This window comes from Corvus hawaiiensis, chromosome 7, assembly GCF_020740725.1.
Source record: "Corvus hawaiiensis isolate bCorHaw1 chromosome 7, bCorHaw1.pri.cur, whole genome shotgun sequence".
NCBI lineage: Eukaryota > Metazoa > Chordata > Aves > Passeriformes > Corvidae > Corvus > Corvus hawaiiensis.
In genome coordinates, this window is record NC_063219.1 from 26,190,491 (window position 1) to 26,413,432 (window position 222,942).

The 222,942-nt window shown below is 39.7% G+C and overlaps 6 protein-coding genes across 14 annotated transcripts; 4 read left to right on the forward strand and 2 right to left on the reverse strand.

Annotated features, from left to right (window-relative positions):
- Positions 1-1,827: 1,827 nt before the first annotated feature.
- XRCC5 (X-ray repair cross complementing 5) lies at positions 1,828-52,118 on the reverse strand. Of its 3 annotated transcripts, XM_048309720.1 has the most exons (21): positions 52,028-52,118; positions 49,587-49,700; positions 48,864-49,047; positions 47,126-47,174; positions 45,458-45,580; positions 42,548-42,736; positions 39,579-39,693; positions 37,799-37,937; positions 35,619-35,731; positions 32,077-32,139; positions 31,266-31,403; positions 30,526-30,616; positions 29,158-29,285; positions 24,921-25,117; positions 20,506-20,596; positions 18,567-18,636; positions 11,632-11,741; positions 11,027-11,123; positions 8,929-8,996; positions 4,133-4,204; positions 1,828-3,402 (listed from the first exon to the last, which is right to left on the reverse strand). In XM_048309720.1, the coding sequence occupies exons 1-21, from the start codon at positions 52,043-52,045 to the stop codon at positions 3,388-3,390; spliced, it is 2,184 nt and encodes a 727-aa protein (XP_048165677.1). In that variant the 5' UTR covers positions 52,046-52,118; the 3' UTR covers positions 1,828-3,387. The 3 variants fall into 3 exon arrangements, 2 of the variants coding, with proteins under 2 accessions (XP_048165677.1, XP_048165676.1); XM_048309719.1 differs by having other exon boundaries at positions 3,362-4,204; XR_007204804.1 differs by lacking the exons at positions 1,828-3,402; positions 4,133-4,204; positions 8,929-8,996; positions 11,027-11,123 and adding an exon at positions 15,418-15,584 and having other exon boundaries at positions 11,655-11,741.
- Positions 52,119-63,749: 11,631 nt separating this feature from the next.
- TMEM169 (transmembrane protein 169) lies at positions 63,750-81,176 on the reverse strand. 3 transcript variants are annotated; one of them, XM_048309758.1, is made up of 4 exons: positions 81,093-81,172; positions 80,389-80,490; positions 69,151-69,586; positions 63,750-67,654 (listed from the first exon to the last, which is right to left on the reverse strand). In XM_048309758.1, the coding sequence occupies exons 3-4, from the start codon at positions 69,449-69,451 to the stop codon at positions 67,032-67,034; spliced, it is 924 nt and encodes a 307-aa protein (XP_048165715.1). In that variant the 5' UTR covers positions 69,452-69,586; positions 80,389-80,490; positions 81,093-81,172; the 3' UTR covers positions 63,750-67,031. The 3 variants fall into 3 exon arrangements, with proteins under 3 accessions (XP_048165715.1, XP_048165714.1, XP_048165716.1); XM_048309757.1 differs by lacking the exon at positions 80,389-80,490 and having other exon boundaries at positions 81,093-81,176; XM_048309759.1 differs by lacking the exon at positions 81,093-81,172 and having other exon boundaries at positions 80,389-80,841.
- Positions 81,177-81,251: 75 nt separating this feature from the next.
- On the forward strand, positions 81,252-101,325 carry PECR (peroxisomal trans-2-enoyl-CoA reductase). Its single transcript, XM_048309608.1, has 8 exons — positions 81,252-81,375; positions 84,414-84,547; positions 94,196-94,361; positions 94,992-95,073; positions 96,610-96,706; positions 99,240-99,350; positions 99,932-100,043; positions 100,161-101,325. Exons 1-8 carry the CDS (start codon positions 81,252-81,254, stop codon positions 100,247-100,249), a joined length of 915 nt encoding a protein of 304 aa, XP_048165565.1. The 3' UTR covers positions 100,250-101,325.
- Positions 101,326-107,149: 5,824 nt separating this feature from the next.
- MAP3K2 (mitogen-activated protein kinase kinase kinase 2) lies at positions 107,150-160,394 on the forward strand. Of its 2 annotated transcripts, none has more exons than XM_048309241.1 (17): positions 107,150-107,213; positions 126,335-126,404; positions 128,741-128,859; positions 130,428-130,468; positions 132,972-133,071; positions 134,865-134,978; positions 135,610-135,709; positions 136,598-136,728; positions 138,641-138,720; positions 140,602-140,669; positions 143,627-143,719; positions 146,263-146,469; positions 147,198-147,346; positions 149,170-149,301; positions 150,439-150,568; positions 151,641-151,818; positions 153,560-160,394. In XM_048309241.1, the coding sequence occupies exons 2-17, from the start codon at positions 126,401-126,403 to the stop codon at positions 153,783-153,785; spliced, it is 1,872 nt and encodes a 623-aa protein (XP_048165198.1). In that variant the 5' UTR covers positions 107,150-107,213; positions 126,335-126,400; the 3' UTR covers positions 153,786-160,394. The 2 variants fall into 2 exon arrangements, with proteins under 2 accessions (XP_048165198.1, XP_048165197.1); XM_048309240.1 differs by having other exon boundaries at positions 107,151-107,213; positions 143,624-143,719.
- Positions 160,395-160,655: 261 nt separating this feature from the next.
- Positions 160,656-181,728, forward strand: ERCC3 (ERCC excision repair 3, TFIIH core complex helicase subunit). Its single transcript, XM_048309594.1, has 15 exons — positions 160,656-160,762; positions 160,845-161,050; positions 162,003-162,239; positions 162,870-162,919; positions 164,018-164,153; positions 164,363-164,527; positions 165,522-165,726; positions 166,716-167,030; positions 168,174-168,358; positions 171,051-171,253; positions 174,684-174,780; positions 174,970-175,087; positions 176,233-176,351; positions 179,524-179,676; positions 180,035-181,728. The coding sequence occupies exons 1-15, from the start codon at positions 160,744-160,746 to the stop codon at positions 180,167-180,169; spliced, it is 2,343 nt and encodes a 780-aa protein (XP_048165551.1). The 5' UTR covers positions 160,656-160,743; the 3' UTR covers positions 180,170-181,728.
- A 10,927-nt stretch (positions 181,729-192,655) lies between these two features.
- On the forward strand, positions 192,656-218,199 carry LOC125328506 (cytochrome P450 27C1). Of its 4 annotated transcripts, none has more exons than XR_007204745.1 (9): positions 192,656-193,230; positions 197,801-197,991; positions 199,646-199,845; positions 201,646-201,855; positions 203,146-203,309; positions 211,608-211,774; positions 212,535-212,613; positions 212,987-213,153; positions 213,296-213,393. XR_007204745.1 is itself a non-coding variant. In XM_048309280.1 (9 exons), exons 1-9 carry the CDS (start codon positions 192,907-192,909, stop codon positions 216,077-216,079), a joined length of 1,656 nt encoding a protein of 551 aa, XP_048165237.1. In that variant the 5' UTR covers positions 192,656-192,906; the 3' UTR covers positions 216,080-218,199. The 4 variants fall into 4 exon arrangements, 2 of the variants coding, with proteins under 2 accessions (XP_048165237.1, XP_048165238.1); XM_048309280.1 differs by lacking the exon at positions 212,987-213,153 and adding an exon at positions 215,963-218,199 and having other exon boundaries at positions 213,296-213,499; XM_048309281.1 differs by lacking the exon at positions 212,987-213,153 and adding an exon at positions 215,963-218,199 and having other exon boundaries at positions 193,142-193,230; positions 197,874-197,991; positions 213,296-213,499.
- Positions 218,200-222,942: the final 4,743 nt, after the last annotated feature.

A 222,942-nucleotide genomic window follows, 5' to 3' on the forward strand; every position in this document is an offset into this window, starting at 1 on the left:
CACTTCTGTGCCACTTTCTAAGGACAGAGACAAAGCCTTGCTTTCAGAATGCTCCAAACATGTTGACACCATACTGGTGACCTGACATTCATTTCAACCTGGTTAGTATCACACAAATCACAAGTCTTCAACTACGTAACACTCTAGAAGTTACTTTTTATTACTGTGGCATATTGACAACTGTCCAAGAGGACAAGTTTGGTTTCTGAGTACAAAAAGGAATGAGATCAAACTTGAGAACTGCATAACCCAGTTAGCAGACCCCCACTACCCAGTGACAGAGCAACAAGCTTTGCCTGCAGAACTGATATAGCCTAGATACTTACAGATTCACTATATAGTGTCACCAGAAGAGTCTTAGTCTTCCTCTATGACTCCCAAACCCAGTATTTCGTCCTTTTCTGTGGAGTATTCTCAGTTCCATGCTACGATCCCAGCTCCCTCACGTATTACTTACACTTCCTGGTATAATACCTTTGTATACTCTCCACCTCCCAAAGTCCACACTGCAAAATATAGTCTTTTAGTCCACACACCTCTTCTAATTAAGGAAGAGAAGAAAGAAGAGGACCTGGAGACTAGGCTGATGTGACACAATTATTAGGCTGTTGGCTGGAACTCTCAGCTGCTGGGCCAGACGAAGAGGGGAGAAACTCTCCTGAGGCTGAACTCATCATTCCTTTTCCTTTCACCTCTTCCCAGCATCAACTTTTACAAAAAACTTTAAAAACATAATGCTGAAATCACTGCCACTCCATCAAAGCTGATTCTGCCCAATGAGCAGCAGATTAACTGAAAGACACAGACAACAATCATAAGCTTTGATCTCTTGGCAAACAAAGCTAAGTAAGGTTACTGCCCCATATCATTAGCATTCAAAGAGCTTTCCAGAGAGGCATTATTTCCAGGGGAAAAGAGAAAATAAACCAGTAATATATAACAAAAATCCGTCTTCTTTTTTGTAGACACTGATAATTTCGCTGGCTATAAAGTACCTGACAAGGGATGTTCTGCTGCTTGCAAGAAAACAAATGCACACTGTGTTTCCTTTATAGCTGCTTTTGAAGTGGACAGCTAACTGCTCCAGTGCTTCTGAGGACTGGTCAGTGTGGCAATTGAAAATGAGAATTCTCAATGTAAACAGTATGTCAGACTTTGTAACTGAAAACGTGAGCTTGAACTAAATGCAAGATCTCTTCCAGTCATTGAAAAAGAACCTGAAAGCTGTCCCTTTGCCAAAGAACAAATGTAAAATCAGGCTGCTGATGTGACAGACCCTCACTAAGATCAGAAGCTTCTGAAGACTGATACTCAGAAGGCTGGTACAATGAAAGATGCTTTTCTTGCCTTCCAAGAATTCACTTTTGAGTCATAAATTCTCATTCCTATTTTCAGTACTAGCAACTCAATCACCACACTGAGCCTACCTGTACATACTGTGCTGTACAGGTAGCAACAAGATCTATGCAGCAATTCTCCACAAACTACATGTCTATTCCTTGACAGAAGCAGTACACTCTAGAAATGTGGTCAACTAAATCAAAAGAAACAAAGTAATTCCATATTCTGGTCCCCAGGTTCCATATTCTATGTGGTCTTGACCAAGATTTTCTCATCATCTCTGCAATACAGTAAAAATTACTTTACTGGGGTGTTGCAAAGTTTAGAGTTTGTAAAGAACAGAATAAGTATACTCTGCTTCTGTAAAGGGATTTTGATATTCAGTGTTTGTGTTGTAGGCCCAGAAAAGGGGCTTCTGATAGTTTCCTTTAGGTACTGCATAAGTAATCACCTGATTTTAGCAAACATGGCTCTGAAGGCAAAACCCAACCTTTAAAATACTTTTATTAAACAAACAAACAAACAAAAAAAGTGTAAAAGAAACCCCCAGCCAGTATACACCATATATTGACCTTAAAAGACATTCAAAACACTGATCAAATAATTCTTATTTACAGTTGAGAAAAATATCTTCTGGTGACACAAAAGCTATAAAGATCTACAAAGATCACTTGTTCCCTGCCATCTGCACTTGAGAAATGCTTTCGACTCAGTCAGGATAGGATGCAAGAGAGGACAGAATAGGGTGCTTTGTAAGGAAGGAGGGGCAAAAAGCAATTGCTGTTTCCCACACAGGAGCTGTTGGCCAGTATAAAGTGCAGATATTCCACAACATTTTGCAACTACAGATCATGTTTTTTCCTTTCTATGTGATCTTAATACCATTTTGCACAGTATATTTATACATTAACAATAATGAAAGAACAGCTTATAAAGGAATTAATCTGGTTGTAACAGACAAGTATGTGTGAAGGTGTCATTACTGTCTCTTCAGCTCTGTAATCAGATTTGAATGTCTCTTTCTAAGCAGTGTTTGACTAGTTTGGATTGCTCTGTGTAGACATTACTCCATCCTGGTTACCAGTATTAACTATTATCACTTATCTATCACAGCTATCAGTGTACAGCTGTCATGGCTTCTTCCACTCTGGGTTAGCAGTTCTCAGCAGTGTATGAAATGGAGATAGAACTGAGTCACTCTTCCTTTCAGCACCAGGAGTCTACAGTAACTGTACTAGTTAAAAGTCTAAAAAATCAAAAATCCCAGCTCACAAAACAGGAAAATGTGTAACAGAAAGGGACAGAGACCTTGAGTGGCTGCTGAGCTGACTGGATAGAGCACCTGCAGTACAGACATGACCATAATTACTGATCTGCAGACAGTGTGGCAAAATCAGCACACTTGGCTCTGCTGTGTGCTTTAGATTCTGTTGTGTATTTCAAACTATTAACTTGTGAGTCCCCGGCCTAGAATTTTTTCCCACAAGCCTCTGTGGTGATTTCTGTGGTGCTTTGTTGGGCTTGGTTTTTTTTGCACTATCTTGTTTTTTTGTTTATTTGTTTTGAGTTGGTTGGTTTTCTTAAAGCATGAAAATAGAGATGCTTTCCTTTCTGTAACAATAAAGCTACAAGGTTACCTCCACTAAATACTCAGTATTACCTGATAACCTTGCTGTGACATTTCTGCCTTCCTTCCCAGGAAATGTAACAAGAATTTCAGGCACCAGAGCAGTTCTCATCAAATCTAGTAGTGTTTAGCTGAAAGCAATACAAAGGACAAGCTAAATTCAGTGTTCTAAAGAAAAAAAAAAAAAGCCTTAAAGATATCATTACTTCCCAAATATTTCAGACAATTCCAATCTTCTGTTCTGGTTTTGAAAAGTCAGATGACATTTATACCAGCTGGAAATGTCTCTGGGATTTCTGTTCTCATTTGAGAAAATAAAGATGAATGTACTGTCTTCTCATTAGCATCTTCTTTTGTGCCCCATCTCAAAGAGAGAGCCCTTCCAAAATTTTGCTTGTATTGTCACCATATATCACCAGTCACATCATGTCCAGCTGCAAACAGAAGAAACAGATTTGAAAGAAGCAGCATTGAATTGAAATTATTTCGTACATGTGTTTAGTGCTGAGAAAACAAAGCAAATTTGGAAATCCTTATCATGGAACATAAATGGATTGCACAGAATTTAATACTAATCTGCTATAAAGTACAAAATCAAACCTAAAAATCTCATCTTCACATCATCATATCTGCAATTTATAGATTTTTAAAGTACAGTCCAAAAGTAGAAATCTGTCTGTTATCAAAGGTTCTTTAAAACCATCTACATCATCAGCTTAAGCCTTGGAGACAGATTTGTAATGAGTCAGCCCGTAAAAGATGGCTAAAATATTTATTAAAAAACCTGATATCCTTGAATTTCAGTTTTCAACCCATATAACTAACTGTTCAAGATCTACAAACTTTAAAAAATGCTATTATAGTAAATTATACCAATCCACTATCAAATGCATGGCCTTTTGAAACAATCTAGAGGACACATTTCACCCACGTAAACACCTATGTTACTACATAACGTAGTATTTGCCATCATGAAATTACACACCTGGCTAAGTCTTACAATAGCAAGTAAGTAATTTCACATGGCTCTTCTGATTCAATTCCTTAGGTGTTTTTAAGCCATGCACTCTAATATCTACTGTTTTAAGAAGCATTTGGCTCTCTCATTGTACCTTTCACTTAGAGCTTAATTCTAAAGCCACAGCATATCTTTATGGTACTCACCAGATCATCGACATCACCACCTTCATCTGCAGGAGGCAGAATTTCATTTTTCAGTTCTTTTGGAGCCAAGAACTAAAAATACAAATGTATTTATATGATACTGACAAAACTGAAAACCTTTAATGTTAGATTAACAGAATGTCTCCTCTGTATATCAAAACAAACCCACCTGTACTTAAAAATCAGGAAGAAAATTTTTATGGTTTCCCCCCCTCCAAAACCATCTTAAACTACAACAAAACTTCATAAGACTTGCTTTTAAAGGATTTTTTGGTGAAGTGTGTCAAAAACCAGACAAAAGGATATGGTTCTTGAGACAACACATGGTTAAGGTTGTAGAACACCCGGTGATAAGGATGCTGCAAATATTATTCCCAGTCTCAGGGGGAGATAAGCAAGGTGCATAGAAGAGAAATCATTTGAAGTCTACTAAGTCCACAGAAACAACCTCAGGCACAAAAAGTTTTTGAGACATCAATGGCTGGAGCCTGGAACTATGCATTTTTCTCTGCCCATCCCTTTTTGTCCACCATCAGACATGGGATTCTGGGTTAGATGGAAATTTTTTCTGTTACAATTTGACCAGCTTTATGTTCTTAAAAATATTGTGTGCAGCTACAGAATGATCAAGGATAACAAACTGCCCCCCCCCCCCATATGAATACACACATGAGCTAACCAATGGCTTCTTTAAGACATTTCCTACACACAGCATTCTAGTTCTGTGTTGAACTTACAAGCTTCCCCATTTAATTCAATTAACACTTACCAAATGAACAAAGACATGAATTTTAAAAAAAACCCAAACCTCTAACATGCTAGACTGTTAGAATGCCAGTCTTAAAAACAGAAAATTCATTATGTAAAATTGCATTGCCGTAGCTGCTGATACAACTCACCATATGCCCTTCACTTAAAGCATGACATTCATAAACAGAAGAGAAAGGTAAGTTACTCAGATACTATAAAAACTGAAATCAAACATACAGGCAATATCTGGAGTACAACCACCTCCAAATTATTTCACAGACTTTCCTCTTAGCCTAAAAATACCCCAACTAAAATTGTAGGAAAAAAAATAGCAATACTTAACTCTTATTTTAAAAAGCATCCAGTTGTCTACAAGTCTTAGTTACTACATTTTTACCAATATCCTTAATATAAAATCTTTTTCTTTTCTTATTAAAATGCACCAGAACGAATATACAGAGCCAGAAACAATCTTGCCCCCCAATAAAACATAGATGTGAAGCTGAGGAGGAAAAGCCACATTCCAAGACTGAGTTCTGTCACCCTTAAGTCAGAAACAACTTCAGTATAACTCCAGATGATGAAAGAGAACAGCTAAGTAGAAAACAGCCACATTAAACAGACTATAAATACCTGCTTAGATAACTCTTTTGTGCTAAAATGGAGCTGCTGTTCAGCTGGGGACTTCAACTGCATCAGCCAGAGAGGTTGTGGAAGAGGCCCTGGGATCCCTATCAACATCACCAATCTCTGAGACAATACACTTGTAATGTGAAAAGCTTAAACATTATTTTAAATAAATAAAATATTCTGATCCTTCTCTAGAACCCTAGTAACAGCTTTAGACATGGGGTAAAACTCTGTGACTTTCCTTTTGCATCCTCTAGGATGAAAAGCAAATACATCATGTTTGGATAACACCAAAGACAGAGGATACAGGCAACCTCTGCCCCGTAGTCTCAGCGACCAAAGGTCAGACCTTTCCTACATCCTAAACAGCAACATCCAAGAGGAATGTAGAAATCTCACTCCACAGACAACATTCATGTTTTAACATGCTGAGTTTAACTTATCATAGAGATTCTGTAGCTGAAAAAAAAAGAGGCAGGGAATGTGACAGGGCCAGAAGGAATTAGAATTTCAGGATGCCGTTATGTCTGTGTATCTTTTTTGTTGGAAGAGATCTTAATCTAGTAGTAATATAAAGCACATACTTGAAACTAAAACCTAATGACATTTGTCAGCTCTGAAAGGCTTTTTGTGCCAGATCAAATTTCCTTTTTTCATATTTAAGAGTCAAATGCTTTTTCTGAAAGTAGCATATTTTGCGAAATTTTTACCGTCAGCTTTCTCACACTGAATTACACAAAGGAAGCCAGAAGCTAGAGATATGTACAATGAAGATTTGCAGTAAATTGAAACCTGAAGTTTCCATCAAATGCTGAACATCCAAAGTTGGGTTTTTTTTCTGAAAACCTGTTTTACATTTATGCAAACGCAAATTACATATAATAGCTGTGCTGAAATCCATTATCTTCCCCAAAGCAACCAGAAAAAGCACTTGACATTCCTGCTCTTTTAACCTACCATCCTTGTGCTCTAAAAAGAGTATCTCCACTGTTACAGGGGAAAAAAAAACCATTTTTCTCAGTGAGAGGAAAATATGCATGGATAACCTACATCAAGCAAAAAGAAAAAGGAAACTTTGACCTGTCTAATAAGCAGCTTGGTAAGTCTTTCTTTTTCCTGCAGACAGCAACCCTATAAAACCTGTAATCTTACAGACAAAACAGTCCTGAAACTACTAGCAGCTAGTAAACAGCACGTAAGAGAAAGGGCTCTTGTGTCACACAGGACTACACTGATAGACAAGCCCATGACCTACAGGATTGCACATAACCTCTACAGAGGTGAAGAAAACATGGACCTTACTCTGTTGGGAGATACTTGAAAAAAATCCAATATAACCCTTTAGTGAAAGGTATTGCCTTCGGTACAGAACACAAATCAACCACTTTTGCAATCTGCTGTAGACCTAGGAATGCTGGCTTTGTATCACACAGGAAACCTGTGGCAGGGTTTAATTGGACCAAAGAGGACTAGATTTTATACCAGCCCCACAACATCAAGATAAAATATTCTATCCCTGCAGATCTTACTCCAAGAATATGCAGTCTCCCAGTTTCTTAATGAAAAAGTCATGAGCCCTTAACAGACATGGGAAATCAGGTTCTGGGTTTGGATTTGGACAGTGTGTGGGGAAGTGGTCATCTAGTGAATACCTGGAATTGCCAACTGCTTAGTCAGCAAAGGATGCAACCCAATTACTCTGGAAGTTAAGGTAACTGCCATGTTAGAGAACTCTGCAGCAGACCTGATTTCATGCAATATCTCTTATTCCCCCAATTTAATGGGAAGATACAGTTATTGCATGACCTTCAATCAATCAATCACAAAATGACCTTCAATCAATCACAAAATAGTTTCCTGTATTACAATATATGGTGATTGTAGGATGATGGTAAACAGAAATGTAAATTTGCAGTCAGTCTACAGCTGCTTTGCTCCAGCTTAGCCTGGCAGCTGTGAATCTAGTCCATGGTACTCTATAATTTGCGCTGCATTCCTATGCAGGCACAGTATTTTTTAGCCACCACAAGCTCACAGTGAAGACAATGGTATGCTGCAAGGTCTTTGTGATTAGTAGAGATTTCCTTAAGGAACACTGGCTACTTCACACAGCATTAGCACATTTTTTGAGCATCAGTGGTAGTTTCAGAACAGAAAGTAAAGTTCTCAAGAACAATATTGTCTGAGGAAGTTTTCAAGTAAATTCATAGCACTTGAAGTAGATAAAGACTGATACTCTTTAAAACCACCACTGAGGGAAAAGTTGCTCTATACATTCATGTGTAATGAGAAATACCAGTAGGTCCTTCATGTCTAGAAAAATCATCATACTCAGTCATTTGTATCCTGCACATGTGCTCAGCTTTCTGGACTCTTAGTTTGTTAGCTTTTCATTTTCATGACATTTCTCTGCCTTCTTCACCTTGAGGTAAATTGTTACAGATGAAAAAAGCAGTTTCTAAAATACAACCTTTTTCTGCTCATTAACTAACTCATAGAGAACCTACTTCTACCCACTTCTGGCTATTGCTAATGGAAGGCCTGGAAGTTGCAAAAATCAATGGGGCATCTTTTATAAAAGCTACTTCTCTGCAAAATAGTGATTTAGCCACAGGTTTACCTTTGGGGGTCTGTGATACAAGGACCTTTCACCTAAACTAGCAGCCTGATACAAAAACATCCTTCTTATCCTCTCCACACAAATACATTTTTTGACAGCAGATCTGAATTCTGCTTCCCTCCAAAGACAAGGCACCATTCTGCCTGTTAGAATTCAGTCCTTTGTAACCTGGACATCCTTCATTCATCACTGCAGTTACTGAAATGCTATGTATGTGTAGAAATTATACCTGTAAATAGTCCAAAACCCCCATTTCCAAAAGGATCTAATATGGTCACCAATAATACCCCCAGCATCATGTATGATGTCCACCAATCCACAAGAGCTGCATAAAGTGGAAAATACTGGTATCACTGTATGTATGGTGAAAACACAACAACTTGAATTGCTGGAGTTCACAAAACCTTTCAAAAAAAAGGTATTGGATTTTTGAACTCATTCTACCAGTGAGAACACATTTCTTTCTGTGAAGTTCAAATAGTGATCTTACACAGGTAAACAGTACTCTGCTGTTCCACTAACACTGAGTCGCTGAAGTTCCTATTCTTTCTAGAGGATATTTTCAGATAATTTCACTACATGCTACTTTTTAAAGACCAATTAAAGTAAAACATTGTAGTACATGCTAAGGTATTTTTGCTCTGAAATGTGGAAGTTTCAATTGTGTGGCAAAAGAACATTCTTATTTCTTCATATGGATCTTATTTCATTCAGCTGAAGATTTATCCACGTAAGAAATTCTTCAGTTCCACAGCAAGGGCTCTACACAAACAGATGCTCATTAAAAAAAAGGTACCTTTTCAGCCTCTTCACCAGTCACCGAACTTTCCTCTGCTTCATCGTTAGTGATCAAAGAAATTCTGTCTGAAAAAAAAAAAGACATATAAAAATATCATTAGAAGGCTTCCCAAAAACTCACGTAATGTTAGAAGTGAAAAAAGTGTTTCACGTTCCAACTTCTGGATGTGTCATCATCACCAGCAAAAAAAAGAGTATTGCTCAAAGGAAAATGTGACTTGCATAAATGAGTCAACTATGATATAAAATATGATATAAAAATAAATTAATGAGCATATTCATAAGCTTGTGGAAGTATCCATTTAGGAAACTGCTAATATTGTGACAATCAAACTAATGAGACACTAAAATCATAGATCACAGATGAAATGCTGACAATCTATTCAAAATTACACTTTTAGTCTTTCACAGCATGCTCTTAGGTCCTCAGAAAATATTAACTCCTAGCATTCAGACACTTGTGCTGTAATTACCTAGTCTGACTACCAAAGTACTGGTCCTGCCCCACTTTGCTCCTTGCTTGTGCCAGCAGCACCACCCTGTGCAGTCATGTCCCACCCCCCCCCAAAAAAAACATTGAAGAAATCTCTATTTCTTTTGACCCCAACGGTTTTTCCAGTCTAGCTCATCACTTGGCCACACAAATGCTTGTGCCTGAAAAAGCAGCTGTGGGTGTGAGAGCAAAGAATAGGAGACGCATAAAAATTTCAGCAGCAGCATAAGCGCAGTATCACCTTCATGTGCCCAGAGAGCCACATGGCAGGGGTTTCATGAAACAAAGGAACTTGTCAGACAGATCTCCCTTTCTTCTGAGCCACTAACTCATTAACTTACATCCATCCTCTTTTGGTGACTGCAGTCACTCACGACAAGGCCCAACGCACACCACATTTGGTAGAAAAGACGTGACGGGTGATGTGGCAAGAAGGAGAGAAAACAGGACTTCTGCTCTTGGTAGCAGCAAGTAAAAAGCAATTTCAGCTGCCTACTGGAGCAGCCAGATTATGCATAAAGCATCAAGATTTCATTTCACCATGTTCTTAAAGGAAGATAATCTATGCTGTATGAAAATATCATCTCTTTTTGTGTTTGTTTGATTTTTCCCTCAAAAATGTACTCCAGTTTGTCAAAAAGTCTGATTTATACTAACTAAAAATTATTCATGGCTTTTAAAAGATCCAAGTTTGCTGTTTTTAAAGTTTATTGGTTTCTTTTTCCAAATTTATATGGAGAAGGTCCCCTACAGCACTACTGAATATAATACTCTTGCAGTGTTGTCCTGTGCCAGTTTTTTCACATTGTTAAACAAATTCCCATCCTGTATTTCAATGGAGTTGGATGAAGAAGACATTACAGCACGTCTGGAGTTCACCACTTTGAATGGTACTATACAAAAGCACATCACTGCATTTTATAGCATGCACCCTTAAGAGATACAGGTAGGCATTTAACATTTTCTTAGCATTGGTTCCATATAAAAACAAGAGAATGATGTAAAAGATTTTTTTTTAGGCCACTATGTTTTGTATTTGTGAAAATGTTCCTTTATTTATCTCTTGCGTAGTCTCTGAATGTCTTTTAGAATGGCACTGCCTTGTATCACCCAGTTTAATCATAGGTAGGTGCCATATCACCACATATTCTGCCCTTCAGGTTACTTAAATACAAAATGATCAGTGACACATTTCAACGCTATCTATGACGTTTTGGAAGCTTAAACTGCAAGAATCTTTTTATAGCTCTACTGCATGAGTTTTTCCCATTTATTCTGAAAATTCAGCTGAAATTGCGTCTTCTTCTCCGTACCCCATAACATTTAATTTGTGTTTCTTCTTCCACAATTAATTTACCATTTCAACAAGACTTGGCAGTGCATTATGAATAATGCTGATATGAAACTATTACTGCAGAAAAGGAAGCTGCAACATGGAAGTTGTTAGGGTTTTTTTTTTTAAATAGGCTGCAGGAATGAAGCATATCAAAATGCTGCAGTGGGGTTAGTCTAAGTGCCCCACTGCTAACAAAGTTTTCTTACTTAATGGGTAAATGCATAATACAACGAGAAATTGTCTAATTTTTTTGAAATGCCATCCTACCTTGTATCATGATATCCCAGAAATCAGCTAACGCTTTATCTTCCAACTTTGATTTCAGGGCCTGCAGAAAGTCATTAAAGCACTTCACCTTGGACAGCTGAAAAAATAGAACAGCAACTGTAAACAAGAAATACTAAAACTATTAAAGAGCACTGCAAATTTAACTCTTCATGAAGTCATTTAACACAGTGAACACAAAAGTCTATAGAATTTGGTTTTTATTTCTATTAAAACCATGAGTTCTAAGGAAAGGTGAGCCACAAAAACTGCCTTTCAGAAAGCTAGTAAGACTTTCTTGTAATTAGCCTTGTTGAAGAAGAAAATTGTAGGATTACATCTTTTCCTTGCACAAGCATCAGGTCATAAGCCTTCTGTTTTATGTTTCAAAGAAAACAAACAACAGCAAATAATACCAGAGATGCTAGTCCCCATTCCAGTAAGAATAAAAACCCCCATAAAATGCAACTCTATTTCTAAAATTTGAAACATATTTAAAGTTAAATTCTTTTTGCTGCAGCAATACATTTTCAAGTTTCTAATACAGAAAACAGGCCCATTGTGCCTTTAATTTGAAAGAGATAAGAGTATTCACACAATAACATTACCTTCATGGCCTCCTCTCTAAAGACTCTGATACAGTCAATCCCTTTCATGTAGTACTGTGAACCTTTATTTTCCAGGAACTGATCAATGCGGTTTATCAACTGCTGACTCACTGGAAGACAAGGAGAAATCAATCAATCAATCACAGAATGCACGCTCTCAAGGAAAAAAAAACCCTTTTCTTTTACATCTCTCTTTTTCTACTCCACAGGCATCTAAATAGTTAATCATACCCACACTGCCTCAAGCTACACAAGTTGATAATTGTTATCTAAGCTAGTGACAATTATTTCAGCCTCTCTGGAAAAGCCAGATATACTAGGAAGAACCTCAAGCATGCCCAAGGTATACTTTTCCCTGAAAGCCTAGAAAAAATGCAGTGGCCTGATTTGTTTGATAAAAATTTGGGATTCTAAAGCTTAGGGAGGTTAATGTTCTACAACACAAGCATATTCCCTAAACATCCTTTGCAATAGATGCATATTTCAATAAAAGCATTAAATTTATGAAAAAGGTAAAATAATGTCAAACCAGCATGTGTAGGGTGATTGCAGTTAAAAGATGTTGCTGAAAAAAGTTAAAAGATGTTATTGACCTCACAGTATGTCTTGTCTCTTGTACAGGCAGTTTGATAATTTTTCATCAGGGCAAAGATGTTACGATTACAGAGATTATAAACTGTGCGTGCCTGACAGAAAGAAGTAGAGGTAATCAGTGAGGATGTCTATCAAGGGAGATTAACAGCATTGTTGCCATTGAGGAAAAAAATTCAGGAAAGCTCTCTGAACAAGTCACAGCATCTGCCTGTCCTGTTCTTGTACTGTTAAAGACCAGTTAGTGGATTAGCAGAACCTCTCCCCTGACCTATAGCCCTTCCCAGCTCCAGATGTTATGGGCATAGATGTCACTTCAAGTATCCCAGCTATGGAAGCATCAAAAAAGAAAATCACCTGCCAGAGTGGTGGAAGAAACAAGAGGTAAAAACATCAAGAAGGAGACATTGTTTAAGTACTGTGTTCCACTCTGCTCACTGTGAGCATGCACAGCACTGGCTGTTATATTATTTTCTATTAAATGCCTAATTGAACTGAATCTGAAGGACAACATCTCTGAATAGAGTGAAACAAGGCATGTTTGATATTCTCCCACGAGCTTTTAACGGTTTCTAGAAAAGGAGGCAGATAATGGTTCTGCCCAACAGCAGCTGCTGCACAAGAAAGTGCTAAAGTGACTACAGTGCCAGAGGTAATCAGCTCACTGTATTTATTTCATCAGTAGCTGACAAACTAAATTGAAGTCTCACCACTTAAGCTTCCCAAGTAAAGTCAGTCCATTTTATTCATGGTTAATGATTTTCTCATTAAATGTTCTAATTTCTTATGAATTGCACTAATAAAAGCAAGTCCTGCTGGTGTTTTCAGTGGTGGTGGTGTTTTTTTTAAACACTGCCTTCTCATTGATGTGTTAAATTAAAACCCCAGGCACTATGAGGGTGCAATAAAAGTCTTTATTGTCAGAATGATTCCAGCATACTGTTTGAAATTATCAGATACTCTACTACTTCTTTTGCATTTAATTTTTTTAAATCCCTTTCCATTTGATTGCCCTGGCAGCCATCAGAAAAAAAACCACTTTCTTGCTACTGACTGTGACGTGCCTCCTTTTGAAACCTGTTGTAAGGAACCAAAGGAAACTTGCAATGTTTTGCCAGGCAATGAGAGTCCATAACACATGCAGCAAACAGCTTACATGGTAACAGTATTTAAAGTCAGATTCCTCTAACATCCTGAAATAGCTTGGCTAAAGAGTTGTTCTGTCCATTGGGTTTCCCTTAAATGATAGGCCAATGATTGATGAATCTAAAATAGATAAAAATTCCTATGTTCTGATTAGACTACCAAATTACTTCAGGGGGCCAAAAGCTATACTAAAGACAGTAGATAAGGAAATTCTTGAAGTGGTTGCTGTTCCTTTACACTTCTAATCCGAGAACTTCGCTGATTTCCTGCTGCCTTTTCATTAGTCTGAATCTTTGGGTCTGGATGCTGCAAAAAATAGATGTCCCTGTTTTTGGAGCAAGGCATGTTCTGCATAAAGATGTCTTTTTAACTAAGCTGTGATAAGCATTAACTCTGATGTGTCCCAGACAAATCTCAGGCATTGAGGTTTTGAAGAGCAGGCCCTTGAGTCACAAACTGACAACCTATTCAGGCCACTTCTGTGTAATTATAACTTTTTTCTTCTCTCCCAACTTCCTCATTCCACACACATTTAAGGAAGTGAACTAACAGACTTCTACATTTTGCATTAACTGGAATTTCTAGAACTCCTAATAACCACCACATTCTGCAGAACATCCCAAGAAATTTTAATCTCCTCTTTCCTCCTTCTACTGTACCTGACTGGTTAGATAACAAATATAGTTATTAGGGGTTGGAGAACTGCAGGGGAGAAAAACCCATGGAATTTAAGATCTTCCAGTTCTAGCAGAATTTAATCCCTTCCCCTCTGGCATTCAGATACATTTGCTACTCCAAAATACATTCACCAGTGCTGTCATTTTTTGTGAAATACGCCACGAACAATTATATTCACTTGTTATCCCTGAAAAGCTACAGTACAAAAGTGCAGTTATATTTTCATGTTTGTTCAGTTCAGCTCTTGGTCTTGATTACTATACCAATCAGATGACACAATAAAAATAGCCAAAACTGTCTATTATTACAGTCCAAGTTCAATTCCTTGGGGATTTTTTTCCCCTTAAAAAAATGAATCAGGTTAAGACAATAATTCTTCCTTTAGACAAAAGACTCCCGTTGTTAATCTTCTGATTTACGTGCTGCTCGTGGCAATGATTTGTATTCATGGACAGTGCTTAAAGTACGATTCACTGACAAATCAGTTAAAACACCTGATAATTAATTTTAAAATACTGCTCTGTATCATCTTTCTAGAACTGAAAAGAAGAAAGAAATTCTGAACTGAAAATGATACTAATTTTTAAGGACCTCCTTCATCTTTAAGCCAAGAAATAAGAATTTTAAGATCAAGTTCTGTTAAACTACTCCAATACCCTATGAGGCGCTGTTCAGTTTTGAAATGGTGTCTCTAAATGTCCTGTGGGTATGGATCAGAATTATTTAGGCTGGATGTCTGAAGGATGTATGACCCAAATCCCTGCTAAATACAGGGTTCACTGTGAAACAGGTGGCTCAGTGCTCCAGACTTGAGTTCCATGTAGCTCCTAAGATGGAGTCCCCTTTTCTGTGTTTGAATCCCATCATTGTGATCTTTATTATCTTTTTCCCCACAACTTCTAATTCAAATTCTGTTTGTTGCAACTCAGAGCTTTGAGTCTCAACCAATCACTGTGCTCTTCAAAGACAAACCTGGCTTCATCGTCTCTGTGAAGATCTACAGAAAACTTCAAAGTGATTCTATATACTCAAGTATTTGGTTTGCAAAAACTCTTTTAATGACTGAATCATTTTCATCAAACCAGTCATTGCATTTGGCCTGCCTAGCAGTAGAGTATGAATAGTCTCTGAAACACACAAAAACATCCGGTAACATAAAAATGCAGACAAACCGCAAAAACATGCCAACAAAAAATGAAATTAAGTATTAGCTTTTTTAAAAACTATCTTAGGTCCAGAAAGGTAATTAACTATACTTATTTCAACAGAAAATCTTGCAATAAAATATCATCCTTGTTCACATGCAGTTACTGACTCCATTAACTACATTTTTCTAGAAATGCCTAGGAATAAAAATATTAACAAACTTACTATAAATATAAAACTGAGAACTTAATGCAATTTGTCTCTGGACATTTTTTCTTAGTCCATAAACTGCTGAGCTGCCATTGCAGATTTCTCTAGCAGATGATAATTGGTAAAATAAAAAAGCTTTTTCAACCACAGGATTTCAGACATCATGTTCTCAGACAGGAGTCCTGTAAGATGCAATGAAATGTGGCCTATAAACTCACATAGAAAATTTACAAATCAAAGAAAATACTATGCATGTGTCAATATCTTTTTCTACTCCCCTGATTCTATCTTCTACAGAAGCCTATGAAAATACAACCCAACACATCAGACATGTTGTGCTCTCCAGAGATGCAGACATGCATCTCCTTCAAATACAAGAATGCAAGGTTTGCAATACATGCAAACCTTCAAATACAAGAATGAACTGGTAGTCACGTAGCTACTCCTTTGGCATTACAAAGATGGCAAGCACTGACTGCATTTGAGAGTCTTCTCTGAAGCTACAACAGTGAAGAAACTCATTGGGAGCAATGATTAGATTCTATTCAGGTAAGCTAATCTATTTTATGTGCAGTCATTGACAAAAACGTCAGAAGCTGTTATGAGAAGACATCTCTTTGTGATGACTGTACACTTGTGACTTGCTCAAAATAAGATTCTGCATAAAATGACATCTCTCTGGCCAGGAATGCAAATAAGAAAGTAAGGATGTCTAGAGGGGAACACAATTCTAGTTTCATGAGCATCAACGTTAATCAGCAAGCTGATACCATCAAACATAACTCACCATGTAACCCTTAAGCAGCTCCCTACTGTAATAAATTACAAAGTCGTCAGGTAAAACCAAAGTTCGTTATTGTTTCAGGAATTGAGCTGCCAGTCCAGAAAATCTATCTCTAAGACCCTTACCAATCTGAAAATCTTTGATTTTCTAGAGACATATATTCAGGCATTAGTGGCCCAGTTCTCACACAGCATCAGACATGGACTAACTTACACTTAAGACTTCTGCTATGAAAAGTATAAACCCTGATACAAATCCCAGTGAAGGCACTGCAGGAAATGTAGTGGTACCTATTTTCAATGATAAATATACCATCAGGACTTCCTACAAGCTTGTTCAGAAGAAAAAGAAAAATAATCCCCTTGCCATCCTCTGGTACTGCTACCTTTATAATATTGGTGTGGGTGTGCCATTAACCTGCAGCTTAATTAAAAAGCTAGTGTAGTGTCAGTGTTTAAAGTACAGCTATTCCTACTGCTACAACTTCTCTATCTACTAAAAAACAACTCACTTCCAATCAAACATTTGAAAGGTCCTTCTCCTCCCTGTGGAAGGACTGCTGTTACTTTAAAAGGTGAATGTAAGCTCTATTCAGTTAGGAAGATATAGTAGATGTTTTTTTAATACAAGAAAGAAAAACAGAATGCAACTTAGTAGTTCTCCTGTCTGCATCCTGACACATAACCTACCTTTTTTACAATGAAGTATTTGAATGCCACAGATTAATCTTTTCTGCAAAGAAATTTTATATTTCTTACATTCTAGCAGGGGGAAAAAAGTTTCATCATTACATGACATAAAATTATACTAAAAAAACTCTTTTGAACCACTGAATAGTTTTAAGGCAGAGTTTACTATTTACACAACCAAAGTGCAATACAGCAAGCCATTAAAAACATGCCTGCAATGTTGAATGTGTTAAGCTACCTAAAAGGCTCTAAGGCACAAAAAGGATTATCCAGAAGAAAGAGATAATATGCAAAGCATGTTTTTATTTATAGTGGCTTCTCTCTCTCCTTTAAATGGGTGACTGCACTACATTCTGTTTAACTACACCTTATCATTACAGAGCAGATTACATAGAATAAAAGCAAATTGCTCAAAATTTCATAACCTTCCAAACATGTACTGCAGTTATCTCCAGCACAACTACCAAGTGGACATATTTAAGCACTCTTCCTAGTTAAACCACCTTCAAGAGTAATCACTATACTTATTTCTGCCTTAAAACTTTCCTACATGATAGTATTTATCACCATAACAAAGTAGTCAACTGTTTCACAGTTTCTGTATTCTAATGTATTGTACAATGCTTTTTTACTGCATCTTAATATATCTGAGATTTAAGAACACAACTCTAAATATTTTTTAAATAACTAATTTCTTCTGGATCGAATGAAAAATACATGCAAAAAAAGCTAGCTAGCTGGCATAGAGGTCTGGAAATTCTGGAGATAAATAGCTACGTAGGTTTTAACAGATGGTACCACAACTCAATATGCTGCTCAACACACTCCTCAAACTACATCCAAAAGGACCAAAGGCCTTGTTGAAATACCCAGCATCTCACTTAAGTACCTCTGCAAATCTTTCTTTGAAAAGGAATGAGACATTAGTGGCTATTTGGTAGATCAGGTTTACCCTGCCACAACCTTCAAATTGCCCATCCATCTTGTGCATTCTTTTTAAGACACCTTTGGATTATATATATCTTTGTATAGCTACTCCAGGAGGGAAATACCATACAAACAAATGATAATTCCATTGCATTTTCAGACTTAGGCCATGCAAGACTGCTTGACCTGTGCTTTGTGTTCTTCTTCATCTCTGAGAAGAGTCAGTGTACACAGAGTCCTCTCAACTTTCAGATTACACATACTAACTGCTTATTCCACTCTGAATTCACCTGTGCTTTCTTTCACTCACAAGCAGTAAGAAATGATCTTTCCATGTAAAGATTTAAGTCCCAGGCATGAGAGTCTCTCTTTTGTTCATGGAACTGTGCACAGCCAACAGCCCTCCACTTCAGGCCAGAAAGATCCTAGCAATGAGAAGCTGGGGTTCATTCTGAATGAGGCAGCCAGTGAATACCAAGGGATCTTCTGTCACAAACACCTGAGGGGTTGCTCTGGTGCCTCAATGTAGCTGTCTAGTGCCTTCTTACCCAAACACAGCTACCTAAGACTTTTAATTGGGGAAAGAAAGTATTGACAAGGGAATTACAAATGACACCTTCCTTGGCTGAGTGGCACTACAAGCTAACCTGTAAATTCCACAGCAACTCACACTGCACTAGAAACTTATGTTCAGATAAATGGATTGCATTTACTGAACCCTGAAGGTGCTACTAATATAATTAAGATAGACAAAAGTCATTTACCATCTTTGAAGTCAGCATTTTTCTTCCTCACCAGAACTCGGAAGTCTTCTGCTGGGTTAACGCTGCCTACCTAAAAAAAGTACAAAAACCAATTCAACTGTCTGCCAATATTCATCTCTTCTTGTCAGGCAACTAGAATCTTTAATATGAAAACAGAAGCTCTGCACTTCTCTGCATTCAGACTCACAAATGCAAGTACTGCACAGTACACCTGGCAATGGCTGGTTATGACATGAGCAAGATGCACTCACTCCGCTGCACTGTTACAAGTTGACCACTTCTCTGGTGCTGAGAGGACAAAAGCACAGTTCAGGTTATCTGCTAGTTCAGTTTTGAGATCTTCTGTAGCACAGACCTCTTAGACCTCCCTAATCTCACCAGATGCTTAGTGTGGAGTGGGAGCTCCCAGGCACGTGGGTACAGAATCAGTGGTTTGCTACCCCAATAGGAGCCTGAAAATTAAAAGCTTGCACTTAAATCATCTAGGCTTTCTGGCACAGTCTGACGTCTTAAAGCCAAAGCTCTAAATGGGCAAAGTGTAGAAACCTTTCAAAGGAACTAAAACCAGGTCAAATATAAATAAACACTGAAAAATAGATGCATTAACTTGAGGGGAAGAAAACTAACAACCCTACATTGCTTAAAATTTCCTACCAGCAATTGGAATTCTCCTAATTTTTGAAAAATTTTTATGCTTTGTTGTCAAAATAACTCATGGACCTTTCATTAAGTTTGCTTGATCTTGTCGTGTTTCTTTTAAATCTGGCAACGCCACTTTTCAGGAAATATCAGAAATTTATATTAGGAGTGCAGAACATTGAAATCTTTTTAGATTTTAAATATTTTTCTAAGTATCAATAATGCATTTTTCAAAATGAACCTTAAAGAATAGCACATTGGAAAACAAATGAAGTTAGCTCAATATTAATTATTTTTTTAATAATAAGAAAACATCAAATAAAGGAAGGTGCACAGTTATGACACAGGTTTCATCTACCCACAGAATTAAGTTAGAAGTTGATGCCTTTTCCTGGTCTTAAAATCAAGAATCAAACACAGTTAGAAGGAAAAAAGGGATTTTACCTTGGTATTTATTTTAAGGATCTTTAGGTGCATCACATCCAGGTCGAATGCACCTTAATGCCCACCACAATGCACACCCCCAATAGATCGGGTGTAACATTAAAGGTTTTACTAAGTAGCATATCTATCAAAGATTCCCCAATGAGAGGCTCAAGTGAGCCCCCCTCCCCAAGGAACCTTCCCCTGGATGGTTCTATCTTAGTTTACAGGATGTGTTCTGGAGAGGACCTTAGGGTCTGGGGCACACTGATCCCTAGCTACAAAGCTTCTAAAATGTTTAGTCTCCTAGCTGAATAAACAAGTCCAAGAACGTAGGCTAAAAACCACCAAGAATACGGAAGTTATAAAAAGGTATAAAAGGGGTATAAAAGAAAAGGCAAAAAATCATCATGGCATTAATCTAGTGGCAAGATTAAGCCAAATTTCTGATTGAGACCCCCAATTAATGCAGAGAACACTGTCTAAAATCACAGCAATACCTTTGATTAAATACACAGAGGCAACATCTATGTTGCAGAAGATATGAAAGACAGCAAGAACAAAATTTACAACCACTGAGCTCCAATTCTGTTTTCTGCAGATCTTCAGGCTTTCCTTTTAGAGTTCTAAACACCAGGAGAGAATTTTGTCCTAAAATATCCACAACTGATAGAAACTTGTGCTAACACATGCCTAAGGGCAGAGAAAGTTGTCTTTACAATCTCTAGCAGCGAGTCTCAAATGTACAAGTAGACAGTATTTCAGTCACGTTTCAGCTAGAAACCTTCCTTTTATCAGGAATTCTGTACATTCACTATAATAGACTTAGAGAATTAATCTTCTCCTTTAATAATCAGATTTGTAAAAACATGCTTACAGAGGTGATATTGCCTTCAGCAAGTTTCATGATGCTAAAGCTCCCTTCCTCATCTTCAATTTTTGGTTTCTTAAGGCTGGGTTCATCTTCACTGCAAATGAGAAGGACAAAAATGAATGTAAATTGTCCTGCCTACTAACTAGGGAGTCAGTAAACTAATGAAATATGCGCTGAACTAAACTTCATTACATAACTGTTCCAAAATCAACACTTAACCATGCCTCATTTTTCCCCCAGGCTGCACAAACCATACAGTAGAAACAGAGATTAAACTTTATCTTAGCATAAAGCAAAGGTATCACTGTTGAAGCTATGAGATTATTCATGCTTATTTCAGGTGTGAATTTCCTTATACAGACCTTCTTCACCTTTCTAAATACAGAATATTTCCATTCACTTTATTTGGAACCTCTATGTTGAGTTAACCTTGGTAATTTCCAGTATATAATGTGGCATTTGGTATTCTCACTAGATTTTCTTCTAAAATGAAATGTCAGTGAAAATTTACCATTTTAGTAAGACATTAATTTACTGTTCAATCACTAACTGCTAGCTCCTGTCTTGGAATTTATAGCTAATACAAACCTGTTTACACAGTGGCTTTTGAGTCTAATGACCCCTATTCTCCACCAGTACATGAGAGCTCTGTAAACTTCCACTTATATTTGTTAAAACCTGCTAGACAAATTCCAGCTAAGCAGATCAGAACTCTTAGGAAATTTTAAGCTACATCTCAAAAGACTATTTATTATTTTATTTAAGCTATTTATTATTTATTATTTATTATTTAAGCTACATCTTTCAAAAGACTATCTATTATTTTAAAAAGCTAATTGTGATTTTGGGCTACTTTCTTGCTTTGTCCTTAGAGGTAACATACAGCAAGGTATACATTCAAACTAGGAACTTAATTCTAACATCTAACATGCCACACTTTAGAGCACATCTCAGCAACACAAGAAAATCCAGACAATCACAGAAGGGGAAGAAAATCAGATGCTGTCAGGCTACTGACACAGACAAACTGATTTCGGTTTAAGAACAACTGAAAGCTACTCAGCAACCCAAAGGGCAGGATTGCGTTCAAGGAATCCCAAAACAAAGTAACAAGTTTTTCTGAAAAATTCTACTGTTGTGAAAAGAAGAAACTGCTTGATGATGAAGGGCAAAGCCAGAGATCCTGGACCAGGAGCCATTTTTCATTCTACAAGATTAGAACTGATTGCAAAAACGGCATTGCATGTTACAGAAGCAATCAGCTATTAGAAAGAACTTGCGGAGTCTTCCTTTTTGCTTTCTGTAGCACACTCCTCCCCTATTTTACAATCACTGTCTATTTCACTTTGTTTCAGCAGTCTTCTCTGTCCTTTACTTAATTCTGTCACTATCGAAATGAAATCCCTTCTCCTCAGCAACTCCTGCCATTCAGCATAACCTTACTTATCACTCTAGGAGAAATGATGACTTTAGTTATGCCTAAGGACAAGGATAGGATACCTTTGCTTCTTTCTCAGCTCTGCTGACTTTCTGGCTAACCTTGAACAAGTTGCTTGATTGTTTTGAACAGCCAGTGTGTCTCTCTGTAAAAGGAGAAACTGATACTTATCAACACCAGAGAGTTTAGAACCTCTACTGGAACCAAAAATCTTGTATATTGACATGGTTTGATGAAAGGTTGTAAAAAACAACAAAAATTCTCTTTTAGATTATTTTCCTCCAGAAGTATATGGCAATCAAATTTCTTCTTTTTCTTCCTGCATTATTTTTACTGATTCAAAATGCTTTGGGATTGGAGGAAGGAGAAAATAAATGATGATACTGCATTTAACATCCTAGGACCAAATCTACAGTTGTCATTAATCAGTGCAGCACAGCAGAAACTAATGAATCCATAGCCATTTATACCAGCCAAGGATCTGACATTTAGAATATGCACTGATTAGCAGTATTTTTAAACTGCAAAACGTGCAATTACTATTTGGGAAAAATTAATAAAATACAAGATTAATTTAAAACACCCACTTCTACATTAATATAGAAGCCTCTCACATCCTACAAAGATGGATAAGGTAACAGCCTCTCCACAGCCAACATAAGAAGGAAAAAGTAAAATGTCTTCTATTTTGCAGGAATTTTTTTAAACTAAATTATTTTAAGCAGATCTTAAGCAAAAGCGACACAAATGAATACTTAAAATGTCTATTAAGATATCATGCCTATAATTATGCTGCTTTAGTCCCATCAGACCTTAAAAATTAACAGAAGAATCTGGTCAACATGATGACAGGAGATACAAATCAGTTTTAGAACACAAAAATAATGGTCAACAAATCTTCTAGACAACTTTTCCCAAATACTTCAGTGCAACCTATACCTGAGTTTTAATAAGTTGAATCTCATAGAACCATAGCATTTATAATCACAGAATGGTTTAGGTTGGAAGGGACCCTTAAGATCACCTACTTCCAACGCCCCTGCCATGGGCAGAGACGCCTCCCACTAAACCAGGCTGCCTAAAGCCCCATCCAGCCTGGCCTTGAACACTGCCAGGAAGGGGGCATCCACAGCTTCTCTGGGCAACCTGTGCCACTGCCTCTGTTGTTTAATATTTTCCTTAGTCACTGTTGCAGAATGATGTACTTTTCTTTATCTAGTGAATAAATTAAATCATCTCAGCTTTTCCCCAAACACAGAACAAAACCATACAGTTAAGACTGCTGTTGTAGCAATGATAAAATACTACCAGTTCCATTCATTGATACAGCAATACCATTTTTTCTGCATTTTTTTGAAAATCTTACTATCATTCATTCTTCTTTGCATAGTTGAGTCTGTATCCTTTCACTTCCTTTACAGATTTTTTTTTAAAAATAATTTTAATGCCCTACATCAATTTCTATCTAAATTACTTTTAGAGAGGTGATAAAAGCAGCCGTAAAGGAAACCAGTTTTTAAACAAGATAGATTTCCTTCTTGCTTGCCAGATGCTTTTGGGAAGATATATTTTAAAACAACTACCAGTAATGGGTCACTGCTTTTTGTTTAAATTCTCTCTCTAGCTTGTTTGAGCCCAAATTTTTTACCTTGTATTTCTAAACTGCCTCTATCACTTTTTAAAATATACATATAAATGTACAGATGTACATAAACCCAGAGAAACTGAGGCACGGAGTAAGGAAAAGAGAATTCAATCAGTAGGAATTCACAGACACACCAAGGCAACAGGAACACACTGAAATCAGCAGCAACAACAAAAAAAAGCCAGGTGTTTCCCAGTCTGTAGAGAGAAATGTAGTCATTAGTCTTAAGCAGCAAAACGAGGAGTCCCGTGTCATGTCTTCCCAAAGCAAATATGCTGAGGAGGCTCTACCTGACCCAAAGTAAAGGACGTATAACAGCTCAGCTAAGCAAGAGCTCAAAACACCTCAAAGATGTTGTTCCTAGTGCTGAAAGGACTGAACCTAAAATGACAGAACAAAGGGAGAAGGAGCTAACTGAGAACACTCCAACATTTCAGGGACCTACTAGTTATATTATAGATTTCAATAAATTAATTTCTAAGAACCAGATTTTGTTTGAGCAAATTGATTTGGCAAGGGTGACAGTACCACTGCAGTAGCAATTTAGCATTTATTCTTCCCATTTGCAGCAAAAATAAACTAAGCACAGCATATTCAATAACAACAAAAATACCCTGTCTTAAAACTGTTCAAACAATAACTGTTCCAGGAAGAGTCCATAACAGCTTGATTTTTTTGAGACAACCACATTAATTGCACAGCAGATTATAATGAAACTGCTTTTCTTCTGATATTCAAAATGAAAGCTAGAGAATTACCTAAATCAAGCATGCTGAGAAGAAAGGCTCAACTTCATGGTTAATTGAAAGTTCCATGGCATTTATTCTAAACTAAATTAGACCCTCTCTTACTGTTATTTGAACTGTTTTACAACCAGCTCTAGGACAAACTGTCTGACCAGGAAACAGGAAGCAATGCAACAGGTTGTCCAGAAAGGATGCTCAAACCCTGAAGTTTTTCAAGGCCAGACTGGATGAAGCCCTACTTAGATCTCACTGATGGTCCTGCTTTGAGCAGCAGGTTGACCAAGCAGCCTCCTGTGGTCCACTCCAACCTGATGGATTTTGTGATTCTGTGACAGCAAATACAGACATGAGGAACTTACATACTGGTTCCTAGGGTGTCCTACACTGCAAGAAATTACCACCACTATTCACAAAATACTCCAGACATTCTGTGACACCACAACATTCTCTATCCATCAGCATTTTTTCCAGTGTGGAATTCACTGATTTTCCATTCAACAACTCTAAGCCTGCTTCATCCAGCAAAAACAACTTGAAGTGTAAAAAACCAAAAAGTTTCCAAAACATCTGTAATACTTCTCCAACTTACTTGTCTTTGAGGATGTCTTGTACAGTCTTCTCTTCTTTTTTCTTGCCAACTTCCTTTAGGGGGAAAAGTGCTTTTACTCTTTCAAGAGGAGCCTGACACCTTTCTCTTACCACACAAGGCATCTCCAGCATTTCTAAAAGGTGCTGTTCAATTGGCGGCAGTGGCTTATTGGGGTGAAAAGCCTTGTGCTGCAAACACTGCAAGAAACAAAACAGTCTGACCAAAGTAAAACTTTCAATTATATTAAAAACTTTTAATGTAATGCCTGTACGCCTGACACCATATGGTATGTGCAAAATATCTTCCATATTAAACATACTATCTTTGTATTGCTGAAAAATATTCTGTCTCTCAGTGGATTGAGAGTCTATGATCAACTGTTTAAGGAGATTATTAATGATATCAAACAAGAATACTGATGCAGATGAGTCTTCCCACACTCACTGGAATGAGTTCTATAAAAATTATTAGAAAAATCCCAGGAATGAAACAGTCATCTGCAACTGTTCATATTTTTAGCTTCACTCTACCTTTAAAAAGCAGTTCTATTATAAAACAGTCACACAGGAGAGATTTCTAAACATTTCAAAATTAAGTAATGACATCTATCCCAACCAGACATTCCAGTTATTGTAACAGTTTAATGTGCCTCCAAGAAAATATTTCTTCCTGGTCAATTAAACTCAGTATGCATACAGGAGGAATGTTCACCAGTTTAAGAGCAAATGGAAAGAGAATACTAAACGTGCACAGGTGAGGCACAGAATATAGGTATGTTTGGAACTTAGCTTTGAAAGGAGTAGGGAATGAAGGGGCCTGACAGATGCACAAAGCTGGAACAGATGGTGAGAGCTACAGAGAAGGATTTTTCACCCAAGTGTAGAGTCAGTGCACACAGTCAGCGAGCCAAGCAGAGGGGGAGAGAAGGTTAATGAGGCAGGCTATAGAAATTCCATGGAGGGTTTTGAAAACAAAGTAAGTATCTTTACAATTTTGTGAAGCGTAGGATGGCAGTAGAGAGGTATACGCATTTACAAATATACACACAGATACCAATGCATGCACACAAACACATCAAAACATGTGATGTCCACAGGAGACAAATTTTTTCCATGTCCATTGTACTGGGTGCATTAGACACCACTGTGAATGTAACTACTCAGTAAACTAGGAATACAGCAGAGACTTGCTCCTCTGTTGGCTGTCAGACATAACATTAATTTAAAAAACAAAACCAAAGCAAATAAAAGCCCCTATTCACACTGGAAAGCTGCCAATAAAGAAAATCCAGACAATATGTGACACATAATACTGATGTGTTTTCAGGCTGCCATTAAGATTCCAGTCCATATTAGAACACACTGTCAAAAGGAGGCAGTTGTACAAGGCTACTGATTTGGAAACACTTGTAATGATTTAAGGCACAATTATTTTGAAAGAGAGTAAAAGCATTGCTGGAAGCTGCAGTAATGGCTCTTTTGATACAAAAAAACCCCCCCAATATAAAACAACATTAGGTAATTGAATTAAACTGACGAAGCAAAAAACCTAAGTCCCCTGTTATGCCTATGTTTCAGGCTTTTGTAACTGAACTCTTCATGTGTGCAGCCAAGGAGCTGAGCAGACTGAGTGGCCACAGCATCCACTTTTGCTTTTAAAGTTGATGACTACCTCCAAAACCTGAGATGGCAGGTACTGTCAAAACTCAGGTGCTAAATGGAGACTAAGTTAAACAGACAACCTGGAGTTTCTAAACCAACAGTCCCTCTTAACCTTGCTTCCCCTTCCTTCTGCATCCAGCAAGAACCACTCCTACCTTAGCTAAAAGGCAACCCACACTGTCACTGCCTTCCAGACTCACTGTTCTATTCATGCACGTTGTCAGCAAGGCACTAGCTCCTGATTGCTCTTCCTGATTTCCTTACATTTCCACTTTCAGGGACATAGCCAGCTTTCAGGACCAGGGGTCACACCAAGATACTGGTCAATGGATGAAATGAAGTGGGCTTCATATCACTAATTCTGTGAGAAGCAATGACAAATATACACCAAGAGACCAACAGGTCCATCTCTGTTGAGCAATTTGTCTATTTGGCTAGCAAATAAAATGCACTGCATTCCCCAAATGTCTTAGGTGCTTCAAATCCCTGTATTTAAGAGGGACAATTTAAACAATAATGTTGGAAGTCTGCCACTACAAAAGCTACGGAAGATCACTTAGGTTTTTCTGGAAGCAAGGAATAAAAGTCGGAAGTCTGGATATAGGATATTCCTCATCTTCCACTCCAGCAAGCATTAACTACTACTTTTCACCCACTCTGTCACTTCCTGATGTCTACCACTACTTCCAGAGATATAATTTAGCTTGATGTTTTTGTTTAAATTCTGGCTCTTGTCACTTATCATTCCAAATATCTTCATGAGTCAACAAAGCAAGGAAATGAAGTAGGAGTTCATCCTTTTCTTCTGAGTTATTTTCAAAACCATTTATAGGTTCTGTTCAGCCCAATCCACTTACTGGCTACAGTCAAAAGATGATGCAGAATTTTTCTACATAGTTCTTAAGGAACCAGCAGTGCCACTTGGCCTAAGAGCAAAATACTAAGAATCTGGAACATTTTTGCAGCAAAACAGAGAACAACTTACACAGATTAATAGCAATTTTGCAGTAAACAAATGGGGCTGTGTGTGGCCAAAAGAAAGCACTAAGACACTGACAGTTTAGGGTTTTCTAAACAGCAAGGACAGAAACTGTATCCTACCTCACATATTCAAACAGTCAACAAATACTTTTTCTATCAGTAGCATTCACCCTTACAAAATCCTACTATCCTCTAAGGAAATTGGCAAGTTGCTCAGTTACTCTCTTCCAGCAGCAATTGAGTCAAGTGCCAGAACATCATCATCGCATTGTTTCAGAAGACAAATAGCACACCTAAAAAACCATCTTTCACTGATAGGTGAAATCCACTAAACCAAAAGAATGTAAAACTCCATCTAGCAATATAACAGAGGAAATTCTATGCCCTAAGTGTTTTGTTCACAAGCAAAGCCATATTTGTAATATCCAAGCTTAACAATCCTTCCTAAAATAAGAGTTGTGCAGAGGTCAGTTTATTTTAAGTTCTTGCCCTGTAATAACCTCCAACTGATCAAATCTTGCATTCAGTTACACACTGTCTTGTCAATATGACTGGCAGAACTTGAAGAGAACGCCAAATTCTTCGGGTGTCAATCAGAGTAGGATTTGAAGACAGTGGGTTTACATGTGATCCTGAAACACACATTGACCTTCAGATCCTTTGGTTATTTTGACAACACTGAGGAAGGCTTTGAGAAGCTAGGGCAAGTTTTCTTAATTTAAAAAAGTATCCTCTTCCTACTTGTAAACTGAAATAAATCATGTGGAATTGCTGAGATATGATGAACATGATTGCTATAATACCATTTTTGGTCAATTTTCAGAGCAGAGTCACACATTCAATATGTCTCCATGGTTCTGTATACAGTACAATTCTGCAGTTGCTTAAACTGCAACATAATTTTCCTTATTTTTGAATTTGCTGTGTCATTTTTTTAACACTTGAATTCCAATGTATAATTAAGTCTCTCATCCTCATAGTTGCAATGGAAGTCTTTGTGATACGAAAGGAATGTAAATCAAAATGGAGACAGCTTGACAGAATAACTGCAGGAAGTGTGAACTGTTCTGCTTGCTTGTAAAGTGCATCAGCTTAGACACCCCAGCAGAACACTTTAAATGTCAACAATGTTAACCATTTATTACTGGTCCAGTTCACCACAGACTGACCTGGTTTGGAACACTGCTAGATGCAACAATGCACAGAAAAGTGATGGGATGCAGAATGAGAAGCTGAAGATACCCCTGATTTTCAGACTTTGTCCAAAAGCCAAAGACTGAATCTATGTCCACAATAGAGCGTTGAGATGCAAGTTTTTACTTGCCTAATCTATGTGCCTGTAACTATCAGTGATGCTGTTGCAGACACCTCAGCACAGGTATAATTTCCTTTGCTTCCTGGAAACTGGAAATTCTAAAAATAAATCTATGTCAGGGACAACACAGAAATTACTGGTTTACCCCATGCTTTAATGCCAGAGATTTATATCAGCATTTTCACAATGCAGATCTTTCCAGTGTGAATCAGAGAAAGACAGAAAAGTGAAAAGTCTTTAAAAAAAAAGTTTTCAAAAAATACCGTATCATTCATCTCACCTGATAAAACCTCTGAAAATGAGGGTTTGGGATTTTGCTGGGCTTAAACAGGTCCTCAAAAGTTTCTCCATCTTCATGAACCAAATTCATAGAATCAATCAGTGAGTCAACAGCAGATAACTGATCCGCTAAGGCAGCAATTACATACAAAGGAAGATTAAATACCCTTGCAGATGGATGCATTTCTTGAAACAATTTATAAATGAAGATTTGCTTCACAATGTGAGATTTTCACCAAGTCATTGCATGCCACAGAATACACTGCAGCTATAGATGGGCCAATAAAAATATGGATAATGGACACAATAATAAACCCCTGCTTTATTTAAGGACTACAGAGCTAAGTCATAAAGCCTTTTTCTTTTTCCCCAAGACCTCAATTATTGTTGCCTTACTGCTTTCACTTTTATTCTTTTTCAAGATGTTTTCATTTGCAACAGAAGGTTTATAGGCCACTTTGTAAATAAGGAGAACAGTTGGTTTGCAAAACTAAATGGCACAATATAAATTTTTAAAGTTATGATTGCAAATTAACACAGTTCACAATAGCCAGCTACTGCTTTGGCAAGACAGGTTTTAGATTGGTTATCAAACTACTGCTTGCAGGCAAGAAAATAGAAACTGTTTTAGAAAAACCAGCACGCTATATATACCCTGACGTGCAGGTGCCCATTCAATGCATCTCATAACAGATGAAAGAAGCGGGAGTGGATTCTAAACTACATCCACTTAAGACTCATTGCTGTGCAAAACTCTCAGAAGAGCAAGTCAAGCTTTGTACGGCTGCATGTTCTCTGCAGATGCCATCCATCTCAATCTGGATACCAATAAGTGCACAGTTTAATAACACTCCACAGAAAATACTGTCTTTGCCTTTGTACATTATATTAACAGGCCATGCTGCAAACGGCTACAGAACCAGCTTTGCACCAACAGAGCAGCTGCGTCTGTTCTAATTCTAGCTAGCTAATCACACACTGTAGATCCCACAAGGTTCTGGCCATTTAATTCCCACGATGAGTTCAAAGATCAAAGGATACAGAGGACTAATCTCAGTTCTCTGTCACAGGATCCTGTGAGACTAATGATGCTGTAACCCGAGCCAGAAGTCATTTAACAGGACAGTTGAAATACTGCCTTCAAACTTAGGTCTGCTCAGCCTGCAACTGAAGTGGCAAAGCTTTGATACACATTTACACTTCAAGATGACATCACCATAATGGATGCCCAAATACCTGGGTTTTCTCCTAAGCCAAAATAACAACAAAACTCAAGTCTTCATTGGAGAGCCAAATATTCTAACTCTCTTAGAGCATCTTAGAATACAACAAGCAGGTTACTTTTCCAGCTGACCAGCACATATCTTACCTGTAGGAATGCATTTTTTACTGTTTTTCAAGGATGAAAATACATATTGTCTTAGGTCTTCCATGTAGGGTAGTTGCACATAGATGAGACACTGCGCAAGAGGAAAGAAAGAATAACTGAACCTGAAGGAAAAAAAAAATCTGTATCCCCAGAGTGCCATATCAGGGCTACATAAAACATATGAAAAATCTGAAGGCCTAATGTCTGTGTGCATCAAAACACTTAAAATATTCACAGAGCAACACAATTTTAATCAGAATAAAACACAGCATTATATTTTATAACATAGTAATGGCTACACTCATTTTTCTGCTTGTGGAATAAAGACCTCCCCAGCCATCTGATTCCTTTTTCCTGTGCAGAGTTCCAATTATCCAAGCTTTAAATATCCAATATATTGGCACTTTGGGAGATTTTATCACAGCTTACTGTAGTTCAAAGTCAAAAGTTGGGTTTGGTTTTTTTAACATTTCTCTGCCTCATTTTTTCTTTATTCAAATACCTCCTCCAGTTCATACCACCCCAAATAATTCCTTTCCATCCTTTATGTTTATACCCTTCAAAAGTCTGAAGATTGTTGTGTCCGCCCCCACCTCCATCACTGCTCAGCTATGCTATACATATTTAGCTCTTTCAATAGTCTCTCGTAAGAAAGATCAGGGGAAACATATGCTGCAAAAGTTCTGACATACTGTATTGCTTCTGGGTCTCTCTGCAGAAGGGTAAGAGTGAAAAATTACCTCATATGCATCCTTAATATATGGAAAAGCTACTCCAACTTGTGGGTAGCATCTTCTATCATAAGCATAACGCACTATAGCCACCACTTTCAACTCATCCAGTGCACGAACAAGCGCAGAAAAAGCAACTGCTGCATTCTGGAGGGAAAAAAGAAGTCTACAGAATCATGCAAGTTCTTAATCATGAAATACATCTTTCATAGGGAATTCAATAGCATTGATTTAGTCAAGACTAGTTTCCATTTCAGCTATAACTTTAACACAAGCAGTTTTTCATGCTCGTAAATCAAAGAAGCAGAAAGGTCAAATCTCATCACGATAGTGGATCCATTCAAAGCTGAGCCAACTTTAGATTCAGCACGTTCCACCTTTTTCACCAGGTGTGAAGAACTCTCAGAGGTTTTTCAAGAGACAGAGAAAAGAAGGGAAGCCAGACCCTTAAAGGAACATATCAGAGCACAACAGTGAGCTTTTTACCTCCAATACTTTGGAGGTCTGTTCTAAATAACGCAGTGAGAGGGCACACTGTTGCTCTGCATGAGAATGGACTTAAGCACAAATTTCAGGTTCCTCATAACCTTGCTCAAACATAGTACCTACCAGGTTTTCATTATTCATGAGATACTGTATTCATTTGCGGTTTAATCCAACTTCTTTTTAACCTACTGGGCAACGAAATAGGACATTTCTGCAAGCTGCATTAAAAGTATTTATTATAAACACAGAAAGACAGGACAATTTCAAGTGTCACTACTATTCTTCTTTGTTCCACAGCAAAATACCTTCAGCATTAAACTTCAGTTCACCTTACCTTATCATCTTTTGCAGCAAAGACCTTCAGAGCCTGGTTGCCCATGTAGTAATGCCTCTGGATCTACAGATTCAAATGGCCAAGAGTTAGCCTGACCTAAAGAAAAGGTCACTAATGCAACTGGACCAATTAAATTACAAAACAACTAACATTAGTCAAGTCAGAAGCCACCAAATTTAATTACAGTGCGTAGAGGTTGAAGCCCTACATGTGCCTCTCCATTTATCACTTAATATGGGTATTCAGTCATATTGGGTAGGATATTCCCATCGCTTCCTACTGATGGGCAGGAATGAAAGACAGTGCTACTTGCAGCTGTTACCAGTCTGAATAATACTTCAGTAATTCAAAAGTCAGCGTGGAAAACTACAGTAGTTAATACAAGACCTAAACCTGACACCACATCTATGCAATTAAATTTTTCTAGCGACGATACATCAAAAAGGAGCTGAAAAAGGTCTCATCTTTAATTAATAAAGCTACTTCAACAGCAACCCGGAGTATATACAGTTGTGCTGGCAAAGAAGCACTTCTGTCAGCAGGGTTTATTCTGTTCATAAACATGGCTGAATCAAAAACAAACAGAAAAAATAGTTTCAGCAAGGGGCATCACTGGAATAGTTGGAGCTACAGCAGCTGACACACACACACGCACACGCACACAGACAAACCCTGCAATCGTAGAAGACCTGTCACAAAGATCACACACTGCTACAGACACTGGTTAAAATAACCTTTGTTAAAAAAAAAAACCTCTTTGAATTACAGTCTCAGAACTAACTTCATTGTACCTTCAATTTTTCTTTCATTCATTTCATCTTTTTATTCTATCTTCTTTATTTAGCAAATTACCATAAGGCCATTGAAGTCAATGACAACCTGCACCAGAGCACATCTGTTTACTGTACTACAGCACGATTCTTCAGATCAGATTATTATGCCTGCAATCCTTCTTTCCTGTTCTGTCTCTAAATGCTCAGGAAATTTTACTTTCAGTGTAGTATAAATAACTAGATGTGTGTATCACTACACCTTTTTTTGTTTGCAAAAGAAATTGTCCCTTTGTAATATTTTCAGGTACTATTTCTTGATTTACATGGCATGGCTTATAAATTAAAAATCAAAGTTTAAGCGGCCTCTGATCTTCTTTCCTGAGGGATGTGAACAACTCAGGAAAATAATATAAGGTGGTTCTAGTCCTTATTTAATTATGTATTTGGAGCTGTTCCAGTTTTTCTAATCAATATTGAATCATCTTTCCACCAAAGTTTTTTAAAGAAATAATTTAATATAAAACATACATTTTAATAGTGTCAGTTTTATTATTCCAAATAACAAAATTTAAGAGGAAAAACTTAAGGTAATGCATGGGTCTTGAAAATTCCGGCTGCAGTTAAAAACTTCCTGATATCATTATCTATACACTTTAATTTTAATCCTGCAAGCATGCCTGAGTAATTTATTCCACTGAGGGGATGTGCAGCTACTACGCAGCATAACTACTCCTGTAGCCAGGAGGCTACAGGACCAGAGCACACTTTAAGATGTAATTTCTTTTTGTTATGAAATCCAAAGACAAGAGAAGTACATAATAAAAATTAGTCAAAAGCAATCAGTATTTAGTACACTGAAAATGCTTAAAAACAACTTGTTAATTCTTTTATGCATACTTGTGACTCGAAAAATATTCCTAAAATTAAGTCCAACCCTACAATTATTAACTATGTATTTGAAGGTATTACCACACTATCTGACCAATGATGGGAAAATAAAAATCCATGTGAAATAACAGTTTGCTCACAGAACACTATATTCCTCATCTGTTTTCCTCTTAGTTTCCATTTTCAAATAAAGTCAGACTAAGTCAAAACAGGAGGCCAACCTCCAGCATGAGAAAACTCTGCACACAGTGAAATACATCTTGCAGAGCTAAATTACAATAGTAAGACTCAGCTGGAGGCTCATAATGCATGAAGAGATGCAAGAAATTGTCTCATTGGAACACTGGTTTCAGACACATTTCACTTATTAGATCCAGTTTCTGGTACAGGAGGTAGCACTCCCTAACACCTCTCTGGCCCTGGCCAATTTAGGGCACATAAGCTCAAGCATGACATGTTTCCTTGATCAGTCACTTGCAGCGCACAAGCTCCCACATTACTCAACAACTAAGTTTTGAAAGTCCTCGAGGAGCAACCAGGTTACAGTTTCCAGTTAGGCTGGCTCCTCATTTCAGTAAATCAACATAACTTCCCGGCTCCTCGGTCACTATGTTTTGGAACACTGCATTGCATCTAATGACGTACCTAGCAACATGCACAAGGTCTCTGTGACACCTGTATTGTAAAGTAAAAAGATGTTTAGTTACATCCATTTGGGAGCAAGCTCCCACAGACGCTTCCTATTTCATTAGCATCTTTCCTTCACGGTAAAGGTGACGATGCCTTAGCCTTTATCAAGGGATATACTTTGTTCAGGCAGTGAGAGATTTCAAAGAGCAGGAGGGCTGGGAGCCTTCTGTCAGAACAGAAGGTGTAGAACTGCCCTATGATTTCATTTCAGTTTTGACTGGTGAAGAGAGGACTGCATGTGGACAACTCCAAGATGAGTAAAGTTTCAGCCACCCTGTGCAATATCCTGGAGAAAAAGATGGGGAGCAGCTTAACACACACAGCAATTACTTGGCACTTGCATCTCTGTACTCTCTCCTCGTGTGTCCTGCTTCAAGAACAGTTTTGTTAAGCCTTTGCCTAAGGCTTTGCTAATGCTTAAGTCTTGGATTTTCTGAAGGAAATCACCTTGTGCTGGATAACTTTTACTAAGGTACTTGCGTAAAGTAAGTTTCTTACAACTATCAAGGACAACAAATAGCAAAGTCAATACCACAAGTAGAAATAAATGCATTACAAACACCAAGCACCTCACAGAAATATGGAGAGTTTTTGAATGATTTGTCTAAGTTCTAAGCCTTCATAAATTTCATTAAAATTTCATAAAAACATAAATTTCTAAATTTATGTTTTGTCACAACAGAAAGAAGCAGCAAGTCATGGTTCACAAACTAATCCTTATGGAATTGAGAATGAATGGAGTCAGTTTTCAGGCTTGCTTTAACATTAATGTTGAGGAAGAAGCTTCTGTTAAGAAGCAGCCATACTCTTGGCTGGACAAAGCCCAGATAGGCTGCTGCCTGAGCTGAACAAAAGACAGACCATCTTCTGCTGCAGATCGGGCACTACTATTAAAGTTTGTGAGATTAAATGAGACCACAATACCTCTGTCTTCACTTTGCAGAGATCTGAGTTCAGTGGCTCTGGCTTCACTTGAGGGTCCAATGGCCACATTTATGAGCTTCTCTCCTTTGCAAGACCACACATTGCTTACATGTACTAGAATCAGCAAATAAGTCACCCCTGCATACCTGAGTGGAGATGCCCCATTCCCAGTATTGAAACCCAATACAACACTCTAGTGAATTCAAACCAAGATCAAGTGTCTTGAATAACCCAGGAAGTTGAATAGGAAGACATTTAGTATCACACCTGAGAGGATCTAGTGAATCCCAAAACAGAAAAACACTTTCCTTCTGTTTTGTATTTCATTTGCTCTTCATCTTCCTTGGAAAAAGGAACTATATCACTCCCATACCGAAAACCTGGAGAACAAGAGAAGAGCATCTGGTAAGCATATGGGCCTACAATTTTAACACCGAAATTAGCTCTCTGAATATTTTAACAATGCACTCGTGCCCCACAGCTACGATCCACACATGCTCATCAAATTACTTTCCCTGCTAGCAAAAAAAAACCACACACCCATGGACACATTTTGTACTTCAAGAACAGCAGTTGCACTCCTTCTACATCATTTTATGTAACGCAAGTACCCTCAGAGAGAAGGAAAGAAAATAAGGGAACATCTTGCCTAACAAAGTTATGCTCACAGAATAGATTTAAGCAAATCAGAATAGATTTCAGCAAACAGATTGCAACACTCTCTGCAAACATAATACAAGCAACCTCAAACATACCACAAATCATAGCACAAGAGATGACACCAGAAGAGACTCAGAGAATAAAATGTGCAAACAATGGAAGCAAGGTACACAATGGAAAACCAAAACACTCTTGTAAGCAGAACTGGTCTTTCTATATATTTCTGTGTTTTACTTCCCATGCCATACATTACAGGTATATCTCCACAAAATAGGAAGCTGTAATTTCTCAGAGGTATCATCTGTTCCAGCTGCTTATTTCCTATCTCAGCCTCCAATATCCTCCCTGTAACATCATCACTTTATTATATTGCCACAGACTAAGGATGATATCCTCAGGTGTGAAGAAAGTAGAAGGAACAGAAATAAATCCCTGGATGAAAAATCTATAAGCAGATATATTTTCCTGCAAACTGAAAAGCAAACATACAGGCAGAATGAAAGAAATTTCAGTATTGGTGCTGCAAATACAAAATATTGCCTAATCGTGACATTTCTCAAAAGATTCATCTAAGTCCAGGATGCATCAGTAGCTCTTTTAGCTTAAGAAATATCACATCACTGTCAGGGAAATCTTTTATCTCTTTTGTTCACATTGAACTGCTCACCACTTCTTTTTACTAGTATCCCACAACTACTTACTAACTGAACCAGTCAGAAGATTAGCTGACAACAGTCACAAATCCTTCAAAATGCATTCTCTGTAAGAAGTGGATTTTTTTTACACATAGTTCTGAAGTTGTAAAACATAACTAGACCATCTTTTAACCGTCATTTCTGCTTAAAGAAAAGGTCCCATTGTTGTTGGGACTTTATCTGATACTCCTATGAAAAATCTATGAATGCTAGAATTGAAATAGATTAAATAAAAAAATACAGCTTCTTCTAATTTTCAATTTATGTTATTCAATTGACAGCACTCTCTGAATACTGTTATCTGAATAGTTCTGCTCTTTATAGTTAATATACTTGCCCTACTTCTGTGGGATTGAAACAGCAAAGGAAAGGAAAAAAACTAGTAACAAAATATATTTATACCATCACAAAAAATGAAACAGATTTGCTTAACACCATTTTTACAAGTAAGTACACTATTTCCTGCTCTTTCTGGGGCCTGTAGTCTTCTAAGGAAACTAATCTGCTCAGAAAGAAGCTGCAGGTCAGAAAAAGTATTCTGCATACCACTACTTCAGATTGATCCTGTTGCAGTACAGCAAAGCTAGTACTCTTGAACACTAAATCTTCCTTTGATGGCTTCATCTTTCCAGCTGCAGAATAACTAGAGCAGTTGCTCATCTACAAAAAAAGCAGCACTATGAAAGCAGTCATGTTATCAGTACAACTGAAGATCTAAAAACAGAATAGTGGTAGCAGAACTACTCACTACAGAAGTGAGATATGGCCCTCCACAGAGCACAGTTCAGGAAGCTGTAGTGCCTTCCAAGTTCCATCTGTTGTTATTATTATTGTTGTTGTTGTTTTGTTTTTGTTGTTATTAGTCCTATTATTATTATTCCTATTATTGTTATTCTTACTACTGGAAAAGTCAGACTTTTAAAAATATGTGAAGACAAAGACTCTCATGTAACAGTCTCTGTGTTCCATCAGAGCTTACATTCTAGGACCACAGCTAGGCTTCAAGGTATAGAACTAAAGGGCCCTTGGGTGACCTAAGAGTCCAGCCATTATCTTCTCCTTGTCTTCAGGGTGCACATAACGATGTCGTACCTTGAATAGTATCATCTTTCTGAACCTCTGTCTCATCATCATCATTCAAGCAGTAAACAGTTTCTTTTTGCACATCCTCTTTTCTGAGGGTTTTAGCATCCACAGTTGTCCAAAGTTTTTTCACCCTCTCTTCTGTGACCTTGATATCAGAATTCAAAGAAAAGGAATGTTTAACATTTCAGTGGGATCCAGAGTACTTACCAGAACACACAAAAAAAATCCTTAGCCTGAGTGCTGCATTGTTTTGCTAATAAAGAACTAATAAAGACAGTGTCAAATGACGCATCTCTGGCTGCCACCACAGTGCTTTCAGTACTGCTTCATCTGTATGAGACCTAAAATGTGAACTGTAGCATATTGACAGCATACTTGTCCTGGTTATTCATTAAACCTGTAGGTTAAGCCATTTGTGGAAGTCTTTCGGTCACAGGATACTGTGTAACCTGCTTGCTATGCAATTTACTACTTCCAACTGTATAAATACTTTTGACAAAGCATTAAGAAATATATTAAAGATACACTAAGATTCAATGTTCATTTAGCTTGTTTGGCCAAGTTTTCCATCAGGCTTACTACACTACAGGATAAAAATACCTTATATTACTGCAACTTCCCCAAAAGGCAAAAAAAATCCCAGCTGCATTATGGGACTGGGAAGGGAAAGGAGGAGTAAGTATTTACAATGAGTGAATGTTTCCCAACTACAGGGAAATAAAATTGCTTTCTTTTCTCTCTGCTTAAGTGAAATTGATTGTATAGTTAGTACATGAGAAGAAAAATGTAGAGCTGAGCAGAAAACAGTAAAGACAGAATATATTATGTCAGTATGACTGCTGTATGACCTCAGGCCAGTCACTCAGTTCATGTTGCTTCTTCTCCCAAACTTACTTTATTTTGTGTGTAAACGTCTTTGGGAGGGGACTCTTTCTGTCTATTTGCACAGGTCTGGCACAATAGCCTAATAAAAATTATTAATAACTATATATCGAAAGTTGATGTCTTTCAAGGATAGTACACCCATCTCTCAGAATTCAGATACATTTCACCTTCATAATATCAGACTCAGTTTCATGTTAAAATAACAAAATAATTAATCCCCATCTCACCAGATCCCTCAATACTGCCACACTACACAGTTACCTATTAACTATTCTCTAACTAGAAATTTGCACATTTTATGTCTTTAAATACACTTACTTTTTCCTAGCACTGATTAAAGTGCTAAACTAAACCCTAAGAAAGAGAATGGCCCCAAGCTCTGCCAAACAGTACAAACAAGCTGAAAAAACAGACCTTTTATTCCAAGTCTGAAATAACAACAGATGTGATTTGAAACAATGGCTGGTAAAACATTTACATCCACCATTTTACACACACGTCCAAAATTCTTCTTGTGTCTAGGGCTTAAGAAATATATATAAAGTCCCACATATCACTGATGCTGAATGTAAATCTTCAATCACAGCATTCTTAATCAGGGTCATCAACTTCAATACCATTAAGTGCCAGACTAGACAGCAGTTACTCCTACTTCTGTACCGTATGAATTTCAGTTATTCAACGAGTGTATGGTTAAGTTAAAGTTGCTGTGGGAACCACAGCTTTAGATGTACTAAACCACAATTTTAGATGTACTGGCTTCTAAGCAAATAAAAATCTCTATCCTAATTATTTGGATGTTGTTTTATCTTTTATTTTCTTAGCTTCAAGGAAAAAAAACATGCAGCTGCACCTAACTTGCTGCCAAATGACACTAAAACATATCACTTTATGTACTTACTGATTTGTAGGCCACAATCCTTATAGACAAATTAGGACCAATAGTGAGCTGGCAGGGCCAAGGGATAGACTTCCTTTCTATTTTCTTAAACATTGAAAGACGTTCCAGGCTCTCTCTAAATGAAGGAATCAGGAAAACAGAAATGAACTCTGGCAAACTGTAATAAAGTATTATTGACAAAACACTCTCCTTAAGGAAATGCAGGAGTCCAAACTGTTTCCGATTAGATTGCATAAAGCATTAGAAAATAAACTGTATCAATAATCTTATCATTAACCATTGTCGGAAAAGATAACGAAAAAAAGAGGTGGTACAGTAGATTATCCCCATCTTGAGCCTTTATGATGGTGTGACATTAAGGCTTAAAGGCACTGTGTTAGGTCTAGTGATAAAACTACACAATTGCTTCTTAAGCATTTTACATTTATCTGTGCTCACCCAATTAGGGCATGTAGTGATCTGAACAACACAAATTAGAAAAGGCTCTCTAAGTGGTAAAATGCTTTCTGCAGTGCAGCTGAAGAAATAAAGAATCCAGTTGCAATTAACAGGATTTTGTTTACGTAGAAATTAACTTTTGACACTTTATTTTATACAGTACTAATGAACTCATTAATTTAAGAGCATTCTGTCAGAGTGAAGGAAGTTACTTCAACTATTTCTAGCCTAACAGCAGATATACAAGTTCAAAAAAACACAAAAAAAGGAACTGCAATGAGTTTATACTAAAAAGTGTAAACTTAATTGCACAACTTTTAGCAATGGAGTCCAAAATTTAAAATTCACAGTAATTTATAATATATCATTGTAAATTCAAATAGGCTTGCCCCCCAGAACAGCTTTCAGCTAATGCAAACTATTTTGGCTATTTGGCTGTAAAATTCCAACACAGAGAAAGCTCTCAATTTTTTTTCTTTCATTGCATGATAAAACAAAGATAAAACAATACTGAACTCATCTTTTTCACATTGTGATAAAACCTGGAATCTACCACTCTCTTGATGAAAGCACTTGTCTGGCAGAAATCAAGATCAGCTCCTAAAAACATCAGCAGAAACTTCTACTTGGCATTCTGCTTTTCAGGTTTCCTAGTATGAACAGGGTTGATTTTTCAAAATTCTAAAAGCACAGTGAAAGACAAAAATGCACTGGGATTTTTAAATGAGATAAACATTGGATTTTTAATTTTTTTTTCCTTAGGGAAAGGAAAGAAGGACTTTTTTCCTAGCAATAAAGACATCAATACAGGATTTTTAAAAAGAACCTTCTACTACATCATACTGCAACACATACATTCAAGGATGAGTACGAAGATCAAATACATAAGTGCCAAATGCCTAAAAATGTAATTTAAGCTCAATTTATTAACTCTATTCTTTAATTTCTTATATGTATAGAAGAAAAATGTTGCCTGTTACCAAAGATGACACAGTCAATAAAACCCTTGCAAATGTACATTTCCACTTGTATTTTATAAACACAACCTTTCTCCTCCACTCTGCAACCCTTCCCCCAAAACCCAGAGGCAGCAGAAGTACCTCCTGTCTAACAGACCGAGTATCATGACTTAAAACAACACAACAAAATCTCCTCACTCACTTTCCTGGCATGGCTAATTTATTTTTACAAGAGTTGAAATATTTTTACCAGCAGGAATAATGAATCTGGGAAAATGGAGAGTATATCTGAGTTGGCCAATTATCATGACAGACTGGCAAAACTGACTTCTTAAAGCTTGATAAGCAACTTAATTGCATCTAAAACCTCACATATTTTTAAACAACTTTTGCAACTAAAGCTTTAATCTACTAGCCAAATGCCTATTTATCCAGAGATTTTGGATTTCCCCTGAAAGTATGGCACAAAGACAGCTTGTAGAGTAGAAAGAGTCTGTGATAAAAAAAGTATAAAGAGGCCAAGCCACATGGTAGGTTCATGCATATGGATTATCCTAAAGGATAAACGGGCCAGGAAAGATTCTGCTTTTCTGTGCAGTCTTCTAAGCAGTGACAAAGCCTGCTTTTTTCTAGAGACTCAGACTGCTCTGTTGACTATTACAGAGACAGTGACACGTCTCTTCACTAATGCTCAAGGAGCAGCTTCACTGGCTGCTGAGGTGCAAAGCTGACCACCTGAGCAGGGGGAGGGAAAGAAATCCCACAAAGAAATTGATGAATTACAGCATACAAACCTACAGGGACGACCCTCATCTAAAAATTACCTTTAATAACCATGTTACAGCCATGGTCTGCTAAGCTTCCTGAAAACCACACTGTCTAAAAGATCACTTTTCATAACTGTAGAACAGAACTACTGAGACAGTAACATCAGACCATGATAAGGCACATAGATGCATTTTGTCTGTTTCCCAACTGAGACAACATCTATGTGGAAAAGTCTTGGATATATTAGTCACAAGAAGTGAAAAATCATCTTTCAATTCTTGTATTAAGAATGCTGCTGAAAAAATATATAGTTTGTCACAGTGGCACAGCAAACTGTGATTAAAGAGCAGGATTCAACAAACAACATTTACTCAAAGCATTTGTGGGAGTTTATCAAACTAGTGAGCTAGAAGAAGTCCGTGACCAAGGAACAAAGGCCACCATTAAATGTAGATGTTCAAGCTGCACTATGTCACAAATTCCATCTCCTTCTAAAACATGTTTTTGAAATTAGATTTATAAAAATGTTCCCTCCAAAATCCTCCAACACTAAAAATGGAAGAAAATTGATTTTTTTCTTTAAATGGAGATACAGAAAATTCATTTTCCCCTGAAATCTGTAAGCTCTTCTACTTATTCTAAAGCCACTGAAGAAGCTGTATGAAATGGACTGAGTGTACATTAAGTCATAAAATTCACTGACTTCAATGACACTATGATACGACTGATTATTTAACTTCATCTTTTGGAGAAGAAATCAGAAAGTAAATCTATAGTACAATAAAAAGGATTAGCCAAATTTACCTGAAAGTATAAATTTCTTCCAGCCCTCCTTCTTCATCCAAAGTATACATCAGTTTCCTCACCACATCAATACCTTGCTTCTGTTGTTCAGTTAAATCCTTTCTTGGAAAAGAGTTTCTGTGCATATGGGCATGTACGCTGGCACTTGTATCTCCACTTCCATCATCAACACCCACTGAAAATGGCAGACTAAGAACACAAGAAGAAGCAGTAAGTTTGACTTTCTTCCTTATTAAAATAACCAATCAAAACAAAAATGTTCTCAGGATCAACGATTTCTATCTAGCTGCAGTCAGATGTATAAAGAGCCACAGGACTTGCAAAACAAATTCAGTAGTATTTCAAGTCTACTTGGCATTGGTAATGTCTTGACCAGAGTGATGCACCAGTTCTGAGTAACGTGCATCAATAAAGACATCCACGTACAGGAATAGAGTAGACAGTAAAGTCAATGCTGATTAGAAAGTAAGATCCATTAAAAGAGACTGAATAAAAATAAAGCCTGTAGAGAAGGAAATTAGAGGGCAAGACAGCCATAAATATACAAAGCTGTTGCAGGGAGGAAGGAAAAAATCAGTTCTTTGTATTCTGCCTGCACTCCAATCACATCACGGAGTCAGGTCAGATAGTCAAAAACCTGATAAAGGTATTTCCAACTATAATCTCTAAAACCAACTGCCTGAGGAGAAAGAAGAATCTCCATCACTGCAAATCTTTATCAGAAGATTAGACAAACACTGCTCAGCAATGGCAGGCATACACCTGACCCAGTCTGAGGTAGAGGATTGCTCTAGATGACTTGTTAAAGGCCATCCATGCCTGTGACTCTGTATTGGCTCCAAATGCCAGCAAGCAGGACATTCTCTGCTGTGGAGCTATTAGGTATTTCCGGAACAAATGTTACTCTTTGAGATTTTAATAGCTTAGAACACTAGGTGAATTTCTGACTGAAGATGACACATTTTTCCTGCACTTCATGAATCAGATTTTAAAGTTTAGCCGGGGGTTATAGATAAAATGATTTTGCTGCTCTTCAAAATATAGGAGAGAGAGTTAACTAAGTATAACAAACACAGTAGAGAAAGATGTGTAAGATCCTCTACCCTGTGCCCCTGGAAACACTTGCAGATTTTTCAGGTCTTTCATCTTTTCCAATTTTGAAAGAACCACATGATACCTCTTAGCACATTTCCACAAAGTGAAATAAGTTTAGCATTGTATTATGTTTTTCAGAAGCAGCCTACAGATCTCTGCCATACTTTCACCTCATTAGTCCTCACTAAACTTATCCATGAAGCAACACATAATAAGCAGAGTTAACACTATGCACAACAGTGTCACATATAGCAAAATTAAAGATCAAGCTTCAGCAAAGTGTTTGGTACCTTTTTAGGAAGCAGATTCCACTGATAAAATACAGAAACTGTATTTTTAAGTTGATATGGCAACATCAAAAAGTTTCAAACCTCTGATAGGTAAAAGTTAGGCTACGTTCACTCTACAACGCTCAGAGACTGCTGTGATTAGAAGTACGTAATACCCAACACTACAGCATGTGCTTGGCACCTGAAAACAGGGAGGAAAACCAACCATCTGCTGCAAGTTACAACCTAATCTATAAACAGGGCATAAGAGATGGAAGCATGGGTTACAACAAAAGGACAAGTTATAGCAAGAAATTATTTTTAAATGAGCGTTTTACATTTGTACATGTAAAAATCAAATAATCCTTTGCTCGTGTGGCTGGGAGACAGGGTGCAAATCTGCAGCCAATGCTGCAACAGCAACGTTTCCTTTGTGCTTCATAGACAAGGGACCAGCAGCTAAATACCAGAGCTCCAAAGATGTACTCTGACTGGCAGAGGTACTCAGATTCATGGTGTCACACCTCCAATGCCAACAACAGCTCAAATAAGCCAGGAGGGGCATGTCACATTGGAAGCATAACTGCTTTTGCTGTGTAGACAGAAACTGACATTCTTGCATTCAGCCTCCCCTAAGCAAAAGCAAAGCAAAGATTTTTTTGTGGAGGATCAGTCCATGATTTTCAGTCACATTTTCCTACCTAACCCCTCTTTTATCTTCCAGATGGGTTGGCAAATAGTTTAGATGAATTTATTATTAAGTTCACAACATTGTTCATTACAGAATGCTGGATCTAGGTAAAAGTACATGGTCAGCAGTAAAACTAGGGCTTTAACTTTCTCCTGTGTAAGTATTTATTATAAACAGCAACACACAAAGTTTTACTTTTAAATAAACTCTTCTAGAAGGCTCACAGCTTCCAGTTGCCATCACATGCAACAGCTAATACAGACCTTAACACCAGCATTGGTTCTTCAGATCAGTACCTATATCTACAGCGTGACAGTCAAGGGATTCCTGTTCTAACACTTAAGACACTGTTTCCATTTTCCAAGCCTGTCATTGTGAATATAACCCTTCTCTTCAGACCTGCTCTTCTACTGACACCAGAATCAAGCTATTCATATCTGCAATACTACCTCATTATTTCTTCCCAGTAACTTCCTTACCTAAAAGGATCTAGGCTGTTGCTGTGACAAAACCACTGTTTCTGAGACTATTTTTGGCTGTTTCCCAATTCTCTGCTTATATTGTTCTTTTGTCTCCCATTTTAGACTTTGGCTCTAAGCTATAAGCTTAAGTGGAGAAGAAGTCATCATCTTAACATTTATTTGCACATCACTTAACCAAGGGGACCTGGTTCATAACTGGAATTCATGGTATGTATAACTGATAGAAGTACTTACAATAATCATACTACTTACTGGTACACCTCTAAAGAAACCATACACCAGCAGATCACCAGCTATTTCAAGATAATTATTAAGAAAGAATAATTTCACTTTAAAAAATGGCATAGTATAAAACAGCCATTTACATACTTACAAAAACTGAAGTGAAATTCCTGTTTTCTTCAAGTTAGCAATGATAATTCCCAGCTGATCCTCACTGACAGGACTACTAAGGTCTGTAAACAGTTCAATGTGTCTCTTCTCATATTTCTTTCCTCTTAAAATAGAAAAAACATTTACATTTATTGAAAATATTATAAGGCCATTTTTTAATTATTTCCTTACAAAATAACAACAAAAGTAACATAGTTGTAATTACTTTTACCAAAGAAATATACTCGCAAAATGAAAGAAGCAAAAAAACCTACTTGGTAGAAGTTGCTCTATCATAGGTTATTTTATTTATCCTACATGTTTATATGATTCTCCCTCCTACCCTAAAATTGAGGACTCTAGCCCTGTGACTGTATAAATCACTAACTACATCTAAATGAATGGAATTCTGCCAATTTTCACCAATGTGGATAAAATGCTAATAAAACATGTAAGGCTGTTTGTGGATTACACTGGTTATTTCCTTTGCAGCTGTAAGTCTGTTCTTGTGGAAATGTATTTTAAATTACTGCTGCTGGTGGGGGTTCCATTTTAGTAACCTAATTCAGTAGATTCATTGGAGAAGATGGACTGTCAAGACAACTCAATACACTAAGAAGTAGTAACAATACAGATCAGGAAGGCTGGCCAATGACAGAACAAAATTCAGTTGAATTGGTACAGTTTTGATCTGGATAATCAAGCATTAAAAGTGATTTTCTTAAATTTTTACTCAGCAGTATTTTCTCAAATGAAGGCAAACTCCATATCACAGCGGCTGGTGTATACAGGCAACAACAAAACCAGTTGCTCCATAGCTATTCAAGACTATAATGCCATAAACACAGTAATTTTCACTCACAACTCAGTTTTAACCATTAAATGGATACAGCTTTCCACACTGATTAGACCTTATTCATAAAAATACAAGTTGCATCACCAAGTCTAGTCTTCTGCACTCACAGTTAGATCATATAACCTTTTTAGAAACATGTTCAAGCTGTGGTTTGAGAGGAAGTGCAGTTACTTTCCTTTCCCTGCACCATTAGTTCAGAGAGTGTTAGAAACACCTTGCCAGCCTAAATACATTCACTGGCAACTTTGTAACACCTGATGTCAACATTTTTTCTCAGCTTAAACAGTGTTTTTTCCTACTGCACCTTTGTTTCCTACAGCCTGCAAATTTTACAAACAGCCACTTCATCTCCAACAGTCTTTAAATCTTTAGGCTGAACAAGTTCACCTTTCTAGTTTTGCTTTTTTTTTTTTCCTAAAATGTACCATCACATTTAAACTTAGTAGCCCTTTTCTAAGCATTTTAACATCCAGATTAACACTTTTTGAAAACAGATCACAAGCAATGTGATAGAAAGTGAAGCCGTTGTGCCTTCTATAATGGCATTAATACTCTCATGGCTCTACTACAAAGCTGCCAGTTCCCTCAGAAAGCTCTCTGATTGTCTGGAGAAGTCAGATGTCTCAGGATTCTTCAGAGACAAAATTCTGTAGTGTGCTGTTTATCTTTAACGTTTATTTAATTTTTTTATTTTTGGTTTTTTTTTTAAGAAAGCACTTCCCATGTTTATACATACTAGAAATAGAAGACTGACAAGAAATCAGATCAGTGCAAAGTCAAAATTCTGTAAAAGGCTTCGGGTTACATACTCACATTGTTTCCTTCTGAAGCAAGTCCATACACACAATAATAGCATCCAAAACTAAGCAAAATTAAGAAAAACCTCAGAACATGAATCAAGTAACAAAAAGTGTTTTTCTTAGGAAACAATTTTATGTTTTCACTCCCTCTCAAAGACTGACAAACACGCATTTTAGTTAAGAAATACTCTTTTGAGATAAATACTTTGCAAATAACTCATGTGCAAGCGGTTCCTCTATAACTTGTTTGTATTGTGATCATGTCTCTGCCTCACTTACCCAATGGAACACTAAAAAGACTGCTTCTGATCCCAGCCTCTTAACTGTCAATGAGAGACTCAAGTCCAATGAAGGGACAATCTAACCTTTAGAATGTTACTCTGAATCCACCAATAAAATTTCAATATATGATACCATTTTCTGATGCAAGTTTTTCTTCTAACCACCTGCATCTGACAATCTCATCACTTCTTCCTCATCACAGTTTCCACTGGGAATGTGTGAGCCAGCTGGCTGGCTGCACACTTCTCTGAAACAGCTCTGACTGCCTGGATAGAGCTCACAGCAATCATTTTATGGCCAGAGAGAGACAACACAGGAAATTGAACTGTATGTAAATGAAACACATGAAGGAACACTATATGGATCACCCTTTAAAACTCTTCCCCTTATATGTAACTAAGAGCAGAATACATTCAAACATGAACGGCATTCAAACCAGGAAGAGATATTTGGCAATGTTAGAAATACTTTATAAATAAATAAATCTGATAAACCTCTATTCTGCTCTCTCTGGGGTGGAGCTAGTTTTCTTCAAAGTAGCTGGCATGGGGCTGTGTCTTGAATTTGTGCTGGAAACAGTGACGATGATATAGGGATGTTGTAGTTGTTGGTGAACAGTGCTTGCACAGAGCCAAGGCCTTTTCTGGTTCTTGTACCACCCTGCCAGTGAGGAGGCCGGCGGGGCACAAGAAGCTGGGAGGAGACACAGCAGGGACAGCTGACCTCAACTGACTAATGGGATATTCCACACCACCTGGCATCACACTCAACATGTAAAGCTGGGAGAAAGAAGGAGGAAGGGGGGATATTCAGAGTCCTGGTGTTTGTCTTCCCAGGTAACTGTTAAGTCTGATGGAGCCCTGCTTTCCTGGAGATGGCTGAACACCTGTCTATCCATGGGAAGCAGTGAATAATTCCTTGTTTTGCATTGCTTGTGTGCACAGCTTTTAACTTCCCTATTAATCTGTCTTTATCTCAACCCACGAGTTTTCTCCCTTTTGCCCTTTCAGGTCTCTCCCCATCCAGCTGGTGGAGGAGTGAGCAAGTAGCTGTGTGAGGCTGTTGCCAGCTGGGCTTAAACCACGACAGTCTGGTTTCTGGTACTTCTGCTGACTTATTTAATAAACAATATTTTCATATTGTTAAAAAGCATAAACCAAGTTCTGTAATGCTATTTTTAAAAATACATGCCTTATTTGAGGCCTAAAATTATATTATTATCTTTGTTCTCTTTCATTAACAGAACACTTCATAAAAGCAATGATTCCTTAAGGCCAAGGCTATTTCTGTTAGCCTAAAAGAATGTCAAAAAGCAGCTAAATTAGCTTTCAGACAAACTTACAACCACAAATTAGCTCAACTCTAATAGCAGTTAAAACTTGGGAGGCTGAGCCCAATTTCACAACACTGACTTCCTGTCTCCTATATAGCTGAATCAGTTCAAGAAGTGCTCTGCAGCAAAAGGATACAGTCTGCCTGTTCAGAGCCTGCTTTAATCACATCTTGAATGTCTTCCAGCAGATCAAAATCTGGCAGCTTTAGTGACCTATGTACAGTAATGTTTTGGTATTGATCCTCACTGGCAAGGTCATTTCTAGTGCCATTAGTGCCAAACAAAACTACAGCAACTTCATCTTTACTCTCAGCAAAAACCTGCAGATACAGAGAACACAAAACAGGTATAAAAACACAGGTAGATTCATACATAACTATGTTAGGCAGATTACAGCAAGCTGAACTCATTTTGAAACATTAATTACAATGGATTTACTGGTTTTTTACTTATTCAGTGCTATCCTCTCAAAATGTAATCTTACAGCATGTTCACAAAGTTAGATATAATTAAACTCACAAATTGACAAGAGGCTATCTGAGACAAAACAAATAAAATTGGCTGATTCAGTCCTCGAAATGAGTCTTCTGTGTGGCAATTATTAAGTGTTGAAATATTTTAGAGAAAGAAACTTTTCCCTAAAAGTTTCTACTGCCCTGAAGAAAAAGGGTGACCAACCCAACTATCACATCTCATGCACAAAAAATACAGCTGAAACAAGGAACACTGTCACTCCCACATAAACAGAGACCAATTCTCACTCATTCCTCAGTTATTTCAATTATTAGTAAATGAGGAAAATATTTCACAGATGTTATTGTTTCCTCTCCCTTTTTAACACCTGTGAAGTCACACACACCTGTCGCTGCACAAACTTTGTCATAATCTTCTTGGCTTGGTCAAGTGAAGACTCTTCACCAGGAGAAGAGCTGCTCATTGTAAAGCCCACATCCAGGCACAGCACTATTGCCACCTGGAAAGAATAAGTAAGAATAAAAAAATAAAATATAAGTATAATTACTTAAAAGGTTAAAAGGGTACACACAAAACCAAAAAATCAAACTACATTACAACTGGTTTCTTTTACAGTACTGTTAATAAGAGATAATGGTGGGAGACAGAACTGGTAGAATTACACTGAAAAGAAAATCATTTAATCCTGTACCATGTTGCAGACATTTCAGCGGAAAATACAAAAAAAAATCCTCTGTTACACAATAATCTGCAAAGGGCATGCAATTTCTACACAACCCCCTGAATGTATTAGGGATCTAAGGGCTTTTCTGCACTAGGAAATTAAACAGATATTTTAGTTGACAGTTGCAAGGATGAATTCCAGTTTCAATTTAGGGGCTTAAATCCCTCAAGTTAGTCCATGTTTTTGCATTTCTGATCACCTCTTTAACTGATCTATATGAAACACTGCCCAAGTCTGCCCATAAATCCATTTATAAGCTAGAATTAAATAAAATTGTTTCTTGCAATTTCTCATTTGATTCTAAGTTCCTCTAAAGTTTTTCACAGACTCCCCTTATCCTGATTAATCATACAGATGAATGTAGTTGCAAGAGCAATTCAGCAAAATGATACCCTGCATGTCCAAGGCCAGCTCAAATTTATTCTCATGGATTAAACCGAAGTTCCCTAAATATACAACAAAAACCTTGCTTGATGGGCTGCCAGTAGATTAAATTACACTGGCTGAAAAAATTATTGTTTGCCCGAACACAGGAAGGTTGGAGCCAGCTGACTTGTTCTAAAATAAAAAATATATCCAATTCCAGAAGAAATGAAGCTGCCAAACGGATGTGGGCAATAAATCATAAATCTGTCAAGTGACACAAGATGCAGAGTCTGCTTTTGCAAAGCAAAATGGATGAACAGAGAGAAAAGGTGTTGGTCTAAGCTCTGCATAAGGCCTTTCAAGTAACTCCAAGTACCTTTCCAAAGACCTGCTGAAAGAACCTGGCCCTTTTTGTCACCCAAATACACAAGTCTTAAAACCAAGCTAAGGAAAACTTGCCCAAGTTAGCAGTCTAACGCTCTGCATTAGCAGCTCTCAAGCTATTTTTTTATCCTTCTTTTCCCAGAATACATTGTGCACCTCCCCTGTCATTTTAACAAGCACTGGTTTAATCCCCTGCATCCTCCAAGGAGAGGAAGAGAGAAGAAAAGAAAGAAGGCTTAGCAGCAGAGCTCCACAAGTTGTCTGGCAGGTTATACTCAGAGTCTCAGCACTCTATTCCTCACTCTGCCCTCACCAGTAGCTTGCCTGGGAGCTGGGAATGAATGCCTCAGTGAGCTAGGCCTGCAGAAGCTTAGAGAAGAACAGAGGCAGTTACACTGCTCTCTCAAGAGCCTTGTCAGCGCCCACCTCCAGCCTGAGGAATTACTCTACCAGCATCAGCAACTGCAGACCCTCCTCAGCTTGGTGCTGTCCTGCCTCAAACCACACAATGGCTGGCAGCCAAATCCATCCTGTTGTCCAAAAGAAGTAAAGCTCTCTTCACAGGTGACACTAGAGAATGACACTAGAGAAGCCAAAGAAGTGCAGGAGCAAAGAGCTGCTGTTTTCCTTACAAAACACACGATCGAGTGTCAGGTGCCAACACGCTCCTCTGGAAGGCAGCAAACCCAAGCTCGGTGCCCGTTCAGGTACGTGGAATCCCCCTTCAGGAAGAGGGCAGGTCCCTCTTTTGGTAACCTTCCTCTCTGTATCTCTCCATCTGTTCCTAACCTCTGGGCATCTCACCCAGTGCTGCTGCTGGCAGGTGCAGGGTCCCAAGGGACACTTTCCCGATGCTCCGCACGTGTGACCGCAGGACAGCACTGTCACACTGAGCTAAACCAACCTGCTCTGCTCAAGTACTGATAAGGGCGATATGGAACAAGCCTGCCTTTATCGCTGACCTCTCGGTGCTGAAGTAGCTGTAATAAAGCAAAGGGAGAGATGGCTACAGCAGCACAGATAAAGCTGTGTCTAACAGATACCAAACTGCCCTGTACCACAAGAGACCTAACACAGCTTTCACCAACAAGATTCCTTAAACGCACCACACATACAAACTGCATTTTCAACAGAGCAAAAACAGTTCTACCATTATTTTAGCAAGAGCAATGGCAATTACTGCTGCGGGAGCTGCACTGTGCTCCAAAGCAGGAACACTGATTCCCTTTGAGCTAGGCAGCTTTGTAGCGCCAGCGGCCCGCCGGCCAGCACGGGGAGGAGTTACCCGGTGTCAGGGATGGATGCATGTGGGTGCCCGGAGGCGGCGGGACCCCCGCACCCCCCGCCCTCACCTTGCCGCTGGGCGCCATCGCGCTCGTGCCGGGACGCGGTGCGCCGCGCTCAGCGCTCCGTCCGGCACCGCGCCCCTCCCGCCCCGCGTCCCTCCGGGAACACGGCGGCGGCGCCTCGCGTTCCGCGGCGGGGGCAGCGCCGCCTAGCGGCGGGCGGGGCGCGGGCGGGGCCGCTGCCGGCTCTGCCCCGGGCCGGGCCCCGCGCTTGGGCCGGGGCCGCTTCGGGACGGGCTGCGGGGGGAAGCTGCGCTGGCTACGGCCGGGCTATGGAGAGGCAAGGGAGATGTCGGGTGGCCCCCGCATCTTTCTCCTCAGGTCTCCCCCCACGTCAAAGTGCCGCATCTCGCAGGCGTGGCTGTCATTTTGGCCATAGTGCGAGCAGAGAGTAGCCAAGGACAAGCCTGGGGTGAGTGGACTGGGGTCCCTGAGGAGAGGCGGTGGCAGGGCAAGTGTCAGAGGCTCTTCTGCCCTGTCCTAGAGCACCTCCTGGTTCCCCCATCCCTCACCCGTCGTGATGTAACCCCGGCCATCAGCCCAGCCCCACACAGCTGCTCAACTTATCCCCCACCAGCGGGATTGCAGAGACAATCAGAAGGGGAAAAACTGGAAAACTCGTGGGTTGAGATAAAGACAGTTTAATAAGAAAAGCAAGAGCCATGCACACAAGCAAAGCAAACCAAGGCATTCATTCGCTGCTTCCCCAGGGCAGGCAGGTGTTCTGCATCTCCTGGCGAGCAGGGCCGCATCCCGTGTAATGGTGACTTGGGAAGACAAACTCCACCACTCCAAATACCCCCCCTTCCTCCTTCTCTCCACTTTATATACTGGGATGTTATATGGTCTGGAATATCCCTTTGGTCAGCTGGGGTCACCTGTCCTGGCTGTGTCACCCCCAACTCTCTTGCCAACATGGCCATACCAAAAGCAGAAAAGGCCTTGGCTCTGTAAGCCCTGCTCAGCAATAACAAAAATACCTCTATATTATCAACCATGTGTTCAGCACAAACCCAAAACACAGCCCCATACCAACTGCTGTGAAGAAAATTATCCCACCCAAACCCACTGCACCACCCCAGAGGGCCTGTCCCTAGGGCTCTCCAGCCTCCTTTTCCTGGCACCCCAGAATCCCACAGGATACAGCTTGCTGGGGAGCAGCCATTCCCCTTCACCACTAGGACAGGGATTTGGGCTGTCTGAAGCATCTGGTAAGTTGCATTCTGCCCATGAATCGCCAGTGGATCAGGATTGTTTTATTAAACACTGGCACAACACTAGCTTTCTCCCACCATTAACAACAGAGAGAATTTCTGAACCACACTACATCTAGGCTGTTTGATAAAACTGGAACCCGCTGATTTTAAAAAATCCAGGTTAAATAGATGCTATATCAGGTATATCTTAGTGCCCATTGGATATTAAATAACCAGAGATTTTTGAGAATGGTATTTTATCACATGTACTGAGTACTTCTTGTCCTGCACTTCCTTCCCTGTATCCTTTGAAAATATCATTACCAGTGTTCTTTCACTTCTAGGTATATCTCAAAACCCACATATTATGTATAATTATTCTCTAAACAGAGCTCGAAGGGACGATACTAGTATAGCTACAAAAGAGTAAATCTCACACAAACACTTGAAAAATCTCGTACCAGAAGACGACCCTAAAAACACAAGTGTTTCCTTTTTATACTGAGTGATGTCTGAAGACAAAAATCCCCTTTCCCTCCTTACTACATTGCCATGCTTTGGGAATACTGATAATTGAGGGATTCTCTCTTCACAGCACTTTGCATATCAAAGGAACAGAGCAGCTTGGCAATGTGACAAACATTTTAGGGGAAACCGGTAGACAAAAAACCCCAGTCAGCTACTGCCAGAGAAAATCTTGCATTGTCTTCCTGAATGTCTCTAAGGAGATTTCAGATTAATCAGCCAAGGAAATCAGGCTGCTTACTACTATTATTATTATTCCTGATGTTATCTTAGTCCAAAAGCCCCCCCTTGGGCTCATGACCAGGCAAACTCCACTCCAGCTGATTTCCAACATAGCTTGAGTTCTAGGCACAAGACAGGAGATGTGCACACACATGAGAGAAGAACAGAGAGACAAGAACTCATCAATTTCATCAGCAATAGCTTTTCACTCACCAGCAGAAAAGCATTTTGCAAGGCATCATGATCAATGAACATTTTATTTTTATGCTGGGGTTGGAAAGTAAAACCCCAGCCCTGACTGCTGGAACAGAGCAGTTTTATTGACATAAACCCCTTCTCTCTAAATCCTAGATTTTACATGAAAGCTGAATCCCAGGCTTTGGTCCAAGCTCTTGCAGCTAGAGCTGTAATTGCAAACACTACTCAGGAAAACCAAATTTGGGCCAGGACTGGGAACCTCTGATTACAGGAGGTTTGTATGCCCAGCCCAGGCACTACCCACCCTATTTCCTTACAAAGTCTGAGTAAAACTAAAGACACCTATAACCATGAAACTCCATCTGTGATATTCCTATCCTTCAGCTCTCAGTCTGACATAGATGGGGGCTTTTAGCTCTCTGGCAAAATACACAAACAATAAACCCAAACATTTCCACTTTGCACCTTCATGCTGCCAGATTTCCTCAGAGGTGTTTCCACCTTTCAAAGGACAACTGGCTTATCATTCCTGGAACACGTTCCTTAATCCACATTTCCTTTTTCCTTTGCAAGTCTGAACAGAGCTCCTTTATAGGCAATCATCAGATCTAACTAATCAACTCCATCTGGGGGCACTGGGGCCTTGTTAGCCTGGATGAAGATTTGATGATCTTCGCTTGTAAAAGCTTGGAAAAAACTGCCTGTGATTAATTGTCCATTTCTATTTTACAGAATGTCGGTCTCTGGGTATAAATAATAAATATGTGACATCTCAGAGGACTCAGGATCCAGGGTGATCAACTGTAATCTCATTCACACCAAAGTGAGTCCCACCTCAGTGTCAGCGAGGTTCTCACTCATTGCTCTGCTCATTCCTTTTTTGGTTAATTCCCCCCAAAAGCCAAGCCTGGATTAAATAAGCACACTCTTGGGAAGTAGAAATGAATGGTCTGCCTTGTGCTTAACTTCATTCAATGCTTTTACAAGGCAGCAAGGAAAATGGCTTCCCTGTTTTTTTACAGGAAGGAATGTATTACCCAGAGAGTTACAGCTGAGACCCAGCTGCTTATGGCATCTCTGAGAAAATGTAAATGGCTTCAATATAAAAGTAGCAAGATGACTTGGCCTTTCTCCCTCTTCACCCACAGGGTAAAACTTTGGATAAATGCCTGGTGGAAAGATGGATACCGTAGCCATCTGAGATCTAGCCCAATAGTTTTATTGAAATGGATACATGAAGCAGAACTTCCTACAGAAAAATAGAATTAACTTTGCAATCATTACCTATTCTTTACCTGGGTTGATACATAAAAGTGGGAGCTAACTGCGAACTGAGGAATTATGAACTGAATTTTCTAAAGATGAACAAAGCAGGGCAAACACACTGTGACACCAATCAGCTTTGTATTTCCACCATTACAAGCTTGGCAGCAAGCTGGAAGACAAAGTAGATGGGAAATTGGCACCCAAAACAAAGCAGAGCTTGGAAGCACATCTGTTAGCATCCTCCCACTCTGGGCTTTGTGAGGTGCACAGTTGTCTTCTCCCAAGAGGTCTTTCCAAACACCTGCTTGGAAGCACATGCCAAAACTGTGGTGCAGACTAACACTAGTATTTATTATGTCTGTTTAGTGATTTCTGATGGCCCCTCCCAAGGGATGCAAGCTTAACTCACAGTCTTTTTTTTTAGTTGCTTCTGTGGAATACACCTGCAGGAAAAAGATCTTAAAGATCCGCTCTCTAAAGCAAAAATGGTCTTTAGCTTTGAGGTGCAGCTCTAAGTCCACAGGGCTTGTTCTCTGTCTGTGATTCATAAATACTTGGCACATTACAAAACTGTGCCTTTAATAAACTGAAAAATAACTTTTAAAAAATCCTTTGGGGGATTTAACGGTTTTCATCTGTTGGTCTATCTGCTCTGTCCATATTCAGTTTAGTTCATGCAATGCAAAGAAATGAACTTTGTTTCCTAAGAAAGGAAACAAAGAAATTACTGCAGTAGGAAAATTAGAAAGTAAAATAGGAATGATTATACCACACCATCCAACCTTGCCTGAAAACACAAAAGAAAAAACACAGGAAGGAGAGGTAACGAGTAAGGAGAGTATATTGACTTGGGGTGTGTCCTGCCAGGCACGTTCCAGCTCAGGGGCTCCTGAATAGTGGCAAATGGGCAGATCACATCTGATAAACTACTTCAAAGCAGAACACTCAGAACTCTTATCCCATACCACTGCAGAGGAGAAATAGCTCCTCAAATCTTTCTGCATGGAGATGAGAGACAGAGGATCCATGTTTGCAGTTCCTCTTCTACAAGAGTGTCACTGTTGATTTTCCTCCTCACTGTCCCCCACCCCAGCTGCTGAATTTACAGCTTCCTCTTTCCCGTCCCTTTCCCTTCTCCAGATTATGCAGTGATTACACATTTCTCAGGCAGAAAAAACTCCCCTTTCACTGGCTATCATACACCAGCAGAGGCCTTATCAAGTGCCACAGAAAGGGAAAGCATGAAATCACAGGCCAACTATGTTTACAGCCCCTTTCCTCCATGTGTTTTTCACCTTTTCCACACAATCATGGAGTCACATTTGAGAATCACACTCTTCTATAGCCTGCATGTACTGTCCTGAAGAATTGCTGCCCATCCAGTTGTTCTTCCACCTGCTGTTTGCTATTCCCAATTAACTGAATGGCACATTTGTCTAACAAGTTGAATCCTGGTTTCTTTCCTCCTTCCATCCATTTATGAAATTGCAATGATAATTTTTTTTTAGCTCTAATCTTCTCAGCCATGGTGCTTGCCATCCCCCTCATTTTGGTGACATTTCCAGATTTCATAAGCACCATTTTGTCTTCAGTCAGGTCATGGAAGGCCCAAGGTGGCCAGTCCTGGGAATAATCACTAGACACAGCTCTAGATATATCACTCTACCTGCTTTTGCAGCTATTTTGTTATACACCAAAATACACAACACTTCCCAGCCTGCACAGAAGAATGTCATTTAAAACAGCATCAAAGCCTTACTAAAGAATAAAAAGAAAATAAAGAAGGTGGGAAGATGATTTAACAACATTTGTCCTTAAACCCCCACCCTGGTTTTCCTTTTACTTATTATCTCCTGAGCTCTTATTAAAGGTTTAATTATTTGCTATACTGCTTTCCACTATATGGAACACAGAGTCTATAACTCCCTGACATCTTTGCCCTCTCTCATCCCTTTTCAAAGTAGAAGATATATTTGTAATCACACACATGATTTTCAAGGAAAATCATTAAAGCTTGCTTTGGACAGTTTTATATTTGCTTTGGATGGAATTCACCTGGCTCAGCTGGTTTAAAAACATCTCCACTGTTTAAGCACGCTCTGACATTTCCTGTTTTATCTCTAATCAGGTCTTGCTGCTGATGTTAATTGTGCTGCTGCCTGATTGCAGATGACCTTTGTAAATTGATAAGTCTTCCACAGCTGTCAATTATTTAATTAGCTCAAAAGGCAGAAGCTTATGCTGTGGGTCCAAAGGTTTCATCCCAGCTGAATCTCATGTAACTGTCAGGAGGAGTCTATATAATGTAATTTCCTTTTCTTTATTTATTTAATATGTTCTCCTGTAAGAAGGAAAGAGAACCTTAAAGTTACAGAAGTTCAGCTCCAAAATAACAGGAATTTCTGACATTAAAGTTTCTTTTGCAGCCTTAACTGAGTATTTCTCTATGCTGTGATACAGCTTCAACAACAGGACCCGGTACTTTTTGTCCTGCAGTATCATAGTCTATTTAAATACATATTGGGATAAGGTTAGGGCTGTGCACTAAAGGAGTAATGAGACTCTTGCCTCATTTGTTACAAAAATTGGGAGAAAGAGAGTGAAAGAGCAAATTCTTATGATTAGGATAACTAAATGGTGTTTTAAGAATTAAACTGTGGTTTTGTTCAACAGGTTGCTTGTAATCTGATTTACATATCACTTGAACCAAGTCTCTCACCAGTAAGCACTGGTTGTGTGAATCACATTTTCTTAGTGCTCAGTTTGAGATAAGTCAGATCTTCAGATGTGTGTAAGTGTTGAGCACTCACAGATGTTTTTGAATGGAGCTTCACTTTCAAAACAGAAAATGCCTCATTATGCTAAATGTTCAAAAAGAAATCAGCTGTAAGGCATCTCAGAAGGGCACTGAGCTTTCTTAGGCTTTTGTATCTTTTAAAATAGTGTGCCTTTGTTGCCACAGATTAGTTTATCAGCATTTATGTCACATGCTATTGGAAAAAAAAAACCCCAGAGGTATTTTTGAGAAGAACTTACGTGTTACAGTGGCATGTATTTTTGAGAGATTGCTTTGCAAAACCTGTGCAAATGGGGTTTGACTACACTTTCAAATATGAGGACAAGCTAAATGCTGTATTTGCTTCTCATTAAATATTCTCCAATGCCCCACTATATAAGCCTGGCAAGCCAGAAAAAGAGTAGCATGAACTCCTGTGGATGAGGATTGTTCCAGATTGCATACCTACAAGGAACAGGGAGAGAAGGAAGAATTAGTTTTATATTCAAATATTAAAAATTAGCATGACATAACTTATTCATATATTAAAAATTAGCATGACATAACTTCTTAGCATTTCCATTGCAATTTCATGGTGTGTAGACCTCTCTGGATGCATTTCTAAAGCAGAAAAGAAAAAAATACCTCAGTGGCCTTTTATTCCCGTTTTTCAGTTCAGCCACTGGAGGGCAACGTGATCCCAGTCACCAGGCAGAGGCAGCTCTGCAGCCCGCAGGAGTAGGGAGAGTCACCCAGCAAGCACTGCCGAACTGCAGAGGAATTTCTGCGCGTGGCTCTGGCAGAAAACAGGCAATAACAGCACCAAAAAACATGTGCTCTTACATTTTACTTTTTGGGGAGGTAGATTTAAATTTTTTTTCCCTACATCTAAAATCTGTGTTTTTGTCTGGGATTGCTTCACGAGTTCTAAATCCGTGGATTAGCCAAAGGATTTCTGCAGGCAGTGATGCAAGGGCCGCTCAGCCTGGTATCACGAGAGGCGAAATATTTCCCACTGCTAAGTAACTGAAAAGCCCCAGACAAATTTCTGCACTGGAAACAACTCTGGCAGAGTTTTCTGGATTAGTTGTTAAATCTGTTACAACAAATTTTTTGTTTATTACATTTTATAGGACGATCTGCCGTGTAGGATCTGATTTTCTTTCGAACAAATAGAAATAGTTGGGCTCAACTGAACTCCAGCGCACCTGGGTTCCTGGAGAAGACCAGAGAGATTACGTCAGGTATATTTGCTTTGGGGAAAGCAACAGCCCAGCAAAAGAGTATCAAATAGCGTTTGGAAAAAAGTTAAAGCCAGTGTTTTAAGAAGAAGTGGTAAGTACCAAGTGATTGCTGCTGTTTCAGATGGCGTTACTGCAGAAGGAGAATCTCATCCATCTTGTTCTCCACGTGCCCTTTGTTTCGCAGCAGTTACCACACCGCTGCCTGTGCAGTGTCTTTGCTGGCAGCCATTAGCAATCCAGCTGTGTTTGCAGGGGCTCTGGAAAGCGCTTTCATGCAGTGGATTGTTCAGGACAAGCTAGCTGGGATAACTCACTGCGTGAAGGATTTGCTTTGCAGATGCACAAGGATAAGCCTTTAGTATCCTCCCCTTTAGTTTCATCCTGCCCCCACCAGCATTGTGCACGTTCGCATGCACACACGCACACGCGCTGGCTAATAATCTAATTTAATCCTCACAGCACAGGATTCTGTTCCTTATCCACTCAACGGTGGGAAGGGATGAGTCTTCAGCTGCCAAACAAGGCTCTTTCTGAGCTGAGAGGATCCCATCTTAAATTTTTATCTGTTTGTCTGCACCTGGAAGCACACTGAAACCAGACTGAAAGAATGAAATTTCAGATTTTTTGAAAAATACTGGCTTTAATTGCACTTTCAAAATGGAGCATTGCAGCATGGAGGATGGGACGTCATGATTTAAATCTTTTCATTCTTGTGAGTTTCCAGTTTGTACAGCTTTGGGGGAAAAAACACAAATGTGAAGGAGGGAGCTTATATTTGAGAGGAAAGAAGGGATTAGGTTTGGTTTCTATTTGTGTAAATTGATGCTAACCCATTACACTAGCAGATATGCAACAGTGTCAGATGTAGAGGCAGGGGAAGAATAATTTCAAGTTTTCCCTGTCAGTTATTTTATGCAGAAACTCCTTGGAAGGGAGTCATCAAGAAGACAATGATTTCTGCAGTTTTTCTGTACTAGACATTCAAGACAGACATTAAAATTTTTATAACTTTCTATTGAAATAAATGGCAAATTTAGCCATCAAAAGAGACTTGGTTTTAGGGTGGAATTGGAGCCTCAGAGCAATCCTGCTGTAATCATGGGGCTGGCTGAAGTCACCACCATGACGTGAAACTTTTTCCTTGGAGCCTGTTTCGTTATTAGAGTCCGTCACTCCAGTGGTGTTTAATTGCATTAGAGAGGAGCCAGTGCTATAATCACTGTGAGTCACTGAAGGCAGCTCTACCAACACGTATTTGGGGAGAACTGAGATGTCATTTAGCAATGACACTATGTGTGCCCTGGGATGATACTGCTCATTATATTAAATATTTCACTTTTTTTCTTTACTACACGCAGATACTAGGAATTATTTCTGCTTCTTTCTTAAGTCACAGAGGAGCTCATTTGAATAAATTAATGAAGGTTAAAAATGCTTGTGTTTATTAATTCTGCATGCCACTTTTACATGGCTAAAGTGTTAAGGAAAATCTCCATTATGATGGAAGGATATTCTAGTAATTGCCTGTAATTATACAGGCATCTCACTACAGATACATTTAAGTACATCATTAGAAACTGACACTTCCATACTTCAGGACAAGTAATGTCTTTTAGAAAGAAAGACTGAATAAAAGGCATGCTTTCCTTAGGCTGACTACCCCAGGAGCTGTTGGATTCATGCCCAGCACTGACACTGTAAAAGCCATTCAGTTTATATATGATATTTGGGGTGTTTGGATCACAGCTGCAAGTTATTCAGATAATCAGGCTAGATTAATAAGCTATATTTGTGTTATATCCTAATGAACTGGTTTTCTGGTATTTTGTAGTAGAAATTATTGATTCTCTTACCTTATCACTGTTGGATCAGAAAGGATTTGGTGTATATATGAAGATAGTCAAAGGCACCTTCAAATATATTGGTCTTAATGCACATTACTGATGGGGGAACTTGTAATAAACCAAGCTCTGGGGGAACATGTTCCCTGGGAGGTGGGGGATTTATCCTATTTGCAGGCAGAACATACTATCAAAATCAGTAGTTACACTTTTTTTATCTTGTGAAGCTAAGTTTCCACCTGGAAGAAATGGCTGAGAAAAGGAGCCCTAAGACAAGGAGATCATGTGTAAGATGTGTATCTTAGGGGCTCCAGGTCAAGTTCACCCATGGCATACCTAATTTCAACGGATACAAACCAAAATGTATTTTAGCTGCTGTAGTCTGGGAGTAAGGTTTTATGTTTTAGCACACTCAAGCGAGGGCATTTTTTTAACACAGCGAAAAAAATGCATTGTTGGCCTGACTCAGGCATTCTCTGTATTTTAATGCATTCTGACAGACTCCAGCTACCGTGTAATGACATGAAATTAGGAGAACTGAAAGTTAATGGAACTGGGTGACCAATGGGGATACATGAGAGACCCTCAAGCCTTGTTTCTCTGGACTGCTTGTTTGCATGCAATCACACTTCACCTGTTATGTGAAAGGATGCTTAGGGGGCTTTTTGAACTCTCTGGTAATTTACCTGGACCGAACACAGAACCACTACCCCTCTCTCATTATTACATGGCTGCCCGCTGGAAGAGAAATCATGCTTTAGTAGTTAAGCAAACACAATGTCCCTTCTAATTCACCAAATTAATTGAAAAGTTGTGTTTCCAAGTGGATTAGCCTCCTGAATTTGATTGAAACTCTCTCTCTCTTTTTTTGTGAGTTCCCTTTTCTGTTCAGGGAATAAATGTGCATCTAATCTAGGAATGAAAACACATTAATACAACTGCCTCACACTACCAAGTGTTTGGAAAGAAGCAGGAAGGGCACTGATCCCACAGATAATTCACTGCCTGGGACAAAAAGGGGTTGCATAAATTTTGAGTAAAATTGTGTCCATCACAGTGCAGAACTGTGGGCTGTGCATCCTTATTTTCTTTCTCTCTGTAATGCTACTGTAATTGCATGCTTCAGTGTGCAAGAGCACATTGGAATGGCTTTTCTTAACTAGTGGTTGCAGCTTCTAAAAGGTACTCATGGCGGGTGGTTACAAGGATCCATGGTGCAACCTCTGCTGATAATCTTAGCAAGGAATTGCAGGATCCTGGCCTTAGGATTGAAAGCACTGGCCGGAGGGATTAGAAGGGTGAATTCGAGGGATTTACTGTGGATAAAAGCACACTCATGCTGTGATTGTTTCAGTCCTCAAAGAAACTGAATGGGGTGGGTAAGTCAGTAGGCAGAATTAGCACCTTCTCTAAGTCAGTAGGCAGAATTAGCTTCTCTCCCCCTGGCGAGATACATGGTTCAGTCATACAGGTGTGTTTTCCCTGGTGCAAAGGTCTTCAATAGGAGTCTCTCACACTGTTAACCATTATCTTATAAAATGATTACCTTGCACCTCAGAAGTGAGAACTGCAAAGGCTAGTGAGCTAATTCCCTGGGTGCACTACCTCCATCTCACCCTGTCACACCAGGGAGCTGAGTGTCCTTCGCTATGTTCTTCACTGGAGGCCGCAAGTCCTCAACATACATCTGCCACACAGGGAATTCTGTTCCCTTGGCCGTGTTTGCAGTAGGCATCAAACCAAAAGCACCTTCCTGCTATTTCCAGCTGTTGCACTTCCAGTTTGAGGGAATCACCTGCAGGTAGCTTTTTGGCTCAAAGAGCTGTTACACTGAAGCTGTGCTAGGCCTCAGGAATTTCATTTGGGTTTTCCAAAGATCCATCTCTCCTTCTTAGAAGAAAGAAGATCTCAAGTGTTTTCCCTGTGCCAGCAAGAGGGTAGGACTGTAATAACACTGTGTGGGAGAGAACCAAAGGTGTCATTTAATACTTAGACACCTTGAAGAACTGTAGTGGTGGATTCTCCTTTGACTTATCAGAGACATGCCTGAAGTACCCAGGGGCTGTAAGAAGTCTTCCCAGCACAGCTGTAAATAGCAGCTCCAAGTCACAGACACAAAAACCATGTTTGCGGAGTTAAAAGTACTTCTTGTTTTGGTATGGAAGTGTGTCCCCTCCTATAGATCCTTGTGACTAAAGCTAAACAGACACCCAACCAGTGAAATTAAACCAATCACAAAATTCATTTGTGAGTTATGAAGTAAAAACAAAGAACCCAGGACCCAGAGATACATGACAATTCTGGATACACACTGATTAACAAGGGGTAGAACTTAGACCCACTTCAGACACACTTTAAAGTGGATCTTCAAATATAATTATCAGCATAGAATGACTGTGTCCATCCCACAGCACAGATTTTAACACAAAGTCAAACAGAAGCATGAGAGCAACACTCCTGTAAAGCCACATATGTCTTTATTCTCCACCCAGGCCAGCAAGGATGGGAAAAGGGAATGCAATTAAAAATAACAATCAGCAAACACACAGTATCTTTACTTAAAAAAAAGCATCCAGACTAGAGCAGCCAGAAAGACACTCAATCAGAATTACTGTAATTCTCTGCAGTTTGACAGTGGCACATAAGCAGAAATTACTTGTAAGTTTCTGAAAGTGGGGTAGAACAAGACAAAAACTTGTGCTTTTTTTCTATTACAACAATTGATAATGATTACATATTTTGCAACAGGCAAACTGCTACAGAGGATAATGGGCAAGAGAGAAAGCTATCTAGAGTTGTCTAGAGAAAAGTCTGAATTAAACATTTACAAATAGCACCAGAACTAACCCCAAGCTTAAAATAGCCCCCACCAAAATCAATGACAGAATGCCTTGAATTTAGCAGGAGCCAAGGCAAGCTTAGTTAAGTGTAAAGAAGTAGAAAACACATGATGGATTGTCCCAGTATATCCCCCAAAACGTGACCTCCAAACCCAGAAGCACAGCTGCCACTGCAGAGGGAGGGAACTATGACTCCTCTGATGCTCCTTTGTACCTATGTAGCAGTAAGAGGCACAGATTTGGTTTTGTCTCCACTCCAGCGGGCTGTTAGCAATCCTGAAAGCAAATCCTGCAGCTCAGCAGACATTTCACATGGATGTATTCTGTAATGAGCTAGTATTTATCATTCAAGCCCTCCGTAAGCTGAAGGCTCTTTGTGCTACTGACCCCAGCCTTTCGTCTAGCCTTGAACAGCTGCTGTTTGGCAGTGACAGCTGAATTGGGTTTTCTCCCTCTGCAGCAATGCACACTTGCCAGCCATCCTTTCCCCAAATTTGTTTGCTGCATCTTGGGGCCAAGACACACAATCCACCCCTTTCATGCCAGCAGTGTCCCTTTAGGCAAAGCGTGAGAACACTTGCCAGCGGACCTTCCTTTTCCTTAATGCTTGTTAAGCATCACTCATTCCCACCCTCCAGCCATGTGGGAGCCTGCAATTTCCATGTGGAGTACTATTAAGCAGAGTGGCTGCAGTGGGTCACTACAGACTGCCAGCACTGGCATGGCTTATCCTCAGCATCTCCATTAATTCAGAGGCATATCAGCATGCCTGATTGGAACAGCCTTGTGAAAAGCATTTCACTGCTTGAACCAGTCCCAGGCATATGTCAGTCTCTTTGAATCCCACTAAACTACCTGACATTGTCTCACATGTTGGGATCTATTTTTTTTTTTTTCCTAGAAGTTGGTAATTGCCTTGAAAGACTTCATCAGTTAAAACAGAAAGAAGGAAGCAACAAACACAGCCTGGCTGTACCTGTGCCCAGGGAGCACCTCTACTTTCTCAGTTAAGTGTGGGGCCAAGACTGCTCTTGATATTTGGCTTGTGCATTATTCACTGTTAAGCCTTCAGCCAATGCTAAGAGGCTCCTTTGACCTCCCAGGCACCAAGGATGCAGCAGGAACTAATTATTTCTCAGTGTCAGGGCTAGAGGATCAGATGGACTTGTTTATACATCACCAGTTCCCAGATGTTCTAACCAGGACAGTCAGTGTAGTCTTGAGCTCAACCTTAAAATGCAACATAAAGCATTAGTTTCTGTGAAATCCAGCTTCTGAATGCTTCTTTCTACCATTCTAAAACTAGAGCAGTTCCCCCCAACAGGGAAGCTGGGGAAGTGAGACACCTACACAGACAGGAGTGACTGTGCAGCTGACAGACTGCACGCCACAACTTACCTACCTACACGCATGCAAATGGTGGGCTCCTCTGGCTTGGGGCTCAGATAGACTTTGCAGCAGCACCAGCTGAACTGGAGCACAGAGAAAATTAACCATGTGTCAGATGTGTAACTCAGCCCCCATTAGAATCTGCTATACCTCTCTTTTATTTTGCTCATCTCCTTCTCAGGCCAAAAGTTGATCGAGAAAAAATAACTTTTCTGCTAGTCATTTTTTTAAGAGATAACTAAAATTTCTCCAGCCTATGGTGGCCACCTCAGCCTGGTCAGGGAGTCCACTATGATGCCATGAAAAATCCAGAAAGGAGGGAAACCGATTATGAAAATGAGACACAAGGGGAGGAGGATGTGTGATCCATTGCTTTTCCATATAACTAACCAGGAAGAGAGATGAGGCAGGGAAGGTGACACAGATTTCCAGAGCTGAGGCATAGATAGACATGAACTCTTGGACTCCCTCATTCTGAAAGGGGAGGTCCAACAGCTCTTCCATAAAAGCAACTTGTGACTTGCTTCAGAGACCTTCCCATCCCAAGAACCTTCAACTCCACCTCCCTAAATCCAGGTGCTGCAAGTCCACACCTGCATTGCAGTGAGATGTAAATGGATTGCCCCTTCCTTAGGGGCAGGCACCTCCTTAGAGCAGGTGTTTCCTCCCTGTAATGCAACTATTTGCACTGCACACTGCATATGACTCCTGTAGCTCATTCCTCCCTAGCAGTGCACATATCAAGAGATCCACTGCAGGTGTGTTCCAAGCACCTATCTGAGCACCTGCAGCCACTTGAGGGTTCTTGGTGACACCCCCATCAGGTCCCCACACACCGCATTACAAAGCAAGCCCTGCTCTTCCAGCATGTGGTGGGGGTGTTTCAGGTCAGCGTAGAACTCACATGCCTTTGTTGGCAGCTATGCTGTCCTCTCCCACTACTCCAGTGGTCTGTGACACTGGACTCTGACAGTGTCTAAGCAGTCAGCCTGCCTAAGTTAGCTGCTCTTGTTGGAAGGACTGGGAAAGGACCCCTTCTAGGAAAACTGCAGGAACATCTCACATTTTGCAATTTAACCTTCACCTCTGAATGGGTTCCTGTCTCTTAAAGTTCATCTCCCAAGCAGAGACTTCTTTTCACTGTGTCATAGGTCACTGCTATGTCCTAGTTCTGAAAAGTAAAGTCTACTTTGACAGAAGTGGACTTTTCATACTATATCTCTGCCAGTCCACAAACAGCCAGAGCCCTGCAGACCTGGATTTTCTTACCATTCCCAGAAGCTGTAATTAGTTACAACACATGACAAATCCTTGGAAAGCCATGCACGTCCCAACCCAGAGCATGTGAAGCTAGCATTCTTGCATTCTGTGACATTTAAAGAGGACTCTCAGCCCAATATTTTCATTAAGTTTGTGTTTAAATATATATGTATATTTAGAAAAAAAAATCAGTGTGTTATTTTCTAGGTGAAAACACTCGCATACGACCAAAATAGTCATCCAGGACAAAGGCTCAGACTGCTGAGGTCTCAACCCCCTGTGCAGAGCTCTTGCCAGAGAGACTACCTGAGATATTGTCAGAATCAAGCAGCTCGACAATGCTGTACGGAGAACAATCTTCCAAGCCCAGCTTGCTGCAGAGCCAGCCACAGAATCCCTTCTCCATATCCCTGACAGCGTGCCACCAGTACCCAAAGGACCATGCTACCTGGGCTACAGCTGAATACAGGCCTAGGGAGAAAGAAACAACCATAATTATAATTGGGTAGAAGATAATCAAAAAGGGACAAAAGGTGATTTTGTGCCAGAAGGTCCTCTCTTCATTGTACACCAAGAAGATGTTGTACCATGTAATGGTTCCATAGTAGAATGAAACCACGAAGGACACTACAAAAATGATGGGGAGGCAGATGATGGTCCAGAGGACGATGTGGGGTCCTCTGTCCAACCCAACATCACATCTCTTCTTCTTCTCAGGTACATCCTCTTTAGAAGGTTCCTTTGACTTAGCCAGTTCCTGCAGCTCTTTATCCGTTAGTGTGACGTGGATGTCCACCATCTGACCCTTCTTCTTTCCCCTGGTGATTGTTCCAGTTAAGGTGACATATCGACTGTCTAAAGGCATGCTCCAGACACCTACAACACAGATAAACGCATCCACATCAGATTTATTCTCTGTACAAAGCATTTTGTGAAAATCCTCAAAGACCCCAAAGACAATTAGATAGTGCATATGGAGTTACAATTAAAATTAAATTTAAAAAGATGGAAGACAAGAAGCAATGCAGTATGAAGAAAATTATCACAGAAGAAAATGGAAAAAGAGCTAATGAGGAAAAAGACAAGAATTCCAGATGATAGAAATCACAAGGGAGAAGACTCCAGCATCTGCACTAGAGCCAATATGTGAAAGGAAACTGCTCCAAGGGTATTTGAGAATGAGATGACAGAGAGTAACTCAATTGAAAATGGTATGCCTATTTTCTCTGTTTCCTTCATGGATTTATTCCTGAACAGCATGAACACTTGGGATTAATTAGATAAATACCACTGAGACTCTTGTTTTGGAATAAGCACATTCACACATGGAATTACACCTGAATAGCTAATATTTCACTTTACATTTGCACTGTATCTCAATCCAAATTGATTTTTGAAGTTTAGAAAAGCTTAACTGTCATAAATTTATATTTGCATTTGAAGAGATCAGTAGCGGCAACCAAACCAGACAGTACTGGTATATGTGTTAAAGTTATGACGGGACTGCCTTAGCTTTCAAGTGACATTGGTATAGGAGGTTCATGCAGTGGTACTGGCCAAAAATCCCGCCATGGGGCTACAGTGTATTTCCTCCTGGTCTTAATTCTGACTAGCTTAGAAGGAGGTCTTCAGAACTCTTAAAAAGAGGCTGAGCAGCTTGGAGTGCTCCACAAAAGTGGAAGGCGGCAGGTAAGTAATGAGGATAGGGTTTGGGATCATGGGGGAATCTAGTGTATATGATGGACCAGGAGTATGCATTCACATTTAAGCCCCTCTCAGCCTGCACTGCTGACTCACAAGAGTATTTAGCCACAAGACCTGCCTTCCACACTTCTTCCCTGCAAGGGTACCCAGGACAGATAGCGGAAGTGAAAGTGACTCCAAGATGCCCCATGATGACCTTGCCAAATAATCCCCCTTCAAGATGAAGCCATGCTGATTGTATGCAAACAGAAGGCAACAGCAAATCCTAGATAATGAGTTAAATTCCCTATCACAGGTAGAGCCACTAACTCCATCTGCTTCCATCCTTTCACTTAATAGGCAGTTGTTCGGGCATGGACAGTGGCTTGAACATGGCTTAGAATGACATCATTGGCTTAATGCATGCATAGCATTGCAACCAGCACATCAACCCCAGCCAGCACATACATTTAAAACTAAGACTGTAGCAACAACCAAACTTCGCAAAGAACTGCAGGAGACATCCCAAATCAGCCTGTAATGCTCTCTGTTTCAGAGCATTTTCATGTATGAACTCAAGCTCTCCTTGCCTGCAGTCTTGGAGAGGGTTGGTCCCACAGTCACTTCCATTTGACCTTAGAGCATGATGGCATCAAAAAAGCTTATGGAGTGTTCTCAGGAATACATACCATCTGTCATAGACTGACCCAGGAACTTGGAGCCTTCCTCAGAGCTCCTCTCCCCTCCTTCTTCATCCACCTGTTCTTCTTCCACCTTATTGTCATTCTCAGACCGATACACTATTATTGACTCGGGGCGGGACTCTTTCTTCTTCTTTTTCCTCCGGTCCATAGTGGCTTCCCCATCAAAGGTGACAGTGGTTGCCACAGCCCTTCTCATTGTGCCACAGCGAGGGCTCTGGCCTCCAGACTTGCTGTCCTTCTGCACAGTCTCCATCCCGCTGCTGCTCTCAGTCACCTCACCTGGCATCTTGTAGCACCTGTTTCCAATCCAACAGCACCAATCCTGCACTTAGAAGTCATTGATTAGACAATGGTCCAAGGATGCTTTGTTCTGGTAAGATGTCCCACTGCTGGTATCCAAACTATGCACTCCATTCCCAGCCTAAAAGGAGAGAGAAGGCTGAAAAAGTGCCTTTTTCTTACCAAACAGAAAAGATTGGCAGAATTTTCCTAAAAAGGTTTACTTCCAACTGGTTTAAATGTCATCTGAAGATCCCTATTACTGTCCTGAACACCAGTTCTCTTACATGGATACATGTTTTGTGGTATCTAATCTATCCTCATTCTTAGGGTGCAGTTTTCACTGTAACAAACCAAAGCTACTGGAAAGAGTATTAACATTTATAAAAAGGGATTAAACCTGGCCAGCTTACTGGATGAATTTAACATTCCTCTACAATGCTGGAAACAATCAGAAGACAATAGTTTTGGCCCAAATGCATCAGAATAAAGGACTGAAACCATAGATGAAAAAGAAGTTGACCAATTTAAGGGACTGGCCTACAACTGCAACAGGAACACTGCGCTTGTCCAGCATTACAACAGCTATATTGGTGCCAGCCTTTCTCATTTTGAAAGTCTAATGATTAACTCCCCTTTGCAAGAATATTACAAAAATGAATCAAATTATGTCAAAATGAGTGATGTTTCAAGCCTTAACAATTTAGCAATATGCAGTGTAGCCATACTTTAAAGATACAGTATATACAGTGGATTTATAGCAAAATTGTTATTAAGATGACTTTGCTGGAGAGGGAATTGGGAACCACAGCAAATTCTTCTGACTGCGCAGAGAAAACAACACAACTCTTCACAAATCTTTGTAACAAATAGAAGGACTCGATTTTTTGCTCCGCATTCAAGCAAAGTTAACAGCAATATCAAGTGAAACTGTCATCTACTGGAAAGCTGCCTAAGTAAAAACCACATAATTAAACATGCAATGAGGCAGACAAATCCTGCTCCGTGAATACGGAAGAAGGGTTATTGGTTCTCAGATTTCATAACATTTAAGAAACTGACTGTGCCGGGTATTCATGAAGCATTTAGGTACAAATCTGAATACAATGAATAACATTTTAACAACTCTGAAGAGCTCTGTTGAACATTTACATGAACATTTGTATTTAAAAGAATGCATCTGACCAATAATTAAGCTTCTACCTAGTAACCAAGTCTTTCCTCTAACAGGAAACTAAGAAACACGGGTATCACAGTTTATAGCCCACACAATGCTGGGGAAATGGTTTTACACGAATGGATGATAGAAAAAAGTTGAGCATTTTAAAATCTGGCAGTATGGTCCTGGTCTTCCCACAGATCTAAGATTTTGCTGGTCTGTTTTGAAATTTTGTGCAGAACTTTAGATCAACTATTTATGCCTCATACACTCACACACACCACACCCACACAAACTTTTAATTGTATCACTTTAACACCTAAGACACTGCCCAGCTGGCTCTATGAAGCCTTGAAGAATTCAACAATTCAGATTATTTTTGTGCACTATAGAAAATAAATCTTCCCTGGTGATCAGAAAACACATAAAACGGACTTTAAAAGCCCTCAAGATTCAGCATGCCCCATAAGCCAGACCACTTCTAAATGAATAGGCAGAGAATATTTTGTTTAGCTTTGCAGCGTGGCTGGGAAGAGTCTGTTTAGGCTGCCATCTCACCTGCCATAAAAAATGTATGCCTAAATTAGCAGACATACTGGAAAACAGAAATTCATGGAAGCTTTTGTTCGTTGTTTCTTTTTAAAAATGCCTTTAGGGGTAAATGAAATGAATTTATGCTATGGAATAAACTCACTCTTTGGAGTAAATTCATTCAGGAGGTACGATAGGCTTTAACATTTTTCTCTGAAAATCAGCTGTAAAATTTCATGTTTTGCATCTATAAAACCCTGAAATTACCTGATTGAGCCTAATGAGCCCCTGAGACAAAAGTGATATTCTGCTTCCAAAAGTGAGGAAAACAGGCCTGGAAACAGAGAAACCAAAAGCGTAACTTCTGGAATAATCTACTAAAAATCTGGAGACACAGAAGTTGATTAGACTCCCAAAGTTCCTGGCTTTCGTTCCATGTTCAGTCCCTACTGACTTGAGAAGGGGGTGACTTGCACATAACATTTAAAAATAACACAAAGCTACAAGCAAAGATTTGTAGTTGGGCTTTTTTTTTCTTAAAGTTGATCCAGCTGTGGCCTTGCTTAAATTCACAGTAGATGATAAGCTAATGTCAGTTCTCAGTGGCCACAGCACAAAGGACTATGTCAGCCTTGACTATGCAAGGAGCAAGGTGATGTCCTTTTTGAATCTCTCACAGATAGGCACTGGCAATCTGTGTCCTGTTCTTGTGCTCATCAGTCTGGCAGAATGCTGATGAATGACCAGAAGATGCCTATGATCTCTGAGTTACTTTGCTATGTCTGATGTTCCCAATATAGCAGCTACTGCCACTGTGAGTTACCACCAGGATGAGAAACACCTCCACAGCAGGGTAATCTGAGAGTTGCAGCTCAGTTTCTTCTCCTGCTGACAAAAGGAGAGGGACTGGGCAGTGGGGTACAAGCCACTAAGAAGCACTGTTGCTGTGGCTGAGTCAAAGCCCTTGGGATAAGGAAGTGAAGGAGCCCAGATTATCCTGTTTAAGGCACAAGAAGGTAAAATCTGACATGTCTGTCTACATCAAAACCAAAAGCATGAAGGAGATCCTTGTGATCCAGCAGAGGAGGATGCAGCAAGATAAAACAGAAATACAGGGCAGACATTAGGTAGGTGTTGCAACAAAGTGGGTAGGTGTCCCTTGGTATACATCACTGGGTGACATGCTGTCACTGGAAACTTCCAAATCTGGACTGGCTATCTTGGCAGAATTTTGGTCACCTGTAGTTGACCAGAAGAGGGGAAGTCCTCTGGTTTACGCTAGGGAGCAGTTAGATTGAACATCACAAAGATCCCTCCTGATCTTATGCCTGTTCTCACAGTACATGTTTATTTTTCTCTCATCTGTTTCCCAGTGAAGCAGCTGGAATACCCCCTGCCAGCTGGTCCAGAACTTCCGAACACAGCACATCAAAATACCACCATCAGCCCCATATCCCACAGCAATGCTGCTGAGTTGAACAAGTTCAAGCCTCAGTCCCATTTTTCCTGGGAATATTTTCTCTGTAGTTGCAAACAAGAAATGGGCTCTTGCAGAAATCACAGTAGTGTACACAGAGCTTAATTTTTCTCTCTTCCTTTTCTTTACAACTTCTAAGAATAAGGCCAGCCCTCAGCACTACACAGCTGTCCACAGCACCAGTTCCTTCAGCCACACCCCAAAATCTTCACCCCTTAAAAGCCTTGCTGTGGGGCCGAATCATTAACAATTGCTGTGTATCTCATACTGGTGATGTCACCCACGTGGGAGCACAGGGGCAGATAGGAATCTAAGAACTGTCCATGGGAGGGAAGGAAAAGGAAGCACCCGGCTTGCTTTTTTTTCCAGCCAGCTTTCGGCTAGTTTTTCAGCTCCTTTTCCTCCGGAGAGTTGAACTTTGTTTTCCTGGGACTCCGATTTTTCCCTTCTTCTCTGCTGGATGGTTTCAACATCAGAATACATTGGGAGGACTTTCCACCGAGGCCTTGGCCCTGGAGGTGGGTCCACCACCCTGTCCCAGCTCCAAGGAGGGAGAGAGAGATCTACGGAAGGACTCTGAAATTTTCCCAGGTTTCTCTCAGCAGAGCAAGGGATTTTATTATTTAGCACTATTATCCTTTCTCTGTGTGTTTGTTAAATAAATAGTTTTTACCTCATTCACTTTCCTTCGAGGAAAATTCATTTTTTCCCCGAACCTGGTGGGGGGAGGGGTGGTTGTAACCTGCCTTCTCTTAGAGGATATATTTCCAAATTTGCCCAAACCAGCACAAATAGTCATATTTCAGAGATAGCAAGGAGTAGTTTATTAGCCAAACAATTTGTTATTAATCTCCATATGAAAACAGATGGAGAACCCTGGGGAGGCGGCTCTGCAAAAACACTCTGTAGAGTAATTTTTAGAAGCACAGTCTTCTGTTACTATGCAGGAAAGCTACGGCTGCTTGTGCTTCCTGTGACAGTAATAGTCTTTGACACACAAAACAGGAGCCTAAAAGCTTGGCCTTGCACCATTTAGGTCAAAGGAAGCTTCTTCCATTGGTTTTCAGGGTTTGATCCAGCTGCTAACAGAAGAGAAATTATCTGGTTTGAATGCAGACGGGAAGGAAGAGCCTTCCTGCAAGCTAATAAAATCCTTGATCTTAAATCCCTGCTACAGCACAAGTAACCTTTTTATGACTGCTCAGAGCAGACATGAGAGGAAAAAATGTAGACGGTAAGCAGCAAGGAGCATAAATTTTTATTTTTATAGTCACATAAAATGTACAACACATAAGAAGAACTGGCACTGTGTCTTCACTCACATCATGCAGGGGTTGTCTGCAGAAACAAAAAAACAACCTGTGCTTTAGAAGCACTGTGAGTTATCCAGGATGGGGAAGAGATGAAGGGAAATTTACCCCAGAGACACACCTTGAGAGAGCTTCCCAGCCACAGATCTTCTTTGCTTGCTGCTTTTACTCCGTAACCTCTGCATCCCCAATCCCATCTCCACTCAACCCCGCCTCTGATTTTGTTCATGTGCACATGTGTGATTTTGGTCATGCGTGTTACCCAAAAGATCTTTTCCAATCCCTAGTATTTTTAAAGGGGTTATTTGCTGGCAGACTGTACACATGAAAAATAGGTGTTATTAAATGGATCCAGCTGTTCAGGACAGATCTGTCTGTCACCAGCCAGTCATGTTATGACAAAATGCATTGGTCTAATGCAAACATGAAGCCCCCAGGACAGAGAAAAACATGTGACAAGACATATATAAGAAAGCACATTTAATTCACACTTTATGTAGGAAAAGGGCCAAATGGTAGGGCTCCCTCCACAGCTTTGGATCTGTTTTAAATACCTAAATGACTTCACATTATCTTTCACATATGCATCCTTGCCTGCTTAAACAGAGGATGTCTGTGTCCTCTTTATTTCATGGTGAAATAGCTCAAACTAGATTGCACAGTCACTTGAATCTAGCAAATACTCAAGGCTGTGACATATTAGAAGGTGAGGCAGGAACAGCTCCTCCCTATCAGTATCAGGGTCTGTGCAGCTTGTGGTGAGCTTGACAGGGGGATTTATCTCACTGAAAATTATAAAATGTTATTTTTAGCCATACAAATTCTTCACCAAGCAGCTCCTTCTACAGGAAGGAATGTCTAAGGAAGGAGGGAAAAACTACTCTTCTTGGCAGTGGCTGATTTCAGACTGCATTAAGTGTCTGTATAACAACAGCAAGAGAAGAAAAGGGAAACATCTACCTCTGCCACCCCAGCAAGGTTAAAGAAAGCAAACAGCAAAGTTCAAAGCTCACACCCATCTTTCCCTCCCTGCTTAATCCACAGGCTTCCAAGCACTTTAATTTCTTGGAAAGAGAAACATGAAAAATGACCATGCTCTGGGTGTGCATCCGAGCAGGAGCAGACTTCAGGCTGGACTGCCAAAAGCAGAGGATGGCACTGAGCACCCAAGCAGGGGGAATAACACAGTAAGATGACTCAAGTCACCAAAAACTCTAGAGGTGTTTGCTAATGGAGCTCCCCATGCTCCATGCCTAACCCTCAGGAGCTGAGGGTGCTAAAAGCTCAAGTTAAAAGCAAAGGGAGGCGTGGGCAAGCAACATGATTTCTGCAGGCAAGCACTGACAGACCCAGTCCCTCCAGTTTATCACAGGCACAGGGCTCTGTTGGCAGGCGCCATTAGTGCCAGCACTGCACCACACCATGAGCCAAACCTGCTCTGGCCAGCTCTAAGCCATCAACCTACTGTTGACCATCACTGGAGCTGCAGCAAGACTGGACCTGCTTGGGTGTGGGTTAAGGGCTTCCTGGCTCCTGGGGCCATGCTGGGTGGCTCAGGACCCTTGCTCTCTTTTCCATCCTTCCATGAGACACCCAAAAGCTCACTGACAGCATTCTACAGATACAGACAAAGCACCAAAAAAAAAGGAGTGGAGAAATGCATTCCACAGTATCACTGTATTGTTTCTGAATTACGTTTTCCACACCTTTTTTTAAAAGCCAAGGACATTTTACAGAGTATCTGTTTTATGAATCAGTTCTTTCTTTTTCCTTTGCTGTTCCATAACTTTTCCAAATGTCACAGAACAATAACTGCTGTGTAGATCACTTATTACTGAAGACTGGCGAACAGCATACAAGAATAGCTGAGCATTTTTATTTTATATTAAATGGAATGCCCAATCTATTTTCTTGCATACCAACTTTTTAAAAATCCAACTTTTTAAAAAGTGTACCTTTTTTGGAGCAAAAGCCTGATGTGCTATCTTGCCCTTGTCTTCCCACTTATTTGAACAGACTGCTAGAAGAAAGAGAAATTGAGATAAAAGACACAAAGCTTCCCACTGCCTCCACATGGATGATATCTGTTTCTTTATGTTTCTTATACTATGCTAAAAATGTCAAGGAATGGCATGTGCACATTAGCCTTTAAAGAGAACCAAGGCTTTAAAAGGAGCCTGACTTGGGAATGGAAGGTTTGAAATCTTCAAAGCAAACCAAGCCTTTAGATACGAGTCTTGAATAAACTCAACCAAAGTTCCTGAACCTTGCAGGAAGAAGAAGATTTCAACCTTAAAGTGGAGACACACTTTCTCTGTTCCCCTGCTCTACCCCTCACTTCTGGATTTGCCACAACAGGCCATCCTGCACCTTGAAACAGCAGGTGCTCATTGCAATCCCTACCCCACGCCCCAGGTCACTGCTGGATTATACTGTACCATAGGAACAGCTGAACAAAGTCAATCCCACTAACTTTAGTCAAACATCCTGCCTCCACAGCAGTGTCTTTAGGCTGGGATCAAGTGTAGCATCTATTTTTATTGGCATAAGACCCAACTTGTCCTTGGTTGGGATTGGCAGATGCACTGGAAACTGGCTGCATACCCAAACCAGAGCTGTGTCTCCTCCCCTCCAGGCATCCAAGCAGATGCCTAGAAAACAGTAACAAGCGAGTAGTACATGAAAACAGAGCTGTGAGCCCCTCACCTCCCACACTCGAGTGCAGAGAAAACACCTTCTACACAGCATAGACACACACGTGGAAGTAAGAAACACTGGGAGTTGCCATGAAACACCAGCGGTGGGTGTGAAGCACCTGTGCTAACACAGGACTTCTGCTACAGAGCTGGCTGGCAGGGGATGCCAGTGAAGGGCTTCAAGACCTCCATCACATGGTGCTCTCCAGAGGAGGTTTTAATGCATGCTGGACTCTTTTCTGACCTTTACAATAACTAGAAACAAGGACCCCGGTTAGCACCTCAGGCTCTTTTTCCTTCCCTCCTACTCAGAAGATCCCTGATCATCTCAGTCTCAGTCCCCTTTCCTGCCCTGCTCTGTGCTGGCAAGATCAAGCATGCCAGTGCTTTACTCTGACAAAATGAGGAGAAACCACACATTGAAATACCTGCAATTAGAGAGGAAGCAGTTGCAGCCATACAGCCTAATGGAAAATACAGTCAATTGTAAATCCAGTCTGGAAAGCATTATCTGAAAAATACCAACAACAAACTACATCCATCCTGTGGTTCTTCTTTAGGCAAGATTTTTGGGGGCTTCAAATCAGAGCTTTCTCTGAGTAACACCTGGCTGCAGCCCAAGAGTTGCTGGAGAGCACAACTGCACAGAGAGAGAACTGGAAGATTCCCCTGGGAGTGATTCAGGATTGTTTAATGCATTGCACAGTAAATATAATCTAAGATATTTAGACAGTGTCTCCAGCAGCAGGAATTATTTGGCTCAGGGGAGTTGTGATTGGATACAAGAGCAGATAAAGACCCATGATACCAGGATATTAAAAATGCACCACTTTGAATTGCAGACAAGTAAATGCTTCAGTATCATTAGTATGGTATTAGGGTGTGTGATTGTTTATAAAACTATCTAGATACCTGTTTCAAATTGTTTGGTGCTGATATTCTCTATCTTGCACCACCACGAACTCTGCTTTGGGTGGGATGTCTGTCTTGGTATCTCCTGCATTTGTTTTTTTAAACACTGGAATGAAATTCCTAGGGATAATAATAAAAGATTGTAAAATCCTGATTATCTTCTAATTAGACTGAAATCCCCCAAGATATGGGTGAGACTAAAGTGCCTTTCCAGAGAGGAAGTCCCTAAAAAGATGAATTGATCAGAAAGCCTGAATATCAGCTGGGGCTGACCAGGAGGCTGTTCTGACATGGAAACCAGAAGCCACAAAACAGAAAGGCTCTCGCTGTTAAGAGATGATGAAAGGAAAAGTAGCCTCAGGAGAGAATGTTCAGGCAGGAGGTGAAAGTAGCTGGGATTTCCAAAGAGGCCTGTTGCATAATCCCACAGAATGGTCCAGAAAGGTAAGGACACAAACTCACACCAGCTTTCATTTGGTTTTGGCTCAATCCAAGCCTTTATTGTAATAGGTATGCAGAGGGAAAAAATTATTGTTGTTACACTTTGTGTGGTTTGGTATCCCAGGAGAAGAAAGATATGAACCTGAAGCATCCATAAGAGTGGGGTCTGGGAAAGCAGAGGCTACTGGAGTGCAAGCCTGCATTTTTCTGAAGGCTGACTAGCAGAAATCCTCTGTGAGAAACTAACCTTAAAGTTTTATTTCTGGCAGTAAGATGCTTTTCAATAAGTCCTCTGCTCTCACCTCCTTGTGAGACTGCAGACCCCAGGGATACCTCTCACAGGGTTTGGATCCTGTGGAGGTTTCTCACCTGTTTGGAGCCATCTCTTTTCTCACATCAGGTTCATACTTAACTACTCTTCAGACCTTCCCCCTTGCCAACGTGGATTCTGAGCTATGAGAGGGCACAGACACCCTGAAGGATAGCATGCCATAAGGAATTCTCAAGGCAGTACACATCAGTGCCAGGATTTTTAAGGCACGGCAGCATACTGGACTGGCAGGTGTCATCAGCTGAATAGCTGAGCCATAGGCTGGCAAAGCACAACGTCAGCTTTGGACAAAAGTAGCCTTTTCTGAAAATGCAGAGTTTCCTATTCATCTCAATAAACTGAACTACTTCATTGAAAGCCAAGACACAATCTGGGAGCTGTAAAAACAGGAAATCTAGTTTTTCCTCTTCAATATGTAAATAAAAAAGTAGATGTTCAAGAATGACATATGCTAATCCCACAACTCCAAAGGAGCTGACAACTGGAAAAAACTACTAATGAATTCTTTTTTGTCATTTTGACTTTTGAATGGTTGATGTTTTAAGCGATAGTTATACCAAGGCAAAAAATTCAAATGGTTTTCTTCAAAAAATGAAACTTAAGACTCTGAGGCTTTAAATGTAGATTTATTTTCTTCCAAATACAAGCTGACACATACTGAAAAAATAAATAAAAAATAAGCTGTCTAATCAGATGCTATTTTCTAACACATAAAAATTCAGAATCTTAATGTTAAGTTTACAGAGTAGCATCAATATGTAAAAGCCTTATGCTTACTGAATTTACCACTATGTCTGTGTAGAGTGACAGAACAACATGTTTTGATCTACCAATAAAAGAAAAGTAACATTCCTTTGTGATTAAGAAAGTACAAGCATATGAGGAGATTAAAATTGATTTTAGTTAAGAAGATTTTCTTACTTTCAGCTTAAATAATTTTGAATTTCAACCACTGGGGTTAAATCAATTCCCCCAAAGGTACAGTTTGAATCTTTGGTCCAAAGGCAACACACTCAACAGTGAACAAAAGCCACTGCCTTGCTGAAAATGTCCGTGAGCATTGGTTATCCCAGCTCTATTCTTCGTGGATACATTTTGTACCAGAAGGGGCTACCCTCCACTGAATGCCAAGGAATGGATGCTTCCTTTTCCTTCCTCCTTCCTCTACAGTCTTTATGCCTTTCCCCTTTCTCCTCCCAGCCATCACTCACAGAACCTTAACTCATGTGTTCAGCCCCTTATTTACGGCATTTCTGTGGCTGCTGAGAAATTCCAGAAACCAAGCAATATATCCTGATAGGGAAGAAAAATTCTTTGATAGCGCTCTCCAGGAAGAACACTGAAGTCAAGGTCACATGAGTAGAAAGGCCCACAGGATTTTCCTTGGAGCCATGCAGTTCAGTTGGGATGGCAGGCAGGTTGGAATATGAAGATCTAATCCACTAGCCCAGATGAGTGCTTCTCCCTGGGATTAATTAGTGATTGCTCTGATACGGTCTGCCTAAGGTATGTAGGGCAGCCAGAGACAGTTAATGGGGATGTATGAAGTCTCAGATGGTGAAAGATAATTAAAGGGAGGGAAATTTTTTTTTTGCAGTGTCACTCACAGTGCTTCACCTTTTGCCTCCAGAAAGTGGAATGCTTTAAAACACTGAAGTATTCTGCAAACATTGACCCACCTGAAAAGGCCAATTTTGTCTAACAGTTGCCTTATTGGCCTAAGCCACCATGCAGAAACCCACTCCTGTCTTGTCACCGTTTGCTGAATGACTCTGGACACACTGTTAACTCCTCTGTGCCTTCCCTTCCCTACACATAAAAGGAGAGTATACATCTTGCATCGAAACACACTGAACTTTAGGATAAAGATGTTATCCTAAAACTGTCCCCGATTTAAAGTATTAAACCTAAAAACATGCTTTTGGAAAAGTAAATAAATTTGTTTCATAAATGAGAAACCCAAAACAGACTCAATGACTCTCCCACTTTACTTATATGTCTTTAAAAAAATAAAAAAAACCCTCACTCTCTTCTCACATTAGCCAACTCTCCTAAGGCAAAAATAACAAGACAAAATTGAGACATACTTTCAAACATCTCTTCTATTGAAAAGGACAGAGGAGATGCGTGGAAAAACACTGAACATGCACACACATGCTGCTGGGCACATCAGCGCTGGTTAAAATCACCTGCAACGGACAAAGATGCTCTGTCACTTCACTGTGGGATAGAAAGGAAAATAATGTTGCCTGTCCTCTGTGTCAACGGAGCAATTAATACGGAGCTTAGTTAGGGACATTTTAAGGGGACCGGGAGAGGGGGGACGGACACCACCACCACAAAGGCATTTTAGCCCAAAACGACTCTACTGGGGACATGGTAAACGCTATCACCTCAGCCTTCACGGCCTATTCGCGACCAAGTCCGTGTCCGGAGGATTCCCCGCCCGCGGGTCCGTGGCAGGGGCGCACCAGCGCCTTCCTCTGCTCCGTGACACCCTCGGGGCATTCCACCGGCTGCTCCCGGCGGGGCTCCGCTCCCGCTGCTCCTCGGGGTGCCTGCGCGTCACGGGGAAGGTGACCCGAAGCGGAATAGAAAACCACGGCGACCCGTCCCTTGCAAGCAGGCGAGACCGCGGCTGCGGGCGGGTGGGCGCTCACTACGGAGCTGCAGCGGCGACCCCGCGGCGCCACCGGAGGCACCGACCCCTCCCGGGCGATGAGCGGTCTCTGCCCCGCGGGGTCGGACCCGGGCGATACCGAGCGCGGACAGCCGTCCCCCCTGCCCTTACCTGCCGCCCCGGTGCCGCGCTTTGCCGCGCCGCAGGACTCGGCCACCACCGCCAGCACGGTCCCGCTCCGCCGTCCCCGGCGCCGAGAGCGGGGCGGGCGGGGCCGCGCGTCACAGGCGGGGGCGGGCGCGGCTGAGGGAGGCAGGGAGGGAGGGAAACATGGCGGCGGCGGCGGCGGGGCGCGGGCTGCTGGCGGCCGGGCTGTTCCGCGGGCGGGTCGCCATCGTCACCGGCGGCGGCACCGGCATCGGCAAGGCCATCGCCGCCGACCTGCTGGCGCTAGGTGGGCGCGGGGCGGGCTCCGCAGGAAGCCCCGGGGGAGCAGCGGGGCGAGGCGGGTGTTGGGGGGGCCGTCAGGGAGCGCCCGCGGGCCGTGCTGCGTGTTGGGGGCTGGCGGCGCTCGGGGATGGGGTGCGAGGAGCCCCTGGGTGGGACGTTGTGTCAGGGTCGGTGAATAGCAAGGGGCACGAGGTGAGGCTGATGTGGGGCTCTGCCTTTTGGCCCGCTGGCCCGTAAAACAACACTGGCTATTTTAAACACAGAGGTCAGTGAGGTTATGTTAAACCAGGACCCTTTTCTCTCAGACTCTCCCTTCAGTGATTTCTCATTTTGCTTTAACTGGAGGATTTACGAGGTTGTTGAACCTTGAGCCTCACAGATCAGTATCCTTGAACTGCTGTCCGCAGAGTAACACATTAGAGACATGGTGCTTCTCCCAGTGCCTGCGACAGGAACGTCCTGAAATTGAAGAGCATCTTCATCGTGCATGGCATGGGTTTTCTTTCCATGCTGAGTACAGAGAAGTGGTAAAACCTGGAGTGAAAAGCAGTCTCCTGACTTTCTGATGTGGGGCCAGGAGAGGTAGAAAGGACTCCTACATCCACCTTGCAACACATTTCCTGCAAATTTCAACATCAGTGCTAGGGATCATCGGTATCAGACTGGGTTTGGATAGTTTATTGTCATGATTGGATTCAGCGCCTTCAGAATACAAACACTAGTGTTATACCTCTCGGTGCCACACTCCCGTCGTTTGCATTGTTGGAATGTGCATCACTGCACTGCATAGTAAAGAGCTTTCTTTGTTACGGCTGCGCTGGGAGGCATCTCTGTCTCTTCTGGTCTTTGTGCCCCAGCTTTCCGCTGCTTTGTGGAGCTGAATGGAGGATTAGTTCTGTTACCTTTGTATTACTGGGGAACTAAGCTTTTTTTTTCAGGTGTCCTTACATGCTGCTTGGAAGAGGTGCTTTTTAAGCATCATCACACTGTTGGTTGGTGATGTTACCCAGTTACCTTAAAATTGTGCTTAATTTGATCTTCGTTGTTTTTCTCAAGCAAAATACAAATAACAAAAGTGTGTCCATAACAGCGTAAATAGAACACAATAGAAAACAAATCTCTACAAAGCACATGAGAAAAAATGGAGAAAGAGCTATATAGAGCTTAAGTCTGACTGAGTAACCCTCCTCACCTGTAGACTTGCTGGTTACTCCTGACAAGATGATGATTGGGAACTGTTTCCATGTATACCCTGCACTTTAGGTAATGGGGGACTGGTTCCTACAGGCGCAGGAGCAGTGACAGATAATGCCAGTCATGATATGCATTGTTTTTATAACGAGTCTCCTTTGAAGCCTTCTGGGCAAATTTAAACCTTTTATCTGGAAACTTGTGCCCTTTCCCGTGACCCTGTCAGGAAATGGTCTGGTCATTCTTTGTGAAGAAAATTAAGTGATGGTATTGTCAGTTTGCACAGTAGGTACCAAGTGTTTCTCAGTGATTAGACTCCCAATTAGTATATTTAGCAAAAATACAGTCTTCTACTGGACCTTATTCTATATCAGTGTGTGTATTAATAAGCATTTAGGTTGGTAAATAGAACTGGGCTACTGTGGTTGAGTATTTTGTGTTAATTGGTAATTGTGTCTGGCATTTTATGAACTTTGCATTAGTTGGGTGCTTGTGCAAGTGACTGGAGTTCTTAATTTAAAAAAAATCAGGAGACCTCAGAGACTACTGTCTTTATATGTGTTGTTTTAAGATGGCCACCAATTAAAGGTGAAGCTCCTATTCCTAAGGACGTGTATTTGTAACGCTTCCTTCTGGAAGAATTAAACTCCTCTATTTTTTTTTTTTTAATATATCATTTCACAAGACAGCTTGAGTCAAATGAACAGCTTGCTTCTCTTTACTCCCACTAGTTATTTTGAATTTATTCTGGTGTTTGCGTGATCACATGAGAGGCCAAATTCCACTCTGCAACAGAGAGGGAAAAAACCCCCACACCTGGCAGGATGTTAACTTTTTCTTTTTTTTTTTTTTTTGGCTGGTTGAGGATGGTTTATGTTAAAGCAGATGAGCAGCAGATCTGATGGGAAGAAGGGATTACTTCTGCTGAAATGCTAAGATTATGGAAGGAGCAAACTGGGAGGAAGACCTCCTTGCCTGCTTGGCATGGAAGCTAGTAATTTGCTTATCCTTTACATGAAATTGCATGCCTGCTGGATTTGTACTAGGAATTAATTTGGTGTCCTTTGGTTTAGTCTATGTAGTAGCAATTGCTGAAGCCTTAAAGCTGTCCTAAGTCTACTGGTGTGACTGAAGAAATTGGGCTGCTTGTAGTGTGAGTGCTTGACTTAAATTTGGCACCTGCATTGGTTTTTCTCTGTAGAATGAGTCCTTCTGCCTCCAAATGTTGAAAAAACCCAAGTACTTGAGCTCCTGCCTATTCTGTATCTTCTTTCTGCAGCCAGGATTCTGCAGTGCCACAGGGAGGGCTCTGTTCCTGCTGTCTGTAGTCTGCAGATAGGGATTAATCTTGTGAGGCTATTATCCTTTCCTTCAGTCTCTGTAGAGTTAAAAAGCAGAGCATTACATTTGCTCACTGCTAGTCAAAATTGCAGCCAGTCGTACAGGAAGGTTATTTTTGTGGTTTTAAGAGCAAGCTTTTTTTTGTAAACAAGACCTGCTGAAACATCTTTAAATCACTTAATTGATAAATGAGGCAGCTGTGAGCAGAGGCAGCAGATGTGATGTCTGAAAGCTGCTTTGCTGACTCTGCAACTCACAGGCTATCTTCCCTTCTGCAGGAAGGAGAGGAAACCTTGTGGACATTTTTTTAAATTGCTCTTTTCCTGGCACAGAGGGATCTTGTTGCTAAGAAGCATCTGACATCAGTCATTGCTCCCTCTTGCAAGAACTTCAACACTGTATTTTCTAGTCAGTGACTAATAAATGCACATCCTACAAGATATCTCCATGATGTTACTAAAAAAAAGCGTAATTGTGTTAGCTGAAGGATGTTTCATTTTGTCTCTACAGGTTGCAGTGTTGTGATTGCCTCTCGTAAATTTGACCGATTAAAAGCTGCTGCAGAAGAACTGAATAATAGGTTTGCTTCCATGAGTCCTGCCAAAGTGACTCCCATAGAGTGCAATATCCGCAAAGAAGAAGAGGTAAAGATTAGTGGTCTTGTTCTGGGGCTTAACATATCAAAAGCATATTGTGTATATAAATTCTCAGATCTCCAAAGATGTTTGGCCTTCTCAAAACTAGCTTAGATCAGGGGAGAGGTGGAGCAAAGCTCGGTTGAATTGTTCTGGATAGATGTGCTTCCCAAGGGAAGACATTTGTTAGCCACCTAAGCAAAAAAACATTTATAAATATTGGCAGATATTTTTCTGACCATGCTTATATATTTCAGATATTTCTGGGAGATGCAGGTCTTGAAACTGACATGTTGTGCAGCGAGTCAGAGCCCACTTAGCATGATTCTTTGTCACATTGCTGTGACAGAAGTGAGGGGGTGTAAACTTGTGAAGATGGGAGACCTCAGAATAGTTCCTTCAAACAGGAAGGCATAGCATGGAATCTCAGTGTTTGTGACTTGACACAAGTGCCCTGCATTGTCAGTTTAGCTTGTATTAAAGCCAGAAAACCCCACAGATGTATAATATTTTAGCCATGTTTGAAATTTTAGTTATGGTTTGAGGTGTGCCTCATTGCGAACTCTATCACTATTCAAGTTGATTTTTAAATTTTTCCTTCATATTACAGAAAATGGAAGATCAAAAGTACATAATCCAGGTTCTTCAGAAGTCTGCATGCCCCTCCTAATTTTTTTATCTCTGTAATTAAATATTTAAATGTTGCAGTGGGGATCCTGCAACACGCATATATCAAACCAGGAGTCCCGTGGAAAGGAAATATATATACGGACAGACAGATTCTTGATAGCTGTTTCAGAGATGTTTATTTCTCCAGCCGCATGGCCGGAGCTCTGCCCAGGAACTGTTCCAGTCACGGGACCAAGGGTCCTTCTCCCCGCGCAGGGAACACAAACCAACCAATGGGAACGAGGCTGAGCAGGGGCAGGAAACCCCGTGTCTGTGCCCTCAGGGCCCCCTCTCCCAGGGCTACACGGCAGGGGAGGGACCCCAACACCTCACCCGTTTTATTTTAATAAAAGGAGAATGAAAACAACTGGATAAACATAACAAGAACAGTTTCAAAACAAAACAAGCCACCCTCCTGAGTCTTTAAATGTCCAAACAGATTCTCTGGAACATCTTAGGGCTGACAGAAGGGAGACAGAATTCTCTGAGCATGCTTTGTGGGGAAACTGAGGCAGGAGAGGGTTTAACTTCTTCCCTCCCCCTTTTCATCCCCCACTCGGCATTGGAAAGGGATTTTTGGGGAAACAATTGGCAAAAGCATGGTTTTGTGAGGGAAACCATGGATGAAAAAACGGATTGGGAATACACTGGGGGTAATAGGACATAGAGTAAAAGGGAAAGGTGGGATTAGGAAAGGGAAACTGTAGGGGGGGTTTACAATGGAGATACTGTCTAACATGACTACGATTTTTTGCATATATACTGCCTTTTACAGGAACACCATCAGGCCCAGTGACCTGCGATGCTTGTAACCCTTTTCTCCCTAGTACAATATTAAATTCCACCACTTCTCCATCTCCCAAGCTTGGGATGCATTTTTCAGGGTTATTCTTTTTAATAGCAGTTCTATGCACAAATATGTCTTGCTGGTTGTCACATCTTGTTATAAAACCATAATTTTGCTTAACATTATACCATTTTACTATCCCTAAGGTCTTAGTTGCTATGATCTTTTCCTTTTTCCGAGTGGCTGCTGTTTTCTGTCTCGCTGCGTCTTTGCTCTCTCCTTCGGTCGCTCCCGTGTTGGAATTGTCGGAGCTGCTGGTGCCTGCGCGCTCTTCCCGGGGTCGCGTTCGGGGCCGCGCGGGCCGGGCCGGGCCGTGCCGCTCCGTTCTCCGTGCGTCGCCTCCTCTGGTCGCAGCTTCGCTGCCGCTGCCGGGCGCTGCACACACGTCTCGGCCGGGCCCCCGAGCGACGACTCCCCCGCGCCCCGCTCCAGCGCGCGTCTCGGCCGGGCGCGGCTCCGTTCCACCGCCATCGCCGCCAGCCGCCGCCCGCGCGCCGCCCCTCTCGGCCGGGCGTTCCCGGGGCTCGCTCCACCACGCGCTGTGCTGCGCCGTGCGGGTCCTGCCGGGTCCCGCCGCGCCTCGCTCCGCCACCGACACTGCGGCTCGCGTGGCTCCGCCCGCGCGCGGGAACTGCCTCGCTGCTGCTCTCAGAGCGCTCGGTGCACGTGGCCTGGGCCGCACGGTCCCTGCGCCACGCTTCCCTTCACCAGGACACAGCTGACATTGCTCAACAGTCTCAGTAACTAAATAATATTCACGAAAATATTCTTCCATCGGCATATATTTTGACTCTAGTATTAACTGTGTCCAAACGGTTTTCCAAAAGCCCTTGGTAATAATTAAATCCCAAGAAACATAGAAAAAGTTCTTAAACAACCATGCCAGGAAGTGTTTCAGTTCTTTTTGAGCTTGAATCAAGCTAAAATTCACAAATCGTTGTTCAAGAATCATTTTAAGTTTAAGATAAATGTCCATATGCGGCTCTGAGAGCCAAGAGTCTTCCCACGGTTCCTCCATAGTTTAGATACGGAATAGCAAAGCAAAACCAAGAAGAGGAATCCAAAGTTTCCAGGGTTTACTCACACAAATCAGTCGCTTAAGGATCGGGGATCGTTCTGCCCGCATTCTCCACCATTTGTTGCAGTGGGGATCCTGCAACACGCATATATCAAACCAGGAGTCCCGTGGAAAGGAAATATATATACGGACAGACAGATTCTTGCTAGCTGTTTCAGAGATGTTTATTTCTCCAGCCGCATGGCCGGAGCTCTGCCCAGGAACTGTCCCAGTCACGGGACCAAGGGTCCTTCTCCCCGCGCAGGGAACACAAACCAACCAATGGGAACGAGGCTGAGCAGGGACAGGAAACCCCGTGTCTGTGCCCTCAGGGCCCCCTCTCCCAGGGCTACACGGCAGGGGAGGGACCCCAACATTTAAAGGTCTAACTTCAGGTTGGATTTTTAACTTTTTGAAGACAGCTACAAAATCTTCCAGTAACCACTGATTGCTACATTTTTCTAAACCTCTCAAAGTCTCTCTTAAACTAAATATTAATGACCTTTAGTGGCTATGAAGATTCTGGAAATATCCTAATATATAGCCATAAAACAAATAAAAATTAAAATTCTTCCCTTGTGGAACAGTTTGTGCCATAAAATATTTATAATAATCTACTCAGACTTTCTCTCCTGAAGGAGGTGAACCCTGGGGCTGTGCAGTATGTCACTTCACCTACCAGTGAATTTTAGGTTTATATTTACTGGCATCAGCAGTGCAACATGATAGGTTATGGCAGATGTCAGAGGGCAACTTGCATGATTAAAGCTACAGGAAAGAAAAGAGGTAAAGAGGAAAAAACATTTAAGCTTTTTTCAGGTCTATTTCTTGCAGAAAGTACTCTGGCATGCTTAATTACATTCTGCAGGTGAATCTTATTTCTGTATCAGTCTGAAATTGATTAGTGGGAACTGCAGAGTCCTGTGAGATGCTGTAGGGCTTGGATGGTGAAATGAAGTAATCTCCACTAAACTACCATTCCTTCTTTGTTTCCTTTTTAAGTGTGGCTAAATGCCTATTTGACAAAACAGGCTTAAGTGGCTTTGGAAATTTTGGAAGGTGCTTTTCAAGACTTTTTTATAGTGCTGTCCAAAGTGTTTAGGCATTATTCTGTGTTACAGGTAGCCATGCTGATACTTGAAGAAACGTCTGTCTTTGCTATTACGCTGCAGTTTTATCATAGAATTGTCTTGTTTCCAGTTTAGTTTTAAACTCTACCTATTTACAGACACACCAGAACTTTCCTTGAACTTTTTGTATGATGTTGGTGAAGTCTCTGTTGGATGTCTTCTGCCACTGGAAGTCCTCTTCAACCATTGTCCTTTCATGTCTGTTTCTATTGAAGAGAGGGTTCAGAGGAAAAAGGCAGATTAAACTCCAGTCTTGAACTTTTAAGTCATTGATTTAGTCTTACAGTTTGACTCACTTCAGTTCTCCAGCTGCTCTTAGTTCTTTCTTTTGAAGTCCTACTTAGAAAAAAAAACGCTATGAGAATTTCATAAGCTTTTTGCTGAAAATCTGGATAAGAAATGCAAGAAATTTCTGTTGCATGTTAACGTAAGAACCTGTATACCTGTTAAATATTTCTCATCTCCAAGACCAGATTTTTTTATTGTTTAGAGACATCCTGTGATTTTTTTTCTTTAGCTTGTGCCTTTCTGACTCTGTTCTCTTCTGTTAATGCTGAGATTCTCAAAGATTGCTAAATCCTGGCCATGTAAATTTCTAAATTTACTGTTGGACCAGAAATTTGTGTTTTCAATGCTTAAATTTGTAGTGAAGATAGCACTTCCTTACACTTAGGTACTTTGGTTTGTAAGTTGAAACTAGATAAACTCAAATTAACAATTGTTAACTTACACTGCTAAAACCTGTCAGAACTGAGGCATATGGCAGGTTTTCCACAACCCACAGCTTACTATTGCTTATTTATTATGTTTCCTAAGAGCAGCAATGGCGAAAAATACTTTTTTCATAATTTGCACTTGCTTCCCTTGTGGAAACTAGAGTAGAAGTACCTTTGGGCTTTTACTTCAATTTAAAGAGTATTGTACATGCACTTTCAAAACCTACTCCATTCTTAACTTAAAATTTAGTGCTTGGGACTTGGAGTCACAGGAACAGGGATCAGTAAAATATGTCCTTGAGGATTTTTCTAGGAGGCAAATATTGAGTAGATGCAACACAGTAATGTAACTCATTTCAGTATTTTCACAAATAGAAAAAGAGCTTCCTGTTACAGTGGAAGAGGGAATGAGAGGGCATGTAAACTTTTAGGTTCCCTCACAAAAGAAATAAGACTTGTACAACTGTGTTGGCTCTGTATGCTACTCATTAGTAATATTACAACTCATTGTTTGCTTTCAGCTTAGTGTGAGTGGAGAGTATTTACCTCAGAAATCACGGAAGCACATTGCTGGGTAGAGAGAACAGCCTCTGCAAGAATTCCATGTGAGTCACTACATCCTCCTTGGCTCTTATACCAGAAACCAAAGAACATGTGCAGGAGAAAAACATTATAAATGTTTCAACAAGAGAAAAAAAACTTAGGAGTTCAAGCCCCCTTAGATGTCAGAAGCGATCCATCACAAGCTTCAAAGCCCAGGAAGTTTCCTGAAGAACTACATAATTCATTTAATATATCATTCTCTCTGATATCTCACTGAAGTCTTTCTAAGAGTAAATCTTTATTTTAAAGGAAGCCACCCTGATCACCTGTAGGAACAAGCCATTTGTTCTTACTATAGCAATCCCTCCTTCTCCATGAGTTGTTTTGCATCTCTCTAAAGGCCCCTATCAATTTTGTCCAGTTTATAAACTGGAGGGAGGGAGTTTGAATAGGGAAAATTTAAGAAAGATGAAGGTGCTTTCAAATTGCCAGAAGATTATTTTTTGCTTCCTATTGCAAATCTTAAAGTAACTGACCTGCTTTGAAGATGACATGGTTCATGCCTCTAGTTTGGGTCTGTGAAATTCAAGCATTAGAAGGTTCATCCCTCATCATGTAGTCCAGTGTGTTTGTTAGAGCTCTTTCTGGCCGAGGAAGAAGCAAAGAAAGTGCAGTGAATTAATTGCTGCAGAAGCTTGATGGCAGATATCATGGGAACAGCTTAATGAATTCACATTTTTAAGTCTCTAAATCTTCATCCTCAGAAGCCCTTTTGCTTTCTAGAAAAGCTTACTTTTTATTTAATGTGCAAGAAATAATCCTGCTTGATGGAGGATTTTCAACCACTGTGTAACCTGTCAGGCTTATTTTTGTCATGAGTTTGCTGCTGCTTTTGACTAGTTTTCCACTGAATGTTCTGTAAAGGATAAAAAAACCTGTTTTATTTTTAAAAATGAGAGAGTGGAGGGCTCTGAGATAAGAGGACCTGAGGCTTCTCTATTCTGTCATCAGAATATATTTCTATATTTCTGTATTCTGTCATGGAGTCTTATCTTGGAGCAGTGATTGTGCTTCAGGATAAGACTCCTGGATATGTGATCTGTTCTCCTTTTCCTATGGTTTGGAGTGTATATAGTGATGGATATTGCTTCTTAGTAATTATGAAGCTGAAGTGATTTTTATTGTTCGTGTATTTGCTGGCACTGCCCTCATCATGTGTTGAGAGCAGATCAGTTTGCTCTTGCTAAGATGCAAACCAGACAGCTCTGTGTGCATGTGTATCTTTATTTATCTCTTTTTGTGTCCTAAATTTTGAGCTACAGCAAATCTGTTGACAGGGACAAGACATGAGGAATGAATGCTGGAATTAAGGGAGGAAGGGAGGGAGAGAGACTGAGACCAAGCAGATGATAGTCACGAGCCATGGGTGCAGTGGTGTCCTGTCAGTCTTCTGGGGGTACCACCTTCATATAGGCCAAGTTTTGAGTATCCATGGGGGGGACACAGGTGCCGTTCCCATAACTTGGGGTGACGTGTATGAGCAGTTGCTTCCTTTCCCACAGTTTGCCACAGTGGGCACTTCTGTCCAGATGCATTAACCAAGATGTGCTAACCTGGTCTTACCTCTGCTAGGCCTGGAATTAGTGCGTTCCTCTTGCAAATTCCTCCCTTCTGTGCTTCTCTCAAGTTCCTGCTTTGGTGGCTTATCATCTTATGGCAAGTTCCTTCTGCGGCCTTGACAGTGTTTTGAGACAGGCAGCTGTACTCTTTCAATCCTTACACTTGTAAGGCCTTTTTGCTATACTCTGTGGACAAACATCTCTTTAACTGGCACCTAGATAAGTAGAAGCTTACATGTCTAGGTAGGTGGAAGATAAAACCTTGTACTTCTGGTGGGCCGCTGCTGTTCTTGAAATCAGCAATTCAGAATTCTGTTCACAGTGTCTCCTTTCCATACTTCAGCTCCAGCAACAGCAGCTGGACCAGACCCCAAGGGTAAAACTTGTCACTTGGACATCAACAAGACAACTTCAGACAGACTCAATACAGTGCTACTGAGCACATACCCTGTGTCTGAGTTCACTAGTAGCTTTTCTTTTCCAATAAACTTCAGAGCTTAGCATAGGCTCAGTTGGTTTATAAATACTTAATGCCTGTCTATGTGAAGCCTGTAGTGAAAGACTGTGGCTTGGTGGGGAGGATAAGAGACTCCTGTTGCTGTACTTTTAAATAACACAGCAATACCACAGTAAAAATAGCTGTTACCCCTGTGCCAGAATGCCTGTTAGTTCTAGCCACCAAATCACAGATCTCTGACACTCTGTAGTGAGTTGTGCCTGTGTGTTTTACTCAGTCAAGGTGACCTGTGAATGCATGTGGACATTTGTCCCTTTTCCTGTGCAAGTGACTACTGTCATCTCAGTTATCTGTGAATATGTGCTACTGCATAATACTTACGATTTGCAGTCACACACAAAAGTTCCTTATTGCAGAGCTCCAGTCTTCTGGTTATGTCTGAAGTGCCTGATTTTGTTCTTTGCTGTCTTTTTCAGAAGAATGTCCTAAACTAGTAGCTCTACCTCATGCAGCTTTGCTTTGCTTCCAAAGAGAGTCTTTAATAGCTTTTCTAAGAAGTTCTTTCCAAGTGAATTTTTAAATTATAGGAATAGAGAAGAATCTTCTTTAGTAGTCACTGTGATTTAAATATGTTCTACCAGACCCTCCTTCTCTCTGTGCTGCTGGCTGCTGTCACCATGTTTACTGTAACTGGGAGAAGCACTGCAGTGATGCTTTTTCTACAGCACAGAAGACTTTGTGAAGATTGCTACAGTTGGAGCCATCTCAGCTGTCACTGGAGAGCCTTCTGGCCTTTCCTGGCTTTCAGAAAACAGAACTGATACACATTTGTTGTTGTTGGGTTTTTAATTTCTTTTTCCTGAGAATATGGTGCAACAAGTAGGAACAACAAAGTTCCTTAAGTACAACATATGAACCATTTTGAGTTGATATGTTATAGCATATAACATACATTTTGTCCAGCTGTTGAAAACTTGCTTTAATGTCTCTTCTCTGTGGATTTTTCTTGTTAATTTGTTTTGTCTTCTCTTTTTACGATTCTTAGCATTTTTTCTTCTCTCTCTCTCTCTCTCTCTTTCCACAGTCTGAATAGCCTTAGTCTGTTCAAATCTTCTCTGTACTGAAACCATTTCTGTTCCAAAAATGAGCCCTTATTTCAGTGACTTACAGAGAATAATATTGAAAGCAAGATTCTGAGACTGATAGGGAGAAGAGCTTAATATTGCTGAGCAAAGCATAACTTTTGCTACCTAGCCAGACATAACTTTCCTTTGCTTACAAGAGAAAAGTAAAAGCCAGAATGTCCCTGTGGCATGGTTGTTCTCACAAGCAATGGGTTTGGGACTGCTGTCACAGATGTTTTGGTTTTCTGGGTTTTTTCCTCACATCCCACAACCTGCAGTGACTAAAATGAGGAATAAGATGACATTCAGAATTTGAAGATTTGGTTTAGGTATCAAAATTGGTTTTTTAAGGCATTTTTTATCAGCAGGCACTAGGTTTTCAGTCATTATATGTTTGTTTAGGGTTTTTTTTTCCGAGAGGTGCATCCTCACAGGATCCATACTACCCTGGTAAACCATCCTGTTTAGCAACACAAGATGTAAGGCAGCTATTTATGAGACCGAGTTGGTAACACTCATTGTGGAATACAGATAATGCATTGCTTGCTCTTTTTTTTTTTGTTTCTGATGTTTTTTACCACTAACTCAATACAGAGAAAGGTTGATTGATATCCTTCCCCTAGCGCAATCTGTTTGAGTGGCAGCATTCCTCCACCTGTTTGGTTTTTTGGGTGGTTTTTTTTTTGTTCTGTGTTTTTCTCTGACCACAGATGCTAGATTAACATTTTATATATGCTTGGGTAGGAATAACTGATGCATGGAATATAGTTATGATTGATGATGTAAGCAGGAAACAGTCACATGGTCCCATTTCTTGTTTCTTGAGATAAAGATTAAATTATTAAGCAGTTGCTATGGAGTTCTTATAGCTGTCTTGAATTAATATTTTTGCCAAAGAAGATAACTTGTATTTGCAGCATTTTTTAGACTTCATGTTTTATAGGGTAATTAACCTTCTTCCTGTGTGTTAGAAGACTGGCTATTGCCAACTCATACATCAGAGCTGTAGTGAACATACAAAACTTCTAGATAAGAATGATAAAACTCCACAAGATGAGTTATGTTTTCTGTTTAAAATGGTCAGGTGTATGGTCAGATAAAAATAACAGTAGCTGCCTTATATGGAACTCTTTGGGGATCTCATGTGAACGCCCCCACTCTTCTGAAAGACATCAGGAGATTCTTAGTAGGTTGTATGTAGTGGGCTTTTGTGTCTGTTTGGTTTCACAAATCTTCAGCAGCTTAAATCCCCTTTTTCTTTGGGTGCTGGTATTTTATGCAGCACCTGCATTATACCAGCAAAATTTCCTAAGTAAACATGGATACAGCCTAGTCCTTCTTGGCTGACTAAACCTGTCACACCAATCTTACAGCCTCTCTAAAGACTGGACCTCCTCTTTTTCTGTGAAAAGGGCATGAGGGAGAAGATACTGTCTGAGAATGAAATTTGGTATAGGGCTTAATCAACATACCACACTAACAAATACTGTTTCAGGTAGAAGCTTTGGTGAAGTCTACACTGTCTCTGCATGGGAAGATTGACTTCCTGGTGAATAATGGAGGGGGCCAGTTTGCAAGTCCTTCTGAAGCCATCCGTGCAAAAGGCTGGAATGCTGTGATAGACACAAATCTGACAGGAACCTTCTATTGCTGCAAAGCGGGTAAGGTCTGAACATAAAACTTCATATGTTTGTTTTTGTTTTTTACAGAAACACCAGAAGATAAGAAATGTAAGGTTTGCCTAGCTTCTTTTCATGCACTTACCTGACAGTGGATATTTATTACATTTGTTCATAAATACAAACAGACATTTAGGCAAGCATGATCTTCTGGTTAAGGCCAAGTTTGGGGAGTCAGTTGACTTTGATACACATTTAAAAGACTATAGGAAAACCACTTAACTTTTGTGGCCTGTATTCACTGTATATAACATAGGAAAATACTTCTCTCCCTTCAAGGATATAAATTTAGGCTTAAATTTAAGTATGGTATGTCATTCTCAGATAGCATTTGTGGAAGTTAAAGTAATTTACATGGAAACATGAAATCTTGATTTCCCTCAAATGCTTCTTGACAATCATTGAGCCTTACTGGGGCCACGCCTGTTGCCCCATGGCCTCACCTCTGCCTTGGCAAGGCTGTGGTACAAACAGCAGATTATTTTTATTTAAACCAGTATGACAAATGTGCAGTGTGATTGCAGTTAATTCTCCAAATTTGGCTCCCAATTGGCAAGTTCATTTGTATGCATTTCTTCTGATATTTATAGGTTATCTTCCTCCTTCATACAGTGTACAATGCCTGGATGCAGGAACATGGAGGAGCCATTGTCAGCATTACTGCTGCCGTGAGAAGTGGCTTTCCTGGAATGTCGTAATATATATTTTCTTTTTACACTTTTCTATATTTTTCCCCCAGAAGTACTGACTGTTCCTAAACACTTCAGAAAGGTGTGTACTGGGCAGCAGCAGAGTATGGAAATATAGTAGTTAGGTCAAGAGAGAGCAAGAGTATCACTTGTCTGTATGTGTGGGGACCTCTTATTAATCCAGTAGATGGCATCTCTGGTCTCTCTCCACTTGTTTGTAAGAAACTATGAAGCAAGACTTGCCCAGTGAAGTTTTAATTGGGAACAGCTCCCTTTTCTGTTTGGTTTTTTTTTTAAACTTTGAAATTGAGTTTCTGTTGAAGAAATAAGAAAATATGTTTTGAGCAAGTGTTGCATTATGTCTCTTTGTCCCGATTCAGGGTTGAATGGTTTCAAAACCAAAATTTTTTAAGGAACAGCAGAATATTTTCTCACTAGCTTGTTCTTTGCAGTACAAGATAAATATGGAGATCCACACGGTGGTGCTGAAGCTGCAGTTATTTGAGTATCTCCACTGAGGTATCTGGTTCAACTGTCAGGGCAAATAGGCTGAAGATGTTTCAATTTGAGTTGAACTTAGAGGAAAAAAAAGCAAATTCTGAATAACGGTGGAAAAATTTTCCTAAGTAACTGTTGTATGTAGATGGATAGACAAACCTACTTTCAAATTAAATTGACTTGAAACTTCTTGCAGGAATGTACTGTTGAAAAAGATATGCCTTTGCAAGTCCAGACACTGCTCATACCAAAAGTCACCTTATATGAATTTTTCATAAGTATTAATTTTGAACATAAAAGTTGTCATGTTTCCTCAGACTGTGCCTGGAGGTTAATTTCGTTCTGGCCTAAACATATGAATAAGTTATGTTTTCTTCTTTTTTTTTCTGAAGTTTTTCTTATACTTTCCCTGTATTTGAGAAGCTATTATATCTATCTCCTCTTAGTCTGTTTTGCTAGGCGAAAGCAAATAAATCCTATAAATTTTCTCTGACTACAACTGTCTACAATTCATTACTGCAGTAATTTTGTCTGCATTCAAGCTTGTAATCATTTCAGACTAGTTACCTACAGCAGCAAGGTATTGAAGTTCACTGTGACTGTCGTGTCTCTGTCTCCATCCACCTAGAGTAATTTTTGAATGGTGACTTATTTTAATCATGTTTGTCAGAAGGTTTAAACAATCTTTCAGACCACTGTTCTTCCAAGTGTTGCTTTACCTGTGCAGGCTACAGGTTTTACACAGTTTGAACTTCAGTTGTTTCTCTTTTATAAGCCCCCTCCTGCAGTAGAGTGTAGCTGACCCCATGTTGCGTTGGGAAAGAGATCTTAAGTATTTCCAGCAATGACAGGAAATCACAGCATAGCTTGTTTGAACAGTGAAGCTATGGTCAAACTTGGAAACTGGAGAATCTCTCTCTTCCAGATGCTTGGTCCAGCCACAGAAAACTACTCTGAATACCCTAATGAGGCTGCAGTAGAATTAACATTGGACACTCTTAGCTGAGGGAGCAGATGCTTCCTTTGCTTTCTTTTCTCCACAGGCACACAGGAGCTGCAAGAGCTGCAGTGAATAACCTAACCAAGACTCTGGCTTTAGAATGGGCTCACAGTGGAGTGAGAATCAACAGCGTTGCTCCTGTAAGTAATGGCAAATGATCTGATTGAAATTAGCCATTACACATGCTCATAGTTAGAGCATTTGGACCAAAATGGATTTTTAAATTTATAAGCAGTAACTGTTTGTGGATTATTTATGCATTTGTTTATAATTCCCTCACTGTGTTCTTTGGGCCATTTGAGTGTTTTGTGCTTTTGGATGATGAGTCAGAGGATGTGGGATAAAATTGCTTCTGCTTTCTGCTTTGACTTGGCACACTTGGTTTTTAGGTTTTTTTATAGCTAAATGAAGTGATACTGGTAGGAGTTGGTGACCTGTCTTACAAAGCCTTGACATAAAATTACTCAATGCTCTGTGTTTCAGTAATGGATACATTACTTCTGAGTTCAGGAAAATTTCTGTTTGAGGTTCAAGTGTGCTGATGGTTTACAAACTTATTTTGAAAATCTCTGAATGTGTCACATTATTACCGCAGTCCTAGGCCCTATCACCGTGTCCTGCAGCCGTAGGGAGGAGGAGAGAAGATCCAGCAGGCAGGAACTGTGCAGCAAGATTGATTTATTTAATTATTTTACAAACTCTTTTATAGACTTTTTGTTCATAGTCTAATTGGACAAGGATCAGCCACCCCTTGGGGGTGATTGGCTAAAATCCTAAAACATCCATTGTCAAAATATTTTCCTACTATACTATAAACAAGACTTTTCAAGGCTGCAGGTGTTTGGTTGTTTACATAACTCTGCTACCTCTTCTGTGAGAGAGAAAAGTCTCTCATGGACTTAGAAAATAACAAGAAAATCCTTGCTAGCAGCATTTCTGTATCTACATCACATAATGCATTTTACTTTGTCTTCTACATGTTAAGTTAGTTTAGCTTTAGTCATATAAAGAAATGGTAGTTGGAATGTACTATTTCTCAGAGAAATCATATGTAAAAATGTGTGTTTTGATTTTTTCCTTATCAAATTCATGCAGACAGGAAACAACTATACAGGTCAGCTAAAATATGTCTGCCACATTTCTGAAGAAGTAGACAGCAGGTAGAGTTGTTTTAAATAACTGTATAGAAAAAGCAGCTGCGTTTTGTAGCGCACAGTGCTGCAGATACAGAAGTTATATAGAAGCTCTAGCTTTGACATTTGTGAATGTGTGATCTGTAGTAATTTTCTGTTATCCACAATTTATTTTGCACATTTACTCCCTTGAAATTAAAACAGGACACATAAACTTTGTCCACGACTTCTACAGTCAGAATTTAGCTTGTCTCACAGTGGATGTCGTAAGCGAAGTGTCATATTTGTTTAAGTGATCCCTAGGAAGATCTTGCTACTATTTTTGTAGAATGTCTGTATATTCTGTTGTGCCTCATGTCCTAAAGCATCTGGCTCGCTTTGTTTGGCATAGCACAGAATGCTTAAAGGCAGATGTGTGTTAATCATTCCGGTAGAGGCTTTTATGTAACCTTTGTGAGATGCAATTCATCTGGAGACATGTTAAATATTAAGATCTACTGGCTTGTATTTCCTGTTTATCTGCTTTTTCTGATTTATCAAGTCTTGGGGAAGTAAGTAATTAAGACAGCATTATTATGTGAACATACTTTCAGGCATGCTAATTACCTAATGAATCATACTGATTAGATATTATAGCACATGTCAGAAGAAGTTTTTGACAAGCAAACACTGCAGGGCTTTGGCTCTTTCAGAAGTATTTGCTAGTTTTGTTACTATGCTGGTAACAAAAGTCCATGTTATAGTTACAATAATGCTTCTGTCACCTTTGGGGACCCATCAGGTCTGTGGTAACATTACAAAATTGTTACTGCTTTATGTGAGAAGAGTAACCTGTAGGGAATGGATACAAAGAGACGGAAGTGAGCATTCTGAAAAAAATAGTTTTACATTCATTATACAAGTATCGTAGAAACCTTAGTATATGCTTCATGGGTGAATTCAAATTTTGCTATTTTACTAAAACTTGAGTCCCAAAAGTTCTGTCCTAACTGGTGGATGCAACCCTGTGTCCACGTTGCCATCTTCCTTCTCAGGAGTAAACTGGACTGTGTGGTCGCCAGAGCAAACACAGTCATCTTTTTCTGCTTCTACAGCAGCTAAGTAGGGAGAGTCAGAATTCTGACTCAAATCTATCTGCTTCTGTAATTCGAAATAAATCTGTCTAGTGCTGCTACAGATGACAAGAAACTTTTGAGAACTTGTTCTTGAGGTTTTGTAGTTTCCTGCTGTAATTTAACATGAAATGCTTGTAAAAAAGCGGCCTCTGAGGTTTTTTTTATACTCTACTTTTTTGTTAATGAAGTGACAGCGGAGAATTGGAATAATCAGAATTATTGTGCTTGAACAGGGATGTGGCTAGCAGCCAAATTACCTTCTTGTATAAATTATACTATGCCATTACATTCAAAAACTTGTATTCAAGTGCTCTTTAGATAGTTCAGTCCCACAGAAAATCAGTAATGACAACTTCACAATTTTAGAATTATCAGTTTAAATGTACGCAAGAGAACTAAAGTTTCATTATGCTGTTTTAAAATAGGGACTGGTATTTTCAGAAACTGCTGTTGCAAACTATGGAGAACAAGGTGTAATGATGTGGTTAAGGAGCATACCAAAGGTTCCTGCCAAGAGGTCGGCTGTTCCTGAGGAGGTAATGTATTACAGAATGCTTCTGATACTCCTACTTCTGTGTCTCTATTTTGAAGCCTCTTTATTATATGGGGGAAAAAAAAGATTTAATTTTGTACTGTGATGGAATATTTAAAAAGAAGAAAGCTTGTAGCAGTGTGTGGTTGTGCCAAGTGAGAGAGTTAACCAGTAGTCACTGTTATACAGAAAATTTAATTCAGCTGGCTCTTACCGCTGAAGCGTTTGATAGTAGGCATTATTTATTGAAGAAGTTGACTTCAGCAGGAAGGACTGAAAGAATGAATATTAAGGGAAAATAAAGTGTATCTTAAAAGCACTTAGCTCTCTTCCACCAAGAATGTGCATCTTTGATAAACTGATCAACCTTTTTTTGTTGTTTTTTCAGTATCTGATGCTGCTCTGTGACAGCTCACTGGTTTTCCTCTGTTAAATGGCTGGAAGAATGGCTTTAAGGCTGTTACAGCTTTCATTACTGAGTAGAAAATGTTACTATATCTTGCCTGTAAAAGTTTTCACAATCTTCTTTGACATGACCAATTCCCAGCAGTTTAAGAAAGATTAAAATTGTCATTCTTTTGCTAGATCTCTCCTGCAGTATGTTTCCTGCTGTCTCCAGCTGCATCATTCATTACTGGGATAACCATGGTCGTGGATGGTGGCCAGAGTTTGTACAGCCATACCCTAGAAATACCCGGTAAGAAATGGGCTACAGAATAGTGCCCTTCAAGTGACTGGAGTTGGGCAATGGGAGGACACAAAAGTAAAATGTCTAGTTTCTCAATCAACTAAGTAAATTATTTGTTTTCCTCAGATCATGACAGATGGCCCTCACCACCGGAAGGAAAAAATTCTGAAATGCTGAAAAAGCTTCTTTCTGGCGAGTTCAAGCCAAAGCTGTAAAAGAAAGAGATTTTACCTTGTTCCCAGTTGCACACTTGCTGATAATCTCGTGTTGTGATCTGGCCTTATTATTCTCAGTAATAATTTTTTTTTGCTCATATGTAACTACATTAAGTGCCTTGATTTTTGTTGTTTTATATTTAAAACTTCTGAAAGGCTTTGCATTGTACATTTCTTCTCTGAAAACACTCACCCTGAAAACATTCAGTCTTTTGGGAAGGAAAAATATATAAAAGATAAATTTTCCATTTGCATGATCATTAAGTAATGAAGAATCCCAGCCAGAAGTGAATAAAAAGAATACTTACTTTACAGTGAAGGTAGCCAAGAGGGAATGTTTTGGAATCCTTCTATTCTTGATGATTTGAGGGAGAAGGTAATTTAAATCTTTTAGCATTAGTTGCATCAGTTACACTCGGGGTAAGTGTTAGCTCTACACTGTTTCTGTTCAGCCACACACTGAGTGTTCAACAATGGTTTTAAAGACCAAGTAAGTATTTCTCTGAAAATAATTAAAAATAAGATGGAATACTGTTACTAATGTTTCAAACTAATATGGCATATTGGGAAGGTTTTGAATTGTTTGCAGATATAATGACATAATGGAGTTAAGCTGGCTGCAACTTAAATTTGATAACAGATTAAGCAGATAATCAATACTGGAAAACAGTATAGATTCAACAATTTAACATGCAAAATCTGTGGTGTATATTGCAGTGCTCTCTGCAGTATGCTGTACTAGTAAAGGAGAAATTTGCAATTCTTCATTTGCCAGTTAAAACACCATCTATCCATACTGTGTTGTCTTGCAATGTTAACAGAATTTTGTTCATGACTGTCTTTAGGTGTGGTTTTTGTGAACAATGCAGAGATGCCATTTAAAAACCAGAAAATTTGTAATACATCACTTGAAGAGGCTGTATTTGTAAATTTTTTATTCCCTTTAAGGGAAATGTTCCCATGTCTGCTAACTTTAGAGAAAATGTAAAAAATAAGCAATGACTGTGTTTGTTTGCTGTAAAAACTGGAATTCCTGGAATCAAGTTGCTGCTATAAAGGGAACTTTTAATACTTCATTTTGGACTGAATGTAAGAGTCTGACAATTGGTTTTTTTCTGCGAAGATGTTTGACTTTTGCGTCTTTCAGTAGAATATGTGTTCTTATATAGGTACATGTAGATTGCCTTTTCATGAAAATGAAATTAATGCGAGTTTGGGGGGGGGAGGAGGAGTTTGAGCCATCATGTGTGTTCTTTCTACTTTATCCTCTTTCCTTGGTAACTGGACAGTCATTTATGTGCCTGCGAGAAATTGGTACAGAGATAAAGCCAACTTTTTTCAAACCTCTTGTGCAAGGTATATTTTGATTATTGCAAGTATTAGTTCAGGGTACTCGGCAAGAGGATTCCTGGAAGCAAATGCACCTGTTAGATAACTAACTCTAGAACTCTAGCCCATTGCATTCAAGTGAAATTATTTAGCTTATTAACACATTATTTCGACATTCTTAATGTCTTTCTGGAAAAGAAGGTTAAACATGAACATGCTTGAGACTTGTGGAACTTACTTTATGTTTGATTGTGAGTTTCTATGATACATGTGCACTGTGAATTTAAAGGGAAGTGAATTGATTACTTTTATTATATCCCAGAAATGTTCACTGAAAGATTTGAGTACAAACTTGGAAAGAATCAATTTTTAATCTTGCAAATTTCCTCTTTAACTGTGCTAGAGTGTGAATATTCATAAAGAGGGGAAGTTTATATGTAATGGTGGTGAAATTCGTCATTTACCTCAGTAAATCATGAGAACATTAGATAGGTGAGCATTCTCCTGTGTGGGAGACAGGTTGAGTTTGCAATTAATAAATTCCTTCACAAGTAAAACTATAACAAACCTTTCTGCTTGTGCTGAATACAATTTGACCTTGCCTTCTTCAACTTCCAGCAAAGTAATGGATGTACTAAGAAAATTTAAGTTAGTTCTTTAGAAGAGGCTGTGTGTGCTTTTTTTTTTAACTGGCAGGAAGTTGAAACAGGCAGCATTTGTGAAGCCATAATGTGCTCAGCTTAGTGCAATAGGAGAATATACTCAAAATACTCCAGGGGTAAATCTGGTTTAAAAATACAGAAAATACATCCTCAGAAGGAGAAGGGCATACATCAGTGTTCTCTGCTTTTTCTCTTTTCCCCCCAGTAATAATACCAAGGTTCCCCCATGAGCTGAAGCTTACTGTGCATAATATTAAAATGTTTATCACAATTTGTTAGATATTAGGATAGTAACTCCCTTGCTGTAATGGTTTTGCAGTAATCACAGCCTTTATTTTTTTGCTTGGGTTTTTTTTTTGTTTTGTTTCTATTTGTATTTTTGGGGGGTTTACTTTGTTTTTGTGTTTTTTGTCTTCCACCATGGATTACATGAAATGTTTCATTGTCTCTTTGGTCCATTTTTATGCAGATTAAAATTATTTTAAAAGTTTTGCAGTACCTTGCAGAAACCCAGTATTGTGTCAGCTGGCAGCAAGAATGTTTCAGGTTTCTGCTGTAGTTCTGCAGATAATATCAGCTGCTCTTCCTATGCCAACAGCCTTTGATCAAAGGGCACTGAGAGGTTAAAAGAAATGGGTGTGGTAACAAAAACATCTTTGACCTGTATAAGACTGGGGTATCTGGAGTTCAGAGAACAGGGCTTTATTTTATTTGATTTATTTTACAAGGGAGGTGAAAGCAACTGTGAGAAAAGGGCTAAGGAACTCAGGAAGCATCAAGGAGATTTACTGACCGAACACCGAAACTTAAACATTTGCTGCACTGTATAATTGTAATAAGCAAAGAGAAGGATGTTAGAATGACAGTTACATTTACCATTCTGTTATAAATCACTTTTGCTTGCTTTAGTATTTACCTCTGGGTAGGCCTGTGCCTATTCTGCCTATCTCTTATCAGATGTTCATTTGATGGATGAATAGGTGCTTACCAACTGCTACTCTGCTCCACTATCTGGTGTTATATCTGAATATGTGTCGCAGAACTTTACATTTGTGACAGCAGTGTAGTTCAATGAAGGGGAATTTCTGTCAATTTCTGTCAATTTCTGTCAACAGCATTTGCGGTATGTTTTACAGATACTCTTTGTGTTCAGTAGAATATTGTTCACTTAGGGTATTTATTTAGCATAAAACAAAGTCTGATTATTCTGTGGGTTTACTTAGTGTAAAATGAAGTCTATTTAGTAAAAATCTTCATTCTTTAAAGATTAACAGTTGTCATGTTTGCTAAAGGGAGAACAGTCTGTCCAGTGTCATTCTGCAGTAAGGTGCTTGTCTGCTGTAAGATGTAAATGAACAAATACGAGGCAACCATTGCTTGTTACAAGCATTTATGGCTGCGTTTAGTCTTCTGAATAGTCACACAGAATATCCACTATAATCTTTAAGAAAGTGTGCTCTTTGCAAAATAGTGTAATTTCATATATTTCTAATCAGCTTGTCCCAGTTTCCCCTTGCCATCTAAAATAGCAGCCTTGTGTTAAATGGCTGAGTGCTGCAGACGTTAGGGGAATTGTCTTATTAGTAAAGTCAACAGTGTCTGTATTCTGGGTTACTGAATATGGCTGAGTCCTAAAGGTAAATTAGTTGCTTCATAAACTTTAGTGATGGGTTTGGAGCAGACAAACCTATCAGTACTACTGCGCAAGATCACTTATAGTGTATATTACATTTTTATGAATCTTCCAGCAGTGATTTAGGACTGTCCTCCCCAAACTATTTGCTCTTCCTTTCTTTTGGCATCTGCCTTACAGTGATGGTACATTTGTATTGGGTAGAAGTGGAAATACTGAGATGCAGGCACTTGTTTCCTTCTGTCACGGGAAGGCAGAGGAGCATAGCAGACATAACTAGCAAAGGTTTGAAATAATACTGCTCAATGCATGTGAGCTGGATTTAAATTTATAAACAGACCATTGGCCCTCCTGCTGGTGAGGAAAGACTCTGGATCGTGTTTTAACATCCTAGCATCACAGACTTTACCCTACTGCAGCTCCCAGAAGAAGCCATTTTGACTTCTCCTATCTGCTCTGTCTCCAGCAGCTTGCTCGTTTGTCAGTTAACCCCTCATTTGATTAAATATATATTAAATTAATCACTAACTTATCATTTTCTGGATGTAGTTCAAAATGTGGTAATACGGTGCCATCTATAGGAAGGAGTGGTGGGGAGGCAAAGAAAAAGGAGAATGATGGCATGGCTCTGAAAAGGGGCTGGTTTGTTCCTTTTTAAAATGTTTAGAAGCAGTGGCTCTAGTGTTAACTAATACAGGCACTTGTTAGCCTCAAGCAATACAAGTAGGAGGTGAGAACCTCTCACTGCAATGAGGTATTGATTCTGGAATTCAGGGAGAGCCATTCTGCCAGATTTCAGTCAATTGCTTGAGTCCACTATCCTGAGATGTGCTTACTCTATAATTTCCACCCCCACACCTCCCAGCTTCTGTCACCTGTACCGGGTTTGAACTGAATGCATAAATAACTAATATACTTTATTGCAACTCCTGTCAGCTATTTTTTTACTGTTATTTTCCATATCAGCAATTACACTGTTCCTATAAGATTTATTTTGCTCTGGTAGCATGACATGTGATCCCAGAACCATGCCCCTGGGTTTGGGCTGAGCTCAGTGTGAACCAGTGTCATAAGTGCTGGTCCTTTGTGCGGGAAATTTGACAGTCCTTGGTGTTGATAGGTATTTTTTATCTCAAAGTCAATATTTAGCTGTTTATCCTGGTATTGAAGATGCTCTGATTTCAGGATTATGGCATGATAGCACTGATGCCTGTCAGGATGTACATCACCTCTGCAAGGTACTCTTGGGATGGTGCTCTGTGCTTCACAGGCGTTGTGCAGCAATACAGAGGATCACATGGGTAGAGGAATGTGGGATGATTTTCCACAATCCTTGGTGGCTTCTTCTGTAGGAAAGAACTTTGACTTCAAAGCCTACTATTCACTAACCCCTCCTCCATCAGTGAAATCCATTTGCAAGATGCTAAAGCTGACAAACGGCCATGAAATGGAACATTAAGGCAGGGGAAACACTGGATGTGTTTTCAAAGCTGTGTAAGCAGCTGTGGCTCATTGATTTTGCTTGATGGTGCAGGAGCATCACAGTCAGCATTTTCTTGGCTGTTTCCCTATCGTTTGGCAGAAAAGGTCACCTTTTTAACTTCCTAGTTAAAGACTCTTGGTCATGGCAAGTGTCTCATTAACACCACTGACAATTTTCCCAAGTGTGGAGCAAAGTGTCTTAGCTTTGAGATGACTATGTCTCCTGCATGATGGCTCTGGAATCAGTGATTCAGTGCCTTGTGCCTTTCCTGGATGTGCTTCATCAGTTGGTCTTCAGCACTGTCCTCTTCAGTGCCTTTTAAAAAACTTGAGGGTATTTGTTTTTATCATTCTCTGCAGCCTATTTTGGTTGAAGATCTCAAAATAATCAGGTTTTGGACCTTAGTGGGTAATTATTTAGTTTCATATGTGGTTCCCACTGGAAGCTAACATGTGAATCTTAAACTTCTGTTCAAGTATTCTTTCACAGATCTGTTAAGAGTGACCAAAGTAGCTCCCCAACCCTTGTTTTGGTAAGATTTTGAGGGCTTGTCCAGGATTTGCAAACCTCTTGATGTCTTACAGGTTAAATACCTCTTACCACGTGCCCAGAAAGCAGCATGTGAGCAGCAGCGCAGCGAGGATTACTGAGCTATACAGTCAGGTGCCCCGGCACAGGTCACTGCTGCCTCTGTACAGCTCTGTGTGAACACACACGGCCTGGCAGTGTCTCAGAGGGCATCCGCTAAATACGCACAGGTCATTTATGCATCTCATACACAATGGTTCATGCCTGTAAGGTTACTGTTAAATCGGTACAAAAGTAATTACAGTGCCATGCTATTATTTAGTCATTGGCTACTTAGACTGCAAGGGTAGCTGTAATAGCTGTCCTGCTACGTATCAGGGACTGCTTCCTCGCTGATTAATTGGGGATAGCATCCTTCTTCCTTGCATGTATTGAGTGCCTGCGGGAAGCAGGTGCCTCCTGCAGACAGCGGTCAGTCTCTGCCGGGAGAAATGGGCGACCTGAAGGCGGCAGAGCGCCGTTCTGAATTGTCCTAAAAGCGTGCACAGCCCCTGTAAGAGGCCAGTCAAGGCAGCGTGTCCTGCGCCGGACTGCGGTCGGGGCCTAGCAGAGGCGGGGGATTTGTTGCAGTGAGCAATGGCAATGGTTTTACGGCCGTGCACCTTCCCATCCTACTCTCGCACGGCGCAGATCCCGCAGCCGCGGAACGGCTCTAGGTCGGGTATCTCTTACGCTCGCCTGTCTGGGACCGGCAGCCGCTCCCGACGGCGCTGCGGCAGCGTCAGGAGCCACACGGCCCCGGTGCGCTTAGCCCGGGGCTGCCGCGGAGGGTCCCGGGTGGGACTCGAACCCCGGGCTTGGGGCCCCGGCGCGCACGCGCCCCCGCAGCCCCCGGGCGCGCGCCGCCCCCTCGCCGTGACGCCGCCGCGCGGTGACGCCTCGCGCTCCCTCTCCGTCACGGGGCCTGGCGCGCGCGGGGCGGAGCTCGCGGGCGGCAGCAGCGGCGGCCGCGGCGCTCCACGCCCGACGGGACCCCCGGCCCGGCCCCGCCGCGGCCGCAGCGCCCCGAGGCACCTGCCCCGCTCCCCTCCGCCCGCCGACTCGCGCCGCTCCCTCCGCGCCGGTCTCGGCGCCGCCTGTCACCGTCCCCGCCGTGCCCCGGCGCGGGCAGGCCCCGGGCCCCTTCCCCCCCTCCCCCGGGGGGGGGTGGGCTCCGCTCCGGAATCCTGGCCGGTCCCTCCGCGCCGCCCGCCCAGCCGGGGCTGCGCCCGCCGCCGCCGGGCAGCGCGGGGGGTCCCCGGCGGCCGCCCGGCCTCCGCCGTGACACAGGTCGGTGCGTGGGAACCCCGGGGCGGGTTTGCCCGGGCGTCTTGGGGGGCCTTGGGGCGGCCCCGGCGTCTCGGAGGTGCCCGGGCTGGGGATAGCACGAACCCGGCCCGGTGCAGGTGGAGCTACGCGGTGGTGTAGTTGTTTGCGGTGCCGGGAGACACACGTTAATGTTACTTCTATTGCCGCTGCAGTATCTTAAGTGTTCTACGTGCCTTACGAGTATTTTTCTATGTCACCCTGAATCTTCCCGTGATTGCTCGCTGATGCTGTGGTTTGTCGTCTTTGAATTGCTCTGCAGTGGTAGTGCTATGAATTGGGTATGTAGGTCAGATTCTGCGAGATGTTTTTGTCAGGGGAAAAAGTGAACGTCGGATTATTTATTCCCGTGTCGCTTTTGAAGTGCATTGCAGCACTAGCAAGGTTGGGGTTTTTGTTGTTGTTGTTTTGGGGTTTTTTTCCCCCTTGGTTTCTCTTGCTTCATAAATCTGGTTTTAGTTTTTGGCTGTGGCATTACTGAAGATCAAAGCGCTAAATTAGCTGAGCACTTCTAAGATGTGTTGTATCATGAAGTGTCCTCTAAGAAGGTGGTAAAAGATAATAGAATTCTGCCTTGAAATAAGGGGGATTTCTAGTCCGTGCAGAAAATGTCTCTTAACTATAACGTTTCTTTAAACAATGCAGCACGTTGCAGAGCGTTAGAGGCCTTCGGAATTGCATTGCTGTGTGTATGGCAGAGACATATTAGCAGAGTGAATGTCTATAGGCTTGTCTTGTACAACATCCTTGGGTTCTCTCGTGGCAAAGCACTTACTAATGGAAAACCCTAGAAAGTGTTCTTTCTTATGGAGTTCCCTGTGGATATTTTTAAGGGGAGGGACATTGGTGAGCTAGTATTAATGCCACACTGAAAAACCTTAGAATAAATTTTTTTCATTGCTATTTTTTCCTGCTTTCACCTATACCTTTCCTTACAGTGACTGTGTAATTAACTGGTTTCCTTAGAAATCTGTTTAAAAACCAAAACTTGCTATAATTGCTGTTTCCTTTACTCTGTGTTCTATTACGACTGCCACCAATATATATTGAACCCAGATTTGATTCAGGTAGTGAAGCTGTATATAGTTAATTTTTTTCCCCAAGGCTTTTTTGTATGTTGATAAAGCAGAATAGGAAGATAACGTTTGTCAGATTGACTCATTGCTTGAGAAGAAAAATCTGTGTAGAGTTTGGTTTGATGAACTCTGTGTTGGTGTTTGAACAGGTGGTTTACCTGGCACTAATAGAAGACTAAGGTGAAGAAAACAGATGCTTTTGCATTGCTTACCTTGGCTTGCTGAGATTTCTAAATAGTCAGAGGAACCTTTTTTTTCAAGATAGCTTGGTAATCTTAGGAGTTTTTATAGTAAATGTTATTAGGTAGAGAGCTGTGACAGAATTTATTAATGTGGTGAAATGAGCATTATGTTGTTTAGTATCAGTAGTCAAGCTTTTTTGTTTTGTTTTTGCTTTATGTTGATAAAACTAATTTATGGTAAAAATGAATAACCTTTTGATTTTGGTCATAGATGTGTCAGTGGTTCTTTGCTATGATTGTTGGGAGAGCTAGTCAGTGCCAGGCTTGTGGAATTAAAGCCTAGTGATGCTAAATGCAGGAGAGATTGTTTTATTATAAAGTTGTCTCTGGAGAAAACAAGCAAATTGGTCAAGCTCTAAATTTAGGCCACAGTTACAGTTTTTACTTCACATTTTTTCCTGATCATTTCCTAAAAGAAGTTGTTCATATTTGGGTACAAATCAGAATTACTGTTTTTTAAAACCTTGTCATTAATAATAAGTATTTATGTAGAACTATGGAGAAAAAAGCTTTGTAATCTTGGTAATCTTAAGTTTTGTATTTTTTTCTGTCCTCTTTACTGCAGGCTGACTTTTTACTTCAGCAAACTAAACCAAAAGTAATGAGTTACATGTAATCTGGTTTTGTGACAAGTTGTTCAGTGGCTCTCTAACTGGGCATCCTCTAAGCTTAAAAGCAATGTTTTCTTGTAAAATGCAGCCTGAGTATGATAATGGACTGATTTCCTTCATTTGTTCCTCCTCTTCTTCAATGCACAGCTGAGGGTGTTCTGATCTATGGAGAGGTACCCATTTAGTTTGGAGTAATGAATGTATTTTCTAGTAATAACTTCTTAGATGTTTCATACTACTAACATTATCCTTTATTTAGACTATTGGGAGAAAAAGAAATGATGAAAATTTGACTGATTGATGTAGTTAAGTATATCTTAAATACATTTGCAGAAAATGTCATGTGTTTTCATATGCATGACAAGCTAATGTAAGTATGTATATTGCCTAGTGACTCTAGGTTTATCTAATTAGCAAGCTATTAGGTTTGCTGTCCTGAAAGTTGAATTTCTAAACGTAAGCTTTTAAGATTCTGAAGTAGAACTGACACAGTATTAAATTAAAAAAAAAAAATCTGTGAATTCAATTGAACACACTGATTTTTCTGTGGGAAGAAAGAAAAATCTCTTTAGAGATAAATAGTACTTTTGCTATTTTAATATTTTGGGATTTTGTAGTGCTAAGGTCAGAATAGATCCTGCGTGCTATAATTGCACACAGCTTGCAGAATAACATTGGACACATGGGAACATGTTCAGAATGCAGTGTGTTAGTTGTGATTCATTTCTCACTTCTAGTTCTTGACATGACATCTTGATTTAATAACATGACAAATGCAATTTATGGCTGTATGTAAACCCATTTTCTTAGACTAAACATGCTTATTTGCAGGTTTTTCTGGGATGTTTTAATATATTCACCTTAAATGTAATCTTTTAGAAGCTGCAGGAAGATTGGTGACAATAAGAAAAGGAAAGATGGAGTTCTGTATTGTGATATTGCAGGGATTTCCTTGGGAAATGGGAACTACTGCTCTAGAGATACTTGACCCACAAATACACGTGGCATAGTTTAGCACCCAGCTTGATGAGGTTATTTGAGGTTGGACTTACTTGAGTGAGGCCGAAGCAGAAGTATCTGCACTGTCCTTTAAAAACCGGGAGCTGGGAATTGGTAATGCAGGGAGGCCTGTAGAGACATGTCTTTGGCCCATCTGTTTGTGAAGTCTTACTTAGGTCTACTTCTGTATCTCAAATTATTGCATATTTTTTAAGATATACCAGCAAACTTTAACTCAGTTTTTCATGTGAAAGGAAAACAATTTTCTTTAGGCTAAAGTATTTTTTCTTTGCTGTAACTTTGTTTTCAGCCATTTTTTTCTTTGAATCCTTCACAATATCTTTCTCACTGGCTTCTCTTTCTGTATTTCCATTCATCATTTGTCCATTTTTGTGGATTATCTGCAGCAGTAAAAGATGCTGCTTTTGTTTTCCTGCGGTGATTTGTGCCAAGTACACTAGCAATCTGGCAACAGCAATGTAATAAAATTCATGTGCTTCAGATGTTTATATTGGAAAGACTGTACTTTTGAAGCTCAGGTATGATAACACTGATGAACATTTCTCATTTGGATGAAGGAAGAAATGATGGATGTGTAAGAAGGGAAGGGATTTCATGAGGTCAGCCCCCAGCAGAGGCAGAAGGAAATATGCTGAAATCATGTGTGACAGACATTTGTCTGATCTTCTCTTAAAAAACTCAGAAGAGGGGAATACCACACCTCTTCACTGGTCTATTTATAGCTGGTACATGACTATTATTGTTGTAAGGAGGCTTCTCTTAACATTTAACTTAACTCTGTCTTGGTGCTAGTTAAGCCACTTAATTCTCATCCAACTCATATTACTCATGCAGGATAATGATTTCTGTGCTCTTTTCACCAAGTGTTTGCATATCTGAAGACTTCCTCTGTCTCCTTTTATTTCAGACTGTACTGAACTGTGCAAACAGTTTTTGTTGTTCACTCTTACTGTGCTCTGTGTGATCTGTCTGTATCTTTTTCAGAGTTCTACAGACAGTTTTTGAGCAACAGAGTAATTAAGTTGCTCTGTAAGTAGCAGAAGTAACATGACGGCCTTATTAAAATGTCATTCTAGGGTGTGTGCATGCAGGTACGGCTGGGTTTTGTTTTTGTTTTGTTGTTGGGGCTTTTTTTTTTCTTGCCAACGCCATCAGGTTCTTGACTCCTGCATTTGCTAACACAGGAGCTCGTACTAGTGTTTGTTGTATCAGTTATCTGTTTCTTCATATATATGTATTAGAGTTACCTTTCCAAGGAATATAACCTTATACTGTATTGAATTCAATCTTTGTTTTAGGTTAGTTTTCTTCTATGAAGCATTTTTAGACTTAGCAGAGTATGCACTTGCTGCTCTTCCATATCTGTTTACCAGCACGTGCAATCCCAGGGGCTTTTGAACATAAGCCTGCTCTATAACGGGAAATTTGATTGAGGACAAGTTCTCCTAGGGTTAGACACAGCTTCTGTTGGCAAAAGTGTGTCCTTACTGGTCTGTTTTATGCATGTGCTGTCTTTTGAAGTAAATCATATTGCTGAGGTAACTTCTGTCAGCGTAACTGTACCTGAACAAGCCTTTTGCCATTTTGAGATGTCTTATGGTCCAGTGATGTAGCAGAAGAAATTTTTATCCTATAAGCATACTTTATTGGAAGAATTGCAGAGTCAGCTATGAAACAGATGTGTTCAGCATGTTCCCTGGTTTCACTCCATTTTATCTGACTTATGTAAATGATTTTATCCATAATTATTGAGGCTAGATCACAGAGGGGACAAATTTTGCAATTCTTTCAGAAGTGCGTTCTTCACAAAAAATTAAACGGACACCAATAATGAGTATTAATGAAGACCTTTTCTAGTTTCTTGCAGGAAGAAGTATTCAAGGAGTCAGTGTTAAATACCTCTCACTTCTCCTTAAAATTATTTAAAAATAATTTAGGCAGGAGGTCTGTAAATGCTAACAGTTTAAATGCCATGTTACCAGACGTAACTATAGTCTCATCTTTGAACAAACATTTGAAAACTGGAAAAATCTAGATCAAGCTGTTTAAATTTATAAAAATAAAAAAAAGAGAACAGAGGGCTAAAATACTGACACAAGCAGAAATTAAACTTCTAAAGGAAAATCTCAATAAAATACAGCATTCTATTGAGGAACATGAGAATTGCCATCCTAAATATTTTATTAATGCAGTGGCTGAAAACTGGTAAAGTTCAACCTGTATTTAATTGTTCTTTTGTTACACTGACTGTGTTTTCAGCATAAGACTTTTTTTTAAAAATAAAAAACAATTTGAATAGCAAACCTCCATGGGAATTTTGTTTTATTTTTTTCCATAATGGCTTGATGATAACTGTCTTGGTATATGGCTGGGTTTAGAAAAGTGTTTTTTCCACTGCTGGTAGCAGTAAGCACAGTAACTTCAGGCAGGGATGAGGTGGCTAATGTAATGACTTCTTAATGACTGAATTAACCAATGCCTTGCTGCCGCAAGTTCCTTTATGGAATAGCTGTTATGCTTCTGTGTCTGTGATGCCGGCACTATCATGAATACTGAATGAGACTTTCAAAAGAAGCTACTGGTGAACTGTCTGGCAAGTTTTAGATAAAATCTTAATCCGTGATGGAATCAAAGAAAAGATAATCCAGTATTCTTCCCTCAATGATGAGCATGAATGAATGCTTATGGAAGAGTGAGAACAGTGTAACCATACTTAGCTTGAATATTCTTTCAATCCCTAATTATTTTTAGTAAAGGCTGATTCTAAATCTGGTGTAGTTTTTGTGTAGCTAGTAATGTTAGGATTTTTTTTCTCAGACTTTTTTTGCGTGCAGCTAAATAAATGTCTGGCATCCAAATATCCTTTCGTAAGAAATTCTGTAGGTACGTCAGTGGTTCTAGTTAAAACTACTCTTTTTTAAAAACTTTGTAAACAGTTGTACTGAGTTCCTTTGGTACCACCTTTCTTTTGGAGGAGAGTGAACATTCTCTGTCTATTATAACAATACATCTCTCTGTTCCTTGTACAGTTTTGTAGCCCTTTGTCACTTTCTCCCCACACCCAAATGTTGTTGAAACCGGAGTCCTAACTTGCCTATTTCTTTTCCCCTGTAGAACCCATTCTATGCCTTTGATTATACCTTTTCCTAGTTTGCTACATACTCTTCTGGAAGTGAAGGTCTCAGGAATGCTAATGGTGTTAAAGATGTGAAGACAGTGATCTGTTTTGCACTTTCTGTTCATAATTCCTAACGCTGGCTTTATATCTGAGCGTTGGCAGTATTCAGTGCAAAGCCCATTGGTTTCTTACATGCCGAGTTGGACCCATTGCTCTCCTTCCGCCTCTCCACTCAACTTGCATCACTTTCATTCATCAATGCTGGTAGTTAACCTGCTTTATTGCTCAGTCCTCTCTCTGATAAAGACCACCACCTCTACTGTAGTCAGTCCTCTTCTTGCTCTCCCAAATAATAGGCATTTCAGAAAGCTCCTGTTTCTTGGATAATTTAGAATATGTTGAACAACACACACTGTTCTGGAGGCCCACTGGCATCCTCTTCCTTCCTTGTGAAAACAACTGTTTGTCCTATGTCTTCTATATTTTAACCAATTTATTCATGCAAGGGTAGACATTCTTTCTTATGCTGTGACTTCAAGAAGGCCTTTGGTGAGACTTCTCCAGCACCATAAATCCAAGTAGACCATGATACTGAGTGAAATCAATTCTTATGCGTGTACACATAGTGCACCAAGATTTGAAAGTGAGGATCTCTTTTTGGAACAGCCATATCTGCTCTTCCCTGCTCTATCACAATTATGCATATACATGTTATTGTAGTTTATTTGTTATATGTCACACTTAATATTGTGTAATTTCCTGAAATCCCTGCATTATGCATGTCATCTTTTAGAGAATCTTTTTCAACGATCCAGATCTGTGCAGTGGCTAAGAGGGTTGATTCCAGCATGAGTTCTTGCTCCTTTCTTTGTGTTGGCATTGATACTGTAGAAATGTAAGGCCAGTTAGATAGGCTGATTATTAATTAAAACGTAAAATAACTCTTTTCAGCTGGATCATCTGTTGGCTCCAGATCTCCTGCTTGTCATTAAAGTTCAGCTGGACAGTAGCAGTTACTGTAGACAAGCAGGACTAGTCTCTTGACACAAGTGCAACCTTGGCAGTGGACCAATTGTCTTAAAGGTGATGGTTAGAAGTGGGCACAAACATAGTAATCCTTTCTCTGGAACTTTTGAGTCTGTAGTTAGCTTACCTTATTATCTGTGTTTATTAGGATTCTTATATTTTTATCACTTGAGGTAAAAGTGTAATAATAAAGCGTCATAGATCTCATTGTAATTTGGTACCCACTGCTAAGGGCTGTGCTAGGGCAGGTTCAAGAAGGAAACCTTATGACAATACGTTGTCTTTGTGTCTTTGCATTTGATTCTGGAGTGTTTTGACAAACCTAGGTTTCTATTTTTACATTTTGGTTTAAATGTTAATATGAGGGTTTGAGTTGAATTATGATTTTTTTTCTGATTCACAGGAAGCTAAAGATTATTATTAAAAATGTAAAGTGACGAGTTTGTGCACTTGGTAGTTTAGCAATGTCTTAATGTGTTGGCCTCTGTGAGTCGTCTAGTTTAAAACACAGTGCCTGTTGCATATGGGTAAAAGCTTACAGATTTGTCCATTTAGACCTGCTCATTGAGACTTGCTTGCTACAAAAATGCTGCACAATCGTGTGAAAGAATATTTGGATTTTGCGTAGTATGTGTTACCTATGCATGTGCACAAGATTTTCTCAGTTTCCATTAATGTATATTAATTACACACTTACCTGTCTTCTTGGTGGTATTATTGAACTCTGTACAGTTCCAAGTGTGACAGGTCTGAGTCTGTCCATATCTGGGGCTCCCTGGTTCAATTCATAGCTATTTGTTGTTGCATGTTTTATTCTTGAATTAGAGATGGATTCAGGAGTGCTTTTTCTATGCTGTGTTGGAAATCTGCATGGCTCATGAATGTCTTATCTACTTAAATATTCCATGTTAGTGTATTATGAGATTTTTTTTTCCATTTTATGTTTGTTTTGAGGATAGAAAAAATGAGCTGACTGAATGTATAAAGCTAATTTGAATTATGATGAGAAGAGCAGGTGGGGTACTTAATGAGGAAGAATTGAGTGTGAGCCAGGAAATGCATTTTAGGCAGAAGCTCCAGGTGCTGGTGCGTCATTGGAGTAGGAAAACATTACAGCAAGGCAGCAGAAGATGAGAAAATTCATATTTATATTACTGTACTCTGGATTTCCTCAGTGTATCACTGCCTTGAGTAGTGTGCAGGAAGAACTGTGCTTTGAGGAACAACTGTGCTTTGAGGAATGAGTAAGATAGTATATAACAAAGACTGTTCACTGAGGAGGATTTCTCCTTTATTTCTTGCAAAATTTGGAAGATGGAGAGTAATTGAGACTGAGATGTCTTCATGGTGAAGACACAAAAATGTTCTTGGAGACTTAGATTCTGTTCTTACTGATGTCACAGCAAAATGCCAGGTGGGTCATATTAATCAGAAAGGCTCATATGTATCCTTGTGTTAATTGGTTTTTGGTACTTGATTTGAAATAGTGGTGATGTGATTTGCAGCCATGATTAAAACTCAGAACTGCTGCAACTTTGAAATAGTTGAGTTTTGCTCTGAGTGGAAGATTCTGTCAAATAAGATTGTTATACTGAAGAAAAACAAAGCTTTGCAGTTTCAGTACCTGAAGATAGATATTAAAACTAAGTGTAGAAATGGAGAGTGGGTTTATTAATCTGGCTTGTTTCCCAAAATGCTTCTATTTCAACCCATCGCAGTCACAAAACTGGAAGGTTAACTGAAAAGGATAGAACTAGTTACTGGAGGTGCTTTCTTCTGTATGTCCTCAAAAGCTATATCTGGCTGGTGATTCATACGTCATCGCTCTTGTACATTAGTTGAAATGCTCCAGTTGTTTGCAATACTCAGTTCTACTGGAAGACTGCAGTTTTTTTCTAATGTACTTTATTTTTGCTCATAGAATATTGTTGATAGAAGTAGTTTGTAACGGGTTTACTCTTAAAATCCATTTATTTGTCGCTGGTTGTAGCACAGTCTTCCATTCTTAGAGTAGTGAAGGTTGGTGGAATCATCAATACTGGTAGTACTGGTAGGATTAAGTTTGTGTACTGTGTACAGTTAGTTCTTTGGCTGAACTGGTGATCTCGAATGCTGTCACAAGGATGAGAACTAAACTATATTCTTTTAGGATATATGCTCTGAACTGTCTGTTGGACAAAAACCCCTCCAAACATTTACCTTCCTATAGGATCTTGGATAGAGGACATGCAGATTTGTGAGGATTTGTAGTGAGGAATGGTTTTTGTTGTAACACCTTTAGCCCTTCTTCCCAAATATTTGGACTTGTTAGTTTTAAGTTTGGAAAAAGCTAACACTGATGCCGCTCATGGCAGCTTCCGCGTAAGGGCTCCAAATGGTGGCAAGAAGTGCTGAGCTGAGAGCACCACTTGATATTTTTGGAAGGAGACACAGAAGCACCTGAATCTGATTATGACACTCACTGTAGTGCATATTTCATGGCATTCTGGAGTCTAAAAATTTCATACATGTGTTTTGTTTGAGACACCTTCTATACAGCTACTCAGTTCACATAAGATAGTAAATTAGGATAAAGTTACAAACATCACTGAAGTGTTTTACTGTGTGTGTTTGTGGACACTCTAATGTTATCTTAATTATTGAGTTAGCTTTAAACACTTTTATGATGTGACTAGCACTAAGCAGTTTGTTTAGCATATAGCCCAGCTTATGGTAAGGAACGTGATCTTCGTGTTGTGGTGCTCTGAGGCTTTCCACCCTGATGCTGCTGATAAATTTCCAAGATGTCACAGTGCTCTGGAGGCAGTGATGTGGTTATTTGTAGCCCAGTGAACTGTGTCTCTTACTTTTTATGGGACATACCTTTGTGAGAAAATCTGGTCCTGGATAAGCAAGGAGGACGGGCAGTCAATTTGCAGCCAGCCAGTATGTTCTGTTGCAAAATTGGCAGCGCTAACATATTTTGCAAGGTGTCACTGTGGTGCCTGTCTGCAAGTTTCAGCTGCTGTGACCCTTCCTCAATTCAAAATTTTTAAATTTAAAAATCGTGAACAGATCTTGAGAAAGCATAATGACTTTCAAGAAAGATTTGCTTGATGTATCAGCAAAGTAATTTTTCAGTTAAGTTGAGAAATGAGTTGTCAAGTGCTTTGGCTGCTGCAGAGGCAGTGACATACAGGAAATAGACAAGTTCTGTAAAACTCGAATTAGGTGAGGAAAGTGATCTTGTTGAGGAAAGTAGATGTCTTTCTGTTTGAGGCCAATTACAGTCTTATCTTTTTTGTGTACTTGAAATGGAGTGGGCCTATGAAGGGTTAGCTAATAGCGGCTCTTGATACTGCTTGGAAAGAAGAGGTTCATTCAAAGCAGGAAACTTGCATTTAAGTGTCTTGAAACTCTCTATGCTTATCTCTCCCTATCAGCTGTAAAGGAAGTGTAGAGAGATTAGCTTTCCTAGACTACGGTTACTCTTTGTGAATATTGCTGTAAGTGTTAAGATATTTATCTCAAAAGCCTAATTTTGCTATTAACTCATCTTGAACTGCTGCTTTGCATTTTTATGAGAACAAGCCTTAAAAACTCTGGCTTTACATTCTCCATCCTTCCAGCACATTGTAAGTTTTTCAAGTCAAGATCATGGTTCATCAAGATGATATATGTTACATGACTCTGTCAAATTACAGTTTATAGAACAGCAGGAACTAAAGATTTAATCTGAATGAAGTTTTACTATTGTCACTGGGCATGCTGCATCCTTCAATTAATTCTGAAATCTCATTCTCAAGGTAATTTGAGTGAGAGCTGCTTTTAGGGTGCTAGAACTGACCACACTGATTTTCGAGGTTTTATTCTTCCTAGAACTGGGAAGGCACCATCCATAAATGTTGTTCTTTATGCAAGTCTGGTCTGTTTTATTGGTTTGGGGGTTTTTGTTACTTTTTTGTTTGTCTATATATTAAATTGAACTCCGGAAGGAGTACAGCTAGTAACCTTTCTTTTCACAGAATAAACAAATACTGAATCATGTCTGTAGCTGTTTAGGTGAGGTAAGTCTGCATGCTCCTGTGGGCTCAGTGAGACATTAATTCACTTTCTTTTGCCTGCCAGGAAGATTTTAAAAGTCTTCAGGGTAAGAAATCTCAAGTCTGCACATCATAGAGATACCTGATACCTCTGTAGCAGCCACAAAGATTCTGCTGCCTCAGCCATCCCACACTTGCCGTCTGCACAGAGCACTGTGCCTGTAGGTTGTGTACAGAAGCAAGATGGCTTCTGCATACACTGCATTTTTATGCACACAAGGATTCCACTATGACTCTTTAATGCTGTATTGCACTTACATTAGATAGTTACACATTGTGATTTAATAATTCTTCTCAGTTGTTTCTTGCTGAGACCGTCCAATCTTGTAGCTGCAACTTTTTTTCCAATTTCCTAAAAGCTTGTCTTTATGTTAAAATGCATTCAATGCAAAAACACTACTGAGTGAATGTAATAAACCACAATATTTAAACTTGCATGAGATACAGCTTCTAATTGGGAGTGGTGCCCTCCTGGTTACAGGAAGGATAGAAGTTCAGAAGGTAGTCCTGTCAGTTTTAGCACCATAAATGCAGTTCATCTCATTTTTAAAGTGTTTAGTGTTATTTTTAATCAATAACAAATGGAGAGTAACCACAATAAATTATTATATGTATTTAAAACACTTAATGGTATTTAAATACATTTTGCTGGACTGCAACTGTTTTCAAACATGATTCAGGTAATTTCCTTAAGCCATAACTTGTCTTATCTCATTCTGCCTGCCTGATCATTGTCAGTCTCCAGGGGCCTGCAGTGGGAATCGTGTTCATTGGTGTTTTCTGCTAAGTAGGAATATGGATCTCTTTTTTTTTAATCTATCAGCTGAATTTCCTGTTATTTAATTGAGGTTTTAAAGCAAATAACTCGAATATCATGTGATACTTAACCAAATATGTTGAAAAACCCTAAGTAGGGTAATTGCTGCAGTTAGTTCTGTTAACTAATCTGTAATTATTTCAAGAAGACATATTTTGCTTGGCAGTAGTAATAAACCTTGAAATTGAGGCATTTGCTGCGTTTTGCATTTATTACTATGGTAGAAACCAAGCTAAGTATTGCAGTATTTTATTATCGATTGCTGTGATAAGAACAATTTGCAGCTTTTGGACCCTTTCCTTTATCATTCTCAGTTATTTATACAATATTTACAATCCGCTAGAATCTTCTTGTTTTCCAGGCATTTCCAAATACTTGCAAGAATGATCCAGAAAACAAACCCACTGCTTTTGTGAAGAGTGTTAGACTTAAAAATTCCTGGATCACAAATTTTAAATGTTTGATTTGAAGCCTATTACATACTGCATTTATCTCTTTGTTCTTGTTGGTGCTGAAATTTCTATTCCAGTAACACTATGGTGTGGTTTGCACTTAACCTCTAGATTTTTTTCTCAAAACTGGAACAAAAAATGGATGCTGGCTATTTCTTTCTGGTTTTTTATCACCACTTGCTCTTTCACTATCTTAATTCAGTAAAGACTTCTGAGGGGTTTTTTACCCCTTAATATATTTTTATTAAAATTTTTTTAAGGTGTTAACTATGAGTGAGTTGATTGCTATTATTTTATGAAGCCCATCATGCTCATAGAGGTTGGTGGCTCTTGGTACTCTTTAAGGTTGTTTGGTCTCTGTAGAATACGTTAAAATAGCTTGAGGTGCTGAATAAAGTGGTTTAATTAGAAGAGAGTGAGAAAATTCAGGGCAAAGTTTGGATGTATATTGAATAAGCTACATACAATCAAAACAAGAATTAAAATACTTTTTAAAATAAATCCAAGTACTTTTGCAGGAAATAAGCCAGAAATGTTCTTTCTGTGAAAATGTATTTGATGTGTTTATGTTTCTCCTGTCGAACAGTCATTCTAGTGATGGAAGGGTTTAGTTCAGCTGTTCAGGACGGAACTGTTGAATGATGGTAACTATGGAAAAACATGTAGTGAGGTGCTGCGTGTAGCAAGGTGGGAATCGGCCTCTTCTCCCAGGCAATTAGCAGTAGGAAGAGAGGAGATGGCCTAGGGGATGTGCCTGGGGAAGTTCAGGTTGGACATCAGGAAGAACTTTTTCCTCACAAGGGTTGTCACGCATCGGAATGGACTGCCCAGAGAAGTGGTGGAGTCACCATCCCTGGAAACATCCAAGAAATGGCGGGATGTGACGCCTAATGCTCTGGTTTAGTTGATGTGGTGGTGTTTAGTTAAAGGTTGATGTTCCAGAGTTGATGGTCTTGGAGGTCTTTTCCAACCTTAGTGATTCTGTGGTTCTATAAGGTAAAAATAGAGGGGAATGCTGTTTCTGTCTGATGCTCCTCAAGTCCAGGACAGGACTCCGTCATTCCTGAATTACTTCCCTGGTCATGAGAGATGCTGCTCTAGATTGTCTTCCTTGCTCTAAGGTGTCAGCTGGCAGGGCTTGGTTGGTTCTGCTGTTTTGCCAGTCTCTCCTAGCACAGCACAGCTCTCAGTGAACGCTCTCAGTGTGTCCTGTCCAATGCAGTTAACCTCAAAGTTGGGATAAATGAAGGGGGAAAGAAAGTGCTTCAGAATAGAAGAGGGCACATGAGAGAGAAAGAACTGAGGAGAGTATTACTGCTCTGTGGCTCATGCCTTTCCTGGTATGCTGTTGACAGACAGGATTTCTCCCTGCTGGCTTTCAGACCTAAAGATTCCTCGAGGCGTGCAAAGAAGGCTGGAATCAAACATTGTAACAGATACTTCCTAAGAAGCATTTATCCATTCATTCCCTTGCTGTATATTTTAATTTAAAAAGGTCCCATAGTACTGTGACAGGAATAATATTTCTTTTATTTAATTCACCCAGTTAAATGTAATTTGTAATGTTCCAAATTTGACCCACTGAGTCCTACTTTTTGTTTTGTTTTGCAAATGTTACCTTAATTTAGCAATGTATCATTGGCTTTTGATTTGGATTAGTTTAATCTTTTTCTCCCTTCTCTCCTCTCCCTGTGAATACCTTTTTTATGTATTATTAGAATATGTTAAAGATCCAGGTTTTTCTAAAGCTGATCTCACATCTGATGTGTTACTGTTAGACGTTTTCTCGTTACCGTTCTTCAATTCTCTTTTTTTCTATCATTCATGATTTTGTGTTACTGCTGCTGCTTTCATATTCTTTGAAAAGGATGGCTTTTTGTCCAGTGTTCATTTGTGTGTATGTCCATATGCAATCCTGTTCTTTATGTTCATTTCTATGGAGTTACCTTCTTTTAGGTGTCTTCTAATGTCTTGTAACAATACTGATTGCTATGCTTGTCACACTAGGTAGTGTCATTATTGTCATTTATGCCAACAGTTGCTTTGAGTTATGAAAATGGCTACAGAAGTTCAGATTTAGGTATTACTCTTTGTCTTGTTCACAGATACTGTGTTTATTTTTTTTTTAATAAAAACCTTAATAAGCAGTTCTGCACATTATTTTGGTTAAAGGTTAAGTAGGTATATTTGACTAGGTGATCACTTGAGATTTTGTCAGCCTTGCTTGCTGTGATTTATAAGAGGCTGGCTGTGTGAGACCAACCATTTGATTGTTTAAGAATAACATTTTTAGAGTAAAACCATTTTATCTGGCTCATTCTTCTTGCTATGAAATAAAATTTCATAGTCTTACTTTGTATTCTGATTGTCCATTCTACAGTCTGAAAAATTCCCTGTGAAAGCTCAGTCTTCATTTTTGCTTGGCTCTTTCTGCATCATCTATTATAGACAAGTGTCTCTGAATAGCAGTGCGAGCAGATACTGTTTTCATGTTGTTTTGGTTTAACTTGCTCATGTCTAATACAGTGTAAATCTGACTTAATCTTTACCTGGGATTGAAATAATTACAGTGCATCTTTCTTATTTTGAGTTCACATTATGTCATTCTGCTTTGGTATAAGGGTTGGTAACCATTTATCCTTGCACTCATTTATTTTAGTGAAAATTTAGTGGAGGGAATTTATGTCCTTGAGATTCTTGCCCCCCACTATTGAAACAGGCTTGGGCTCTGAAGATGTAAAGCACCTTTCTATGTAGGTAGAGTGTTACTATGTTAGTCTGAATTCCTTACAAAATCAGGCTAAGCTAGGTTGCTTGCTTCACTGGGGTTTTTTTGTTCTTGATTTAGTAACTCAGAGGCACTGTGTTGTGGTTATTATAGAAATGTGTGTGAATGGGCAATTAGCTCAGAGTGTCTGAAGCAGCTACATTGTCTGCATGACTTACTTGTCCTCAGGCTTTGTTTCATTTGCATTGAGAAAGCCACTGAAGAAAGAAGATATCCAGGCGATTCTTGGAAATTGTTTTTAGCTTTCTCAGATTCTGAAAGACTTCCAGACTCTGGAAGGTGGCTGGTGGGAAGTGAATCATGAATATGAATCAGCATCTCTCCACCCTTATATCCAAAATTCTGTTGCTAGGATATTCTTCTTTGATGATGTGATAAGAGTAGCAAACACCTTTTTGAAATTCACTCTGTCATCCCTTCTTTAATTATATTCAAATTCAGGCTGCTTGTGTCTCTCTGCAAGACCTTGACATAATTTTATTCTACCTTTGCATCTGCTCTTTGTGTTTTGCAGCCTTTGCTTCTCCTGAGTCTTTCTCCGAGTTTCAATTTTTTATTTCACTTCCTTTTTTTTTGTCTTGGATTGTAATCTACTCTTGTGTGTGCGCTGTACTGATGCTACTTTGCAACCAGGGATTAGGGTATGCTTTTTTACCTTTCTACTGAATGTATATATGCTTGTTTAAAAAATGTTGATTTTTGTTAGCTTCCTTTTACTCACTCTCCACAACCACCGTGTTGTTATAGCCCATTGTGAAAATGATCAGTTAAAAACAGAAGTCTTTTTTCATTTCCCAAGGTGAATTCATAAAGGTCTTCATAAAATTGGGTCAGAGTCATGTTTCTAATTGAAATTTTAATGTTGCTAGCTTATTTTTAAAGTAACGCTAAATGCTAACACAGAGGTTGTTAAGGTGACTGATTATACTTCATGTTTGAACAGAGAATTTTGGTTAAAAGGAGCGATAAAGTAAGAAACATAAGTTATTCAGAGAAATTTAATTTTCTTAAGTTGGCTTTTTTCCTTTTAAGGAATAAGAAGGAACTGGAGGGGGAAATATATGGCTGCTAGCTTATTATCTTATGTTCTAGTGAGACATGTCACAGATTAATACTAAAGAATGAGTTCTTGTAGCTGGAGGAACTTGGAGGAGAAGTTTCCTAAGATGTTTGTTCTTCAGCCCTGTGTGAGCCCTTAAGCTCAAATATCTTCAGCTTCCAAGTTTTGGGGTTTTTTCAGCTAGGTTGAGGAAGAACGTGAGGGGTGTTTTTGTGTGGAGATGTAAGTTGGTTTTATTTTCTTCAGGTGTGGTAGAAGATTTAAAATGCCTCACAGAACTATTGTATTTCTTTGAAATGCTTACAAAGAAATACTACAGCAGTACGTCATCCAAAGTCATGAAATACATTGTTATGTTTTATGTATTAAGACAGCTAATTAAAACAGACATTTTATGAAAATGGTATTAGCTTTCATTTTAAGACAGTTGGATCAAATACAGAATTAAAAAGATGTTTTATAAGCACTTTAGGGAATAATTTTTTGGAAGATTCTCCAAGACAATTGCTGATACAAAAAACGTAGCATAGGAAATCGTGTAATATATGTTCTTCTTTTTTGAATTCTTGGGGATGCAAAAGGTGCAAAGAATCGCTCATGGGGAAAAAATGTTTGTTCTGATATTTAAGGCCATAAAGGCAATTAATCCCAGTTCAGTAAGTAAATCAGATCTCCTGGCATCTTGAGTGAGAGCAAAGACCAAAGATACAGTCCTTATTTTGAGTGATATTGGCCACTATCATTCAGCAAATAAGTGAAAATTCAGCCCATTTTCCTTTCTGAAGATTAGTACAAATCCCCTGCTTTTTTTGTCTTCATGAGTTTCCTTTTGTGTTACAGAGCAGCAGAACCGTTTTCTTTTTTTGTTTGCTTGTTTTGGGTGTTTTTTTTTTTTTTTTGAAACAAATTTTTCTGTCTCCTGCTGTGGTGGTATCAAGAGACTGAAGACCCTATTAGTAGTAAAAGTTGTCTGAGGCTGTTGGCAGCCCAGGCCAGGTTTACTTTTCACACTCTTAGAGGTTTTAATACTTTACAAAGCATTAGATGGGAGTTTCTTTCCCCCAGTACTTGGAAGCTGTTTCAGGTACTGTTGTGAGGCTGTCCATAGACTTGGGAGTATGTAACTCAGAATACACATCAACTGTATTTTCAGCTTTCTTTTTGTTCTCATGTGCTCTTTTGTGTGCTCTTTAATGGAACTAGTTTCTGATTACGTAGTGGGAGCTCTGGGTTTTCCTTAGAAGCCCAAGCTGCTCTTGGTTATTATGGAGCTTGTAATAGATGGTAGTAGGTGACTCATCTGATATATAGGTAAAAGGCAGTATCCTGCAGAGACCTTCATATGGCTCTCAAGTCCAAATTTCTTTCTGAAAAATATGCCATAAGTACTTGAAGCTTTCTAGTTCCACTGAAATGAATGCTGCTCAAAAAGACTGTTTTCATGAAATAAGGATGTAAGAGACAGTGCTGAAAACTCTTATATGTCTAATTGAAGATGCTCAGAAATCTTTTGGAAAACTGTAATTAATTTGTTGTTACCTACAAAATTGGCAGAATATTCAAGCAAGAAACCTGGCTGGTGCTGAAAGAGCTGGCCCACCTCCCCTCTGTTCTCAGCTATGTGCTCCCACTGGTTGCCCTATGGTGGCATCAGGGGTCATTTCACACTGGTAAGAAACTAAACCATAAGAAAATAACTTTCGTTTAAAAAAGGAGAAAAAAATGAGTCATACTCTATTGATGTAGCTCCTTGAATGAACTTGGAGGGAAATCATCTGTTTTATCAGAGTAGGGTAGATCTTTCGCCTCTTGAGTCAGAAGGAAGGATGGTCCACTGCAGCCAACAAACAGGAGGAGGGACACCGGCCCTCCTTACTTCTTTACAGTGACTGCTTAAGAAATTAGAGAGTTTTATTATCTTGAATTAAAAAAAACCTACTTTTTTTTTGCTGTGTTAGTCTGTATTACAACAAATCATCTCTGTTTAGAGAGATGTGTTTAGTTTTTTGCTGTTAAGCTCCATAATGGCATCTTATAGAAAGATTATTTTAATTCATACTTCATTATTGGTTTTTTTTTTTTTTTTCAATTGGCCAATTTTGAAGATATTGTGATAGACTGGATTTGTTCATAAATGTGGCCCTTATGTTTCTGCTTTTCTGGATAACATATATTGAATATTAAAAGTTAATACCTGGTGTCTTCCAGAGCCATTTGCTTTCAGGGAAGTTAGGATATCTGTGTTATGTTCTTGAATTATGATGAAAAATAACACTTGAAGTTTTCTAGTTTATGTAATCAGTAGGTATTGACGACTCTTGATCTGTGCTGTGAGTTTCATGTGTATTTATAGATATGAACTATATGTATGTAGTTCTGAACACAGAACTTTGAACAGCAGTTACAGGGACCTGTAGAAAAAGAATTGGTTCTTAATAATCTGGAGTTGTGGGTAGCCCATGTAGTAGAGTGTTACTGTTAATTAAGCTACTAATCTAATCATCATTTGGGGGTGTAGGTAGAGATTAAAATCAGATGAAGTCTAGAAGAGTATTTAGCTCAGGCTTTGTGTATTCAGAAATTATAGATGTTACTCAGGCTGGTGAGGCTTTGGGGGCAATATCTGTTTTCTCCACCCATCATATGTGTGTTTATGCAAGCTTATTTGTAGTTTATATGCGTGTTTGCTATGTAGAATTTTAGAAAAACTGCCTATAAACAATGAAAAGTTGACTGTTTTACATGGCTTTGACAACTTTAGTAAGTGTGGGCTTTTTTGGTTTTGCATTTCAGGAAATAAAATAATGCTAATGAAGCAACCATTTCCCTGAAGTTTGAGTTTTCAGACTCACTGCCATAATGGGTAAGTCTTCTGTGTAAAAATTTACTACTGTTCCTACGAAACGTGTGCTTTGGCTGTTTAACACAGTGTAGCAACTACATGAAAGGCAGTGTTGAGCAGCTTCGCTAGTATTGAAAATACTCCTTTTGGTTTTTGGATTTGGGTTGGATTTTTTTGTTTGGTTGATTTTTTGGGGGGTTTCGTTTGTTTGTTTTCCTTCCTTGCAACATAGTACTTTTCCCTCATTATGTGATAACTTACAGATTCAAGTTTAGGAAATTGAGGTTCATGGTATTAGGGTACTGAGCAATACTTACTGTGCTCTAAGTGGTAATGGCTGTTAGAAAGAACCAAACTCAAAACACAAAGTCTGTGTATAAGAATTTTATCTCATTGCCTTGTGTCATTACAGTGCAAAGCTACTTCTGTGTAGAGGGCCTGTGTTGTTCTAGTTATGTAGCACATTTGTTTTACTTTAAATTGTATGTCAATTTTTCAGGTTGTTTGTTTTTAGTGAGTTGACCATGTTACTGTAATCATTTATCTGCTCCCTCCAAAAAATCCCAGCAAACCAACCAACTACACCACACACATTTTTGTATTGCTTTTGTTTATCTTTTAATGTTATGCTTATTTTTTCTAACTTTATGCTTAACAATCAAGTTGCTCAATCTAGGAATACAGCACTCTTCAGATTTCTGATATTATCCAATGTTTCGTGTGAGAGAAATGGTTGTTGAGTCATAGTGGATATTTAGTAACTGTAGATGCTTTGCCACAGTACTTTGGTTTCTTTTGTATAAAATATGCAATCTAGTGACCACTGGGAACTCCAACCAACTGCTAAAGCATTATTTTACTTTTTGCATTGCTGAACACTAGAATAGGCCATAACACAATAAAATAGTTCAACTGTTTTAACTCTGGCAAATTTTGAAGTGTGTTTTAGTGTGAGAAATGAGTAACTGAGCTGCAAGAGCACCTTCAGTTCTGCCATTAAATATTGCTGGTAAAACTTGCTTTTATAGATTTGCACATCTTAGTAGAGTTATGAATAATGACAGCAGGAGTGATGATCAAAGTTACTAATTTTCAGACCAGCTTTCTGATCCGTAAGGAATCTGTTAAATTAGAACACTTAAAACCCACAATTTCCTTATATGATAAATATATTTGGTTATATTTTAATCGAATGTGAAGGAATTCTCATTGTTGCTGCATACATGGGATGCTTGCTTGCTGCTTTCAATGCTGAGCTTTTCTCCGGTCCATGTTTGAGAAATACGGTTCTTTGTAAATCACAGCATTTAGCAATGAATTCTTCAACAAACATATCCATTGTGAAGGAGCATGAAGGCACACAGTCAACACCTCTGGAGATAAATTTCGTTATCCAGTGTTCTTGATATATACTGAGTGCAGTACTATTGCTGTGGCAAGAAATTAATACAAAATAATAGAAATAAATTTCTCTTAGTGTTGTATGTACAGGCTTTTGAGTTCCTAAGTGCTTTCCTGGCTAAAGGAGCATTGCAGTTCTATGGCAAATCTTGTCTAACAGGACATCAGGACATCACAGCTGCAGCAGATGGTCAGATTTAGGATTTTTTGTAAACTTGAAGCCTAAGTTATGTAGCATTCCTGTCCCTAAATTGTCCCCTGGGTTCAGTGCTTCTGATTCTCCGTGTGAATTCTTCCTTTAAGCCCTAAAGCTGTCTGTATTTTCAGTCCTGGTAAAGTTATGTGGTATTTTGGTTTTGGTTTGTGGATTGGTTTTTTGTTGCAGTGGGGTTTTTGTTTTGGATTTTTATAATGCTCCATGGGCTATCAGCAGATGCTCAGGCAGTTGAGGTGTTCATGTGGGAGTTTGTGTATGCTTCCTGTGGGCATGATCATACCTGTTCAGGACAGAGGAGAAGTAGTTCAAAGGAACTTGCTTTTTTATTCTTTGTTTTATGGAAGGGAGCGGGAAGTATTATTTCTAGTAAAAATCAATGGATATTATTTGAATTGAAGTAGACAAGGCTTTCCCCTGCATCCCCTTTCTCTTATTAATACAGCCTGTAGCTGTATAAAGTTTAGTCTTTGTTATGACTTCAGTTTTTTTATACCTGTTACTGAATTTACGGTTACTGATTAAGCTGTTTATTTCCTTAAGCACTGTTAATGATAAATAAAATAAAAATGTTTGCAATGTGGCAACGATTTTTTTTAAATTTGGCAATTATGTATTGAAGTGTAATGCAGACTCTTGGGTTTTAGACCTTTAGACTAATGCCTGTCTAATTGTGAAATTAGACAGTAATGCCCTTCAAAAGTAAGTCTTTTACACTTGTCTGGTCTTTTTCCCTGAGCAGATGAGCAGCAAGCTTTGAATTCAATCATGCAGGATTTGGCTGTGCTTCATAAGGCCAGTCGTCCTGTATTGCCCCAGCAAGAAACAGGAAAACCAAAGTCATCTTCGCCTAAGAAACAGGTAATCTTCAATATCCTCACTAATGTACTAAACATGGGATGTCCTGCTGTGACTTCTGTAATTATTTTTCTTGCCAGACCAGTGAGCATACCAGAATGAGCTGTTAGTCTCCCACATGTGCTGCCATTTTCTTTGTTCATGTTCTTCTATTAGCAGCAAAATGAAATGGTGGCATTTCAGAGCAGGTCATAGTGTATGCTTAAATAAATAAATTGAAGATTATAGAGGTATTTATACTATATGTAAAGTGATTTTATAGCTGTTGCTATTATTATATTGGAATGATTCTATTTTAAAATACCGAGGAATAAATTTATGGGTTTAGTAGATTACCCAGTTGTCACCTATATCATACCAAAGAATGTCAGGACAGAAGCAGAAATATGCTTAAACTCTTTTACTGCATCTTTGGCCTCAATTTCTTGTTCGTGTGCTGGAAATGAGAGTTCTTTCCAGCTGCGTTTTTTTTCTGTACATACTGAACACAAATGGAAAACTAGTAAATACTTAATTGATAGGTTTGAACTACTATGTAGATAGAGTAGGAGAGGATGTAGACTTCTACCCAAATTGAGTTAATTGTATGTTCATTTGATTGGATCCATAGTTTACAGTTCAATAAACTTCAGTTCGTGCTTATTTTAACCTTTTAAAAATCAAACTATTCAGATATATTTGCCTCTTAAACTGTCAAAACCAGATGGCTATAAATTTTTCATTCTGTGCTTTGAAAGTTTTGAGAGTTCAGTGTATAACATAGTGGAGCTTTGCTACTGTTGTGGAGCTCACATCTGAGCTGTGCCTTTAGGCATAGTGGTAACATGCATGTATGATCCAAAATGAATTGAGTATAATGCATGTTTAGGAAGTTAGAAGACATGTTTATCACTGTTTCAATTTGTGGATTTTGGAAGTAATCATTTGTAAATCAGTTCTTTTGGAAGATGAAACATTATTACTTGGATAAACTTTGTGGCTGAAGGCATTATTGTTTTTCCTGCAATAGTTGCTAATACAATTTGATTCTTAAAATGATGATTTTGCAAAGCAATTTTATTTCCATGTAGCTGCAAATATATACAGATATGGTTATTGGGAAATGTATTGCACATGTGGATTTCTGTGGTAATGCTTATGAAACAAGATCTGTTTCTTAGGCCTGGAGTGCTCAGCTGCAAAGTATACGTAAAAACATTTTATTGGTAGCTAGAGCTATCTGCCTATTCAGGATAGAGAATTCTTTGATAACCAGTTCCACATTAAATATGAAGTCATAAATCTGTTATATTAACATATATTGATAGAAAATAATGTGTTTATTTACAGAAGCATTCATTGTACTTCAGAATAAGTTTTTGTATTTTTAACACTTTCTGGTTTTTAACTCTTTAAGCCTCTATCACGTACCTCAGCAGAAGTAGCTTGTTAAAATACTTGATATGTTGGAAAGGACATAAAATTAATAGGGAATTTAGTTCTAGTGTAAGACTATTGAATGAGAGTTCATGGGCTTCATCAAAAGAGGTGATAACAAACTAATAGTGGTTCCTTTATCTCTTTTCTTACAGAACGATGTTAGAGTCAAATTTGAACATCGAGGTGAAAAGAGGTAAGGAAACAGTCTTGTCTCTTAATTATTTACAGAGTTTTGTTGTGCTCTTGTCATAAAATTTCAAATTAACAGTTTGAAGTGTTTCAGTTCTCTAAGTTTTTTTTGTTTGAGCTTAAATTTAATTTTGATATGAACACAATTTAAAGAGAATTAACTGTTTAAAATGTGGGTTCTAAGTATGCATAAATACCTAAATATTATACTGTAACTATGTCGGATGTAATATCCTTCATTTGCTTACCCTTCAGATAGATGTTTGTAGTCCTGAACAATTACTTAGATCTCTAGAATAGATCTCAAGTTTGAATAGACCAGAAAATAAATTTTTGTCCTTCACCGTGTGTGTAATAATTGCATGCTAATTTATTGTTACTGTAATACCCAGAGGAAGAGCTTGGATTGTACTTCAGGAGTGCCAGTCTGACAACTGTAAGGGGAAAATTATTAGACTCAGATTGTTTTCATTTAGTCAGTTAAAATTTATTTGTATTTTGTTTATGAGAGGTGGATGATGCACCTGCTTAAAGTATATAAACATCTGTCTCTATATAATCTCCTCTCTGGTGAGTGCTCAAAAGCTTTTACAGAATTTGGTGTATAATTCCACGAAGAACTGGTTTGTTGACAATTTGTTTTGCCTATCTCTCTCTGAAAGTACAAAATTTTATTCTACCTACAGAGAAATTATTATAGAATAAGGTCTTTGAAAATACTTACAGAAAAAGGAAATAATATCCTGGGCATGCTATTCTTAATAGAAATAATAAATTTCTTCAATAAAATAGGCTTCAAATAAAACCTTTAATAGTTCTGGGCAGCCCTTAGTGTGACAGGCAGTAGTTGAGTGTGTATCCATGCTGAGTATAGGATGTGCTCTCCGTTCACATGGAGCAGTGAAAGAGCAGTGTTCCCTAGGTATCAACATTCTTCAGCTTCTTCCTATCACTCCTCCGAACATCACATGTAAAAGTGCATCAGTAATGGCTGAGTGCTCTAAGTAATTTGGAGGGAATAAGTCTTTTTGAAGGCTTTGAAAATTGAGGTCTCTTCTACCTAACAATTTCTTGTGAAATAAGAGGAAGCATGAATTTAAAACAGAGAAATGTTTACTTGCTGCCAGTCTGCATAGACAGTACTTTTGCAGTTCATCATATTTCACTTTCACAGTGGACTAAGTTAATCAATTCATTATTAATACAAGCATAAAGTAAGTGTGTGAAAAACTACCTTTCCCAAGTTTTTAAGCTCATGAGCCTAGCTCTGTTATGAGCTGTCCCAAGTGACTTTAGCCTGCTTGCCCAGGGGTACGGGGCAGCCTAGGCTCATTGCTCAGCATGTGTTGTAATACTTCTGTTTGCCTGAGCATGTAGCTCTGAAGATCAAGTAAAGAAATGATGCAAGAAAAAAAAGTTATGCAATGGCTTAACTAGTTTTTAAAATGGGAAGTGGAAAAGAGAAGTGATTCTAGACTTGCTTTTAGTGGTGAATGTGGCACTTCGTTCCAAGGAGTGTGATGGGTAGAATTGCAGGCTTGCTGCCCAGATTGTTAACTACAGTGAGAATTGGTGTTGGTTGGTTTTTTGGGGGCTTTGTTTGTTGTTTGCTTGTTTAGGGTATTTTTTAAAAGATTTTTTAACAAATATTTTTAATTGGAAGTGGTCTGGCTTCTAGCCTCATTTCAGTGAGAAAAGTTGTCCCCCAAACCAGTGTACTACTAACTGAACTACACATGAAAAAGACAGGTCCCCTTTGCTAACTTTTCTACTTTACAGAATTTGAGTGCTCTTTCTTTTTGAATGTGAATTCAATGTACCTTAATAGCTTAGTCACTATTTAAAGCTCTTTTTTGTTTAATGCTCTAGTATCTCAAAAAAGACAACGGTTTTCTATAGGAAAAAGGTTAGTTTTAGGCAGTTTGGGCTAATCGGTTTGATGGGACATTGAGTTAATAGAAAATCTAAGTTGTTGACCTACAACTGCACCATTCTTTCAGGTGCACACTTGAAGCACAGTTAGTGATGGACTGGGCAGTTTGAGTGTGTAGTTCATTTTGGTAAAGATGGTGACATTTAGTTACCTTCCTCAGGTAAGATAGTCTTTTGGATTTCCAAAAAATGGGGACTACAGGAGTAATTCCTTTCTGATGCTTATGCTTGTCAGCCTGTGGTACTCCGTATTAGTTTTCTCAAGTGGAAAAATGTAGACATTTCTAAGAATTCCCCTCTGAAACTGAGTCTTGCAAAACCTTAAGCATGCCATATGGAAGCAAGTAAAATAGTCATAATGAAATCTAATTCTGTGTCTGATTATCCCTTTTAGCTTTTTCACTGCTTTTCTTTCTTTTTTGAAAGTCTCAGAATATGGAGCACAGGGAATAAAGTATAGCCTCTTACAGTCTTTTTAGTAATAAATTTAGTTCTGAGATAGTTCTTAAGTAATGAGTTGCCAGATTTTCATAAGTAGTGGACAGAAATTCTTTATAACTTAAATTGTGTTTCAGGATCCTGCAATTACCGAGGCCTGTTAAACTTGAAGATCTTGCAGCTAAAGCTAAAGTTGCTTTTGGACAGACTATGGATTTACATTACAGCAATAATGAGGTAATATTCTGTGTCCTCTAAATTCTTGCCTTGGACATTGATCATTTTAAGGCTGAAATTTGCTCTTGTAAGTAGTGGGAACCACTTCTGTGACAAAACTTACTCCTGTGAAAAAACCCCAGATTTCTAGTATGTGTGTGCGTTTTTTCTCAAAGTCTTGTCCAAAGTCAGATAGGCAGGAAATGCATGAAATGTTTAATGAGTAGTGTTATATCATAATGAAGTCTCCGACTTGTTTAGGAATGGGTAAATTGTCTTCCTGATCTGCCACAGCTCTGTTGTGTGTCTTTGGAAAAGTCTTCACCTCCTTGAGCTTTGTCATGTTTGTCAATTTGAAATAGCATTTATCCTTTCTTGTAAATCCTTTTCTTCAAGGATTAATCTTGCTAGGTAGCTGCTAGAATGCTGCATTTAGTTAATGTGTAGATTGGACAACTAGGCTTAACTGTTGCTCCTCTTAAAGTGGCTGGTTCCCAAAGATTTCTTGGTAACAGGGCCAGCCCTGTCCAGCCACTTATGCCTGATTAGTATTAATTCTGGCTTTCCTTTAGAAGTAGGCATGGAATTACTAATAGCAACCGTATTTACAGATGCAGGATCCATTCATAGGGGTTACATCTGTCTTTTGTCTTGAGTCAGCAAAGTGCATGAAGGATTATTCATGTGCTTGGTTATGCACAATGCAACTGCTGTATGTATTCTGCATATTTGCAGAAGAAAATGCCAGTGATTGCTGTTTGTTGGTTACTCACTGCATTACCAGGCACTTCTGTGAAACTGATCCTCAAAACGAAGAATTCCAACAGAAGGCTTTTGGAGATTAGGATGGCCAGAAGAAATAGCACTTCATAATGTTTTAGCCTCAGCTCCTTCCACTGGTAGATTTTTAGGCATTTGAGTAGGTTTTCTGCTTCTTAACTTCTGCACTAGCTGGCAAATCATCCCATCACCTTTGAGAAATGGGATGGTAAAAATGTATCACTGGCATTAAAAGTGCAATTTAACAAATAAGCACACTCTTCATTTTATCAAGATCTTCCTCCTCATTCCAACTCTTTTTGTATAAAAGTCCTGTATTTTGACTGATGTTTCATTGAAGCATCGACTGAGGCTGTTTACAAGTAGAATAGGTTTTAAAATCTGTATTCTGTTGTTCCTTTGTTGCAAGCGGAAGCTATAATTTACACTCCTGAAACACAAGTCCAGTTTAAATTGTAACAGAATTCAGATCTCAGCTGCACATTAATGGCATAGTTTTCTGTTCTAAAGATACGTGTATGCCAAATTAATTCTAATTAATTAGATCCAAGTAAGATTCTAGTGAGGACTATAGTTGTTGCATGTGGATCCTTAACAAATTCTGGTTTTCAATGGAGAAATTCTGTTAGTGATGCAATTTTAAACAAGTATAGTTGTAATAGTTGGGATACAAAAATGTGCTTTATGCTCTATAAAATAGGACTTTTATTTATCTTACAGACTTGTGTTAATTTAGGCATTGACTGAATCGTACCCATTTTGCTGAAACTTTTGGATATTTAGTTCTATATATGCAAAATGGTTGCTTCTTGTGAGGACTTGTTCCACCATGCTGTCCTTAGTAAAGGCATCTGAAGGAAGTGTTGAGATTGAACTACAGACTTTCAATACTTAAGGGGATCATTTAATGAAGTTTATTTTCAAGTTGTTTGGTATGAAAGAAGAGATTCTGTTTGTTTACTCTGCACTTGACTTCCTCATTTCTTTCTCGTGTCCTGTTTAAGACTTTTTTCCCCCTGCCCCTCTTTTTGTAGCTTGTAATTCCATTAACCACACAGGATGACCTGGACAAAGCTGTTGAACTACTTGACCGTAGTGTACATATGAAAAGTCTCAAGATACTGCTTGTAATACATGGAAATACACAGGTATGAGTTGACATGCTAAATATCTTTTTCCTCAGTTTTCAAAACAAAGTACAATTTGTATCTTTTCTTAAAGATGGCATTTTTCCAATTGAATGTAATACTGATTGCTTCTTCATTTCACTTTAAGCATCTATTAGCATTTTGTACTGACTCAGTTTTAACTCTTTCCTAGATCCTGTTCCTGTCTTTTTGTTTGCCTTCCCTACAGTGGTAGAAAAGTGTGCCTTAGTAGAATGATTTTTAAAAAAGCATATAGAATTTAAGTAATGGTAGTTACTTGAAACTGTTCTTTAAGTCATAGGTTGGTGACACTTCTTTGTGGGAAGTTCAGTGTTTGTTGTAGCAAAGACTAGTGGTCTATAGACTAAATGCTGAGGTACTTTGGTATTATCTAACAAATCATGGCATTGATATTCATAGGATTTGTATACTGGTGCATATTGAAAATAAATTTTAAAAGAGTACAAATGAGTTACTAAAATAGATAAATTGTGATGTAAATCAGCAAGCTGCTTTTTTGACTGCTTGAAAAACAGAATGTACCGCACAAAGCATATAAAATTTACAAAGTACTTTCATTGTCCAGAAGGTAAAGTGGTAACTGCAGGTTGTAATACTTTTGCCTTTTCAGTCACCCAGCGTAAATAACGTGGAACCCTTGCCCTCACTGGAAGATTTAGATAATACGGTGTTTGGTGTGACAGACAGAAAAAGGCGACTGTCTGTAATAGGTAAGCTGCACATTTCAATAGCTTTAATTGTAAAAACATCTTTTACAGCATTCTCTTCAAGAGAATTTTGCTCTCAACACAGAATGTCTCTTCTACTCATCAATGACTCTAGTACAGAATTTGCACTTGGGGGAGGGGATTTTGAATATTGAGACAAGTGTTTTAAATATATATAATACAGAAAATTATCAGAAAAACCCCACAAGTAAATAAGAGTATTTAGAGTTATTTCAGGGTATTTTCAGATACAGGAATGAGCTACTGAAAAATCTGCTTATATGGCAGTGTGTTTCCTTGCTCAGTTTAGGACCCCCCATATTTTTTCATGTGTGAGCATTTGTTTAAGATACTGATTTTGGGATTGATAGAACCTTTTTGCTTATTCATGTTTTAAAGTTGGTGTGATGTTAACTTCCAAATCTAATTATGAAACTAGAGAGCTTAATGAATAATTTTCCAGGCAATTTAACTTACTATGCATTTATTATGAATGTATGTATTTATGTTCTTACAGACTTAATATTCGACAAAGAAAAACTGAAATTCTCAAGAGCTGGAAAGGATTGGTTGACATGGGTGGAAGGGTTTCAATTTTGATTTTGTTCAAAAGAAGGAATTTAGCCAGCTAGATGTGTGGGCAAATTATATTTCTGTTCCTGTATAATGAAAATTCTCTTTAATGTCATTGAGGCAACTCTGCCCCAAAGTTCGTAATTTCTCAATTGCAGATTTTAAATGCTATACTTAAGTCTTGTATTGCACAGGCATTTGGGGAATTCCTAAAGCCATAAGGGATCCAGGTAGGCTCAGTGCCTGTGAAGCATTTGAATAAAGCCCTTGAATTCTGGGTTAGTGGAGAGACTCTGACTGGCCCTTTTCTTTCAAAAGGTTCTAATACTCGTGATAGGAGTTCACCGCCCCCAGGATACATTCCAGATGAGCTGCATCAGGTGGCTCGAAATGGGTCCTTCACCAGTATCAACAGTGAGGGTGAATTCATTCCAGAAAGCATGGATCAGGTACATCTGTGATTATTGAAATTAAAGTTTTTGTTGATTTATGAAATACTGCTGTTCAAGAAGGATATGGAATTATTAGAAAGAACAGCAAAAAAATTTGTGATAACTCCTGAAAACTTGATTGATGACATAAGGTTGAAATAATTGTGCTGTTTAGTCTTGCAGAACTTGGTTGGGTTTTTTTATGTTTCTTCAATTTCTTAAATATATTGTTACAAGGAGAAAGACAATATTCTTAACTGCCACAATAGTGGAGTGAGATAGTGCTAGATAGGAATAACTGCAGAGATGTCTACATTAGAAAGCACAAGCCCCTTTATTTTAATGAGAATGATATGTAAGCTAGACCAGCTTTACAGCTTTTCCAGGTAATTAAAAGGAGATATAAGAAAGAGTTTGGATCTGTCAGAATTATTTGGACTCAGTTGATATTTCAGAGTTGGACTCAATGATCCTTGTGGGTTCCTTCCAACTCAGAATGTTCTGTAATTCTGTGTGAGGAAAAAAAATCCTGCTCTCTGAATGTAAAAATTGCCCTTCAAAACAGCAGGAAAAGAAGCAGGAATGTAACTGCTCACAGAATTGGTAATGGAGAAAGAGATGTTTCAAGGAGGAAGGAAAAATAATGCTGCATACCGAAATCTCTTCAAGTTGTTGTTGACATTGGCAGTGTATTTACAAATGGCAAGAGGCAACAGTTTTTATGAGCTGACTAAATGAAAGACAGATGATAAAGTAAAAATAAAGGCAAAGGGACAGTGCAATTTGTTGCACAATTTTAATGGCCGAGCTGAGAATAGAGGCTGAATCTCCTGCTTTCCAGACCAGGGCTATTCATTATCATAGCCATGTGGTCAAATCCAGCCCAGGTTTGGATTCATTCCAGTGAAATAATTACTTTTGGCCTGGGCAAAGTAATTTCTGGTCACTGACTGGTCAGACAGACAGATGATCCCTGAAGCCTGGGATGTCCATTCACTCCTAAGTATTCCAGAAATGTATATATAACCTGTCGTGTATGCATAGCTGTGTGAGCTGTCAGCAGGTTTAAATTAATGAATTTTACTTTCATAGGAAGCCAGGTTAGTTCAACCTAAGCAGCCTCAAGGGCCAATTTGAGGGAATGAGAACTCACAAATTCTGTTTGCTCCCTTCCCCCTACATTGCCACATCACCTTGGCAAGTGTTGGCCATGCTGCCTTCATCTGTCACAGCCTGCCCGACAAAGACAAGAAGGGAATTTGGGAGTGGAGGGTTTTGCTCTGCTCTGCTGTTGATCAGCCTGAGCACAGCTATTTGCACTCTGACAGCAGACCCCACACTTTCTGTAGGAGATGGCGGGGGCTTGGGTAAAACCCATGGGCTGCCAGTTGGGCCATAGTACATTGGGTTAGAGAGGTAATCAGTGTGGCTCCAGATGGGCTTTCTTCCCTTTCTTCCCTTGTTTAGACACACTGTTCAGCATGAGACAAGAGTTATAAAAATGCTGAGCCTGTGATAAATGTTGTTCTCCCCAATACAGAGTTCATGAAAGTGTTTGAGTTTGCAGAGTGCAAACTCACTTTTGGGACACAATTTCTTTAATAAGTCCTTGATTGGTGTATGGCAAAGTATGTGCCAAGGACCTTTAAGATGCAGCACAGACCATAAAAATTGGAGGCATAACTGCTTAATTTACAGCAAAAGACTGGTGTCCAATTCATAGAAAATAATAGATGTTATATAATATACCAAAACATTCATTTTAGGAAGGCAACAGATAAGCTTCCCACTCTGTTTTTACCAGTCCTTATCTGATTTGGATTTGTTTCTTATTAGCTGTTTAATAACAAAACTCTTTAACTATTTAGAAAAAAAAATTGAAAAAAACCCCCTTGAACTTGTTGGTCTTCCTTTGTTTTTTATTTATTAGATGCTGGACCCATTGTCTTTGAGCAGTCCTGAAAACTCTGGCTCGGGAAGCTGCCCCTCACTTGACAGCCCGTTAGATGGGTAAAAATTATTTATATTCATTATTTCATTATTTATCTTTATTAGATTGCATAATGTCCCAGCTGTAAAATACAACTTCTCTCCAGTGACAGTACTTCTTCCAGAAATTCCTTTGTAAGTTATAGCATGTTTATAAAAGCTTATTGAAACTTAATTGCTTACTAATACATGGAAAATACTGTAGATTTCTTTTTTAAAAAAAATAATTGGTATTTAAACTGCAAAAATTTAGACTTAAGGTCCGGCAAGAAATATACTGAAGGTTTTTACTACATGTTGCTAGGTCTTACATATGTGTGGTGTATATTCCTTGGCAGAGAGCCACTCCATTAAATTTACAGTTCTTAGGCACTGCCATATTAAGTAGGCTTTCCTTTGCTAAAGCAGGGGGTACCCAATTCCAGAAGGAGGGTAGAATCATTTAAAGGCTTCAACAGGCAATGACGTCCTTTCCTTTGCAATTACTCTCTGTTCCTCTCCCCTTGTTCCTATTGCAAACTTTCAACTTACTTTTCTTCGTTAAAGCCCACCAGTCAGCAAGAGGCAGTGTGTGTTGTGGGGGGTCTTTTTGGATTGACCTCTGAGGAGACTCCTGTGTTTTGAGGGGGTCACTGTCAAGCCAAGCCAAGCAGAACATATTCGTGTTTGATTTATGGTAGTCAGGCAAATAACCTTGGGTTTAATGTGCAGATTTGCTCTTTGTTTATTTCAAACTGTGAAACGACACTGCTAATTAAATATTTATTTAATTAGTGGAAAGGTAAAAAGTTGGAGGTCACTGCCTGTGGCAATTAATCAGAGCTGTATTATTCAGTACTACCATTTCATTTGAGAATATGTGGTTTGAGGACACAAATATGTTTGGTCTAACAAATACAGTTTTGAGTTAAATAGTTAGTGTGCATTTCACAAGCAAGAAGACAATAGACATGTAAAGTATTTTGTGGTTGTAGTGTGATAGGTTATACATGCAGTGTTTAATGTAGCTCCACAGAAAAGAAATTTTACCCAATTGCCAAATTTAGGTTTTTTTGTGGGGTAGGGGTGAGTGGGGAAAGAAAGCAAACTTAATGCAACTCATATTTCTTCTTCAAAACTTCTTTTGGTTGTTTTTATTTACTTAATTTGTCACCTCTACTTAGTTTGTTTTCCTTTTTTTTTTTTTTTCCATTTAAATATTTCCTACAAAGATGTAGGTTTTGTGTCTCCATTTAGCTTCTGTTACCCGTTAGAGAAATTCTTACCAGAAAAAGGAGGACACTGTTTTGGTATGTTTATGGAAATAAACTGTAATCGATTACTCTGACTGGCAATCCCATCCATTCCTTTTGGTGGCTGGGACTTACATACCAACTGTAGGTAAGAAACAATGTGATCATGTAAGAACCAAGAAACTCTTCATCATTCTATAACTCAATAAAATCACTCTCTTAATCCTATGACTTTCATGGAGAGAAGAGGAAATATTTTTCCTCATTAAAAGGTTCTACATTTCTTTGGTTAAATTTCCTCAAGAGTTTTTGTAGGCTGTATAACAGATTTTGCCAGTCTGTAAACCTTCGTGTTTTGCCATAAAGGTGTTAAACATTACAGTGTTCCTTTGTGGCCGTACTTGTGATAATTCATGTTTTTACTAATATCATTGCTCATTAACAGAGTCTGTTGCTTTCTTACTACATTAAGCTCAACAAGCAAGCTTTTCCATTGTTACTGATCTTCAATTGTTATAGATACCTACTAGAATTGAGTTCTACGTTTGTAAACTGGTGCAGCAACCTGTATAGCAGTGGCTTTTCATCAGTAAGAGGACAGTAAGATTAAATGTTTTAAATATTAGATTAACAGTATGTATTTAGATGCTGTATGTTTTTACCCTTCCAGGGACAACTATCCCAAGTCTCGGATGCCAAGAGCACAGAGCTATCCAGATAATCATCAGGAATTCTCAGGTAGGCAAAAGTCACTGGAGACACACTAGATTTCCGGAACTGCTCCTCTTGCAAATAATAAGGCTTAGAAGGGATGTTCACATTGAGAAGTATTGTATCACACAAACAATATGGTAGAAGAAAGCAAAGCAACACCAAATACACACAGTAAAAGGTACCATGGAAATAAAAGAAATTCCAAATGTTTTCTTCCAGGCTATCGTGTGTGACAGCACTCTTAGTGTGCATAGTGTAACTGCCTCTGTAAAAAGAACAAATGTTGCAGTGCATAGGGGCATGCAACACTTAGTTAAACTGGGCTGTAATATCCGGCTCTAAGTTGGTGTATAGCCGTGGTTAATTGTTTTCATTTGGAGGTGGTGTGGTTTAACCCCAGTAGGCAGCTAAGCTCCACACAGCTTCTCGCTCACTCCCCCACATGAGACTGGGGAGAGAATCCAAGGGGAAAAGTAAGAAATCTCCTGAGTTAAAATAAAGGCAGTTTAATAGTACAGCAAAAGCTGCACACACAAAACAATCACCACTTCCCATCAGCAGGCAGGTGTTCAGCCATTTCCACTAAAGCAGGGCTTCATCACTCCCAGTGGTTACCTTGGAGAGCAAAATGCCATCACTACAAATGTCCTCCCTTCCTCTGTCTTTCTCCCAGCTTTTGTTGCAGAGCACAACCTCAGATAGTATGGGAGATCCCTTGGGTCAGTTGGGGCCAGCTGTCTCAGGTGTGTTCCTTCCCAACTTCTTGTGTCTCCCAGCCCACTCTACCAGCTGGCTGGGCAGTGTGTGAAGCAAAAAAAAGCCTTGATTCTGTGTAAATGTGCTTCAGCAATAACTAAAATATCCCTATGTTAGTAACAGCATTTTGGCCACAGATACAAACTGTAGCACCACATGACCACTACGAAGGAAATTAACTCTATCCCAGCCAAAACCAGTACATGGAGCCTTTGTTTTCTTCTGTGTGAAATAAGGATCACATTGAAATGCTCATGGCTTCTGTAATTGAAAGCACTGCAAAGTGAAAGGATGGAGAACTGGGGGCTGTGCCTATAAATTAATCATCACCACTAATGTTTTTTTCATGCAATACCCTGGCTTGAATCCAAGTTGTTGTGCAGGGTTCAGGCTGCGAAGTGCAGAGGGTAACCTTGAAAGGGCTCTGAAGTGTCTTCTCACAGTCATGTCTCACTACAAAACTTTGCTGTTGAACAATAATTAGCTTCCAGAAAATCAAAAGGGTTTTGTTTCTTTGGTTTATTGCATACTTTGAGGCTTCTTTTTATTTTGATTTTGAAGCTTTATCCAGATAAATGTCTGAGGGTAAGGTTTTTTTTTTTTTAGAATTCTAGAGTGCTTAACAGATTGCACCACTTTTAAATGAAAACTATGTGTAAGAAGCATATAGGTGGCAGAGATAAGTACCAAAAGAGTTGGAAGTGTCAGAAATTAGTTTGCCTTTTGTATAATCCTAATCTAGTTTATTTGTGTTCATTACAGTTACTTTTCTAATAAGATCATTTTACAATATTTTTTAACGGGGGCTTGTTGGGTTTTTTTCTCATGGGATATTCTGGTGTCCCAGTTAACAGTGGGATACACAGCAATCATTAATTCCATATTCAATATTTCTTCTCATGATTTGATGTGTAACAGAAGCAGAAAAAAAGTCCATCTGGCCCAGTCTTTCCTCCTGCCACAACCAGTACTTGGCTTCTATAGAAGGGTGTGTAATGTTCCTCTTTCAGAATATATTCCTAGTCACGTATTGCTCAAGGGTTCTGCAAATGCAAGATGTTCTTCTATGATTTGATGGATTTTTTCCTTCTACAAATTTTTCTTGTCCCTATTTCAACTTGTATAAACTTTCTCAGCATCAACTGTAGGTTGCAACACAAAGTTGTGCAGTTTATTGTGTTTTATGAAGAAGTATGTGTTTTGTGATATTTTTTTTTTAAGGCTTTTTTTGTTGTTGTTATAGTTTTTCAGTTGGATTTGTTTGGTTTGGTTTGGGTTTTTTATGGACCTCTGTGTGTGCCTTTGACCTGTTGCTTTTCTAGTATATAGAGGCCTACATTCCTTATGGAGAAGCAATTTTGTATCTTTGATCATCTCTGTACTTTTAAATATTTTCCAGTTTTACTAAGTCCTTTGGTATGGTCTAGACCAAAACTTTGTTCAGTGTATCTTACAGGATTTAATTTTCTTCTCAGATAATAAAGAGTTCAGGTGCTGCTTTTTTGGAAGTCTCTATCACAACCCTTTACTGAAGCCTACACTGAATTTCATCTGCAACTTTAATATCCAGTCACACAGACTCTTAAAGGCCTTCTCTAATTCTTCTGTTGGTTTTATTTTGCAGAGTGATTTTGTCACCTCACTGTTCCTTGTTCTATACTGAGAATTCATGGATAATTAAACTGCATGAGTTTTAGCCCAGATTCCTGTGGAACTGTTGACTGTTTCCTCCCTTATGTACTTATCTTCTAGCCAGTTATTTATGCATGAGGGACTTTCTCCCTTATCTTATACTTTTCTCCTTCAATAACTTTTGAAAGAGGATCTATTGTATGTTTTTAGTAATTCAAGCTGTGTTGATTCATTCACCAGTTTTTCATATTTATACAACTTTAAATTATATTCTTTGGAATAGTTTCTCCTCTAGAAAGATTTTAAAACAGGAGTAATCAGGCATACTTCAGTCCTCCAACATTCTTTTAAACAAGAGGTTACAAACCACTTGAGCTGTTGAATTCTTGATCCTTTGGGACTTTTGACTGATGTCCTTTTAGTTCTTGTGAGTTGTGTGATTTTGTTCTATAATCTCTTTTTGCTCTGATGCTTCAACCCTTCATATCCTCTGATACGTTCCCCCATTTTAAGTTTGTATTACCAGAGTGAATAATTTGACAGGCTTTTGTCACATTTTAAATTTTGAAATGAATCCTTTTATTTTCTAGTAGAGTATGATATCCCAATATTTGAGAAATTTGGAAAGGGGGGGACTTATCCCAGAAGATACCATATTTCATATCATCAACAAGACTACAATGATGGTAAGTATGAACACTGCAACAGTTTTATTAATCTGTTTTTCTTGTCTGAAAATGTGAATAAAATGTTAAGATCTTAATGAAATGAAAATATTGAAGACGTTGAAAGCTTAAATTCTTTCCCCAAACTCCCTTGCTAAGATTCTAATGATTGATAGAACCTCTGAGTAGTTTTATCTCTGGTAAAGTTATGGATTACGGAATTCCTGACTCATATGCACAACCGTGGAAATGTTTGCTATTTTTGGCCACACACAAGTCATCCAGTATAAGCTTTTGACCTTTGTGACCCTTTTCTATCTAAAGGAGGTATGTTACTTTGTCACTTCTTGTTTTGCTTTACCAAATCCCAAGTACGGTGGAGTTCCTGTTAACAGTTTCTTAGATTAAAAGAGTAAATAAAATTTAAGAGCAGTGATTTAAACTGAGAATTAACAATTAGCTGGTAAAATAAATTGTTGGATGTGAGGCAGCACCTTCTAATGTGTCTACAAAACTGGTTTGGAAGTAATAACATCGATACAAATTTAACATGTGTTAAATTTCTAAGGGAAGTAGAGAGAAGCAGCTGAAGGATTTTCATACTTCAGGGTGTGTCAAGTGCTAGTTGAGAAGTATTATGAAGAAATTTCTCCCAAGACCAGATGGCTTCATTTGCAGTGCGGAATGAGCACAACAATAAATGGAATTATGTTACAGGAATCACAGAAATATCAAACTAAGCTCTGCAATGCAACTTCAGTCCTGTCCCTTGCTCTAAGGCAAGATTTAAAGAGGCGAAGGTCTGTCACACTGACTTTTTAAGTAAACTCTAAATTGACTTCAGCAGAAGACATACTCACTCTCTTTATGTAACCAACTTCCAAGATAGCTTGTCTTATAACTTAACTTTCTTTGTCTCCCAAGACATTTTTCCTGCAAATGAAAGTAGTAACTAGTTACTCCATTTTAACGCAGTGAAGAATTGGTCATTGCCCTTATATAACACTACAGCACACACATACCTGTTTTCTCTCCTTAGTTTTCTTCTCCTGCTTTAGCTGAGGCTTTTCTCATGGCTGCTTTTTGTATAACATAGGATATAAGCAGACCTTGGTATGTAGCAGTCACATTAATATATTGCAGAATGACCCTACTTTCTTGTCACCATTCTGGCTGCTCTTCAGTCTGTAATTACATTTCCTATATCCTTTTCTACATGACTTTAGGCCAACCAATTGCTTTATACTTCATAAGTTTTTACATTGGATTGCTCTTTAAGTATTTATGTTGTAGTTCCTTACTGAGTTTCATCTTACTGATTTTGGAATCATCTCCAACTTCCAATACCTCTGTGAATTTTGATTTCTATCTTTAAATGGATTTTCACCCACACTTAATATGATGTCATCTGCAATATTTCAGTGTGTTAAATTCTATCATATGTACATCATGAGTTAAAACAGTGTATGGAAGTGGACTAAAGATAAACTGTTGGGGATGTCCACTTCAGTTATCTTCCCCTTAGTGATGAGAAATCACTAATAGCTGCTCTGAATCTGTCTTGGGTATAATCTATGTAGTAAAGTGGTCTGCAATACTTCATGAGTTGGCTTGTGAGAATGTCCCATTGAAATGGAAAAACTGGATTAGTGACAAACCAATTTTGACTGGTTTATCACCTTTCTTATCTTCTTATGGTGAATAAAACTGCTTAATAACTTGTTTGCATATCTTTCTTGGAATTTAAATTGTCCAGACTAGTGTATAACTCTGAGTCTACTATTTCAAAGATTTTTTAATCTGCTTTCTTCAGTCCTCTGAGAACTCCTCCTCCAGTGTAATACCTAAAGAATCAGAGACTCCTTCAGTTAATGCTGAGTTCTGTAGAATGAAACTTAATAAAGAGATGCTATCCTAAAAATAGTTGTGTTATCTAAATAGATGAACGTAAATTGTGTTAGTCATTTGGTTGTAATTAATATGTTGAAGATCAGTGCTCTGTATTTTTTATTCTGATGCTGTAGCCACCTCTGAATTTTGCAATGCTCGTGTTTTGGTTTTTTAAATACTTTTGTGGTCTTCCTGTTGATTCCATGTGTCAGTCTTTCTCTTCATTCAATTCTTAATAGTTTACAGAAGGAAGAGGCTACTTGGGCACCACATGATTGTAAATGTGTATCTTGTTCTCCTCAATATCAGAAATTTGGTATTTGCACATTAATAGAGCAATAAAAGCAGAGGCAGGGCATTTTCTTTTCTCCTCTTACAGGTCTCCAGGTTTTTGAAGCATGTTGATCGTATTTCAGAACAGTTCCAGAATTTGGTTCCAATTTTCATCTCTTAAGTTTTTGATTCTGTCTAGTCCTTATATACATCTGTGATGAATGTTTGTTTTCTTCTAGGTGGAAAATTAAACCAGTAAATTTCATGATGATTGCGTCCTATCCTCCGCTGTGGCAGATTCGAACGAGATGATGTAGAATTCATGAAGTATTTGCATGCACACTTTGCATTGCAGTATTTTTTTGTAGTGTAACGTTCATGTTCTGTGTATATCATTGAAGGTCGTAAAACTTTTCCAAGAGCCAGAAGGACTCAGGGGAACAACTTCCGATCACCAGTTAGTTTCAGTCCCACTGACCGCTCGCTGAGCACCAGCAGTGGGAGCAGCGTCTTTACACCAGAATACGAAGATAACCGGATGAGGAGGAGGGGCAGTGACATAGACAATCCTACCTTGTCAGTCATGGACATCAGCCCACCCAGCCGCTGTAAGTTCTGGCATTTTGTGAACCTTGCTGTAAAACTCTTACTTTTCAAGTATATCATGTCAAAACCTACCATGTCATCCAAATACATGCCATTAAATAACATGGTTTATCTCTTTAATAGGCAAAGGTCAAGACTATGCTCATCAGTATTTTAATTGCTTACCTTGCCAGCTTTCATGTAGCCTTTCAGTTGGAATTTACATCTGTGATAACAAAACATCGTAAAAGTGATTTGTTAGACTCTTTAGGACCTGAGAAGGGTTTTGTAGGTTGCAGTTGCTATTTATTTTTGCAGATGTTTGTCATGTTTTCAGTTAAACTGTACATCTTTAGTGGTACTGCTTCATACTTGTGGTAGCATTTCAGGAGCAAATATACTTTGTGATGACTTCAGTAGCCCATACCTTGTAATTATGCCTTGATTTTTTTAAAAAGAAAGTTGTTTGTTTAACGTGCTTTTTCTGTTTTTCAGATTAGCTATTGCTAGTTGTTTTAAGTATGTCTAGTTCTACCACAAATTATTTTGTGAATAAATTTAAGTAGCTCATATTTTGCATTTTACAGGAAGTTTTACTGATCTTTGTAATTTATATGGTGAGGTTTAGGACACACAGTCTCTGTTGTTGAAAAAGTAGTCTTTTAAAAAATTATTTTCTGTGTATTCCAGTTTTTCTCGATCAGCTGAATAACAAGCTCATTTGAAAACCAAAACATACTTATATTTTCAGCACCACGAGCTCCAACTAACTGGAGACTTGGTAAACTGCTGGGTCAAGGTGCATTTGGCAGAGTATATCTGTGTTACGATGCTGATACTGGAAGAGAATTGGCTGTTAAACAAGTTCAGTTTGATCCCGATAGTCCAGAAACCAGCAAGGTAAGTGATACGAGAGAGAGACCTTGGAAAAGGCTTCTACTGAAGTGGGGTGTTCTTGACCAGACTCACATTCCTTTCCTTGAACAGGATGAACATGTTTTGAACATGTTTTAAACCATGTTATATTAGGAAATCATGTCCTTGTTAGGAATTCTGTTTTGTTAGTACTACAGATAATTAGTCTGCTTACCTGATTTTAATACTACATCACATTTTTTAATTTTCAGACATATCCTTATGCTGTAAAGATGCATAATTTGATTTGGTGCAGTCTCGGTCTTTAAAATTAAACAATCTGTTATGAAGTGTGCTCTGAAATACATAATTTTTATACTAACAGGAATTAGAAGAAGTTCCATTTATCAACAGAAAAGGCTGTACTAATTTAAGTGTTCCTGAAAACAAATTCCTGAAAACAAATTGGTTTTGCCTATGAAGATAGTTTGAGATTCTTAACATATTTTTTCATCTTTTTGGGGGTATTTCTGTGTTTTGGGGTTTGTTTTGTTTTGTTTCTTTTAAATGTTGTGCATCAAGACTAGCTGCTGTTACGCACTATGTTTCTCTCAAAAGAGCACAAGTTTCCTTGTTAGTTCATTCTCTCTCTAAAATTGAACTTGTCCATCTTTAAATACTGGATGCTGAAGGAGATGAACTATTTAAAGGTAGCACCAGTCGTCTATTTCTTCTTTTCCCAAACCATACTTGCTGCTTTTTACAGGATGGGAAGAGAATTATTGCTTTCCCTACATTGTGACTGCGTTCTGCACTGTGGGGAGCAAGGCCGGGGAAACAATGGGTGTAAGCATGATTGCAGAATTGAGTGGCTGCCAGTTATAGTTGCTGCTATTAGTGATGTAGGATCAAGGAAAAAGTCAAGGATCATTTGTGCTGTAGATTCCTAGCGTAGTTGTTGTTGCTACTTCTTTAAAATGTGTAACAGAACAACTGATTATGTTTTGGAAATGTTAAATATAAAATATGGTAGATCTCTCCTGAAGCAACGGTTTTGTGATCTCACTTATCATGGCATTTTGTAGTAATATGTGCTTCTGTGTGTAAAAAAATTTGTTTTCTTTCTAGTGTCAGAAGTGTGAGGGTATCTGTAATAGGCTATGACAGATAAAAATTCAGGGTTTGATGAAAAACTTCTAGGTGAAATTTGGAATCTAGTCAAGTTTGAATTTGCGGGTTAGTATTTTTCCAGCATTTAACTGTACAGTCCATTTCAAAATATCTTACTTCCTTTTGCAAAATTTGTAGTATTTTGGATGGCTCCAGAGAAAGCAGTTGTTAGTGTTTTCCTTTGTTGTATTTCATTATTACAATATCAAGTGGTACTCAAAGGCATTTTTAAAGTATAGTATATCATACTGGAAAAGTTAAGATTTAATGCTAATTACTCCACCACAAAGATTAAAATGGAGAGGTTTTTCTGTATTTTGTTCATTGTTTTTTTACCCAGTTGGAGGCTTATGACATGTTGCATAATGATCACTGACCTCACGCATGTATTGATATGTGCTGTGCTCTGAAATAAACATAACTTCAAGAGAAGAGAAACAATGAAAAACCAGCAAAATAATCCCAAAGATAATGTATAAAACAGACATAGTTTTGCTTGTTTTTAATTACCTCAAATTAGCATTGATATTTTCTTGTTATAAAATGCAAAAACTTTACATCAGCTGCAGGAGTATTTTGTTACTTAGCTTGCATAACACTTCACTATGTACATACTGCTCTGCTTGAAAAAAATCAAATCCAAAATCTTAGTTTTACTACATCTAGCATGGTAAATCTTTCCTGTTCTGTCCTTTCAGGAAGTAAATGCACTTGAGTGTGAGATTCAGTTGCTGAAAAATCTGCTGCATGAAAGAATTGTTCAGTATTATGGCTTCTTGAGAGATCCGCCTGAAAGGACGCTCTCAATATTCATGGAGTACATGCCTGGGGTAAGCAAGAGCCATCGGTTGTGTGTAGTGTGATGAGCACCCAAGCATTCAGCTTTGCATAAGTGCACACAGATATTTAAAACTGTCCAAGTTAAAAACAGTCACCAAAGATGGGTACTAACAATTGCTTGCAGGCTCCTGTCTTCTGCATTTCTTGCTTGGGTTTTCAGAATTACAGTGCTTCGTACAAAAGCTCTTTTTGTGTTTGGTTTTGGCATAAGTCGGTGCCTGGCGATGTCTTTGAAAAGACAGTATTATCATTAGTAAACATGTAAATCTTTGTGAATTTTAATGTTTTGTTTTGCCATGCTTCAAGTATTTCAGGAAAACAAAAGGTAGCCAAGATGGGAGTGGGAATAAGTGCATACAGAAAGTAATCTTAGTGCTTGCTTTTTGTGTGGCAACTAGTACATGCTGAACTGCTGCTCTTCTGCTTTGTTAGGAAATATTATAAGGTCAGAAAACTGTAGATTTTCATTTTCTCACCAAGTGGGGTCAGCAGAGCTAAATAAAATGTGCTCGTATAAAAACAGAGGCTCTGTATTTCTGAATAGTTAGAGCAGTCTACTTACTATGAGACTCCACAGGGGAAAAGCAGTGTCTGAGCATTGTTTTCTTGGTGGTGGGTTTTTTGTTTGCTTCTTCATTTTTTGAGTTCTGGGCTTTGCTTTGGGGGATTTCTTGAGTTTTTCTGAGATTTGGAGGGCAATGTGACAGAAGTAATCTTAGCAGTTTGTAACTCTGTGTGGCAAAGCCAGGTTATACAAAAATAGTTGCAAAAACCCAAGAGGTTTTGATGAAATGTTATTTTAAGCTAAGACTTGCTTACCTCTTAATTTTTACCTAAAGCACCACCCTACAGCACGTGGTAGTTTTTTTGAGTATAAACTAACCCAAAGGGGGCCTGTGTTATGTCCATCCTGAGTATCACCACTTACCCATCAACAAGTTCGAGGGTGGTGTTGGAGTGGTGCTGTTCTCTTTCTGTACATTGGACTAGAACTATTCAGCTGCTTGTGAGTTTTAAGGTTAAATCAAGACAGATTGTAATTGTAAATGTCTACGTTTCAGGTATAAATTTAATTGAATTTCAGTTGAATTCTAGAAGTTTTAGTGCTGTTTACTTCTGTGCCGTAGGGTTCAATCAAAGACCAATTGAAATCGTATGGAGCACTCACAGAGAATGTGACTCGTAAATACACACGGCAGATTTTGGAAGGAGTTCACTATTTGCACAGTAATATGATTGTCCATCGAGATATTAAAGGTAATGATAGTTCTGTGCACAATTCAGTGCTCTTTATTACTGATCCTTTTCCAGTCTTATGTGAAGCACTAAAATGCAATTAAGTTTGAAATACTGAAATACTGACTTAAAATCAGTGTGATTGCTTTCCATCTTTTAGTCTTGTCACTGCTGTAACCTGGGGAGAGAAAAATAATCAACTTTGGGATGTTCTAGCAGACTTCTGGCAATGTTTCTTTAGTCTCCGTCTGCAAAACAATCAGGACAAACTCCTTTGATTTTATTTTACTATTAATAGTTTTAAATATATTGGAGGATGATGTCATTAGAAATAGAATGTGCAGAGGGAAGCATCATGACTCGAAAGTTTATATTTAAGAGTTTCGTTTCATTAATTATATAGAAGTTACCCAGCACTTCACTGGTACAAGAAGTGACCGGCAGAGGTGACTTGCCTGAGCAGACTTCTTCCATTTTACTGCTAGGAAGCCTGATGAGATGTTTGCTATTTGCAGATAGGTACAGGTGACATAATAAGTGTTGCATAAGCAAGGTGTGAATATGTAGGAAGATGGTGATGTGCACAATAGGTGTGTTGAACACAGTGCTGTTGTATTCCATAATATTTTTACCATTTTCCTGTTGGTTTGTATCAACAGTGCTTTGTTCCAGAGGAGGTTGAGATATCACAGTCAATTTGTACATCTTGGGCAGACAACTGTTTTGAATAAATGTGTAACACAAGCTGGGATTTTGCTTTAAAATAGTATGGAGACATTTTCAGTTGCATGGAAACTCCTTTCCCATTTTTTTAAATTTCCCATGTATGGCACATTCCTTATTTTGTCAGGAGGGCTTTCCAAAGGGACTGCCCCTTCCTAGAAAAGGCGTAGGATGCAAACCAGTGTGTACAATTCATTATTTTCTGAACTCCAGAATAGTGCAGTAGGCATGAGCAGAGAGAGTAAATTCTCTGGCTTGAAATCCTGGGTTGATGTTGAATTGTATCCCTGAATCCAAACTTCTGTTACTGTTTTCCACACCAAAACCTTGAGTCTGTCATGAAGGTAATGCTGTGTTCCCTTCCTTCCAGGAGCAAATATTCTGCGGGACTCAGCAGGCAATGTGAAGCTTGGTGACTTTGGTGCCAGCAAACGACTGCAGACTATCTGTCTCTCTGGTACAGGAATGAAGTCTGTCACAGGAACTCCCTACTGGATGAGCCCCGAAGTTATTAGTGGAGAAGGGTACGGCAGAAAAGCAGACATCTGGTATGTTAAAAAAACCCTTCTCTACTGAGAAGTGTCATTTCATTTTCAAGAGAGAGTAGGTGTTTATTATCTGAAGCTGCAGTGTTTCATTCTGGGATTTAAGCTGAAGAAGGTGGCAAATGTGAGCACTGACAGTCATATTTGGAGAGTCTTAACACTGAAATTTAATTTTTCATGTGGCAATTTCTCAGCCCATCAGTTTAGAGATCATAAGAGAATCCTTTGAACTGGCCTTGCATGAAGTTAGGATTACCAAACTGTTTTTTAGTTCTGGAGAGGTACTGGCTGAAAGCAATGTGTGAAGCTTTGAAACATCAGTTCAGTCAATGTCTTGTAATGAAACTTTAACTCTGAAATACCTTTGATGCAAGGCAGAAAATAAAATGCTAGTCCTCTAAAAGCTGAACACTTAAGAGTGAATTTGCCAGATTTAAAGGGAGTATCAAAAAATAATTTGCTTTGTTAGTAAATACTTAAGAACTAAGAGAGAGAGGTAATTTTCAAAAATGAAGGTTAGTGCAATATTATGTAATATGCCACAGTCTAATATGGCTCCAGCCCAGTGGACAGATGACTTTGGCAATGAGACTCCTTGCACTGCAGCTGATCTGTGAACATGCAGTAGTGGGCTGGCAGCAGCAGACAGGCAGGAGTAGTAACACTGTGTGTTTAAAAAGGAACTATATTATAGCCAACCAATGGCAATACTTTTAACCTCAGGGAAATTAATTCAGGCTACTTCAGATTACTTAGTAATTACTCTGATACACATGAATAATAGAGAAACCTTATAATTTCAAGCAGTTGACTTGTTCAAATTTGAAGTATTGGTACCAAGGTTATTGTGTGTTTTTTGGTGGAAACTTAAGAAAAAATACTGAAGTTGCACTTCTGTCAGTCAGTAAATCCTTACTGTGTAAAGCAATGTACCTCTGTTTAACCACAAAACTTCTTGCAAGCATCTTGAAAAACAGTCAAACTTTCTAAGAATTGGGAAATTATTCCAGCCTATCCATTTTGCAGTATCATTCACTTGTTATTGGAAGATGCTGATCTTTCAGAACTTCTAGAATAGTTTCTCTAGCAATATGTATGCTGTATGCCCTTCTGCCTTCCTAAATACTTTAAACATGAGTTTTGTGTACAAAGATTGTTTAGGAACTTAAAATTTTGTTTGTCAATATAAGTATATTTTTAGTATCCTTAACTAAAAGAGAAGATAACATGAAGTAGGGCTTTTGTTTTTCAGCTGCCGTATTGTTTGCACACTATTCACTAGTGATAACTTGTGCATTTCTAATGAGCTGGCAACACACGTGGTATGCTTGGAGCATTCCTGATGCTTTGCACTTCTGTTTGGCCTCAAGGAGCAGGAAAGCTTCCAAGTGCAGTGCTGAGTGTGTGGCCTTTGTCAGCCTGCTGAGCACTGGATGCTGGCAGAGCCCTACCACAGTCGGTATTGCCTGGATGAATATCTAATTATCCCTTCACTGAGGTAGTAGCTTTTGGCCCAGGGGAGTAATGAAGTGGAGACATAGGTAGTGATCTGTGTAACTTTGAGATAAAGGTATACCAGTACATGCCATTTTTTTCCAATGCCTGTTCTGTGCTGAAGTTGCTCTGTATTGTTAAGTGGACACTCCTTATTTGTGATATTTTAGCTCTTCTCTGCTATTTCTTGTGTTCCTGGGAAAGCATGACTCTGTTGTAACCTGCTGTTTCACTTCTGCCTCTGTTTCAGGAGTGTAGGTTGCACAGTGGTAGAAATGCTCACTGAGAAGCCCCCGTGGGCAGAGTTCGAAGCCATGGCTGCCATCTTTAAAATTGCCACTCAGCCAACCAACCCCCAGCTCCCACCTCACGTCTCCGACCACGCTCGGGATTTCTTGAAACGGATTTTTATCGAGGCCAAGCTGCGACCGTTTGCAGATGAACTGCTAAGACACACGTTTGCACACTATCACTAACACCTGCCTCAACTCAGCTTGCATCTACTGCATTTATTTTCTATTTGACTGCACTTTTATTTTTATTTTTTACAAAGAAAAAGGAGAAAAAAGACAAGAGAGAGAATATTCTCTTGAATCTTTGTTTCACTTAGATTGTAAACAATCTAAATTTTGTATCTAAAATGAGAATCTTCTCTCCCCCCCTCACACCAGGACTAGAACTTTTTGTTTCTATAATGTACTGATGTGGTTGATGTAGATAAAGCACTTTAGTACATATTTGTTCCTTATTTAAAGAGGAAAAAAATTACAAATGCTTGGACAGTCAGGAACTGTGTGGCTTTTTCTGACACCGCTGACTGACTCAGGGTGCAAGGAAAAATAGACATGCAGCTAAAGGACAAGAAGGTTACTTCTATGTGATTCTTCTCTGTATTGTAGGTACTTGCAGCAGAGAGTTCTAAGTTCTTACTATATTTTAGCATTTTAATCAGTTTCTGGAATTTACAGTTTAAGCAGGAACATGTGGTTCTGAGAGTTAATTGACGAAGCTGGGAGAACTTGGAACTCTTTGTACAGCAGCATGTCTAGCTGGTACTTCTATGTGACCAAAAGAAAATAACAAAAACGAGCTCAAAACTGATGTACTAGTTAGAGGTTTTGGAGTAGAATTATTGTATTACCTTAATAGGAAAATAATTACAGGTAAACAGATTATGGGCCCAAATTCGTAGAAACTACTATACTGCAAAGGGGAAATTTTCCATGCTAGACAAGGGTCAGCTATTGGATGTAAATACTGAGGAGAACGCCTCCTGCTCTATCTGCCAAAGAGAACCTCTGTTGCATAAGCTTAGAGGGAGACAGTTAACCTTAGCTGAGAAAAAATAGTGATGAGAGTCAATTCTCCTCCACAGTCCCATGAATTGGCTGCAGGGGAAAGGGAGTGACTAATCCTTGTGCAGTATATGAGTTGCTTGATTCAGAATGAGATAAAAGAAATGTTTTCAAAGCTGTTGAGAGGCGCTAGGATGGAATGTATGTCAACATCAAGTGCCTGAAAAATATAAAATTCTTCCCATTCTGCACTAAAAAAAATTGGTTTAGTAATGCAGGTCAGTCATCTAGGATGTGTTGAAAATTCCTGAAATAAAGTCAAATATCTTCAAACATCTCTTAACATCAGGAATGAATCCCTGAGAAAGCTAAGACTCCAGTTATATTTTTAATGAGGTAGCACTGAGGAATGCTATGAAGAAGGAGGCACAGCACAGAAAATTGTACAAAGAATAGGCCAGAAGTGCAGAGAGAGCCAGCAATTAAATAACGAGTGTGATTATTCCAGCCTGATAATCCAGATTGGTGTTTGTCAGATTTCCAACTGTCATAAAGTGTACATTAATCACTTTTTCTATTTCTGAAAGAGCATAATAAAAGTAGTAAAAATCTGAAATACTGCTTCTCAGTTGAGAAGCCCAGGTACTGATCAGGTGTAGTGAATAACTGACTTTTCACGACAGAAAAGTCAGATTCTCATATTTTTGTAGAAGAACAGAACATAAATAATTTAAAAGGGCATTTGGAAATAAACTATTGGACTACAGAACTGAAATTATGTTTACTGTTTTGGATGATTCATTACTTGCTTTTGTTGTTTTGTAAAGGCAGAGCAGGCTGGTACTGTGACCCTTGTCTAGTCTGACAAGGCTCTACCTGTTCTGCATCTTTAGAGGACTATCAGAGTTACAAAGTGCATGGAGACAGAACAATAAGCTTACCCATTCCCACGGTCACTCATGGATAAGATTTCTGAACTTATTCTGCTGAATTCCACATGTTTTACCAGAGCATAAGCAGGAGCATGGATCTATCCTAATCACTTTACCTGTAGTAGAGTGAGAATGACTTTTTTGTGGCCATCTCTCCAGAGACTGAGAGTGGTGACTTCTTCAGCTTATGTGAGTATTTTACCCAGCTTATAATTTTCTCGGTCGGGGTACACAGCTGTGCAAGGTTTCCTAAGCACAGGGAGAGCTAGTCAGACCAGGAAAAGTGTAAAAGGCTGAAAGGAAAGGCAGCTTGTACTGACTATTTTGTTTGTTTGTTTCTCTGTCACTAGATAAAAGCTATGAAGCAGCCTTTAAGAAGAATTGGTATGTACTCTGCTGTAAGGGACCTTTGCTTTATAAGCAAAATATAGTGACAGTAGGGATGGGAAGTTTAATGTAGAACCTGATCATTTATGTAGGTAATTTTAAAGATCATGTAATTGAAATGATTGATTTCAAACAGACTAAGAAGGTACCAAAACCAAGCTGAAAATGTATATAAAAATCAGTAGTGGTCAGTGATACCTGAAAAGGTAAGAAAATTTTATATATTACCAAAAAAGGACATTAAAGGGAAAATGTAACCAGGTTTATCTGTAGCATTCGTAACATTTAAATATACTATTCTAAAGAGAAACTGCACTCTGAAGCTTGAAAATTTTCAGAATCTAGTTTTCTTATAATGTGTCCTTTCTGTGAGACAGTGCTGGATCATGTATATTGCAATATCACTTCCTTATTGTGATTTTTAATTACTGAACAATCAAGTTTGCTGCTTTTGTGCCTTTTCTAAAAAAATGGCATTCAGTCATGACAACGGTCAACATTTTGGAGCCAGGAAGAAAACAACTTTCAGAATGCATTTTTCATCATGTCTTTGGCACGTCAGAAAGCTGCCAAGAAAAGACTGTGCTTCTTAAATGAAGCTGAGATTTTCCAGTTTGAGTGATTCTAGTAAAATTTTACGAATTTAACTGAGGTTAGGCTTGAGCTAGTTTTTTTCACCCTAAGGGGAATTTCTCTACTGACTTAAATAACTTACAGGAAATGAGTTGGTTATTAACACAAATGTTTTGAGCTAGAGATAATTATTAAGCTAAATCAGACTTTTACCAGAAGGCTGGCTATTACTTGCCCATAGTGGGGTAATGCAGTAAAATGAGCTGTATACAGGGTTTGTTAGACACTTACAGGGACCCCTGGGGTGATGGTGAACAACCCCTCATTCTAGAATTTGTGAGGGTGCATGGAACTTCATGCTTTAAACTCCATTGCAGGAGGATCGCAGAGCCAAGATCCCTGCTCACAACTTCTTGTATCTCACTTAAAAAGCTACCAGCATTTTAGAATCACTAATTAGTCTTAATTGTTGAATCCAGTTATAAGAAAATGCCAGTGAAGGCAATACTGCTGCAGGGTTGGTTTGCTTTTCTGTAAACGCCACAATGAAGCTATACTCTCAAAAAATAAGGGTTGGAATTCACGGTGAGTATGTGTATTTTCAAAATTCTTATCTCCTAGTGAATTTTAGTATTCTGTCTGTTGCACATATTAAGTGACAAAAGCTGCTTCTGTGGTATGATATTAGTGGTGTAATTACAGTCCTGTTAGAGCATGAGTCAAAGTTTCAGTAGTGCTGTGTTAGAGGAAGTTGTTTATTTTTTATTTGGGTGATAGAAATATCCATGGAAGAACTCAAAAAGGTATGGATCTAATAATTGCATAGTTAAATCTACAGTCTTCTTTTCTTGACAGTTTAAATATAGTCTTAAAACTTTAACTTGATTTACAATTCGATTTGCAACTAAACAGTCCTTTCAGTACAAAAAAATGAAAAGTTTGGGTTTTTTTAGCTAGTGCCTTTTTGTCTGTATGCCTTAATTTTGTTCATGTTAGAACACCATATTGAAATATGTCATACAATTCCATGTCACCAAAGCAGTCTTAGCAAATGGTTTTTTTCAAAGTGCCCAAACCAGAGTTCGCCTAACTGCACTGAAAAGTGTGCATGAATTATAATTTGCAGCAGACATTCAAATTCAGAACTTCAAAGTGATTTTTGGCTTCCTGTGCTAATACAGGTTTTGTATTTGCGTTCTGGAGATTGTACACTGATGCACATACCAGAAAGAGGATTTGTCTGCATGCACAGAAGTAACTAGATTGTCAGGATCTGGCTTCCTGGCTCTGGGTACCAGACTCTGCAGCAGAGTTTCTTACTGGGCTTGAAAGCCAAGCTGGTACATTTGTAAGCATGGTACTGTATTAAAAGCTCTGTTTACTTTCATGCACAGGAATATGATCTGTCCAAGCAAACCAACAGATGTCTTTCCTGTGCCTTTTGGATAATCCTAATTCTGCTGTTGTCTTGACTGAAAGCCTCGTAGCACCCATAGGTACACTGCAGTACAGCAAGCCATTCTTTTGGACAGCATAGAGCGATGTCTAATTGCAGCTTCAGAGACTTGAGCAAATTGGTCAGATCTACAGTTATTTATAACCAATTTCTTACTTTTTTAATCTTGAAAGACTATGTCACGCATTTAGAGAAGTATAACGTGTGTGCTTGAATGTAAGTCCCTACGGTGTTTCTGGAAAAGCGAAAGTATTGCTGCCAGTGTCATTTCTTCTTCCTGGTAACTTGCTGTCTTGTGGCAATGACAAGTCTGCAGTGTAGAATCACTTAAAATTACCAAAGCTTTTCTATCCCATATACATATAGCCAAAAGTGATGTTTCATGTCACTTATAGATAGTGTATATCTACCAGTAAGCTGTTGCTGACTGAGTAAAGCAGGTACTAGTAAAAAGTGAGACACTGCCTGTATTTCAGACATGTGGGTGTTAATAGTTGCTGTTCTGGTACACAAAAATTCATGCTTGTATTAAAATGAAGAGTTTTCTTTTTAAAAGCTCTTTCTAATTTAATCCTACTGTTATCATTCTAAAATTGCTGCATAAGCTTGGTGACTAAAACCTGGTGACTTCTGTAGCTGGGTTTGAGCCTTGGGACATTTAAAGAACGCCATGAAGATAAAATTGTGACCTGATCTGTTTTGTGTGCCATAGTGAGAATGTTCCAAAGCTCCAGGAAGCAGCCAGTCCTCTTTATGTGACAGCCAGATGTCACCCACAGTTACCTGGGTGTGGGTGCTGCCTTCAGGAGGAGCCACTAATGCACACCAAGGGATCAGACAGGTTTGCTATCAACCCAGGATATCTGAATCAAAATCTGAGATCAGAAACAAAGGAGCTTCTTTCTCATTTGATTTCCCCTACTTGGCCCACACAGTTTATTTTTCTTTCTAGCTGGCAAAGTTTAAGTCCTGCATAGGTGGTGGCCCCTGATAGCTCCTGAATAAAGGTGTGTGTTCAGCTTTAGACCAGGGATGCTGCAGCTCCTGGTTTGCTCGTGCAATCCTTGGGTGTTCTCTAGCAATATATACGTATTCGGAGTTGAGGGATGGGATGGAGGAAATGAAATTTCTCAAGTTTCAGAGCAGTCACACCTTGGCTAGGGCTTAAGTTTTCATAAACTTATTTTAAAGGGAGAGGAACTGGATTAAATGGCATAAAAATTGTATCTTGTGGTTCAACCCTTATGTTGAGTCCACAGGTAAGGATTGGAGGTCAGGGTCTTCGGTTGAGAGATAAGGAAAAGGATACTCCAGCTCCAGAGTGGGTAGTAATAGGAAATGCATCTGAGCTTTTTTTGTGCTTTTTACCCGAAAACTAGGTGATCCTTTTCCCCCAGAGGTTTATATAATGTGGATATAAAAACAAGGATTGCATTTTCTTTTCTGAACAGCCATTAGATTGTCAGTTCCGTAGTGTTTGTTTCTTGTTAATACCAGTAAAAAAAGGTGGTGTCACCCTAAAATTGGAATGGTTTATTAAAGCATAGTGTCTGTCATCTCAGACCTCGCAGGAGTCGTGTAATGGAGTATCACTGTAAATACTTGGAGGAGACTTAGCTTAATTGGAACGTAGGCTTTTAGTTTTCATGAAGCTATGAATAAAAATTTGTAAATTTACTCTTGATCTAATGTACATTTTTATGTAGCCATTAAATTCTCTATTTAATCTATCAGTTTCTCACTGTAAATGTTTTTACTCTCAGTTGAATGCTGGGCACAGTTTGTAATGTATGTACACAAAGGTGTTTTTTTCTATCAACGTTGAATTTTTTGCACATTTTTGGAAATATTTAATTTGTACACTGATTTAATACTCTGACCAGTTGTCGATGGGTGTATGAGAATCACGTGTGTGTGCAATGTACTACTGTCTGGATGTATGGGGTTTTTTATTACTTTTGAGATGTTGCTACCAGTAACTGCACTGCTGTTGCTGCTTTACATGAAATATCTTGTGTATAAAAAAAAGATAAAAACAATTAAAAAATTAGCTTATGGTTATCATGGTTGAGGAACTCAGGAGTTGGGCATTGCTTGCAAGTTCCGTTGTCAACAACCTTCCAAACTTATAAAACAACCAACCAACCCTGCCTTGTAATTCTGTGTATGCATTGAATGTGTGTGTGTATATATCCCAGTAATCTTATTCCACAATTTCATTTCTACATTTTTATGAACTTGTTTTTTAAGGGTACTATGTTTAGTTAGAATAATTAAATATATAAAGGCTTTGAGAGATGATTTACTAGATAAATATATTTTCAGCTGGCTGATGTTCAAAATATTTTTTTAATTTTTGTTTTTAACCATTCGAAATGTATTTGTATTTCCAAAATCAGACACGAATTGTACTTAGAAATATATTAAAACACTCTGTAGGGACAACAGTGTGATTTCTCTTTTAAGAATTCTGCACTTCAGAATACTGCGCAATGTCACTCTCATACCTCAGTTCCGGGTTGGCTTTTTTATTGTTATTTAGCGCTTTCCGGAAGTCTGTTCAATTCCTTTTACTAATTTTTAATTATTTTTGCTCATTTCCCGCTGCTCCGGGCGTGGCCCGGGGCGCGGCTGCCTCCCGTTCCCGAGGTCCCGCCCCTGCCCGCCCGCGCGTCTCCCCGCGGCGGGGGTGGCCCCGGGAACAGAAAGCCGACGGTGTCTGCTCCCGCCCCTCGCGGCCCGGCCCTGCGGAAGTGACGCTCGGGCGGGCGCAGCGCGGGGCGCGGCGGCCATGGGCAGGAAGGAGCGGGGTGAGCGGGGCCGGGAGGCGGCGCGGGCCGGGGCGGGGGGGCCCTGGGCGGGGGCTCGTCACAGCTCCCGCTCTGCTCCCAGATAAGAAGAAGTCCAAGAAGCGCCATTACGATGACGACGAAGACGATGAGGACGAAGGTGCCGGGAAGGAGCCGCAGGAGGCGGTGCCGTCGGCGGCGGGGAAGCAGGTGGAGGAGAGCGGCACCAAGGTGGACGAGTACGGCGCCAAGGACTACCGGCTGCAGATGCCCCTGAAGGCCGACCACAGCTCGCGGCCGCTCTGGGTGGTGCGTGCGCGGGGGCCGGGTCGCTTCGGGACGCGGCAGGGCCGGGCGGGGGTTCTCTCGTGGAGAAGCCGGGACTGCTGCGGCGTCAGGCGGGGACGCGCAGGGCGGGCCGGGGTGTGCGGGTGGAGAGCCCCGGGGTCGCATTGGAGCGGGATTTGCTGCGGTTCGGGGCGGGTGCGTCCCCTGCGGCGCCTCTGCTGCCGAGACGGGAGCATCGGGAATGCCCAGGGAATTGCTCCAGCCCCAACAGCCTCCCCGCGGGGCCCCCGCTGTCGCGGGTGCGCTGCGGACCGGGCAGGGCACAGGAGCATCTCAGCCACACGTCTCAGGGAGGGCTGTAGAACAGCGCGTTAGCTGATGACACGAGAGGGATCTGTCACCGCAGTGACACAGCAGCGGGGTTTGTATGTTGGAGTGAAACCGCTTTAAGACAGGCTGGCCTCATCTTCTGTAACTGGAGCCGTTTGTTTTCTCTGCCCTTTGAAAGGGACGTCAGTAAACTTTCCCAAGGTCTGGCGAGTGGTGCAGCATCAAGGGAAGAGATGGTTGCCCAGCCAGCGTCTGCAGGGTGCCTGTCACTGAGTGCTGTACAGGCACCTAGTGCTGACACCCAAGTGCTATCATTCATTCATTCATTCATTCATTCAGCATAAAATGAGCAAGGAGTTTTGTTGTTCAGGCAAATGGGGCTGGAAGCTTACCTCTACACAAGCAATTTGTTTAGCATTAAAAAAGAAGAAATACCCCCAGCGTGTTAGTCTGGAAAAGCCTTTATCGATCTGAGTGTGATTTATTCATAGTGCCGTGGAAGGGACACAGACAATGCCTGGGACATGCCTGGTCCATTTCAGAAGACAAAAGTTACATGTTTATTCTTTTTCTTGTAACTTCATTATAAGATTCAGTTCAACTAACACTGTTGTGCTTTCAGCATTTCTTTTTATTTCTGCAGGCTCCCGATGGCCATATATTTCTGGAAGCCTTTTCTCCAGTTTACAAATACGCACAGGACTTTCTAGTTGCCATTGCTGAGCCTGTGTGCAGACCCACCCACATCCACGAGTACAAGCTGACTGCGTACTCCCTGTACGCTGCCGTGAGTGTGGGCTTGCAGACAAGTGACATCACTGAGTATTTGCAGAAACTCAGCAAGACTGGTGTCCCAGATGGAATAATTCAGTTTATTAAGGTAAGGCTATTTTATAGCATTGGAAATACATCTGTTGCTACTAATTAATTCCTTTCCTGCTGCCCCTGCCTAATTGATTTATTATTTTTTAATCATTCATCATTTTTAACTGCCTTATTCTTCTGTTACTGTTTCAAGAGAACATTTTTTTTTCCTGTCTTTTTGCATGGCATATTGCTGCATTGTTTTCATAATGTATCCTGTGTAGGATTTATTTTAAAAAGTCCATTAAAGTGTCTGTGCAGATACTTTCAGCCAGTATGACTTGTACATGGGGAAGGTTTCCTCAGATTTGCCCTGAAGGATAACTGAGAATGTGGGAAACAGTCTGTAATAGTGGGGCACTATAAGACAGCCTGCCTTATCCTGCAAGTATGCTCTCACAGTCCTGGAAGTAGATTGAAATGAGGTATAAAAAGTGTATATCTGTGCCTGATCTCCTGCATGAGATGATGTGAGTGTCTTTTGAAAATGCCTTTTCAGGTTTGTTCCATGAGCATACCAGCATTGCAAGTAAATGTTTTGTGGCATGGTGTTTCCTCATAAAGATCTAAAGCCATTGCAGTGTTTGGTCCTAAATATGGAATCTCTCTTTTGCATGTTCCTAATGATTGCTCTCTTTGTTTGTAGCTGTGCACCGTCAGCTACGGGAAGGTGAAGCTGGTTCTGAAACATAACAGGTAGGTGGCTTCTTCCTTAGCTCTTGTGGCAGGAAGCCCTCCAAGTGCACACTTGTGCTTGAGTGAGTGCTCTCAGGAGCTCTGGAGTCTCACAGCTGCCAGCTGAGTGTAACAGCTCCCAGGTATCACTTTTACAACTTTTGGAAGTATTTAATACATTAGCTGGTGACTTGTGTTTGGCTGTCCTGAGCTAGTGCTGGTTGTCATCACATTCTTAAAAGTAGTTTGCAAATTTGATATTGTAGCTTGTTTCTTTATTGCTTGGATTTGCAATATGTCCTTGAGGTTTTCAAATCATTGTTTCCTTCCTTCCTTCCTTCCTTCCTTCCTTCCTTCCTTCCTTCCTTCCTTCCTTCCTTCCTTCCTTCCTTCCTTCCTTCCTTCCATCCTTCCATCCTTCCATCCTTCCTTTTAGAGAAGCTTTCCACAGCTGTCCTGCAGTCTTGTGTATTCTGACATGTGTTCTGTTATTCAGGAAAGATAAGCAAATCCAGTGACAAGAGGTGGGTGCTTGTGTCTGGATTGAATCTGATTTGTTTTAAAGCTAGAGGATAATGCTGGAAGGGGCCTGGAGAAGTAAAATAAGAAGCCTCATATTTGAACTATGATCTCCAACCAGCATCATCATTGAGGAATCCCCAGGATGCACTAGTTTTAAGTTTTTAGGTGGTTTGTGTTTTGGAAGTTTGGGGTTTTGTCTTTTGGGCTTTTTTGGTGCTGTGGACAGGACTTGAAAACACCAGATGCAACATTTTCACAAACTCGCCTCAGTTCAGCCTCAAAACAATTTACTTCACTTGCATGTCACAACTAAGACCTGTATGTGAGAGATCTGTGTAGGCAGTTTTGCTGGAGTTTTGTTAGAGAGTATTTGAGCAAGATGGATGGATAACTGCACAGTACATGATGCTTTTGGTATGAGGCATCTTTTAAAAGTTTAGGTTGCCATAATGTCTTTATTTTTAAATTAGCACCCCAAGATTGGATGCTTGAGAGTGATCTGGGACAGCTGTGCATTGAATCATCTATGGCACTATTCCTGTGAGTTATTCAGTTGATGAGTTCATAAAAATGCTTTCTTTTATTCTTTAATTTTAGGTATTTTGTGGAAAGTACCCACCCTGATGTCATTCAGCAGCTTCTGCAAGACCATGTGATTAAAGAATGCCGCCTGAGAAATGCTGAGGGTGAAGAGACAGAGCTCATTACAGAGACATTCACAAGTAAATCAGCGGTATGTCCAGCCATATTCTGAAATTACTGCAGTGACTGGAGGTAACCGCAGTGACTCTTGAGTAGTTTGGACTGGTTATTGTTTGCTTTTTGTATCACCTTCATTCTGCCAGCAACAAACTTTAATGTGCTCAAATTTGGGGGGAAGAGGGGAGCCCAAGTGTGTCTCTAATGAAACCTTTCATGAAAATTCATGTTCCTCTATTTCAGATTTCCAAATCCAGTGAAGGTGGCCTTGGTCCATCAACTTCACAGGGAACAGATGCTCAGAATAAGCCAGACGTCCCAGCTGACTTATTTGAGTTTTATGAACAGATGGACAAAGATGAGGAGGAAGAGGAGGAAACGCAGACGGTGTCCTTTGAAGTCAAGCAGGTATGAATATTGCACAGAAGGACATAAACACGAGAACTTACTAGGAAGTACTGTGGCTCTTAGTTTGGTAGGGGAGATCCTTGGAAGTCATTAACATTTATTTCCTTTTACCTTCCAAAATTTAGAATCTTATAGGGTGGTAGGCTGGGCATTGTTCCTTCCCAGCCTGCAAAGCACGGTGCTCACAGGCCAGAGAGGCTCCAGGGACTCAGGGAGGTTCCCATCACATGTGGCTGACTATTAGTTAGTGCAAGACAACTGAGAATTCAGTGGAGTGCTGCTTTCAGAGAGCTTTTTTTTCCCCTCTTGCTTTTGTTTTGTAATTTGTGGTTGCAGAAGGAACTCTTTCTTGGTGGTTCCAAGTTCATCACTTGAGAAAGGGAGCTGGAGGTTGTAGCACAGTCCTTGCTTGACCTTCAGAGAGCTTCTATAGAATTTCTCAAGTTGTTTTTGGACTAAGTGATTCTAATGATGCCTTAGGAGGGGAAAAAGGAATTTAAAAAAGGACAACTTAGTAGCTGTTTTGTTTATTTGAAAAAAAGCCAGTGCAGACCAACAACCTCTTGGTGATTGATTCAGCCGGTCATTGTCTTGGAATAACTTCCATACAGGGTATGGATGTTTTTAAGGTAACAGATGTGCAGCTTTGTGTAATATAGAGAACCTTTTGTGTCTGTTACTGAGCTCTTCGTTGCAGGACTTCACGCTGTAGCTTAGTCATTGCCAGGTAAGGAATAATCTGAGCTGAATGTGTCGTGTTCTTCCATCTCCCTGAAGAGCCCTCTCTAATATTAACTGTTGTTTAAAATGTTTAGGGGGTGGGCTGATCACAGGTAAAGTTTCCAGAGTAAACCTTAGCTCTTGCAGACTTCATAAGCATAAAAAATAATGCAATTTCACTTGGTACTATATAACGTAGTTGTTTTTAGGGAAAAAGAACTTAATTCAGATGTGGAGAATTTATTAACTGAAGCTTTGTTTCTTTCCTCTTCAGGAGATGATTGAAGAACTTCAGAAGCGTTGTATCCATTTGGAGTACCCCTTGCTGGCAGAATATGATTTCAGAAATGATTCTGTGAATCCTGATATTAATATAGATCTGAAACCTACTGCTGTCCTCAGGCCCTATCAAGAGAAAAGCCTAAGGAAGATGTTTGGGAATGGACGAGCCAGGTCTGGTGTTATTGTCTTGCCATGTGGTAAGTTTTGTGTTGGTGCTTAGACAACTTGTTCTTTATTTGCTTGTAGTAAAGTGAATTCCAAAGATGACAGCTGCCTGGATTTCACACAGCAGCAGGGACTGTTTTGGTGGCAGTGTGCAGAGTCCTGGTGGGTTTTAGTGAGCAGGTGGTGAGGCTGTGCTGAGGGAGAGCTGGGTTGCAGAGCTGTTGGTGTCCCAGCAGGGGCTGGGGAGCAGCTGTGGTACCTTCACATTGCCAGTCGTGCTTCCACTGTGCCTTCTGCCACCTCTGCTCATCTTCCCGTGAAATGTAAAGCTGTTGGCAGTGGAATTTGTTCCTTGGTTGGGAATAGGGAAATTGCAGGGAGCTGGCAATACAAAGGTGGCATAAAGGGGCGTCCAAGGAAGAAAAGAGCTTGTGTGCACAAGTGCCGGGCAGGGGAATTTGAGGAAGAAATGAGAAACATGCAGACTGAGACAATCTACAGAAAACGGGGAAAAAACGAGCAAACAGGAGATTGTGTGCCAGTGCCCTCAGTACTGGGGGAGGAGAAAGCACATGGGATATGGCGAGGGCCTGAGAGTGCGTAAGGGGTGCTGGCGTGTGAAGGATGGGAAGATTTACAGACTTGCTTTGTAGGAGAATGTGCATAACTGGCAGGGACAGAGGAATAGATTGCCCTTAGGAAAGCTTTCTGTAGCCAACTGTAATTTAACATTCTTTTGAAATTAAAAAGCATTAAAATGGTTGCTTCTAATTGTCAAAGCCATTGTTTACAGTTATTTTCTTGAGGAAATACTGTTGTGTTTAGTAGACAATCCAGCTGTTTTTTAAGAAGCAAATACTTGATCTCTTTAAGACTATTGTAGCAAAGAAACAGCGAAGAATTTGCCCTTACATGATTTCATATTCTCTCACAATTCTCCTTTGTTTTTTTGTTTTGTTTTCCTCCTACTCCAGTGGTGTCTGAGAGATGGCTAATGAGTGTCACTCCTCCTGCCCTGCAGGTGCTGGCAAGTCTCTGGTGGGAGTGACGGCTGCGTGCACTGTGCGCAAGCGGTGCCTGGTGCTGGGGAACTCTGCGGTGTCTGTGGAGCAGTGGAAGGCCCAGTTCAAGATGTGGTCCACCATCGATGACAGCCAGATCTGTCGCTTCACGTCTGATGCCAAAGACAAGCCCATTGGCTGTTCTGTTGCCATCAGCACGTATTCCATGTTGGGGCACACGACCAAAAGGTCCTGGGAAGCAGAAAGAGTAATGGAGTGGCTTAAAAGTCAAGAGTGGGGCCTTATGATACTGGATGAAGTCCATACCATTCCTGGTAAGGAAAGGGCATGCAAACCTTCTACGTTGCACACATTGTTGATGTCTCTCTGTTCTTTTAGAAGTGGTGGTTTTTTGCTGTTCTTCTCATGATTAGTGGAGTAAGTAAACCCATGGTTCAGGGTTTTGAGACAAGTAAACTGCCTTGTTCTACTTCTTTTTTTTCCCTCAATACTGCATAGTTTAGCAGACCACTAGTTTTCTGAAATCCTTCAAATTAGACACTGTGTTTTCTGTAATGGCAGTGTAAAGTACAACTTCCTCTGTGTGGGTTGATAAAGTGCTCTTAAAATACCTGAATTACATTTGCATAATTTTTCTGCAGACATATTTGAACAGGAGAGGAATTCATCTGCCTTCTTCTCTTTCATGCAGTGGCACTGCAGGCCAACTTTTAATATTTATGAGTGACCGTAATGATTGCCATCCAGAAATAGCTGTTGTCTTTGAAATTGCAACGTAATTGATATCTATACTACTGGAAAGTAATAATGTAATATTAAAGTGTCTGTGGAATGATCCTGGATAAAAATACCACCCAGGATTCTGTTAGCTGTTCTGCCTTATTCTCATTTGAATATAATTTGGTGTCTACAGAAGTAATGGATTTCAGAAATAGACCTTGATGATTAATTGCCATTTTGTCAAAGTAGCACAGTGCTGGCACTGTTCTGTCACTTTTGTTCTTACTTGGTTTTATAGAAATGAAGGTATAGCAACTCCTCTGTGATCTCTAGCAATACTAAAGATGAGTAATTCTGCCATATCCTGCCAGTCCTGAATGTGGCAGTCAGCCAAGAGTCCTTGTGTCATAGTTCTTTCCAGGAAGTAATACAGACCTAAACCAAGCCATGTAATCTCTGAATATATTAATTTTCTCTTGGGGAATGGGAAATAATAAAGATGCCAGAAGGTTTACTGAGATTTTCAGAGTACATTTGACGATGCAAACTAAAGCTGTAATCACGGTGAAGTTTTGTAACACAGATTTGTTAGGAGTGTATGTGGAATGGGGTACAATTTCCAAATTCTGTGCTTGCCTTATGTTCAGGAATTGATGAAAATGTCTTTTAAAGTTGCAGTATTTATCTTCTAAAACCATTCAGGAAAGCTAACAAAAGATTTGTCTTGGATTTCTTAGCAAAAATGTTCAGACGTGTGCTCACTATTGTACAAGCTCACTGTAAGCTGGGGCTGACTGCTACCCTGGTCAGAGAAGATGATAAAATTGTTGACCTGAACTTCCTGATTGGACCAAAGCTCTATGAAGCCAACTGGATGGAGCTGCAGAACAGTGGCTACATTGCTAAAGTCCAGTGTGCTGAGGTGATGCTCTGCTTTTTGGTACTATTAGTGTTTATTTAGTATGCTTATAACTTTGAGAAAAATTCTTGCAGCTCTTAAAACAAAGAATGATAGCAGAAATTTTAAAAAGTGTAAGAAAACACCTCTTTATTTCAAGCCTGAACATATGAGGATGAAACCTGAAAACATAGGACTGGATCTCACCATTCTTTCCAGTTTAATGGTGTGACCTCTGTTCTTTCCAGCATAGGGGTGAGAGGTAAATCTGGTCTCAAAAGAAGTGAAAATGTTTCACACAGGCACATTCGAATGTTAAAGTAATCTTTCTGGGTCAGATGGAAAGTCTAACTCAATGTATTGTCTCTGGTAATTCACATGGAAGATACCTAGGGAAGAGTATAAATTTCTCCAGGCTCTCTGTTATTTACAAGGTTTCTGTGTAAGCATTAGTGGATTGCTTTTTCATGAACTTGTCTGGTCTCTTGAATGGAAGTAGTTTTAGCAGCTGCAGTGTGTTACGGTAGAGTTTTACAAAAGTTTCTTTTCTGTTTGGGGTTTTTCTTCTCCATTGTTTGTGGGGTTTTTCTGTCTTTGCTGGTTTGGGGTTTTTTTTTTGTCTTTGTTGTTGTGATGTTTATGGTGTTTATTTATATGGTGGTTTATTTTAAGCCTGTCTTGGTAATTCCATGCAATTTTCCCTAGCTCTGGTACTGGAGTAAAAGATGCAGATGCAGGTCAGCTGTTCTCCTTTTGACCACTGTGCAAACTGGAGGTTGTAGAAAGGAAAAACCCCACTGTTTTGAACTCATAGAATGCAAGTGAAAGGCACCTAGAAAATAACTGTTGAAGGGAGAGTAACCAATCCTCAAATTCAGGTTTGCACTTAGACACTTTGGTTAGTTCTGCCATGCAAGTATAATTCTCAGTCCCTGAACTGCCCTTTAGTCATTGAAAAATGAAGCATGGGCTACCTTTTGTACTGAATGATGGGAAAATTCTGCAAGTTTATATTCCTTAGGCCAGTGTTTTGAACTAACATTTGATGGCTCTACCAAAAGCAAAGAATAAAAAAGCCCAGTATTGATGACTGATAAATGATGAGTCCATTACGTGCACAACTGCTTTGCAGATTTGTTTGGATTTTCTTGGCACATGTCGAGGAGTAGCATCACTTGGCTTATTCCCCACAGCCAGAAGAGGTGTCTGGCTCACTCTTGAAGAGCAGTTCTTTCCACATGGCCAGAGAGAGCAGTGCTGATGTCTCATAGGTCAGGTCATGGTTGTTGCAGGTGCTGCTCTAAAAGAGAGTGAGCATCACAGTTAAAAAAGTTACACAAAGTTTAAAAACAGACAACAAGCCTGTTCTTCACTTGTTCTTTCAGTGTTTTGTAATTTACAAATAATCCCTTTCTGAACAGCCATACCAAGTCTTTGGATTGGAGTGCATGTCTTGCAAAATGTAAAAATTAAAATATCATTGGGGTGAGAAGTAGATCTTACCCATTTCCTAATCCAGAAGAGAGTGCAAATACAAAATACATGGGCTTGCTATGTATTCAGAGAGGCACTGAGCAATAGATTAAATTTTTTACTGTAGTCAAATATTCAGTATTCATATCTCACTGTTGCTTTGATGTGATTGTCTTCTGATTCAAGAGTTTTAAGTCTTTCATGTAGACAGCACACAATAACAACAGAGCCTATTCAGTGCATGGATTTATTTTTAATGTAGTCAAAGGATAATAAAAGCATCATCTGGCATTTAACTCACTGGAAAAAATATTTTGAAACCAAAAATTAGTTCTTATCAGTACAGAACAATTCATGTTGTTTAAATAAACTCCTGTAAATTGTTGTTAACTTCCTTAGCTGAATGGTGGTTATGAAAGAGGCTTTTCTCTGCAGTATTTTGTTAATTTCTATTGTGTAATGGGCATGAGGGATTAACACGTGTACAGCAGAGTGAGTGTTTCCTAAATTATATGCCCTGTGGATAGTGTCATACATTATCAACAGTGTCATTTCATTGGCTTAAACTTCATAATGTCTTCTTTATTCATGCTACAGGAGAAAAAATAAGCCCAGACTTACTGAAGTACTATGGTAGTTATTTACATAATGAAAGAACTGCTTAGGGATGTCTGTTGAAAACTTCTAATCAATTCTAGTGTTTTGGATATTCCAGACTCAGTAGCTGTTAAAATAAAGGTCACTCCTATGTGGGTATATGAAGAAAGATGGGTGAATTTGTTCGGTAATGAAGACAAAATGTGTCTCAGCTTTCAGAATATGGATGAAAATTAGTCTTTATTGGAAAACGCTTTGACTGCTCTGAAAGGGAGACTACACAGACAGTTCATTCCCTTAATTACTGCTTTGTAAAAAGTAGTAGCATTCAGTACATTATTTAAGTGTGAACATAAAGGAACTATCTTTCAGTCTTGCTCCAGTCCCCTTGTCTATTTCTGTCATGGATCTCAATGCCAGAGCATAACACTGAAATGTTGATGAGGTTAAACAGATTTTAGCAGTGCAGGAGACTTCACTGACTGGCAGCTTTCATTTTGCTACAGAAATTTGTTAAAATCTGTGGCCTGCACTATACAGAAAGTCCTAATGCATTATCATCCCCCAATATCTTTTCTATTCCCACTGGGATTAAATAAGTAAATAATGGAGCATTACTTTCTGTGTGTATGTTTTCTAATTGTAGGTCTGGTGCCCAATGTCTCCTGAATTTTACAGAGAATATGTAGCTATCAAAACAAAGAAAAGGATACTGCTCTACACCATGAACCCAAATAAATTCAGAGCCTGTCAGTTCCTGATTAAGTTTCATGAGCGACGGAATGACAAAATCATCGTCTTTGCTGACAATGTGTTTGCACTGAAGGAATATGCAGTCAGACTTGGGAAGTAAGTGTTCGCTACCAATGATGGCATCCTCCCTCCATGACAATTTCCTTGCAATCTCACAGCTTTCAGTAGTCTTTGATATTTTTTGTAATGCTGTAACTCCAGTCCACCTGCATAAAAAGCTCAAGAGGCTATTTTGGGATGAACTGTATTGGCCCTGTAACATGATTTCAGTGTTTGAAAAGAGTCTCTGTTTAGCATTTGTTTCAGAAAAGTTTACATCCAAGATTTCTTTGGAAGATTTAGTATTTTATTTTATGTTATGTTATTTTAAGTTATTTTATTTGTATTAGTAAAAGCCAGTGGAAAAATGAGGGCTTTTAGAAATATCACTAGAAGTATTTCTTTAATGGATGGTAGCTTCCCCTGTCTCTCAGAGACAAAGGTTTTCAAATATCTACACTCTGGATCTTTCAAGATGTTCTGAGACCCAGGGCCTCCCTCTTCAGATTCTCAGAAGGTCTTACCCTTGACAAAAAAAAAAACAACTAAGCTTTTTTGGGATCTGTGCTGTGTTAGTGCACTACCTAGAACTGCAGTAATTGTTTAATAAACTAGAGGATGTTTCTCCCTAGAGCTCCTCGGTTACCTTAAATGACTGTAACATGAGTGCAGTTACAGGAGGCTGTGCAAACAGATTTTAATGAGGGGTCAGCATCAGTCTGTTGGTAGCATTTGGGGAGGGATGATCAGGGAGAGTTTGTCAGGGTCAGGCATAGAGTGATTATTGGGAAACATAACCATATAAGCTGTCCTCATCCTTTCTTTGACAAGCCCAAATAATGCCTTGCTTGCTGGAAGCTGTGGGGCATTTTGATGGTGTATGATGTCATGTCTAGGAATTTCATCAGTACTCCTTAGCAAAACCACAAACAAGCCTTGCACTTTCCAAAATTCATGATCAGGTCTGACTGCAGTTTAAGGGCTGTGTTGTGCTGGCATGCTGTGACATTAAATAGCAAGCAGAGCTAATGGTGGTGGATGAATTCCAACATCTGCGGTCTCTTTCGTCATTTTTTTAATCTGTCTGGACCGAGATTAGCTGTAATGATGCCTCTGGAATGTCCTAGCACTGTTCAGTGCACCACAGACAAAGTCTTTAGCACAGGTGATGCTGGGAGGGGGGGATGCTGTGGAGCACAGCAGTTGTAAGTGGTGTAGATGCTGTGGAAATGCAGCAGGAAAACCAGCTGAAGAAATAGTAGGGGGCCCCTTTTTATGTTTTGGTGTGTGTTCTGTGTTTCTCACATCATTTATGGAGCTCCAGGTTATCCAGCTGTCACTATTAGAAAGAGAGGAGGCTTGCAGTGCTGGACAAAGGTGAGGGAGCCTTTGTTTTACAAAACTAGGGAGTTTTGTATCAGTTTGCTGTCAGCAGGCTAAACCAAAGAGAACTGTTAGTTTGTGCAGGACAGGAATTCTGTGTGTGGAGGAGAGAGCAGCCCAGTGGGTACAGCAGGAGTGCTGTGGCTGTGTGCCCATGAGGAGCACAGCTCCCACTGCCCTTCTCATGGCCTGACGGAAGCATGCGGGGTGAATGGGCTCCCAGATGGGGGGAGAGGTGGCCACGGTCCGGCTGCCTCTGCTGGCTCCTCCCTTAACCCCCTTGCCCTTGGTAGTGGGGAACTGTCAGGGAAAGACGGTGCACATGACAGGAATTATTTTGATAGCAATTTTTGGGGCCATAGAATTCAAATTTGCTTAGCCAGCTTTCCCTCTGTCATGAGTCTGTCATCCAGTATAGCACAGCTCATGTGCTGACTGGTTTTACTGGTGTTAGGAATATGTTTAAACCTCTGTTTCTGAAGGACTGAGCCTCTGTCGTTTTGTCAGTTATGCCAGTTAATGGGAGAGGAATCTATCTTTGCAAATCCCTCAAGTGTCTTTTTGCAGTAAGGAAAATGAGTTATTAAAAAAAGAATCCATTTAGCACTCAATGTTCTAGATTCAGAAAAGTACTCAGGAGTGTCAATGAATTACTGTCAAGTAGGATCAGGGCAAGTTAAAATGAAGGATTGATAGCCAGGAGTCGAGGATTATTCTGTTCTTAGTACAAAATGTGTTTGAATGCTTTCTTGGTGGTCTTAAGAAAAAGAAGGCTCAAAAGTGCTTTAGTTTCAGTTTAAATCTGCCATTTAACTTCACAATTTAAATACTAAATGAAATTTAAAATAACAGTTAAAATACTACTGAATGCTACTAATTAAATAATGATGGTACTTTTTCAGAGTTGACTCGTTTGCCACTTTCATTTTTTAGCTTTTTTCCTGAAAGCCTGCTTAAATACACTAAAGAGGAGAATCAGAGATGACTAGAATTGTTTGGTAAAATACCCTAGAATAAAGTTGGTAGTAGAGAAAGCAAGAGGAGCCAGTGCACAGGAATTAGTTGATAAGAATAGAAAACCTTAGTCCTGTGCACAGCCATGTTTATATTCAGCTACCATTCATGTATGTGCAATACTAAATGAAAAAATTGAGCTTGGTTCCTTGTGTTAGAAATAATTTATGGAAATGTGAACAGAACAATAACTGGAAAACTTCACTTGTACTGTTTGGAGATGCTTGGTAAACCAGCATTTGGAAAATTAGTGCAACAGATGACAAAGCAGTGGCTGTGCTATCCTGCATGCATCTAACTGGTTTTGTGTGGGCTTTGCTCTTTCTAACTTTTTGGGTTTTTAACTCTGCTTAGGCAGGAATAAAACAGACAGACCCTGGAAAATTTCTAGCCATCCAAGTTATTCATGAAGTCTGTGGGTGACTGAGAGTTTGTGTGAGCCTTTGGGATTGAGACATTAAATGTTCCATGTGATTCATTGTCAAACATTAGAAATGGTAGGTGAAATGCCACTGTGAGCTGCTCATGGAATGTTTGGGGCCTTTTTCTCATTTCAGTAGGCCCAGAAGGTATTAGAAGGGGCAAGAGGTTAGCTTTAAAAGCAAAAATAATTTTCCCAGAACAACACCCAGCAGCCTGGTTGTGACATCCAGCGTATCCTTGATAGAGAAGCCTGGATTTTCAAGTGTTTAAATGGGGAGCAAAGGCTGCAGCTGTCAGTGTGCTAACTCAGTACATTTGAGGAGAAAAAATCTCCTTATTTTAACAGCTGCCTTCAGTCTTTCATGTAAGCTTAGCAAACGTATTCAGTCTGTTGATACACAGCTTCATTGGTGCACGTAATTGCAAAACATTTGTGACTGTCAGAATTTCTTTCTGCCTGACTGGTTTGCTGCAGAGGGTTCCACAAACCCCTGGGAAACTGCCATGAGGAGTCAAACAAGCTAAAAGTAAACTGAAATCTGTACCAGAATCTGGTTTGTTTTCATATCTGCTTAAATGTGTACTGCACTCCCTGCCATGGTACCTCATAAGAAATGAGTAAGAAATCTTGAATTTATTTGATTTGCAAATGTTGTGTTCTTTTCAGACCCTATATCTATGGTCCTACTGCACAAGGGGAAAGAATGCAAATTCTACAAAACTTCAAGCACAATCCAAAAATCAACACTATTTTCATTTCCAAGGTGAGTGAGTATATTCACTGTGTCCTTGTGCCTATCTTCAGAATGAACTTTAAGAGTCAGCTGCACATGCATGGTGTGCATTTGACATCTTTGTATCACAGCCCACAGAGAAAGCTGTGCTTTGTATTTAGTGTTGCCTGGGGAAATGTGGAAATAAAAGACTGCTCAGAGGGTGCTGCTCTGTTGCAGGTAGGGGACACATCCTTCGATCTGCCCGAAGCCAATGTTCTCATTCAGATTTCATCCCATGGTGGGTCGCGAAGGCAGGAGGCTCAAAGACTGGGACGGGTGCTGAGAGCCAAAAAAGGTAAAGGAGGTGGTGGCTGGGCTCTGGGCCTTGGATCATCGTATCCTAGAGCAGGAGAAACTGGGTGCTCATGAAGTATCTTTATACTGTCCTTGGGTTATGTTTTAGTCAAAGAGAATATACCTATATACCAGTGAATGAAAATGAAGCATCTTCTGGGTCAGTAAATTTAGTGATGAGAAAACTTCCAAAGGACAAAAAAAGCTGAAAGAAAACTGACTTTTTGTTCTTTGGCAGTTCTCTCACTTTTTCATTCCTTGATACTTCCTTCAACATGAAATTGTTTGTAAAGAATCATAGTATTACTCTAACAAGCAAGCCTGTGGAAATCGCTTTTTGATACTGCGGACTACTTGCTTTTAAAAATTGGATTTGGTTTTTGACTAGTATGTTTTTGTAAAACATGGCCAAAGGAATTTTTTTTGTTTAGAAAAATTATTCTTAAAATACTTTCTACTCACACTTAAGCTCTGCACACACTTTATGTGCAGTTTGTGCTTGTTACAGGTGAGGCTTTGTTTGAAAATGCAAACAAAACCCATGCTGGTGAATTGACAAAGTCTTGGTGAAACCCTGGATTTTAAAAGAGAACCCTGTTACCAGGGTAATAGACCTTAAGGACTGTAAGTGTAAAAAGATCATTTATACACAGCCTGGTATACGCTGGTCTTCAGATAGTCCTATGAATTCTTAGCTAAGTATCTTTGTCTCACTTTTTTAATTCAAAACCATTGCAAATTCTAGTTTACGTGGGTAAAACTTTTCCTTTTTCTGTTGTGCTTTTTTGACATGCACAGCAACCTTGCTCTTGGCTTTTCACTTCTTGACATAATAGACTTAAAAACAATTTTATCTTTCACCTTGCCTACCAGAATAAAGCAGCAGGATCTTCTTAGAGCACCTGTGTGGTTGTGTTAGTCTACATTTCCGTTTCTGTTTTTGTCTTTTCACCTATCCTCAAGTTACTGAGCACCAAAGTAGGGGTTTCTGTGCTGTGTCAGTTTATGCAAGGTCTGGGTGCAGCTAAACAATGCAATAGTTTTTGTGGGGACAATTTAAACACCTGTTTTCAGTATTTATTCCACTGTTGTTCTCTGTTGCAGTGTTCCACGTGGAACTAATCACTGAGTGCTTTTGTCTCCTAGGCATGGTTGCAGAGGAATACAATGCCTTTTTTTATTCCCTTGTATCCCAAGACACTCAGGAAATGGCATATTCAACAAAACGGCAACGATTTCTTGTAGATCAAGGTTATAGCTTCAAGGTAACTTGTCCCTTCTATTTATTATGCTTGGGGCATAAGAATGTAATTTTCATATTGTTTAATGTTAGTATTTGATCCAGTACTTGAGAATTCCAGTTGTGGAATGCATTAATGAAGTTTTTTCTCACAAGTGGAACTGCTCCGGTATTGTTTTATCATCTGTATTATTGTGAGGGCAGGTACAGGTAGCTTTGTACAGCTTCTGGAAAGGTGTTTTAACTTCAAACCAGGCACCCTGCAGAGTGCAGTGCATGGTCCTTCATGGTTTATGTTTGTGCTGTTCTGTTGTCCATCTGTGCAGGCCTCCCATTATTTGTTATTACACTGAGTCTGCATAAAGCAGTGTTGGGTGTTCTCGTTAGTGTGTCAGAGTGGGCAGCAGCAATTTAGACTTGCAAAACTTAAGAAGTGACAAATAAGTGCCAAAGAGCTCCAGTCTCAGACCAATATTCCACTATGTTGTCATCTTCCAAACATAACATCTCATTTTACCAAAGCTCCTCTATATGATAGATTTCATGGTGTATCTCATTTATTTTTCTTTTAATGCATGGACTGCCCCATATGCTCATCTGTTGGGCTGCTAAAGGCAGCAGAGTGTCATGACAGCTCTTGGGTTTAGGTAAATGATTCCTTTACAAAACTGGAGCTTACTGCTCTGATTTGAAGTCCTCCCAATGAGAAGCATTGTTGAGGAGAATAAAAAATAAGGCTGTTCAAGAGCTTGTCTGTGTGAGGCACCAGTACAGGACATCCCCCTGAACTGCTGGGCTGGAGTAAATCACTGCTCTGGAAAGAGCAGTCCATTAAAGAGCTCTTTAGAAACAGACATGTCAGAGTCTTTATAGGTCAGAACTTTGTTTCCCTTTGTAGTGAATATGTTCTGACAAAAGTTGTAGATCAGTACTAAGCTGCAAATAATTACAGCAAATGCATCTATGTGGCTGTAGCCAGAAAGAGGAGAGCAGTCCCTTTACTTATATTTGAATGCCTTGGATTCTAGAACTAAGAAAGAGGTTAAAATAGAGGGATTTCATTTTGCAAGGAAGGAGCTCTTAGTCCTAGGAGCTTTGGTGTAATGTGGGGCAAAAGCAGTGCAAGTGGCCAGCTGAGTATCTGGAGCAATATTTTGCTGACCAGTACTGGAATGTTCTTTATTTGCAGATTAGAAACAAAACATTAGAATATCTATTTTCTTCTGTTTGCCAAACTTAGTCATAGCTGGCGTCAAAGAATAGGGCTGAAAGAAACTTCCAAAAAAAACATCTATTGTGTTCCTTCATACCAAGCAAGGATGAACTATGTGTATGTCATTCACAGCACATCTGCCTTCTTAGTCTTCCAAATATGGAGACTCTACCTCTTCTTTAGGTAGTTATTTCAATGCTAAAGTCCTCTCCATCAGAATTTGTGTTGCTAAATAACTAAAAATTCACTACTAGTTCAAAGGGGTAACAGTTTTCACTTTTTGTTCAGGACTTACTTTCTTCTTGCCATCTCTTAATAGCTCCATTCTCTGCCTTTCACCAAAAAGAGAACTGGAGTAATACGTTTTTGCTAAGTCCACATATCTTGTCTTTGCTTCTTAAATATCAGCCTTACTACAATTTACTGCTTGGAGTGTACCGCTAGCTGGTTTTTTTGGTTAGCTGAATTTTAAACCAGTAGCAGAAGAACTCTGTATATTAAAGAATTGGTGGTAACTTTAAACAGGGCATCAGTTGGACAGCTTGAAAGATGATGCAGTGGGAATTCTTTCCATTCTATGAGTCATGCTAGTACTGTTTTGCAACCAGAGCAGGAAACAGGCAAATGCAATTTAAAACTGATTTTTGTGACTTCTTTTTCTTTATTTTTGAGATGACCATAGCACATATCCTCCTAAATAAACAAGGAGGACCATAGTGTTCCTTTAGCCATGTAGGACAGATTGCTTCCATGAATGGATTCTTCAGACTCAGACATTTTGTCAGGAAAACATCCTTTTTTCAAACTAGAAATTGCCACAAATAACAGCTCACAGCACTGATTATTCATTCCAGTGTTTCCCTACCCTATTTTTTAAAAGCAGTACTTGGCCACTAATATGGATTTGTTTTACCTTTAACTTTACTTACAGTGTTTTTGTGATCTGCTCCAGCTGAGACTGCTGAGGTAATTAGTTTATAATTGTATTGACTCAAGAGGTAAGCAGAAAAGACGAGGAGGGGAAACACTACATATAATCAATGGCTGAATTAGAATGTCTTTCTCAAAACCTTGTCAAGTTGGGAACAGTGGGAAAACTGATTGTTATGTATAAACATATACTTACAGAATGCATTTAACTACAGGGAAAATTCTTGTGAAGTTTTCAAAATACCTCTAGTTAAAGTAAGCTGCCTGTTGCAAAGCTTTATAACAGAAGCTTGAGATCTTTTCAGTTCTTCAGAAGTGGAGGTTTGTCAGCTGGTGGAGCCCATGGCTCTGCATTGCCAGTAGGTCACATGTGCCCTGTACCCACAGTTACCAGATGAGTTACTGAGAATTCCAAGGAGAACAAACCTAACTGAAGTTACCCAGTGTCTATGTACTCAAAAGCTGGAAGAGTCCTTTTGCTCTGCTGCTGATGCTCTGTTGCAGGTTACTGCACTGTCTCTCAACAGCTGTACATCTCAGTTAGGATTTTTTTCCCCATTGTCCTGAATGCTTCTTGCTAAAGTTCTCAGTCTCTGCAGAGCTAGTGGATTATTTTTGTTAAATATAAAATGCTGGTTCTTAAACTAGACAATCTAGAGCCTTCAACATGACATTAACTTTGCAGTAAGCTGAATGCATATCCAAGTTATATGTGCTTTGGTCAGGTTCTTGGTCAAGCTGGTATAAACAGTGTTTAGCTGACATCCTCTCCCCAGAGCTTTTCTTTCTTCTTTTTCATTTTTTCCCCCCCTAAAGGTTCAGCTTTTGCATTTCCAGCTAGAATATAACAAGAGATGTGTGTATATGTATATGTACATCACTTAGCAAGATTTTATATGTATCTGTGCTATCTGTAGTGTGAAGTTGTTCTAACCATTAATAAAAGTTGAAGGCAGTTCCAACAGGATATGGAATCAGAAATCCTTGTCTTGGCTTTGAATAGCTAACAGTGAGGAGGAAGAGCCCTCACCTTGTAGTGTGCTCTGTTTCTTAGGTAATCACAAAGCTGGCAGGCATGGAAGAGGAAGAACTTTCATTTTCAACCAAAGAAGAACAGCAGCAGCTTCTCCAGAAAGTCCTGCAAGCATCTGACCTGGATGCTGAGGAGGAAGTAGTTGCTGGAGAATATGGTTCAAAGTCAGCTCAGGTAATGAAGAATTCTTTGAAAAGGATGACCGCAGGTGGGACAGAACTGGATCATTTCACTTCCATCCAATTCTAAATGTGATGTTGTCATTGATGACCTGGTATCTTTGTGAAACATTAGAGAACAGATTTATTTTTCTAATCTGCATTAGCCTTTAGCTATTGGAATAATTCACTTTTTGGGCACTTGGAAGAAATTAGACATGTAATTCATGTCTTTCTCCATCATATTTGAAGGAGAAGGTAACAGATCTATTGTTACAGATTTTGAAGTCATTCTTTAAGTCATATGCAATGAAAATACTTTTAAAACCTCTGATCACACACTAAGCAGGTACTTACACTCCTTGTACTTGCAGGTGTCCCGTCGTACAGGCACCATGAGCTCCATGTCCGGAGCAGATGATACAGTTTACATGGAATACCACTCCTCACGGAGCAAGGCATCTTCAAACAAACACATCCACCCCCTCTTCAAACGCTTCCGGAAATGACATCTTCACATGGGCGTTTTGTTGAAACTGTGGATCCATGTCTTTGTTCCTGTAGCTGAAAAGATGGAGTTGAAATTTATGACAGGTCCTTTAAAAGACTTCTTTATATGCATCTCTATAGCCACTTACTTACCAATGTATGTGCTCTTATAGGTGAATGGGAAAGCAACGAAGGAACTAAATCTTACCATGAAAATATTTTTACAAACTTTAGGATACAAATATGTCACAGCACATATTTTTTTGTGTGGCACTGGCTCCTTGTCTTATGCCCTCATTTTCTCATCCCCAGAGGGCAGAAGCATACAGGCCACTTTGTTCAAGAGAAGTACTTGTCTGGTTTTCAGGGTAATTAATAGATTTTATTTTTAACAGCTGAAGATCCTTTTTCAGAAGAGTCCTGAAAAGGTTTTGTAAATGAAGTTTGTACTGATGTTTGAAATATTATTTATCTGACTATTGTGTCTGCTCAGCAATATACTGTTTTTCAAAATGTTTAAATAAAATCATTCAATGAGCTGAACAAATCCCAAGAGGAGCACTTCACATTATATTTTTAAACCGAGAGCTAATTTATACTTATGACTTAACCTATATTAAAATTCTAACAGATTGGTCAGAAATGTTTTAGAGTTTGAAGACAAGAAGAAATAGGGACTCTGTCTCCAAAGTAAACTCAAGGAAAGCATTAGTAGTAAATACAAATAAATTCTGTGCTCTTTCTCCTCATTTTTCTTGCTAGTGTTGAGAAGTTGCTCAAATAAAAGCTCTTTGTTTTTATTTATATTCTATTTATTAACCATGCACTAAAACCTTCGTAACTGCTAAACAGTGCACTGTCACCACAGAAGTTATTACTCAATCAAAAAGCATTTTGACTTCTCACAAGGTGAGTTGGAAGAATGTATGAAGGAAAGATTCCTGAGTTTGTTTTTTTTAATGAAGGCTGCAGTGTAATTCTAGAAAATTATAGGAGAAATGGTGGTGGTTTGTGGCAGAAGAATGCTTTCTAAATAACATCTACTTAATAATGTAACATGATGCTTGGTGTTGTATTAAGAGGTGTTATTTCACTGATTGTAGAGCTTTAGGAACAACCTCTGTTGGTTCAAAATAGGTTGATATAAATCTTTACCATACTGGAAGGAGCATGCATGGTACAGTCATCCTGGTTGTATGACAAATGTGCTTCAGAAGAATACTGAATTCTGTTCCTTATTAGCATGAATTCACAAATCAAGACCAGAAATATTGGAAGCATAATTGAGAACAGATGGTGCTTGGTTTTGGTCTCTGTTTCAGAATCAGGTAAACTGATCTGCTTCAGTTTAAACTTTGTTTAGGCTCTGAGTCCTACCCTGTAATACTTGGTTCTTTCTCTTGTGCTGAGTCTTCTGCCTCACAACCTGGAACCAGCCATGGCAGTGCTTGAGTGGCTTATATAGGAGAGATAATTGTGCAGTATTCTGGTGCTGATTTCCTCTCCCCAGTTTAAAGCACTATTTACTTCTGATAGTAGTTTGGACCAGCTGTAATAAATGCAAATGGCTTAATACTGATTCCTGTAATTGTGGAATTACTAGTAGTAGCTGGATTTAGGATGGCGCTGTAGTTCTTGTGTAGTAAATTATGATTAATGATCTCACTCTTCTAAGTAATGTCTGTGTGGGATGCAGTACATTCAGCATCAAGTAAAGCATAATAATTCTACAAGGTATAAATGGCTCCATGCATCAGTGATAGCATCTTGGTATTCAAACTACTGCTATGATTAAGTATGGTAATTACTGCCTGCTGTTACTCCAGGCTGTAGCAGCAAGCGGCAGACTGGTACACTTACTCTACAGCTGAGTTGCTGCTGCGCATGGCAGCACCTGTACCGTAACAGGGTCAGTCAGCTCTGCTTTCCGGGCAGCTTGGTCACTGAGGAACTGCTGGCCCCTCACTGCTCCTGCACTCTGGCAGTGCACCCAAGGGTCACAGCTCCAGATCTGCAGTCCCAGCCCTCTAGGAAACTAAATTGTCCATGAAAGAACAGATAGTGTGGCAGAACTGTGATTCAGATTATGAGTGGTCTCAGAGGCAGGTGAACTCAGGGGTAAGTAAATTATTTCTTGGAAACCTGTGGATAGAGGAGGTGTGATTTTCTTGGATGTAATTCAGGTTTCCTTGTTGGAAGAAAAGCTTTTTCTCTGCTCCCTGGCCACCTCCTTAGTCTGAATTCCATACTGAGGAAACTTAATCTTCTTCAGGAATTGTCTTTTTTTAATATTTGCTGTTTGTGTTTCTGATAGGCTACAATACTGAAGCTTGTGTTTATGTGCCCTTCCTTTTTGTGGCAAACTGGCAAGTGTCCGAATGAAGATGTTAATGCCTGAGGGATGCTGCTGTCACTCATTAAAATGGCCTTCTAGACTAAAAGGGCACAGTGATGATGGGGTGACAATTTCACAGTGTTACAGCTCTCCAAAGCACCAAACTACAGCCAGTTCCTGTTTCTCTGGCTCCTTCTGCTCTCCTGATGGTCATTTTTCGTAATGCCATACTTTGTGTTTAAAAACTCTGGACTTCAAGGCAAGTGGTTCTCAGTATAACTCAGTGTCATATGCCCCAAGAGGCACAGGGCAAGGATCTAAATCTATGAGAAGTCTGCAAGTAGAGCTGAATTCTTTACTGTTGATTCATGGGGTTTTTATTAAGGGTTGAACAGTAAGTCACACACAGTGGCATTGGATTGCTTGTTCTGATTTAAATATCTTATTTCTGTACAATATTCAATTAGTATTTAGCCTGTTAAGTTCAAATTTGTCCTGTTTTAAGTAAAAAAAAAATCAGAATTCAGAAAGCATTTAAAATTCCAAAGAAGTAACTCCACAACTTGAAAGGATCTTTCAGACGATGGATTTGAGGACAGTCAGAAGAGGCAAAAATTATGACTAACTGTATGGCTTTTTCAGTGAAAAAGTCTTAAACTACACTGAAAATTTTTGCTTACATTTCTGACAATGCAGCCCTTTTTCAGCTTTTATTTGCAAATGTTCTGAAGAGCCTGTCTGTGTAGTCTTAACTGAAGGTGTTACTTGGGCAAAGTTAAATCCTTCCTATCAAATCTCTTTTACTTCCATAAATTAGAAATTATTTATACTTGTAGCTATCTCAACAGTTATGTAAAACATACAGTACAATATTATACTGGATATCATAAAATGACGTTCAAATTATTACAAACCAGATATAGCCCAAGACTGTTAAAAGGTGAGAATAATTCTAAGAAAACAGAATTTCTGGTAAGATGATAATGTAACCATTGTCTCTGAATACCAGTGTTACTGACACAAAGAGCTTTGACTGAACTTTGTCAGAGTTCATCCAAAGAGGAGGGCAAGTTTAAATTGGATTTAGAAATAACTAAACAAAGGTAACAAAGTATAATTAATCAGACCATTAGGGGGTCTAGACTGGGAGAACAGCGGGACTGTGGATTTGAAGACATACTATCCAAAAATAATACATAGTCTAAATTATCAATAAGCCAAGTTTAGTTTATACTGTGATCCTGTAACATAGCAAAAGTTAACTAAAACTGAAGCATGTCTGCTGTGAAGGCACATGTGCTCCAACTTGTTTGAAATAACAAAAGTCCCAACTGACTTGTTACATAAAGCATATTTTCAGACTCTAAGGACCAACAGGCTCGGACAAACATCATTGTTTAAAGAACTCTGAGTGTGTTTCTGAGTCAAGTGTTAAGATGTCTGATAAATATATGTACCGGGAGGTTGTACAAGTAGGAGAAAATATTTATCTTTTAAGCCACATAAATGTGTTTTGGTTGGCTTGTGCTGATGGCATAACTCCTGCCTTCTTTATGGTTTGGTGGCTTTATTTGGATTGGAAGGCAGTTTTGTATAATGGCTATTATACTCACCATTATTCCTGGGAATTCTGTGGCACTACTACTGGACTTCTGTTACCTGAAACAAGTCTTCATATCTGTGTATCAAGTGTTCATATCTGGGAGGAAAATGGGACCAGACAATACTAACCCCTCCGCCACTTTAGGTTACCCTCTAAACCTTTCACCCTCTGCTCCTCTTTCAAATGTTTGTTGGCTCCTTTCCTTCACTCTTCCTTTCTCTTTTTCAAGTCTATTCTAGGAAACTTATTGCAGTTTCATCTATCTCATCACATAAATTTTCGTGTTTACTCATAATGTTGACTACTGAACATCCTGCAGTTGGCAAGTTTGACCTCCAATTCAGATTCTGCAGTAGTAAGGATGTGAAGTGTGAAGGATGTGAAGCAGGAACATTAGTGGCACATATGTTCACTAAAACTCTAATTTGAAAGTCAAACAGAACCACACAATTATCATCTGGCATAGCAAAGAGAAGCGAATGGTTTAATTACACATTCCAAGTTGTGGTAGCCCACATGTATTCACTCACATTCATAAACATTCCCTTCCTGTATTCAGCTATTGAACTGCCTTGCAATTTGGCTCTTGTTGTCTTGAGTATTCTTTTTGTACAGTTTATCTAGAAAACTTGTATCTGCACTGATGGGTTGCTATGGTATTACTGATAATTATTGTAGAGCAGTGTTTTAGTAGTGCGCCAGAGCTGCACCTGTTAGTGGCTCTGAATTTCTACTCCATCTAGCAAACTGCCTAGAAATACCTATTATTTATAAATATTTTCAGCCCAGTGGTCATCAGACCTACCTCTGGTCCACCACCTGCACTACATAAAAATTGTTTCTGTGGATGTCAATCCACTCATCTCTCTTTGTGCAAGGAAGGTGCTCTATACAGATTTGCATAATGGCACCTTTACAGCCCTTTAAATCCTTCTGTTATATCAAAGTAATTTGGTCATTTTCATCATTAATGCATTGCTACTTTGTGCTTTCTTCATTTACTTCTTTCTGTTGCACTCAGCTATTGCCTATAATGTACTCAGGAAATTCTTCAGGATGGTGTGGTTTGGCTTTGCTTATAAAACACTAATGGCTCCTTGTAATAAAATTATGGTAAATAGTAATGGAGGTGTCTCACGGACACTCCTGGGTCAGGACTCTTCTCAAATGGCACATTCCACTCTTTCTTTAAAACTAGACCAGGTATAAAATCCTATTCAAAGTTAATTTTTCACGTCGGGATAATTTTTTTTTGGTTTTTGGTGGGTTCTGGGTTTTTTTTCTTTTAGGCTTTTCTGTAATTTTTGTTTTTCTTTTTTCACATTAATAAATGTTTGCATATGACTAATGAAATAAACTGTTTTAGACTTTGCACTGTTGAGTGCCGTATTAAAACCCAACAACAGTCTATCCAAACAGCAGAGAATGCATCCCATTCCTCAGGAGCCGTAGCACAATGGATTGCTAGAATCTTTTCATGAATTTGGCTCTACTGTGATTGTGTAAGCTGCACATAGAAACCTGATAGCCAGTAATCACAGAATGCTTGACTGGTATTAAAAATCTGCTGTGGTTTGCCAGTGACGAGATCTGAATGTCTGCAGCTGTTTTATGTGCTGCACCAGGTGAGCTCCCTGCTTCACTGAAATTGCAGATTCTCTGAGTGTTTACATGCTGGTTTTTTTTAATGGAGTCTGTGTTTCAGACCATTTTATTGCAAACAAACAGAAATCTAACAATAAGTAAACTGAAAAGAAACTGAGTGCAGGTGGGGTTATACAACACAGTTCCTATGCTGGGGCTACTGCTACCTCCAGAAATTCCTCAGCAGGAAAGCAGGTACTGTTCTGGTGAAATCCTTAAGGGATAAAGCATCTGAAGCTTTTCCAAGTATCCTGGCTAGAAAGAGTATGTCCTACAATGATTGTCATGGAGAAGTGGTAACAGGGGAAAATAATAGAGAATTCCAAATATGGAAACTGGAAAAAAGTACACTCAGAGAAAGCTACTACCAGTTGCAAAACTGTAACCTTTACAGCATAATGTATCTAAGTTTATCTCACTAGCATACTAATAGCAGCAGATGCTTTACCTTAACCATATTTGATTTCAAACTAAAAAAAAAAAAAAAAAAAAATCAACCATACTGATAGCTGTGAGCAGGAGCTTCTAGGAAGGGTGCACATATTCCCTCCAGCAATCTAGAAATTACAATATTAATATAATTTTAAAATCTGTGTAACTGTCTCTCTCAAAGCATCTTTAGATAAATATCAAAGAAATAACATAGCTACACTACATAGAAATGTGGGAAGGAAAACCAGAGGTTCCCTGATGATGTTCTCAAACTTGTTCTTAAAAAGCTCAGTGATAGCAAGTACATAACATCCTGCGATGCCTTGGCTAATCTGTAGGCGCAAACTAGGCCCATTATTTTCTTTCTTCTCTCTCTGACATGCACCTTTATTTAACAGAAGATGTCAGCATCTGTAGGCTGTTGTCATGGTTGTGGTAGTTGTCTTTCCCAGATGAAATAAGTCTCTCAACCTTCTTATGTAATTTTTTAAAACCTTCTCATTTTTTTTCCTGTTGCTCTTCTCTGGACCCTTTCAAGTACGATAAAGCCCATTCTGAAGACATGATTTTAGCTTAAACCAGCATGTACTTTAACAGATTTTGTTCCTGTAAGATTTACTGCGGTATCTATAAAGACTGATGCACCTAACTTCAGAGTTATTTGTTTCAGTGGAGTTATCAGTGTCCAAAGGAAGCATGTACACACAGCTTAATCAGAATACAGCCTCAAAATCTAAGTAAAGCTAAATAAGGAAAACAAAAGCTAATAACTTTGAAGCTTACTAGATTTGCTTTTCCAGCAGTTTATTCATAATTCTGTTCTAGAAAAGTGGATCTGCCTTGACACTTTCCTCTCTCCTCAAGTTTTATCTGTCTGATTCACTTAAAAACCAAGGTAGTCTCTTCTACATAATTTCTGAAACTAATCAACATTTTACAGATTATCACTAACACCTTTGGAATTATACAGAAACACAAATGAAAACAACACAAATACTTTTTAAACTGTGCAGACTTCTATGAAAGCTGACACAAGCTGCTTATGGAGTATATCCTGTCCAAAAGATAGATCATTCTGCAATTACCAGTAACACCCCTGACTACTGTAATTTACAGGAATAGTTTGTAAGGTTACTGTGTAAGACCAGTGCTACTTATATGTGGATGCACAAATGTTTTTCATATATGTTACAGGATAATGAGCAGTTCTAAGAGAACGTCTTGCACAAAATACCCTATTTTCTAACACACGGGAATGAATTAATGCCACAGGAAAAAATAGGCTTAATCCTGCCTTTTTGAAGTAGGAGAAAGATGGTGTGAGCTTTTCACCAAACTAATGGGTGAAAGAGGCAAAAACTGAACTTTGGCTGCATGTATAATGGGTATATTTATCTGATTTGAATTATACTAAATAATAGGTTTGTTCTATTCAAGTCTCATCCCAGACCCACCCCCCTTTTCCAGCCCTAGGGGAGGGAGTGTTAAATAATGGTCTGTGTAAACTGATGCTCATGCATTACGCGCTGACCGGGTTGCAGAGGGTCAGCCCGTCATGCCAGGAAACCGACAGCGGGGGGCGAGCCGGCGTGCCCCGCACACTCAAACAAATGGGAAGCACAGCGTCTGGCATGCCGGATCGTCCCCGCAACCTCCGGCAGTGCCAAACTGGCCCTGGCCGCCAGCCGGTCAGTGACTCTTGATACAACCTCGGTCCATTTAGTTCCTACAGGGGTCTGAGAACCTATTGGCAACAATATAAATGCTTTGCTAATTGGACGTTCGTCTACCACTAAACTAGCACTTTTTATGCTACCTGGTGTCATCGATTCTGAGTTTGAAGATGACATACAAATTATGCTCTGGACACCCGTGCCACCTTGCTCTATACCCGCAGGCCAGCGGTTGGCACAGCTTGTTCCATTTTCCAGCACAACCCCAGGTGGAAAAGGTAAGCATGGCACTGGTGTATTAGGCAGCATTGGCAGCTTTGGCAGCACTGACCAGCCTCAAATTTTTTGGACAAGTGCTATCACAGCAGCTCAGCCGACCATGGTACGTATTAGAGATGGGAAAAAATTCAAAGGACTTGGTGATACTGGAGCTGACATCTCAATTACACAGGTCCACAGATGACCCTGCCTTGACTCTGATTGGGGTAGAAGGGCTGCAACACCCTAGACAAAGCACTCACCTTTGTCTTGCTCTCAGCCCTGATGGTCAAACTGCCTGCATTGTGCCATTCATTGCTCCATGCACGTTGTGGGGGCGGGATGTCTTGGGCCAATTTGGAACCACTGTAAGCATTGACTCGATTCATGTAAAGATCTTTTTCATAGGAGCCATTGATCAGCCATTCTGAACATAGATACTGAACATATGTAAACTCACATGGAAAACAAATGACTCTGTCTGGGTCTCTTAATGGCCCCTACATCAGGAACGGCTACAAAACTTACAGCAACTTGTAGATGAACAGCTATCTCTTGGGCACATACAGCCATCCTCTAGCTCTTGAAACACTCCTGTATTCTGCATTCCCAAGAAAAGTGGTAAATGGAGACTGTTACATGACATGCGCGCAGTAAACATGGGGATTGAGCTGATGGGTACTTTACAACCTGGACTTCCCTCTCCAGCAATGATTCCTCTCAAATGGCCTCTCATAGTTATAGACTTAAAAGGCTGCTTTTTTACCATTCCCTTGCACCCTGACGATGCACCTCATTTTGCCTTTTCAGAGCCTACCCTAAATCATGCCAAGCCGATGAAAAGGTTTCACTGGACAGTTTTGCCACAAGGCATGTGCAACAGCCTGACTGTATGCCAAAGAGTGATTGACCTTACTCTGCAACCTGTGCACCGCCAATTTCCTGATGCAACCATATACCACTACATGGATGATACTTTACTTGCAGCTAAAGATCATTCTGTTTTGTGTTCCATACAGGTGGCTGTCATTCAGGCAGTTCAAGCAGCCAGATTGATCCTTGCACCCGAGAAAGTGCAGCAGCAGGCCCCGTGGCATTACTGAGGGTGGAAAATCACTCAGCAGACTATCTGCCCTCGGCCACTAAAGCTTTGTGTTGAAGATAACTTGACCTCCAATGATTTGCAGAAATTACTAGGTTCCCTGAACTGGTTACATCCCATTCTAGGTTTATCCACAGAGCTTTTGCATCCTCTATTTGATTTATTCAGAGGTGACCCTGCTCTTAATTCTCCCTGACAGCTGACTCCAGAGGCTAAAAAGGCCCTTGAGCATTGTGCTCAGGCACTGGAAAAGAGCCAAGGCTGGAGATGGGACCCTGATAAACACGTTTTTCTTGCCATAGTAGCTAGTAAATTTCAATCTTTTGCAGTTTGGTTTCAGTGGTTTGCTGATGACAATGATCCTTAACCCTAACCCAATTCTATCTGGCAAACTGATGTTACTCATGTTCCAGAATGTGGTCATTTAAAATATGTTCATGTAACTGTTGACACTTTCTCATGCTTTTTAATGGCAGCCACATACAGGAGAGAAGACTTGTGATGTTACTCGACACTGGCTCACATGCTTTGCTACGTTAGGCCTTCCTCACACTACTAAAATAGACAATGGTCCTGCTTATGCTTCTGAATGGACTTGCCAATTCTTACAGCAGTGGGGTGTCTCCCACAACACAGGTATTCCCCGCTCTCCCACTGGGCAGGCTATCACTGAACATGCCCACAGAACACTGAAAACCATGCTTGAGAAACAAAGGAAGGGGGACTTGGACTGCCCACATTACAGGTTAGCAAAAGCCCTGTATGTTCTTAGTTTTCTAAATCAAGATGAAACTGGCCAAACAGCATGTGAAAGGCAATAGTCTTTCGATACAAGGGCTCATCCTAGGCCTCCAGTGATTGTAAAGGACCCCTTAATAGGGCAGTGAGCAGGACCTGTAGATTTGTTAACGTGGGGTAGGGGTTATGTTTGTATCTCCACAGGTCACCACATGAAATGGGTTCCTTTGTGGTGTGTGTGACCATCTGTTGCATCATCCTGATTGGTGAGAGCACTGCAAGTGTCGCACCCCCTACACTGGACGGCACAAACGTATGGATCACCCTTGCCAATGCTATGTGCACCAATACTATGTGCATCTCTGTGACAACCCCCAGTGATCCTTTCTGCACGTGCTTGGTAGGAGTACCCACTGACAAGAAGCGTTTTGGTAAGCTGCATAATGAAACCGTGCTGCAAAACTGCACGGCACCAGGTATATTGCAGCCCAGGTGGTGGTGCCAGGACACCTGGTGAAAGACTGCAGGATGGGATGAAACATGGTACAAAGATATGAGAAGGATGCATGACTTTCTGGCTTTGGCCTCGCAGCCACAAGAACTAAATACGCTGGGGACCTTGGATGCTTCGCTATGCTTCTACATTGATTGTACACCTGACATTTATATGAACAGTGTTAACTTTGATGTCTCTCCTAAAGGTATTTTCAGCAACGCTTCCTTGTGGTGCAACCGAACCTTGGAAAGTCACCTGGCATGTGGCATCAGTACTATTGCTGTCCCTTCAGACTTGTTCCTAATACGTGGAGAGTGTGTCTGGAAAGGTATACCAGGCAAAGCTGTTGGCAGACTATGTACCATTGGCCAACTAACCTTCTTTCATCCAAATTGGACTGCTTTAATTATTGCAGCACAGCATCGGGTTCGGTGCAGAACGCACGTTCTTAACAAGAAATGCGATGCAAAGGTAACCTTTTGGAACACTGCGGAGCACATCTGTCAGCTTGATACCATCAACTCGTACTGCTCACGCTTTGGCTTCCTTAAGCACGCTTGGCTGCTGGCTTGCAAAGGAAGCTAACGCCACTAGTGCTGCTCTTTCAGCAATGCTAATCGATGTTAACTCAGTGTGACATGCAACACTGCAGAGCAGGGCAGCCATTGACTTCTTGCTGTTGCCTCAAGGCCATGGATGCAAAGAATTTGACAGCATGTGCTGCATGAACTTAAGTGATCATTCAGAATCAATTCAGAAAGTATCAGCTGCTTACTACGCAGCTACAGCAGCACGATGAGGGTGATTGGTGGGGGATGTTTCCATGGATCGACAACCTCGGCTTCAGGGTATGGCTTAAAAGTTTGGTAATGTATGGCACAGTTATCTTTGGTGTGTTTTTATTATTTGTGATATACATCCCATGTGTTTTATCTTGTGTGCAACGAATGATTGATAGTAGCCTTAAGATAATGGCTTTATGAGTACAGGTTGTTTCAGCAAGAGAACACACAAACAAAGAAGAGAGAGATGCTACAGATAGGCAAAGCCTTACAGAACAAGGGTCCTGTGGCCTTTGTAAAATCATGGCTGACTCCTTGTGATGCCTTAGGTTTTAACTTCCATCTTTTTCAAATCCTGTACTGCCTGGTGTGTAACTGCAGTTTCTTGTAGCCTGTTCACTTCTGCTCTCTCATGCTAGGTAGACATAAAAAGCCTCTCCAGGCCTGCTTTCCAAGGACACCCAGACCGTCCTAGGCCCAAAAAGTATAAACCAAAAGCCTCTAAAGGGGGGGACAAGCTTGGGGAAACTACATGTGATAAATGAGTGAATGATAAATGTTGTCTTTCACATATATGATTTTTAACATTTATAAGTGATGATGTATTACATAGAAATAGCGTGAAGTTAGTAAGGTAAAATGTAGTTAAGTAGAAACGAGATTAACGTAAATTGTAACTTCAAAATAGTTGTAATATGTTAAGAAATGTATTAAAAAACACATGGTAATAAATGTCTTTTGAGCTGAGAAACTACAGAGCCAGGAAGCAAGATATCTTAGAGAAACAAAGAAGATAAACCCCATGCATCCCAGGAAGATGTTATCTCATCAAAGCCCTCACCTCCCAAGGAAACTGTCAGCTACAAATTAGGCTAGAGACTGGGGAGGCAGGAGGCACCGGAGAGAGGGTGCCTGTCTTCAATTCTGAAACTATCCAGAGGACCGAGGCGGCGTCGTGCTGGCGGAAGGGGCAGAAACCGGAGGGGGGGGCAAGTTGAGTGAAGTGTAAATTACTTTCTGGGCTTAATGAATATGTAACAGTTAAAGAGAGTACTTAAGTCCACAGTAAAATGAATGGAGTGCACCTCTGGCAATATTGCCAAGCACCCCAGCGCTGTGATTTCCCTTTGTTCTACTAATAAATGTTCAATACTATATTGCTAAAATTTAGCTTTTGTACTCATTTTCTTCATACATCATTAACTGAAGCTTTAATCGGAGAATTAACCCTGATATGCAAATGAACCAAACTTATAAGAAGAAGAACTTGCCGTCCATCTTGGGGTCTTATTCTTGTTTAGTCTGTTTTAGGTGGCATCTTCAGGCATCACTTGTACTTCAGCTAAGTAGAAAAGGATTCTGGGACTGACTCAGCTGGAACAGAGGTAGAAAAAGAGTTACGTAACCTCAAAAAACAAGTTATATAACCGTCACATGCTCACATCATGGCTTATGGTGGTTGGTTGAATTATATTTGTTGTCCTTTGAAAATATGTAACTTACAAAGGCCTAACTGCTTAAAGAGGCCTGATTTGTGGCAATAAAGAGCACCCTTTTGCATCTGCCTGAGGACTCTGCTCGCTTCTTATCCCCACAGAGAAGTGCTGCTTTTACAAGTTAAAGCAGGCACTGAAGAAAGAGCAACCAGAAAAGCAGCTGCAGGAGCAAACTGGACCCTTCTGAAATTAAAAAGCATGTCGTTCTTCACCAGAGTTTTGACGATGAAATGCAAGCAGACGCTTGAATGTGAGAGGACTTACTTTTACCAGGCACTTTTAGCCAGCAGCAGGTTTCCCGGGCTGTCCCGGCTCTGCAGCAGCCAGTCCCTGCAGATGAGGAGCAGCCCGCGGCCAGCGGCGGGGAACAAAGGCGAAGGGCGCGAGGCGGAGCTGCTGGAGCCTCCCCCGGGCCGCCTGGGCAGGGTGAAGAGCCTGCACGAAATGCCGGGACCCAACACCCTCTATAACCTCTACGAGTTCTTCTGGAAGGACGGCTTCGGCCGCATTCATGAAATCCAGGTACAGCTCACTCGGCTACTTAATGCTTTAATCACGCCAGGATTACTTATACCTTTCCTTTCCTCCCCTCCCCTCCTAAACACCGGTGAATCGCCGGCTTAGCAGCACCGCAGCTGGGCATCGCCGCGCCGCCTTCCCGCTGGGGAGAGGCAGGATTCAGGGGATCCCCCACTCCAGTTCCCGCAGCACCGGAGGCTCCGGCAGTTTTGTTTCGCAGGGGATCCCCGATCCCGGCTCCCCGTGCCCCGGTGCCCGCGAGCGCTCCCCGCTAATCTTTGTGCGCGTTTTGAACCGCTGGGGAGGTGCCTCAGGCTGAAAGGGGGGGAAAAAAAGAAGAAAAAAAAAAGGTATCATTTATTTATTTTTAAGTGGGCTGTTTCACAAGCTTGCAGAGGGCTTATTTTTGGCAGGCAGGGCTGGGAAGCGTGGGCTTTCCCGGAATCTTAGACCGTAGCACCCACCCGCGCCGTGAGGCTGTGCCGGCACCCGGGGCCGCCCCAGCCCTGCCGCGGCTGAGGCGCCACCGCCGCCGCCCTTCCCTCAGCCCGGCCCGGCGCTGCTCCGCTGTGTTCAGAGACCATTTTGTCTCTCCTACCCCGGCCTCCCCTTACATAAACACACTTTGCCTGTATCAATCCCCTGACGGGGCGGAAGATGCGCCGGGCCCCGCTGCCGTCAGCGCTGTCCGCCCCCGTCCCTTCAGCAGGAGGCGGGCGGTTTGAACCTCTCCGGGCGTGAGGGACAGGCCCGGGAGTGGCGGCGACTGGCGCTGCCGGCCCTGCCGCCCCCTCCCCGGCCGCCACACTGGCGCGGGGGAGGGGAGCGGGTGGCGGGAAGCGGGGCCGGATGGCGGCGTGAGGGGAGGCAAGGGGGGAGGGCGGCTCTGTCACCTGGCGGGTGGCGGTGCTGAAGTGGGGGGAGGCGGTCGAGGGAGCCAGAGCCCGGGTGGGGCTTGAGAAGCGTTCTGTGGTCTGGGCACCTCTGCTGCTGTGGTGTCCCGCGGGCCGCGGCGGGTCCCCTCCGTCGGTCGCACCTGGTGGGGGTGGGTGAGGCGCGTTATCCCTGCGTGGCACGGCGGGAGCTGGGTGGACAAGGATCCTCCTTCTCTGTGCAGCGCCTCGGGGATGCTGGCATGGGCAGCACTCTTACCGTAAGGCTGTCGCTATCCAGAGATGAATTGTTTTGGTTGCTTGCCAAACATGTGGGTTTCATTCCTGAAAAGCCACAGTGCATCTCCTGGGGCCCTTTCCCTGTGTAGTCCAAGCTATTTTAAAGGAAGCACTTGAGTATAAGGGAGTAAAGAGGTGTGTTTCACCCTTTTGCAGCTGTGGATCCATAACGCTTTCCACCGGCAGTGCAGATCTCGTTGAGAATACCTCAAATGGCGGATTTATTATTTTGCTTTTTTTAGTGATCTTTCCCAAATCGCTAGGAAGAAATTCACAGTCAGCCCCAAGAGGTTTGCTGCCTGAAAATTATTGAAATTTCAGAAAGAAAGAGAAAGGGAGATAAAAACAGAAAAGGGAAACTAAAGAAAACAGAACTTTTAAGTGGTTTGAGAATCAAAACTCGAAAGTTAAGATTTACAAAGGTCCTAAAAACACCAGAAAGAGGCAGGAGTCAGGAAAAAAAAGAATTGCATAAGTTGCTTAGTTTTGTCCAGCTTTGTTATATTTACCATTCAGATTTTTAAGAAGAAATGTTAGGGTGTATGCTGTGTTCCATGGCACCGAAACAACATTGCTGATGATGAATTTGATTGCTTGCTAACCAAGACATGCATATGAAACTTGAAGACAACCAAAGCTTTTTTCTTTTTTTTTTCTCTAACTCTGTGGTGGTGTACAGAATTGGAGAGGTACTCATCATATTTTCATAACACTAAAAAAGATGTTACCATTGGTTTCAAGTTCTTTCCCTGTCAAAACAGTGAAAACTATTCAAAATAATAAAAAGAATGTAAGACGTCCTAAATAGTGTATGCTTTTTGCTACCACTAGCTGATATGGGTATTTCTTTCTTTAGTGAATATTATTCCTAGAAAGGAAAGTGTGAGGAAGGATAAGGAGAAGTTGCAATATAATACCAGTATTTATTCTGCTTAGAGTCTCAAAAATCACAAGATGCCCTGTTTGCCTACACATAGATGGAAGCAGGCATTAACTGGATTAATAACAGTCTGTTAAATTTAACAATACAGTGAATGTCAGGAATGAATTAATACCAAACCCTTTGGTAACCAGCACAGCTACTTAAACATTGTCCTTCAGTGCATGCAAATATTTGTGCGCTATATGCAGAAGGTGTGGGGAAGCCGAGCACTTTTTCACAAAGGAGGTCCTGTTCTCAGTAACATGGTTCCAGTTAGTCCTGGCCAAAGTAGTAATGCCTACTGCAATTAAGATGAAGGGAAAGTATTTTTAATTTGATGGGGTTAGATCTCTTTTGTCTCATCAGTGCTATGCAAGGATGAAGAAAAGAAAGGTGAGGAGGGAGGGATTTGGATGCTGGCAGTTTGAATTTATGGTGTGTGAAAGAATGACTGGCATGAGAGTGGTATGTGAGGCACTAGAGTGGAACATTTTCAAGGTTTGGAACAAGGGAAAGGAAAACCCATGTTATGATGGAAAATATGGAAAAAGAAATCCTGGGCATTTTTTAATATGTGAAATGTATAGACTGATGTTCATTCTATTGAAAGAAAAAAATGTCCAAATACTTTGTGCCTGTCCATTTCTGGTTTAAAACTAGTATTTAATTTATTGATTGGATAGCTTGTCACTTGATTTATTTTCTGTTGAAGTTCATTGTCCCATGTAAACCTCACCATCAGTGAAAAAACCAAGCTGCTCTATAAATAGCAACATTTGTTGAACCTGTTTTTCTGTAGTCCCCTCACTCCATTGATTTTTCCTTGCTGCACTCCTTTCCCAGCTCATGTCTTCCTTTAAAGGCATATACTCTCAAAGTTATTATCTCCAAGTTCAGTATCCCTAAAATATCTCCAAGGCAAGAGATACTTTGGATTTTGGGAGTGCTTGTTCATACATTGCTCTCCCTGTGGTGTTGGTTAGGAGCAGACCAAGCAGAAAGGACAGCAGTTGAGTCCTGCTGTAGCATTTCCCTCAGCAGGATGACTGTGTGTCTCATGAATCCAGATAATGACTTTTGAAAACGGTAAGAATATCGTTGTGGGAGACCTTTAGAACTTCAGTCTAAGTTGGCCATTGTGTTCCAAAAGTAGTTGAGAGGTGACTGGCAGAGACCACAACTGCAGAACTCATGGCTTATTTGGAAACCACACAAAAAGTGTTACATTTTTTATATGCACTTGGTATCATATTCTGAAGAGTGATTCATGTGTCTTAAACTGTTGGCAATTAAACAATTCATCCCTGTAACTAAGATTGAATAAAATATATTTCACATAAGTTAATCTTGGGTCAATACTAGACTTTCACAAGTGTAGTTGGTGTCAACCACCTTTGGTTTATATTCAGCATAACTCTGTGTGCAGATGTCTTTGGATTAGAATGTAGGTAACGTGTCAAAGTTAAGCTTTGGTCAGTTTACGTCTTAATACTTTAACCAGAAATAAAGGCTTTAGAACTGATTACGTTTTAATAATGTCTTTTTAATAACTGCTTTGCAGTTTTGGTGTGTTTTTTTCCCCTCTGAAATGAGGAGGTACCTCAACTCCAAGTGGATTTCTAAGAGTTGAGAATTTCACTTCATGACCATGTCAGAATGAAATTTATTTGAAATAATCAGTAAGGTTTAATGGGACAGTGATAGTGCATTCTGACTGGAAAACTTTTTGGGTTGGTTTTGTTTGTTTTAATATATATACACAGTTTAATGTTTTCCAATCTTCTTTATTAATTTCCAATCCTCTTGCTTGCCTTCAGCTTGAATCACATGATTTGTGGATCAATCACTCAATAAACCTCACTGCAAGAATAAGACCCCACCTTTTTCCTTCTTTTGCAGAATTGTCATACGTCTCTCTCAAGTTCACTGCTGACAAATCTGTTCCAAAATGCAGTTTTTTCCTTTTTTCCAAAAGGCTGTTGTGCTGTCATTGTTCTTGGTTAGGTGTAAGAAACTTAAACGTAGCTTTTCTATAAGCAATTAAATGATAGAGTAAGTAGTGATTTACAAAAGATATTAAATTATATCTTTGTATTATGCTGTTAATTTAACCCTATATGCTTTCACGTTTTTAATTTTTGCAGACATTCTTTCTAACCTGTTTGATCTGAAGGGATGTATTTTTAAGTGCACCAGGTCCTTTCATCTTCTCAGTGTTTGGTTTCACTCACACTCTGTGCCTTAGAGCTTTTGGTCTTTTCAGTCAGGAGTCCTGAACTGTGTGACCTCTCTTCCTTGTGAATATTTCACTGTAATGCTTAGATGCTTCTCCTGACATTTCAAACTATTCCTTGACTGGAAGGCTGGAGATAAAATTTGAGATGTGAGAGATTGTGTATGACAAATTGTCAGTTTCCTTTTGTGATAGTTTTCCTTAGTAATACTTGACTTCTGTTTCTCTTTGTTGGTGATGCTGTAGCAAAAGCACACTCAGGAATATGGAAAGATCTTCAAGTCTCGCTTTGGTCCCCAGTTTGTTGTATCCATTGCAGATCGAGACATGGTTGCTCAAGTCCTCCGAGCAGAAGGCAGAGCACCACAAAGAGCCAACATGGAATCCTGGCAGGAGTACAGAGATTTACGGGGGAAATCCACGGGACTCATTTCTGCGTAAGTGTTGTTACTCCTCCACTTGCCTTGTTTTCTTGTATAAGTTCAGTGATTTTCTGAAGGACTGCACAGGTCATCTGGGAAATCAGGCTGTTCTGTGTGGGGAAATCTGTGTGTCTAGTGGGGGGAAGTGAGTAGGTATTTGTGGTGAATGCTGTGAATTTGTCTGTTCTGCTGTGAAGTTTCAAAGGGATGGTAATGATGTGTAGTTGAACTACACTACAAAGTGAGCTACTTTGCATGAATACAATCTTTGGGAATGTTGATAAACAGGAGTTGTCTGAGCTGCCTCACTTACCTGCAAGCAGTTTTACAGACTAGAGCTTACTATCTTTGGCACTGCACTGCATGAATGTGGGTTTATTGCATCAGTTCTAGACTGTTCCATCTGGTTGGCAGTGTGCTGTGCGGAATTGTTGGCTCAGATTGGTTTTGGCTTTATTGTCCACCGAAGTGCCCCCTCAGTAGACTAATGTAGAGATGGTGAATTCACACCATAGTGCATCCCCACACAGATATTTTTGAATCTGGCTGATTCGAGAGGAGTTATCTGTCTGTTCAGCTTGTATAACCTGGCAGAGCCTGTGGGTGTGGTTAATTCCCACTGGGACCTACTCACAGTCCCCACTGACATAGGATGTTTATTTAGAAGGAAGATAATTTCCTGAGTCATGGACAGTCTGTTTTTTCATGGTAGCAAAAGGCTTTATATATTGCACTGTAGACTCAAATCTTAAGCTGCAGTTGAGACTCAAACTAACAGTTCCTTGATACTTAATAGAAAGAGATCTTAAATCAGGAGACTCAGAAAATACCTGTTAAAGAGATCAAATTTTTCTGCTGGCCAGTAAGTTTCTGTGCCTTGCAATGGCATTGCTCTAGGTAAAAAAAGTAATGGGAAATATGATAATTAAAAATAAACATTTAAAAGATAATTTCCCGTTTTCATAAGGAATTGAAAGATATCCCTGGAATCACTGTTCCCAAATACTCAGCTCATACTGAGCATTTAGATACTGCAATTCAGATTTTTAGTCTTCAGCACAAAGGTTTCCAAGCATAGCTCATCTAAAGCAGAATCTGTAGCTCTAAGTTGTTTCTCTACAGGTAGGTCTTCTCTCTTATTACTTTGATGGTTTAGAATTGGGGTAGCTGAAAGTGATGTATCGGTAATGGGATTTATGGTACCAGCTCAAGTTGTTGATTTGTCAGATCTGAATGTGATACCTTTATTTGGTAATTAAGTACTGATTCTGCGTACAAGCAGTTTTGCAGACTACCCATTCAAATACTTATTTAAAATAATTTTAATAGAATATTCTACTAATTTCTTGCATTAGCTACTACTAACAGACTAACATAGGGACACTTGTCAAATTCAGAGCACTGAGTGGGCAAGTTCTGTCACTCAACCCAGAGATTGACTTACACCTGAACATACATGTTGCAACACTGAAATTTAATGAGGATGTGCAAAAAATGCAGAATAAAATTGTAGGAGCATAATACAAAATATACATTATCATGATTTTCATTTTCCCTACTTGCTTTCATATGACATGAAAAATTGCAAACGGTTTGGTTGCAGAGCTTTTACTCAACTGATGATTGTTAAGGAAAACTATGTATAGATATTATTGATAATTTTTTCTAGGGAGGGGGAGCAATGGCTAAAAATGAGAAGTGTACTGAGCCAAAAAATTCTGAAACCCAGAGATGTAGCTGTTTACTCTGAAGGAGTCAATGAAGTTATCGCAGACTTAATTAAAAGAATCCACAGCCTCAGAAGTCAAGAGGAAGATGGAGAAACAGTGACCAATGTTAACAAACTTTTCTTCAAGTATTCAATGGAAGGTAAGCTTGGGCTGGATCTGTAAAGAAAAGCAGCGTGGTTGTGGTTAGGCATTTCTGTCAAATGACTGTGCCTCATTGTGATTAATCTGAAAAGGGAAGTTTGATATTCTGCATTCATGTGTCTTCCTCGTTAGTGCAGTGGGTATCAGTAGAATTCCTTTGCAGAGTCCAAAGACCTGATACCTTGTATTAAGGAGCAATTCCCATGGAAAAGCTGGCGTATAGGTGAAATGTTCAAGCAAGGCCTTGAACAGTCTCAGTACTCTGTATTTCTGTATTGATTTCTCAAGAATAAGGGTGCTGACCTTCTAACAGGTGACTTCTAAGACATGTTAATTTCACAATATACCAGCCAAATTCCAATGGGGAATCCCCATGTGATGTACCTAAATTCAGTTCATAGCTTAATGTGGGAAAAGATACTGCTTTTCCCTGCTTATGCATGCCAAATGAGGGATTGTTATGCTTGCCTTAATATCATCTGCTACTGGCTACCATTAATGAGGGAATGCTGAATGGAACCCTGGCCTGAGCCTGGTTGGCATTTCCTGTGTTCTTACAGAAATCTCTTGGTGATGTTTATTTCATGTATTTCTTTAACTGACTGCTTACAACCCCATCTTGTTATATGTAATACCTTTTAAAAACATTGGTACTCTTTGCTGACAGGCAGCTGAGTAATTTGGGATTTGAAGAATTTCCAAATTGCTCACTTACGAAGATGTATCAAATTGCTGGCTGTCTGCTTGGTCTGTTTCACATTAATAGTGTCTAAAAATGGCATTTAACTACCAGTTTACAGAATTTCAAACTGTGAGCTTACAGATTCACTATAACTGATGGATCAGTGTAAATTCTTCACATTCTTTTAGTTTTTCATTTATAACTTGTGCCTGGCACACACTTGTTTTCTATATGACTTGCTGTTTATTTAACTTACACTGTAACTCTTTGGGAACCAATACGTAAGATTTCTTCAAAAGGACCATTTAAGCAGCAAGAGGAGGTATAAGAACTAGCAGTTTCTGAAAGAGGCACAAAAAAAATAAAAGGCACAGAAAAATATCTTCCCAGGGAAGAAAATTAGGGAAGGAAGATTGAGTTGAAAATAACCAAATTTTAAAATCATTTTTGTCAGTAAAGATAATTTCTAGTGGGGGTGCCTGCAGTACTGCATAAAAACATCTGTGAAAATTACAGCAAGTCACAACAAGAGACAGTCAACATCATCACTTGCAACAGTGTCACGCTTGCTGTTTTTCAGGGCTGGGTGGAGTATGGTGTGTGCAGTAAAAGCACTGTCTGGAGTGCAAGCTTTCTATCCATTTATACAGATTCAGTATTCATTTGCTACCAGCTGATGGCAGACACAGCCACTGGTGGAAACTCCTGCATTGTCACCAGTTATCAGAAATGTCTTTGGACTTGCGTGTCCCTGTGGGTTCAAAGGCCAGCAGGGCAGGCTCAGGATTTGTAGTGCAATGTAAAACACAGCAAACAGGCTGGAGGCTGCTCTACTTCTGATGGAATTCCTGTCTGTCTTCTCATGCTGAGCATTACTGACATAGCAACTACTCTCTTGCTACATTGTTTAGCTGGGCTATTTTACTGTGTTTCGAATTTCTGTTCTATCTGTTCCCCAACTGAAGTAGTAATAATAACAACAACAACAACAACAACAATAATAATAATAATAATAATTTCTTGTAAGGTAGTTAAATTTTCTGTTAGTTAATTCCTTAAATTATTAATACGTAGTGATGCATATGTATAGCCAATTCTTTGATTTTTTACGTGCAGGTGTGGCGACTATTCTGTACGAATGTCGGTTGGGCTGCCTGGAAAACAACGTCCCACAGCAGACTGTTGAATATATTGAGGCTCTGGAATTGATGTTTAGCATGTTTAAGACCACTATGTATGCAGGTGCTATTCCCAAATGGCTTCGTCCACTTATTCCAAAACCCTGGAGAGAGTTCTGCAGATCCTGGGATGGACTCTTCAAATTTAGTAAGACTTAGTAGTAGAAAAGTTCAGCTGTATTTGTGCAGGTTCTGTGTGTGTTTGAATGGGACAAGCTGCATTTCTCTTCTAAAATTGTAAGAAGACATTGTGGCAGAAGTTTCATATTAAATGCAGGCTGGACAGGGGAACTGTTTTAAAAAATATTTTACTGAAAACAAATTTTACTAGTACATTTCAAAACTCTCCTTTTTTATACTGCTCTTTCTTTATTTATTTTCATCTGTTTCAGTACCCACTTGTCACTCCAGGTCCAAGTTCTTTGCGAAGGTTTTATCTTAAGCCACTTCAATTTTAATGACGGTAGTTTCATTGACTTCAGCAAAATTTTAGTTAAGCACCCTGACAAATAATCACCACTAAAACTGACTAGAAAGTTAATAAACTAGGCTCTGGCAATTAATTAAACATGTTTAAAATTTTATTTATATATATATACAAGTGTATAAGTTGACATCGAAGTACATTGATGTACTACAATATGGGGGTTTTTGGTAAATAAAACATTCCAGGCTGCTTTATGAATCGGCTTTCATGTACGTTCATGTAAGTAGGCAGAAGGAGTTGTCTTTGCAATTTTTTTTAATGTTCTTGAGTGTTAAAAAAACCTGAATCCTTTTTCTCTCTCAAATATTAGAAAGCTGCATGCATTTTCCGTTTTTTGTAAGCTCATTCTGTGAGTCATTAACTTTCTGAGGAACTTTTCTCCTCTTAATCCATTGTTTGACCAAAGATGCTGTTTGCAGTCACTAAGGTATACATGGAACTGTGGGTGAAATTGCTCAGCGTGTCATTCACTGAAGTTTTTCAATTTTTGTTACTACTTGATGCTCCTCATCTTTGTCCTCAGAGTAATTAAGTTCTGTGGCTTTGACCTTCTGGTTGCTGCTAGCATCTTGTAGCAGCCTCTCTGTGCTGGGTTGCAGCATGTTCTGCAGAGTTCACCACTTCTTGCAGAGTCATCAGAAAAAAAAGCCAGGTGGGTGTAAGAACTTGGCCTCGAGCTTCCCTGGAGAAAAGGGAAAACTGGAGTCTCTTGTGTCCTTTCTTTGTGCTCAGCATTCTCATGCTGTGAGCTTCCAAGGTTCCTGTCAGCTCAATCTTTCCTTGCCATGAGTACCCAAGGACCTCCACCACCACTCTAAGACCTTTTCCATGAGAAAAGAGAATTTTTTTTCCCCTGGATGTGCAGTGTAGCATAAGTGAGCAATGTGATTACTGAATGAAACCAGCAGAAAAATAAAAATGGAGGCTTAACAATTATTTTGAATCCCAAAGGTCAAATCCATGTTGACAACAAATTGAAGGCTATTCAGTCTCAGCTTGACCAAGGAGAAGTAGTGAATGGTGGGCTACTTACAGACCTCCTAGGGCGTAAGGAACTTACTTTGGAAGAGATCTATGCCAACATGACTGAAATGCTTCTGGCAGGAGTGGACACAGTAAGCTTGTTACCATTTTTCTTGTGCATAGCTGTTTTCATAAACCAGTATCACTAGCAGCTCTCTTCAGGGGGGTTATGTTGTTTATAAGGATGTAATTTTTAACGCATTTAAGCCTTGATGCCTTTAAAGTGATACAAAATATTTCCTGTACTGTGTAATCTCTCCACTGGAATGAAGTCAGTGTTCTGTTCTAGCTGTGGTTTGCAGGAAGGAACCCATCACTTGGGAGTCTGTTCCACAGACTTATTAAACAGATAAAATAGCAATTGTCTTTACATTCAGCTTGTATTTTACACATTTTCTTTTACTAGTTTGTTTATCAGGTTGGTGTTTGTGCTACTTTAGGTAGACCACAATAGAAAAGTTAGCTGAAAGGTAGTGTGAAAAAAATTGATCAACAAGCTCCTATGTAGAGTTTGGTAAAGGATTTTCATGTGTGGCTAATTAAATCGATTGGGACGCACATTATGGATCAGATACCTGATTTCTGCTGGAATCCATTAGGAGGGGGATGTTAGGCCAGCAATGATGTGGGTAAGGCGTAAGTTCACTCTACCCCTGCTTCTGCTGGCAACATAGAGTCATGCTGAGGCAAAGAGCTGTGGTAAGGGTTCAGGACTAATGGGGCTGGTGCATCCAATATGTTAACATCTAGGAATGTGTCTTAAGTGTCTCTTATTCTTTATTCTTCTGCTTTGCCATATAGATCATTTGAAGAAACATTAATGTCATGTGTGTATCTTCCCCTCCTCTTACTCCTATCATATGAAATCAGTGTAACTCAGTACTGACTGTAGCATGACAATCAGAAGAATAAGGAAAGATGAGTTATTGTATATACAATGTATACAGAGTTATATGTATCAATGAACGCTGCTATTATAATGATTGTAATGGAACAAAATTTTAAAAGAAATTATATTAATTTGATAAAGAAAGTGCTATGTAGAACTTTAATAGTCATACAGTAGAAAAGCTTAAAATAAGTAAAAAAGTAAAATGTTCTTAAAGAAAATTAAAACTCCCTGGATAATTGAATTCAGAATTTTTTGTTGTTGTTTTAAGGAAGTTTTTAACATTTCTTGAGAAAACAAAAAAACCCCAACAGTATCACTTTTGAATTCCAAAATAAGGCGCATATGTAAATCTTTATGTCCTGAATATTATTCCATTGGTTAAATATCCCAAGGGCTTATGACTTTGCAGAGCTTTTGATGTTTGGTTAAGAAAAGCAGTTATTCATCCCATTAATTTTCTAATTTTTCGGACCATTAATTTTCCATTTTTAGTGTGTGACAGTTTTTTCCTTGGAATGGAAAATGTAACCCCCTTCCATCTAAATTGTTATAATTTTGAAATTAAGGAGCTTTCAGGCAAAGGTATGAGAAACAGGAATAACAGTTCTTTATTAATATATAGATAACAAGGCAAACGAACAGCAGTAACTATGGCAGTACCAGCAAACAGAAGCACAAACCCAGTCCCAGCCTTCTCGGCTGTCGGGCCCTTTCCCCTCGGGTGCAGTTCCGCTCACAGCCGGCAGGGGCGCTGGCGGCTCCCGGTGAGCAGGGCAGGTGCGATGGTTCCCCCGCGGCTGCAGGGGGCGCTCCGGAGCGAGCTCGGGGAGCACGCAGTAATGGCGGCTTGGGATCCCGGGAAGGGATGGAAGAAAGGCTTCACAAACCCCCTGGGCAGCCGATCCCGGTGTCCGGCCAGACCCTCGGGAACAGTAGGCTGGAGCATCAGGGAGGAGCACAAATCCGGGGTGGTAGACGAGATGTATCAAACTCTGGAGCTGCAGTGGGAACCCCAGGACATCTGGGCAGGCAGGGGATGCGGAGCTACAATGTGGCAAAGGCTCAGAGCAGTGGCAAAGGAACGGTGGGGGCATGGCAGCGGCAGCCTGGCTCCTAGCAGGGCAGGGAAAGGCGGGCTTGGGATCCCGGGGTTTTCCCCTGAGGCACCCCAGCAGATGGTGAAAAAGTCCCTCTTTTAGTGAGGTAGGGTGTTAAATAGGGTCCCAGTGCGATGGCTGCTCCAGCGAGCAAGCTCCACTCATGGTAGAAGGAAGGCAGCAGAAGGCAGAACCCCGCAGTGGTGATGAATTCTCCCCACAGCGACCACATCCTCTCTCCCCTCCAAACGCTGAGAGGGCAAGAGAACTAGGGGCTGCACCCAATCCCTTTTTCCCAGTTCAAATCTCATGGCATCTCTGCCCTAGATGAGAAAACCCCAGGTAAAAGAGAGCAGTCAGCTGGACCTATGCTGCTGTGGCCAGGTCTTTTGTCTCTCTGAAGTATCCAGCCCTTACTGTCTCCTGGCAACACATATGGGGAAAATTCTTTAGGAGAAAAAGAAAAACAAAAGGAGAACTCCTAAAACCCCAACATTGTCCACCCTGCATTTTTCCCATATTAGCATATTACATCAAACTTAAACCTTTAAACTATATACATACATGCATTACCCCAATTATATACATATGTACATGCAGATACAGATACAAGTACAGTGCCATGGGTAGTTCACCCTAAAACAAGGTCCCTTTGAGATATGCATCGGGTCTCTCCATCCTTTTGCATCACCCACCAGGTGCAACCTGGTCCCTGAGCAAAGACAACCCCACGGATGGGTTTGTCTTTGCTCGAGGCAGAATTAACCCAAACAATTTTTCCAAGCATACCTCTCATGTGCACCACTGGAACCTTATCCCCGTCTGTTGTTTGTAGGGGTTTGGATTGGGCAAGGCCTGCTCGGCTGGTGGAGCCTCAAGTGTTAACTAACCAGGTGGCTCTTGCTAAATGCACCTCCCAGTTTTTGAAAGTCCCCCCGCCCACTGCCTTCAATGTGGATTTAAGCAGTCCATTACACCGCTCAACCTTCCCAGCTGCTGGTGCATGGTAAGGGATGTGGTACACCCATTCAATGCCATGTTTTCTAGCCCAGGTGTTTATAAGGCTGTTCTTGAAATGAGTCCCATTCTCAGACTCAATTCTCTCAGGGGTTCCATGCCTCCAAAGGACTTGCTTTTCAAGGCCCAGGATGGTGTTCCGGGCAGTAGCATGAGGCACAGTGTAGATCTCCAGCCACCCAGTGGTGGCTTCTACCACTGTGAGCACATAGCGCTTGCCTTGGAGGGTTTGAGGCAGTGTGATGTAATCAATCTCCCAGGCCTCCCCATACTTATATTTGGACCATCGCCCACCATACCACAGAGGCTTCACCCGCTTGGCCTGCTTGATCGCAGCGCATGTCTCACAGTCATGGATCACCTGGGAGATACTGTCCAGGGTTAAATCCAGCCCTCGGTCTCGTGCCCACTTATAGGTGGCATCTCTGCCCTGATGGCCTGAGGCATCATGGGCCCATCGAGCTAGGAACAACTCTCCCTTGTGTTTCCAATCCAAGTCTATCTGGGACACCTCTATTTTCGCAGCCTGATCTACCTGTTCGTTGTTACGCTGTTCTTCATTAGCCTGACTCTTAGGGACATGGGCATCTACATTGATGGACTTTCATGGGTAGCTTCTCTACCTGAGTGGCAATGCCTTTCCACTCATCAGCAGCCCAGATTGGTTTTCCTCTACGCTGCCAGCTGGCCTTCTTCCACCTTTCCAGCCAACCCCATAGAGCATTGGCTACCATCCATGAATCAGTGTAGAGGTAGAGCTTTGGCCACTTCTCTCTTTCAGCAATGTCCAGAGCTAACTGGACGGCTTTGAGTTCAGTGAGTTGGCTCAATCCACCTTCTCCCTCAGTAGCTCGTGCAACTTGTCGTGTGGGGCTCCATACAGTGGCTTTCCATTTCTGGCTAGCACCTACAATTCAGCAGGAACCATCAGTGAAGAGGGCATATCATCTTTCACTCTCCTTCTCACTCAGCTCGTTATATGGTGGGGCTTCCTTGGCACATGTCAGTTACTCCTCCTCATCTTCAGAAGATAATCCAAAAGTCTCACCTTCCGGCCAGTTTGTAATTATTTCCAAGATCCCAGGGCAATTTGGGTTTCCAATATGGGCGTTCTGTGTGATGAGGGCAATCCATTTGCTCCAAGTGGCATTGGTGGCGTGATGCGTGGAAGGAATCTTTCCCTTGAACATCCAACCCAGCACTGGTAGTCAGGGTGCCAGGAGGAGCTGTGCCTCTGTGCCGATTACTTCTGAGGCAGCTTGGACTCCTTCATAAGCTGCCAAGATTTCCTTCTCTGTGGGAGTGTAGTTGGCTTTGGACCCTCTGTATCTTCGGCCCCAGAATCCCAGTGGTCAGCCACGAGTCTCACCAGGCACCTTCTGCCAGAGGCTCCAGGACAGACCATGGCTCCCGGCTGCAGAGTAGAGCACGTTCTTCACCTCTGGTCCTGTCCTGACTGGGCCAAGGGCTACCGCATGAGCAATTTCCTGCTTGATCTGGACGAAGGCTTGCTGCTGTTCAGGGCCCCAGTGGAAATCGTTCTTGTGGGTAACCAGGTAAAGAGGGCTCACAATCTGGCTGTACTCAGGAATGTGCCTTCTCCAAAAACCTATGGCACCTAGGAAAGCTTGTGTTTCCTTCTTGTTGGTCGGTGGAGACATCGCAATGATCTTACTGATGACCTTGGTGGGAATCTGACGTCGTCCATCTTGCCACTTTACTCCCAGGAACTGGATCTCCTGGGCAGGTCCCTTGACTTTGCTCCTTTTGATGGCAAAGCCAGCTTCCAGGAGAATCTGGATGATTTTCTCCCCTTTCTCAAATACCTCCGTTGCCGTGTTCCCCCACACAATGATGTCATCAATGTACTGCAGATATTCTAGAGCCTCACCCTTTTCCAATGCAGCCTGGATCAGTCCATGGCAGATGGTGGGACTGTGCTTCCACCCCTGGGGCAGTCGGTTCCAGGTGTACGGCATGCCCCTCCAGGAGAAGGCGAACTGAGGCCTGCACTCTGGTGCCAAAGGAATGGAGAAAAATGCATTAGCAATGTCAACAGTGGCGTACCACTTCGCTGCTTTGGACTCCAGCTCGTACTGGAGCTCCAACATGTCCGGCACAGCAGCGCTCAATGGTAGAGCCATGACAGTCCACAGTCAATCTCCATTCTCCATCTGACTTGTGCACAGGCCAGATGGGGCTGTTGAAGGGTGAGTGGGCCTTGCTGACCATCCCTTGGCTCTCCAGCTCACAGATGGATGGGGATCACAGCATCTCGATTTGTCCGATACTGCTGGTGATGCACTGTCAAGGTGGCAATTGGCACTTGTTGCTCTTGCACCTTCAGGAGCCCAGCTGCAGAAGGATTCTCTGATAGTCCAGGCAAGGTGTTCAACTGCCTATTGCCCTCTGCCTCCACAGCAGCAATCCCAAAAGCCCACCTGAGTCCTTTTGGGTCTTTGTAATAGCTGTTCTGAAGGAAGTCTATGCCCAGAATACATGGGGCCCCTGGGCCAGTCACAATGGGATGTTTTTGCCACTCCTTCCCAGTCAGGCTCACCTCCGCTTCCAATAGGTTCAACTGCTGTGATCCCTGGTCACCCCAGCAATAGAAACAGGTTCTGCCCCCACGTGTCCCGATGGCATTAGGGTACACTGTGCACCAGTATCAACCAATTTCTTCGTATTTCTGATGTGCCGGGCCATTGGATCCACATCATCCAAAAGATCTGATTTGTTAGAATTGAAAAAGAGGCCCAGTGGCTCCGGCGGGGGGAGAAATTGCAGTCCAAAACCAATGTGGTTGATAAGAGCAAGCTCCGTTTATTAGCAATCCAGAGGCACTTATATAGTATACCAACTTGTTAACTCTTAAGTGGCTTAAAACTTATCAAAGCGCATTTCTGCTTCTACCTAATTGGACTTACATTGGCAAGCTTCTACAGTTATGTTATGATTAAAAGAATTCAGAGTTCACCTCCCCTCTCCAGGTCTTATCTGCACAGCTGTACATCTTCAAAACTCCCTCTTTGTTTCCCAGGCCTTTTTCTCATACAGGCCTTTTTCTCATGCAGAGTTTTTGCTTGTACAGTCCTTTTATTGATCCCAATAATTCTATTTTGCAACACTGATTCTCCTGTGCCTTTTCATGGCTAGAGGAAGGACTCTTCTAGCCCTGGTTATCATTCCCTCCCTGGCCATACTTGCTAGAGGTAAATAAAATGCTAAATAGAGTAGGCCTATCAGAAACACTTGGCTAGTATCTAGAGGAAATATAAACCCTTCGAAAGCTGGTGGGGTAGGCCTAAAGAACTGGTTGAAGGGTTGGGAGAAAACTTACCCTGGTGTTATTTCCTCACAGAAGGTACCACTTTTAATGTAACCCCAAAAAACATGCACTTAGTGTGTGATAGCCCTTTATCCATGTACCCACATTCTGGAGGAAGTTAAAAGCCCATGAATTCTTCACTTTATTGACCCATAGTGCAAACTGGGTAACAGCCACAGTGGCCTTAGTCATAGGAACCATGTTTAGATAAGGAGGTGCAAAGGGGAGAAACAACCACGTGCCACCCGAACCAGGGTAAGCTAGACCACATGGTGCTGCCTAATGAGGTTTCAATGTTCAGCACACAAAAATGAGGTTATCCAGGATCTGTTATTCCTTTTTCACTGTTTTCTCCCAATGCCCTCGAGCCCCACATTGGGTGCCAAGATCTGTCTTGGTTTGAAAGACAGGTGTCTGCCACGGAAGGCAGAAGCCTCCCTTGGAATGGAAAATGTTACCCCCTTCCATCTAAATTGTTATAATTTTGAAATTAAGGGGCTTTCAGGCAAAGGTATGAGAAATAGGAATAACAGTTCTTTATTAATATATAGATAACAAGGCAAACGAACAGCAGTAACTATGGCAGTACCAGCAAACAGAAGCACAAACCCAGTGCCAGCCCTCTCAGCTGTCAGGTCCTTTCCCCTCGGGTGCAGTTCCGCTCGCAGCCGGCAGGGGCGCTGGCGGCTCCCGGTGAGCAGGGCAGGTGCGATGGTTCCCCCGCGGCTGCAGGGGGCGCTCCGGAGCGAGCTCGGGGAGCACGCAGTAATGGCGGCTTGGGATCCCGGGAAGGGATGGAAGAAAGGCTTCACAAACCCCCTGGGCAGCCGATCCCGGTGTCCGGCCAGACCCTCGGGAACAGTAGGCTGGAGCATCAGGGAGGAGCACAAATCCGGGGTGGTAGACGAGATGTATCAAACTCTGGAGCTGCAGTGGGAACCCCAGGACATCTGGGCAGGCAGGGGATGCGGAGCTACAATGTGGCAAAGGCTCAGAGCAGTGGCAAAGGAACGGTGGGGGCATGGCAGCGGCAGCCTGGCTCCTAGCAGGGCAGGGAAAGGCGGGCTTGGGATCCCGGGGTTTTCCCCTGAGGCACCCCAGCAGATGGTGAAAAAGTCCCTCTTTTAGTGAGGTAGGGTGTTAAATAGGGTCCCAGTGCGATGGCTGCTCCAGCGAGCAAGCTCCACTCATGGTAGAAGGAAGGCAGCAGAAGGCAGAACCCCGCAGTGGTGATGAATTCTCCCCACAGCGACCACATCCTCTCTCCCCTCCAAACGCTGAGAGGGCAAGAGAACTAGGGGCTGCACCCAATCCCTTTTTCCCAGTTCAAATCTCATGGCATCTCTGCCCTAGATGAGAAAACCCCAGGTAAAAGAGAGCAGTCAGCTGGACCTATGCTGCTGTGGCCAGGTCTTTTGTCTCTCTGAAGTATCCAGCCCTTACTGTCTCCTGGCAACACATATGGGGAAAATTCTTTAGGAGAAAAAGAAAAACAAAAGGAGAACTCCTAAAACCCACAACATAGTGATGTAGCATTGCTTACCAAAGGATAAAATATAATCTTAGCAGAGATTATATCTGCTCTGTTCTGTGGATGCTATGAGGGGACCACCATATGCTTAAAAGGGTTTGGAAATGTTCTGAGTAGTATTTTGTTGTCTTGTTTCCTGTGAAGTGTTTTTATTGGAAGGAAAGGTGAAATGCATATTGAAAACTAACAACTAACTTAATCCATTACTGTTTAGAGTGTTTATGTTTCAATATTGTTTACATAATTGGGTTTGCATTTGGTTTGTCTGTTGCTTTTTATATTTCATTGGGAAAATATCAACATGGATTGTTTTGATATGTGGTGGACTTTTAGATGGAAAAGGGATGAAGGAGGGGATGTTGAAGTCTGGCAACATTCCACAGAATCCAGATGTGAATCATTGCCAGTCTGTTTCATAACTTTAAACATATAAAACACATAGTTGAAAGCCGATTGTTTTTCTTGGCTTGAAATTATTTTTAGTCTTGTTGGCCTTCATGATGATGATTGTGGTTTCTTCCTTAGACTTCTTTTACTTTGTCCTGGGCAATATACTTGTTGGCGAAGCACCCAGAGGTTCAGCAACGTGTTTATGAGGAAATAGTCAATAAGATGAGGAAAGATCAAGTTCCAGTTGCTGACGATGTCCCAAAATTGCCTTTGATTAGGGCTGTCCTGAAAGAAACCTTGAGGTAAGTAGCAGACAACTGAAAGATTTAATTCCATGTTATTCTAATGGATTTTGAGTCAGTTCTAGCATTTTTATTTAATTGTTGCTACTGCTATTTGCAGCTTCTACTTTTATTTCTTGTAGCAGTATTGTGTCCAAGAATACTCAAGCAGTGAATAAGATAGATTATATAATGTTAATGTTTCTCAGTGGTATCACACATGTATGGCATGTCTGTTAAGGTCCGGAATTGAAGGCTTGATTTTTTCCCTTTATTCTGTATGATGAAATGTAAAAACCTCCTCCCCCCCACTGGTACTTTGCAGTGCCACATCAATAATTTTAAGCTTCTTGATTTAAATTAAAGGCATGTGACATCCTTCTTTTAATATGTTTATACTGAATGTTCATCATGAGGTGAGGAGAGTAAGAGGATTTAAAGAAGGCATCAATAAGGCTTTTTCGGCTTTAGCAGTAGTGCTAAAATGTCTCCAGGTTGACCACCTAACTTTGTGCTTGTACATATGTAAAGCAAATAAATGCATAGACCAAATAACTCAACCTTCAGTTACAATAAATAACTTCTCTCAGATGATGTTCATATTCTCACAGATGATTCAAAGTCCTTGAAGCTCCAAGGTGTTCTGTACTTCCAAAAAACATTTTTGCTGTGAATGGATATGGCATTCATGCTGCATATTTGTGAATGCAAATTGGAATCTAAACTTTTAAAAATTGTATTAGTTATTACTGTTGAACTTCAGATAAATATTTCTCTCTAGGTTATATCCAGTATTGCCAGGAAATGGAAGAGTGACCCAAAAAGACTTGATCATTGGAGGATACTTGATACCTAAAGGGGTAGGTTCTGTTGCAGTCCTCTGCAGAGAGCAGTTTAATTTGTGTGTGAAATATGATCTGCTACAACATGTACACACTTCATTGATTTTAAAAGATTTCACCATGCTAGAACATTAAGAGGAAAGTATTTCAGTAATACCCATTTATATGCCACAAATGGATGCTATGATTGACTTGTTGCTGTTGTTTTGATATTTTTTTATTTGGGTCCTCACCGGCAAATGAAATTTATCATCATGACTTATTCTTAATATTCTTGAGGGTGGCGTCTATTAATAACATCTCTGTGTAAATGGTACAATTCAATTAAAAAAGCATGAATTTCATTATTCTTGCAGTTTTCTAATTCTTTGTCTGTTAATTCCCTTTGTAGAGTTTCTTCCTTTTTCGCGTAGCAACTTCATGAAACAATTCCCAATACTTGTGACTTTTGTTCCCATCTCCTTCCCCACTGCATCTTCTCTAATGTATCCAGCAAGATTGAGAACAATTTGAAGATTATTTCCTTTGACCAGTTGAGAAAGGGATTTGATTTTTGAGGTATCCTTTTGTCTTTAGAATTACTCAAAGATACTTAATTTTTATCACCTCTTATTGCAGAAATTACAGTAATTGCAAGTGCTTTTAAATTTTGTTATGTGCATTGGATTTAGCTAAACATAAATGTCATTTCTTTCCTTAGACTCAACTGGCACTTTGTCATTATGCTACTTCATACAGTGAAGAAAATTTCTCAGAGGCGAATGAGTTCCGACCTGAGCGCTGGCTGAGAAAAGATAATTTGGACAGAGTAGACAACTTTGGATCCATCCCCTTTGGTTATGGCATTCGAAGTTGTGTAGGAAAAAGAATTGCAGAGCTGGAAATCCATCTTGCACTGATTCAGGTTAGAACTATGTGACAGCATTTCAAGAAGAAAAGTGAATTGGTATTATTTTTTTTATGTATGCCATTTCTGGATACCCTACAGTGCTCAAAACCTTTGTTTTGGACTATTGTCTAATGTACTCATCCTACAAAGACTTGGAAAATTGAAAATAATCCTGCTTGAAATGTAGCATAGTACTTAAACTACATTGTAGATGGTATAGTACACATGATGGTAAAGGTAAGTTTGTTAGGGAAATATATGGATTTGGTACAGAAGGCTTTTGTAAGAAAATCAGAGGTGTTCCTTAATGTATATTAGAATGGTTACCTGCTCAGTTTCTATTTTTTAGTTAGAAGAATTCAGAACTTTCAAAGATGTAAAATAGATTTTATATCCTTGTACTGATCACAGTGTGATGACAAATAGTAGAATTTTTCTGTGTTCTGTGCTTTTCTGTCTCTTCTTGTTCTTTCTTCTAACTCATTATCATTTTAGATACACATAATTCATAGTTATATAAATAGTTGGTACATATTGATATATATTGGTTTTGATTGGTTCATATAATAAAGAAAACATTCCCAACAGCTACTACATTTTTTGTCATTTACAAGACCCCCTTCAGCTCAAATAATGAGTCCAGATTGTGCAATCAAATCTCAAAGATTTGGTAACTATTTATAGTTACTTAACTATAAAAATTTTTAGATCCATTTTACGTATTCAAAGCAAAGCTTGACTGAATTTGTCTTTGGATTTCCTTCAGGAAATTTCTAGCGCAATCTCTGAAAAATTAGCACCTGTCTTTTGAACCTGAGAGTGAGAGAGCTCCCAGGGGGCTGGGTTAAAAAACATGCTTCCATCTTTTTGAGAAAGAGGCTCGAGGAAGCAATGGAGAACTTGCTTTGTTTTCTGGACAGAAACTAGAACAAACCAGCACATAACCTATTTACAAACATTGAGATGATATTTAAGTGATTTAAAATTAGAAACACATAGAGCTCATCAAAGAGAAATTGTTTCAGACCAGTCTGATTTCCTTCTTTGACTTGATCGCTTACCTAATATGGGGGTATAAAGTAAGTCATGTACTCTGACTTCAGGAAGTATTTTCACACGTCCTGTATGTTTTTCTCTATATTAAATTAATAAAATTTGTTCCACATGGAAGTGTCCATAAATTGCATGCACAGCTGGTTGGAAAAAGGAAATAGCTGGAGGTAGTAGCTATCAAATATTTGCTGTTGAACTTGGGAAAGCATTTAATTAAAATTCTATAAAAGTCTGTCCTGCATTTGATTTAGGCATTTTCATTATGGCATTTATTTTCATTTAGGCATTTCATTAATAGTATTTTCATTAACAGTGTAAGTGATGGATTAGAGAATACTTTTACAGTTTGCATGGGATACCAAGCTGATGTGAATTAAGTTAAAATCAGGGGATGTAAATATAGAATTATGAAAAAAAAAAAAAGGAGAAATGTTCCAGAAGCAGCACAAAATTATTCACTAATGACAGTTGCAAGTTAGTGCCCTTGAGAAGAAATAAATGCATAAATACAAATTTATGAACAACTGTCTGGGTAATATTAGTACCATAGGAACATACTGGAGGGATATAGTAAAAAATCAGTCTATTCTGACAAGGCAATGTGATTCTAGATTATATTTGCAGCATTAGCAAGCATTTTGTATGTCAGAAAGATGAGCTAAATTACTCAGTCTTGCCAAACACTGATGCATCCTCACTAAGCAGTGATAAACAGCCATCCCTGCACACTGCATTTTAAGGACAATATAGGCAAATTCAAGGAAATTTGGAAGACAAAGAGAATAACAAGAAGGACTTAAAAAAGAGAAAAGTTAGATAACATTTTTGTCAAACATCTGACTCTGAAAAAGGCAGTTATATATAGGAAAATAATGCATTGGTCATCAGTCATACTAGGAGAAGGATAAGGGATAATTACTTAATTTATAGAAAAAAGTGTTTGAGATTTATTATTAGGAAAAGTTGAGGATGTTGCAGTATTTCCCTCTTGAAGGTGTAAAAGTAGACAGCTGAGGTATTTTTTGTTCAGAAAAATGTGTCTGATGGGATTGGGACTCCTATTGCTTTCTTAATAATTTCACATATTGATTGATATTAAAGGAAGTGAAATCAAAAACACATAGAGAGGAACCTCACAAGGTTTGAAAGAGACCTTAGTTTCTTTGATAGTTCAGACTGTTTAATCTGGAAGTTCTTCAGAAAGGACTTGCTCAGTCCTCCCTCAGTCAGAGGAGGAAGATTTTGAACTATAATCTTTACCTTGTAATACCTTATTTTATTTTCCTGGATGGGAATCATAGCACTTAAACTCTGCAGAACTGGCAATGCAAATTTTGCTTGTGACAGTCTCTTCTCTTTTTTAAAGGCTAATCTTCATCAGTAATTTTGCAGTTTTTCTAATACTTGTCCTGTTTATGTTCACAGCTACTTCAGAATTTTGAAATCAAGATTTCTTCCAAAACAGAACCAGTTCATGCCAAAACTCATGGACTTTTGACTCCTGGAAACTCCATCAATGTGAGATTTTCTGACAGAAAATGAAACTCAAATGTTTTGGAAGTACTTATGCAATTTTCATGGAAACAGGTTTGCATTTTGTGGAAGTTTAAAACATGTTTGTTCTCTGGTTTCTAGGTATTTGACAACATCATGAAGTATTATGTTCTGCCTTAGTTCTAGCAGTACATAACAGCAGTTACCTCTCCTGTAACAGCTAATTACACATATGAAAATATATACAAAAAAAAAAATCCTTCTTGCACTGAGGATCTCCTTTTATCTGGGAGAATTCCTAGTAATAGCAACACATGCATTGAAAAAGCCAACCAAAAGTAAATTCAGACATGTCAGTATCATTCAGTGGTTTTGTTACATTGCTACTCAGTGACTGTATTTGAGAGCAAGGGGATTACTGTATATGTGAAAATTAGCTGCATGTATAAGTTTGTATTCTCCTGTTTCTTTTCCTCCAGTGTTTTTTAAAAGTTTCCATGTAACACTGATTTTTTTAAAATCTGTAAAAACATTTACTCTCCATGTATTAAAAAAAAAAAAATCCAGTAATATGAAAAGCAAGGATAGAAAAAATACAACTTATGTCACATTGTTTAGACTTGAAATACAGAACATATGCAAATTTATCTAAACTTAATCCCCATAAAATGTTTCTATATAGTTAAAAAAAATTAAAAGTCTTAAAAATGAAAGTTTAAATATCACATTGGAGAGCTTGAAGCCAGGCATTGTTCTCATCACCAAAGCACAAGCCACTGTCACTGTTCTAGCTAATATGCCAAACCCAAATGTAAATATTAAAAGGAGGTAGTTGTTACATTTTTATCATTTAATTAAAATGCTACTTTTATTCATAGTTCTTCAACAGTAAGAACTGGAAACTTCCCATTTTAACTTGCTGAACCCATAGGCAAATACAAAGTTCTGTAGGATGGAAATGTGACTACTGAAGTATTCAGAGAGATTTTTTTACTGTCTAGTGCCTAACAGAAAGTGTGGACATCTGGAAATTTGGGATTGGTTTTTGGGGGGTTGTTTTGTCTGTTTGGTTGGTTTTTAAATGCTATTATTTTTCCTATGACAGCCAACAGAAAATTCTCTTTTGCATGATACTTTGGATAACTTTAGTATCACTGCACTAACCTTACATTCTCATTTTTGAGAGAAACCTTGTACCTTGTGTCCATGTTATGCCTTGAATGGTGCTCAAACCTGCATATCCTAATATGATACATATGTAATTATGTATCATTAACTGTTTACATGTCAGGCTCTGACTGTTGTTAGGGAGGTAGTTTACATACTGACAATCATAAATATTTCAGCAAAGTTAGCAAAAGTTTTGCATTTTAAAATGACAACATTTTTCTTTGTTTGTCTAGCCTTTGGAAGCCAAAGACAGGTTAGAAATTAAATACCACACTGTAGTTTTAATGGTATACATGAAATTTCACATAGCTAGCTACTACAGTCACATTGTTGTGGTATTTTGTTCCTTTTTGTGGTGCCTTTTCAAGGTTTAGACAAAAGAAAAACAAAATTGATCTGATCTATGAGAGGATTAAATGCTTACATAAGGACTTTAAAATGTTATTCTTGTATTGAGCATATATGTGTACTGTAAGAAAACCAGGTATTCTGTTTGGGAGTATTTTCCTTGAACAAATTTGCCTTCTGATTTTTCCAGGTCTTCCAATTATTCTATCTTTTTTTTTTTTCTTTCCCATTGTTATTTTCAATTGTCTCCATCTTAAATCAAATGAAGAGATTTGTATTTGCCAGAGCCAGCTGACATCCCGAAGGAGATGTTTTTCAAACATCTGTTTAAAAGTCTATGGACTGAGTATTTGACTCCATACCTCTGCCTGGTTTTGTTGACTTGTTGAATCCAAATTTGGATGCCATATGGTGCCTTTCTTTTGCTTTGTCACAGCATCATTAGAAACACCAGCCACTGCTATGTTGCAGTACATCTGTTACTTGGTATCAGTCCCTAAGTAATACATCACTGTAGAAGATGGAAGAGACATTCTAAAATACTTTTTATAGCATTTGAGTCTTTTCATGAAAACAGCCAGTATTTTTTTCTAATAGAGCATCTATCCATGTAAGTTGTCTTTTATACATAATAAAATATTTATACAGAATTTACAAGTCTTGGTTCTTATTTTAATTACTACTTATGTTTGCATTTTTCTTTAGCAGCTTAAAGTCTTTAACTTGTTGTATAGAACTGAAAGATTCACTGCTCCATGGGAAATTAATAATTCAGCTAGAAAAGATGAGGATTCGTACAAGAATTTAAGGTATATAATGACCTGGCAGAAGGAGAGATAACATTGTTTTAAGTGTACTGTCATTCTGGAGGAAAGTTACTGGCAAAGTTATCCAAGAAATACTTTAGGACTGACTCTAATGTTAATGTTTTGATTAATTGCTTAATACATAGAAGAGTATTAATGACATGAAGAAAAAAGGCATAAGTGTAAAAAATCAAACCAAAACAACAACAAAAACAGAACTCAGAATGTACTAGAAATGGGCTGGAATTTAATAGCAAAATATAGGTATGTAGGAAATAAAAATAATTTATTTGAGGAGCTCGCCTATTCTTCCCCAATTTCTATCAGAGATACTTCTTCTTAAGTGCTACATACAGTGTGCTTAAGTGTTCAAGAAAGGTGGAGTTTGATTTGGACAGGTAAGGAAACACTAAGATTATCAGGTTAAACTGCAATGGTTTTTGCTCTGCCTCCCTGTGGTTTGCTGGCAGATCAAGCCCTGGCACACCTGGAAGCTATGTAACCATGAGCTTAGGAGAACTTGGTTTGTTGGACACAAAACTGCTGAGTTGATTTTGCTTCTTCCAGTTGGATTAGATAACAGGTAGTGGAGACACGGATATCTGCAAGAGACTGAATTTATCCTCAGAAAGTTCATGTAGTTAGTCTAGAAAAGTGAATATTGTAAGAAATCATAAATCTCTTCAAATACTTTCAGGTTAAGCTCTTTAGTCCTTGAAGTAAAGGACAATGCCTGTTCAAAACAAGTATCACCAGTAACAATGAATAAATAAACTGGTGTGGAAAGTTTCAAGCTATTGGGAGAATTAGAGTTTAGAATAAAGTCACTGTGAGACACGGGGAAGACTGAAAAAAAACCAAACCCAACCATGAAATGATAAAGCATGGTAAAAAGAATTCCCTAAAGTATTAACTAGAATTACTGTATTCAGTCACTTTGTTCTCTGTTTTTCCTTCTGGCAAGGAAGGAATCTATGAGGTCAGTGGTGAAATAGTCACAACTCCAGCAACACTGTATGCCAGTAGTGAATGAAACTTAGGAGCTTCTTAAATAGCCCAGCAGTGATGTGACTGTGAAGATGGAGAGTAAGATGCCTGGAAGCTGTGCACATGAGAGAAGTAGGCACTGGGGGTGTGTTTGGACCTAGGAACAGAAGAGCTGTGCTGGTATTTGGGACTGGGAAGGGAGGAGTGGGAAAGCCACACAGAGTGGAGGCTTTGGGGCTATACCAAATATCACATGGGGTGCAAGTTCAGGAAGTGGAGAGGTGAGCTGTGGACTGCATGTGGGATGGGGCAGATTGAGAGAAAAGGGATGAGGCAGGAGTGGTTTGGGTGCCTGATGTGTACTATTTGCACCATATTAAAAAAAAGCCCACTACTGGTTTTATCATTGAGCTTTTTCCTTACTACGCTGTGTTGTCACATAATGTTTATAACTTAAAAAAATGCTATCATATAATTACTAGAGGTTTACATCTTTGGTAATGCCAAACTTCCCCAGTACATGCCCAGAGAGAGATTCGGAAGGGCTGTTACAAATCACTGATTCTCAGTGTTCAGAACAATGTTAGTCTGCACTGGCAGGCTCCCACACTGGCAGATGCATCAGGAGGGTTTTTCACCTCCTGAAGTGTCACAGAAGTGTCAATAGAGGATTTACAGGGGCAAGTGAAAAGCAGATGGTAGGATGATTTAAAATGCTACCAAGTGGTAGTCCGAGCGCTGTACAGCTACTGAGCACAGATGTAAATATGTATGCCAGCCAATACAACCACTGGGGAGGACAACTGCTCTTACACATTGGACCCTTCTGTTTTTTGCAAAGTGATCATTTCTGCCATGGACCATATATATTGAAGCAAGATAAACTATGGTTCCCTGGAATGTGTGTTGGAAAATATTTTGGAAGTGGTCCAAAGTCACTAGGTATTTCTTATTCCTGTATAGGTTTCCATCTAAACCTTACACATGCAGTAGTAAATTAAAAAGTTGGATGGGAAGGTGTGAGTATTAATTATTTTAGTACATGATCACTTAAATATATATATTTATTCATTTTATATATATATGTATAATAAAAAGAAAAATATTTTATCCTCTGTGATTAATGCACACATTCACATACCTTTTGCCCTTTCAAAGGGTACTTACAGTGGAAAATATGTATATGTATTGTATATGTATATGTATGCTAAGAGCTTGCAAATATTTATTCGTGTTCTTTCTGGGAAAAAAAAACCAAACAAACCAAAACATGGAGATGACATTTGGGTATTTCAAAAATAATTTCAGCTGAGTTTCCCCTATGTTTCCAATAGGATTTTCTTCAGGGAACTACTGAAAATACTACACTGTGGTTTTGGTACCACTAGGTGGTGCTGCCATTATAGTATTCCTTAGTGAAAGTCTGTGATTATGTATCTACGGGGGGTGAAAAAAAAAAAATATATATATATATATATATATATATATATATAGCTAAGAGCAATGTACTTACTGTGGCTTCTTAAAGGTAGAGGGGTTTGGTTATACTTGTTTGACAAGGACTCTCATCCCCTGTACGTGTAAACATTCTCAATTTCTGTTCATCTTTTGGATATCCTTGCTCAAAATGGGAATTTTCATGTTGAAAAAAGTACAGTCTGTCCAAAGTTTTGTGTGGGAAAATTTCGTTATAGAAAACCCAGCCTTTGCAGTCCTGTATGGCTCCTGCTGAGATTTGTCTTTAACAGTTTGTTAATCATTGAGGTTTGACAGTCTACCTGTTATCATGCAAAATTCAAAATAAAGCCAGTTCTTACTCTGAAGAGATCACAGTCTAGGTGAGATAAAAGTAAAGGAGACAGGAAATAGTTGAGGGGGATATTTGTGTGTTTCAGACACTATTGCAATAAACATTGCAGTAAACAGGAGATCATCTGACACCATTTAAAGGGTATTGTACCAACACTGGCAATGTTTGTAACACAGTGTTTGCTGTCAAGTGTTTACCTAGTTGGGAAAGAATTACATTGAAGTGTAAACTCACTGAAGCAGCCCACTTTACTCAGAAAAAAAGGTTGGAGTCAGGGATTGTAGAAAGGAGTGCCTAAGAGATAAAGGACTGCAAGAGAATGTTTGCCACCACAGTTAAGTATAGGATAAGAAACATTTAGACAAATCTTCCTTACTTTCAGCAGCTCAGCTTGATAAGCTCTTTGTCTCCTTTATGCAGATAGGGGTGAACACCTGAATTTGCTTGAAGATTCCCAAATACTGCAGAGACAGTCTCATTCCAGATGCAAAAAAGAAGCATAAAGTCTAGTTGATTAGAGAATCAAAAAGGTATGTGGGGAATCAGTTACACATCTCTGGAAGGAGTTGGTTAAAAATCTTCAGCTAGGAAGATACCACTGACAAAGCAATCAGCATTTCACTATCACAGTTATAGATGCTTCTTTTATGGTCACAAATTCATAAATAATAAATGCATAGTAATCATGATAACTCTATCAAACACCCGTTTCACAAAGAATGAAGGCACCAAATTCATCCAAGAAATAATCATTCACTGGTTGCTAGTCAGCTTAGTTTCGCAATATAAATAGGTACCAGCTCCAGAAAGTGTGGGCAGCCATTTGTCTCACCTCTATGCTACATTGTATTTTAAAGATGGTTACGAAACATCCCAACTTCGCAGATTTCTGAGACATAAATCTCAGCTGGCAAAGCTTTCTAGCACATATTGTGATGCAGAGATCAATCATCACATCTGCAGGGAATGGCTACACTTATCCATCCACTGGCTGTGTTAGATTAAATTGAGGCAGGAAAGATCTAATACAGCCATGCTGCTGTATCAAAGCAGATGTCTCTAATGTTTGTATGTTTTCAAAGCTGTAAATTTTAGGCCCACACTGAACAGTTTCAGTGTGTTAAATTCCTCTTTCTGCATCTTCTGAGATTGGATCATCTTGATTGACAAAGCTTCATTGGCAATGCATAGTAGAGATTAATGTTTTAATCTGTCACGATTCTGGGTCACATCGGAATGCTAGAGTGCCACTTGTAATTACTGCAATTGTGTTGATCTATAATTTGGTATTAAGTACTTTCATTATTATTTTTGATGTTGGCATTTCACCACACAATACTATAGGCAAGACCAAACGAAATTTATGCTATTATTTGGCTATAAATAGCACACTGTCCTCTTTCTACTGGCACAGAAAATAGCAGGCTACTAATGAGTTTCTGCCACGAGAAGTGATAAAATATCAATTGTTCAATTCATGTAAAATTAAAATTAATTAAATTATGGAAAAACATATTGTGGATGGGGAATAACCTTACATTTCCCAGATGCTGGGTTAGGTCAGGGTCCTAAGGCTTTTCCACTGAATTGACTACTTCTCAGAGGAGAAAATCTTTCCTAGGCCTTTGCTTTACTTCTATGACTATTATTAAACAGCATAGTGATAACAAAAAAGAGAGGAGAAAAGAGTTCATTATTTTTAGATGTCTTTAAGCAACAAATAGAAGCAACCACTTTATTGGTTATCATCATGTACTTCACATATAAAGTTTGGAAGTTTAATGTTGAAC

Excerpts from the sequence above, each read along its gene's own strand:
- XRCC5 (XM_048309719.1), bottom strand. Across the intron at positions 37,938-39,578 it reads GGATTGTGGCCTACAAATCA|GTCACAGAAGAGAGGGTGAA; the intron begins GTAAGTACATAA and ends TCTGATATCAAG. Across the intron at positions 29,286-30,525 it reads TAAAAAATGCATTCCTACAG|CGGATCAGTTATCTGCTGTT; the intron begins GTAAGATATGTG and ends TTGCTGCCTTAG.
- TMEM169 (XM_048309757.1), bottom strand. The coding sequence starts at position 69,451 with ATGCCAGGTGAGGTGACTGAGAGCAGCAGCGGGATGGAGACTGTGCAG. Across the intron at positions 67,655-69,150 it reads GGGTCAGTCTATGACAGATG|GTGTCTGGAGCATGCCTTTA; the intron begins GTATGTATTCCT and ends TCTGTGTTGTAG.
- PECR (XM_048309608.1), top strand. The coding sequence starts at position 81,252 with ATGGCGGCGGCGGCGGCGGGGCGCGGGCTGCTGGCGGCCGGGCTGTTC. Across the intron at positions 81,376-84,413 it reads CGCCGACCTGCTGGCGCTAG|GTTGCAGTGTTGTGATTGCC; the intron begins GTGGGCGCGGGG and ends TTGTCTCTACAG. Across the intron at positions 100,044-100,160 it reads CCATACCCTAGAAATACCCG|ATCATGACAGATGGCCCTCA; the intron begins GTAAGAAATGGG and ends TGTTTTCCTCAG.
- MAP3K2 (XM_048309240.1), top strand. Across the intron at positions 135,710-136,597 it reads AAGGCGACTGTCTGTAATAG|GTTCTAATACTCGTGATAGG; the intron begins GTAAGCTGCACA and ends TTCTTTCAAAAG. Across the intron at positions 138,721-140,601 it reads CTTGACAGCCCGTTAGATGG|GGACAACTATCCCAAGTCTC; the intron begins GTAAAAATTATT and ends TTACCCTTCCAG.
- ERCC3 (XM_048309594.1), top strand. Across the intron at positions 168,359-171,050 it reads CTAAAGTCCAGTGTGCTGAG|GTCTGGTGCCCAATGTCTCC; the intron begins GTGATGCTCTGC and ends TTCTAATTGTAG. Across the intron at positions 179,677-180,034 it reads ATGGTTCAAAGTCAGCTCAG|GTGTCCCGTCGTACAGGCAC; the intron begins GTAATGAAGAAT and ends TTGTACTTGCAG.
- LOC125328506 (XM_048309280.1), top strand. The coding sequence starts at position 192,907 with ATGTCGTTCTTCACCAGAGTTTTGACGATGAAATGCAAGCAGACGCTT. Across the intron at positions 193,231-197,800 it reads GCCGCATTCATGAAATCCAG|CAAAAGCACACTCAGGAATA; the intron begins GTACAGCTCACT and ends GTGATGCTGTAG. Across the intron at positions 197,992-199,645 it reads TCCACGGGACTCATTTCTGC|GGAGGGGGAGCAATGGCTAA; the intron begins GTAAGTGTTGTT and ends AATTTTTTCTAG.